Source organism: Gavia stellata, chromosome 1 (assembly GCF_030936135.1).
Source record: "Gavia stellata isolate bGavSte3 chromosome 1, bGavSte3.hap2, whole genome shotgun sequence".
NCBI classification, from domain to species: Eukaryota; Metazoa; Chordata; class Aves; order Gaviiformes; family Gaviidae; genus Gavia; species Gavia stellata.
The window spans coordinates 131,823,270-132,101,608 of record NC_082594.1 but is presented as its reverse complement, the minus strand read 5'-3'; the positions used below and the strand labels follow the sequence as shown (position 1 = coordinate 132,101,608).

Below are 278,339 nucleotides of genomic sequence, written 5' to 3'. Positions count from 1 at the left end.
TGCTCCGAAGGCACCGAGCGAGGCACGTGGAAAGGAGGAGCCGGCATCTCGTCTTGCCCACCGATGGCGGCGGGTACCTAAGGCCTTTTGTGGTTGATCCCCAGGGATCGGGCTCCTTCCCCGGGTTTTCAGATAGCGTGGAGCTGGAGCCACCTTTTCGTCTCGGAGGGCTCGAGCCTCACCTGCTCAAAGCGGGTCAGCCAGAGGGGGCCGGGTTGGGTTTGTCGGTGCTGCTGAAACTTTGGGAGAAAGGAGAGCTGCTCGGGGTTGTCCCGCCCTGGCAAGCGGGCTTTGGGGAAGGCTGCGGGGGGGCTGACGGAGGGAGCGGGGACGCTGGGGGCAGGCAGGGGGGCACCACGAGCCGCTGCGGGCCAATGTCGGTGGTGGGATCTATTTTTGGACTGTGTTACCAGGAGCTGGGGGAAAGCAGACCCCACCCTCATGCTCCTTCCTTCCAGCACCGGGAACTTTCTGATGGGTGCAGCCAGGTCCCCCGAAGCAAATGGGACAGGAGGATCCCGTTTCCACGCCCTTCCCCATGCTGACACCGACGTCCCCCGGGAGCAGAGGCCTCCCTGCCATGGCGGGCTCTCATCTGCCGTGGGGACGGTGCGGTTGGGGACGGTGCGGCCGGTGTCATCCCTTGGCCACCTGCCTGGGGGCAGAGGGAAGAGACCGTGTTGACGCAGGACTACCCGGTTCTCTGACCCACCGCTTGGGTGCTTGAGCTCGCGCTTTCTTCAGGGCAGCGTTGCCACCGTGCACCCCATGGCACTCGGGGAGTGGTGCGGCAGGAGGAGCTTCCCTCTGGATTTCAAGTTTGGGATCTAGGAGGGGTGCGGGGGCAATAGGGAGGGACGAGAAGAGATGCGGTCGCAGGAGGAGCAGGCTGAGGCTAGGTGGCCTGGAGAGGGGCAAAGGGTGCCTGCGAGTATCACACAGACCCACCGAGCGCTGGGGATCCGCGAGTCTCATCAGGTTTGTGCTGTCTGCTACGTCCGTATTCCCAGTAGTTTTTATCTTGGATGCTGCAAGGACACGCTGGAGGTGTGGGGCCAGTAGTATTACGGCACGGTGTGTTAGAGTCGCAGAATGGTTTGGGCTGGAAGGGACCTCTAAGGATCGTCTCGGCCAACCCTCTGCCATGGGGTTTCGCTGCTCAAAGCCCTGACCTTGAACGCTTCCCGTGATGGGGCATCCACAACTTCTCTGGGCAAGCCGCTCCCGTGTCTCACCACCCTCGTCATAAAAAAATTCTTCCTTCTCTCCAATCGAAACCTACCCTCTTTCAGTTTAAAACCATCGCCCTTTGCCCTGTCACTACAGACCCTGGCAAAAAGTCTCCGTCTTCCGTACAAGCCTTTCTTACAAGCCTCCTTTACACGTTGAAAGGCTGCAAGAAGGTCTGTCGGTGTTGGAATTGCCCTCCAAGGAGGTGCGCCAGGTTGCAGGGCGCTCGCCCTTTGGGGTGAAACGCGGCGACGTGCAGCTTCAAGCCCCGAGCAGCCCGAAGGCTGCCCCGCGGCACCGGCGCGCGCTAACCGTGCAGCGTCGGACAAGGCACCCCAGCGCCTTTTGGAGCCAGCAGGATTTTTAAAGATGTGGAGGGTTGTTGATTTTGCTAAATGAGCTTCTTGTGGGGACACAGCTGGGCGGGGGGGGGCGTAGGGACACATCCCCAGCTTTGGGAGGGCTGCCCTGTAGCCGGCAAGGAGGTGGCCGGGTCTGCCTGCTGCTGGGACCCTCCTGCCCTCGCTCCCTGCCTTCTCCTGCGTTTCAGCCTCTGGGCAGGTTGCTGCCTCGCGGCTGTGCGGGAGGGACGCGCGTCTCCCCTTGGCGTGCGCCGGCGGCCGTGGGGTTGTGCGGGGCAGCCTTGCTGGCAGCCAGCTGGCAGCGGCCGCCGGCCGCGCTGGGCTGCGGGTGCGGTGCTGCAGGCAGGTTATTATTAGGAGTGGTGCATTGCAGGAGGGAGCGGGGAAGAGGGAGCCAGGCAGGAGGCGAGCGGGAGAGAGGTTCGTAACGGATGGGCGTGCAGATTCGTCGCTCGCGGGGCGAATTAAACCGGCGTTATTCTGATCTGTCCTCATCTTCCGTAGCATTGGCGTGAAATGAATTCTTCCGAGGATTTGCAGCTATGCTTTACTTCCTGACTGAGTCCGGGCTACATAGAGATCCGGAGGGAGGAGGAGACCGAAAAAGAGAGGAAGCGCCATGCCGAGAAAGATGCTGAAAATTTTTTCTTATGGTGGAAGGCGTTTTTCTCCCCGGGGAGGGAGGCCTTGTTTGAACAGTTCCCATATAAGGGTAATTCTACCTTTTAACTTATTCCTTCCCTCTCTCTTCATCTCCCCCTTCCCCCAAAGGGATAGGAACGCCCTTCGACTCCCCGTCTGTAGCTGCGGGATGGAGCCAACACCAGCACGAGGACTGCACGCTTTCTCCTTGTTTGAGTAAGGAGCAGCGCTGCCAGCCTTAAGAGCTCAGAAATTCACGAGCCAGGGCTCTCCCATGTCGTCAGATTGTCCTGACACCCCGAGATAACAAGCGTGAGGGCTTTTCATGTGCTCTTTGGTCTCCTAGACCTTAGGATTTGTTTTTCAGGCTTGGTGTGAGTAAGTGAGAGGAGAGGTTTCTCACGTCCTTGTGCAGGGTCGCAGTGCTTGCGGGCATTAAATGGAAACTGGAGGTCACAGCACCAGGCAGGGCCCAGCTCTGGTTGCTTTCCCAGAGAAATACCGCCTTCTCGGAGAAACCTGGCTCTCCCAGAAGAGCCAGGAGCCGAGTAAGAATGCAGCAGCCCTGCCCCGTGCCGCAACGCGTGCCAACCTGTCTGCTCTATGGGGCAGCCATTTAGCAAAGAGCAGTACAGCCTGGTGGCCTCCCAACAGACCGCGGACTGGGCCAACGCCGCAGCGTGGCCCAAGATGATGATCTCATGCAGTGAAATATAATATTATAATTGCTAGGCGACGTGTCTTTGTGTAACAAGGCCGGGCACCTTGCAGCTCAGCCTTTTGCAAAGCTGCAGAGCCTAATACAGTGCCCACCTGGCGTAAATCAGGACACTCCATCCTGCTTCCTTGTCGGATGAAACAACGTTCTTTAATCCGACCTGTTATGCAGCAGTACAGCCACAGAGACTTGTGCCTCTGCCCCGGTAGCGCGGCCCGGCGCAGGGCAGCCCTCTGCATCGGTACAGGCAGAAGAGCAGCCCTTCACGTTGACGCGTGTCGCGGCCACTCACGCTCTAACGTGGTTTGGTGTTAGGTTGGGTTTCGTGCTTCACTCGCGCTGTAACGTGGTTTGGTGTTAGGTTGGGTTTCGTGCTTCCGGACGGGCTGAGCTGCAGCACTGCAGACGCGCAGATGCGGTCGCAGGTATGATGCAGATGGGGCAACTCTGCAATGTCTGCAAGCCCGTTACTGAGTGTTGGAGCTGAAGCTAATGTGACCCAAGGCCGAGGGGCTCGGGGGCGGACGGGGAGGCTGGTGGGCTGCGTCGGGCCGTGGGTCAGCCCCAGCGTGGCAGGGCGTGCAGCGCAGCTGCCCGCGGAGCCCGCGGTTGGTGTCCCCAGCTCCCCCGTCACGGAGCAGGCAGCTGTTGGCCAGCCCACGGCGGGAACAGCGGAGAGCGTGGTGGGGCAGGGTTCGTGGCCAGGGGGGCTGATGGGCGTTTGGCAGCTGCCGTGGTCTGGAAACAAGCGGCGATGCATTCCTGGACACGTTCTCCTTCCCGCCCCAGTGCCGTCACCACCCCCTCTTGGATAGCTTTGGGGTGAGCAGCTGCCGCTCCCTCCTCTCCGGCAGCCGGCGAGGCGAGGCCGGTGGGATCTGACCAGCGCGTTTGTCTCCCTAGATGGGAAGAAGAGTACACGGTGCGTGTCCAGCTTCAGGACCGGGTGACCGAGCTGCAGGAGGTGAGCATCGCTGTCCCCCCCTTCCCCTGCGCCCCGAGCTGCCCCGCGCTGACGCTGATTTGCACGTCTCCCTCTGCCCGGGGCAGGAAGCCCAGGAGGCTGAAGCCTGCCAGGAGGAGCTGGCCATGAAGGTGGAGCAGCTCAAGGCAGAGCTTGTTGTCTTCAAGGGACTGATGAGCAATGTGAGTCCCTAACCCTCTCCGACCCGGCAGCAGTGTCCTACCCGAGCAGCGGGGCTGCGGAGAAAAGCAGTTCCTTGGTGGGGCACATCCAGCACAGAGGTGGTCTGGCAGGGTTGGTCCGGGGTGCAGAGAGCAAAGTGGGGATGCGGATGCAGTCCTGCAGCGCAGGGGGGAACGTGGGGGCTCTGATTGCCGTTTGCCTTGCCTAATCTTCCTCCTTTGTCCCCTTCCTGCGGTGCTGTGGGTTCAGAACATCACGGAGCTGGACACCAAGATCCAGGAGAAGGCCATGAAGGTGGACATGGACATCTGCCGGCGCATCGACATCACCGCCAAGCTGTGCGACGTGGCGCAGCAGCGGAACTGCGAGGACATGATCAAGATGTTTCAGGTGAGAAGCGCCTGCTGCTGCTGCAGGCTCCGCCGCCGGCTCTGGGGAGGAGAGTTCCCGAAGGAGGTAGAAGAGACACCACCAGCCCCCTGCTAGGGGAGACGCTTGGTCACCCTCACCCTCGCTCCTTGCGGTCCCTTGCTCTCTGTCTCTCTCGGGAGGACCAGGCGGAAGGGCGCGGAGAGGAGGTGGAAAGCTCCAGATGTTGCTTTGGGCATCGAGAGTTCCCTCAACCTCTCGCTGACCTGTTGTGTTGGGCCCGGGGACCCCGCAGTGGTAGGGGAGCAGCTGCAGGAGGGAGACGAGTGGCTTGAGTGTCTGTCTCTAACTCCATCTCTCTCCTTCCCCTTCCCCTCTCCGTCATCTTCTCTCTGTCTCTCTTCTCTGTCCCTGTCTCTTTTCTCTTTCTGGATGTCGCTGCCTTTCTGTCTCGCTCTCTTTGTCCCTACAGAAGCAACTGGTTAGTTCCATTCAGTTGGGAAAGTGTACAAATTTTAAACTTTCTATAAATAAGGTCGGACTGTAAATGTTGACATATTTCACCTTTTTCAGACTCTGTCTCTTTTTTCCTGTTTCTGTCGCTGTGTTTCCCTGTCTCCGGACCGGGGTGGTGGGCAATTTGAGTTTTTCTGCAGTAAAATCACATTGTTTTTTCTCATCAGATTCATAGACTCCATCTTTAGTTGCTTAGTTTTAATTTTAGAAAATGCTAAAACCATGTTTTATCCATTGCACCATCTTTAACCTGATCATAATGAGCCCGTCTCTCTCTTTCTCTCTTGCTTTTCTTCCTTCCTTCCTTTCTTTCTCTCTTTCTCTCTCTCTCTTTCCCTGCCTTTCTGTCCCTCCGCCATTCCTTCCCCCTCCATCTCCTCCCAACTGCCTGCTCCTGACCTCGGACCCGGCCTCGTTTCTGTAGTCTCTGCACTTGTCTCCCGTTAAGGTCCCAGCCTCGGTGGGGCGGAAGCGGGAGCGCAAGCAGGTCAGCGACGAAGACACCTCCCTGTCGGAGAGCGATGCCTCCCGAAAACCTGAAGAGGAAGAGGAGGATGAGACCACGGCCATGAGTATCAATGAGGAAATGCAGAGGATGCTGAACCAGCTGTGAGTGCGGCTGCTCCGCACCTCTGCCGCCGGCGTCGAACGAGGCTCCGGCACCGGGATCCCCGCCGGCGCCCGGGATGGGGCGGGCAGGGCCGGGCTGCGGCTCCCCTTCCCGGGGGAGGGCGAGATGGGAGGTGCTGCTGCGGGGTACTACACCCTGTGCTCTGCGGCGCGGTGGGACTGACCCCCCCGGGAGACCTGAGCCCACCCGTGCCGTGGGTGAGAGCTGGTCCGGCTCCCCTCCTCCAGCCCCGCTTCCTGCCTTTCGGGAGTCCCTGCCTGAATTTGCCGGGGCTCCTGACCATAAAGCCAGCCCCTTCCCCATCAGCTGCTGGGTTTGGGCACACCTGAGCTCACCCTGGCCGGACCGCCTGCCTGTGAGCGGGGACAAGGCTTTCGGCACGACGCGGCGCCCTGCCTGCCCTGCCTGCTGGGGTTTTCCTGCTGGGTGCTGACGTGCTGTTCCCTTGCCCCCAGGAGGGAGTACGACTTTGAGGACGACTGTGACAGCCTCACGTGGGAGGAGACAGAAGAAACGCTGCTCCTCTGGGAGGACTTCTCCGGATACGCCATCGCAGCCGCAGAGGTGCAGGGGGAGGTAACGGTGGTGTCAGGTCCCCTCGGGGATCCAGCCCTGGGTTGGGACACTCGGTCCTGCCTGAGTTTGGGAAGATGCTCCCTCAAAGACCAGACTTCAGTCCCTCCGTCCCTTGCAGGCCTGTACAGATGCTCCCCCTCTACACCCCATCTTCTCTATGGGAATACATTACCGCATCCTGGTGAAGGTCTCCTTGTTAGGCAAACCGGGGACCCGTAGCCTGAAAGATGTGCCGAGGGCATGGCTCACGCGCGTGGGGAGAGCCACAGCCCTCCCAGAAGAGACCACCTCCTCCAGCTGGGCTGCTCTCTGGTGGCCCCTGGCTTGGGCTCTCTAGCCCACCGCCCCACCGTGCAGCGACGCTGCCCTAACAGAGGCCTCCATGTCTGGCCAAAGCCCTCGCCATCCTGCATCTTCAGCCCTCCGCAGTCCCTCGGGGATGCGTCGTGCTCAGGGATGGTCTGTTCTCTCCAAAGCTTCTGTGCGTTGCTGGGCTTGTTCTGGGCTGACATGCTCGCTGCCCAGGGTGGCAAGTCCTGCGGCTCTCTACCCCGTGTCGGCAGGACTGACTCGTGCCTTATTTATACTACACCGCTTACGTTTCTTCCTCTTTTCCCGGTGCTGCCAGTTCTTTCTCTGATTTATCTCTCTCTTGCCTTCGGTTCTTGCCTCCCTGGCTCTAAACATGCCGTCTGCTCTCCCCAACAGCAGGACGACAGCCTGGAGAAAGTGATCAAGGACACGGAGTCGCTGTTCAAGAGCCGTGAGAAGGAGTACCAGGAAACCATCGACCAAATCGAGGTAGGAGGAGGAATTGAGGAGGACATGGCACAGAAGGGGGTGAAATGGGGGAGTGGGTCCCCGGGGGAGGGAGACACCGTGCTGGAGCAGGCAGTTGGTAATGGGGGGTGGCAGCCTCGGGTCTGGCCGTGCCCCCTGCCCTGCCCCGGGCTCATCTCTGCACCCTTCCCCTCGTGCAGCTGGAGCTGGCCACGGCCAAGAACGACATGAACCGGCACCTGCACGAGTACATGGAAATGTGCAGCATGAAGCGAGGCTTGGATGTGCAGATGGAGACTTGCCGGCGGCTCATCACCCAGTCTGGGGACAGGTGAGCTTCAGCGGGGAGGGCCGGGATACCCGCGCTCTGGGCGCAAGGACCGGAGCTGTGGTGGTGGTGAGCGGGAGCTGAAGCACGGGGTAGTACTCCTGCCCTGCCCTGGTGTGGCATGGAGAGAGGGCAGTTCCCGGAGGCTGTTGGGCTCCCGGTGACCAACCTCCACGCAGGTCGTGGTGCCAGCTCTGCAGAAGGTGGGCTGCGCACAGGAGTCAGTTTTGACAGGTGAAGCCGGACACCCTCGATGGAGAGAGGAGCCGCCGTTGTGCGGGGACATCATATAGGTCCCCGCAGGCGTGTGGAGCCAGGGTGGCTCCAGGCTGGGGGCCTCTGTGGTGGGCTGTCACCGGCCCCTAGCCTCACGTGCCTTGGCAGGGTCCTGCTCTGGGCAGGCTCCTCCGGCATCTCCCCCAGCCCTGCTTCATGCTCTGGACGTCTCGGCTGGGGACACCCTGCCCAGCACCCCAGGATTCCTGTCGACCCACGCGTGCCCCGGGGGAGCGAGAGGGGCACTTCAGCTTCTCTCCTCCTTGCTCCGGTCCCCCCTGCCCACACCAACCGGGGTCCTTTCCCTCCCCCTGGGCGGTGCTGTGACCGCTGCCCTTGACTCTTCTCCGCAGAAAGTCTCCTGCCTTCACCTCGGCCTCCAACAGTGAGTCTGCCCCGAACGAGGAGAGCGAGGAGTCCGATCGCGACCCCCCCAGCGACGCTTCGATCAGATAATGAGGGGAGGCCCCGCTTCCTCGGACCCCCTTCCTGGCACGGGGGTGCCTGAGCCGCGCCTGGGAGAGACTGTCAGGGACGTGGAGCTGCTGGTAAACGTCCGTCACCCAGGCTCACTCCCGTTTTGGGGTGCTTGGCAGATCCCGCACCCCCCCGCCACCGGATATCTTGCAAATGGGAATAGCTAGATAGACCTGAGGGCCCTCGCCCGGGCCGCTCAACCTCCAGCCCCTTCTCTATTCCCTTCCCCTGCTTTGGTTAAACCGCGGTTCCGGCAGGGAGGCTCCAAACCTGCCATGGTGGCGTTCTCCAGGACCTGTCCCCAGGCCCCCCCACACCCACCTCCTCCGGCCTCCGTCCTGGTACGCTTGACCTGCCCCTGCCCTCCCTGCGCCACACGGAGCCGAACGAGAGCCGTACCTCCCTGCAAACTGGACCTGACACTGGTGCCAACTGGACCGAGCCCGGCGCGCTCTCTGTCCTTGCTGCTGGCCGGGTGCCTGGCTGGTCCCCAAGCCACGCCGGGCACCCCGAGCCCCACCGCCTCCTCCGGGGCGGGGGTCGAGTCCCGCTCACCGTGCACTTTGCTTTGCCGCGCGTCGGCGGTGCGCTCGCGTCTGTGTTACGGGGGCGAGGGGTCATTAAATAGGACAGTTGCCTTTTGTACAGCTTCGCCGGGTGTGGGCTCTCCCTGTGCTGCCACGGGTGCCGCGCGGCTTGAGGCAGGGGGTGTCCTCCACCGGACCCCCGAGCCCACATCAATGGGTGCCTCCCATGGGACACTCCCATCCTCTGGGCGTGCCAGATGGGACTGGCAGACGGGACAGCGGCGAGATCCCTGTTCCAGGAGCCACTGGCCCTTGACAGGCTGTGTGTAGCACCAGTGCTGCGTGGGCTGCCTTGTTCTTAACCTGGAGCATCATCGATGCTGAGAGATTGGAAACGAAGCCGAACGTGGGTCGCGACTTGTGGACCTTCCTCTCCCAGCGCCTGGTCTCCTCTGCCACACCGGGGCATCCCAGAGCATCTCCTCGCCTGCCCTCAGTCCCACGTCCAACCTCGGCATAACCGCAGTGGGTGTTCCCCTGTCCCACCACCTCTTGTAGCATTGGTTGATCTCCGTAGGTTTGGCTTGGGTAGCTGACGCTGCCGTGCGCTTGAGCTTGCGAGCACCGGCACATCCGCGCGCCGCAGTGCAGTTGGCGTTTGAGCAGGGTGAGGTCCTCTGCCTGCAAGACGTGTTAAGGCATGCGTTGGCGTTTCAGCGTGGGCTAAGCTGGCTGGTTAGAGCCGGCGGGGAGGCGAGGCCCTGCAAATGGCAGGAGAAGTTAGAAGCCGAGGAAACCTCCGGGCCAGGGCGCAGCTGGGGCACTGCTGCTGGTGCCGGGAAATGGCAGTTCCTCGGCCGATGGTCTGCTGTGGCTGGGCTCCGACGCGCGAGCGCCGTCACGGGGAAGTTGGGAGAGCGGGAGACGTTTCACGGGAGCAGGAGGCTGCTGGATAGCAGCAGAGGTGTGCTCCCCCCGGCCCGGGCTGCGTGTGGCTCTGCGGGCGGATGGGAGGTGCGTGCCTCAGTGCCTGCCCTGAGACATGGCCTTCGCCATGGGCCTTGCCTCCACGCCACCTTGCTCGGCTGTTTCCGTTCCTTTCCCTCTTCCCTGTTTATTTTTCTTCCTAAAAGAGCTAAAGCCAGAGGAAATATTTTAATCTGGACTTGTTCTTTCGAGTGATGATGCCTCACGCGCAGTAGATCAGGGATTCCTTTCTATCCTGCCCGGAGGCTCTTCTGGTTCATGCAAATCCCCTTTCCCGTACGTGTCTTTGCAGCGTGCTCTGCTCTTTCTCTGCTGCGGAGATCTCTCTGAGCGGCTGGCTAAGTCTGGCTTCCCCCGTGCATAATCCATGACACGCGTACCTTGGCCTCTCGGTACTGCATAAGAAACCCACAGGACTGCGGAGCATGTACCCTGAGAGATTTCAAGCATGAAGCACAGAAGGACCGACATCTCTGCCTCGAGCAGTCATTGCCCAGAGGAGCAGCTGGTGCTGCCGGATGCTCGGGTACCAGGACGCGTTCGGACCCCAGTCCCACGCTGCTTGTCGGAACGTCACTTGCAGTGAAACCGAGATCTCCCTCGCCTGTGTGTGCAAGACGCTGTTCGATCTCACTTGTGGGACACGCAACGCTGATCCTTTGCCTCAGCAATTTCTCAGGATGGGAAGCACAGCCCAAGGCCTCCAGTGTTAGCCGGACCATCTCCCCGCATCTGCCCGTCCATCAGTGGTGACCCCATGTCTCTGATGCTGGATATGAGGCGGTGTGGACCTTACATCTATTTAACTCTTCTCTGTGGGCCCCTCTCCGTTCTTTGGGGAGCGTCTAGCCTGCTTTTCTCCGCCATGAGCCCCGCTGGGAACTGTTACGTCTAGGAACTGCTCAGCGCTGTGTTGCTTCTCCCGTCCCTAACCTCATCCCTTTTCCAGGACACCTCTCAGCAGCGCCTGCTCAGGAAGCAATATCAGAAGAAATTGTCTAGCGAAGACCCAGGTCTTGGCCTCTTGATCTTTCTGAACACCCGCTGGTCTGTAGTCATCTCACAGGGACTAGTCGTATCTCATTTACCCTTAGACCCCAGCCCATTCCAAAATCTTTGTTTGGCCTAAACTTTCGGAAAGACTTGGTTGCAGGGGCAGCTCGGCCATAGATGGGGAGGGCCTTTTCCTATTCTTGCCTGAGATGATGAATTGATGGAATGAACTTTGGAGGAGCGGGTCAGTTACTCTTCCCAGCTGACCGTGCTCACCCGTGAGCATGCTGCAGCTGAGTCTAGTATGGTCCTTAGTGCACCAGAGCAGCCCTTGGCATGCAGGGGACAAAGTCCTCTCTCGCTCAGTGTCCGTGCATTGATGTGAATGTTTATTGCCCAAGTATAGTCCAAGCACGGATGTGTCTTCCTGAATGGGGTTCCATGGCGGGATGCATCCAGGCAGTCCCTCTGTCAGCATCCATCCCGGGACTGTGGCTTCTGTCTGGTGACCTCCATGAACATTTGTCCAAGACCATCCTTTTAGGGTCATGTCTCTCTGGATTGGCGGTGAGGTCCTCCCACCGGTTCAGCTTCCCCACCCTACAGAAGTCCGCGTTGGTGGAGACTCACTCGGGCAGTCTGGAAACGTGCTACTGATCGCTCCCCATTTGGACTGTTGTGTTTAGGTGAGAACGGGCACAAGTTTTTTATCGGCAGTGGGAGTGGAACAAAAACCCTCCCTTAAGGCAAGAGCCACCCCTGGGCTGGGACAGACCCACTTGTGAGCATCCTCGAGGCACGCTCTAGAGAGGGTTCAGTCAACCTAATCACTGAGTAGCCCAGATCTTCCCTGTGCTAAGCAAGCCCGCTCCCTCCCTTCACTCATTCCTGGATCCCGTCTATTTTAGAACATAGCTCAGAACTGACTTGCCTGTCCGTTCAGTTGAGGTCCCGTATTTTCCACCCAGCACCCTTCTGCTGAAGGCGCTTTGTCACCTGTCCCACGCGACTCAGTTTTGTGTGAGTTAGCTTTTCCCCAGTTCGGGATTCCTTAGATGGACCTAAATGTGATGCTGACAGCCGTCGCAGGAGCAACTTTTGCTTCCCTGGGAACCTGTTTATTATTCTGTTTATCTTGTTTCTTAGCCAAGAGGTAGGAGAGCTCAAAGCTGTGCGGAAAGTTCTTCTTGTTTCTAGGTTTGAACCGGGAGATTGGCTTTCCTAAGCCTCCTCCCTCTGCTACAAAAGCTTCATTTGCTCTCGAGAAGGCCATACTCTTTATACGCTTATGGTTGTTGCAGTCTCAGGTATCCGTGGTGCAAAGTGTCCCAGAACTTGCACGTGGTGATCAAGTATGTCAAATACTCTGGTTACAGGTAAGAAACCTCCTTTCGAGAGGAGAGGTCAGAATTAACGCAGAAGAGAGTGGAGTGCTCTCTCCTCCGAGATGGACCTGGATGATGCATGGACAGGCTCCTGAAAGCATCTGGCCAGCCCTCACGCGTGGCAATTAACTCTGGGAGCCATCGTAAGACAGCTTGGAGAGCTGGGTGGGCTGCAGACAGCTTTAGGGAAGCCCAGACACCATTGAAAATCTTCCAGTGGATGTATGAGACTGTGAGAGGTGTTTTAGATGTGAATTTTCTTAACGCTTGGACCGCTTTCTCCTGGGATGGGAACAAGGAGAGGATGCTGCAGGTCCTCTGGAAGAGGGGGGTATAGATTTCATAGCTTGGAGAGCAGCTGTAAGAGCTGGGAAGGTAGTAAGGTAACGCTATGGAAAAGGAGCCCAAGTGGCCACCAAAAGGCATCACGATCAAGCTGAACCAATATCACACCAGATGGGAAGCGGCAGCATTTTCAGCTTCGACGGCAGATGTTTGTATCTGGGCAAGGTGCAAGAAGAAATAGAAATTCTCAGGGTAGGAAAAACCGTGGTTAATTGATATTTTAATGTTCACGGCCACATGGTAGAGCTCACCGGTCTAACCCGTTGGGTAAAGGTGGAATAGAGCAATTGTGAATCGGGGTTGGACGCTGTGCTACAAATCACATTCACTCTAGAGCAAACAGCTAAACAACATGCTCTGACACACAAGTTCGTCAAGGCATTGAAGGGTCTTTTATGTATTCCTGAATCCCCCAACAAAACATGGTGATTTATTTCGTAAGTACCTCTCTGCTTTGTGTGAAAAGGAAAATTACGGTGTCGTGGGAGACTTTGGCTGGGGATGCCGAATAATATGCTGGGCCGTGGAGAGTTTCTCCTCAACTTACAAATGATGGCATGCCCAAGTAAGGCAATGATTTTAGATGTCCTTATGACAGACGAAGACTGGGTGAGGATTGAGGGTTGCCTAAAGCTGAGGGATCAGCTGAGAAAAAAATCGGGACAAAAATACCATAATGGAGAACTGCATGGTGTGCTGTAGCCTTTTCTTACAGTGACAGTGTTTAGGGGAAGTATTAAAAAAGTATGATTAAGTGGGAGATTTTTGGAAAAAAGAGAGTTTTTCCAATTCTCCGAAAAGCTGTGATTTAGTACGCATGAGAAGACAGCTTTCAGTAAACTACTTCCTTGAATAAGTGGCCATGTGGAAATAGTACTTAGAAATAACTAATAGAAATAATAATAAAGCCTGACCTTAATTAATAAAAATAAACCCCGTAACAACTGCAGCAACTGGGGGGGGGGGGAAGACAACAGAGGGACAAAAAAGAGGGACAACAAAATAATTCAGCTGTATAAAAAAAAGTCTTCAGCTATTCATACCACCTCCAGAAAAAAATAACAGTAGCTGGATGTCTAAGGACGCTAACAAGTTGTTCTAGTTACATTTAAAGAAAAATCAATCCTAGCAGTAATAGAAGCCTTTTTTTCTTGGCTGAAATTGGAAAAAAAAAAAAACCAAAATCAAAATGAGGCAAAAAAAAAAAAAAGGGAAGTACTCACCAGATATGTCTGTTCTGTATTTGGGAAGAGCAGAATGTGGTCGGAGGGGGATGATGAAGCGCTTTCCAGGCCATTAGCAATTAAGGAGGATCCTTGACAGCATCTTCTCAGAATAAACACTTCTGCATTGCCAGGCAGAGGTGACCTAGAGGTGTGGCGAGGTGCACGGGGTGCCATAGCCGTGAAGAAGCCTGAGGCTGCTTGGGGAGATGGAGTAAGTGATGCTGGAAAAAAACCAACACCGCGCTGTCGCCGTGTCCCTGCAAACAGCGTTTTGCAAAGCGCTCTCACCTCAGTGGTGGCGGAAAAAAGCGTCGGCTGCTGAAATCGACGGTTTGCTGATGTCCATTTTTCAATGCGTTGGGGAAGACATTTAAAAACCGATGGGGTGGACGGGTGACGGAACGACGTCAGGGGTTAGGCTGACAGGCCACGCACAAAAAACCAATGAGAGACCAGAGGAGAGGGGAGGAGGGTGGGAATCACGAAGGAAGGGAAAAAAGCTGCACAGCTCCATGGAGGGACAAGGAATTGGCAGGCGAAACTGATAAACATTTTTGATACGTAGAAATGATACAGACTCTCAAAAGGGGTAAATATCTCAGTCAAAAACGCCAAAAGGCGTTAAAATACATTTTTAAATAGTGTCAAAATACAGGTTCTGTTGCCATACGTATATAGCCAACATTTAAGCTCCGCATAGACGCATCTAAGAGCAAGAGCTACTAGTGCCTAAGCGTCTCCGGGACAACAGGAGGGCTGGAAAGCCTTAGGGATCAGGGCTCGCCAGCAACCTCGCGTGAGTCCTCAGCCAGCCCCTGAAGCTGACAGCAGCTTTAAACATCTTTTATCCCTGTGTGACATTGGTGTGCTTTAGCCTGCTGTGCATCACAAGTTGGAGTAGGTGGAGCAAAGACTCCCAACCATGATTCCAGGCTGGAGAAAAATGTTTTGAGAGTGAAAAGTATTTTGCTCCTTTTACAAAAAAAAAAAAAAAGAAAAAGAAAAAAAAAAAGAAAAAAAAAAAAAAAAAGAGCGTTTTTGCCCAATGCTTAAAGTCACTTTATGATGCTGGGCTAGACGGAGTTTAGGCAGGCTGAGCAAGGCATACTAGGAGTCTGAGCAGCTGGGGGCTATGTGCATTCAGTGAGATTTCAGCATCTGCTTGCGGTCCAGCACCTAAACCCGTACACAGCTTGGTAACTAAAAAGCTAGAGATTACACACCACCGATTTTTTTTTCCTGTGCCAGGACTCAGCGCAAGGCCAGCAAAGGTTTCTCGCTTGTTTGGTGGCGGGTTGGGTGCCATTACAGGAGGGCTTTGAGCCCTGCAGCGTCGTCGTCATGTCCCCCCCCCACGTATTACTCCTCATTTAGCAGCCTTGACTGTCACCCACCATTTCAATCAGCCGGTCACTTGGTCACAAGATCCTTCTGCACTTTTCCACAGTCTGAGTCAGTGCTGAGTGTCCTGCACCATCCTCTGGCACAAGCAACAAACCTTGGCCCCGCCACGCTCCAAATTATTTGGAAGGTGTTGAATGGCACTGACCCTGGGGCAAACGTCCCCAGACGCCGGCCACGCGCACCGGCTCTTTCCGTCACCACCAGCCTTGCCACTGGTTTTCAGCCTGGAGAGGGTGGTCTTCCCTGTCCTGGAGCAGTTCAGGGTCTTTGAAAGATTTTGCCGGGTTTTTTTTTATTTTTCCCTAAATCCCATTGGTTTTCATCACGTGGAGGGCTGATGCGAGTGGTGAATTACTTTTACAGCATCGTTACCTGGTCATCGGTGTCACACTGGAGACCACCTGAGTCTGGCATCCAGCTTGCTGCCCTTCACGTCACAGGCATGGTCTCAAGTCCTGATGCTTGGGTTTGCGATGGTGGCTTCGTCTCATCGCTGCTGCGGCAAAGCTCATATCTGGAATACCCAACGCTCCCCCAAAGCCATAAAACATCAGGTTTACTTTTTTTTTTTGCCGTGGCCTTAGCTTCCCGAATCACTCCCACACCATCGTACAGCTTTTGGGCAGCTTTCTTGTCGCCAAAATGCATTTGAAAAAGGGTTTTCATAGCTACCTTTTCTATTTGTCACAGTTCCCTAAAAAAATCTGCCTTTTTTAAGGCTCTCTTAAGTTTAATTTGCTAGTATTTGAGTCTTTTGTCTATTTTCATTTGACTACAGTGCCAGCTTTTTGACAGCTGCCTTTTCAAATCTTACACAGTAGAATATAACCCAGTACTACTGTTCTTTCTAGGAAGATGATTGAATTGAGAATAACTCCCCAAAGAAGATGACTTTCCTATAGTAAGATAATACATGGAGGTAAGTTAGCTGCCCTGTAGTAAGAAATTACATTCAGATCCAAAGAGTAAGTAATAAATTATGCGGGGTTTGCCGTGTGCATCCAGTACGACCGCTCAAAGGTAAGAAGCTCATTTTTAAGGAAATGCCCACTTTCTGTGAATCCTGCCCGTGCCCACAGTGGCATTTGCATACCCTGACTTTAAGCATTTTTGTGGATGGCATCTGTTACAACGGAGAGTTTGGAACATTATCATTTAAGATGTTTGTCTTGTACAACTGTCCAATATGTGCCTTGTGTCATAGCCTTTCCTTTCGGATACCTGCGTCTCCCCTTGCACAGATCTTGTCGCTGGCTTTGCTCAAAGACTCATTTACTGCAGAAGCAGACAGGGCATATTTTAAGCGTCCAAGACTTTTTTTTTACTGTCCTTATGCAGTCACCATTTCGTTATGTTTCGGTGTGATTTTTTTCAAGCAAGCTTAATTACTTCTTCCCACATCTGCTCAAGATGATTTTCACTACGTGGCATCTTCCTTAATGCTGAAGTTTCACGCTTCGTCTTGAGAAGACAACTGAGGACAACTAGTGATTTCCTGGGGGGGCAATGCATGCGTGTCAGTGTGTGCAAATGCCAATGAAGCGTAAAATAATTTCTCTAAACATTCAAAGCTGCCATAAAAGGGAATTTTCCTGTAACACCACTGCTGATTACCATACCGCAGCATCACTTGAATTTCCTCTGTCTTAAAACAAAAGGTGCCGCTTACCAGCCCTAGAAATGGTTGGCCGCCCATCAGAGCAGCTGTCCCTTGGGTCGGCCGGAGAGCTTTGTGCCAGCACAGCCCTGCAAAGGCGTCAGCCCATATCTCAGGTGCATCCCTCTCCCTCCACGGCCCAGCCCCGGCAGGTCGCGGAAGGCAGAGTCAAACCTTTGGCCAGGATCGGTGTCTTTCTATACCTTCCCTTTTGCAAAGCATTCATAAACCAGGATGGATCCTGGCTTATCGCAGCTGCTCTCGGAGCTGATTTGTCCCGGCGGAGCAGCACGATCGCGCTTAGCTCCTTTGCTGAACAAGAGCCTCTTTACGTCTGTCTGAGCACGCGCCTCCCTTCCCTGACGAAGCATTTTATCGGTTTTCCTTAGAAATGCTTTAAGAGCAAACCTAGAGCTCCCCCGCATAGGAGAAAACTCTTCTCCAGGGAGAGAAGCAGCTGCCACAGCAGATCTCCCATCTTTATCCCAATGCCACCCCCGGTCATATATGTCAATTTTTCAAATTGACCCCCCCCAAAACAAAAAAAAAAAAGATTTTTAGGCCAGGGTTGGTAGCCACTGAGGGAGCTTGTCCATCTGTCCGGAGGGACCTTGCTGTGGTGCCATCTGCAGGCACAGCGGCTGGATGCAAAACGAGGATTTATAAGCTCCCAAAAAAGCACGGCTCTTCTATGCGGGAGGAAACCAAGCCCTCCGGGCGGTCCAAAGGCTGCACGACTTGTTTGCCACGCTCACTCTCCCCGCTTCCATAGCAGAGCGACCCTGTTTTAAATTCTGTGATTCCTGGCTTGCCTCGCCCAGATACCGTATCATTTTTCCCAGGATTTCAAGCAAGACTGTAAACTGGTTGAAATAGTATTTTAAAACACGGTGAACCTTTATCCGAGACATTCCCAGCAATTGTCGGTCTGAGAGCACAAACTCTTCCTCCACCCCCCAGGTCGTATGAATTTGCTCAATTCCCACAGTGATTTGATCTCAGGTTGGACAGGGCTCGCTCTTGTTAAATAACGAGAGTTCTTGGCTCTAGGTGAAGTTTCAGGCAGCCTGACCGAGCAAAAAGGTGACTCCTTGCAACGTTCCTGCTTTAAACCCAGTTCAAATACCTTTGTTTTACATGGGAAAAGAGGCATGCCCCCCCCCCCCCAGGTGTTTCAGCCTCTCTGCACTTCACACAGATTATCGAGCAAGGCGCTGGCTGAGCACGCACACAGATACACGGGCGGCAGCGCACGGGACAGCCATTCAAAGCACCCAAGCGCAGCAATCGAGGACAGGATGGGACCAACCCAAGGCTCTTTTGGAAGCCTGACAGGCCTGCAGGCTACACCTCTGCCCAGCAGAAATACAACCCCACGGGAGGGCTGCCTCCGGTTAGCCCTGGCATCAGGCAGCTGCCGTCTAACTCCAGAGTTACATAAAGCTCCCACGGGGCCATTTGTGGGGCAAGCCAGGGATTGCTGCTGTCCCAGGGCTAACAAGCTGCTCCGAGTCCCAGCTCCTATCCAGAGGCAGGTTATTCAACCTTTTTCTCTTTGCAGCAACTTTGAGTCATCGCCCTCCAGTCCAGTAAACATTGAATTTTTACGCAGCCCAGCTGCTGGAGATAAGGCTCCAGGAAACGACGTCCAACATACCTTGATCCTGGGAGCTTAAGTCCTCTGGCTTAAGTCCTTGCTCCAGATCAGGGTCTAAAGCAGATGGGGTCCAGACAACAGCTCCAAACTGTGCCTGCCAGGGAGAGAGCAACACATCACCTCCAAGAGATTAAATAGAGCTGCTAAAATTTTGTGCAGCACATTGCTTATCTCCCCCAGCCCTCATAGGTCACAGAAGGCTCAGCCCCTGCCTGGCAGCATTCGTGCTCCCGGGAGGAGGCAAGGCAGTCCCTGGCAGAGGGCTGACACTCACCTTGCAGAGATTTGCTGCTCAGGAGCTTAACTGCAACTGCCCCTCCTTCCGCATAGAATTAAGCCAGAATTAAGACTAGCTACCACCATGGTAACACTAGCCTCCGACACGTCCCTAGGCAGCCATTTCCTCTAGGGCAAGTTGATTCATTTTAAACGAGGCAAAAGCAAATGAAAAATCCTCTTCTTAACATTTCTACTAAGGCAGGGGGAAGGAGAAGAAATAATTCCTGTTTCTTGTGCCCCTTTGCCAAACAAAATGCAAAAAGAAGTCATCTGCTCAGCACTTTACTCTGCATACACCCACCAGAGAAGCAAATCCAGAGAGCTAGGAGGCGGATGGAGCAGCAGAGCTGCCTTCCATTCTACCACGCAGCAGTCCCACGAGCACAGCCCTGCACCACACCTTCTTTTGGCTCACGGGCAGGAGTCTCACCACTGGCACAGGTAGCTCACCAGCCTGCATGCCACAGCTCCACGCACCGCAGCCGGGCGCTCAGCGGAGGTAGGCACTTGCTGTTCTTTGCAAGCCAGGTATCCCTGAACTGCACCATGAACTGCACCATGCCCATGCACGGCCCAAGCTGTCCAAACACCTCTTCCGGCATTTCCCGCATCTCTCCAGCCTGGATTCACAGCCTCAACATGGTGGCCACGAGGCACTGCTTAGCTTGCATCCAGGCTGGCAGTGTCCATCTTAAAGCAGGCACCTAACATTTCCTCGTTACCCCCCAACTTTCTCCCACTTCCCACTGACAGACAGACAAAGCATTTCAGATGGTGATCACTTTTATTGATGTAAGGTGGTACACAAACAGATCAGTTTCTATCAGCCTCTCCACCTCCCCCAGGCTCGGGGAGAAGTTGGAGGAGTGGGGGAGACAAGGGAACAGAACTGGCCTCTCACTGCAGGATGCAGAGCTAAGCGGTGGTGAAGAAGGGCAGGGGCTCCAACGAGGGAGAGTCCTGCTTCCCTAGGCAGCAGGGGGGCTGTGTGCTCGGCTCACTCCTTGGACGCCATGTGGACCATCAAGTCCACAACACGGTTGCTGTATCCATACTCGTTATCGTACCTGGGGACGGAAAGAGAAGTGCTGTCAGGACTGACCTGTTTCTTGCATCCCCTTCCTCCATTGGTCCTGCTCCTCTGCCCCATCCCACACAACTTAAACCACGCAGCTTCCCATCCACTTCCAGTAAAGAAAGTAGGAAGCATCCCATCCACCCTCCAAATAAGGGAAGGAGAAGGCTACAGTCATGTCAGTTAAGAAGCAATCTCACTCCACAAAGACTTGTAAGATGTTGGAGCCACCCTACACCTATGGATCACCCTGCATTGCCAACCTGGCAGCGATGAACAGAAGTCTGTAACTTGTAGCCAGCCCCTACTCCAGAGCCTCCCCCCCCGCCAGCCCCCAGGCTCTGCCTACCAGGAAACCAGCTTGACGAAATGGTCGTTCAGCGCAATGCCAGCACCCGCATCAAAAGTGGAGGAATGGCTGTCACCATTGAAGTCACAGGAGACAACCTGGAACAGAGGGAAAATCGTAATGTGCCCAGTTACCTACAGCCTGCATCAGAAGTGCCCAAACCAGGCTCCCAGCAAAGCTGCTCCCCATCAGAAAAATGAGGCGAGTGCCAATAACCACAGGCCAAGAGACTGGGAGTTGCCTACCTGGTCCTCTGTGTATGCCAGGATGCCCTTCAGGGGCCCATCAGCAGCAGCCTTCACCACCCTCTTAATGTCATCATACTTGGCCTGAGAAGGGACAAATGGAAGATGGTCAGATGCCAACTCACACAAAATGTCCGCCGGGAGGAGGGGAGACACATGGGAGCACTGTGGCAGCAGTCGTGCATGGCAGGTGCCAGTCTCACCAAGATCAAATCTTGGGGAAGAGGTGGATGCAGAGAGGGCAATTCCAGGTAAAAGAAGGAATTTAGAGGAAGCAGGGGCAGGTCTGGAGGTTGTCAGGGTCTTGTCCACAACACTTACTGGTTTTTCCAGACGGCAGGTCAGGTCCACAACAGAGACATTGGGGGTTGGCACACGGAAAGCCATTCCAGTAAGTTTCCTGTGAGAGACGCGAGTCAGCAGGAACCCCTCCGCCAGCCCTCCATTCTGCTAGGGACAGGTCAGAGCTGGCCCAGCACCAGCTGCCCACCTCCCGACAGCCAAGGAGGGACAGACAACACTCACCCATTCAGCTCAGGGATGACTTTTCCCACAGCCTTAGCAGCCCCAGTAGATGCTGGGATAATGTTCTGGGCAGCACCTCTGCCATCCCTCCACAGCTTCCCAGAGGGCCCATCCACCGTCTTCTGTGTGGCTGTGATGGCATGGACAGTGGTCTGGGGGAAGAGAGCACAGCAGCTAAGAACACAGCCGATACCCTCCAGAAAAAGCATCCCGGGCACCTCCTCCCCATCCCAGGGGACACGGGGAGTACAGATGCTTTTCCTCTCACGTGAGGCGACCTGTGGTTAGGGCACCCTCCTGAGCAGCAAGCTCCAGACTTACCATAAGACCCTCCACGATGCCGAAGTTGTCATGGATGACCTTGGCCAAGGGCGCCAGGCAGTTAGTAGTGCAAGAGGCATTGCTGGAGAAGAGAGAGAAGGCTCATCAGCCAGAGGCAACACACCTACGGAGGTGAGATGAGACCCCAGGCAGCTGGCGAGAACCCCAGGCCAGAGAGCATCGTCCTCTCTCCTTACCTGACAATCTTCAGAGACTTGTCATACTTGTCATGGTTGACACCCATCACAAACATGGGAGCATCAGCTGAGGGGGCAGAGATGATAACACGCTTAGCACCACCCTTCAGGTGAGCCTGGAAAAAAAAAAAGAGGAGATTAGATCACCCAGAATCCCTCTACCAGCTCACTTCTTCAGACAACCTCTTCTCCCTCCCAGCCCCATCTTGAGCAACGCTGTACATGGTGTTGTGCCCCAAGGGCAAGAGCAGCAGCACCCCTCTTCTTTTGGGTGTGGCATACTCACCCCGGCCTTTTCCATGGTGGTGAAGACACCAGTGGACTCCACAACGTACTCAGCACCAGCATCTCCCCACTTGATGTTGCTGGGGTCACGCCTGAGGAGGGACAAAACTGTAAGAGCTGCTCCGTGCGACACCTGCTTCCACCCTCCGGAGGGGCGAGAGGGAGAGAGATACTTACTCCTGGAAGATGGTGATAGCATTCCCGTTAATCACGAGTTTCCCATTCTCAGCCTTGACAGTGCCCCGGAAGTGACCGTGAGTAGAGTCATATTTGAACATGTAAACCTAGCAAGGAGAGAGGGAGGGCAAGGTCAGGCACCCCGGCTGCCATCTCCCCCAGCCCTGCTCTGCCCGCGCCGCAGCCTCGGCTCCCCACCTCCTCGGTGACCTTGTCCAAGCGCTGCGCTTGGCTCTGCCGCACCTCCCAGCCCTCTGCCTCTACCCCACACCCGGTTTTCCCGGGAAGCTACTAGAAGAGAGCCAGAGGAGCCCTACTCACAGAGGCCCGGAGGGGGCACTGCGAGGCAACTCACCATGTAGTTCAGATCAATGAAGGGATCGTTGATGGCCACCACTTGGACCTTCCCAGAGAGGATGGCGGCCCGGGTGACCAGGCGGCCGATGCGGCCAAATCTGAGGGGAGAGAGACAGGGGTGAGAGGGCGCAACGGGGAACCTGCCGGGCCGGGCACATCCCGCCGCCTTCCCCCGGGAGCATCCGCCGCTCCCTGCCCGGCGGGGCGGGAGGGAGCGCAGCAGCCGCGTCCAAAGGCCGCATCGCCTCGGTTAACGATTAAGAGCGACCCCCCGCAGCAGAAAGGTCAAGCGCTAAATTTACTGAGCGCCCCGGGGATCCGGTTACTCCTCGGGGCCGGCGGGAGAAGGTCACGGTCCCCCCCCCGGGGCCGCCGACACACGATCCACCGGCCGACCTTTCGGCGGGGGGTGCCGGCGGGGTGCGGGGACCCCCGGGGCGGGGGGGGGGGGCGGCGGGCAGCGGCGGCGCTTCCGGGGTGAGTCACCCCGAATCCGCAGGGAAGTGACTCAGCGGCCCGCCCTGCCCCGGCCCCTCAGCCCGCCCCGGGGGGCGACGGCGGCGCGGGACCGGCGGGGCGCACCCCCCCGCCCTTGAGGCGACCTTCTCCCCGCCCCGCCGGGCCCCTCCCGGTGCCGCAGACGCGCCGCTCACCCGTTGACTCCGACTTTCACCATCTTCGCTTCTTCGGGATGTTCCTGCGGGCAGAAACCGACCGTGAGGCGCCCGCAGCGGGGATGAGGGCGGGGGGGGGGGGAGACGGCCGCCGCCCCGCGCACCGTTAACGTCTTACCCACCGCCGGGGGAGGGAACCAGGGGGGCGCACGCGCTCCGAACCCGCCCCCCCCCCCCTCAGGCGGTCACCCCCCCCCCCCGCCGCGTCACCGCTCCCCTCACACACACCCACACCCCCCCCCCGCCGCCTCCATCTTGCAGCGCTCCGCACCGCCTTTGTGCCCGCCGGCCACGCGGCCCCGCTCCGCCCGGGGGCTGCCGCCCGCCGCCCCCCCCCCCCCCCCCCGCCCCCGGGCGGGGGGGTGTGAGGGGCCCCGGGTGGGGGGTGTGAGGGGGCCCCCCCTTCCCCCGCGCATCTCCCCCCCCCGCCCGTCCGTTACCTGCCGCCTCTAAGCCGCCCCGGCGCGCAGTGAGAAGGTGGCGCAGCGCCGCTCCGCCGCCCTTTATACCCGCCGAGGGGAAGGGCTGAGGCCCGCCCCGCCGGGCCGGCGCCGAATGGCAGCGCGGGGGCCGGGCCGGGCTACGTGCGGCCGCGCTGCGGGTGCGGCTGCCTCGGCACCCCCCTACCCCCCCCGTAACAAAGGCCCCGGGAAGGGGGGGGGGGCCGCAACGGTCCCCACGGAGCGGGGGGTGCGCGGGGCGCCGAGCCACCCCGGGCCGGGGGGCGGTGAGGGGGGCCCCGGTGCCGGAGGAAGCCGGGTCCTGGCCCTGCGGCGGGGGGTGCCCCCAGGGCGGGGAAGGGCCCCCGGTGGCGGCCGGAGAGGGGGTGGCTGCCGCCAGCGCCCCGGGGAACGGCGTGCGCTGCTTTCACCTGCTAACAAAGGGGAGACCCCCCCCCCCCGGCTGCGGCCCGCGCCCCTCTCCCAGCGCGCCCCGCTCCCCCAGCATGGCGGAGAGGGCGAAGGGGCCGCAGAGATGCTGCGGACCCCCCGAGGGAGCGGCGGGTCCCCAAGCGCCTCCCGTTCCCCTGGCTGGGAGCTCTCTCACCCCCACGCTGGGGACCCCCAGCCTGTCTTTGGCTCCCCAGGTGGGTTTAGCCAGGCGTGCTCTGGATGGGGCAGCCGGCCCGGCCGCCTCACCGGCAGGCCACGCGCCGCAGCGTGAGCACCATCTTAATGAGGCACTGCGGCACTGCTGCTACCCGCGGGACGTGATGGCGGAAATCCTGCCCGTCCGCCGCCTCGGCCCGCCTTCGCCAGCCGCCTGCGAGGAGGGAGTGCTCCCCACATGGCTGCCGCCACTGCCGGGCCTGCCGCCCCCCCATGCCGGGCTCCCTCTCTGAGCCGTGCCAGCCTGCATCCCCCCGGCTTGGTGCAGGGCTTTGCACAGCCCAGGCGCTGCGGGACAAACCCGCGTTAGGCACGAGGCTCAGAGCGTGCCGGAAAGCCTCCCATCCTTAGGGAGGGGGACCTGGAGGAAGGTGTGGGGATGCAGATCCGGGCTGGCAGGGGGTGTTGGGAGCAGGCCTGCCCCTCAGGCTGCTCGGCTGAGCCGGGCTGCAGCTGGGCTCGGAGGATGAGGAGGGAGGAGAAGGCTGGGGGAGCCACGCAGGTACCGGGGCGGGGGGCAGAGAGGGGTCACGCAGCTCTAACGTAACCCAACTCTCCTTCTAATGCTGCTATTCCCGGTGCTGCCGAGGGGCTGGCGGCTAAGTTTAGCCCTGGCTGAGGTTACGACCTTTTCTTAAAGGCCAGGGGATGATGGCTCGCGTGGTACAGTGGCGGGGCTGGAGGGGTGCGAGCCCGTGCCGGGGTTCGTGGCGCCCCGGCTGCAGCTCGCCGAGGGGCCGGGGCGTCTCTCGGGGGCAGCTCCTGCACAAACAGGAGGCCCCTGTGTTTGCTCGGCAAACACCGCAGCGCCGGGCGCCCTGTGCCGGGGGGCAGAGTGCGGCTGGGATGAGCCAATGCGGCCTTTCTGCCCCCATGCCCGTCCCGCGGTCAATACCTCACCCGCCGCCCCCCCCCTCGCCACGGCCCTGGCAGCGCCGTGCTGCAACCGTGCGTGCCGCCCGGCCCACCCGGAATGGCGGCGCACACCCAACATGGCCCCGCGCGTGGGGGGCGGTGGGCCCTGCCGCCATCTCCCGGCCTGCCCCCGCTGCCAGCCCCTCGCCCCTGCGTGGCCCCCCGGCCTACGGGCAGCCACGGCCTCTCGCGGAAGCGCTGCCGCCGAGCTCGGATGCGGCAATTAGTACAGCTCTGTTTAATAAGCAAGCGAGTCCTCAAGCACGGAGAGGAGGAAGGGGGCTGCCAGCGGAGCAGGGGTCCTGTGGCCGAGGGGCAATCGCAGAGCCGGGCAGCTCCTCCTCGTAACGCTGCGCTGCTTCCCTGCCGTCGCTGCTTCTCCTTCGGGGCAGGAGCTTCATGGTTTCGGCCGCCGGCACGCCGTGCTGGTTCCCAAGCCGGTGCTGCGGGCGCCTGCGTCTCCTCCGGCTGTGGAGAAGCAGGGCTGGTGAGCCGCCCAGCGGCGTGCAGCCTGCCGGCTCTCGTGCCCCATGGTAGCACGGGTGGTCCCGTGTCCCAGCCTTCGCCCCGGCCGCAGGCAGGTAGTGGCCCCACAGCCCCCATCCCCTCGCTCCCGGTCCTCCCCACCACCCATGCTCTCAGGTCTCCCCTTACTTCTGCCCAGCCCGCTAGCTCGAGCCCTCACTGCTGGCCCCTCTCACCGTGGAGCCCCTCCAAGGCTAGCACCCCAAACCGCTGAAGGTCCCGATCCGGTCCAGTTTCAGCCCAAAGCAGCCCCTGGGCATGGCCTTCCAGGCCCAGTCTCCAGGCAGAGCCCACCTGCGGCTGGCGAGGGTCTTGCGCCAGAGAGAGGGACGGGCAGCTCTAGCCGCAGACGGAAGGAAGGGGAGGGTGGAGGAGAGCAACTGGGGGCCAAAGCTGGACCCCTCCTTCGTGTCCTCTTCGGCCAGCGAGGACTCAGGCTCCAGGGGCAGCAGCTGGGAAAGGAGCATCTGGGATAAACAAAGAGGTGAGGGGGGTGAGAGTGGAGTTGCCAGCGCTTTCGGTGATAAAGCATTGTACCCCCTTGTACCCCACTGCCCACCCCTTCCCTAGGGCTCGGGCAGGACATAAAACGGTGCCTGCAGACAGGCACTGTGCCTGTGACGTTGCATCCAGACACAGGGAAGGGCTAGACCGCCAGCTCCTGCAGCCTGACACGATTTTGCTGTCCAAAAGAGCAGGCAGCTGCTGTGAGCCTCTGCCCTTGTCAAACTGTACCCCCACCCCACACTTGGAAGGTAACTGAGGCTTCAGTCCTTCCTCCTTTTGCTGATGCTGAGCACCTCCGTGTGCTCAGGCTGCTGCGTGGCATTTCTTTTTCTCCAGAGGGCTGGTGGGGGGGACGGGCCTGCCCCAAATACCTGCTGCTAAAGATGAGGGGGAGGCAGGAGCAGCATCGCCGCGGGAACAGGTGTGAGGAAGGGGGGCTCCCCAACTGCTGGGAATCCTCTGGGATATCTGTGCAGGCAGGCACCCCCGGCACTGCCGGCAGCCTCCGGCTGTAGGGAGGCGAGGGTCGGGAGGTGCACTGGGCGCAGCGGAGGCATGGCGTGGCTGCCCAGGGAAGCAGCCTGCGGTAGCCGTTCCACATCTGTCCCTCACGTGGGTGCTGAGCTAAGGCTGAAGATGCCTTTGTGCAGCTCTTTTCGGTAGCGAGTTAATTGAAGCGGACACGGGCATCTTCAGCGAGGAGTGAAAGCGGTGAGTCATAGCAGGATCAGTCTTGTGATTTTAGTTCACGTCCTAACTACTTCCCTGTAGCTTTCCCAGGGTGACATGAAGGCAAGGTGTTGGGGCTCACCTTAAGGTTTGGGTAAGAGGGAGCTGGGCAGATTTGGAAGCCAAAATATTGCTGCTGTAACTGCTGAGGGTAAAAGATGTACCCAAGTGAAGAGGCCCTTAGCTGGCATCCTGACAGGGGCTCTTGGTCTTGAAGAGGGGCTACTGGGGGCTAGTACTGAGCTTAGGAGTGAAAATCCCGACCTAACAGGATGCGCCTTCCCTCTGAAACGTCAGAACCAGGACACTGAACATGATGAGCGACACGACTGTAATTTCTGGTGGCTGCTGACACAGGGAGGAGTTAGACGGGACCAGTCTCTTTACCCTTAAAGGGCTCTGCGGGCAACATGGGGAGTCTGCTGCTTTCTAATGCTGGTGCCCCTTAGGAGCTGGGTTATAAAGATACAGCCACCCTAGAACTGAGGCTGTTGGACCGAAGGGGAGGGAGCAGTGAGAATAGACAGCAGCCTCCGGTAGCTGGAATTTGGGACCCCACTCATTCCAGGTTCAAGCACGACCTCCCCAAATTGCCCCTCCACTCCTGAAAACTCCCTCAGCTCTCTCCCAGCCCCTCCTACCTGTAGCCTCTGTCCTGGCAAGGACACAGTCTGAACGCTGGCAGAGAGCAGAACTAAGAGGAGGAAAAGTGAGCAAGGCCACGACCGGAGCCCCGGCATCTTCTCCTTCTCCCAGGGTTTGCGGGAGGCGAGGTAGGACCTGCAGCATCCGTGTCAGATGCAGTCCCTAGCCCCTCTTTGCCTTTATAGCTTTGGTTCTGGCAGGCGCCTGGCCCCCAGCTCCCTGCTGAACCACCCCCCGGAGCTCCTTAACCTTTCAGCCCTTTTGTCCAGGGTGATATATTTCAGGGTGAGCTCAGCAAGACCCCTTCCCCTAAAGAAAAAGGACACAAAGGTGTTTACTGAGTGTCTGGGAAGACAAATGTGAGTTGAGCTGCTGCTGGCCAGGACCTGGAGGTATCTGTCAGGGTCAGGAATGGGGTGACACTTCGAAACACGTCCCGAAGAAAGATATTGAAGGCTGCATTGTATAGCAATATTGAACATACTCCTCGTAGGCAGAGTGCTGTTAATGCTATTTCTCTAATCAGCGTGAGCATGAACTAGCGGTAGTCGCACTGCTGGCTGCACAGAGCTGACACAAACCCAGCTCTGTGACAATACAGGCTTTCGTTTTTCATATTTCTATCTTGTTGAGCTGGTTGGCCTGGGAATGAAGAGCTCTCGCAGCAAAGGTGTGTGAATTCCAGCACTAACTCTACGGGATTTGTAGCGGTGATGGGAGCATGGGTCTAGTACCGGCGGGCATATAACTTGCAGGCTGGTTGTCCTGAGTCACTCAACGTACACCATCTGGAGGGCTGGGCTGAGTTTCCAGAGGAACCAGCACAGAAAAGAGCTCGTCGAGGCTCAGCTCGCACTTTCTCAAGCTCAGGCGCACAATGGAAGTGGGACAGCGAGGAGCAGATTTCTACCTCCTAAATCTTCTGGCCGTTAGTTCCCCCCCTTTATTTACCTCTCCCATTTTACTGTAGTTTCTCACCAGCTGAACAAGGCAATGAGGTCACTGTTTGGAGATCAGGGTGCAGAAGTCAGCCTGGGTGTGAAGACAGAAACTAATCAGGAAAGTTTGTCAGGGGAGAGGAATGGGGGGGCTGTACCCCCGCACAGGATTAGTGCTGGGTGTGCGGGGTGAGTTTAGTAACACCTTAAACTTCCCTTTCTTCAGTATCGTCACACAAAGCGATTGGGACAAAACCTGACAGCAGTGTTCTACTGCCTGCTTTTTGCCTTTTTTTTTTAAGGAAACAAGACAATTAGGGGGAAAAAAGAAAAGTCTCTTGCAGAGATAACAGAAGTCACAGTTCAGATATTTGCCCTGTCTTACTTTCCCTCCTTCCCTGCCTTCCTTCCAAGCATTTTCCACTTGCAGATGCAGATTTGTGGGTCCCTTTTTGCCTTGCCCAAGGTGCCAGAAAGTTTTATGAACAGTTTTGCATCCAGCCTGTGAAAAGAGTGGGGCTTCAGTCTGGAGCACTGATGATGGAAGCAGGAGAGACTTTGCACAGGCAGGGTAGTGGTGAGGGCATCCAGGTATGTTGGCTCCACCTGACACCCGTGACGCATGGGTGGTGCTGGTTCCAGAGCAATGCTCTGGTGACCCTGTCTGGCAGTCCCCTGTCACCCCCTTGCCTGGCGCAGCTCTCCGGGGCATGCCAGCACACGGAGGGGCTCCCGGGGTCCCGGCTAACAGCCTCCACCCAGACATTTCATGGAGGGCAAGATTACTTTTGTACCAGCCTTTTAAACCACAAAGTGCAGGTGACAGCTGGAGAGTCACGGGACGTGCCGTTCGCGTGGGCATTCAGACAGGGTTCCTGGGCGCAACCAGAGCGCACGATGTCTGTGCACAGCCAGCCCCTCCGTGTGCTGGATGCGGTGGGGTACGGAGCTTTGCGGTGTGAAAGTTTCGAGGGGTGGGAAAGAGAGGACGGAGGATGGGAAGCGAGTACGTGTTCATCCCACATGCAAGATGTCTCAGAGAAGGCTGTTCTGTACTTCCTAGTCACATTCGACCATCCAGAAGCAGCTGAGTCAGTCTGCTAGAGTATTCATGCTCCCGGCAAGACAGCCGCAGGCAGATGCATCTCAGGTTGAACACACCGGTTCCAGGAGTCAGCTCTTCCCTGAGCAAAAGGTAAGTACAAAAGCAACAACGCTTTGGTTTTGATACAGAATGTAGTGGTGGTTTGATCTGGCATCCCTTGAATGTGGTGGCCCCGTACTGCAAGAATACCAGAAATGTGTTGGGCAACTTCTCCGAATTCCAGCCCACTTGCACGCAGACTGAGCCCTGCAGGGATGGACAGGCTCTGAGCTCTCAAGTGACAGGTCCCCTCCTCGGGTCCGGCAAAAGCTGGGGCTAGCAGCAAGGAAGGAGTCATCACTGTCCCGTGCCAAGCAAGAAACACCAGGTACTGTAGAAAATTTGCAAGTTTTCTTGCAAATTTTGCAAATCCAGCAAAGCCTGGATAAATTGCAGGTGCTTAACGACTCAGGTGCCGTGAAGTTGCAGCTGTCTGTGTCCCAGATCCTTGCTGGGACTGCAGTAGAACTGAATAGTTGCTCTGACACGCCCTGGCACTGACTGCGAAGTGAAAAGGCTTTGGCAGACGGTGAGTCCCCGATTGCCCCAGTTTTCTCAGACTCAAATAGGTTATTGTCCTTTCCTCTCTGGTGCTAACAAGTTTTCTCTGTAAATCTCTTCCCTCTCTGATGCTGGGGCACTGATTCTAGAGCTTGCAAGACCACCAGAAAAGTGGTCTCCTGCTGAATTACCATCAGTCTTTTACAAACAGTTGCAAAGGAAAGAAGCAGGGCAACCGGAGAGCGGGAGGAGTAGGAACTGGGTGAAGCACCCTCGGGGAACACCCCCCCGGCCCACGGTGATGGAAAGGGCTGATGTTTGCCGCAGGCTCTAGAAGCAAGGACAATATTCATGTTGCTCCCCTGGTACCACGTGCAGGAGTCTGGAGCTTACTGTGGTCAGGAGTCCCTCAGAGAACTGACACACCACTGGTGTTGGCACTGAGTAATCCCACCGCCCCAGAAGCAGATTACTCCCAGATTACTCCTTCAGTAGCAATTCCTGGTCATCACGGCAGCTGCTGAAACAGCTGCTTGCAAGGAACAAAAAGGCAGCAGCCCCTGTGTCGCTGTTCAAACCCCTCTGGGTTTTTGCTTCATCTTTGCAGGACTTCCTTTGTCCGTGACGCAGGATTGCCAGGAGAGGCCAGTGAGCAGAGGGGGATGCTCCACGTGAACAGCCGGCAGAAAGGGACCAAGAGGAGCTTCCGCTCACTGACCTTCCACTTGCACTTGACCAGGCAGCACCGTGCCCAGGAAGGAGCAGAAGACAGACAGCAAAGCAGCGAAGGAGCCACCGCATCGTCCAGTCATTGACTGCCAAACCCTCCTTCCGCCTCCGAAAGGTGGCTGGGCGGCTCTCCTGAAGGAAGAAGTTTAACCGCTTGTAGGGGAAAAGCATGGCCTGAAGGAAAGTCAATGCTTAGTTTTATGGTCACCTTGTTTCCTCCATCCACCCATTCATATCTCCCTCACTGCAGTATTGTCACCATATGATCTCATATATGTGCAAGATTCACCACAGACTTGTGAAGCCTTGAGCCTAAGTAGAAATCCATATATGCTGTCCTTTTTTTCATTCCCATTTGCGAGACTATGTGTTGTATTTACTGTCAGCGCCATAGCCGCTGCCTCTGTTGCCTGTAGCCTTCACTGAGCATTTTAGCAGGGAGGACAGGCAAGAGGGACAATATTGCTGTAGCTTTCTGATCTTTGTATTTCACGCGGTTGTCCTGTTCTTGGCAGGGTGCTCTGGATTTGGGGGGGGTTACATTGGTACCTGGCTATTACGCTGCAAGGGGGACTCGAGGGCGGTGTTCGGTCCACATGTCCCAGCCCAGTAAATACACCCGTCATCCCATCATTCCCTCCTCTGCTTGTTTCTACAAGCATCTAACACGTTTATGTCCGTTCAGATACTAGCATTAAAAAAAACCCCATATTCCCAGGCCCATGTAAAGGTATCCAATTTCTAATGCTTTTGTTTTTTTTTTTTTAAATAGGAATCAAAATAAACTACAGTGGTCTTTCATTACTGGTTACGCAGCCAGGCCAGAACTACTTGCTGGCAAACCACGGGTGACCACGACGACTGCAGGAACTTGGTAGAGCCTCGGAGACAGAGAATGCAGAAGACCTGCAGGAACCTGCTGACAGGAGGACCCTTCCGATTCCTGCCCAGCTAGTCGCTAGTCTGCTTTCTAGGCAACTGACAGGCAAGAGGAAATAATTCTGTCCTAATAGCTCTGGGACAAATGCCAATTTGCCTGTGAGACAGGAGGTTAAAGGTTGTTTATGCGATTAACACAAATTCAGATTTAGGGCACTTCATGTTCACATGGCAGTCCAAGGAGCACCACAACTGACTCAAACACTGATGTGGCATTCCTGGAAGGAAAGAGCTTAAGTGCCAGTCTTACTTGAAACATAACTGGATTAGCAGCAAATACGTTCCAAAAAGCACAGCGAAACAAGCAATGTTACCACATACTTGGTAACTTGAGCAAAGCAGAGTTAGGCAAAGATAATTCTAGTTTTTATGTGTTTTTTTTCTCCAAAACTTTTAAAAAATTGTATTTTTTCCTACTCACTTTGCATATTCTCTGTTGAGGCACTCTAGCAATAGTCTAAGTCAACCTTCCTCTCTCTCTCTCTTCCCTCACCCCCCCAATCCCTCAACTCTTCTTTGAGGAGATCTGTACAAGAAAGGGATGTGGGTAACTTCCCTGCTGGGCTTTGCCAGGCAAGAGCATCAAAAAGTATCAAACATAATCGGTTCTGTCTTCAGGGAAGGTGGACACTGTACTTATAACCACCTACAGAAGGGGAAGGGAAGGAACATTTTCTACTCAGTGGTTAGTTTGGCTCTTCTTAGAAAGACCTTCTTCCAAAGATTTTGTTTTTTGTTTTGTTTAATCAGAGCAGCTTACTTTCATCTGCAAAGCCAGGGCAAAAACAGTGAAAGCAGCAGCTATGTTCATCACTGCCTTTCGTTGCGGAGATACCAAGACAGGCTTGGAATGGCTTTAGCCTGGTGCGTAACTTCCATTTTGTCCTCAGTTAAAGCACCGTCATATTATGGGGTAGTTCAGACAAGAGAAGACGGCTGGTGCATAAAATGAGTTTTATTTTTAGTTAAAGACAGTGGCAGATGGTTCCCTCAGCGCAGCCGGCGGGCTGAAGATCTGGTGATGGGAGTTGTTTTGGTGGGGGTTTCTTCCTCTTTTAATTCTGCTGATAGCTCTAAGAGAGTAAAAGGTGTTAATAACCAGCACTCCAGTGCCTGGAACAGCAAAATCTACATGCAAGTTAGGCTCTGAAGCCCTGCGCACCTTCTGCCTTCAGGAACACCCCTGAAGGGCCAAAGCAATAGCCTTTCTCCACTTTCACCTTTTGAGCTTACATCTACAATGCCTTACCATCCTCAGAGCTGTTCTCCTCATCACTGGAGAAGGTGATAATAGCTTTTTTGGGTGGAGGGCGCTTTTGGGCACGCTTATGGTTTCGGAGGGTGCGAGGCTGGGGTGTGACAAAATCTTCATCCCTGTTGGCTGTGCTCAGGGGCTGGCGGCGTGAACCTGCCAAGAAAAAAAACCCGAGAAAGGTAGCAGCCGTTCTGTCTGTAAGGATGAGGAAAAGTCCCTAGGTGTCTCTGCTGGACTGCAGGATCAGGGGGAAGGCTGCAGTCTCACAAAAGGAACATACTTCCTGTTGGTTTCCGCTTGGCCGGCTCTGGCGCTGGAGTCGCGCTGCCTTCCTGGCACGTCTCTGCTGAATCCAGCCCTCGGTTATGGGAGGCAGACAGCTTCTGCTCCAGCTCTTCAGCCAGAGCCTGATGCAGATGTAAGACAGTGGGGAAAAAAAGAAGAAAAAAAAAGAGAAGGTGGGGGGAGAGAAGTATTACATCCATAGCAGAATTGCCATCAGGTTCTCTGATAAATTGTTGGGGCCAAGGAGTAGCCTGCTTAATATGGAGAACTGCACGGCTTTCCCAATCATTGTGTTTAAAAAGCAGTTGTTTTCCTGGCCTGGACACTTGCCCCCCATCCTTACTTTAGTCTCAGGTTTGCCGCCCGCTCTGCGGAATCGAGCCAGCACAGTTTGGAAGCAACTGTAGACAGCTGGGTCTTGGAGCTTGTCTGCAAAGCAGTCAAAGTTGTCCTGCAGCTTGTGAAGGCCTCGTTCCGAGAGGGGAAGCAGAGTAAGGCAGTGGGACAGATCCCGATATTGGCGCTCAGTTCTGGGAAAGACAAAGACTGCCCTTAGCTCTTAGGAGAAGGGGTGTGTAAGGATAAGCACGTCCTACCCAGAACTACAGCACATGGGGATAAAGCGTTTCCTGCAGGTGCTTCTGGCCTGCAGAACAGGAGATTCAGGTTGTTGTTACAGGTCAGTTATGGAGTGCTATGCCTTACCACACCAGCCGCTTCACAACCGTCTCTGTATTCCATCAAAGACACTGACTTAGTGTCTGTCAGACAGACATGAAGGCTTCACTGTTAAAGAACATACTCGCCTGTTTAAAAAGTGTCAGAAGTTTTTTTCCTCCTAGCCGGCAATAATACACTCAGAGAGGTGCGGACTCTTCTTGAAGGGCCTTATTTCAACTGAATAATAAAAAAAACCTGGCTGCTCATTTCCACATGTTTGAGATAAAATAAAGCTTCTGCTTGAGACTATGTTCTCTCTCTCTCTTTCCTGGCCAGTTACAAAAGGAAGGCCGTTTTCATTAATATATTAAGTAAACAAATAACGGCAGCTGTTTCAAAGGACGAGTACATTAAAATTCCAGCAAAAGTGACTGAAAAAGAAAAGGCAAAAGAAAAAAGAACCCAGCAAACTAACATCCTTAAGGTAGCTCACTGTGATGGAATGGGAGGGAAAAAAGCTAGGCCAAAGCCCCTAATATTGATATTAATAATTATTATTTTATTAATATTCTGGACCAAACAGAGGTCCAGAAGTCTGTCTTGGTTATACTCTCAGAATGCCCTGTCCAAACGCAGACAGAGAACAAAGCTGCAGCATCCAGGTGCTTCCACATCTAAAGTCTGAACAATACTCGGCACGTTGCTATGTTTAGAGCTCCAGAAATGCTGAAGAGGGTGATGGTGGCTGCAAAATCTTTTCTGATAAGCTCCTGTTTTAGCCTGGAGTGAGAGTCTTGCTCTAGCATTACTACTAGTGTGCATTAAACTGATCATCTTTGCAGTACAGAAATATTAGGGCAATTTAGTAAAGGCCCCATGCGGCTTACACGCAGATGTTTCTTTACAAATGTGGTGTGAAGAGCTCACCAGTGTTCCTGGGAGGCAATTTTGGACAGAGAGGCCACTCTCCACTCCAGCTCAGGGAAGAAAATCCAAGTATTTCAGGGGAATATGCAACTCCCTGAGGCAGCTGAGCAGGTCACATGCCCAGGCACTGCGTACAAATGGCCAAGATAAGCAGACACAGCTTAAACCTCAAGGGCAAAGCCACAGCGATGGAGAAGGAAAACCACAGGAATAGAGGAAGGCACAGTGCAGCAAATCTAGTGGAAGGTAGAATGAAGATACCACTGAAAGTACATAACAGAGGCAGATAAATTTCTACTATCTTCTTGGAGAAAAAAAAAGCATAAGTCTGTGTCAGTGAAGTTACAGCTTGGGAAAAGGAGCAACAACAAAAAACCCCCCCAAACCCATGAAGCAAAACAATATCCCAGATTCAGGGGATGGGTCCTGCACTATATACTCTGTAGTCAGCACCACGAGCAGGGCATACGCATCTTGCGGACAGGGCAGAGCAAAGGCATAAACGTATAGTGACACAAGCCCTCAAAATAAGGAAACGGAGTCCCAGGCACCGAGTTCGCACTGAGCAGCCCCTGCACAGAGAACCAGGGCAGGCCTATAGCAACTAGATAGCTGAGATCACCCCAGGCAGGGCTGCTGGGGAGATCCCAGCTTCGCAGTGGAACACACCGATTTCTTAGCTGAGAACGCAAGGGAATAGCCTGCGGAGAAGGATCACAGACGTGCATAAAACCCATGCGTGGGGCATCTCCTTGCTCAGCTGGAATGCAGATCTAAATTGTCACAAAACCTTCTCCCTAAGAAAGGAGGGAAGGGAGAGGGGCCAATCACAGTGTAATAAGACCAGAAGCCTGAATTTATACATATTCATTCATGTATTTTTAGTAGGAAGATAGAAAAAAAAGAAAAAGGGGACCTAATCCAGGTTACGTCAGCATTTGTCGCTTTGCCATGTGAAGAATACGATGGGAACCTGTTACAACCACCGTATACAAGCTAGTTTCTTGTAACAATTCCTAAGAAGCAGACTTGTTTGTCAGGAAAATTAGGATTACAACCCACCTGGCAGTCCGGAATCGCTGACAAAGTTTCTCCACCAAGCTCTCTGTCTGTTTGTCTTTTGTAATATATGAGAAGAGATGTCTGCAAAGGGAAAAACCAGCAAAGTTGAGAGCCCAGAGAGGAAACCCCGTTTCTCCCCACACCATGGGATGCTTGCAGCTATCCTATCCAGTGATCAGCTGGGTGTTCCTCCAAAAGAAGACAAGAGAGCCCTGCATGCCTCAAACTTGGTTCAGGAGAAGCTGTAAGCACATACGTCTTTCAAATAGTAATCACAGTCCTTGTTGGGGGACCGCTGCTATGACATAGCATATAATTAAAACTGCATGTTTGTGTAATAGCATCTGCCTAGGGTGAAGCTAAGAAATCCAGCTAAAGCAAAGACCCGTGCAGGCCTGGAGTGAGAAGTGCTAACGTCTGTGTGGGGCCTGAGGTAGGAGGGACGCTGAAAAGGCTGCAGCGTCGACTTTTGATCAGCTCCTTCCATCCAGTTTTAAGAGCATGCAACAACTCCAAACAATCTCCTCACTTCACAAGTTGCACAGGCAGACTAGCACGTCTGACAAGCAGACCTTGAGGGGAGTAGGGTGGCGTGCAGTGGATTTTTTTCCCCTTGAAACAGTTCCTGTCACTTGTTTTCCCCATTATTAGTTTGCTGAATGTCTGTTGCTGTATTTTGGATCAATGCGAAAGCAAGCATTACTTTGCACTTGAAGTGGAAACAAAGCCTAACAGAACTTAAATGCTAACCTGATCCCACGTTTTTCTTAGCTTTTTGAGGAATACAGAGACAAGGACTTTAGCACAGTTAAGTACCTCTGCATTTTGTGTGATGTCCTCATAGAAATCACTGAATAACTTCTATTTATGAAGAAGGTCCTGCTGGCCTCCCTTTTTCTTGTACCAACATTTCTGCTAACTTAAGCTCAGTCAGGTTGCCACCGGCCTTGATATAACTGCTCTAAGCACAGCCTTGTTCAGTTTTTGTTATGTCTACAACCACCACACCAAGCTTCTTTTCCAAGATACGGAACAGAGACCGTATCCTCAATGGTCCTCCCTTTGCGTTTGTTCCAGCATCAATTCATCTTTAACTTAAGTGACCAGAACCGGGGCGGCATTCCAGGCAAGGTCTCACCAGCACTACCAACGCTTCCCTACACGTAAACCAGAGGTAACTCGACTGCTAAAATAGCAAGTGGATCGCATCTCTAACTTTAGCCATAGCTTTACAGCAGAGGTTAAACAATTTCTAAACATTCAACCTTACACTTTGTTCTGCTAGTTTTCATCGCAGTTATTACTGTAACCCTCTCATTCTGCAGGAGTTAGTCCTTTAACAGTGAGCTCCCCCCCACTACCCCCATCTTTTTTACACTTCTCTATTCTCTAGTTTGGCAAGCATCCCTGGAGCATAAGCCACCGCTTCCTCCCTGGCCCATGCTTTTGTCCACCATGGTTTCCGAGTTGAACTAGATCCTCTCCACAACGTAAGCATTTCATATGGGAAAACAGTTCAGTTTCAACTACTATTGCCTTTTTTTCTGTTTAAAGGATATGATGTGGTAGCTAACTGATAGTCAGGTCCCCTTTAAAATTAATTAGCTTTAGACTAATTTGTTACCTGTCTACTTTGTTAAATCAATACCGCCTTTTCTCTTATTTGCCAGGCACCTCCAGTTCTCTCCCTGTATGTTGTTGGAAGTCAGAAGAGTCCACCTATAGCTGTCTTAACCACACTAATCACATTTTAATGCAAGTGCTACACTTATTATCTCTAGGTAACACCTCCAGTTTGACATTTATTAAAAATTGTACTCAAAATTCAAAAATTATGTCCCATTCTTTTTATACATGCTGCCTTCTTGTTTCTCTGTTTGCTTCCACTTCAGACACAAACTTCCCCTTCTACGTGTGCTGTCAGTAGCCACATGGTGTATTTCCTATTATTTCACATTACCCTCCTTACTGAAAGCTGAAGTAAAACATCCATATACTTTTGCAGCCATAAATTATTTTCAGTCTCAATTTCAGCCTCACTAATAGACCTTTTCTGTGCCTTACAATTCCTACCTGTCCAAAATTCCATCCCTCTTCCTAAATGCACTGGAGTCTCATGGACAGAAAGACTAGTTGAAACATCACTGCAGATTTTATTGTTCTCCTCTTCAGCAACAGCAATACTTTTGTTTTGTCCAATGCTCCCTCTGTAATCCACAGGGATTCAGGCAACTCAGAAAAACTTTCATGTAGTTAAATTTCAGATATGAGAGGAAAATTTCTGTAATTTACCACTAAAGACATTCTCTGTGCTGTCTATGAGCAACCAATACCCTCAGATTGAAATATTCCACTATGTCTCTATACTAAAAAGTAAGGCTTTCTTGAAACAAATAAAAAACAAAACCCACCCCCAAATCTGTTACCTTAACTACAGCTTTACTAAAATTGCTTACAAAAATCCAGTAGGCCACCAAAATGACAAAGGCGGCAGAGTCTTTAAAATCTGTTGTGTTCTCCTAAAGTTGCATATCCACGTTCCCATGCATAAACCCAGCTGTTTTCCTTTTCTAGAGGGAAAACCATTTTGAGTGAGCTAGTGGAAACTCTTTGTGGAGTCTCTCCTCACCCCCAACTATGTGGCTTTAGAATCGATTCCCCTCAGCATGACTCCATTTCAGATGCAGACTGAAAAAGTCAAGAGCAAGGAGAAAACTGAAAAAGCATTTTATGTATGTCACTGTAGTTTCTCTTCCTTGGATCTGGCACCCCCTTTGCATAAACATAGTCCTCGTCAAACGAGATTTCTTTAACCCCACGTTACCTCATAATAGTGTGGAAGGATTCCTCCTCTATGCCATGGTTAGGATCTGAGAGACGACTGATTATGTCTGGAAGCAGGTTATAGATAGCATTACCCTGTGCAGAATACAAGGTTCTACATGAGATACAGAATTATGAAGGACAGCTTGAGTCAAGCCAAATAAGCTGCCCACTTAAAATTACCTCCTTTCTCCCCACCCCAGATCTACTGGCTGAAAACATCAGCTTTTGGAAACAAGCTGTATACAGCCAGCCAAACCTATCCAGGACTACTTGGCTGAAGCTAAGGGGGGAAAAAAACCAACCAACCAACAAGCTAACAACAACTGCAACCCTTGGTTTGCAATAGCTCTGCTCTTTGGCAGACTTGGATGCAGTTTCTTTGCTTTCCAACCTTGCCACAACCCAACACAAAAGCTTCCTGATAAAGGAAACTTACACAGCAGTTCAGCTCAAGGAACTGCCTCCCACCTTGCCTGAAAAAGCCCAATCCAGGTTCCTTTTCCCACTGCTTTTTCACGGTTTTGTCATAGACACTGCAGAGGTAGAAGTCAGTGCAGTCCAGTGGCCGGCTCTGCTTTTAAGAGAGCAAGCCAAGATAGTAAAGTCCCAGTATCATTGCAGCTTCGCAGGCAGTAAATCTCAAATGCTGAAGGGCCCGCAGCAGCCTTCGTGTTGAATGAACAGCGTACAGGGGCTAACACTGCTACTGCTCTTACCTGCTTGGGCTGTAACTGCTTCAATTTTAGTATCGCAGTGTCACACAGCCAACAACAACTTTGAAAGGTTTCAGAGGTGATGCATTGCCTGAGCCATAAGGTCAGGGAACTCTGTTGTAAGGCCTAAAGGTAAACTGCAGAAAACTATTCCCAACCCTGTGCTAGGCGTACACAAGAAAGCAAAGGGACAAGGCCCTGGTTTGGAGCCTGACTTCTGATGTGAATGGATGAGGTCAAATTCAGCAACATCAGGGTTGAAACAGAACTCGTGTTGCAAAATTTCCTTTATCTACCCTCATTTAGGCAACAAAGAGGGACAGACAGTTGCTCTACACCACTGACACGCCTTCTCCGGGACTCAACTCTTGTGTAATTGACCCAGCCTCCACCAGCCCTTCACCACTCTTGTGAACTAAGGTCCCTGAGCATCTACTTGCCTTGTTGGAGAGTTCACTGAAAAAGTTCTGAGCCACTCCCATGATTGCCTCCTCTGGGTCTATAAGCAGAGTTGCCATTTCGCTCACTTGGCCCTTCACCTTTACCATGTCTTTGAGGATGAGGTGAGTCATCACCAGTCCAGCCGTCTGCCTCACGCTTGGGCAGGGGTCCCGCAACCTGACAGAAGCACATAGTTAACCGCAGAAAGCAGCTGAGCCAGTATTTCTAAGTTACTGATACCCGTGACAGCCTACTCCACAGCCCAGGTCTGTTGTCTCCCTGCACTGACACCTTCAAGTTTGGTTTCGTGGGTCATTCTCACCTTCCAGAGGCCCAGTGCCACCCTTCCACAGAGCTCTCGTCACCCGTCCTCTCCCAGCAATGAGTGTAGCATTACCTGGCATAGAGATGCGATGTCCAAGGCTCCACCAGGTTGGGGAAACGGATGGCCAGATCTCCTGCTGCAATAATGAGGTTGGACCTCACACCAGGCAGAGTGGACTTCTCCATCATAGTGAACAGCAGGCGCAAGTGGGAGTCACAGAACTCTGAGCTGATGAGATAGGGTACAGACAAGAAGGCGTAGATACCAAAATTCCATCTCTCGGAGAGCAGTGAGACAAAAAAAAACCCAACCCAAACCAAAATCTATGAAAGCCTTTTTGTGTTTCTTCTCGCCACAGGAAAGGAGTTGCAATGATTGCTTGTGCTTTAGTACTAGGAAGGCTGGGAAGAGAATGCCAGCACGGCTAGGCATTACCTGATCATGCAGACTTTGCCAAGAGTCAGGGCTGCAGCAGCCGAGAGCGCCGAATCACTGTAGAGCCCAGGGTTGTTGCAGATCTTGAGCACCAGTGGAACAAAGGCAGATAACAGGTGCTTCCCTATAGAGCGGGGATAAAGACCGCAAGTATGAGAGCACTGTTTGCGTATCCCTTTAAGAACAATTACTCAGTTTGTCCCAGAACTCCTGCAGACTAATAGAAACTGGTTGACTCACTTTCACCATTAAAAAACCACCTCCAGAGAGGCAGAGCAAAGAAACAGACAGCCTACACAGAAACTGACACCGGACAAAAATGACAGCGCTTCCTTCTGAAGGAAACAGCCTTCCTCCTTCTGGATCTGCTACCCACCATACCTATTCTTTCGCACAGGCAGACGGAGCCAGTGCTCCTCGGTGGCAGCCACACTTACCATCTAGAAGTTCTGTCTCACAAATACTGCGGATGAGCTCAGCCTCGGTGTCATCAGCTGAGGCTCCCACAAGGCCCAGCTCCTCCTCCATAGTGGTCTCATTTCCTGAGCTCTGTGCAGAAATGAAGACTGTAAAAGATGACAGGCAACAATAACCCCTTCCTTCACAAAGTACTCTTCTCTCAGGCGAGAGGTGCGTGCATGTTACCAGCAGCATGACTAGAGTTGAGAAAAAAACAGACTGACGGAGGGTTTTATAACCCACTTTTCCCTGAGAACTGAATGAAGCTGTCAAGGGCAGTGCAGGATTCACCAGTCCACGTGCCACCAAACACCAATGGAAAGAAAGCCTAAGCTACTGAAGCTGCTAAGCTGAGACAGACATAGGACACATCTGCCATCAATGCCCGAGTCCAGAACAACTTAAGGGACATGCAAATCCTAAAAGCAAGAAGTTCAAAGCGGCCTTTGAATTGCTGGTCTTGTGAGCAAGATTATGGGAAACCTTATAGCAAGGCAAAAGCAACACAAAGGAAGAAGAGAGACAGGGGCGTTGCACAGGGACCAAATCTGCATCCAACTGCTGCTTCTTGGAAAATCTCATCGTAACCTCCTCCTGTGGGGGAAATGGTAGTGACACTGATAAGCAGGGTGGATGAGGAAATGAACTACAAACTTCTCTGGACATAGCAGTGTAGTCATCTCATCAAGACTGGATACCTAGGGACACATGACTTTTTTCTCCATTCTCACCCAAGAAAGTCAGCCTCACTACACTCTAGAAAATGTTCTGAGGTAGACCTAACCAAACAAGGTATTTCTATCATACTGATCCCATTAAGAAGGCTACTGTTAAACTTTCATCATTACTACCTGAGAGAGGATAGGACCCTCAAGCCCTATGGACCAAGGTTCCAGAAGGCCTTTTCCAAAACTCAGGGCACAAACGGATGTTCTTCAACACTAGCAGCAATTGCTAAAGATTGTGCTGGTAAGAAAGGAGGTGATGAGTGGAAAGGAAATGTTTGCCTGAAGCAGGAAGACAAGCACGGCCAGGACATCACCCTTCATGCCCTCCCCTCTACCTCTTCAAAACCCAAGAACAGTGTGAGAGTTTTATTGAACAGGGTCATTTAAGGACCTCAGCTCTCCCTGTCAATCCTGACCAACATATGTCCACTTCTATTCCCAAAATGGGCATTACCCAGGACCTCATGCACCCTCAGGAGTGCATTCTCCAGAAGTTGGCTGTGGCAGTAGCTGGGACACTAGAAGAGCTGCCCACAGGAAAAAACCCTCAGTTCTCACCTGGGGTCTCTGCTTCTTTGTGCTGCTGTCAGAACGCTTCCTGGTTTTCTCCTCCTCTCTGAGGATGCGGCGTCTGCGCAGCTCTGCACTCACTGACACTTCCAAATATGCTACCTGCTGCAGTGCCACCTGTCCCACAAGGGACACCAGGTGCATCAGCAGGAACGTAGGGAGACTGCTAGCACCATCAGAGACTCTGCTGGGAGAAACCCCTGGATCTAGTGGAGAAAAATTACTACAGTTCAGTGATCTAGACCTCTTCCCCCATCAGTTACTGCCAAGTCTCACGGTATAACCCATCTCCATGCTCCACAGACTCCTTCACAGCACTGGCACCCTTCTGCGCCAACACCTCCACTAGCCCCTCAGCTCTGTTCTCCTCCTGCAGTTACTCCAAGCCACCCAATCTCAGCACTAGAAATCACGGGTACAGATTTCCTTCACCAGCTTTTTTTCTCACCAGCTTCCTGCCCATCAGCCTCCTGCAGCTTCTCCAGAGCTTGCTGACTGCACACCTGCAGGATGTGAGCACATATCTCCTCTGCTCCTTCTGCTAGCTCGTAGATGAGCGTTACCGCTGCCTCCATGAAGGGGATCCAGTGACCACTTGGCTGGGCAAAGCCTGAGGAGAAGAGGGAGCCATGTACCACATGAACCAGCAACAACACAGGCTATCTCCTCCAAACCTACTTCTGACTTGAGCTCACCTTTACTCACAGTCTCACTCAGGCACCCAAAGAGCATGTGGTTCTGTGGCAGTCGAAAAGGTGCATTGTTCTTCCCCGCTGCTGGCTGCAGAGAACAGACGAGTTACTCTTACCACGTAAGAGATCTCCCCATGCCCTTCCTGGTACTCAACCTTGCTACGTGCACAATGCTAACTGAACGCATGTTAGGCCCATGGCAGGGACACCCAGTACAGCTCTGCAACTAAACACACAGCAGGGACATCACTGCCACTTTTGAAGGCACAGTGGTGCACTGGGTGGATTTAAAGCTTGGCCAAATGATGATCCCAGGCCAACCCAGACAGGTCCACTAGTTCACCTTAAATCAAAATAATTCTTTTGAAATCCGGTATTATTTACCCATTCTCCACAATGGATGAAGAGGGAAACCTTTAGAGCGTCTTCAGAGTTATCCACAGTGAGTCAACTAGACGCCCTTGCCTGGGGGATACTCCAGAACCATGAGGTTTTGTTAAAAAGCAAAATACCATCAGTAGAAATAACAGAGGATAGCTCTGGATCCTACACCACCTCACACTCAGACTGTTGCACATGCTCTGTTATCAGTCCCACCACATTTTAGGTTGGGAATAAGGTAACCCAGAGAAGTACTAAACCAAGTATGACAATGCCCGAGATATCCCAGCATGTCTGTGGCTGCCTGATCGAGATATACTTGACCAAAACAAGCTACTGCTTGAGGATTTACCAGCTTTCAGTAGCTGGAAACAAAATTTCTCAATTCACTACAATCACAGTCATTCAAGTATCTACAGTTCAGTCCCTTCTCACATACAAACTTTACTGCAGAGTTAAGTCAACCTAAAATGGAATTACAACCGTCTTCACAACATTTAAGAATGTTGTAATACACATTTATTCATGAAGGTCCTGCAGTAACGTCCCCAGTCAAAGGGGCAGGTACAGAATGACGGTGCTGGGTGAAGGAAGGCTGCTTTTATGCTAGAACTCCTGAACCAAAATGCCCCAAAACACTTGAGTCAAAAAAACCAAAGAGGGTTTTTTTTTTCCAAGTGCATTAAAAAAAAAAAAGAAAAAAGAAATTGTTCCCCAGACAAAGAAGCCGTCAACCATCACGCTGTTATAAATACAACATGGACAGGTTTGAAAACCGTTCATGTTTTATATTCAGTTGTACAGCTGACAACTCCCAAATATCAATTAATAGGTAGGGCAAAAGAATCATAACACCAGAAAACATCAGTTGAGGAAAGGGCTTCATGGTTGAGGAAACACAAATCAGCTTAGAACTGGGAGTCTGAGGAAGAGAATTGAAAGAAAAACAGATTTTCTTGTGCACTGAACTCTTTACTAATTGAATTCCGCCTGTTGCCTAATGAAAATTCTTTTATTAGATGTTCACTGATGTGTGCTAAGCTTTCCAGACAGTGCTGCTGAATGGTCTCAACCTACTTAATTTCAAAATCAGTAAAAACTTAATCACTTCTCTCTCTTCTCAATACAAACCATTTTCCCCCCTTGTTTCTGGATAACTCTGTTTCTGGATGAACTCAAGAACAAGCTAAGAGTCTTACCTTAGGGTTACTGGCAAGTTTGGAGATCGCATTGCATACTTCTTGAGCCAAGCGATAGTCTTCACATGCCTTCTCCGAGAGCCCTACTGTCACCAAGACATCCAGGTTGCTACCTATGATCTCTGGCTTCCCTCTGTGGAGTGGAAGGGATGAGGGTATTACACGAGTTGCTGCTGAAAGTTTAGAGAAGTATGCATAACCAATAGAAATACTCCTTGTGCCTCGCAGAGGGCAGTGGTTTGAGTAAGAGGAGGGGAGGGGGGGGAAAATAATCCATCCAATGACTCAAGATATAGCTATAGGAGCAGCAAGCAATATTCCACAGAAGCCAGTATAACCCATACTCCACTAAGAGAGGAGGTTCTCCAAAGTGAACAACACTGGGCATGCTGTACGTACAATTAACAGGGTGAAGAAGGCAGGAACAGAATCTCATGTATTTAAAAAGAGAATCTAAAAAGTTCATGGCAGGCATCTATAGGACAAAAGCAAAATCACCTCCCGTAGCAGATTTGTGAAGAAGGCGATGCTGTTCTTATTTCACACCCACCCACCCACAGACTTGACACAGGATCTCATGGGATAGCCTAAAAACCTACAGTTTTCTTTAAATCCCATGATTTTAGGGAAGGATATTAATTTTGAGACAATGTCTACAATTCTGCTGCAAGCACGTGGGATGGGGTGGTAGAAATACCTTGGAAGGAATATCTAATACTCAAATTGCAGAACTGGCTGTAAGCTCCAGAAATGGCTCCAACTCTAGAGCCAAGAACTTTAAGATCAACATTATGCAGGCTTATTTTTGCCTGATAAAGGACTGAAGTAGGCAGAGGAAGAGGAAATCTGCAGGTAAGCTAACTGCCAAAGGGTTACCGGGCTGGGAAACTGAGGAAATGAAAAAACTTATAGTGCAATTACACTCTTTTTGCCCCCAGAAAGGGAAGCAGATTCATTTTCCTCCATGGCAAAGGCTCCAGACATCTCTACTCAGCAGCTTCTCACTGTTCTTATCCAAACACAGACAAAGCTGCAGAGCTGTGACACGGTAAACCCTGAGAAGGGATGGACATTGAGAACACAAAGAGAGTCATGTCGTCATACTCATTCAGAGACTGTGCTGGTGGGACCCAGCACAACTATGTTTAATTCCCGGCTTCGTTACCCCATGACCTGGTTACTAATTTTGAAGCTGCAGAACAACGGGTCAGCTGATGCAGCACCCGCATTTCTTCGATAAAAATCAACTCCCTGTACATCCTCCCACTCACAGGATTAGACCGGGCCCTGGGCTCACCGTGCCATCATCCCCAGCAGCATCACAGCAGCACGTCGTTCTAAGGACGAGCACTGAGATTTTTCTGTGAATCGCTCCCAAAGCAGCTGGATCACGGCAGGCTTTATTTCATCTTTCTGCACAAACTCCGATATCTGGAAAAGAAATGCAATAAAACAAGTAGGGAGAGGAGGACGGACTTCAAACCAAAGACATTAACTGCAATGACTACCATTTTAATGTAACAGACATCTAAGATCACAAATGCAATCCAAACCCAGGCAAGGCAAGTACTCACTATTTCTTCTAAGCACTGTATCGTTCCTAGTGAAGCGTCCACCATGATGAGAGAGAGAGAATTCACCAGGCCCTGGGCCCTGGCCCTTTGAAAGGGGGAAAATAAAATAAAATAAAATAAAATTAAAAAAAATTAAAAAGTAAAGAAAAAGCAACCGTCACAATTACTCTCCTATTCAGAGAGCCAAGGACATCTGTTAGATAACAGAGCTGGTCCCCGGGGACAGGAAAACTTCCCGCTCCACAAGCTGGAGCTCTCCAAGTCACCCAGATCAAGTGCCAGTGTGCATGACATGGGCTCACAAGCCCACTGCCTTGCGCACTGCTGCTCCTCCCGGTGCTCGAAGGCCCAACAAGAGACACTCACCAGCCACTTCCCAGCTTGCTCTCAACCACAAGTCAAAGTACTATTCCCTAGAGCGTACGGAACTGAAAATCTCTCTATGAACAAATAAGGCCAGAGCTCAAACTGCAGGACAGTTGTCTCCAGGCAATACTATCAAGAAGAAATAAGAAGCAGTGAGTGCTTTTTATTGCCCTGACGGTACAAATGAGGGTGAGGTACGGTGCATCTCACTGGGGGATCACGCTTATCTTAGTGAATGTGTATCCAACAGGATTTACATGTGGGCAAGTGCTAAGAAAAAAGAGCAAGTGCCACAACAGAGCCACACAGCTCCTCTCTAGAGTGGAAGAAAAAGCATGCAGGTGGTACCCAGCTCCCACCCCCAAATCCTCAATAAAGATCAGCAGCAAAGACCCCGTGAACATCCACTCATCTGCCACACGTAGAGATTTGTTACAAAAAGATTTAAGATCGGTCTGAATGAAATACAAAAAGAAATGTTTGTGAAAGCACGCAAACGATAATAATAACTAAACTTTATAGTGTGAGGGATAAAGAAACAGTGTATATCGAAAAAAATCAAGGACACAACTGACAGTAAGAAAAGCAGTAAACACTGAGGAATGTGTTGTTGACATCAGAAGCAGAATGCCTACACTCGGATAAGGCCACAGCATGCATGACTTGTCAGCAAAAAACCTGAGCTCTGGTAACAGAAAGATAGCTCTAACTTTAGACCACACTGTACACCATTCCTCTTATTATCCCAACAGGATGAGCGACTGCAGCCATAAGGAACCTAAAATGAGGGAACAGACATTGGGCAACAACTTTGCCCGCAGAGGGTGAAGTATGCAAGACACTTAGACACGGGATGACTCCATAACAACAGTCGACTCCCAAGGGGCTTGAAACAGCCGTCCAAAAAAATCAGTTCGTAGTTGCCAGTCAAGAACCCAGCTGACATGACGAACATTCATAACGGACACCCCTTGTTCCCCATCACATAGAGACCCTACCCAGATCATTTGGGCACATGCATCTTGATGCAGTGCTTTGTACGAGAGTGAAATTTATGAGAATGTTAAGCGTGAGTGCCTGATAATAGTTTCAATTAAAATAATTCTCAGTTTCTCCTTCCGTAAGTTCTCACATGAAGTTTTGCTGCATGAGTTTCCTACAGCTGAACACTATGACAAACCAAAAGCAGAAGCTCAGCAGTAGGTCTCACAGGAAGCCTGGGGTACTCAGATATATAAGAATATCTTGGAACCGCACACAAGTGTTGGTAACAGCTCAAAGAGAAAGCATCTTTACTAGCGAACACAAACCTTACGTTTTAGCTCAGCATGAAGCACGGCGACTGATTTCTCTTCCTGTCTATACCCCATTCCCAACAGCTCCCCAAAAGAAGGAACAGGGGAGAAAAACCAAACCAAAAACAAAAGAAAAAACCTTCTGATGAGGAAGAGCCGTACCTCTCCGAATCCCCGCTGGGGCTCAGATAGAGCCGCCTGTAGGCGTTCAGCACGGCCTCCTTAATACCAGGCTCTTTTGACCATATGAGGGGGAGCATCCTGCGGACTCCGAGCAGTGCCTGGGGCACACCAAACTGCGAGACTGTCACAAAGAACTCAATGGCTTCCTGCACCACTGCAGAGAGAAGAACAGTTGCGTTAGTGCGGTTCTTTTCTAATCCCCATTAGAAAGGCCATTACAACAAATTCATAGGCGTACTGCTCTCACAGCAAGCCCTCCAAGCATCTAAGATCACTGCTACTGTCTGCAGAGGGCTCAAGTCAGAATGGGGTCACTAGTACAAAGATGCAGATGTCCTGGAGGAAACGGGCACAGGTTAAAAATGTTATGGCTAAGCGTAATGGGATACACGTAGGAGAAGAGCACAGAGACCACGTCTGAGAATGAACAAAAATCTCTTCTGGGAAACAGTAGCTTTGGGGGGGGGGGGGGGGGGGAAAGATCTCATGGACACAGCAGATAAAAGCAGCTGAACGTAAGTACCAGTGCAATGCCATAACCAGAGGAACTAAGGTATGTGATGTATAAATGGGGTAAGGAATAATGTATCTGAGTCCAGCTTAACTAGTCCTGAAATATACTACCCAGCCTTCTGCTCGTAAGACAAGAAAAACAACATTAAGTTGGAGAGCATTCACAAGAGAGCCACAGTAATGATTAGAGGGACTGTACAATGAACAGTTCACAGTGTCTGACCTCTGGTTAAGTGGCAGCTTACACCAGTATAAGCCTCAACTTATAAATGTGAATAAAGATCCCCTATCAGACATGTGTTTGTACCTAGACAAGCTGGTATGCTTCCTCTGCCCCCAGTCACATTTGCAACAGAAAAAATAAAATTAAATCTTTAATTATAAAAAACTAAATCTGAGCACAGACATCCCTTACCACTATCCCCTCACCCAGCAGCATACTGTCTCCAAATGGAGACAGCATCTCAAAACGTCTTGGCCATCCAGACACCCAACTCGCCTTCCTTACACTACAGCACAGGACAACGGGGAGGTGGAAAGTTAGCAAAAAATCTGTGCAACCATGGGGAAAAAAACCCCACAAACCCAAAACCCAGCTGTTTAAGTATCAGGTGAGGGATACCCTCTCAGCCTTGAACTTCAAGTGACCTGTAAATATACTGAACTCAGGAGTTCCATTTTTGTGCGTGCAAACAGCTAATGACATCCAAACCTTGCTGGGGAAGCCCACACACTTATTACGGGTAACATACGAGTTTTCAATAAAGATGAAGCTTCAGAAGTGAAGCCCAGGCCCATCTGTACCCCAGAACTAAGCAAGTGGACGTGCCAGGGAGGATGGGAGAGGAGGGAGCTGTGCCCCTCCATGCCCCAGCCCTCTCGGAGGTGCTGATTCATGATTAGCACTTAAAAAAACCAACTAACTGGTTACAATAGTTCTAGTATTAAATACGAACAGCTGAATTAACTCAAAGGCCTACTCATCACCACCTTTCACTACAGCACTGAAGAGGACCAGGCCATAGAACCTATTGATCAGGATCACTTTTAGCTACAGAATAGTTTAAGGAAAGGTGAGGCGGACAAGACAAGCTGCTCACGGCCAGCGTAACACCTGAAGCTGTGTCAGGGCACTGGGCAGGTAACAGAACCCAGCTTCATTGGCCATGCTTACTTTGGGAGAACCTTGGCTGAAATGATGAACATACATCCCCTTCCACAGAAGGGGGGGCAGCCTCCATAAATTAAGTAATTTTGGTCACCTGGCTTTTAAAAACATTTTCAACCTTGGTGTTTAAAAAATGGATTCCTAAAAGGCCCATTCATGCCCTAATGCAACCTCTTCACGACAGCCATTTAGATAGTGCTTGCTTTTGCCAACATCCTGAAGTGCCTGAGCCATCTGCTCAGTGAAAGGCAGCTCCTCCAACCTTTTCCCCTTCCCCTGGAGCTCCACTACTCCCACATCTCCTCTTCAGGGAAAGATCTGGGAACTCTGAACAGGGGAGAAAGGGCCCTGTGGCTATTTCACACACCTGAGACACAGTTTTCATACATCATCTTGCTGATCAGGCTCAGGGCTTCTGTGATTTTCACTGAGAAGTTGTAAGCATCTTGCAGGTATTGCACCAACATCTCCTGTTTGACCAGCTCTGTTTGAGGCTGCTCTTCTGGTACAGCTTCTTCAGGCTTAAGACAACTGTCAGGACGTGGAGAATCCTCACTGTTCTCACCTGGGCACGAACCTGTACAGCACAAACACTTGTTTGTGAGCAGTACTGAAGGTACAAGAGAAACAGGCACAGTTCAGGGTATTTTAACCCTTCTGTCTCCACCCCATAGTGACACCTTCCAAGAGCCAGGAGACAAAAATCCAAATTCTGCCTTCAGACTTAGCTACAACGACAAAAACCTCAGCATGCTTTAGAGCAAGTTCCAGTACTACAATGTGATGCACCAGAGAAATGCCAACTTAATACAGGGGTGGAGAAAGGCATAGTCCAGTTGGGGTAAACTCCATTAAAATGCTGAAGGGGTTAATCTGAACCTGACAGCTCACCAAAGATGGATGAGGCCCTAAAAGGGAATCAGGGCAGAGCAGGGAGAAGGCAAACACTACTACTCCCTAGCAAAGTTTGTGCAAGTGTGGAGAGTTGACAAAGTTAAGAAGATTAAATTACTTAAGATGGTAGCCTTTTGATAGGAATGAGCTCAAGGGGATTGGCTAGGAAACCTTATTCTGAAACAAACACCAAAGATAAAGCATGTGAAGTCTTAAAAATACATCCAGAGGCTTGAGCCCCAGATAAGCAAGACTTTGCTTGAATCAGATACTTGGTCGAGGCCGCTAAGGGTAAGCATTATGTGCCACCACCTGTTCAGGAGGCAGAACTCCGGACAAATTCAGATGGGACAGAAGGGTGTGAGTGGATAACATTGGCTTCACTCCCCTCAGCAGATATTACGTGAGTTAAAGCATCAGAAATGCACTTCTAGCGGGAACATGGAACTGTTCTGACCAGAAATGAAATAACAGGACTAACGTGATCCAGCAAAAATGCCAGGCCACTAGACAAGCAAATGATCGAGAGATGGTGCAGCTCTATGAGCTGTCGCGTACACACAGACTGAGCCCCGCGGGTCAGAAGGAGGAACAGGGCACTCCAGAGGGTTTTGGTTTAGCTCCGGCATCAGCTTGGACGTAGGGAAGAGACAGAGTGATCTGAAGTAGTTACCTGTGTAAAGTCTCTTCAGAACACCCAGGATCGTTGCCTCCTCGTTCTCCTCTGTGGGGCCACAGAAGGGCTCCTTCTCCTGGAATCGACACAGGGCCTTCTGCGTAAGGCGGGCTGCACTCCTGGATAATGACATTGCCCAAGAGAACATCATCAGCAACCCAAGAACACAAGGGAAACCATCCAACTTTGCCCCGAACACCTGGGAAAGCAGCTCCTGCCAGCACCTTGTGCTGGGTGCCCATGTCAATCTCTTCCACAGAGTAATATTACTGGAAATCATCCCTCTACCCTGGAGCTCAAACCTTTCTTGAACAGAGAATGAGAGACTGACACATCCCTTGGGATAAATACTCTCTCAAACTGCAGAGCCTTCTTACTTGTAATTCAGCTTCCTCAGCAGCCCAGTGATTTGCTCCGATGTACTATCCGCTGTTTCCTCAACTTCCAGCACCTCCTCCTCCGCTTCCAGTGGTGGTTGAAAGAGCTGCTGTGTGGCAGCCCTAACTTCTGGCAGCATCGCGTCCCACTCTTCCTCTGGGGTGATCACTGGAGCTATTAAAAAACAAACCAACAGAGGGAATGAAGATACAGAGACTTAAATGAGACCCTGAATGGTGAGAGAAACTCATCTGGAACTTAGGAATTCTACTTCCCCCCCCCCGCCCCCCATACACAGGCAGGCACTATTCCCATTGCTGATCCCACCCAGACTGCAGTAAGAACAGACAAGAACTCTGGCATAAAAACCAAACCACTGAAGGTAAAAAAATGACAGGTAAGAGAGAACCATCATTTGCTATTTATTGTTTTGTAGGCAGCATCAGGTCAAGGCTAATCAAGTTTAAATATCTGACCAAAATTATGGCTCAAGCAGTCCCCAAATGGTTGCAAATGGAAACATGGGAGGGTGTTCATACGTATTTTCAGTTCTTACCCTGAAAATAGGATATTTAGCTAAATGGACTGATGATCTAGATATGGATATTCATACGGTGCTTTTATAACACCACTGTATGAAGAACTGTGGTGAGTTTAATGCCAGTTATCTGTCCTCACTATCTCACACAAGTAAGACCCAAGACAAACGCCACCTTAATCTGGGACCAAATTTAAGACAGGGAAAAATAAGCCCTGGGACAGGGAAAAAGGAAAAAGGGAAATTACCTGCTGTAGATCTGCCATGCTCCCTCATTTCTTGCAGCTTCTGCACCTCTTTCTTCAGTGGCTTGGCCAAGTCAGTACAGCTTAACTGAAAATGCCAGGAAGAGAAGAAATGTTACTTATCCTCCTTTTCCTGAAATGCTAGAATTCTCCTTTCTCTCCCACTCCCTGCTTTAAGTTGTCAGTCCCCTCAGATAACCCTGTTTTTGGAAACTGGAATAGTAGACTCTGGCCACCATCCTAGAATGGGAATTGCTGTAAATTGCCCATATGAGGCTCAGGAGAAGATGCAGCTAAACAAAAAGAGCTGCAGCTCTGTGCAGAATGTTCTAAAAGACTAATTCTGATCCTAAGGAAAAAAACCCCGCCGCGGATTCAGATCAAACTGCTGCACGTTTTTCCACAATCAAACACATCCCTCCTGGCTTTCAGCATATCTGCCAATTACACCAAGCGAGGGAAAAGTCAGAGAAAACAAGATCTGAACCTGGGAAAACCAGGAAGCTCCCACCTGCAGAGTGAAAGGCTACGTTGTCCCTCCCACAAGACGCTGAAAGGCTGCTGCCCTGGCTATAGCTCACTGCAGATACTCAGCCTGCAAACAGACGTGTAGCATATCCATCATACTAGTCGGAATTACCTTGCAGGAGAAGGGATTGTTGGACAAAAACGCAGCCAGGAGCTGGATCGCATTTTTAACTACTACCACAGATTTGTCTTTGAGACGCCCAACTGTCAGCGACACCACAGACTGAAACTGAGTCAAAGGCAGGGCCTGGCACACAATGAGAGCATAGACAAAGTTATCAAGAAGGCCTAGAGACTCATGAAAAGTTATTTTACTGAAGACATATTAATGTACTAAAAGGCACAGATTACAGATTTATAGAAAACTCTAGATCTGAAGGGACTTCTGGACATCACCCGGTCCAACCTCTGTTGAAAGGAAGGACTTAGATTAGGTTATCCAGGGTCCTGTTGAGTCAAGCCTTAGTACATCTAGCGCGGGTGATGTTTTCCCACACCAATGTCCAAGAAGAGCTCATGTACCGTGCTCTTCCTTTTAGTCTGTCCCAGTAATAAAGAGCTGCATTTAATTTCTGTTACCCAGTCCCCTCGCCCCTAGGATCTTTGGTCTCTTGGGAAAAAGGAATTGCAGACACCACAGTACACAGGGACAATACCTTTCTCTGTTAAACTTCAGTCTCTGCAAACAAAGAGCAGGGTGACAGAAAATCCCTTGGAAAACACAACAAGGGAAGGGATGACTGAGGCAACGCCTTTTCCCTGGCGCAGACTTACCTTGCACTGAACAATTCGAGTGAAAAGCTGCAGCACGCGGCTACGCACAAAGCTATTGATGTCACAGACGTGGGCCTGCAGCATATTCAGGAACTGGTCCCGAGTACCACGGGCAGCTTCCTCCAGCTGGTCACCATTCAGCACCTGCACCAGCACTTCTGCCATAGCTGCCAGGATGGCATTTCGCATCACATAACTCTGCAAAATGAAGAGTTGTTGAACCAGGAACAGACAAAAAGACATGACTTGATACGCCAAGGGGAAGGACAGCTCAGAGTTTGGGCTATCCACGTCCCAGGCTCCAGCCTTAAGTGAATTTCTCCATTACGGACTTTGTATTAACCTTGGGTGGTCATGGCTGCGCCTGCAAGACAGAGTAATCCGACCCTGCTATCCAGCTAGGCGGACAGAAGTCAAGAACTGATATGAGAAACACTTATGGCTTTTAAGGGCAGTTTAAGAAAAGGTAATACACTGGCAAACTCATTAAGTACTGAAGAGCAAGGGACAACAGCTGGGATCTCAGACTAGTAATGAGTCTCCCATTCTCTGGTATCTGGGAGTGACAACCAGACAGTGGATGTCATGGTTTCCGTTTCCTTTGCATCCTTTAGGTAAGGGCAGAACCTATTCCAAAGGGCAAGTTTTGGCTACTTGATCTCTGTGAAAGAGGTTCTGTTTTCAGACAGAAAAACTGGATAGCAGCACCTCTACCACTTGACTTCTCCAGACAGGGAATATTGTGGAAATGTACCTCCCCGTCCAAGTGACGCAAGAGAACGCTCATGTTGGATAGCACCAGAGCTGGAATCTGTTCAGCCAGTTCAGTTATAAAGGTAGCATAACCCTTGATTCCAGAAGCATCACGGGCCAGATCCTGCGGACATTTCTGTCCGATTTCCCTGCACAGAAAGATGAAACAAGGAATAGGGTACCTCAAGTTGCTAGGGATAGAAGGACAAGCCTCGGGGTGTTATTCTCACCTTAGCAATTCACCCACTAGGCTTTTCAGACCATACTCTGTAGCCCAGAGGCTCACAGCCTGTGCAAACACTGGGGCTACACGTTCGAAGTGCTGCAGCATCTGCGTGATCTTCAGAGTGGCACCTTTCGCACGTGAGGAGGAAGAAAGGAGGTCAGGGTAAGTAACTGGGAATGGCTTCAGGAAGAAGGCAAAAGAGCAGGAACTCACTGAACATGTGATCATAGTGAATGAGAGCTGCAGCAAGCAGATGTGTCACAGCCTCCCGCGTGGCCCGGTACTTCTGAAGACCGATGCTTGGGTTCTCCAGGATACGGTAGCAGCTTCCTGTCATTAAGCTAAAGCCACAGAAGAGAGACAGCCAACCTCGCTATCACAACTTGCACCAACATCACTCTAGCACACTGCACTAGGCAAACATCTCTCTCAAACCAGAGAGATTCTCCAGTATCCTTAAAAAAACTGAGCAAACAACATCTGAAGTTGAGAGGCCTACATGAGGAAAGGAAGAGGTTCCTAAACACACCGCTTTTGCCTCAAGACGGTTTCCTCGGTTTCCCAGCGATCTGCACCCCACTGAGGGCTGTACAACCACTTCACTGGCAGCCTTAACATCTAACCCTCCCTTCCAGAAAACCACTGTCACCCATCCCATCTCTACATCCCCTCCACCCCATACCTGACAAACTCTTCTTCCACCACCAAACCACCCCAAAGCTGACGGAGATCCAGCTGCAGCAGCTGCGTGAGCAGCCGTAAGAGCGGCTCCCTCTCCTCTTCCCACAAGGTTCCAGAGATCTTGGTACGGTTCTTGTTCTAGAAAGCAGATTACATGATGCAATTCATCAGCAGCTTGACAACAGAAAAAACACCATCGCCACCCTGCTTCCCTCAAAAAAGAAAATTACCGTTAAATTCTACGGCATTAAGAGACATACAGCGAGATGCGCGAGAAGCGTCGCATCGAATGACCATTACTGTCATTTTTGTCCACAGAAGGGAACTCTTAAGAAATTACCAGCACTTTAAGTACCAGCCAGACACTGAAGAATGAAACAGAGAGGCCTGGGCATCTGAGTCCCTGCTGATGTTTAGAAACATATTGTCCCTTTGGCTGTTTTCCATGTACAGTTTCACAGATATCCCAGTACTCCACATTATGCACTGCTCTTGCCGGTGTCATGTTTAAATAAACACAGCTATAACATCTGATAGATACCACAGAGTTCAGCAAGCTTACACGTTTTCTACTTTTACCATCTTGTTTTCCTCCCTGTACCCTCACCTACCTTCCCACCAGGATCCACCTCCAACAAACCACTCTTGCAGGTTTCCATTTCAAAGGCGTCCATCAGGCCAGTCAGCAAATAGCAGTTCATCTTGAGAGCGTTGAGATGAGCAGTGCGGTCTGCATGGCTCAGCCCAGAATCACCCAAGATGGCAGGAAGCTCATTGGAATGATGGGACACCACTGGAGAGAGTTAGAAAGTCATGAGCACTCCTCGCCAGGCCCCTCAGCCATCCTGTCTTTTGGAGACTTAGAGCAGTCATCAGATTACCAAAGATGTGTGCTCACATCTCACCAGCTGCAACATGGGCTGCCCCCTGCAACCCAAACCTTGGACGCGCTCTTCTATCCTATCCCCCCAGCCCCGCCCCCAGCTCATAGGAACACTCACTCAGAGCTGATGCATCCCAAAGAGGTATTTTCCAGGGATCGGGGGACGGGGATTTTCTGTCGGCCTGCCCTTACAGCGAACACGCACAGCTCTGCATTGTCCACCAAGATTACAGGCCCGTATGACTGGAATGGGCTGAGGGTGCAACCCAGCTGGTCAAGTCACATTAGCCTTTATATCATCATGGAGCTGCTGAAGGAGAGCAACCTCTCTATTACTCCTGCTTCACCTGGGAACAGCTGATACCCACCGTGCATCATCAGCTCCAGGGCATCCTCCTTGACAGCAGTCCCCACAGCTCGGAAGTGGCTGCAGGGCAAGCACAGGGCATGAGGGAAACGCATAAACACCAGCAGGGCGAGGCCTGAGCGCCCGGGCGCACCAGCCTCCCCGCAACCCTCCTCCACCCGGCCCCGCTGTCCCCGGGAGCCCCGGCCCCGCGCTCTGTACTCACTGCAGCAAGCTGTAGAGGGGGTCGAAGTGCTGCAGCACCGCCAGCGCGCCCCGCGCCCGGAAGGCGGTCCGGAAGGCTGCGGGAGAACACGAAGGGAGGCGTGGGGGGACGGGACGGACACGGGGGGCACGGCCGTGAGCTGGCGGCGGGAGCGAGCCAGGCCGGGAGGGCCGTGGGGGGCCTTACCTGTGAGGGCGGGCGGCAGCTCGCGGGCGGGCAGCACCTCCTGCACGACGTAGCGCCCAGGGCCGCCGTCCCGCAGCAGGTCGGCGGGGGCGAGGGGCAGGTGGAACTCCCAGGTCGCCGCCATTGCTCCCGGCACAGGCCGCCGCCTCAGGCCCGGGCACTCAAAGCTTCGCGCGCGGGCCGCGCTCGCCCCGCCCTCTCCCCCGGCCTATCAGCGCCCAGCAGCGCAGCCGCGCGCCAGCGCCTCGCCCAATCGCTAGCGCCCCTTCCCTCTTCGACCGTTAGCGCGACGTCACCCGCCTTCGTCCTTCCGCTTCCCGACGGCCACAGCGACCGGAAGGGGCGGGGCCAGAGCCAGAGGGCGGGGGGGGCGGCCCGGCGGCACCGCTCCTCCTCCGCCGGCAGCACCGGGACCCGCCCGCGGGGTCACCCCAATGGCGGCGCTGGTGCGGGCGGTGGGGCGAGCCCTGCTGGGCCGGGCCGCGCCCCTGCTCCGGGCCGAGCGGAGCATTAGCGGTGGCGGCGGGGCGCGCTGGGGGCCCGTGCGGCCCGGCCTCCCCGTGCCCCTCTCCTCGCCCCTGGCAGGGCTCACCCGGGCCTTCCGCATCAAGGAGCCCCCGAAGCCCAAGCAGGTGGATCGGTGGACGGAAAAACGGGCCTTGTTCGGGGTCTACGACAACGTGGGGATCCTGGGTAAGACACCCCCCCCCGCCCCACTCCCCGCTGCGGCCCCAGGGCAGGAGGGGAGTGGGGCTGGACCCACCTGCGGGCGAGCGGCTCCTCCAGCAGCGAGAGGGCGGGGAGGGGGGGGGAATTGGGGCCGGCCGCCCTGGGAACAGCCTCCTCCAGGGCCTGGCTTCATCCTCCCTGCTCTGCCCTCCTGTTCTTCTCAGGCGGTTTCCAGATCCACCCGAAGAACCTCATCGTGGGGCCCAAGTGGCTGCGAGGCTGGCAGGGGAACGAGCTGCAGAGGTGCATCCGCAAGAAGCAGGTGGTGGGAGATCGGATGTTTGTAGAGGACTATCACAAACTCAACAAGAGGATCCGGTACTTGTACAAGCGCTTCAATCGCACCGGGAAGCACCGCTAGGAGCGACCGGGGGGTTCGGCACGTGGAGCGTGGGTTTGTGATATCGTGGTTAGAATAAAGCCAGCTTTCACACAGTTGGGTTCCTGGTGCTTTCCGCAACCTTCGCTGTGCGTTTCTGGCCCGGTCCCAAGGTCCTGCTGCTGCTCCAGGCCGGAGCTCCTCTGTGCAAGTTCTGCCCCCTCAATCATTTCTGACATACTTCTCGCAGATGTCTGTTCCAGCCTGCATCCCTGAACTGGACCTGAGAGTCCTCTATTTTTTGGCCAGGCTTCTAGCATCCCTTCGGGCTCTCCGAGCCCCTGATTCTGACGTCCTAATTAACAATTTCAGTACGCTCCCACTTAGATTTTTCCTCAAAGCCAAATTTTCAAGTTAGTCCTAAGAGTGCCTGCCAATACGTCTTCCTGCTCATCACTTGCCCTCCGTTTACTTGTGATTAATATTAAGCGTGAATGATCCAAATGTTAGTTGAAATGCGTCAAAACCCGTCTTAAGAAGAGGATTTGTCTCTGTTCCATGCTGATGATGACTTAACCCCTTACTAATGACACACACTGACCAAGCGGCCTTTTGTTTATATTTTAGTCAGGATTTGCAAAAGTAATTAAGGCACTTAACTGTTTTTAAAAACTCTAGCTTCTAGTTTTCCGTAACCGTTACCGGTTCCTTTAGAGGAGAAGTTACAGTGAGTCAAAGCTGGCATCCCTCTAGCCCAGCATGACAGAGACCATTTTATGCTTCAGAAAGAGCTGTACAATGAGCAGGCAGTTGCCTGTCTCCCTTCATTGTTAATTCGGCTGCCAGGTAATTGGGGTGTTATCTGCTGACTTGCCGTATCTTGTTACGAGAGCGATGCTACTCTGTCTTCAAAAGCACTCGGTTGGAAATGGCAGGGAATGAAAAGAACTTTTTTAGGTCTTAGCCTTAGGAAGGTGAAGCCAAAGTCTCTGTTCAAGCAGCTGAAGTCTGCGTTCTCAGGAGCAGGGCGGCAGACCTGTGGGACTCTCGCCGGAAGGCGTGGATTCAGGATACGTGCACAGATCCAAGTGGAGACTGAGCAAGCACCTGGAAGAGAGCGGCTGGGGGTTATTATATACATCAACTGCAGGCATACCAAATCCTTGGCTGAACATGTGTCAGAACCTGGAAAAGCGTCAGAGAAAAGTATCTTGTGCCCTTTGTCAGCTCTTAGTCCCTAAGCACCAACTTGGCAAGGGCTCCGTGGGCCAGTAGCTCCGCCAGCTCCATCTTCTGTTATTGCAATGGTTATTGGAACGGCCCTCAAACTGCGGTGGGAAGGTCGCCAAGCTACAGAAGCTTCTTCCAAGACTTGTCCCTTCGCAGCTCGTCTGAAGGCACAGCTTAAAAACCTTCAGCTCCACTGAGGCTACTGCTAGGTCGCTCTGTAAGCCTCAGTAGTCCTATCTGCAAATCATCCGGCTCTCGTCGCGACCCTGTATTAAGTCTTCACCTTCCTTGTAGCCGCGGACTTTTGGCTCCCGGGCTGTAATTTAGAACGCCTCTCTCTTGCGTATCTACATGATCTGACACGAAAAACTTTTATTAATGGCCTGCATCACCTTACGAAAGGAAACTGAAGTTCAGCGTCGGTGTGAACCAGCCGCTCGTCACCCTACTCACCACGCCAAACGCCGCACGGAGAGGCTTCTCCTTCCTCTGTGTCCCAAATTAAAGAATCCTCCCCTCTGATCCAGCAGGCTTCCCAAAATCTTTGGGGGGGGAAGGAACCCGGAGGCGTTGGCTGCTCTCGGGGCTGCTGCTGGAGCCCCGTTTCCCCCCCGGCCGCCGCTTCGGGGGCTCGCTCGGGTTCCCCCTCGCGCCGCGCTGCGTGGTGGAAGCGGGCCAGCCGCGCCATTATCTTAATTGCGGGGACAGCGGCTTGACCGGAGCCAAGACTGCCGCGGCGGAGGTTGGAGGGCGGGAGGGGCCCCGCGGCCCCCGCCCGTCACGGCGCCAGCAGGGCCTGGGCTCCGGGGGAAAGCGGGGCGGGTCCCCGCCTTCAGGCCCTGCGAGACCCAGAGGGGACCGCGGCGGCAGGGCCTCGGCCAGGGTCCGGCGCCAGGCCGCGGGAGGGCCGCGGCGGCCGCTCAGGCCCTTTCGGGACCGGGAGAGCGGCCGCGGCGGGACGCGCCGGGCACCCACCGGCCCTTCCGCAGGGGCGGGGCGCCGCGCGGCTCGCGCACGCCGAGGGGCGGGTTCTGCTCCCATTGGGCGGCCGCGAGGGCGGGGCGGGGCTTGTCCCCTCGGAAGTCCGGAGCGGGGGAGGGAGGCGGGGCTCGGCTACACCGCCGTCTTCACAGGCCGCCTCGCTCCGGCAGCGCTGATTGGCTGCGGGGGAACCCAAAGGCGGTGCTGATTTGCCCCTCTCGGCGAGTCCTTCCTTCGGCCACTTCTGATTGGCTGTTGGCTCTAGGGGCGGGGCCTCGCCGCCTATAAATGCGGGTGTGCCGGCGGCGGCTGTTCCGGCGCGCAGCTGGGGGGTGTCGGTGCGGAGCGGCGCGGTGTGCCCGGGGGTCCTGGTCCGGCTCGGCGATGTGAGTGTCCGCCCGGCCGCGGGCGGGCTGCGGCGGGCGCGGCGTGGGGAAGGCGGGTGGGTGGAGCGGCGGGGAATGGGCCCGCGCGCAGCCCGTGTCCTGCCCGGCGGCGGGGCCGAGTGGCGCATTGCAGCAGCCGCAGGCAGGGCCGCCCGCACCGCCCCCCCCCCCCCGCGCGGTCCCGCTCCCCCGCCCGGGTCCCGCCGCCTGAAGGGGGGGGGTGTGCGTGGGGGGTGTGCGTGGGCCGCGCCCCACCGCTGATGCGCGGCGGCCCGGGGGGCCGCACCCCCCCCAGCCGGGGCTAACCCGACCGGCGGCCGCCACTGCGCCGCGGCTCCCCCCCCCCCCCTCCCCGGGGTGCCCCCGCGCTGCCTCCCCGCCGGCGCGGCCCCGTCCCCCTCCCTCCTCCCGGCGCTTGCGGCACGCTGCGGGCCGCCTCCCGGTCACCTCCCCGGCCCCTGGGAGGCCGCAGCGCCCGGCACGGCCGCTCCCGCAGGCCCCCCGCCCCGGGGCCGGCCCTCCCCGCCGCTCTCCGGGGCCTGTCCTTGCTCCGAGCTCGCCTGCTCCCGCTCCCGGGGGGGTCCAGGGAGTCTGCGGCCCCTCGGGGCTGCTGCTGACACTGCCCCCGCCGGGGGCACCGGGGTTCAGGTGCGTTTTTTTGGGGGGGGTCCTCTCTCTGGAGCGGCTGACTGGGTTTTCTCTTTGCCCGTGTGTGTCTTTCTCCAGGTCTGACCCAGCTCAGCAACCTGCTCCCGGGGCCCCAGAAGGAGGAGCCCCTGGTGGGGGCCCCCCCGGGCCCCCCCCCAACCTGAGCAGCAACCGTCGGCTGCAGCAGACGCAGGCCCAAGTGGAGGAGGTCAGTAGCTCCGCCAGCCGCCCTGGCTTCCCGCGGGCTGCCTGGACTCTTCTCCTACCCCTCTGCAGCGGCGATGTTCTTGACAGGCGTCTGTTGCTGAGGGGGTGGATGCTCTCGCCACGCCAATGCTGGAAAACGCTCAATACTCCCAAGTATGATGGCAAGACCTATAAAGAGGCTGGAGGAGAGATTGCTTTATGTTTAAAACCTGCTTAATTCCAGATACGACTTCTAAGGAGGAGGCCTGTTAGATTTTTGGTACCTCCTATGGTCCATCCCTTACGGAAATACAGCTGTACAGCATCCAGAACAGCTCTTAATCCCTGCCCGCAGCTTCAGGGGATCGGTCTGTCTGCAGGCTCGGGGTGTGATGTGCGGGGGACCTCGCCCGAATTGCCAGGGTCGGTGTCTGTGGCGTGGCTGCTGACATGCAGTAACGCCTCTATGCCTCGCTGCGGCAGCAACATGTAGCTCTAAGCTGTCTTTGCAGTTATCGGGGAGCGAGCGTATGATTATTCTCATGGGGGGGATGGCTCAGGCTTGCCGGATTTGAGAGCTTTTTAAAAAGAGGTGAGAATGTGGTGGCTGAGGACCTGGTTTAAGCGTACTTGAACTCATACTTCAACAGGGGGTCTAGGATTTTTTTCCCCCCACTTCAAAGGAGGCAACGACTTGAAAGCTGTTCCTTATCCTGACCTTTATGCCTTGTTCGGGGCTTTCACTTATTAGTATCTCAGTGTTCGTTATTGGCCCAGTCGCTGCTCGTACTTTTTCAACCCTCTTTACCAGTATAACTGCTGCTACTGTTCTTCCTTCTGCAGGTGGTTGATATAATGCGTGTAAATGTAGACAAGGTGCTGGAACGAGACCAGAAACTGTCAGAGCTAGATGACCGGGCAGATGCACTTCAGGCCGGTGCCTCACAATTTGAAAGTAGCGCGGCAAAACTCAAAAGGAAGTACTGGTGGAAGAACTGCAAGGTGAGTTTCCCGGTGCCGTGATCTCCTTCATTAGAAGGAAATCGGGCTGGTCTTCTGCAGGGCTTTGAGAGGGTGCTTGGGGCTTAATAACTATTTCAAACGTGCAGGATTCTTTCACTGTGGAAAGACTTTGAGGCCTTGGCTGCCCTACTGTCAGGGTCTGGCTTATGTTCCCTGTCTGTCAGGGAAGATGTGAACTTGTCAATCTGTTCTGAGTATTATTCTTTGCCAATCTCTCTCTCCAGATGATGATCATGATGGGAGTGATTTGTGCCATTGTGGTGGTGGTGATTGTAAGTAAGTACCGAAAAGCCCATGATCAAAGGTGAAGAAGCACCAACTCTAGAGTACTTTAAACTCTTCCTTTTCGGTTTGAGATCTGGAGGGTCTTGGTTGCATAAGTGTTAACTTCAGTCCTCGGGGAAGGGAGGTGGTGGTGCTGGAACTCCCACACCAACTGTGGAAACCATATGCTTTGCGTAGTACCGGAAGGAGCTGGGGGTGGCCATCATTGTAGAAATGGGAAATTCTGTCTGCCAGGTCAGGTAAACCTGTAAGTACGAGGGGCATTTACCCTGGAGCGGGTGGGTTGGCAAGTCCATTCCCTGGTGGGGGATTTGGAGGTCTCTGGGGGACCTTTGGTGTAACTTGCCCTTTTGTTCTTTCCTTTTTTTTTCCTCTTGCTTTGTCTCCAGTCTACTTTTTTACTTGAATGTAGCTCCTTCAGTCTGCAGCCTACTGTCCCCTGTCACCTTGCCTGTCTCTTCTTGCCCCTGACTCTCTCCTTCCCTTCCCTTCCACCTAGCTTCTTCATTGATTTCTTTATTGGTTTTAATTTGTCTTCTGTATAGGACTCTGAAGCGCTCTACTGAACATGGTTAGACTCTTCAACAGCTGCTGCAGCTTTAGGGAGGGTCATCTGGGTTTAGAGGAAAGGGAAAGTAGAGGAGGAGTGGGTAGCTATTGCTCCTGCTCTTCTGCAGGGAATTTTTGTGGTTTATCTTTGGGTGTGAGCTTGTCAAATAGTGCCTGTGTGGACTCTAGCAAAATAAGAATGCCTTAACGCAGTGCCTTTGGGGATGAAGGACTTCAGCATGTGAGATTCTTTAGTGTTCTGCCTAAAAAGGGTGGCAGCATGACTTAAACTTTTCATTGAGCTTCTGAAATAAAGGCTAGTATGTGTTGGTCAGTGACTGTGAGCCATCTGACTGAGCTAGCTATAGTCATCTAGATTTCTTTAGCTGTGGAGAGATGAGCATTTAAAGAAACGATTTATTCTGCCTGTCCTTATTTTCAGATGACTTGCTGTCTGAACATGGCCATTTCAGTTGTTATAAAGGAGAGCCTACATGATTACCTCAGTCAAGTGCAACAGACTGAACACAGTTAAGTGAAAGAGTTTTATCACTATCAAAAAGGCATGTGTGGGAGTAAAACCTCCTGCCAGAAGGAACAAAAGGACAAGAGTAAGGAGTCTGGTGGGGGGTGTCAAATATTCCTTTCAGCTATGCAGACACAAGCCAGGACCCTGTGGCTTTCTACTATCTTGTAGCTTTCTGGCAGACTTTGGGGTAGTGGCAGAGTGGAACGGGTGTTTTGCTTTTGTGTTACTGGGTTGAACGTCAAAGGAAGTCCACTACGTAGCAGATGGAGGTGAAGGAGACTGGAGGTATTCCAGATGAGACTGAACGAGCCACACAGCTTTCTGATTATGAATACCTGTTCTGTTTCTGCTACCACAAAGCCCTAACTTTCAGCAGGAGTTAGAAAATACTCGGAATGGTTAGCTAGGGATTCCAAGGGAAGTGCTGCTCTGGGCATGGGTGTTGCAAAGTGACATCGGATGTCCCAGTTTGGCAGCTTAGATCTCCGGAGATCTTGCCTGTCAAACTGAAATCCTCCTACTTGCTATGGGTTCTCTTGGATTTAGATCCAAGGTGGGCTCTGCTGGAAGTAAACTTGCAGCATGGAACACTGTGGCTTTCTGTAAGTGATCTCCTTGTTCTCCTCCTTCAAAAATAACAAGAGCCATGAATTGCTTGAGTGTGTTGTCAAACCTGGGGTTAAAAGAGCGGCCCTGTTCCTCAGTTTCTGCAGAGCCTTCTGAGGAATGTGCATCTTGTCTTTTTTTACAAGCTGAGCCGTAGCCTGTAATCTAGACTGGAAAGAGGGTACTCCTTTAATTTAGGAAGCTCTACCTCGGTTCTAGAATACACTGGGATCTGTCTAGGTTTAAGAGGATGCGGGGAGGCAGGGGAGAACATCGCTGGAGTTTCCCAGATGGGCGTGAAGTACAAAAGCTGGGAGGAGCAGATGCTTTTTGTTTCATTGGGTGTGCTGGGGAAGCCCCTTTCCTCCTCACAGGGCATCTGGGAAGGGGCTAGGTTTTGCATGCTCACTTCATGCCCCAGCATTTCATTTGCGCTGAGTTCATCTCCCTGCAATTCCATCCCTCTCCACCTTGGGTGAGGGCAGAGATGAAGATCTGGAGTGAAGCAGCCCTCGTCCCCTGAGCACTTCCCTAATTCCCTGTGGAACTGAGATGTGATGGACGGTCAGAAGTGCATCCACTGAAGAGGAGCCAGGGCCTGCTTGTACTACTTACTGCTATCATTTTAGGGGGTGGGCATACAAGCTTGAGGCCCCCAGACCAGCAATTCTCTTGAACTCTTCTAAACAAGCCTTCGGTGCCCCATTCCTCCTGTTCCTCTGGGGGCTGAGGTCCCCCTAGGCTGTCTCTTCTATTTCTTTCTCTTAGATGTTGTATGTTGCCTCTTCTGCTCCCTTTCCCCTCCTTTGTGTCTCTATGCATGGGCAAAAAAAAAAAATCACCAAGGCCCTCTGAGTAAAAGCAAGGGACTCTGCTGTCCACAGCATTACAGCCACTCACGCACGTGCAGTTGATTTCCTTCCTCTATAAACACAACTGTAATCTCTGGCATGTTATAGTGATCAGCTCATGTACTTTAAATGGTCTCTAAGAAACACAATTCACCACCGTACCGAGTCTGTCTGGTCTGTCAGTGGGTGGGGAGGGGCTGGGATACCAAATTCTTCTTGGAGCATCGTTTTTCCTGGTCACTTCCATATTCTACATGCACCTGAAGTTCTGGCCTGCAAAGCAGTGGGTGGCCTTCCATCGCAGTGGTGGTGGTTCCAGTTGTACTGCAACTGTGTGCTGGACTGACACCGGGGTAAGTCTAACGAGATGTATGAACCGGCAGCTCTGGGGGAGGAGGCTGCCCAAACCAACTCTACTTCCAGCCACCAAATGTCCAGCCGCCCTGTAAGGCACGGGGAGGTAGTCCCCTGAATTGGGAGGGTGTGTTGCTCGTAGCTGTGCTTCCTCAGGCTGTGCTGCCTTTGGGTTTCAATAACCTATCCTCAGGTCCTTAAACCCAGAAAATAATTCTCCATTGGGGTTGGAGTGGTGTTGGGACATGCATTCACGATCCAAATGGAGAGCTGCAAGAGCAGGGTGCTGTTCTCAGCATATCTTGGAGCATGGCTGGAATAAAGGTAAGTGCCCCCTTGTTTTGCTTCACTGTACACTTAAAACTGATTAAAGAGAAATAATGGAGCTTTGTCCGGTGCGGACTTACTTTAAAATGAGGTACTTGTGCCCTTATCTGCCCCTGCTGTTACAAACTTCAGGTTGTAAAATTCCCTGTGGTTCCCTTACGATGTCTTAAACATCACCAAAATCGTACCAGAACAATGCGTGGTCAATGGGGAATTTGGAGCAGCGCAGCCAGGCTAATTCTTTCAAAAGGTGAAAGCCTTCCTGGGAAAGGAGGGTGTCTGGGCTGGCTGGTGGATTAAAGCGGCGTGCGCAGTCTAAACTTCAGCACAGATCAGCCCTGTGCAACCTGAATGAACTAGTTGTGCTACAATTCCTGCCAAGCCATGTGTCGTCTTCCTGTTAGTTCTCAGCCTTGTTCATGTAGGGGGGTTGGAAAAACTTCTTAGATGCGTTTCTGGAGCGTTTACGCAGCCTCTAAGTCCCCGGCCAAACCTAGGGACTTGAGTGCTGGCTTCCCGAAGCTGGCCAGCTGCTCTGGAGCACAGAGCTGGGGCTGAAGGTGCTGCTGAAAGTTGCCCCAGGGTTGTGCCCAACTCGTGAGTCACGTTGCACGTGTTTGCAAAGGCTTGCGTGTCTAATCATAAATCCTCCAGCAGGCGTTTAAAGTACCGTGCTCTGCTGGAAGCTCGCCTTTCTGAGGCACTGTGCTTCGGAGCATCAGCACCTCTGCTGCTTCTGCGGAGTCGGCTATCCTGGACAAAACACGGTTTTAAATGTGTGCTAAAAGCAAGGTCGAGGCTTTGGCGAAGTAGTTCTTCATAGGTCTTGAAGTTCAAGCTCTGTCTTTGAATGTGCAGCTCCTGTATCACCTGCTTCATCCCAACACCTTCAGATGTGGTGGGGGTAAAGTAGGGTGCATGCTCTCATTGGGGGTGGGATGGGTGTGTTTCTCTTGTCTCAGCTGGAGAGTAACTGACGGTGGGGAAGACAAAAGATTTTTCTTGGGAGTAGGAATGCAGCACCAACACTTGTTGCATGGACCTAGCTTCCCTGTGAAGTGACAGAGGTCCCTGCTTTGACGTATCCCCTGGGGTTGGAAGCCTTAACTTGGGGAAGAGAGGCAATAAAGGGGAAGTACAGAGGTTTTTGTCTTTGTTCTGACCTCTAAGCAAATAATTACTCTCCGAGAGATGTAACTGGTAAGGATATAGGTTTTACAAAATAGGCATCTCAGCTGTGTCTGTTGGCTATGTGAGTTCAACCCCGTTTCTTCCAGTTTACCTACAGTGCCTCCCCTTGGACGAAGTAACTGGGTCCCTTCACAAAACTTCCCCTGTTTACAGGCCAAAATAAAGTTGCACTTCAGCCTCCGTGCTTCTGATAATCTTTGACCTATTTTTTGCCAGAGAGTTATTCAGCACACCCTTATTTGCTCCCCAGGTTTCCGATATAAACAGCCACATACCATCCCTTCCTTCAGTGCCTAGACACACTAAATGATTCTTGCAGAGGCCAAAATGACTCTTTTCATGTTCTCTCCTGCCAGGCTTCTTTTCCAAAAACCCTTGTACTACTTTTTTATAAATTTGCCATAATCTCCAGATACTAAGCTTTTTTCAGTCCATTGCCTTTAAGCATGTACTTGGATGCTGAAGGCTCTTTTCCTCTCTTGTGCTCACAAGGCGCCTTTAAATACAGCACAGTGTGGTAAGTATAAAGAACTGCGACACTGAACGCAGCCATCCCTCTGGTGTATTCCTGATCTCTCTGGTTCTCCTCTGTCCTTTCACCAACAGCACTGCTGCCCTTTTCATTTCTTGCTGTAGCACATCTCCACCCCTGAGATTTTACTGAACCTGTCCCAAGAGCCTGGCAACCCTTTCCTCAAATTCCTCCTAGTTTTGACATCGATCTGCGCAGACGAACCTTGCACCCATCTGTCTGGCTTCTCCAAGTACTCCAGCAAGCAGAGTTTAGTTCTTGTAAATGTATTGCTTATTTTCTGAAGCAGGTGTTTTTCTCATTTTCTAGCTTCTCTAGACACTTACGTTGTACTTCCATGCATGTCTATTGCCTTAATTCTTATGAAAAAATAGTTTTGGTGTCTGTCAAATTGTGACTCTCACACTTTTAAGTTTTCAGCAGATAGCAGGGTATGCCTGTCCTTGTGTTCCCTGCTTTCTCAACCATCCTGTGCTTAGTTTTTGACCTTCTGGAGGGGCTGGCCCCTTCTTCCCTTTCTTCCAGTACTTCTTTCCATTTCCCCAGTCCCACTAAACCTTTCTCAGGGGTTCTCAGATCCTCCAAATTCACCTGATCTCACAGCTGGAACCCTCAGAAGTGTCAGTCTCCCTACATTTCCCAGACTGTCTATCCCTTTTCTCTGCTAGCCCATGAATTCCAAGTGCCATTAGCCCTCAATCAGCTTGCAAACCTCTGCCACCGCCGCGGTCCCACCGACACCGGGGCCCTTTATACCCTGTCTCTGGGTTGTTCCGTGTCCCCGAAGAGCCCACTTCTCTTCCCTTGTATTTCAGCAGCACCAAACACTTCCACAAACCCTCTGCTATTGTTTTTACGCTCCTAAACGCTCATCCCTCTTCTTCCTCTGTAATTTCCCCGTCATATAAACCTTCCTTTTTCTCATCCTCATTCTTCTCCTTAAGCATGTGGAACTACCCGCTTCTGTGCTGCTTACTCCTGCAAAACAAACCACTCAAATACTCCAACTCACCCACAAAATGATCTTCTCCTGTGCTTTCTTTCCCCCTTCAAGCACTTGTATTCCTTCTTCTCTGCTTCCCCCTGCATGACAGATGCCCCCAGTCCAAAAAGACACTTGTATTTCTTCAGTGTCCTACGACCCACAGTTGCTCCTTGCATGTTTCCTGCATCCTCCAAATAACTGCGCTATGCTCCTAACGTACCTATGACTACTGAGCATCTACATCCCCATAACTTTCTCCTGTACAAATTCACCCCAGCTCAGACCTGTAATTTTCCTTTTGCTGACTGACGAATCCCTCGAAATGCACGCTTTCTCCCCTTTTCTGCAGTATTTTGCATTGTCAGCGCTCCATTTTCCGCACTCTCGCTCCTGCGCCACTGGACTCGCCTCTTGTTTTCAGCCCGACCGAGCTCACATCTGCCGAGCTGATATTTTGTGATCTTGTCAGCCTACAAGAAGCGTAGGGATGTTTCGGTTTCTCCCAAGACGGCCATTTTTGCACTGATCCTCAGGACAGGGAGGGCTAATCTATTTACTAACTTGTTTAACAGCTTCATGTTTGTACAGGCTTTCAACTCTGCATTTACAGCTACCCAGAATGGGACCATTGCTTTGAGTTCATCTGTCAAAGCCCATTTTTTTGCATTTTAACACTTTTACAGAAGAGAGAGGGAATATGGTGCAAGCTTCCCCTAGGGAATACATCACCTTCTTCTACAGCTTTCTCTGTGATGCTGAAGAGAATTTAATGTTCAAGTAGTTATGCCTCTGATTAATCTTCCTTTAATTACCCACTTAACTATGCGTGATGCAGTGGGTCACATAATTTTATGGTTATCACAAGGTACTGCGTGATGTGAAGAATCGTGTCTTACTCTTTGGATATTCTGGAAAGATCATGCTCAAAGAATCATCATATGTTTATGATATATACAGAGACTGTTTTGGATGTTGCACCTGCTCTTTCTCCTTTCTTAACTTGGAGGTGATTTTGTGAAGCAAACAGCTTTATGTGTCCGGTGTCAGGTTTTTACTTCATTTAAAATCTCCCATAAACACAGAAAGTGGATTTTTTATGTTTGTAGAAGTCCTGATTTTTTTCCCCGTGGGGTCCTCCCGGGAGGAATACATGTTCCCCACCTCTAAGTGCCCATGGTGGCAGGGCTCTCCCTCCTGCCAGGCTGTCCCCCTTGCTGAAGGACACCCCCCGAATCGCTCGCTTCTATTCCCAGCAGAGAGACATCGTCTCCCCTTTCAAACAAGGGGCATCAGCTGAGCACTGGGATAAAGTTTGAAAAACCATGAATATTTGTGTAATAAAAGAATATGATAGTGTTCATATCTGTGAGAAGAAAGAAAATCACTCTCTGCTGGGCAGTGAAAAGTGCATTTAGGTAATTAAGGCGAGAACAGTACAACAAGCTTGTATTTAACATCTCAAAGGGAAGAATGAGGCAACAGTTTATATACTGCAGTAAAATCCTCCAGCTTCCCAGGGGCGGTGCATCTACCTTAATTTTTAAAATATCTGAAGTTTGTGTTTTGTTATGATCAACTAGTTTTTAAATTCAAAAGAGGCTGTTTGCAGTGTGTTTGAGTACATGGTACCACAGGTCTTTGCCTAAACTATATGCTTAAATTCTGATATCTGTGTTTGTGTCCGGTCAAGTGGGTAATCCTGTTTGTTAAGGACATCACCCTTGCTCTCTTGATACCACATAAAGTGCTGTGTAAACACCATTGCAGCAGAAGTCTGAGCATTTGTGAAAAACAGTATGGCAAGCTTACTGTGAGAAATACGATGTGTGCGAAGATCCCCAGATTAGTTCCTGGGAAGAGGACTATCTTTCTCCTGGCCTTGATTGCTTATGTGGTCCATTCCAATAGGCTAAAGCTTTCCCTGAGAGGATCTTAGATGAAAGCTTGCAGCACTTTGTGTTTCACAATCCTCAGCAGAGCCTCTGTGGGGGAACCAGAGAAGGGATGAGTGGAGCAGAGCATGCCTGGCATGACCTGTGCTATTCTGATCCATTTTTGCAGGACCTTATGGCAGCAGAGATACTGTTTGGGAGGTTTTTGAGGGTGTGCATAGCCACTTTGGTTCCATAGCTCCCATTTAGAGATGAATTTATCCCGAACGCTCTGGCAAACAGTCAAATGACTGAACATACGTGTGTATGGTGCATCACAAGGAAGGAGACTGCTATACAGCCAAGATCTGCCAGTGCCACACAGGCAGCTTAAAAAGGGAGACCTTATTCTGTCAGGGGTGTTTTGTCCCGACCTGAGAGTAAAGCAAGTGTCAACCACCTCCCCGGAGTATTGTGCATAATGTAGATTGAGGTGATGTCAGTGGCTGTCATCTCTCAGGGCTGTACAAGTAGACTCTCCTCGGGGGGAGGAGAGGGTGAGTGGCTTGGGATCACAGAATCACTAAGGTTGGGAAAGACCCGTAAGATCATCAAGTCCAACCACCAACCCAACACCACCATGCCCACTAAACCATGTCCCGCAGCACCACGTACACATGTTCCTTGAACACCTCCAGTGATGGTGACTCCACCACTTCCCTGGGCAGCCTCTGCCAGTGCTTCACCGCTCTCTCCTTAAAGACATTTTTCCTAAAATCCAGCCTGAACCTCCCCTGGCGCAACTTGAGGCCATTTCCTCTTGTCCTATCACTTGTCACTTGGGAGAAGAGACCAACACCCGCCTTCCCACAACCCCCTTTCAGGTAATTGTAGAGAGTGATGAGGTCTCCCCTCAGCCTCCTCTTCTCCAGACTGAACCACCCCAGCTCCCTCAGCTGCTCATGAACTAGGAAAGAGCAATCCGTTTCCAGCCTTAGGGAAAGCTTAACAAAGCTCAGCCTGTTGAGACTCCATTCCTGTCCCTCGTCACACCACAGAGAAGGCCAGTCTCACCTGCCAAACCTCTTTAATTTACTACAGACCAGAACTGTGGCAGCATCCTTGTTGCAGGGAAAAGAAAGCACGAGTGCATGCGTAAGTGTGCACGTGTAAGGAAACCAAGTGGACATCTCCCCTGTACATAGACTAGGTCAACTCCCATCCCTGGTGATTCCCAGAGCAATAGTATTTTATGAGACCGAAGGATTCACCTACAGTAGTGAAAGCAATGAACCCAGGCCAACCACAGTGCAGTCTTCTGCTATGGTCCAGGTAGGGCACCCCAGAAAGAAGGAAACGCGGTCCCACAGAGAAAGTGTGCAGCCTCTGCTCCAATTGCCACCCATCCGAACTGTGGAATGAGCCACTGCCTCACTCATGTCCCACCTCACCATCCCTGCTCGGCCCACGTGGTTCCAGGCTGTTGTAGGATGGCAGCATGGTCACTACAGCCTCAACAGTGAAGCGGTGCGGAGCACTGAGACCTGGCGCCTCGTCTTGGAAAGCAGTGTTATTGTGACTGTTTGGAGGGGGTCCCGGTGGAGAGAGCTTCTGCCGTGAACGGAACCAGCGTAAGGCCAAGATAAAGGTGATGGCGATGAAATCCAAAATCAGCTCTGCAAGCTCCATCACAGACAGGACAGAGGATCCGAACCAGAGACTCCACTGGTTCCCAAGCTGGGACAGCAGAGTCACTACCTGCAAGAGATGGAGCAAGGGCAGTGAGGACAGCCCTCGTTCCGGCCTTTTCCCTCCCTGCCTGCTCCCACTAGCAGTGTCCCTGTGGCGCGGGGGGGTTCCTCCCGCCCTGCCGCAGGAAAAGAGACTGGATAGCCAGCAATGCTGCCGGAATGAATGCCTGCCAATATGGAGGGACGTGGCAGGGGAAAGGGTGGCTAGAGAGGACATGGCAGTAGAGCGTGTACCGTGAAGGCTGGAGACTCCCCGTTGGTCTTGTAGTTCCACTCCTCAAAAAAAATATTCACTTTGGCAACTCCGTTCCTGTAAATGAAAGATGGGGCTCAGTAACCCCCAAATCCGCAATCCCTGTGTTTCTTCACCAAGCTTGATTGTCTTCTCTGTCCCCTTCTGCCCCGCCGTCCTCCTCACACACATACCACCCACAGGCTTTGCCCTGTCTCCGCAGTTCCCTCATTCTGCACAAAATACAATCTTAACTATTTTCATATTAGCAGCTGACCTTTTCAGACTCTCCACTCGGATTCCCAGTTTATCTCCACTCTGACTCAAATCCACTGGCCTTGTCCCACGGGTCCCATGCCTAATCTCTTCCCATCGTTAATTTAATCTTAACTCTGATCCCCTGACACACACGCTCCACTGGGATGGTTTCTGGTTTGGACGGAACCTCTGTTTAGGGGCTCTCACCTCTTGGATGTGATATTGTATTTGTTCTGTTGTGAAAGCATGTAAAAAACCCAGTCCTGAAATGAAAGTGCAATAAATTGCGTTATGTGACCAGTCACCTCCTGTACGTTTAGTACCAGTTGAGGAAGGACTAAACGGGAGTTCAGAGCACAGCTGGGGAGCCAGGAAACCCTCTCCTTACCTCTGAGACAGCAGAAGGCCAGCGGGAGTATCCAGCCGACAGCTGGTATTCCGTCATTCTGGAAGACAAGAGGCCGTGTTAGCTGTTGAAGCTGTAGGAGCCACAAAGCCAGGTCTCTCTATCCCCAGGCACACCTGGAAACTCCCTCCCATGCTGAAGTTCTGCCCACTTCCCACCCAGCTCCTGCGCAGTCCTCGGGAGCTCACCCCCAAGCCGACACTGACGCTCCTCAGCCATTTCGGCTTCCTGATGGGAGAAATACCATTTCGGGTTGCAGCTCAGCTATTGACTCAAGCTTTTGCCCTGGTCAGCGAACGTTTTCTGAGACCTCTAGGAATAAAGAGTTCCCAGTCTACCTGACCGACGATCATACTTACTTGCAAGGTTTCCGACATTTGTGGAAACAGCCCAACACGTCAGCTTTGAATTCAGCCAGGAGTTTGTAATAGCAGTAGCCTGAGCAGCAGAGAAAGTAAATCCAGGTAAGCTCACAGAGTCTGTATAGGAGAGGTGATGTGTGACAGCGAGGGGAATCCAGAGGAGGTTTCCTTCAACCAGCTCAGAGGGACTAACCATCCAAGACAAGAGTCTCTTTTGGATGTCCCACACCAGGAAGCTCACTGAAGACAACGAGGTGTAGTGGGACATGAGGTGGACCAAACAGGTTCAGGTGGGCATGAGTTTTACTATTCCTCCTGTCCACTTACCCCAGGCTACGTGCTTTGTGTAGTCACAGTACTCTGCTCCAGCGGGTAAGGGATAGAAGTAATACGCACAGCCGCAGCGCTCTACCATGTTGAGCTGGAAGCAGGAGCGAATGCAGACCTGGGAGGCATATGAGGTGGAAAAGGCTGAAGAAGGGCACCAAACCTGCTGCAGCCTGTATCACATCATACTATCAACAGAGCCCACGGACAAGCGCGGCTGTTAGGGGACTGAAGTGTTTCAGGGAGGTAGGGAAACAGGCTGGCACAGGACCGGTGATAATGAGTTACCTGTTCGGTGTAGCGGGATGAGTACAGGTTTTGCACTGGCACGTCACTGCCGTCCTCTGTGCAATCGCTGTAACTGCCCCCAAGACGCACAGTCATCTCCTAGAATATCAAACTGTCATTACACGGAACCACTGGCACTTTGCTGTTCTCTTTCTGCGCTTCCATGCCACACACTGCTTGTCCATCAGCATCTGCTCTTTATGCCTTCCTCGGGGTGCCAGCTCCCCCTGCTTTCCTCCGTTTCGTTGTTCACTGATAAATTGCTGCCAGACGCTTCTCGTCTAGTCCAGTAAGCTGCTCTTCTTCCCCTCCCTTCACCCCACGTGATTAATCCCCTCCCTTAAACATACACTGGGTCCATGACAACCCATCCGTATCTATCCACCAAGTTAAACTTCCCCCATAACCTCACGTCCACAGCTCTTACCCCCGCTGCTTCCTCACCTTTCTCATGCTGATGGAGGTCTCGATACCCGGACGCACGTTGAAACCCCCATCGTCCATGAAGGCTGGCTCATTCTGATCGTGGACCATGACCCTGGCTCCCGTCACCGTGGACAACAGAGGGATGAAATCATTCTGTTCGGTGCGCACCACCAGAGAGAGACCTGAGGAAATGTCAGAGAGCGAGAGAGGTCATGGCTGGTCATTGTGCAGGAGAGGAGAGAGAGCAGAATGGTTAGAAGTGGGTCACTAAGAGATAAAGGAAGAGAAACATCACCCAGGGATGCACCAAAGCTGGGCAGCAATGGGAGGGTGCCTGGAGAGAGGCCAGAGACAAAGCTGGAGGCTCCAGGGGACGCCAGAGAAAACTGGGTTTCTTCATTGTGGCTTAGAAAAAGCAGAACTGGGAATGGAGAGAGATTTCATGGAGAGACTCAGAGCCGGATGGAAGAAAAGCCTGGAGATCGGGCCTGGAGAGGCTGAGAAACACAAACAGGTCAGTCGCTGGAAAGAGGAAAATGGGGAAGGAGGAGGTCAAGACCAGGCTCTCCGGAGCACAGCGCTAGAGCTCAACAGGGGACTTCAGGAAGGGCCAGCACTGGTCCAGAGGGAGCAACGAACATCAGGATCAGGCACTGATGGGAGAGAGAGAGTTCAGAGGGGCAGCAGCGAGGGACAGCCACGTCCGTGAGACAGCCACCTCCACCCGGGTGAAAACAGAGCTTGGGCGAGACAGAGCAGCGCTGCAATCCGCCACCGCCAGCAAAAGCACGGCACGATGCCTGTAACTCCTCCTGCGAAAACAGAGCTGAGCTGTTCTCCTTACTCACCAAGGAGTGCCTCTCACCCACCGTTATTGATCCCAGGCAGCGAGGAGGTCCACAGGCTGCTGCTGTTGTCGTTAAAGGTATAGCAGTTCCCATACAAGGGATGGTGGAAGTGGGTATAATTCCTGAGACGGGAACAGAAATATTCACATGGGGTGAGACGGGCTGCGAAACCAAGGGGAAGGGCTTTCTGCAGGGAACAACTCTGTTTTCCACCTGCAGGGAGAGGGGCTTACAGCAGCAGATGGGCAGTATTTGTTATGTAAACTCACCCCAACGGGGAAAAGCAATTAAAATGTGCTGTAAAAAACGTCCTGGAGCCGGACAGGTTTTCACACCAGGTTTTTCATACTGCTAACTCCCGAGAGCTCAAATGGGTTTTAGCAGTACTAGCAATTACTGTATTATCTTCCTAATATTGACAAAACCCTTAGCTCTTCCTAGCCCTTTTCCTCCCGTGCCGATGAGTTTCATTTCACTACCTCTTTGGGGCTTTTTGCCCAATAATGGCAAAAGAGAAGTGGGATATTGTTTTTACTGTCTTTTTGTAACGACCCACTCTTCTCCTCCCGTATGTGGGCTGATATGCACCACTTCAGCACTGTAGAGAGCAGAATAAAGAGACTTCTACACTGCACATCTGTACCCACTTGGGGGTTTGTACCGGTATAACCATTTCAGTTCCGTGAAACCCAGGAGGAGAAACCATCCTCTGAGGTCCATAGTTTCAGGTCACAGAAACTGTGACCCTGGTGGGTACAACCCACAGGAAAGACTCATGAGACATCACCTGAGACAACGGGAACTGAACAAGGAACGATCCCACCTTGGGAAAGAGGTTCTCTAATGCGGGTTTCTTGAATTCCCCTCGGACCCAGGCACAAAATAGGGGTGTTGTTAGGAAGCCACGGTGGGACGTTTCCACCACTTACGCCTTGTCACATGTTGCTTCATTGAAGCGGCAAGCATAGATGAAATTCTCAAAGTCAGACTCATCCAGGGCTTTCGCATCAGGCATCTGCGCCAGGATATTGATATAGTGAAAGCTGTACCATTCCCGCACGGCATCCACCCCCGAGGAGTACGCCTGGTGGAAACAGTCCTTGTTGTTTTCACTGCACTGTTAGGAAAAGAAGGAGAAAACCAGCCGTGTCAGGGAAGTCTCGTCCAGGAGTCGAGGCCGTGTCTGTGGATTAGCTGTGCTCCCTCAGCACGGGCAGGAGATGAACCCAAGGGAGTGGAAGAACTCCGCACCGAAAGGCGATCAGCAGGATGGGGAAAAGCAAACCCAGGGCAGCTCCTGGGTGGAAGGGAAATGCCAGGTGAACAAGCAAGGCTGAATAAAACCCAGGAGGCAGCAAGTCGCAGTGAGGTGTGCAGGGTGATCTACGGCACAGAGACTCTACGTGGTATAAAACCAGAAGCTTTAAATTCTTGCGTGGGGAGCCCTTCCTTCAGGGTGTGTCCAGAAAAACCTTTGTGATCCTGTGGGAGCTCCAGTTAAATGGCAAGCGAATAGCTTCAGTCCTTCAGTGCCTTTTTAAATGCAAACACCAAGACCCTAGGGCGAAGAAGCTGCTACCTAAGAGCAAATGGGACCATGACCACATTTCGCATGGCCCACAGCCATCCAATACCTTCCCCTTTGCTATACTGGGCAATGCTGCGGTTGATGTTAATAAATGGCTCTCCAAAGGCAACTGCAAGGCTGATGTAGCCTTCAGGAAGGACAAGGTTTCCCTGCTCTACCTAGGAAAAGACGGGCACTGACGTGGACAAGTCTCCTGGGGCCCGCATGGACACGGACAGGCCTTGGGGAGCGGGATTGCGTTGGGCAAAGGATTCAGCTCTACCTATATCTGTCATTAGCAAAAGCTAGTTCAGATTAATTAATCAGACTTCTACGTAGGGAAGGGCATGGCCAAGGGTCTAGCAAGACAGAAGCAGCTAGGCAGAGATGGGAGTGGGTAGGACAGAGGTTATCTAGGGATCTCACCAGAACAAAGCCTATTTTCCAGTCGTTCTTGTCCACTGAGGGACTGTTCTCTGGCAAGTTGACTAAGTTATCCCGCTTCTGCCTTCGCAGCGGATGGCGCTGGACATGATGGAGCAGGCTCCTCGAGCTACGCTTTCGCGTGGACAGCGTGGACCCATCGCTTCGTGCCAGAGACATGTTGTAGTCATAAAGGTCTAGCAGCGTCTGATGGGTGATTTGGTCCAGCTCATCCAGCTTCTTCCGGATGGCGCTGTACCTATACGGGGGGGAGAGAGGAGCCTGAAGGTTTAGGGCTGGATGCACATAAACAGCTCGGAGTAAGATGTGCGGCAAACCAAGTTTGCTGGGGTGATTCAGGGCATTCCTGCTGCCAGCTGAAAATCCATCCCTTTGCTGGAGGCTACCATCCTTGTAGGAGAGATGTGTAAACGCATCTGCTTTTGCCCTGTGGCAGTTTACAGGGCAGACGGCTAAAATACACCACCGAGCACAGCTTCCTAAACTAACATGCCTTACTCTAAACGCCCCGCAGCAGCAAAGGCCTGTGAAAAGTGTCCTTTCCACCAGCACTGCTACAAAACGGGGCAGTCAAGGACGACGAGGAGAACAAGAGTACGTGCTTTTATCCTACCCCCGCAACAGTCAAGGCAGTGGACGGCTCTGGGAGTCTATTTCTTACCTGTACGGATTGAGGGTGCACAGCGTCACGGCTGGGAAAGTCAGCCTGTCGGAGTTGAGGTTGAGGTTGAGGTTGACGGGGTAGCTGAAGTACTCCCTGTAGAGGATCCCAAACTGCCAGTACATTAAGCCGAAGGTGAGAAAGAAGAGAACGGACCAGAAGGCTGTCTTCATCTTATTCTTTTTGGAGCACACCAAGCGGATAGCCCCGTGGATGGTCGTGTTGCTGCAGAAGAACTGGAATAGCTCCTGGTAGGAACCGTAGAATTCGATGAGACCCTCCCGCTCCTCCTCTTTCTGCTGCTGCTCCTCTTCTTGCTTACATTGCCTGGTTTTCTCCCCTTCTGGCATCTTCCCTGTCTTCACAGACCCACCCTACAGCAGAAACCCAGAATTAGGGGGTGGCCCCGCAAGACCGCCGCTGCGGGAAGCCGAAACTGGCTCCGCATCCCAAAACATCGGTGCTTTCACCCCCTCCTCCCTGACCCCCACCCCACGCACACGTCCCCCCAGGTGACGGGGGGGGGGGGACACAGATCCTCCCCCACCCCGTCCCTCCCGTCGCCCCCGGCCCCCCCCGGACTGACGCGAGGCACCGTGCCCATGGCGGGCGGCGGGGCCGGGGCCGCTGTGCTCTCCCCGAGCGCTGCCGGCTCTCCCGCAGCCTCCCCGGCCGGGCTGGGACCGGTTCCTTTCCAGTTGGAGCCAGCACCCCGCCCGGCTCCGGCCCCGCCAGCCTCTCCCCGCCCGCCCCTCCTTCCTCCTCCCGCCCCGGCCCCTTCCCCGGCCCCCCCCGGCGCCGCTCCCGGGGGAGAAAAGCCTCTTTCTTTCAACCCCCCCGTCTCGGCGGCCGAGGGGCCGGGGGGGGCCGGGGGGGGCCGGGGGGGGCCGGGGCGGTGACCTTGGCGGCGGTCAAGGCGCGGCCCCCGCGCTCCGGGCGGGCGGCACGGCCACCCCCGGGCCGGTCCTCCCCGACGGGAGCCCTGCCCCGGGCAGGTACGGCCGCGGAACAGCCCGTCCCTCCTCCTCCTCCTCCTCCTCCTCCTCCTCCTCCTCCTCCTCCTCCTCCTCCTCCTCCTCCTCCTCCTCCTCCTCCTCCCGCCTCCGTCCCAGCGGGCAGAGGCGCTGCGGAAAGAGTTGGCCGCGCTCGCCCCGCCGGAGGCAGCGCCGGCCGGGACCCCCCCCCCCGCCTCCCGGGGCGGCGGGAGCCTGCCCTGCCCTCGGCTGGGGTGCGCACACCGCGGCGGTGAGGGCTCGTACGGGGCTTAAATCGCCCAGTGCTGCTTTTCAAGGGCAAAGCCGAGGTAGATGGGGAGTTGGGGGTGAGTTGTGCAAGAGGGCTGGGGCGAGGCGGGCGGTGGGGACTCGGTGATACGCGTGAGGCAGCATCGCCTTTGCTGCTTCATTAACGAAAGAAATCTTTCGTCTCCGCAGCTGCCTGGCCCCGGCCATGCGCTGGGAACGCGTTTCACTGAGCCGTGCCTGGGAAAGCAAGGCCTCCCGGCATTACCCAAAGCCTTGCGGCGTTTCCGCAGACCACGGAAAGGAACAGCCGTGCCCAACCGTGACCAGGAGCCCCCAACACCCCCCTGCCATTGTAAGAGTGGGACCTCTTTCCCAATCCTATCGCCAAATGATTTTCACAGATCACTAAGGTTGGAAAAGACCTGTAAGATCAAGTCCAACCATCAGCCAACAAACACCACCATGCCCATTAAACCATGTCCCACATTGGTTTTCTCCCAATTTTCTCCCAAACCAGCTCTGCCTGAGGTTTTCACTTCTTTCTTTCCCTTATCAGCACCTCCTTCAGATCAGTCCTTGTTCGGAGTCACCTGGCACTGAATTTTGGTCCTTATGGGAGTGAGCAGTGGTTTGCTTAGTGACTCAAAATACACAGCCACTTTTACCTCTTAGTATTGCAAAATACCGTGCTTGAAAATGGCAAGGAGTACACTTTCGAGGCCGGCAGTGACGGCAGCCTTGTGACAGCTGCTTGTCACAAACCTACAGCCACCGCTTAGAGCTTTCCCCCAGCTTCGTCCCGTGGCAAAAAGCAATGCAAAGCAAAAGCACTGTTTCTTCTGCACTTCTAAACTTAGTTGTATCTCAAGTAATTTATTTTGAACTTTCATCAAAGATGAGTTGTAAAAAGTGGGAGGGATGGGGGAGGAATGAACTAATATTGTATCAAATGCCTATTACAAAGCAGCTTCCTCAGAGTGTTAGAAATGCCCTTCTGGGTTGGACCGTCGGTCCACACAGCTCCGTATCCCGTCTGAGGCAGTGCCATAGGAGATGCCATTTACCTATGGGAGCTACAATCCAGTCACTTCATAGAGCGCTTGTTTATAACTTGTTTGAATTTCCTGAAATTACTCATTTACACTAACAGACCATCCTCCAAAACCGCCTCTCTCTTACTGGAATCGTGCCTCTGTCTTACTGGAATGACAAAAACAATTTTGGACTTGATGATCTTACAGGTCTTTTCCAACCTTAGTGATTCTGTGATTTTGCCCCTGAAAATGCCCGGTTTATACTCATTGAAGTTAACAGCACCCACAAAGCGACTAGAGCCAAATTTGGTAGAGCTGATAGTTAGGCATTCCCCGATTTCCACAGTATTTAAAAGCATTTTAAACCATCTTCAACTGATCTTTGCAAAACAGTCCTTTTTGCTGGCTGTGAGACAAAGGTGACTTATATTTTTTGATTTCTTTTGACTTGAGCAGTAGTTAAAAACTCACACGTCTGGACTGATTTGCTGTATCCGAATGACAGTCTAAAGCAATTTTCTCAGCATTTTGACAATTTCCATCACCATCTTGTTTGGAAGAACTTTTGGCCTTTGCCGGTTTGGACAAGAAGAGCAGATAATTAGGGTGTGGGTGCATGTATTGCATGTTTTATTTTTACATGTGTATAAATGATGTTCACCATATATCTATGTATCTCTAGATGCACATCTAGGTACGTATTTGTTTTATTTTTCAGAAGACTTTTTCCATATGTCGGGGTTTTTTCCCTAAAGAATTAAACCCCCACTCACTGGCTTTTTCACCGTTTCCAGCTGACGCGTCAGCCGTGATCTAAGCAATTCCCCATTCCCTCTTTCTCACGCCGGTGAGCTGCTCAGGCTGCCGTACGTTATCTGCTGTTGTGGCTCACCTCAGAGCACGTATCAGCCCTGAGGTGACTTCCAGTCGTTTCAGTCATGTGAACATCGCGCTTTGGCCGTGGCTTTGTAAAAGTCCTTACCTTCCTGTGGTCCCATAGATCTGCTGCAGATTGATTGCCAACTCACAAAGGAACCAAATGTTTCTACAACCAAAATCACGCTTGATTCCTCAAATACTTTTGAAACAACGCAAACAACAAATCTCCTGTTGCTGTCTCAGCTGCCAGTCTCAATCTCCATTTGCAGAACATCAGAATTTGCTAACTCTTTGGGGTTTTTTTTGTTATTTACATCTTCCCAGCTTTTGTTCTATTTTTTTCCAGTGTGTAGATGAACTAGATGACTCAAGTCACCATCTTCTGGCCAAGATCGTCAGTCATAAATGGTAGCATTTTCCTCAGGCACGCTTCAGTGTGACAGCAGGTAGTGCCGTGGAATTATTAATGTAGTTCGTGAGCGCGATTCCTGTTGATATTTTAGGTGATTAGATACATCCCTGTCTCAAACTTCCCTCACTGCAAGAGTCTTCTGAGCATTTTGCCCATCCACAAGTTTCTGGATATTTATTCAATGTATCGGATTCCTGATGGAACTGGTTTTGACACTGATGGTTATTTCTCCCACCCCCATTCAGGTTCAGCAGTTAAGGGATAAATGGTCTTCTGAAATCCTGAGTCTTGCGTTAGGATGAAAGCGCTTCCATCAGGCTTTACAAATCCTTTCCGGGATTTTTGATTCATGGTATTTACTTCACCTCTGACAACATTTTGGATCCAAGGAGCTTTACACTGAAAAAATCCTTTTCTTTCAGATGTTTGTCACTAGGTCCTTCTCTTTTGAAATGGCAAGTGCCCTGTTGTTCTGGGCAGTGCTTCTGTATCTTATATCTTCCCAAGCTGAATGCATGATTGCTTTTTATTGCTACTGAGCAACCTCTGAGTAAACATGAATAATTTTTTATGGCATCAAATCTGAAATGCTTCCTCTACCAGCTATGTCTATTATCTGCCCGGGTAGGAATGTGATAATGATCTGTCATGCACACAACTTTTTAAAATAGAACAAGCTTTTTTCAACACGCCATCACTGTGGTGGGAAAAAAAGGAAGGTCTCTCCCCTTCTGGTCTGGTTTCCAAGTGTAACAAATTATACATGTTTTTAAACTACTTGAAAGACCTTCGATCGGTTTAGTTCTTTTGTATATCCATATATGCAATTGCATTTTCCTTCTGCTGCAAGGCAGAAGCCAGTGATTATTTCCGGATTCGCTACAGCTTATTGTATTTTTCTGCATCAAAACTAGCAACCCAAACTGTCAAGGAATATCCGCACGGATGGTGCTATGAGTTCAGTGTTTGGCCAAAGAAACACCAGCCTAGCAGCTGATAAAGATGGGTAGATGTGAGGCTACACTTTGTACTGCTGTCACTTTTCAGTGGGGAATTATTTACCCAGAATTCGTGGATTCCCTTGAGGCAGAGGTGGTGATCTCTAAAGAGGATCGTTATTAAAAAGCCATCAGGGAGTTGCAAACCAATTTAATGGGCTGTTGAATGCCTTCTCCCTTGCTACTGGTGTAACCTGCCAGGCAGCAGCAGAATGTCCATGTCCGCACTCCCACACCTTTCTGTCCCGAGGAGGCTGCTTTCCAACGTATTTACTCATTTTTACCTGGTAGGAGCAGAGTGGCTGCAGCGAGCTGTTCTGGTGACGCAAAGGAGAGCTCTGGGAGAAAACTGAAGCAGTGTGTGTTACCCCCTTCTTTCACCATGAAAGGGGGAGAGGATAGGGTAGAGCTCATGAAAATAATATCGTAGGACTAAACAAATCCTGCTTGGACACCGTGTGGAGGGAACCCAGTCTCTCTTCCTAGGAGGATGAAGTTAACATGAGCGGACCCCAGAATACCTGTATGGATACTCTTTCATTGCTGTTTGCACGCTGCGATGCAGTAGGAAGTCCGGAGGAGAGCCTATATGGCTCTTCTGAATTATCTCCTGAAATACCTAGCGCTCTCCCATCAGTTGTCTGTATTAGGGAGCTGGGGTTGTTCAGCCTGGAGAAGAGGAGGCTGAGGGGAGACCTTATCGCTCTCTACAACTACCTCAAAAGGGGTTACAGAGAGGTGGGTGTTGGTCTCTTCTCCCAAGTGACTAGTGATAGGACAAGAGGAAATGGCCTCAAGTTGCACCAGGGGAGGTTTAGGCTGGATATTAGGAAAAATTTCTTCACCGAAAGGGTTATCAAGCATTGGAACAGGCTTCCCAGGGAAGCTGTTGAGTCACCCTGGAGGTATTTAAAAGACGTGTGGATGTGGTGCTTAGGGACGTGGTTTAGTGGTGGACTTGGCAGTGTTAGGTTAACGTTGGACTTGATGATCTTAAAGGTCTTTTCCAACCTAAATGATTCTATGATTCTATTGTAAGATGAGGGATATTGCTTCCTGAATCAGTCTGGGTGCTGAAGCAGCCCAGCGGCCCAGACCCTGTGGTATGTTAGCCCTGCTACTGTGTGTCCGAGTCAGCTGCCACCTTCACTGATGGTAACCTGTCCTCCGTCAGAAAATCACCGAGCGCTGAAAATGGTCCTTCAGGCTCTACCTCAGCTGCGTATTCCCTAAACCCAGGGTCTCATCTAGGATCACTCAGCCAGATCGACAGCTCCTCAGATACTCCATCCAGTCCTATTGCACTAGGATTGACTGTGGAAATGGCCGGAAGAAAATTCCCAGCCAGTGGCGTAGCTAAGCGAAGACTAATGCCTGTCTGGAAGCTGGGTGTGCGGTCTAGGCTGAAACAGCAGAGAGCAAAGCTATAGGACTGGATGTCAAAACCAGTGATTTCTCTGGCTGCTTTGTCCTGAGGGACAATTAATGAGTGGGGAGATCGAGATGGAGCCTCCTCGAGTTCCCCCCTCCCTGTTCTCCCCAGATGAAATCTTTAATTTCCTCATTCCAGCCCTAACAATATAACTATTATCACAAGCACCTGACTCCCCAGGCCTGTGTCCCCACCCCTTTCGTGATCTCTCCTGCGTGTTCCTGGAAATTCGAGGCAGATGCAGCCACCTCAGACCAGTTTTTCTTCCGACACCTGCGGCTCCCGGGCCGACAGAGACCGTGGGGTTGGGTCTGGTCACCCTCTGAGCCCAACGCAGCACCCGGCGCAGCACAGCAGGCGTTTGCTTGGTAGCCACAGATGCTTGCTGCTGCCCACCTGGAGCTTTGCTAGAGCCAACCTCAGGACAACCTAGTTGATGTCTACCTCCAGTTTTGACAGTGCCCCGCGTAATTCTCCAGGTGCCCCTCCTCAGTCACTTCCACCTTAGTGGTTCCATGTTGCTTCTGCTTCTCAGCGCTGCTCTGGGGATGGTGATCCTCTCCTCCTCTGGAATATAAGCTAGAAGTTATGCCCTCAAAAAGGAATCCACAGGGAATTAAGCCCTTAAGAAGAGAAGTTAATCCATAAATCCCGTTTCTTTTATGGGTAAGGGCAGATTTCATAGCAAATGGCTTGAGGGAACACTTCCCACCACACCCTTCTGAAAAGGCAGAGCAGAAGGCATCGCCCCCCCCTTTCCCATCTCCTTTTTAATTGTTCAGATGTGTTCATTCCTCTGCTTGAGGGGTTTTATGTCTTCCCAGGCACTATGAACACTCAGAAGATCTCAGGCTAGCACTGATGTGAAGCTCTGGAATGGTTCATGAAACAAAGGACCTACATTTTTTTCAAGATGTAGCTTTTTTTTTTTGCTTTTCATCCTTTTTTTTTTTTTAAGCAGAAGAGGTCAGCCAACAAAGCATGAATCTTAGTCAAGCCATGTGACCACTTGTAGTGATACTGAGAAGAGTGAGATTTCTTCATTATAGTCACTGTCCCATTCTGTCACCTCTTCTTTTAACTCTATATCAAGACTGAAACTGTTTCAGCTACCTCTCCCATATCAATAAGTTTATATTCCTGGGCAAATATTGGGGTCAGGAGGGGATTTTCTTCAAGTAAGACACATGGGGTCGGGGGGGTGGTATGGATTTTGCTGGGGGTTTTTTTGAGTGAAAAAGTCTTCCCTGGTAGCTTGAAAGATGGTCCACTTCACAGAGTCCAGGGCCTTTTGCCTTCCAAATCCTCTGGCAATAAAGGATCTGAAAGTATTTGCAGCATACCTTCTGGTATGAGGCTGCGCATGTTTATCAGCGGAGGCAATTGATCTTTCATGCTAAGGACTTAATAAGATGTTGACAGTATTTCATGGGAAGGCAGGTGTGTGAATACGATTTGGATATGTGCAAAAGTATAAATGAAGAGAAAAACAGCAAGACATAAAGAAATCAATACTAAGCAAACCCATGACTTCAGAAGCGTTTGAAAAAGAGGAAAAGAAAATAGTAAAAAATACTGTTGAAAACGTGAAGGAGAAGGAGCTGAATGGAAAGACCAGCAGTGAATGAACTCAGAAGAAGAAAACCATGCCCTCCTTCCCCACGAACTGTGCCTGGCTGCGGTGGGAAGGCCTGCATTGCCTAGTGACACCGAAATACGTGCAGGCAAGTTACGTATCTCCCAAAGGATGGCTCATGCCAGACAGTTTGCAGCACAGGAGGCTGATTTCAGTCCACAAACTCTTAAAACAATGACGTATTGCCTTTCCTGCCTTTGCAGTCATTTTCCCTTCCTTTGCTGCACTTTATGATCGCTGGCCCAACCTATCTGGACCTGTGTGTGGATGTGGCATTGTGGGACGTGGCTTGATGGGCATGGTGGGTGGGTTGTTTTGGTGGTTTGTTTTTGGTGGTGGTTTTTTTTTTTTTTTTGGTAATGGTTGGACTTGATGATCTTACAGGTCTTTTCCAACCTTTGTGATTCTGTGATTCTGTGACCTCTCCTCGGCTGTCCATCGGCATTGTCCAGTGCTGCCTTGCTTCACCAACAGTCATTGCTTTGACCTACCACATGTCAATGTTATCGTCCCATACAATCCTGTGCCACTACTCTTCATTGTCATCCCTAACCCCTTCTGCCACCTCTTGTAACATGACGCCACTACATCAACTGTACCTGTTGGAGCAATGTTGTTGTTCTTTCTTACTTCTCACTCCCCCTCTCAATGTGACATCCCAAGGCTCGGGGTCATAATCCTGTTTTCCCACCTGGTGTCTTCACTGCTGCTAACATCCTGCCCTCTACCTCTTGTTGTTTTCCAGCCACTTTTCTTCCCATTCTGCTTTGGCAGCCTTTGTTGTTTTGACCTCTTGTGTGGCATTGATGGCCTATACAAACACCTACCACACTGTTTTCTTCTGTCTGTCCAAAAGTGCCACCCCTTTTATATTTTCACCTTCATCGCCCAAATTCATTCTCTGTCACCCTTTGCCATCCTTACTAAGCTGGCATGCTCAGGAAAAATGGGATGAACACCTTTCATGTGGGATACAGAAAGCATTGTTCAGTGGGGTAAGGGAAGGAAAAAAAAGCATCTATCAAAAAAAGCTGAAGTTGTCTACAAATGGGAAAAGTAGAGAAGGATATAAACTTTGGCACGTTGCATGTAGAAAGACAGTAAGCTTCAAGGAACAACTAGCAAAAGGAATCAAAACTAACATTAGGTCTGTCTTAAAATGTATGAGGAACCCGGCACATATTCCGAAGGGCAAATTGGTGATCAGGCTGTAAGAGGAGTGCACAGGGGAGATAAGGCCGTTGCAGAAATCTCTGCATCCCTGCTAAGTGTTGAGTGACGAGATCATCGCGGCAAAACCCATTCTTCAGCAGGGAGGGGTTCGCCAATGAACATGTCTGAAATTGAAGCGGCTGTGGAAAAGTCTCTTCAACACCCTGACAAAGCGAACACTAACAACTTGCTGGGAGCAATGGCATTTGTCCAAGAGTCTTAAAGGAACTCAAGAATAAAACAGCTGAAGTGCTCCGAGCAGTCCGGTCAGAGCTGAACTGCTCCGACCCATGCTTACCGCCACCGTGGTACCTGAGGAAGGGAAAGTGGTGAATGTGATGCCAATTTTTGAAGGCTTTACATGGGCTCAAGGGGAGAATGGACAGCTTCATGGAAAAGACATCTACAGAGGGTGACTAATCCACAGAAACCACATCTAGTCAGGAAGTCCCTGACCTGAAAATATTTGAAGACTGGAAGAGTATTAATTAGAAGTATGATATGTTTGCCCTGTTCATCTTGAGCTCTCCCTGGGAAGGTGAAAACATAAACCAGAAACTCAAGGGTCACCGAGCACAGCATCTGCAACAGTACCCACTGCTTCCTGAAGGCATCTGAGGGTGCCAGGTGGTGGATGATGCCCTGTGGTCCTCTGCACAGAGTTGTAACAGCACAAGGGAATAGAAATAAGCTGTGCAATCACCAGGAACACCCCTGCAATCAAACATCCTCCTCCTGGAGCTGTAGGTGGCCAGTTTGTCCAGGGGCAGGTGTTGGAAGAGGTTTTGGGGCTTGTTTGGGCTTCAGATGAAGATAGCATGAATAAAAAGATGAGAGTTAAGTATAGCTAGAGCCTAAGAGGGTCTGGAGGAACTAGAAGAAGGCCTGAGCCTGGCACACCACTCCATGATGCTTATGTACCCAGCGGGCTGTGAAATCTATACTGTCGTCTGTCAGTCTAAGGGAGGCGTGTGCTGTTGTCCATCACCTGAAGATTTGGATGCATGCTTGGATGAATGCTGCCTGGTAGCATCGGAGCCAGCTGGGACCTGCAGAGTTGTTGGCTCTTGCTGTAGGACGTAACGGGTGTCGTGGTCCAGGCACTTCGACCCAGCTACTGGTGAAGGGGACAGCAGCAGTGACAGAGGGGTGTGTTTGTGTCAGCACCAGAAATGAAGTTGCTGGTGGTGGCCCCCTCCTTTCTTCTCTTCTGATTCAGGGCTTGTAGGGGCAGAGTATGAAAGAAGGAGCTCCCAATGCTGCAACCATTGCATCTACCTGGGGACATGGGTGGGGATGGTCCTCATTCTTCTGCTCTCTCTCCTCACCAGGAACTGTTGGCAACTACTGCTGGTCCTGGAGGCTGACATCAGCCCTCTCCACTCCAGATGTGCTTTCTGAGCGTCTCAGCTGATTTTTCATCCCGAGGGGGCATCTGACATTTTTCAGCATCTGCTTATCATTCATTGAAGGAGATGGATGGGAGCCCACCATTCTGTGTGCTGGGAGAAGCTGAACTTTCAGCTGACCTGGGAGGAGAAGCATGTTTTTGCAGTGGGTAGGAGCTGGACTGATTTAGCATGACACATATGCTGCAAAGGGAAGCATGTGTCCTATGCTTTTGTCTGGCACACAAGTTAGGGGGTGGTTGTAACAGAGCTGGAGACATTGGGAAAAGAAAAGCCCAGTCCTTTTCCCTTTTTTTCTTTTCTTTCTTTTTTTGGTTTTTTTTGAGAGGGGGAGAGTGCGGAATATTACAGGAGCTTCATTACCCATTCTAGCTTGTCATTGCTCCTGTCACTGAAGTCCAGATGAAAGACAGGCCAGAGAAAGTGATCAATGCAGAAGATGGCTGTTACTAAGAAAAGCAAACGCACAGTGCTAGTGAAGACGTGTCTTTGGTCAGCATTTCGTACTCTTCACAGAGAGAAGCCCAGGGGCAGTGTTCCTGCAGGTAGCGCTAGGGAGGAGAAGCAGCCATTGGTATAGCTGTGAGATGACCTTCTCTATGAAAAGAGGTATCCAGCTATTGAGAAGAACTACCTGATGTCTGTGGGCTTTCAAGAAGCTGCAGCCACACGGGAGTCACCTTACTATGTATACGTGTGAACCACCTGCTGCTCACTGTGCCAAGCCAACGGAGGACTGTGATGCCAAGCTCTTGCAACGGAACTTGCTGCTTCAAGCTTCTGATCTGGGTGAAATGTACAGTCGGAGAGCATGAATGCTGGCCCTGATGCTTTGTCCCGGCCCACCCCTACCAAGCGGGTTGCAGTGATTCCTTGCAGTTCGTTGACCAAGATGGGGGAGATGTGGGAAAGTTTGGTATGTCTATGGTCAGTATGGAAATAGGTTTCCTGTTGCATGCTAGGCTTGAAGGAGTTACTGTCTGTCATTGCCTGGTGGACTGTGGGAGAGGGGTTTTTTAGCTTTGAATGATTCCTGTGCATTAGGCACTTCACTATGAGTCTGCAAGAGGCTGAGGGTGACAGGTGGAATTTGAAGCTTCTCAGCCTGAGCATATGATGCCAAGGTGGGAACAAGCTTTATAAAGGACAGCTTTCCTCGCTGTAGGGAGCTGTACCGTTGTAACCCTTCAGGCACAAAAGAAGGACTCTTCCTAGTCTGATCTGTGATGAACGTGGCAATCCTGTGTAAGGGTGAGCACAGCTCTCAGGACTTCTGACATTTTCAGAGATGTCATTCTCAAATGTTTCAAGAGTGACATCTCTATGGTTTAAAAAGCAATCCTTGCTAAGCTTGCAGCGGGGCCACTTATATTGAATTCCAGTGGCGTGTAGGTAGCAGCTGCATGGCTGGAGAGGGCTGGCTCGCTGACCTTCAGGGTGGAGAGTGGCCTCTCATGTACGGTGTCTGTCATGTTCCAGAAAAGGGCTTTGACTGAACAAGGCGTCTGCGCTGTGGTACCTGCGCTAGAGAAGCAATGTCCACAGTTGCTTTGGAAGTGCTGCAGAATGTGTGATTATGATACAATGTGAGGTTGAAGCAAACACAGTTCATTTAAATACTGCTAGTTAATGCACATTCTCTTTGAGGCATGTACCAGCTGAGCTTCAGCTATGTTCATAAAGTGCATCTAAACCAGTGTAATTAGGCTGCTGGATCTATTTTGCTAGCTTAAACTGAATGAGCAGATGCATAATCAAACAAGGGCAACCTATGTGGAAAAGGTAATCTTGAACTTGGTTTTATTGTTTGCAAAATGACTGCTCTTTCAATACCACATTAGAAGTTTTCTTCTCCACATTCACAATACAATGCAGCCAACAGCCCCTAAGTAATCTTGTGTTGACTCAAGTGCAAAGAACTTAATCTTACATTTTGCAGGTTGATAAAGTCTGTATCAAATTTCATGTCTTATATGAAATAATTCTAAAGAACTAGTTGTAAACACCTACATTTAATATTTATTTGTATTGACACGATATACCGGCTTGGTCTGCCTAGCAGCTAATCAGATGATGACCAGATTCCTGCTTCTGAATTCACGTGGCCAGGCATTGATGCCATGTGGCACTTGGCCATGGCACATTCGACCTTGGAAGGCAGCATGTCTGTCTCCCAGAGACACAGAACTTATTATCTATACATGTCTTTATAATGCAATCGAGTTTATCTTTGATGAACTTTCAGTCTCTTAGTGGCATTTTCTGTAATGAGTGTTTTATATGTAAAATATAAGGAACATTGTTGTTAAACACAAGGTCAGTTTGTTTATCAGTGGGTATTACTTCTTCTGCTTTAGGTTAGCTGCTTTACTTGTTTTTGTGGTTTAAATTCAGCTCGAGACCTTCAGGGACACAGTAATTGTGGACTCCCCATAGCAAGTCTAGTGGGGAGCATCAGAGATCAGGTAGTCGAATAAAATCAAATGCCATGGTATATTTCTCCTTATGAGGAATACAGCTAGTCAACGCATTTCGTGCGTCTCCCCTTTATTTTTTTTCTTTCCTTTGTGTTGGTTTGTGGGCCAAAAAGGCAGACAAAGCACTAGCTCTCACTTCATGTGTAACACAGGCCTTGGAATTTTACCCAGTGTCTCTTTTAACTGATGCCATTAACTTTTCAAAAAATGATTATTAAAGGACAGCTTGAAAAAGGTAACGTGGCCTTTATTTGAAGACCTTGAGAGATAGTCTACCATTTTTATTGACAGGTGGCTAGGACAATCATCCTCATCGTTGAGTATGTTCTGTCTTATTCTACTCTGAACATGCCTAAATATAACTTGCAGCTGTTGATTCTCACTGTGCCTTTCTCTGCAGGTTACGGTGCCACCAGTACTCTGTATTTTCTGTGGTGTAATTGAGAGGTACTGGTTTAGTAAGACCAGAGTAATGGCTCAAAGTCCCCCCTGTAAGGTGTTTTTTGACCTTCCTAATTGGTCCTGTCATTTTGCTCTGGACCACCTCCAAGCTTTCAACATATTAAAAAACCACATGGGTGCCTGCACTGCCGATGGGTGTTGCAGCTTCAGGCTTTGCTGGAGCTTCCGACTCGGCGTTGTCAGTCAGCGGTGACAGTGACTTCTCCAGTGGTCACCAGTGAGGTTCCTTCTCTCGGCAGTTTGTCCTTCCTCCCTGGCTGTCACGCACCCATGCATTATCTGGGGGTGTCTTTGAATGCAGCAGGCAGTACAAAAAGCTTCCGTGAGTCCTGCCCTAGAGTAGCAGCCTCTGAGAGCGAGGGGACTGGTGTTGACACCAAGGATCCCTTGGAGCTCCCCTTCCCGAGTCCCAGGTGGTTTCCCCCTCTGCGTGGGGCTCAGCCCGCCTGTTCACCGGCTGCGGAGCCATGCAGGAGGCTTGACTCCACAGAGCGGTGTGGGAGGTGCACAGACAGAAGACAACTGTTAGAACTAAAAATACTTATTGGTAACGCATAAAAAATGAAGAGGAAATGATGCAAGCAAAAACTGCTTCCACCAGCAGTTACCTTCTGGCCATGGTCACTCGTGTGTTCCCACAGGTCAGGCAACTGATTGGGATTCGTGGATCAACAGCAGTGAGACAGTGTGGTGGTCCCATACCTGAGGAGACTCCACTGGCATTCCTGAGCATCTTACCTTGTTTGAGTAGGTTCAGCTGGCCAGGTGACTTGTGTGGCTCTGAAGGACTCCCTCCGCTTTAGCTACCGATTTCGCCATTTGCAAATTTTATCAACAGGTTTTTTTACAGTTGTATACCCTGATGCAAATATTGAACAGCACAGTTCTTGCAGGGAGGCACACTCTTTCAGCGGTGATTGCTGCTTCTTTTTGGACAATGAATTTCTGCCATTTGTCTGTTAGCTAGTAATTAATCCATATAATGCAAATTATGGTGTATACATACACTATGACTTTTTCTTCAGAATTTACAAATTTATTGGTTTGTTAAATCTGCACCAGTGCTTTTATCAACCAAATGTATTACTTCATCAAAGAATGAAGTCAGGTTTGTTTCTCACAACTTTTCTTTTTTTAAACATACTGAATTATTAATGTTATTTTCATTCTTGAAGCCTTTGTTAGCTAACGTGTGATAACTTCACACTCTCTTACCTATGGTTATTACTACGGAACCATCTAAGTTGTTGGTGTCATCTCGCTTTCTCTCTGTGAACACTGGCACTACACGCTCTTCCAAGACCTTGGGATTTCTCTCATACGCCAGGATTTCTAAATACCTAGCTCCATTCAGCCAGGTGCCCCCTCAGCCAAATCTTTTATGATTCTGAGATGCAAATTTTCTTGGCTACTGATCTGAAAATACTTACACTTAATAGATGCTGTTAAAACCTTCCTTATTTCGCAAATAGATTAGGAAGTTGTTTACCATCCTCATGTAGTATGAATACACAATTCTGTTTCTTTCTGTATACAAATAACTATTATCTTCTCTGTATCAAAAAGCCTCCATCAAAAATCTTCTCTGTCACCAGTTTTACCTATAGCCACCCAGTAAGAGCCTAGGCCGTTGCTAGCATTTCTTGGTTTTCAACGTATTTTGAAAAAACTCCCTCCAAGTGCTGTTAGCACTTGGAGCAATCCAGTTTTTCCAGATTATTTTGAACACTCCTTATCACCTTGTATGCTTCATAAATTCTCACTTTGATTGTGTGCCATATAGCTCCTTTCCATCCACACCTTCCTTCTGCTTTTTTTTTCCCCCTGTTGGTTATATAAAAGATTTCCAAGTGTTACCTTCAAATTCCCTGTTAGGCAGGAAAAGCGTTTAATTGTGTCTGTCTTTTTCACAACTACAGAACCACAGGTCTTCTCCATCTTGTAAACTTCTAGCAGTGAAATTCCTATTAAAAATTTTATTGTAGCTTTCTCCTGGAGAGTCATATTTTTCTGATTGCTTGATTTGCGATAAGTTTAACTCGTGACTTCCTCTGTTTGAGGATTTACCATTTTGAAGTACCAATTTTGCCTACGTATTTGCCCAACTTCACAGTTAAACCACAAACATACATAAATATCTTAAACTGTAATGCCGCATCCCAGTAAAGAGCTGAGGCTAGCGATGTTGCCCTCCCAAGATGAAGATGTGTTTTTCCATGAGTCCACCTCTGAACAGTCACTCAGCTCCTCCGCCAAGGGCAGCTCTCCCCCTCCCATATCGACGAATAGCTCTGTTAATATTTGAACAGGGCTGGCTCTCCTGAGCAGGATGTGTCAAGGGATGGGAGACAAAGGACTGCAGGTGGGTGACACAAGAGTGTCCTCTATTCTGAAGCCCTTAGAAGTTGCTCAGACTTTGGCTTAGCTGAAAAGGAGAGAGAAAAAACCCAAGTAAGATGCAGGAAGACCAAAGCGGTGCAAAACATCACCTCGTGTTGCTTTCCACCAGAAATGAGTCTCCAGTTTATCCGCTCCCCACATCTCCCTCCAGGACCCTGGGATATCCTGGCCTCCATCTCTCCTGAGCGAGTGTGCAGGGGAGAGGAAGATGCTCCTCGCTGCATCTTGCCCACAAGGGAAGTGGCTCAGCATTAAACTCCTACCTGCTCTTCTCCTGAGCACAATGAAGAGGACGACGATGAAAATGACGGTAGCAATGAAACCCCCCACCAGTCCTTCCGATCCCGTTTGCTCTGCAGAGGAAGAGGAGGATCAGTGATGTTAGGTTGGCTGGAGCAGCTGAACAGCCAGCGGGTTGTCACAGTTAAACGAGCTCCCTCAGCAACTGACAGTGTGCATGCTTTTGTCAGGTACACAGATGTGAGACGACACACGTGAGCTAAAGCCACAGTGGCCCAGACCCAGGGCCAGTTATACTGGCTGGACTGATGTGTCGTAACTTGTTAAACTGCAGTATTGCTTGCTTTTCCCTGCTGGGTCAGAAGGAGACACAGGAGCAATCTCCCATCAGCAAGGAGAGCGAGAACCCCAACAGCTCCAACGGGGAGAAGGATTTTCTGCTATAGTTCTCGAGCACCACTGGTCTCCAGCTGGACATCAAGTCCAGCTGGGCATCTAAATCCTTGGGGCATTGCTCTTATCTTGTGCCTGTCCAGCGGGGTCCAGCCCATGCCCTACAAACTTTTGCTCTGTTGCTCCACTTTCGGTCATAAAATCTCTTTTCCCCTGAAGGGAATGCGATACTTGCTCCCCAAAAGCTTCAGGGAGTGAAATAAAAGCTGAGGAAGTGAAAGGGAAAGGGAAGAGGAGGACAGAGAGGATGGTATGAGAGGACAGCAGAAGGAAAGCATGGAGAAACAGGCAGATGTGGTGTGACTCAGAGGTTTTCATCCCTGTGGTGGGTAGATGAGGTGGGAGGAGGTCTGGGCAGGATGCAGAACTCGCCCCCCTGCCCCTGACACCTACCTGGTGCCTTAAGATGGGCGCTCACCGAGATGGGCTCTGCCAGGGCCACGTGTGAAACATGGCAGCTGTAGATGGCTGGTGCCCGCACTGTGGCTGAGCTGATGCTGAGGTAGGAGGTGATGCTGTAGGTGCCATTCCGGCTTTGCCGGTGGCTGGAGAAACGTGCATTTGAGAGAGGGATTTCCACATCATCCTCAGGAGTCTTCTGTGTCCAGCTCACTGAGACATCTAAGGGGTAATAGCCAGCAATGTTGCAGGTCAGAGTAGGCGTCACATCATCCTCGAATGACACCACTGCTGGAATGACACGAACCCGTGGAGGCTCTGGAGGAAATAAAGAGGGAATTGACTTATTGTTAGCAGAGTACAAAAGTCCCCGTCCACAAGGGAGAGAAGATGAGCTGCCTATGACAATGAGTGTTGGGAGCAATGGGATAAGGGTGCAGGGCAAAGTTTCAGTTCCTGGGGACATGGGACTCCTGCTGCCCCCAGGCATGTCCCTTCCTCACCGGCCACGTGCAGCTGGATGATGTGCTGGGCCTGGTGCAGTGGGGTGGACACCAAACAGATGTATATCCCTTCGTCTCCCACGCTCACTCCTTGCAGGCTAAGCGATGCGTCTCCGCTCCTCAGCAGCTCCGCCACATCCACGTGGACTTTTGGCTCCACTGCTGGGCCTGCGCTCCCCACCTGGTACCGGAAAAGGCTACGGCCGCTGCCTCGATGCTGCCTCCTCCACTCCAGGGAAGAAAGCGAGGAGCCAGGAGCCAAGGCAAAGCGGCAGTTGAGGGTGACTGAGCCACCAAGATGCGTGCGCAGGGAAGTGTTGCGTGATGACGATTGAAATTCAACTAGAAACAGAAAGAAGGGCACAGGCAAACAGAAAGTTAATGAGGTGTGGTTAAAGAAGGCACCCTCGGGTGGGAAGGGCTGGTGGAAGGGCTGGCAGTGAACTCCCCACCGGAGGAGGAGGAGGAGGCACAGGCACCCTATGTGATGCCCCAGGGGCCACGTGGACTGAAGAGCTGGAGGAAGCCAGCCCAGTGGGGTTAGCAGGGCAGGGAGACAGGTGGACACCAAGTGCACGTCATGGTCTTGAAGGTGCTCGTCGTCCTCAGGGGCTGGGGCATGGGAAACCCTGACAGGATGCAGGGTGGGGGGCAATCTGCACAACCCCTTTTTCCCTAAGCACCAACTCCCTGCAGCCCTCATGTCCTGCTGAGAGGTGGGGCATGGGACTCTTGGGGAGGCAGGCTCCCCTCCCCTCATGTCCCTCCGTGCTGCGGGGGCACCCCGGGCCACCTGGTCACCTGTGGTCAGCAACGTCCCCTCCTTGCTCATAGGAATCCTCAGCTTTGGGTGCAGTGTTGCATCGTGCTCCTTCTCCCCCTCCTGGCTGCTGCAGTGGGGTCCTCTGAGCACCAAGGCGATACTGATCCCGCTGGAGAGCCGCAGGGTGGCCATGAACCAGGAGGAATGGCAGGGCCCCTCGCCAGCCTGCTGGGAGCTGTATGGGGAGACCTCGCAGTTCACCTCCTCCCCATCACAGTCCGCGTGCAGCAAGGACTCTGCGTGTGGGATGGGTACCGCCTGGGCTGTGGGGATAGAGGAAGAGGGTTAACCACCTGAATCCAAAAGGGAGAGTGCAAGATGATGAGACACGTATTTTGGAGAAGCATCATGCACTGCAGGGGTCAGTCAGAGCCCCGAAATGCCAGGCTAGGCTTAATAGATGAAGGCCTGCAAAGAATATGAGAGGTTTGTCATGACTGTCTTACATCCTTTGGTCTGTTGTTTGTATTTTATCCTGCCAGATTGCACGGAGTTGATGCTGGGCAAAGGAAGCTGTTAGGAAAGGAGAATAAACAGAACAGATTCCATTTAGCTAGGTTAAGAAAGCAAGCTGTGCGTGTGAAATGCCCAGTAAAGACCTGCAATGTTTATTCTTTTTAGGCCTAAAACAAAGGGGACACCAAGGCATCCCAGGTAAGGAAAGAAAGGGTGGTAGGAAGGCAGGAGCGGCTGGATGTAGAGACACGCTGTAACTGTGCCTTTGATCATAGCATGGGCTTAAGCACAGGCACAAGCATCCTAACGACCTATACACTCTCACAGACATCACTGGAAATTAGCTCCATGTCTGCAATGCCTGACAGTAGCTCGGCTGCAGTGTGCTTGAACTCACCCACGCCCAGTCCATCCACACCACTTGAAGGAGAGCTTGGACCCAGGCTAATGCATCCTGCCAGGCCTTCAGCTTCCTCTCGGAAAATGTCTCAGAGCCTCGAATAAGCTTGTACTGAAGCACATGCTCACAGATAAGCACTGCAGGGGGGGAACAAGACCACAGCGAAGTACAGCCTCAGACCATTGCTTGACTGCGTTTGCAACATTACGTGCGAAGCAAGAGGAACAGAGGCTGGACTGCAGGCTGGCACCCATGAGAGGAGCAAGGAGAGCCAAGTCGCACCCAGCCAGCCTTCTGAGCAGGACAGCTCTGCTTTATGCCTGCTTACCACCATGCTTCCTGCTAGCAAAAAACACCCGCACAACTAAAGATGTGAACGCTTTTTATGGGTGCGGTAATGCTGTATAGTGGAATAATTCCTGAGTTGGTTTTGACACAGTATTTCCCAAAAGATAGGCAATCTAGGATAGACCTGCTATGAAGGAGGTGCCTCAACGGGGCTTTCTAACATCTCCCACAAACTTCCTTTCTTAAAGTCCAAATTGAAGAACTCAGGGAATCATGCGTGTAACTTTAGTGGCCATTCAAAAATTAATTGTCTAAAGAACAATCTTGTAGAAGCGCATTGCAGGTAAGTGGCCAAAACCCCGGCGGCAGCTCTCCCACCTCAGCTCTCCCACTCACCTGAGGCTTCAAAGACAATGGGAGAAGAGGAGTCAGGATTTTCCTGTGGGACTTTGTACTCCGTTACATCATCCAAGTTCCCGTCGTCTCGGACGCTGATACCCCTCAGCACGAGGGTAGCGGGATGCTCGGAGGACCTGCCGCCGAAGGCACGCAGCAAGCCTCTGACATCTTCCCCCACGTAGGAGCAGCCCAGGGCGATATCCACCCTGCGAAACTGAGGCGCTGGTGTGGGAGCTTCCGCTGGCCCTTTAGGGAGGGAAAAGAACCGGTTGAATGCATGAACCCCACTGCGAACTGCGGATGAGTTTTTGTGGGATGGGGGAGGAATAACCGGGAGGATGGGGGCTGGCTGCCGCTCTGGGGCTGCCCTCCCAGCCCCGCTGGCAGCGGACCCCTCTGGCCCTGCGCCACGCTCCTCTGGCAACAGCATTAACCTCCAGGAAGAGCCCCGTTCTCCCGGCCTTCACTGAAGGGGTGGGGGGTGTCAGCGCGGGAGGACCCCCGGCCTCTGCCCCGGCCTCGGCCCGGTCCCGGCCCCGGCCCCGGCCTTGGCCCCCGCCACTCACCCGCCACCAGAGCCAGCAGGGCCTGGCACAGCACCAGGGCCCCGCACAGCACCGGGGCCCCGGCCATCCTGCCCCGCAGCACAGCGGCCTCCCTGGCTGCCTCCACACCCCGAAATCCTGAGGGGAACCGAAGGTGGGCCCGGCTGCCAGCAGCAGCGCGGCCAGGCCGCCTCCACGCCCCGAAATCCTGAGGGGAACCAAAGGCTGACGGGCTGTGGGCTGCCGCAATGCCGGCTGTTCCTTTCGCTTTCGCTCTGGCAAAGCAGAAAGGAAAAAAAACCCCAAAGCTTAAACCCGTTAACTCTCGCTTTACCGAACGCGGGAGACCTGAGGCGGCAGGGAAGCGGGGCGCTATCAGCCGGGATCGAGGAGCACCCCCAAACCTGTGGCTGGGCTGCTTTTGCCGCGTCCCTCTTTAAGTCAATATTCTATCAGCCTTCCCCACCGCGCCTCTGCGTGCAAGCTCATCTCCTCAGGGCCGGCTGAGCAGCCTCTGAAAGCAGCCACATCTCTGCCCGCTTGCTTTTTAGAAGCCTTTAGCGTTCTGAAAGACTCAGAGGTTGAAGATGGTTTGTTTCTTTTTTTTTTTCATGTTTTTCCCCCTGCAAAACCTTCAACTGCATAGAAGCCGGTTTGCGCTGCGGCAGCGTGAGCCAGCCCCCCGAGCCCGGCAGCGTGTGGTGCCGCCGCCGGCTGCCAAGTCAGCCCTGGCTTCGTGGGAAGAAATATCAAGCCACGAGAGAGAAAACGGATGAGCTGAGATGGTATTTTAACTACTACTTTTCCCTGTTTTTTCAGACACGCGGAGAGAAAATGGCTGCTTCGCTGCTGGTCTGTTCCTCTCGTCACAGTCTGGCTAGCCCTGCAGCAAGGCAGCTTACCCTTGCTCTGGCCGGCTATAATCATGTATACACACCTGCAGGAAACCGTGACAACCCCCAGCCCCAGCTCTTCCAGTACAACTTCCTGACACCCAGCCCAAGAAGCATGATATAGGTTCTCAGAGAATCATAGAATTGTTTAGGTTGGAAAAGACCCGTAAGATCATCGAGTCTAACGTTAACCTAGCACTGCCAAGTCCACCACTAAACTACGTCCCTAAGCACCACATCCACACGTCTTTTAAATACCTCCAAGGGATGGTGACTCCACTACCTCCCTGGGCAGCCTCTTCCAGTGCTTGACAACCCTTTTGATAAAGAAATTTTTCCTAATATCCAGCCTGAACCTCCCCTGGCGCAACTTGAAGCCGCTTCCTCTTGTCCTGTCGCTAGTCACTTGGGAGAAGGGACCAACACCCACCTCACCACAACCCCCTTTCAGGCAGTTGTAGAGAGCGATGAGGTCTCCCCTCAGCCTCCTCTTCTCCAGACTGAACAACCCCAGCTCCCTCAGCCGCTCCTCATCAGACTTATGCTCCAGACCCTTCGCGAACTTGATACAGACTTACCCCTTCCATCCCAATCCCATCCTCACTCACCACTTCAGTCCTACTTGGAAAAGCCTCACAAGGAATATGAATTCTTGCTGAAGTTACGCTTCGGAGCCCTGAACAGTCAGATGCGGCCAGCCGCTCTGGCTAGCTCTCCCACTGCCGCACCAGGGTGATATCACACACCTACCAGTACACCCTGTGAGTCCCTGCATCCCCCTTCAATCTGAGATGCACTCATCTCCGCTTTCCTGGCCCTACACATGATTATCCGGCTTTATCTGCACTCTCGGAGGGCACCCACGTAATCCCGTCAGCCAATGAAGCAGAGCACAAGCGTCTGTGCAACTCCTTCACCCCAGGCAAATGCAACAGAGCGCTCTGCTCAAGCAAGGCTCCTTTCCCTGATTTGTTTTTATACCTGCTCCAGTGGAGCCAAAACTGCATTTCAGCAGATTTGCCCATTAGCTCTTTTTGCAGAGGAGCTGGGGGAGGTCTGCAGCCTGTGCTGTGGCTGGGAAATGAGTTGTCTGGGCTGCTTTCTGCCTGCAGAGAGGCTCCAACACAGCGGTTGTGACAGACTTTGTTTTGCAGAGCCGTAAGCCACTCTCGACTGTTCTCTGTAATCAAATCCCTTCAGGTGTCTGCTAAAGCTGGGACTCTCTTCCATTCTTTAGAGCTGCAATCCGTTGCATGTTGGATCAGCCTGGCTAAAAGAAACAGCTCTGGTAAAAAGTTGTGCAACTTTGCAAGCTAGCTAGTAAATATAACTTTACTGTGTAGGTATCACGTTCAAGAGAGCTATTCAGTGACGCTGCAACTGCTGGGAGAGGGCTGTGTGTCTGTTTTCCTACATAGGGAGATGAAAACCGGTTAAATAACTATGTGATGACAGATAAGGAGGTATCGATGGGCAGAGACAACAAGGGGAAAGAATATACTAATTGTGATGAGAGAAGCAGCAGCAGACAATACCAGTAGCCAAAGGGCTATCTAGTTCAGCTACGGGAAGCGGGTGAGGCCAGGGAGGCAGATGCTGGTGTACTTCAGGGAATCAGAGAAGTGATGGTGGGAGGAGACCTCCGGAGTCTCTGATCCAACCTCTGTCTCACTCGGGTCACTGTGATTTTGTCCAACCAAGTCTGGAAACCCTCCAAAGGTGGAGATACTGCCACCTTTCTGGGTACCTGTTCCAGTGCTGCATTACCTTTCTGGTAAAAAAATCGTTCCTGAAATTCAGCCTGACCCTCCCAAGCTTCAACTTGTTGCCGTTGCCCCTTGTGATATCACCTGCTACTATTGAGAAGACTTTGGCTCCATTATCTTTGTAACTGCCTTCCAGATATTGGTAGGAAAGAAGTATGAGCAACTAACATGGGGTGTAAACTAGCTATCATGCAAGTAGTAGAAGTATGCTAGAATAACAGTCACCCCTGGCATAAAATATTCTGCTGTTCAGGATTGATAGAAAGGAAGATAAAAATAGTGCATTAGCATCCCATGAATGGTGTTACAGGTTGTTTAGGTGAAACTCAGAAAGTTAAAAGAGGCTTTTCTCTGGTGCAGCTTGAAGTCACTGTGAACCGCTCAAGTTCATAACTGCCCATGTAAGGGAGGGAGCTAATAGTAAAAGAGATAAATCCCAGCAAGAACTATGCTGCCGTGGGGAAACTAACTTCAGAGTTAGGGACCAGAGAATAATCTCTGATAAACATAACGGGCTTTAGGCCTGTAATTCTCAATATGACAAATGACGCATTCCTTCACAAACCATCGCTGAACCTACAAAAGATCCGTTAGCTGTAAATAGCAATTAAGTCATAGAGCAGGTGGTCATCAAAAATAAATTTGGAGCATGTGACCATAATTTCCTTACATATAAATTAAGTGGGAAGCTAAATAAGGACTAGGGAAGCTAAATGATAATAGGTCTGTACTGTACATGAAGGTTTTGTTCCAAAAGAAAAAAAAAATCAAGGAGTTAAGAAAACCCTTTAACATGGACTGTAGCGGTAAGGAAACTGGATGTGAAAGACGCCCAGAATTTCTGTGGGCGATGCACCGCAGCTGTGGAACTTGCTCCCCAAGTAAAGAAGCAAAAAATCCCTCTGTAGCTACCTGGCTGAACAGCCAGAAGGTTATTAAAAATAGGTGAAGGGTAAGGAGAGAGATTGGCAAAGAAAACTCTTCTTCAAATGTTTGTAGATACAATGCAGCAACAACATGGAAAATGGATTTTTAAAAGAAGAGGAAGTTTTTCATATAAGTAAATAACCAAACCAGGAAGGAGAAAGTGGCTATGCAAAGAGGATGGGGTCAAAACCAAAAAAATAATTGTTGCTGATATGTTGCCTTAAGTCTTCAACCAGGAAAATTACACTGAAGAGTGGGGCAGAAGAAAAGGAGTGTAGTGAATTTGAGGGAGCAGGAATTACCACATCTGCTTTGAAAGCAAAGCAAACATTAATGTGATTAAACTAAGAAAACAAGCTAAGACGTGGGTTTTGTTGGATTTTTTTTCAACCGTAATAATTTTTATTCTTAAGAAAGCAACAAGGAGTTACAGAGTTTTGCAAAATAACAAACACTGTTCCGATAAACTCCACCTTATCTGTGCTCACTTAGTTTTGGGAGTTGGAGGCCTGGCAAGTAGTTTCTCCCTCCAGCCCGGACTTACGATACGTGTCAGTAGGTGACCTACCCTTTCATCCCTTAAGAAATCTCATCTGCCCCATGTTGCTGTATAACACTGATTGGGAATTTCCAGCCCCTTCCTCAAGGAGAAGCATTTATCCAGAAAGTCTGCTGTTGGCAGCAAATGATGAGCATACAGGAACATCAAAATTTGTGACTCTTTGAGGTTTTGCTGTGGCCTCTCAGCTCATGTGTCAACAACCCGCTGGCTGAAAACTCTAACCCAGAACAGAGGTTGTGCCACAGAGTGAGGTCCACTGTATGAATTACAATTCAAAACAGAGTCTGCATTTCACTGAGATCACCAGGCTTATCCAAATGTCTTACTTTGTCAGTTGAAACCAAATAAAATAAACTCTCCGTTCCCCTTATGTCTCTGCTCTCCTAAATGTCACTCCTGTTCTCCCAGTGTCTGTTGAATTGGATCATTTCCTCCTCAACCATTTGCAGCCACATCACCTCCTCCACATCCCACTTCCCTTCATTCGTGTGCCCTTTTACCTTTCTCCACTTGCCTCTCCCCAATGACACCTATAATCAGGCAGGTCTCCTCTATCCAAACCCGTTACCTTTCCTGTTTTCCACCTTTCTGCTCTCTTGTCCCAAGCCTTTTTGCCCTGCTCTGACCACCTGATTTCCAGGATGCCATCATTTCAGTTCCCATTCTTCCAACCAGAGGAAACACGTCAGCCTGGAGTGTGTGAAGTGTTGCTCTTGCCCTTCGCAAGACTTGTGGGCAGCACAGACAGGATCAAACCCATGAAGGTCCAGAGTGTGGGATCTGGACTGAGGGCAACCTCAATGCTCTGCTGGACTTGGATCCCCTTTTCCAGTTCACACCCCGCCACAGCAAAAGGCCTGTTTTGAAAAACACCAAATGCCCAGTTTCTTCTAATCAAGTCCCTCAAGCTGAAATTTAGGAAGAGTTTTAACTTTCCATTGGTCAAGTTACAAGCTTAAACTAGGAGCCTAAGGACTTGCTGGACCCAAACCGAAGCCTCTCACCTTTGAAATAAACCAGCGTTGTGCTCACCAAGATAAACAGGGCAGGCAAATTTGGTTCCTTGCAGCTCCCCAAAGCTTCTGCCGACTCTGCTAATGAGCAGGACCATCAACATTGAGCTAGCTTTGCCTGCATCCTCTGATTAATTAAACTGCATCCGACACCAGCCCACAGCTCTCCACCAGCGATAATGCAAGACAAAGTGGTAAGTGGCTGCCAGCTGACATTTGCCAGGTGGGTATGCACCGCTATAAGGGTGATCTCCACTTCCCTGTACAGCTTTCCCTCTTCCAGTGTCAGGTTAACCAGACTAACCTGAAGATGACTGTGGATTTTCACCTTCCACTGTGTATACTGAAGATTACTTAACCAAATTTATAGTTTACAGAAGTATACCTATGTATTCACAGGGGCGAATTTGTCTCTCTTTCTCTGTGAATTAGCAGCCTGTGTCTCTCCAGTGTACCCTATAGCAGTACCAGAAGGACAATGATCCAGTCTCCTAGATGTATGTACACCCCGGCTGATCCCAAGAGGTAGAGGTTGCAACATTCCTGTCTCCGACCGGCACCCCGAACCACCACATTTGCAAAGGTTGCATCCTCCCAGTAGTCTGACTCTGGCACATCCTGCACAGGGAAGAAGCAGGATCAGCGGTAATAAGGCTGGAACTGAAGTCATGCGATCTCCAGGAGCAGGGAGATACAAGAACAAAATCCTCTGACATCGACAGAAGGAGGACAGAAGTGGAACAGCAGCACTGCCGGTGACATTGGCACTAAAGGTAAAACGAGCCCAATTCATACCTAACATAAGCCACAATTTCAGGGCAGCTACACCAGTTTACAGCTGAGTGGCTGATCAGATGAGAGATGGTTCACAGCTTGAACTTTTTCCGGGTCTCTTTCACCAGCATTGAACACTGACTTACTCTGAGACCCTATTATTTAAGCATCTTTTTTTTCCCCCTCCCCAAATTATCCATAATTTTGAGTGGCTCCATTTTTAAGCATAGATACTGGCACCCAATTTTTGGACACGCATTTGCAGCTACCATGGTCTGCAGCTACAGTTGGGTGCTCAGCATCTTTCAAAATCAGATACATGATATGTGAAGGATGAGGCCCTGATGTAGAGACCAGTCTAGGAAGTCTGGCTGTATATTTTCACCTCTGTCAACTTCCCTGTGTAAAACAGTGATAATATTGGGCGACTTATGTTATATGGGACCTTTTGAGGACAGGTGAACTTTTGTAAGCAACTTTAAAGGATGGCCAGTTTGTTTTTGCGCAGTGGCTTAAGCCACAGGGTGAAGGATCAGAGCACCCAGCTTTAACTGCTCCCGGCCCAGCTCAGGTTCCCTGTGTTCATTTGCTTCAGTTTCCTCTGCATAAAACTGGGATGCTGCTTGTGTTTTCTGCAGGATACCGGCACAAACAAGTTTATTGTCATGTGTAAAGCATTATGAGACTTCCCAGAAAGGATCTCTAGGGACAGAAAACAGAACAGCATTAAAAAAAAAAAAAAGTAACTGCTGCTACTCCTGCTCCTGGGACCAATCCATTGCCCCACAACTCAGATGATATGCTCCTGAGGGCGCGTGTCTGGAGAAGAAAAACATCCTCGTATGGTTAAAAATCTCACAGGGGCCACTTAAGCTGCAAGTGTAGACAAGGACGAGCTGCACTCAGCGTGGTTTCGGTCACCATGCAATTCATGCCTTCGATTGCCAAGCGCTCAGGTCAGGTTCGTCAGCAACCTTCATCGGTAAGAGAGGGCTCCTTCTTGCATAGCTGCCTCATCCCAGATCTGCACTGAGACCGGGGATGGCAATTGCGTTGTGTATCCATCCACCCGGGCCAGTTTTCACCCGGCCAGCCCAGGCGAGGAGAGCAGTGGTCCAGGCCAGCAGACGTCCCACCTCCTGGGGAGGTTCTCCTGCCCGAGACAGTGAGATGAAAGCCAGGCCTCATGTCCTGAGCTCACACTTCTGGCTAGGAGCTTAAAAAAGAAAGTGGCGTGAGTCGGCGCTGCTGCGGCTGGGCAGCAGCTGTAAGCTGTCGAATCGGTTTATGGCCATTTCAGAGGAATCCCACCCACCACCACAACTATGGCATTTCTAACCAGCACCTCTGAAATGGGTTTAAATAGTGTAATAAGACAGATGCTGTTGGTAACGTGCCCGCTTTCTCTCATCTGTTGCCTCAACAAGCACATTCTGGTTTTGAATTGGTGTATTTATTAAAAAATAAACCAAATTTTAATCACTCTTCTGCTCTTTAAAAAACGAAAAAGTTCTCATACTTCAGCCCCATTTAACTGAAGCAAACATTATCCGTACCATTACTGAATGCCTTTTCTTTTACAGAAAAGAATAACATTTCTTTGACATATTGTTTACAGTTGCTTACAATTACTATTTGCAATTTACAACTGCAAAACTGAGTAGGTAAGGCATTCTAAAAATGACTTCAAATATTCTCTGATGACTTTAATGGATTTTTAAATAAAACAGAGAAAGTTACTTACTGAAAAACATGAAAAGTCAATTGAGCCCCTAAAACTGTTTGCTACTTGGTTATTTCTAACAAAGACCATGTTTGTTTGCTTTGGTTCAGTTTGAATGCTCCCATGAGCTCAGCTTTAGGCTTGTGCTCAACTAGGCATGCTTGCCTGAATCAGGGTCCTAAAAGATGGTCTGTGGCTGCGCAGTGCATTCCTGAGTCCTCACTGGAGTTCTAGTTAAGTCACTTAATTTTGGGGGGGTCCTTTTCTTTTGCCCATGTCTCAGAACAGATTAGCAGTCCCTAGGTCTGCCAGGCAGGAGGGCATCTACCTGTGCTTTGGCTTTCCAGCCAAAACTAAGGTGTTTCAGACCTAGTTGAGCTAGGTACATTAAATGCTCTTGCTTCTCTTGGGGACATGGTAGCAGCAGCCTACCTTCAAAGTTGCGAAGATGCTGTTCAAAAGAGATCCTTATTGCTTTCTTCGGGATGCTGTATTAAGCAAGGAACAGAAACATAAACAGAAAGCGCATGATATCAGTGAGCAGTGGATGAAGTTTTAACTACTAAATTAACGCAGGAAAAAGAAGAGATGCAGGATGTTTCAAACGCAGCTGGGGAGAAGCCAGTTTTGTACATCCAAAGGAGAGTTGGAAGCAACAATCTTTACACCCGAATTCCCAAATCTTCTTTTCAAGGGCCCTGAAAGGAGCATGGCAGAGGGGAAGCAGGTTGTTCAGACTCTGCGCTTGAAAGTAGAAACCAAAGTCTTTTGAGTCTGCTCTCGCGATTCACACATGCCTGTCAGCAGCACGGGGTCTGTCTTGTGCTCCACTTGGTAGAAGGGGCAATTCTTCAGGTGCTCCGACATGCACGCAACGTCATTGCGCTGCCATTTGTTAACTCTGGAGAACAGGCTGCTGAACTGCCAGATCTAATACGGGAAAGGGGAGAGAAATTGGGGAGAGAGAATGGGAATGTTGGTAAAAATAGAAGAGGATTTAAAAAATCTATATATGCTTATAGTGGGTGCGCATTACTTGTACTGGACAGGCTAGTGAACATCTGGTTGTGCGGGGCTGGCATAAAAAGTAAAAATGGGGTCTGTATTGTTATGTACCTCGTACTTGCTGGTTTTGCTGCTTTAGTCATCACCTGCCATTTTTAACGGGAAGGTATCCTTCTGCGGTTTGTGGTGCCAGTCCAGGGCAGGGCATGAGGAAATCCAGGCCACCTGAGCACCACACCTCTACAGAAAACTCTGTCGTATGTACAGTGTGATACAAGATGTTTATAAAGCAAAGTGACTACAGCGTGCTTGTGTGATACGTATCTCAAAGAAACCTGACTTCATAAAGACCTTCCAAAGCACCTATCAGCAACTTCAAAGTAATTAACATTATAACACTGTTGTTATTCACCCCACCCCAGAACAAGCCTGGGAAACCTAAAGTTGAAGTTATTCCTAGAGGACGTACAAGCTTGTAAAAAAATAGAAATGTGCAGTTAAAATTTTCCAATTCTGTTTGCAGTGATAGCATGTACCGTTTAGTGATACACTAGCATGCAGTGATAAGACTGTGATTAAATCACTTCAATATTTGCTGTATACCATTAAATCAAATGAATTTTTGAAGTCATAGTAGATTTATTCTCCCTAAAAATGTTTCTTCCTGTGGAAGAAGGGCAGTATGTGGGTGTGCTACGCTTAAGATTACCTGACCCTGTCCCCGTCCTAAGTAATCATAGCTATTATACACAGTAGTCAAGAAATTCAGGCTAATTACAAACAGAACGTTTTCAAGCAGAGTCTGTGCATTGGAAACAAGATTCCTGTGTGGTCAGTACAGACAGCTAACATGAAAAGGGTTAGACAGTCCTTAAATTCAATGCTGCTGGTTTGAAATTACGCTACAATAACTGAAGTTAATTGCTGTATGATTGCTCAGCCGGAATTTCTTCCATTTACTGAAGGAAGCCACATCCTCCAGTAAATTATTTCAGTGGCTAATTACTGTTTTGGATTGGGCTAATTCAACCTGCAGCCACTAAAATTTGTTACACAGATTTTGAATTCACCACGCTTCATGTTTTCTCTTAATAAACAGTACTTTATCTTAATAAAAAGTATTTTCTCTTAATAAAGAGTCATAAACTAAGCTTCCATTTGAGAGGAATCAATAGGTGGAGAACTTCAGGGGTCTGCTTGAAAGCAGATCTTTTCTGGGAGCCTTCCCTGGATCTCTAAATTATTTGTTCCTAGACCTCTGTCTTGTCTGCTTGGCCATGCTGGAGTCTCTCATGTTATTCTTTCAAACAGTTTTATGTTAGCACAGTTGCAAGGCTATCAGCTAGAAAAACACCTGCAATAACTGTTGTTCAGCTAGAACTTAGACTGAGCTGTGTTTACATATTTCTTTCAGACTACCTAAACAGCCAATTTCCAGCACAAACAGTAGGAGACAGCTTTGCAGAAGAAGGCTTCCTATCCCAGTGCTGCTCCCTCAGGTGCTCGCAACCCGAGTCAGACACTCATGGCCATCCTGTGAACTACTGATCATGAAAGCCCTTGGGGGTTGATGCAAATACCTGAGCTCCTTTCACAGCCACCTCTCCTTGTTCTTTACCTTTTTGGCGTTCTAAAGTATGTTTTAGTTTTCACATACCCTAGATTGGCTTGTAAAGAGCAAAAAACCAGTATGAACTTCAAGTTCTTCAAAAATCCGTGTGTAACCTTTAAATATCAGGAATCCTCAGTTCCCAGTGCCTAAAAACGGTGTACGTGCAAACAAATTACCCAAGACAAGCTTGGATGGGGACTTCCAGCTAGTCAGAAGATGTCCACTTACACCTTCCTATCTCTGCTAGATGTACTGCATTTTACAGCCCTGACCCCTGACAATTGTGGTGCAAATTCACAACCTCGTGAACCTTCCCCACATCTGCGTGCTTATATGCAGCATCCCTTGCTATGCTTGTGTTTTTTCTGGAGACAACCCATGGCTGTCTTTTTGCCAGTGTCACAGTCACTTGCCTTTTTGCGAGCTTTCCACGCAGTACCGCCATGGGAATATCGTTTTTTCTCCCAGACCAGCAGGACCATTCCCCTCTCTTGAAGAAGTGTGGCACAGATGTCCCTCATCAGCACTGACACCTGCGATAGCTGAGATAAACTGAAGCTGTCCAGGAACCCTGCAATGTACTTGAGCACTTCCACTGGGAGGCTGCTCAGCGAGTCCTTATTTCTCCCTCGATTAGCCACTGTGGAACTGAACTTCCCTGATTCAGCAAGGAGGGTGTCCACCTCTGGCTTAATAGCAAATGTCTTGAGAGGCTTGCTGTAGATAACCTTGGCCTTAAGTCCATCAGGGCGGAAGTGATTTTGAACAAAAGTACATCCCAAGTAGGCCAGCGGGCAGCGACGCTGGAACCATCCATCCAGACATGACTGGATATCGGCGTGCACATTCTTGAAGTGGGACGGGAACTCGTCCCTCCTGAAGAAATGGCTGCAAGTGAATGTGAAAGCTGAGCTGCTTTTGTTGTGTCTTCTGGTGACACATTCAGTGTAGAGCTCCACGTGGAGTTCTGGTGGGCTTTTTTCATCCAGAATATCTGCTAGAACAGCATTGGAGGAGAAGGGCTCCAGAGGAAAGCTGTATGTCTGTGTTGCAAAATCCACAAAGAGTCCATCGATACCCCTTGCTTCAGAGATCTCATGGCCTTTCAGCTCTTTTTCCAGTGCACACAGCAGTGTGGCTTTAACTATATTTGCCTTTGGTAGTTCTTCTAGGTTTATTCCCAATTCTGAGGTATCCACTGACTTGTCTGAAGTTGGCATCTTGTGGCCCAGTGCATCTCCTAGTCGTGCTCTTTTGCCACAGTAACTGACTGGCACTTTGAAGGTGTAGACAGTCTTCACCTCCTGAGCTTCCAAGTTCCCATAGACAAAGTCTTTTTCTTTGGGAGTGCAAGCAGCTAGCTGGCCAAAGCGGATGAGCATTCCCCCATGATGTACCAGGTACATGTTGTAATCACCTACACCAACTTCCTTCTTCAGCCTCTCCAGGACCCCTTCTTGCCAGGGAGCCAGTCCTGTCATTTCCGTATTTCGTGTTACTTGTTCAGGCTTTTGGTCCTTTGCCTCTTCTGCACCGTCAGGTACTTCCTTTGCCTTCTCTGCGGAGCCAGCAGCATGAGGGGCTGATGCTCTTTTCTTAGAAGCCTCCTCTGTCTTTTGTCCTGCACTGGCTGCTGAGCCCGTCACTTTGCAAGCCTGGAGCTCTTTGCTGAAAATATTCTCCCAGGTTTTGTAACTCCCTAGATCCATTCCCTCTTTGTCCTTTGCCAAATCTTCACGCTCACGTTGGCTGAGCTCGGACGACTGGTCGTCAGCCTCTCGGGAACCACAGGCTACTCCTCCCACAGCACCTTCTTCCCCACCCATGGCTTCGTCCATTAGCTCTTCCACTTCATCCTTTTTCCTCCACTCTGGAAACAAGTTGGCTATTTTCAAAGTCCTGAAAAGTATCTTCTGGTCTCTGAGCGCCAAGGCTGTGTCCAGACACTCTTCGTTCAAGGGCTCCTTCATAATGTTCTTGTGGAGGGTTGTGTCTGAATCCACGTTTGGCCAGCGATTCCACTCCATCGAGCAGCAGACAACACTGGCTGGACAGACCTGGAGGTGCTTCGCCAGCTTAAAGCGGGCCATGGAAAAAGGGCAGCCATAGGCTGAGTTGAGGCAGGAGACCTGCTCTAAGGGACAGAGCAATTGGTGCTCCTCCTCCTTGCACATGTGGAAGGTGGCCCCGCAGTGAAAGCGGCAGCTGATCACCATGCAGGAGACGGAGGGCTCAATGGGTGCACGGCAGTGCCGGTTGAAACATCTCTCACAGTGCCTGTGCTGCCCAGGGGGAGCTTTCTGAGGCCGGTGCTGTGTGTGGCAAAGATAAAAAGACAAGAGTTATTGCCCGAAGGAGCGAGGATGGCCACAGACCCTCCGTGCCTGTGCTTGGTTTCTATGCGTTAGGTGCTCAAGATGCACTTCTAGTGGGAATAAGGCTGTGGGCAAATGATTGCCAGCTCCATACTGTCATGTACCAGCACGGATCCCCGCAGTACAACACAGCCTGATAGCAGCACGGATATAGATAAGGTCCTTACTCGTTAGCCCAGCAGAGGCAGCCAGAGTTTGGGAGCGAGCTCTTTTCTGTCCCTATATTTACACTGGGTCTATCTATACCAAGCCGCTGACTTGGTATCAAGACTGCCAGAGGCGCAGTGAAGGAGCTTCCCACTTCCTCAATGCTGTTTAAGTAGGAAAGATGATGTTTCTTTTTCCTCTCTAGAAAAATTAGCTGGTTGTTCAGCCTACGTGTCTCGCCATCCCCCCATAAAGACATGAATGTTGCGCAAATGAACCTCCCTTTGCTCTACACCAGCAAGGCTGAGAGTGAGGATTATCTTCGTGATCCCAGTTCCCAGTGTGGAAAACAGCCTGGGTAAAGGCTAATTTGCCTGGCCTTCTTTACTCTGCTTCCCTGATTTACCCTTACACTCCTCGATGATGCCTGCATGTCGTGCAACAGAGACTGTGGGGGACTTTCCTTCAGGCAGGTTATTTGCTACATCTATTTTCTGCTGTCAAGACCTAGAATAAGGCGATGTCTTGTTCTGCGTTTTGGAGAGAAGCTCCAGAGTGCAGTGGAGGCTTGTTGCAAGCTTATATGTAGTGAATTTGAGGGAGCAGGAATTACCACATCTGCTTTGAAAGCAAAGCAAACATTAATGTGATTAAACTAAGAAAACAAGCTAAGACGTGGGTTTTGTTGGATTTTTTTTCAACCGTAATAATTTTTATTCTTAAGAAAGCAACAAGGAGTTACAGAGTTTTGCAAAATAACAAACACTGTTCCGATAAACTCCACCTTATCTGTGCTCACTTAGTTTTGGGAGTTGGAGGCCTGGCAAGTAGTTTCTCCCTCCAGCCCGGACTTACGATACGTGTCAGTAGGTGACCTACCCTTTCATCCCTTAAGAAATCTCATCTGCCCCATGTTGCTGTATAACACTGATTGGGAATTTCCAGCCCCTTCCTCAAGGAGAAGCATTTATCCAGAAAGTCTGCTGTTGGCAGCAAATGATGAGCATACAGGAACATCAAAATTTGTGACTCTTTGAGGTTTTGCTGTGGCCTCTCAGCTCATGTGTCAACAACCCGCTGGCTGAAAACTCTAACCCAGAACAGAGGTTGTGCCACAGAGTGAGGTCCACTGTATGAATTACAATTCAAAACAGAGTCTGCATTTCACTGAGATCACCAGGCTTATCCAAATGTCTTACTTTGTCAGTTGAAACCAAATAAAATAAACTCTCCGTTCCCCTTATGTCTCTGCTCTCCTAAATGTCACTCCTGTTCTCCCAGTGTCTGTTGAATTGGATCATTTCCTCCTCAACCATTTGCAGCCACATCACCTCCTCCACATCCCACTTCCCTTCATTCGTGTGCCCTTTTACCTTTCTCCACTTGCCTCTCCCCAATGACACCTATAATCAGGCAGGTCTCCTCTATCCAAACCCATTACCTTTCCTGTTTTCCACCTTTCTGCTCTCTTGTCCCAAGCCTTTTTGCCCTGCTCTGACCACCTGATTTCCAGGATGCCATCATTTCAGTTCCCATTCTTCCAACCAGAGGAAACACGTCAGCCTGGAGTGTGTGAAGTGTTGCTCTTGCCCTTCGCAAGACTTGTGGGCAGCACAGACAGGATCAAACCCATGAAGGTCCAGAGTGTGGGATCTGGACTGAGGGCAACCTCAATGCTCTGCTGGACTTGGATCCCCTTTTCCAGTTCACACCCCGCCACAGCAAAAGGCCTGTTTTGAAAAACACCAAATGCCCAGTTTCTTCTAATCAAGTCCCTCAAGCTGAAATTTAGGAAGAGTTTTAACTTTCCATTGGTCAAGTTACAAGCTTAAACTAGGAGCCTAAGGACTTGCTGGACCCAAACCGAAGCCTCTCACCTTTGAAATAAACCAGCGTTGTGCTCACCAAGATAAACAGGGCAGGCAAATTTGGTTCCTTGCAGCTCCCCAAAGCTTCTGCCGACTCTGCTAATGAGCAGGACCATCAACATTGAGCTAGCTTTGCCTGCATCCTCTGATTAATTAAACTGCATCCGACACCAGCCCACAGCTCTCCACCAGCGATAATGCAAGACAAAGTGGTAAGTGGCTGCCAGCTGACATTTGCCAGGTGGGTATGCACCGCTATAAGGGTGATCTCCACTTCCCTGTACAGCTTTCCCTCTTCCAGTGTCAGGTTAACCAGACTAACCTGAAGATGACTGTGGATTTTCACCTTCCACTGTGTATACTGAAGATTACTTAACCAAATTTATAGTTTACAGAAGTATACCTATGTATTCACAGGGGCGAATTTGTCTCTCTTTCTCTGTGAATTAGCAGCCTGTGTCTCTCCAGTGTACCCTATAGCAGTACCAGAAGGACAATGATCCAGTCTCCTAGATGTATGTACACCCCGGCTGATCCCAAGAGGTAGAGGTTGCAACATTCCTGTCTCCGACCGGCACCCCGAACCACCACATTTGCAAAGGTTGCATCCTCCCAGTAGTCTGACTCTGGCACATCCTGCACAGGGAAGAAGCAGGATCAGCGGTAATAAGGCTGGAACTGAAGTCATGCGATCTCCAGGAGCAGGGAGATACAAGAACAAAATCCTCTGACATCGACAGAAGGAGGACAGAAGTGGAACAGCAGCACTGCCGGTGACATTGGCACTAAAGGTAAAACGAGCCCAATTCATACCTAACATAAGCCACAATTTCAGGGCAGCTACACCAGTTTACAGCTGAGTGGCTGATCAGATGAGAGATGGTTCACAGCTTGAACTTTTTCCGGGTCTCTTACACCAGCATTGAACACTGACTTACTCTGAGACCCTATTATTTAAGCATCTTTTTTTTCCCCCTCCCCAAATTATCCATAATTTTGAGTGGCTCCATTTTTAAGCATAGATACTGGCACCCAATTTTTGGACACGCATTTGCAGCTACCATGGTCTGCAGCTACAGTTGGGTGCTCAGCATCTTTCAAAATCAGATACATGATATGTGAAGGATGAGGCCCTGATGTAGAGACCAGTCTAGGAAGTCTGGCTGTATATTTTCACCTCTGTCAACTTCCCTGTGTAAAACAGTGATAATATTGGGCGACTTATGTTATATGGGACCTTTTGAGGACAGGTGAACTTTTGTAAGCAACTTTAAAGGATGGCCAGTTTGTTTTTGCGCAGTGGCTTAAGCCACAGGGTGAAGGATCAGAGCACCCAGCTTTAACTGCTCCCGGCCCAGCTCAGGTTCCCTGTGTTCATTTGCTTCAGTTTCCTCTGCATAAAACTGGGATGCTGCTTGTGTTTTCTGCAGGATACCGGCACAAACAAGTTTATTGTCATGTGTAAAGCATTATGAGACTTCCCAGAAAGGATCTCTAGGGACAGAAAACAGAACAGCATTAAAAAAAAAAAAAAGTAACTGCTGCTACTCCTGCTCCTGGGACCAATCCATTGCCCCACAACTCAGATGATACGCTCCTGAGGGCGCGTGTCTGGAGAAGAAAAACATCCTCGTATGGTTAAAAATCTCACAGGGGCCACTTAAGCTGCAAGTGTAGACAAGGACGAGCTGCACTCAGCGTGGTTTCGGTCACCACGCAATTCATGCCTTCGATTGCCAAGCGCTCAGGTCAGGTTCGTCAGCAACCTTCATCGGTAAGAGAGGGCTCCTTCTTGCATAGCTGCCTCATCCCAGATCTGCACTGAGACCGGGGATGGCAATTGCGTTGTGTATCCATCCACCCGGGCCAGTTTTCACCCGGCCAGCCCAGGCGAGGAGAGCAGTGGTCCAGGCCAGCAGACGTCCCACCTCCTGGGGAGGTTCTCCTGCCCGAGACAGTGAGATGAAAGCCAGGCCTCATGTCCTGAGCTCACACTTCTGGCTAGGAGCTTAAAAAAGAAAGTGGCGTGAGTCGGCGCTGCTGCGGCTGGGCAGCAGCTGTAAGCTGTCGAATCGGTTTACGGCCATTTCGGAGGAATCCCACCCACCACCACAACTACGGCATTTCTAACCAGCACCTCTGAAATGGGTTTAAATAGTGTAATAAGACAGATGCTGTTGGTAACGTGCCCGCTTTCTCTCATCTGTTGCCTCAACAAGCACATTCTGGTTTTGAATTGGTGTATTTATTAAAAAATAAACCAAATTTGAATCACTCTTCTGCTCTTTAAAAAAAGAAAAAGTTCTCATACTTCAGCCCCATTTAACTGAAGCAAACATTATCCGTACCATTACTGAATGCCTTTTCTTTTACAGAAAAGAATAACATTTCTTTGACATATTGTTTACAGTTGCTTACAATTACTATTTGCAATTTACAACTGCAAAACTGAGTAGGTAAGGCATTCTAAAAATGACTTCAAATATTCTCTGATGACTTTAATGGATTTTTAAATAAAACAGAGAAAGTTACTTACTGAAAAACATGAAAAGTCAATTGAGCCCCTAAAACTGTTTGCTACTTGGTTATTTCTAACAAAGACCATGTTTGTTTGCTTTGGTTCAGTTTGAATGCTCCCATGAGCTCAGCTTTAGGCTTGTGCTCAACTAGGCATGCTTGCCTGAATCGGGGTCCTAAAAGATGGTCTGTGGCTGCGCAGTGCATTCCTGAGTCCTCACTGGAGTTCTAGTTAAGTCACTTAATTTTGGGGGGGCCCTTTTCTTTTGCCCATGTCTCAGAACAGATTAGCAGTCCCTAGGTCTGCCAGGCAGGAGGGCATCTACCTGTGCTCCTAGAACTTGGCTTTCCAGCCAAAACTAAGGTGTTTCAGACCTAGTTGAGCTAGGTACATTAAATGCTCTTGCTTCTCTTGGGGACATGGTAGCAGCAGCCTACCTTCAAAGTTGCGAAGATGCTGTTCAAAAGAGATCCTTATTGCTTTCTTCGGGATGCTGTATTAAGCAAGGAACAGAAACATAAACAGAAAGCGCATGATATCAGTGAGCAGTGGATGAAGTTTTAACTACTAAATTAACGCAGGAAAAAGAAGAGATGCAGGATGTTTCAAACGCAGCTGGGGAGAAGCCAGTTTTGTACATCCAAAGGAGAGTTGGAAGCAACAATCTTTACACCCGAATTCCCAAATCTTCTTTTCAAGGGCCCTGAAAGGAGCGTGGCGGAGGGGAAGCAGGTTGTTCAGACTCTGCGCTTGAAAGTAGAAACCAAAGTCTTTTGAGTCTGCTCTCGCGATTCACACATGCCTGTCAGCAGCACGGGGTCTGTCTTGTGCTCCACTTGGTAGAAGGGGCAATTCTTCAGGTGCTCCGACATGCACGCAACGTCATTGCGCTGCCATTTGTTAACTCTGGAGAACAGGCTGCTGAACTGCCAGATCTAATACGGGAAAGGGGAGAGAAATTGGGGCGAGAGAATGGGAATGTTGGTAAAAATAGAAGAGGATTTAAAAAATCTATATATGCTTATAGTGGGTGCGCATTACTCGTACTGGACAGGCTAGTGAACATCTGGTTGTGCGGGGCTGGCATAAAAAGTAAAAATGGGGTCTGTATTGTTATGTACCTCGTACTTGCTGGTTTTGCTGCTTTAGTCATCACCTGCCATTTTTAACGGGAAGGCATCCTTCTGCGGTTTGTGGTGCCAGTCCAGGGCAGGGCATGAGGAAATCCAGGCCACCTGAGCACCACACCTCTACAGAAAACTCTGTCGTATGTACAGTGTGATACAAGATGTTTATAAAGCAAAGTGACTACAGCGTGCTTGTGTGATACGTATCTCAAAGAAACCTGACTTCATAAAGACCTTCCAAAGCACCTATCAGCAACTTCAAAGTAATTAACATTATAACACTGTTGTTATTCACCCCACCCCAGAACAAGCCTGGGAAACCTAAAGTTGAAGTTATTCCTAGAGGACGTACAAGCTTGTAAAAAAATAGAAATGTGCAGTTAAAATTTTCCAATTCTGTTTGCAGTGATACCGTGTACCGTTTAGTGATACACTAGCATGCAGTGATAAGACTGTGATTAAGTCACTTCAATATTTGCTGTATACCATTAAATCAAACGAATTTTTGAAGTCATAGTAGATTTATTCTCCCTAAAAATGTTTCTTCCTGTGGAAGAAGGGCAGTATGTGGGTGTGCTACGCTTAAGATTACCTGACCCTGTCCCCGTCCTAAGTAATCATAGCTATTATACACAGTAGTCAAGAAATTCAGGCTAATTACAAACAGAACGTTTTCAAGCAGAGTCTGTGCATTGGAAACAAGATTCCTGTGTGGTCAGTACAGACAGCTAACATGAAAAGGGTTAGACAGTCCTTAAATTCAATGCTGCTGGTTTGAAATTACGCTACAATAACTGAAGTTAATTGCTGTATGATTGCTCAGCCGGAATTTCTTCCATTTACTGAAGGAAGCCACATCCTCCAGTAAATTATTTCAGTGGCTAATTACTGTTTTGGATTGGGCTAATTCAACCTGCAGCCACCAAACTTTGTTACACAGATTTTGAATTCACCACGCTTCATGTTTTCTCTTAATAAACAGTACTTTATCTTAATAAAAAGTATTTTCTCTTAATAAAGAGTCATAAACTAAGCTTCCATTTGAGAGGAATCAATAGGTGGAGAACTTCAGGTGTCTGCTTGAAAGCAGATCTTTTCTGGGAGCCTTCCCTGGCTCTCTAAATTATTTGTTCCTAGACCTCTGTCTTGTCTGCTTGGCCATGCTGGAGTCTCTCATGTTATTCTTTCAAACAGTTTTATGTTAGCACAGTTGCAAGGCTATCAGCTAGAAAAACACCTGCAATAACTGTTGTTCAGCTAGAACTTAGACTGAGCTGTGTTTACATATTTCTTTCAGACTACCTAAACAGCCAATTTCCAGCACAAACAGTAGGAGACAGCTTTGCAGAAGAAGGCTTCCTATCCCAGTGCTGATCCCTCAGGTGCTCGCAACCCAACGAGTCAGACACTCATGGCCATCCTGTGAACTACTGATCATGAAAGCTCTTGGGGGTTGATGCAAATACCTGAGCTCCTTTCACAGCCACCTCTCCTTGTTCTTTACCTTTTTGGCATTCTAAAGTATGTTTTAGTTTTCACATACCCTAGATTGGCTTGTAAAGAGCAAAAAACCAGTATGAACTTCAAGTTCTTCAAAAATCCATGTGTAACCTTTAAATATCAGGAATCCTCAGTTCCCAGTGCCTAAAAACGGTGTATGTGCAAACAGATTACCCAAGACAAGCTTGGGTGGGGACTTCCAGCTAGTCAGAAGATGTCCACTTACACCTTCCTACCTCTGCTAGATGTACTGCATTTTACAGCCCTGACCCCTGACAATTGTGGTGCAAATTCACAACCTCGTGAACCTTCCCCACATCTGTGTGCTTATATGCAGCATCCCTTGCTATGCTTTTGTTTTATCTGGAGACAACCCATGGCTGTCTTTTTGCCAGTGTCACAGTCACTTGCCTTTTTGCGAGCTTTCCACGCAGTACCGCCATGGGAATATCGTTTTTTCTCCCAGACCAGCAGGACCATTCCCCTCTCTTGAAGAAGTGTGGCACAGATGTCCCTCATCAGCACTGACACCTGCGATAGCTGAGATAAACTGAAGCTGTCCAGGAACCCTGCAATGTACTTGAGCACTTCCACTGGGAGGCTGCTCAGCGAGTCCTTATTTCTCCCTCGATTAGCCACTGTGGAACTGAACTTCCCTGATTCAGCAAGGAGGGTGTCCACCTCTGGCTTAATAGCAAATGTCTTGAGAGGCTTGCTGTAGATAACCTTGGCCTTAAGTCCATCAGGGCGGAAGTGATTTTGAACAAAAGTACATCCCAAATAGGCCAGCGGGCAGCGACGCTGGAACCATCCATCCAGACATGACTGGATATCGGCGTGCACATTCTTGAAGTGGGACGGGAACTCGTCCCTCCTGAAGAAATGGCTGCAAGTGAATGTGAAAGCTGAGCTGCTTTTGTTGTGTCTTCTGGTTACACATTCAGTGTAGAGCTCCACGTGGAGTTCTGGTGGGCTTTTTTCATCCAGAATATCTGCTAGAACAGCATTGGAGGAGAAGGGCTCCAGAGGAAAGCTGTATGTCTGTGTTGCAAAATCCACAAAGAGTCCATCGATACCCCTTGCTTCAGAGATCTCATGGCCTTTCAGCTCTTTTTCCAGTGCACACAGCAGTGTGGCTTTAACTATATTTGCCTTTGGTAGTTCTTCTAGGTTTATTCCCAATTCTGAGGTATCCACTGACTTGTCTGAAGTTGGCATCTTGTGGCCCAGTGCATCTCCTAGTCGTGCTCTTTTGCCACAGTAACTGACTGGCACTTTGAAGGTGTAGACAGTCTTCACCTCCTGAGCTTCCAAGTTCCCATAGACAAAGTCTTTTTCTTTGGGAGTGCAAGCAGCTAGCTGGCCAAAGCGGATGAGCATTCCCCCATGATGTACCAGGTACATGTTGTAATCACCTACACCAACTTCCTTCTTCAGCCTCTCCAGGACCCCTTCTTGCCAGGGAGCCAGTCCTGTCATTTCCGTATTTCGTGTTACTTGTTCAGGCTTTTGGTCCTTTGCCTCTTCTGCACCGTCAGGTACTTCCTTTGCCTTCTCTGCGGAGCCAGCAGCATGAGGGGCTGATGCTCTTTTCTTAGAAGCCTCCTCTGTCTTTTGTCCTGCACTGGCTGCTGAGCCCGTCACTTTGCAAGCCTGGAGCTCTTTGCTGAAAATATTCTCCCAGGTTTTGTAACTCCCTAGATCCATTCCCTCTTTGTCCTTTGCCAAATCTTCACGCTCACGTTGGCTGAGCTCGGACGACTGGTCGTCAGCCTCTCGGGAACCACAGGCTACTCCTCCCACAGCACCTTCTTCCCCACCCATGGCTTCGTCCATTAGCTCTTCCACTTCATCCTTTTTCCTCCACTCTGGAAACAAGTTGGCTATTTTCAAAGTCCTGAAAAGTATCTTCTGGTCTCTGAGCGCCAAGGCTGTGTCCAGACACTCTTCGTTCAAGGGCTCCTTCATAATGTTCTTGTGGAGGGTTGTGTCTGAATCCACGTTTGGCCAGCGATTCCACTCCATCGAGCAGCAGACAACACTGGCTGGACAGACCTGGAGGTGCTTCGCCAGCTTAAAGCGGGCCATGGAAAAAGGGCAGCCATAGGCTGAGTTGAGGCAGGAGACCTGCTCTAAGGGACAGAGCAATTGGTGCTCCTCCTCCTTGCACATGTGGAAGGTGGCCCCGCAGTGAAAGTGGCAGCTGATCACCATGCAGGAGACGGAGGGCTCAATGGGTGCACGGCAGTGCCGGTTGAAACATCTCTCACAGTGCCTGTGCTGCCCAGGGGGAGCTTTCTGAGGCCGGTGCTGTGTGTGGCAAAGACAAAAAGACAAGAGTTATTGCCCGAAGGAGCGAGGATGGCCACAGACCCTCCGTGCCCGTGCTTGGTTTCTATGTGTTAGGTGCTCAAGATGCACTTCTAGTGGGAATAAGGCTGTGGGCAAATGATTGCCAGCTCCATACTGTCATGTACCAGCACGGATCCCCACGGTACAACACAGCCTGATAGCAGCACGGATATAGATAAGGTCCTTACTCGTTAGCCCAGCAGAGGCAGCCAGAGTTTGGGAGCGAGCTCTTTTCTGTCCCTATATTTACACTGGGTCTATCTATACCAAGCCGCTGACTTGGTATCAAGACTGCCAGAGGCGCAGTGAAGGAGCTTCCCACTTCCTCAATGCTGTTTAAGTAGGAAAGATGATGTTTCTTTTTCCTCTCTAGAAAAATTAGCTGGTTGTTCAGCCTACATGTCTCGCCATCCCCCCATAAAGACATGAATGTTGCGCAAATGAACCTCCCTTTGCTCTACACCAGCAAGGCTGAGAGTGAGGATTATCTTCGTGATCCCAGTTCCCAGTGTGGAAAACAGCCTGGCCTTCTTTACTCTGCTTCCCTGATTTACCCTTACACTCCTCGATGATGCCTGCATGTCGTGCAACAGAGACTGTGGGGGACTTTCCTTCAGGCAGGTTATTTGCTACATCTATTTTCTGCTGTCAAAACCTAGAATAAGGCGATGTCTTGTTCTGCGTTTTGGAGAGAAGCTCCAGAGTGCAGTGGAGGCTTGTTGCAAGCTTATATTCACCCAGTTAAATCCATTTTCTTCCACTTTTTTTTACAAACTGCCTTTCTCTTTTCTTCCCCTTGCTGTCACCAGTGAATGCTGAGTGGATAGAAAGGAGGAGAAGAGGGAGGGTATGGATTATCTCATGCTCCGCTCAGCACCACAGTGTGCAGTTATGGCAGAAGGGGAGCGGCAAAAGTCTAACCTCAATAGAGCTTTTCCTTTCCTGTGATGGTGCAGGGGAGAAGTCAGCCTGAGCATGCCTTTTACAGGGTGTCTCTTTGAGAAAGAACCCATTTTTCTTCCTTTGGGATTTGTTTTAGAGCATGAACCTACAAAAGCCGGTCACTGCTGCTCTACTTTTTCAGTTCACCCTATGTACTTCTGACAAGTCAGTGTCAAATACTACACAGAACTGAATAGGTGATCCTGAGCTGATCGTATTTTAGATTCAGTTTATGAAGGTGTTAGTGAGACCTTCATAGAAAATAGAGAAAGAGGTCCCAGGCAACAAGTAATAAACAATACCAGTCTCCGTTTCATAAATTCAGCTGCCACCAGGCAGCTCCATGAATTTAACATTTTGCAACCAACAGACTGGATTAAAAGAACAAGTTGAGGTTGCCAAACCAAATGTTTCAGAAATTTCAACCAGCCTTATTGTATCAACAGGTTAAATGTTTTCTTAAGGAAGACTGCATTTCCATTCTCACACTTCCATATTAATGTGGTTTCAAAATATGTATCATTTTTTCCTCTCCTCCCCTTAAAAACTTTTGATATGAAAAGGACGTACAATTCTCCTGAGGTCCAACAACAAAAAGCAGAAGTACAAGAACACGATGTATGAAGATCGTTATATAAAAAGTTATCACTACCAGATTACTAGCTGTATGTCACAATGAACCATTGGCTTTGGTTTCATTATTGTGTTTTCCCTTCTTTCCCAGTAAGTCAATTAAATCAGTTTAATGTAAAAATAATGCACTTATGAGGCCTGCTTCCAAAAGTTCTCAGTTCCCCTTGCTCATAATATCTCTACCCTTGCAATAATTCCCGGCAATAGCTGTTAATCCTTCCTAAAAATGGGAAAACAGAAGGACAGAGTCTGACAGCAAGTAAATGGAGACGGTGGTCAGCATGAGGCACGTCTTCTGTTTTAAAAAATCTAAGAACATCAGAAATGACATTCTGGGTCAGACCAGTGGACCACCTAGCCCAGCAGTCGTCTTCAACAACATCTGTAAGAGTTGCCCTTTAGGGGGAAGGTGTAGGACCTCCTGAGGTCCTTTCCCCTCATACGCAGTTGTTGGATTAGAGAACTAGAGGCTGCTCAGCCACCACTTGGAGCTACTTCCCTGGATACCTTCAACTGGTATCAGTAACTTGGCCCAGAGAAGAGCTGCTGCGAGTAGAAAACTGCCGACTTATGACTTTCTGCTCCTTGCTGTAGGGGCTGTATTTTGGCTTGGTTCAGCCTACTGAGAATCTTTGTGGAAGGGAAGAAGCTAACGATAAGGAGGAACTGGAGGTCTCTTTCCAAACAGGATCCAGGGCGCTTTTTTTTTTTGGTGAAAATGAGAAAAAGTTTTTTGACAAGTCTTCCCGCCGCACTTTCTATGCAGTAAGAACTGCCATAGGCTCAGCAGACTCTCATTTGGCTCTGGGAAAAAATAGACATTGTTAGTATAATAATTTAGACTTTGTTTTTTTTCCTAAGGTTAAAGAAAATACAGTAGTGTCATTTACCTAGACGTGAGTGCTTTTGTAACCCCAGGCTTAAGTGACTGAGCCCCGAGGAGAGCTGTGCTGCCAAGGAAGGAGGGTCAGGCTCCAGGGGAAGAGATGCTACGTGAAGCTGCTTCCCTTCTCTTTCTCGAAGATACTGTCTTAACTCCTCGTCTTTCACACTTTCACGCCCCGGCAATGGAAGGCACGAACAGCGCCGGAGAAGGAAAGATGTCTGGGAAAGGCAATGCTCGTGGGTTCCCGCAGTTGCTAAAGACCACACACTCATGCAAGAGGAAATGGCCTCAAGTTGCACCAGGGGAGGTTCAGGCTGGATATTAGGAAAAATTTCTTTCCTGAGAGAGTGGTGAAGCATTGGAACAGGTTGCCCAGGGAGGTGGTGGAGTCACCATCCCTGGAGGTGTTCAAGGAAGGTGTGGACGTGGCACTGCGGAACATGGTTTAATGGGCATGGTGGTGTTGGGTTGGTGGTTGGACTTGATGATCTTACAGGTCTTTTCCAACCTTAGTGATTCTGTGATTGATTCTGTGATGTACATTAATTGCTCAACACATCCTCGTTCCATCCTTTGCAACTTTCATCGCTGAGCAATACCTGTTTCCACCTCCTAATGAATCAACCCCATTCCCCCTCGGTCCTGCAGAGTAAAGGAACACATCCTTGCTGGTCCCTTTACCCAGGGACAAACTTACACTCTGAAGTATAAGGCTCAGGTACTTTCACCTCTGTTTGCATGGAAAGAGCTCGAGACAGCAATGTGGAAAAATAATATTTCGTGACTGCCCATTATAACATTCCCTGCCTTGTCTTGGGAAACACTGGCTTCGGCACAGGGGTGACACCGGGGGCTGGCCAGGGTGGCCCCAGTCACATCCAGCTCTTAAATATATGTAGTTTAGGGTGGCATCTGTCCTGCTTGAGGCAGTTTAGTTCCATCTACCTTTACGCAGCTCAGAGTAGCAGGAGATACGGATGGATTTATTTCACATTGGCAGCATCCTTGCTGCTCTCATTCTTGTAACATTTTGCTGCGAATATAATCTCTAAAAATAGTCCCAGTTATGACTTGCATAAGGTCAGAGGAAGGCTGGGTACCATTACACCACAACAAAAACATGAATGTGTGAACAATACTTTCCACTGCAAAAGTATCTCTCAGAGAGAAATAATTGATAAATAAAAGTGCAACAGAAGCACAGGCCTTATGGTTCTCCAAAACACAGAAAGGACTGATTGCAAAGTTTCTGGAGAGGTGCCTGCTTTCACACTGCTGTATGCCAAAACAAACCCCATCCGAATCACAGGTAGAGAAAGAAAATGCATGCTTTCTTTATGAAAAGTGACCATATCAGAGCATTCCGATCCGGAATCAGTCTTCACCATTATTCAGGTATTTTTTTAGTTGCGTTTACATCATCTCTAACCTGTATATGCTGTTCTTTTCAGACAAATGGTTTCTATGACTCTCTTCTCATTGTCGAATGTGTGAAGCTAGAGGACAGGAAGAAGGGATAGAGAATTTTTCTGATATTTATCAGGGTTTGAATTCTGCTTCTATTCTGACATGCCGGCAATCAGGAGCTCTGTATTTTAACTGATGATCTAGTTAGCTCTGTGGTTTAGTCGCTGGTATTATTGTCAGTACACAAACTACACCTTTCAAAACCCTGAGCAGAAAGTTTCCAAATTCTTGCCTCAGTAAGTTCGATATGTGACACTCAGAGGCAGGCAACACACAGATATGTCAGGTGACGAAACATTTCTCTAAACCTGTACACTTCTTATTTCCCTGCAACTTGCAAACTTTCCTAAGAGCTGGGTTAGACAAAAAATCAAACCAGAAATGCTTACGTGAATCATGTTTAAGCTACTGTGGAAAGAAAGGATGCAAATTACAGCCCACAGTCTGTCCACTTTGGTAAATCTTTATTTTTAGATGGTCATGACAGCAAATCAAGTAAGGTTTAAAAATATACAGCTGCTATTTTAACTGCAGATATGTCTGTGTCTGGAGCAGATCTGTTCAGTGACAATAACTTACAGTTTATAAACCAATTACAATTTATTTTCAGTAAATACACATTTAATTCAGTTGCAGCCAATGAGCCAAAACAATACAACTGTTTTCTTACTTGGTATTTGCTATATGTGACTGATCATATGACATACTAAGGTTATACATCATATCCGAGCTCTTCGCGCAGAAGCAAGGGATGCCTCCCATTTTAAAGAACCATCAAAAAGGGCCACCAGAAACCCCAGGTAATTAGAGTGCCTCTGAGATGAGATTGCAAATGAACAAAAGCCAATCTTTCTACGATTTACAACACGATAAGGAGCTCTTAAAAAAAATCTCAGGAAAGTTTGCGTCCAAATGCTGGAGCCAAGAATGTTAAAGTTATATATAATGTTACAACAGAAAAATATTTTCAAAGAATGTGAATACTTTTGGTGAAGTATGTAGGGTAGATAGGAGATATTCTCTATTTCTTTTAATCCTTGTTACCCGGTGTGTGGTGTTTACCCCATTTTTATCAGAATACTTAAATTCTGTGGTGAATACAGAGTTACTAATTTCCTTACAGGGTTTTCCGTACAGTTACTGTCTTAGTATCTGAGGGGGTTCACAACTAATAAAGAATTTATCTTTGCAGTAGTAGAGGTGCATTTGTGGTTAAAAGATACTATTACTTCTATTTGGCAGATGTAGAATTAAAGTATAGCAAGAGGAAAAGAAATAGAATTAAATAGAATATTTTATATAAATAAGTATACATATATATACCCCAAGCATGGAGATGCTGAGGTTCTGATGTTTCACTAGCAGTTGCATGTCTGCTGCACAAAAACCCTGGCAGAGCCAGCTGTAGAATCACAGTTTCTAGGAGAGCATCTAAGTCTCTTTAAACCAGAGATTTATCTTCTCTTTTCGTGCAGCGCTCGTCCTCAACACCACGACGTACTTAACAACCTCAGCAAGAAATCAGGTTTGGGTCTCCTTTTGCTACACAGATATATTTATTTCTTGGAGCCGAGGAAGAAAACACTATGCCATCGGAAACCGTACCGTACCACGTTTGTACATGATTCTTGGGAGTCTAACTTTTCTAAAGTCCTGTCCTTTGATACAAAATAAAAAGCCAACCCAAGAATGCCACCACCTGGAATCACAGTGACCCCTAAGTGAGTCAAAGCCCCACGTCTCGACGCCCACAGCAGGGACAGACACAGCTTGAGCAACCGCCTTGGCGTTAGGCGTAGCGGGTCACTGTCCTTTGTGGCACACCCGCTCTGCAATTGCCATTCAGACGGATCTCGAATATACATGTTGCCAGAAGAGCTTTACATGAGTCAGGCAGTGAACATGGTACAGCCCAGGGCAGGCGGAAGGGGAGAATAAAAGGTATAGATGAAATCTTCATCAATAACGCTAACAAATTTCTAGCAAGCATGTGCAAGACTTCATTTCTTTGAGGCTCAGACCTTGAACAAGTCCACACAGGTTTTATAGGAGCATTTTGATTCCAGGACGACCCTTCTGGTGAACCTCAAATGCCCAGTATAAGACGGGCAGAGCGAAAAGGTTTTCCGTGAGACAACTGACCTGTTAGATAGGATGAGGCCCTGACAATTAGGGAGCTACTCCCTGTATTTTCTAGCTGGGGATCGGCTGGTCGAGCCTGTGGTGTTTCACGGCAATAACCACTGGTTCAGAGTTGCTGAACAGGATGGAATTGCTTTATTCTGAAAAAAAAAAGCTTTAAAATGACAGGGACGGAGTAGCTCCACAGTACGGTTGCATCAGTTAGGCATGTTCCTTGCTTTTCTTTCAGAGCACGTGCGCTGCTCAGGTTCCCGCAGCAGCACATCAGCTTCTCTTCAGCTCCCTAAACCTGGCATGCAGGACCGTGGAGCTCAAGAGAAGCGGTCGCACCATCGGGCCTCCCCCTCGCCTGGTAAATCTGTGCTGCACGCACGCAGTAAAGAGGCACCGAAACTTGCGAGTGCGATTTCTGCCCAGTGAAAGGCACTGGTGCTGTTATGGGAAGAGTAGGGGGGAGTTCAGAGCAGCGAGGCACAGGTAACACAGGGCACGGCCGGTAGAGACCCCACACTGCACTCCCCCCTGTGAGACCTGCATCAGCAATATTTCTTGCTCCTCCCTACCTGGCACAATGTAGCCGTAGCTCACCTGAGACAAACCCACCCCAAAATTCCAGGTGCTGAAGTGGTCCCCCAGGCTGGCGGTACGGCGCAGGGCAGCCCAGCAGCAGGGGCTTGTGCTGGGCATGTTGTGGGAGACAGGCGGGACAAGGAGGAGCGGAGAGGCTGTGGCATGGAGCTGCTCTGCTGCTCCTCCGGCGTAGGAGGGTCCCTGTGCTGTCCTTGCTAGGGACACAGTCAGGCAAACTCTGACTTTGCATCGATAACTGGGAAATGGGTTTGGTTTTGGTCTGAGTTCAGCAAGTGCTTTAAAATCACAGGTTCCGGTTTAGTTGCAGTTTGAGGAAAAAAAAAAAGAATGGTCCAAACTGTGTTTTTTTTCTTTGGGCTCAGGTTCTACTTTATGCCCTGGTAACCATCTCATTAACATACTTTTCTGAAAACTTCTTGAGATAATCAAGTGAATGGTTTTAAGCAAAACAAAAGAAACCCAGCCCGAGGCAGGTGCCCAGTACAGAGCATTTCAGAGGTATTGGTTAAGGTCTAAGTCAGTCGTAAAAAACAAAAGAGAAAAGATTCCTGAATAAAAATTGCTAAGCGGCCACAACTCTAAATGGCACAGTAGTACCTCTTGGCACTTGTGATTCTTACTTCATCATCTTATTATTCAGTCTGGCCTACAAACATACAGTTTGCAGTCTGAATCTACAAAACTCACCGGATTTTAAGTCTCAGCATTTTTGCCACAAGAGTGCTCTTGCCTCTCCTCTGACCCTTACTGTAGCTCCTTGTCTTACTTCTCTCAGAGTTTCTTGAAAATTACAGAAGTGGAATTTTTGATTTATCGTCTGTCCTGCTGCTGAAGCTCCCATCTTAGAATTGGCATCTTAGCTTTTTAAAACCCCAGAATGCTGCAAACTATGGCGAATCCACTGAATATATTATGGAGGATTTTTTTTTTTAGAGTAGCACGGCACAGAAGCATTCAGTTACCAGCTGCCTCTGTTTTAGGATGCCATTTAAGACATCTTGTGTCTGATTATTCTACTCGATCTTAATTACTATGGCTGTTTTGAAGACGTCTTGATTTTCATAGCTCGATACATTGCATTGCATAAGGTTTGACTAATAAAGACTCCAACTCTATTTACAGCGCCTTACCTTAATCATAGAGTCGCTGTGTGTGTAGCAAACACTTGCTCTCCTGGTTGTGCTCAGCTGGGTTGAAGTGAGGTGGGTAGGGGAGAACTGCAAGCGAAGAAAGAGGAGAGAATGGGAGGACACGGAGCAAGCCCAGGCAGAAACATCAAGTAGTTTTGGGATGTTAAAAATAAAACCCGTGCATGTGACCGTGTAGCTCAGCTTACAGAGCACTCTCTTCCACTGTAGTTGTTAACACTGTCACTTCTGGAGTGATACTTCACAGAGAAGGTGTGAGAGGCAGAACCAATAATACTCCGTGCCCCCTGCAAGAGAGGAAAAGACCAAACCCCTTCCCAGAGCCCTGTACCAGCTCCCAGCTGCTCTTGGATGGCGGTTTGCCCTTTATGACCTAACTCCCCTTGGTTCCCACACCAGCTTGTGGTTTCTGCTGTTGGGATTGTCGCCGTGCCACCGGCTCCCGTCGTCACCAGCTCTAGCAGCTGGTGCCGACAGCGATGGTGGGTTTCCCCTCTGTCTGCGCAGGGGTGGGCAGAAAGAGAGCGGGAACGGCCCAGAGCTGAGCAGCTGGGCAGATCTGCCTGCCCACCTCCCAGGGACCCCAGGAGACTCCCCAGCTCCACTACTGCACAGCGGAAGGGTCCCACCAGCCACTGGGAGGAAGCCTGAAGGGCGCAGGTCCCAGTGTCACCCTTCCTCAGCCAAACCTGAGGAAGCAAAGGAGAGCAGTCACGTTTTACCATCAGCGTGGACCCATTAAAGCATTTACTGGTGAGTTTCATGGTGAGCATTTCATACTCAACGGTGAGTATAGACGTACGGCTAGTACTACATGTCAGGGAGGTTCAGGGGTGCAGACGGGGCAGGCACTGCTTCTCCCTGGGGGGTGCTCACCCCATCTGGCTGCAAAGACACCTCGCATCACCCTGCTGCTGTGCGCGACCACTTTTCACCACCTCAGAAACACAGAGCAACATCTTTCAGCTGTGGCGGTGGCGGCTCCGAGATCCTAAGACACAATGAACTTGCTGCTTTGCTTTATCTTTCTCTTTCCCTATCTGCGAGTCCCCAGTGACTCTCATCGTTTGAAACAGTGCAGGCAACTGTGTTTTCATTTTTAGGGCTGAACAAAATGTCAGTAGGTGACAACCAGGGCTTGCTGGTGCCAATCGTAATTTAGTAGTGCTAAATATGGTTAGCAGTCTGGCTCCACGGCCTTTTTTAGAAAGGGCTGTATTATCGTGATACCATTTTCTGTCATCCCACTGCACTGGGGAAAACAGGGGCCAGTGGTAATATGCCTAAACCCGAATTTCACCCAGTCACAACGTGATTGCTGATCTGCTTACCCCGTCCACTTCTGTGCCTCACCCCCTGGGTTGAGGGTCATTCTTCAGCCTGCAACCTTGTTGTCTTTTTAGACTGTGTTTAAAAACGTGCTGCTTGCATGTCTCACTTTTATAGGAAGTGAAAAATTCTTCTCAAAATTCTGTATTACTGGTTTAGGAGTAAACTCCCTCCAGCTGAATTAACCTAGAATACTAGAATACTTAGGACTGCAGAAGTAGCTGTTGTCAGAAATGAAGCTACCTTCTGTCTTAATTTTACCAGCACCTGATGTCAGCCTGGTTTTAGGTCTCCGTGTTTCCAGACGGTCTGAACTCCAGCTGCGCTTTTTACTGCTTCCACGTGTTGCTCGGTGATCACGCAGACCCAAACAGCTTGCCCGGGGCCTGCCACTCTCTGTTCGGCACCCTGCCTCGCAGCCTCACCTAACACAAACCCCCAGGTTTTGCAAATCCTTGCCTGCGGCTGATGGCTGTGCTCCCAAAAGGCATCATCTGTGGTGGCCTTTCAGGGCAGGGTATCACCAGACACGCAGACACCGTGCCTCAAAATGCGTACGTGGTGGAGAGAAGGGAGCAGAAGAGCGAAGGCGGCGGGAATCGGGAATTCATCCCTGTACCTGCAGCACACCATTTTATTAGCTCAGCTGCACCTCTTAGCAAAACCAGGAGAACGCACAGATCTCTGCTGCCGCCCTTACCTGTGCTAATTTGATTCGAGGTATCTCAGGAATGCCAAGCAATACTGTAACCAGACCTCCTGCGGCAGTACGGAGGCGCTCACTGGTAGGGTGCGAGAAACGTGAAATCTCGGGAAGAAAAGTGTAACTGTCATTTAGTTTCTGGCGCAAATGCTGCGGGAGAAAGCTGTTGCCTGTCTGCTTTAATCTCTCTTATCTCAGTTCTATGGGTAGAAAAGCTGTGCTATATAGAAGCCCTATGAAATATACCTATGTATATGATATGTGTAACATGTATTTATACATATGATATATATACAATCATACATATCTATCGATATGGGAGAATCAGGCCAGATCTGGTAGCCCGAGGGAGGCAAGGCTGCCACAGCTCCATGCCCAAGCAGTAGCCAGGCTGAGCTTGTACTCCCAGTAGGCACATGCACAAATAGACGTATACACCACTCAAACATATATACATGGATCACATATACATGGCCATATATACATGGTCACACAGCTAACACACAGCTAACACAGGACAGCCGCACAGAGCACTCACACGAGCACAGCGCCAGCGGCCTCATCCCACCCCCCTCTCTGGCTGCGCGGGACGGAGGTGCACTAGTAAGCATGCAGATATATATGTGTATTTTTATATATATATACGCACACATGCATGTATGGCGTGGCTCCCTCCAGCAGCCGGGCTCAGGCAGTCTGCCCAGTAGCTGCCCCTTGATCCCAGTCTCTCCAGTCCCCCTGGTCCCCCAGTAGCCAGCTCCCCCATGGTGCTCCGGCCCCCCCAGCCTCTTCGGCCACTGCCGGGACACCCCCAGTCCCCCTGGCAGCCAGCTCCTGCCCCGCAGCCCCCACCCAGGCCCCCTCGCTGGCCGGTCTGGCTGCGCCCTTGCTGCCGCTCACACACTCGCCCGCACCCACAGGTCCCCAGTCCCAGCCCAGCCGCTGGCACCCAGACCCCCCCACACCCCCCGCGTGAGAGTCCCTGGCCCAGGGCAAAGTGGAAGGAGTTCAATGAGAAGCGGGGACAGGCTGCGCCGATCAGGCGTCGGGCACGGCCAGACAAACCATCACAAACAATTTACGCGCAACCGGCCCTTTTTATTCCCATATCCCTCTGCTCTCCCACACTTACTCCTCCAAAATCACCTAGATCCCCCCCTTTCCCACCTTTGTTCCTCCCCCAAACATCCCCTAACAAGTCCGGTACACCCCCAAAACGCTCTTCCCCATCGCATGTCCCGCACCCCTGACCGCAGGGACCCCGCCACCCCAGCCCTAAAGGTGCTCTGGGGCTGAGGTTCCCCTGGGACAGCCGTTGGAGGGGTGTCCCTTTCTCCGAGTCCTTAATTTGGGTTCCCGCCTGCCGCCATGGCCCTGCGCTCCTCCGGGCCTTCAGTGGGCCGATGGCTCCCGGGCTGGGCCTGGGAGCAGCCCGGCAGGGAGCTGTTTGGGCTCCCCCTCCCGCTGTCATCTCCCTGCGCTCCTCCGTGGGTGCTTTTGTCACACAACCCAACGTATGTACCTATCTCAACGTATAGCACAGTTGACCAGCAGCTATCGTGGCTCTTCGCGATAACCACGCGACCAGCGACCACCGCCGCTGCCTGCCACCGCGCGATCGCCCGGGAAGCTGCGAAATGGCTTCGCTTCCCGCCCGCCGCGCTTCGCCCGCAGCGACGTGGTCTGCGGTGAGACCGAGGCCACCGCTAGGTAACCTGCGTGGCAGGAAGCGTTAATTAAAGTGATTAATTAACCAGCTCGCTGGGTTATCCCGGGCTGTATGAGGCCCTGGGGGGGGGGGCCACGAAGCCCCCCTGCGGCAGCGCTGACGGGCGGCAGTGTAAGGCCCGCGGCCGCCGGCGGCCTAGCACCGCCCTGCCACCCGCGGCTGCTGCGCCACTGCCGCCACGCTCCGCAGGGCAGCGCCCGGCCGCCACCGCCTCCGTCTCCGGGCCTGCGGCCCGCCCGCCCGCCGCCCCTGAGGCGGGGAGGCGGCGCCTCCTCCCCCTCCCCAGACCCTCCCGGCGGCGGCGCCCGCCGCACTACAGCTCCCGGCATGCCCCGCGGCGCGCTGCGGCGGGCCCGGCGCGCCCCGTCTGCGGCTGCGCGGGGCGCGCGCTGCACGCCGGGAGCCGTAGTCTTCCCTGCGGCCGCGGCCCGCCGGTGTCGCCGCCCTAAGGAGGGCGCTGCTGCCGCGCGAGGGGCCGCCGCCGGTCGGGCCCGCCTCGCCTCGCCTGGCCCGCGGGGCCGCCGCAAGGGCTCTCCTTCCCAGGGGGCGCTGCGGTGAGGCCGGAAGCTACGCAGCGCGCCGGGCGCCTGCGCACTGCCGTCGCCAGCCAGCGCTGGGCAGGCAGGTAGGGAGGGAGCGGCGCTCGCGCGCCTCGGGCCCGAGAGGAGACAGCGCGGGGCCGGGCCGGGCCGGGCCGCGCCGGCAGCAGGTACGGGGCGGGGGGGAGCGCCGCCGTCCGCGCCGCCGGGACGGGGGGGCGCCGGTCTCGGGCCCGCGCGGAGGGGGGCGGACAGCGGCAGCCGGGCGGTGAGCGGGGCCGGGCCGGGCGCGGGAGGAGGGACGGGTCCCCGCGGGGGGTCGGCGGGGGGCGCCGGGGCCCGGGCTGCGGGAGGCCCGGGCTGGGGGTGCCGCCGGCTGCGGGAGCCCCCGGCCTGCGCGCGTGCAACAGGCGGGGGCCGCGCGGGCGGGGCGGGGCCGGCCGGCGCGGCGGGAGCCGGGCGCGTGGGCCGGGGCCGGTCGCCTCCCGCCCGCCCGGGGAGAGCCGCGGGGCTGCGGCGGGAGGAGAGGGGGCTCCCGGGCGGCGGGCCGGGCCGGGCCGGGTCCTGCCCCGGGAGCCCCCGCGGGGCGGCGGGGCTTGTGCCGGCGGCGGGCTGCGCTCTGCGGAAGCGGCGCGCTCGGGCTGTCGAAGTCGGCGGGCTGGCTGCGGGGAGCCGCCCCGGTCCGCGCCTCAAGGACGGGCTTCCCCGGGGCCGCTGCCTGCCGGCGGGAGCGGCCGCCGTGTCCTCTGGCGGGACGGGCTGTGAGGAGGGCAGTGCCGGAGCTCGAGGTGGAGGGGAAGGGAAACTTTCTCCTGGGTCTTCCCAGCTTGTCCGTTTTTTTTCCCCCTAGGGATCTTAGTTGAGCTCACAAAAGCTGTACCTTCTCCCCGCAAACATCACCTCGTAGCCTCGCATTGTCCCAGCTGCAGCGCTCTCTCTGTGCCTACCTACATGCGATGAAGGGTTTGCGCTTTCTCTGTAGCCGTGGTGGCCGTTTCCAGTTGTCACCCCTCTGGAGACCTTATAACCGGCAGAAACTCGTCCCATTCATAATCTTTAAATTTGTATTGCTCATACAAGAATACACGTAATGATGATTTTAAGCTTTGCCTCTTGAGGGCGTTTCATGAAAACCGAAACTCTCGGCTGAAAAGATAGGTCATGAGCTGTGAAAATACTGGGCTGCTGTTTCTGCAGAATTCCCAAATGGTGCTGAATGGTTGTGTTTAGTAGTCTCTTTATCCTTTATTCAAGCTGGCGTTTCTCTGGACTTTTTTGTTTGCTGGTGTGTTTTCTGCTCTGACTGCTCAATGTTAATGAAAGACTTAACAAAGTTGGGATATGTCTATGGGCTGTCCAGAAACGGGATTGCAACTTTATTCCTAGAAACTAGTTTTTTCAAAGCTGTTTTGTATATACCTGTGGCAATTAATAGAATAGAACGGCTACTAGAACACTGTGTTAATTAATAGTCTGAATCAAACTACTCTTTGGTGTCTCTGTCCTTGTTTTTATTGTAACTTCATTCATTATGTTGCTCTCCCTGCAACGTTACCACGTGCGTTGACATGTGAACTGGCTCGTTCAAAACGAGTTTGTTCCTATTTGAACTGTGGTTGCACCTTTTAATTACCCTTTAGACATAGCCATAGGCACTGGGAAAACGAAGAGTAGCTTGAGGCATGGTAACGTAAGATGACACGGGAGGTAGAGGTTTTTTCTCAGAATGGCTTCCCTTGTCATAATCTGTCACGCAGATGCCATGATGTTTCACTGCCAAGAAACAGGGCTGTTTTGGGGGCTTGGGTTTTTTTCCCCCCTCTCTAAAACTTTTGAACAGAATCTCTGTCACATGCTGTCTCTCATTCCAACACTGTACCAGGATGTTTGCCTTTTACTGTCAGTGTGCCATCCATTGATTTTTTTTTTTTTCTTTTTTCTGATGCTACGTTCTCTGTGTTGATGTCTTCAGAGCTGGCTTGCTTATGTGGGCCTGGATATTCAGCTGAGTGCTGGTTCCTGAAGTCACAGTTTAGTCCATTTGGAAAGGGGAAGGCAGCAACAGCCCATGGCAGCAGCACTGACCAAGGACACTGTGAGAACTAAAAGTACTACAGTCAGGCGTTGTAGCAGTTTCTGAAAGGCTCTTTGTAGAGACTTTTAAGTGTAAATGTTTATTTAACCAGATTGTTTGATAGTCTTATTTCAACTTCAGTGTTTCAATACAGTGCTCTTTTTTTCCCCCCGCTTCTGTTGAATAAGCTAAGTGAAGAGAATGGTACGTTTTGTTTCAGACTGCCCTGTGTCTGGCAGGCTTGCTTTGATATCTTTCTGTTTGTCTCTTTCTTCACGAGTTTGTGGAATTTTTCCTCTGAAGTGTTTTACAAGTCCTGGAGGGGACAAAGTGGGGGGCTTAAATCATGTCCTTAAGAACACAAAAGGAAACTGTACCTTTAAAGGCAACAGTAAAGAAGTCACTGGGTTGGAAAACATAACTTTGTGGCAAGGAGTGAGAGGTTAATGGATGTAAAACAGTGCCCTCCAGAAAGATGGAAATCAAGTCTATGTGAAGAGGCATAAAATATAGCAGACAAAAAACCCCAAAGTGATGTGAATTAGGGTTAGGGGTTTTAATGTAAATTGGAAACATAAGAGGAAGTGGAAGAGCAGCAGCAGCAAATAGCTAAATTTAATGGATTCGTTTAAATACTTCTGAAGGCCAAAGGGAATAGGGGTGCAAGGGAGCCTGGTAGGCTAGGAGCGAGTGGAGAGAAAGAAAAGATGTTAAAGGAATTACTCACTTGCTGAAATGTTGTGAGTGGCTGAAATATCTAAACAGGAGGTTCTGGAATGATGTAATGGACAAACAACAAGTTAGAAAGACCAGACCACTCTTTTTTCAGAGAACAAGAGTGGAAGTTGAACTGGTAGGAAAATTATCCAGCTTCGTACTAAGGGGCTAAAGCCTAATGGAAGGCCTTGTTTAAATAATATAACAATACTAATGAAAAAAATGCTGATGTAAATTGCAGAGGTAAGGGGCAGCGATATCATAGCAAGTCAGTGTTTTTCTGCTCTGAAGAAAAAAATGCCATCCTTAGTCTGCTACAGTTTTTGAAGTCTGTCGAGCAAGTAATGGATTAAACTGCTCTGTGTTATTTCCAAGAATGAATGTGGGGTTTCCAAGATACAAAATGCCAGCAGTAGGATGCAAGGCCTGCAGAAATATCAGTACTTTTAAATTATTTTGAACAGGGTAGAGGAACTCTGGAAAAACAGTAGAAGTAAGTTGAAACAAAACACTCAGTGAAAACCTCTGCTAAATATAAGATCTGTAGAACAGTCGGGCTGGAGATGATACCATGCCACCTCGTGAATATCTTGAACTTCATTAAACGTTGTGCAGGCTTAATAATTCATTATGAGGATAAAAAGTAGAGGTAGTCTGAGGCAGGTGATGGACAGTAAATTTCCTTTCATCAGAATTGGTTGAAAAAGGATGTTAGTAGGAGGGTATGAAAATGTGGTAGGAAGTAATGGTAGATTGTACATCGCATCATCACTTCTCTTGATACATTCATGTAAGACAGGAGTAAACGGAGTTCAGTGACATAGAAGACATTTTAAATTGGGATACAGTGAATACTTTTTTGAAACATAATTAATGCCTAGTGTCATGAGGAGGCAGAAGCTAAAAGCATTAGAATTGAAAGAAATACGACTGTGTTCCTGGATGTGTACAGAGAGTAACAGACTCAGAGTTCTAAGGGTATGCCATGAGACTTTAGCTAGTCACCAGCTGCTGAAAGCTTCCTTATGATCCAGAGTACTTATTTTTCTCTTTTTCTATTTTTATTTGATAATTCAGACTGCTTGCCAGGCTCAGCAGGAGGATTCGTATGTTCTGTGAGAAACTAACCAGTTTGACACACACAGATCTTTATTTGTTTTATTTTATTTTTTTACAGCCTGGGCATAAAGTTGAGATTATAGATAAGTGATGTGCTGATTTTAGAAATAAATATCCTGTGGCTAAACATCCTGAATGCATTTATCTCCGAAGAAGGCATTGTAAACCTACCAAATCTAGTGCTAAGGTTATACTTGAAAGAAAATTCACCTGTTGATATATGAAAATGTCATTTTGGCAAACAAACCACCTTTTGGTGGCACACAAACAACAACTTACCTTTAAGTAAAGTCAGATAATAATGTTGTGATTAGTATTAGATTGTTGTGATGTGTTTTTTGTCTGAAGCAGGATGAGATTGCCTCTTAAAAGATGCAAGACTCCTTTGTGTAGCTTCCACACGATAACATCTTTAACTGCCTATGTCATCTTGTTTTAACCTTTTTTCCTTGTATTGCAAAATGATCAGAAAGGAAAAGAGGTGTTTTTGTGAATGTGCTGTGGGTTGGATTCGAGAGCTTTTGGCAGGAGAGGTACTAGGTGCAAAGGGGATGAGGGAGGCAGTGAGCGTCATCAAGCTTTACAGTTCTTGTGGGTTTTGGCTTGATGTGGCTGATACATCAGTATTATGTGACTCTTGCGGTTGCTGATGTCCAAAGCTAGTATGAAATCAGTAGAATTTTGACTTACTGTTATTTTGTGCTTTTGCACACATATCTTCTATAATGCTGAGTCACAGCAACCAATAAATTCGTTGAAGAGAAATTTGTCAGCAGGGAAGCGTGAGGGAGGTTTGGTTTTGGTGCCTTCTGGCATTCACAACCCCAAACAAAAGTTGCTTGAATCTACAAAGTCAACTTAATTAATAATTTAGTTTATCTTTAACCTAATTGGTTTTAAAGTGTCTGGGATGTCTTACTTTCATGATATGAAATATGAAATGCTGAAAGGTGCACTCTCGCTCTCTTGTAAAGAATGTTTAGGGCATGTTAGGATGTTGGAAATGTTAGGATGTTTTTTTTCCTGACAGGTGATGACTGTCAAATGGCAGAGATGGCTGTTGTTTTTCAAAAGGTCCGATTTTTAGATATGACCTTACAAAAAATACACTGTGGGTCTGCTTGTGCAGGGAAGATGTGCTGTAACCTTAGTCAAAATACAAACGGATCTCTGCTTTAAAAGAAAAACAGATTACATTCTCGTTTGGCACACGGGAATACTTGCTTTTGTTATTTCATGTAGATGGGCATGTTAAAGTGAAGTTATTTTTTTTTTAATGTTAGTATAATCCTGTGCAGTTGAAAAGTTTAATTCCCCATCACTAGCTGCTTTGTTTTGCAACTTGTGGGAACTTCTTTGTTTCAGGTCAGTTGTGGACTGTGGGGTTATAGAAATCAGGGTAGTTTTGTCTTTTTTTTTTTTTTTTAAATGTAAAGAGATTTATTGCACTGCAATGACTTTGAACGCCGTAAAGGAATTTCGTGTTTGTAACTCAGATCAGAAAGGTTCAGTTAGTGAATTTGGTTTCCTTTTAAGTTGACCTGGCTTTGAGAGTTGGTGTTTTTTGCACTATTGCTCAAGCTTAAAAGCTTTCTGGAACTTTGAAAGATATACCTCAAGACTAAATGGACCTTTAAAAAAATGGAACTCAAACCATCTTGGAAGTACTTTGGTGACAGTGAACGTATAGTGAAGTGCTAGATTAACAGTGTATAGTCTTTTATTGATTATTTTTTTTCCTTTTTTCCCCTCCTTCGGTAAAACTGTTTTCTAATAAACCTTGTAAATGCATTACTACTTAATCTTTCCAGTGGTGTTTCTTCAAAAAAACCCACCCCATAGTCCTTAGACTTTTAGAGATTGACTTAAGTGACCAGTTGTATGGCTGTCAGTGCACCTAACTAGTAGTACAGGCTGATGTGCCAGATCAGTTTTTGAGGCAGCATCAAGTGACACATAAAGTTTATTTCTGTTAGTGGGGTTTTTGCTTCAACCAGAAATATGCTTCCTTGGTTTTCTTGTTTGTTTCTGTGTGGTTTTTAGTGTAAAAAAGGAAGATCAGGGGCCTGCCCAGCTGGTGTTGGCCTGATTTTAGGCATGTCTCCTAAAAATCCCTAATGTTTGTGAGCACAGATGATCTTTCTGAATGTTACCTGGGAGTATCATCAATTGGCCCTTCAAGAGCAGGAATTTTGAAAAAAAAATACTCTTGATACAGTTACCGTTTATTTTTATTTTAAAATTTTAAATTTATTTCATTTTCTGCCCCATTTCTTTGTGGAAGATGAGGAGATCACATTGTTGAAATGTAGCGTCCCTACAAACCTGACATCAGGTGTCCTCAACGTTGTTCCGATAACACAGTCTACTTTCTTTTCTCCCTTTTGTTTGCTTTTAAGCATGTCTTTTACATTGGAAAAAGAGTCAATACTGAACTTTTTAATTAGTCTATACTTTCATGTTCCATATTGTGTAAAACTGTATGTCTTTTCAGACCTTGTATTAATTGTCGTAAGTTTTAAGATTGGCCTCTGTTTTGGGCAGCTGGAAGTCCCACTTGCCAAATGGCCGGAGAACTAGAACATGCTGAATTTGCTGTAGATTAAGTGGGTTAATGCTTACTTTGCTATTTCACGTGTTTATAAAGGTGCTGGAACAGAAACAGTTATCAGTTAAGGCCTACTACTGGGCATGGAAAAAGCCAAAGAGAGACTAGGAAGCCTGCATAAGAAAGCAGATTTGAAGGATACAGAGATGGGCAGCAATTCCATGAAGAAGTCCCCTTGCTGCTCCCAGTTTTTAACAGAAGGCTCCTAAAAGTCCGAACCTTGTTTCAAGGCTATATATGCTATGCGTTTTTAGTTACAAATGTTATATTCCATTTGAAGCTCCTTTAATCTTCTGGCCTTTTGGATAGCAGAAGGTGGTGCTTCTGTTTCTTCTCCATCGTTCTTGTGTGATGGTTGCCCTAGGAGTGTGGGTCCCTGCTATTCTGCAGAAACTGAAGTCCCTCCTAGTGAATAGCGTTCTGCCTGCTGCTGCTGCTTTCCCCAGCCACCGAAAATGAAATTCACATGATCGTTTTGTTTCCTTGTTAGTGCTAGGTTTTGATATATCATCAGCAAAACTTACTTTGCAGGTCTCTACAAATACTGTAACTGTTCATTTTATAGTGCCTGTGAGACATGTTTCCCAATCCCATTTTACAGCTAGAGAAAGTTAAGCAAAGGTTTTGGAAATCGGCTCTGTTGTGCTTGAGCAATAGCTTTTTGTAGTTGAGACAGTTAAATGTCCTTTCTTCTAGACATCCCGAGCTTTACAAGAGTCTGAAGACATTGGAAATTAGAAAGTAACACCCCTGTCCCTCAGGTGATAGGGGTGTTTCTGCTGACGGGCATTCCTGTAGACCCCTATAATCCAGTATGCTTTGTCAAATAATTTTGCAAAAGAAGCAAATACAGCCTCACCAAAATGTGTGTCTGATTGAGCCGGTTTTTCAAACAACAGGAGGTGGCAGTGAAGAGAGAAGTCAGTCTGCTGATTTTCTGTATTTTCTTTTTTCCTCAGATAACACTGTCAACAGTGTAGAGACTCGGTGGATGTGTTTTCATCTCTCTAGGGTGATGGCAGATGTAGGGTGTTGCTCTAGAAGTTTTTTCCAGGGAAATAGCATTAATCCCAGGTGATATTTTTATCATTCTACGCCCTATATTATTCATGGTTTTACTATGAAGACCTTTCATTGTCTGTCACCTCCAAGAAAGCTGAGAATTTATGTCCACGAGATTGAAACACTTCTGTTAGCATTCCGAACCTGTTGCCTTAGAATTGTCAGAAAGCAAATTAGAAGGACTTCCCAAAATCGATACTTCGTGGGGAAAAAACTAAACACGTTTGTGGCCAAAGTGTTGGATTTGTAGGGAGTGTGTTGGTGAGAGTAACGGATGACCAAGTGCTGCTTTCAGGGTAGTTTTTTTAAACTGGATGGGTTTTCTAGTCTCTCACTAAGAGTGTCAGAAGATGATGCATCCTGTAATCAGAGGTCAGTGAATTACTCAAACATCTGTCCAGGCTGTGCTGTAGGGATTTGGCGTGATGTCAAGAAGCATGATTGTGAGGAAACTAATTCTCTGGGAGGTCTAGAGTCCTATAGCAGAGCCATCAAACAAACAAAAATCCCCTTGGAAGTAAAGGTTTTGTAGCGTAGCTGAACCATTTCTTTCCTTGAATAATTCCAGCTTCTCTCACTGCTTGGAATTCCATCTTGACAGTGCCGTTTCCAATGCGGGTTGTCCTTTCAGGGCCGACAGTGCCTCTCCTGACTTTTCACTGTCTCTCTGGCAGCAATCTAAAGGAGAGGCAGCAGTTTGACAGTACAGTAGAGCTCACAAGAATGCCTCTGGTGAGTCCTTTCCTTCTGACAACTGCCTCTGTTAGTTAGGAAACGTAGACTGGTAGTATGTTGGATCATACATCTTCAAAATAACATTTTTTTTTATCAGTTACACTGTTTGTCTTCAACCTCCTTGTCTGCCTTCATTTTCAAGTCTTCCTCTTCTGATATATTTCCATTGGAAGGCAGAATTTCTTGTACAGGTTTACACTTCTGAAATACTTTTTTTTTCCTTCTTATTCCCACCCCTAATTCCAAAGAAGGAAAGTTTGTCTCTAACAGTCTTTAATATCAGCAGTGTATATGGTAATTTTAGTTTCAGTCATCTTGGCTATATATACACCATTGGGCAGGTCTTGATTTGTAAGGCCTTTATTTTTACATCTGGATACTTCTGACGTGTGGAATATCCAAGAGCATTAGTCACATGGCATTCCTTCTAGCAAAGCCCTTAAGTCTAGTGACAGTGATATCTGATTTAAGAAGGCAGGGAGTTCATTTTTGTTCCTAGCTAGATAATTGCTTGGGACAAGGCAGGTCATCGCAGTAAGTGACTCTGCATTTCCCAGCGCCTCTGAATTTCCTTGACTTGATGAGCAAGGAGAAATGCAGTACACTTTTCCTTTCTCCTAGAAATGTGTGCTTAGAACATATCCGCATTTGGTAGGGCACTTGTCTTAATCAGTGAAAAATTTGGGGATCATGATTTCCTTAGTGAAATGCAGACATTCAGGAATAGATGGTGTTTTTAATTTTACTAAAAATCATTTTTTCATGGCAGCCAAACTGAGGGGGCGAAAGCATCATATGGGGTTTGAGTGGTGCTATGCAAAACCCCAAAGGATACACTGTGAAAACTCCTCACCGGGTCGCCAGAGTTTTTTATCTACGGATGGGAGTATCAATGTGGAAAATACTATGCTATCTTTAGGAATGAAAAGATGGGTAGAACATTTCCATGACAACCACCACAGATTTTTCGCCAGAAGTAGCATTAATTTCGATAGTGCAGGGAAGATCCAGGGTTTACTATGTGCTGTGAAATTACCACGGGTGAATTTAAAGTGACCATTGAAAGATTTTCGCTTAAGCCACAACAAAGCTGCTGAAGGTGAATGAGAGGCGATTTGAAGTTGTTTTGCCTCTGTTGTTTAGTCTGGGGAAAAGGAGATTTATAGAAAACAGTCCTTGGCTGACTGTAACAACTAACGTAGGATTGTTTTATTTTCAGTCTTGCAAAGTTATTTGTGTGCTCACACTGAATAGGTCTAAAGGCGCCAGCAGTAGGTGAGGGCTGGATGAAATCCTTCATGTGGTCATTGAATTTTTCACCAGTAGTCAGGGAACCAGTAAAAGAATGATGAAGAAAGAATTGATTTTAGGAGATACTGAGGATATTACAAAAGCTGCTTTTAGAAATTAACTTTGGATTTAATTGTTACACAGGTTAGATGGCCACATACCCACTTTACCTACCTGCCTGCGTGTTGGGATTTTGTTTATTTACTACCAGTGAGGGACTACTATGAAATAAATCATTGAACTTGTTAGTAGTTGAATTTGGCAACTTCTCAATGGTGGAGGGAGCTTAGGTTTTTTCACCTTTAATAGAAGAATCTTTGTCTTCCTAGTCATTTGGTGGTAGGAATTTGTAGGAAGTTTTTACTCCTGCTGTACACAATACACTAGTTTGAAAAGATTTTAAGTGTACAGATTACTCAGAAAATAGAGGAGGGGGTTTGTCAGCAAAGTGAGGTGTCTTGAAAGTCAGAAATGAGCATAGCCAAAAGTTACAGCTAAAGCTTGTAAAGGGTGTCATAAATAGAAGATAATTCTTAAGTTATAAAAATAGAATGAGAAAAATGTGAGGGGTTGAGGTGTCAGAGAATTCAAATAAGAAACTGGGAAACGTTGTGCCTGTATTTTCAATAAACGAAATGATGATATAAAACGGAATGGGAGAGGGCAAATAGAGCTCTGAGTGGAAAATGAAAATCCTTTCAATTTTACTTCTGACTTTAAGGAAGTAGTCATATGCACGTTGGGAGATGAGGGGAAATTAGGCAAATAAGTACAATGAGGAAGAATACGCTAAGGGCAGTTGCTGATGATGAGGTTGGGTGGTGCCATTGATGTTTAGAAACATTTGGAATGTCATTTGGAGGGGTTACAGAGTCAGAAGTGAGGTGAAATTTTGTAATAAGGAATAAAGGTGCTCACTCTCAAGGATTTCTTTAAACTAAGAACTTTCAGGGATTAAAAGTGAAGGTGTGAAATGATCACAGGAGCTACTGGAGTCCTGAAATCCCAAATAAAAGCAAATGTAATTTTGTAAGTTTGAGAAGATGCGTTTCAGATAAAAACGGAGAATTATTAATAATGTCACGGAAGGCCTGAGTTCTTATCCAGGCTGTTGTGTATGCCCGTGGTTGTTCATGCTTGAGGGCAGGTTGACTAGCGCGACTGCAAAGCCGTTTTCCTGTTAGGCATGTCCTTTTAGCTCCTGGTGTCCCTCTGGTGTTTGAGTTCATTTTCTTAATTCTGAAATATATCAAATATTTCTTTCAAAATGTTTTAGAAACAAAAGAAATTTTGTACTCTGAGTATTTGTTAGCCTGAACTTCTTTTTACAGTTAAAATCCAGGGCTTCCCCAAATACTTTGTATGTTTAATATACAGGTAGTAGTCACTTTAACTAAATAGGGGAAGAAGATGTTATTGCCAAGCATATTGCGAGGAACGTGAACACTTTAAGCTCAGACACCTAAACACAGGAAGAAAAGGGTCTCTAAGCTGTTAAGAACGACGTAGGGAACTTCTGGCATTCTGAGATTTATCTTTTTGTAGAACCTTTCTTTAAAAAAATAGCCATTTCGGGAAGAGCCTTTTCAGCAGAATTAGGCTGCTGAATTACTTACCTATATGCTCAGGTTTTTATGTTGCATTCAGTGCAATCTGTGACTGATCTTGAATACAGTAGTTCTATGTCCCTTAACAGTTCTTTAAATCTCAGTTGGCAGAGTACAGTAACGCTTGAAGTGATGCCTGAAATGTCTTCTGTGAAAGTCACTTCTGATCATCAGAATTCTTATAAATGGTTGTCAGGTAGCAGCAACTTAAAAAGAGGCTCTAATAAGAAGCACATTTGGGTATCATCTCTTTTTTTTTAAATCTCTTAAAACTCTCTGTGCTAACTTGAAAGAAGGGGAGGTTAGAGTAGACTCGATCATATGTTTGATGTATTTTAAATAAGAAACCTAAGCTGTTGAGAGTGTATACAATCATGTTGCTCCATTTTAAAGTAAAAAGTGCAGAGGAGATAATTTATCACCTGGTGATTCTGTACTTACGGAATTTGGTGTGGGTAGCATATTTAATACATCATGTTAGGGCATATGAAAGAGAACTTTAAAAGCCTTGTAGAGTAACTTTTTGTGTAGTATAGTTTTCTAAATTTTTTATTAGAGTTGCAGATATTTACAACATATTGGAGATTCTGCGTCTCTATGAAGCTGCATGGAAATACTGAGATGTTTAGAATTTGGTTCCCAACCTTTTTTGGGTCTAAAGGGGGGGATGTAAGGAGAGAAGTAGCAGTAGCAGAATGGAGCACCAGATCCACAGCCCATTGATTGAAGGGGGAGATCTTTCCACGCAGTTTTATAGCAATTGATTTACGCTAAGTAGCTCTGAAGCGCAGCATTGTGCATGTGAACATCATCATGGGTAGATATAAATGCTGATCCACTGAGTTACATAAGACAGTACTTGGAAATCATAGACTGAAAAAAGGCCCTTCCGCATAAATAGCGGCAGGATTAGAGGCTGGCGAGGAGGGGAAGAATAGCACAGCTTTCTTTGCAGGAGTGAGCATTTTCAGTGGTTAAACCATCCTCACCTAAAATTTCTCTCTCTCCATTTCATTTTTCTTGTAGGTCTTCTCTGGAGAGAAGGAACACAGGATTGTGTTGAATTAACTTAAAATGTGGATTTGGAGTGCAAAAAAGCCCCTGTGCTGACTTGCAAAGGGATTTAAGCTAAAAAGCAGCTAAGACCCCTTCACTTTTGAGTGAAGACAGGGGCATATAATTGGTTTGGCTATTTCCCTGTACGGAGAAATGTTAAGATTTATTAGTGCAGCTTTCTTTTTAGCCCAGGCTGTATCCTCTGCTTTATAGATCTCAATTCTTTCTTAATAAAATATTTAACTTATCCATGCCTTGCAGCCTCAGTGAGTAAAATAGAAGTTTGTTGGTCTGATGTGAAGAACTGGTACACGGAACTGACGTTTGCGTGAAATTTTGCTTTACGTCTTCTAAGTTATTGGAAGTTAGGTGGCAGGATATAGAGGGGCAGTGGCTGGAATTGCATGGCTACAGAGATGAAGACAGAATATAAAATTATGTGTTGTTGAAGAGTAATTGTTTTCTGACTTCTCTTTTTAATTGCATTGTAAAGGAATCATGACGACCTCAGGAAAAGAGAACTTCCGACTGAAGAGCTACAAGAACAAGTCTCTAAACCCTGATGAGATGCGTCGCAGGCGGGAGGAAGAGGGTCTTCAACTGCGGAAGCAAAAGAGAGAGGAACAGGTACTGTACTACGGTTGTGATTACTGTAACCAGTCCTTAAACAGTCTTGTCTCATGCTGTCTCTAGTTCTTGGCTTCTCCCAAGCCCCTTCTTAGTTGTTCCTGCCCTGCCAGATTCATACATTGTCAGTCTGAAATCGGAGTCACTTGCAGACTTTATTGCCTCTTCTGCAGGTGGTACAAAACTTAGAGTGAGTGCTCCTCATTCACTCAAGTGTAAGATTGGCCAGAGCAGCTTGGCAATAAAGGTGATTTGAACAAAACTGTCTGACCTCACTGACGGTGATTGAGGAATCCCTGTTTTGTTATTTGTTTATGGTGGGGTTTTTTTTGCTACTTGAGTTGTGGTGGCTCTAATCTCTGTTCAAAGAGTGGCAAGCTGGGGTGAAATGGAAGGAAACATCGCAGCTAGAAGAGGAGGAGGAGAAGGTCTGACCAAGTCCTTTGAAGTTGCACTAATGACTTCCTTGAGGGAAGAAATAATTTGTTGACCTGATTCTTCTCAGTTTTCTGTCTTTGTAAATTCATAAATGAAATGAAACTTAAAAAGGTTCATGCTACGTTTATGCCCGTAAGGCTGGTACCTTGAGTAGTGGGTTTAGTAGGTGTTGTAAGCAAAATGATTGAGAAAAATGCTTGGAAATGAAGCTTCTCTACCTGGTCGTGTCTTGCTAGTTCTTACTTCTTCATTCACATTGCAGAGTGGCAGGTGCTCTGCAGGTTTAATCAGGAAACAGCAGCGGTGATGAGACATGATAAAAACGATCTGCTGATAAAAAGTTGTGTTCATTGGAAGCTTTACAGGATTGGTTCAGTTTGGTTCAATTTCAAACAAAGCTATAATGAAGCCTTTTTCATCAGTGTTGAGGTTTCTGGAGTTAGAATCAAGATAGTAATATACTTGTGTTTGGAATGGTAGGTTCAGTCTGTAGTCTGTTCCGTTTAATGTCGCTTTCACAGTGTCAACACCAGATGCTTTCAAGGAAAGTCAGGGGAGTGTTCTGGGACAGAATTGCAATACTTCTTGTTGATTTTCCTCAGTAACTGCAGGCAGCATTTGCAGACTACTGGTAGCACAGAACATCCTCGGTCTTATCTGTAAAGCCATTACTAAATTATGAAAATGATGAGTTGTTTTCTGTCTTATCTGTGCCTCTGACCTCTGTTGGACCTGATTACCATGGGTTGGCTAAAGAAAGTGTGTGGCAGTATTTCCTTCTGTTAAGGAAAATCGTTAGTCCTAACCAGAAGTGGAGCTGCAAGCAGAATCTGCAGCTCTGCAATTTCACACCTTGTGCAGGTTCTTCTCTTTTACGTATTTGGCACGTAGGTCATTGAAGTTTGTTTAAATTCCCTGTTTTTTGTTTTTGTGGTGTTTTTTTTAAGCTGAATAACCCCACAAAAACAACCTGAGGAATCTGAATTTTCACATAACTTGCCAACGTATAAATTCTCGTTTAAGATTGTATTTGAGCATGTTTGTTGAGCTTGAGCGAGCACATCATACAGTAGCTTAGAAGGAATAACATTCCACAAGGATGTCTATCACTGACCTGGGGTTGCTGTAGACTTAGCAGTTTTGCATATTGTTTCCTCCCCATCTTCTCTGGAGAGAAGGGTAACAGCAGGTCTGTGTCAGGGCTCTGTCTTGCGTGTCTGCAGTGGTGCAAATCCGACATGGCTTGATGCTGGAGTCTTATTTCCTGAACTCAACAGGCCAAACCCAAACCCATCTTGTCATTGCTGATGTTTCTTCCAGTCAGACAGCTGGATTAAGGGGAGAAGCTGTAGCCTCTCTAGCTCTCCTTACGACATCTCAAACTGGGTACCTTCGCTAAGTGGTAGCAACCAAATTCTCTTCATCCAGTATAATTTCAATCTCATGTGATCATCCTCCAAAGCCTCCTCTTTGCCACCATAACTCAATTACTCCAGCCGCTGCAGGTGTTCTGCAAAGATCTGTTGTACACTGCGATTTTTCAGGTCTCGGAGCTCCAGCATCCTCTGCCACTCAGCTGCAAGCAATTGTCTGGAAGCTAGTGATAGCTCATAGATGGAGGGGGACAGTGAAGAACAGAAGGGAATATCAGTGAGGATTTTCCAGAAATGTTGGGAAACAGTATTCTAGCACGTTGCTCTTTTCATTTGCTCCATGACTAAACTTTCTCCATTTACTGTGTGGAGGAGTCCTGTAGCCAGTCCTGTACGCTTTCAGGTGATAGCGTATGTCGTTTTTATTGCAGCCTAACATGCCATGCTGTGTATATATTGGCTATGTAATACATGTTAAATACCTTCTCTCTCTAGTTGTTTAAACGCCGAAATGTTGCGACAGCCGAGGAAGAAGCGGAGGAGGAAGTGATGTCAGATGGTGGCTTCCATGAGGCTCAGATGAACAACATGGAGATGACCTCTGTAAGTGATGAGAAAGGAATACAATGTTTGTTCAAACTGAGCCGGCCTGTCGTGCAGTGACTTGAGGGGAATGGAATTCCAGAAAAATGTGGAAAACGGCATTCAAAAAGCTTATGGACAGCTCTTAAACACCTGTCCGAGTGAACTGCCCTGGAACAGATTACGTGAGAGAAAAGTGTTACGGATAGAGTGAGTGGTTGCTCAGTGGATATGCTTTCCAGAGAATTAAATAAAATGTCGTTGTTCCAGGCAGGCTGATTACTTCCTGGTTTTGATGTTCACCATTATGGGTGATTTTATCAACTGTTGCCCAGAGTTGTTGGGGTTTTAAAATCTGAAATTCATAATGCTTTAAACATGAAAATACAAACCAGGCAATGTGCTATTGCAATTTACAAAGTGAAAAGGGGCTCAGTGGAAATCTTTGTTAGCAGACTTTCAAGTGGCATCATCTTTAGTGAGGGTGTTGGAAACACAGCTAGACCTAGCTTATTTATCTGCATGTGTCCTTTCCAAGCTGAAATTTCATCCTACAGAAAGAACTTTTAGTGGAAATTAGACTCTTCCGCTTTTTCCCTGTTTCTTTACCCCAGTCCTCTCCCTGGAAAGAAAAACGGTAAGGGATTTGGGCTGTAACAGAGATTTAAGTAAAGTGCAGTCCTGACTGAAGTCTGACCCCTCATCTTCACACTTAGGTCTGTACTCGGGGTATGCACATGATGTTTTCATGGAAATCAGGCTGGGCTTGGTTTCTGTTGGTGGTTATACCAGCCTTGAAAATTGCTGAGAAACAGAGAAATGCCTGTAAACAATGTGGTAGATCACTAATAGAATGTAACGTTTTATTCTTCAAGATAGTCTTCAAACGTCAGACAAGTCCTAAATACCATTTAGTCATTTGTGTGAAAGCTTATATGAAATGAATAGATAGTAAAAATTAAGGAAAGGAACCTGTCTGATTGAGATGGGTACTACCATTATATGGTTTACTATTTTAAATATCATTAATTTCAGGGTCTTAACAGTTGGAGCTGTTAGCTGTTACAGACAAAGCTTAAGTATTTTCAGCACTGTCATCTGTTACCCTATCTATCTAAGGGTTTGGATCAGATCTATCTGAGGATTTAGATCAGAAGAAGTGGAAGAAAAAAATCTGACTTCCCTTATGCTTCTTTACATGCGTGATGAACAGAATGTCAGGTTGTACCTGGCATAAGAAAGGTTGCTGATTTAATTTAGCTGTGTTAGTGGAAACTGTCAGTATTATGGAAAATTTAATACTCTGTTTGATTATGACAAGCATTAGGTTTGTCAACTCTTCTAAAAATGACAGGTCCTGTACATTTTGGTGTAAGAGAATGACTCAAAATGTACATGTTGCAGGAATCTAAACAATAGCATAATCAAAGTGGTGTTCTTGCATAACTGTAATTGCTATTCCAATTTAAACTACCTTTTGTTGAAGCTGACAATTTTACATTTATTTTAGAGGAGGGGAGATAGAAAAAGAGGGGAGAGAATACTGCTGAGAGGTTCTGAAAAGTAATTTTCTTGCCATAGCTTAAGTCAAATTTGAATTTTGGCTTCCGGAGAAGAAAGACTACAGTTAAGAATGATACTGTTTATGTAGATGTACATATATGATGACTAATTTGTTGTCCATACTGCTCTTATTTAGGTTTTTACTCAACAAGAGAGAAAACTGATACCAGTTTAGCAAATGTTGTATCCTTTTTACCACTAATCCCAGATTTTCTTCTCCCTCTTGCTCTCTGTCACTCTCATTCTGTCTCCCCCACCTGAATCCTAGAGTGCAGTCATCACCTCTGATATGATTGAGATGATTTTCTCCAATAGTCCAGAACAGCAGCTTTCAGCCACCCAGAAATTCCGAAAGCTTCTTTCTAAAGGTAAGGGCTGAAATTACTTGGAGAAAAATGTAGAAGCGTCCCTGGCATATGTTTTTACTTTGACGATGATAAAGATTGAGTTTCATACAGAAATTTCTGGGTGAGGCTCTGTTTTGGAAAATGTCAGCTAGGTTCTGTTCTTGAAATGTGTAAAACTACTAAATGATGTGGATGTGATCTCTGCTTTGTAATGTGTTGTAGACGGTGTCTCTATGGCTCAAATATGCTGCTTTACAGAAGCTGAGCTCTGTGTGTGCCAGAGTGACCGCAGAACCACTGCTGTGAAGTTGGTCTGCCTGGATTACTGAGTGCCTTAGTGTTTTGAATTATATTACCCCATTACCTCAAAATTCACTTTTGGTGATTTATGTGAATCCATTGCCGTTTAGTATAGGTAAAACAGCATTGCACAAAAAGAATACATTTTCAGAAAAGAGGAGTCAGTATGTCATTGGATATTATTTTGATGCTGTAACTTGAAAATTTCCCAACAAAAAAATGAATGTATCTAACTTTGCTTTTTATTTTAAATAGAACCAAATCCCCCAATAGATGAAGTCATAAGCACACCAGGAGTGGTGGCCAGGTTTGTGGAGTTCCTCAAACGAAAAGAAAACTGTACATTACAGGTATAAAAATATATCTATCTTCCTATATTGTGAAGGCATTTGGTGATGCAAATTAGGTAGAAAATAATCAGTGATGTGCTTAATTAGCTGTACTTCCTCTCATTTTCTTCACTAGAGTAAAAAAGCTATTTTATCTTCAGGTTTTCTAGCAAGACTTCTGATGGGAACAGGAGAGAGAGATGTCTGAGTTGTGTTGTGTGATGGCTAGGATGGGGTCTTTACACTTTCTCACGTAACAAAAACAGAGTTTGAAATTTGGACCTCACCAGATGAAAAGCTATTAAACTAAACTTTAGTGTTTGGGTTTTTTGGTACTAATTGAAGACAGTTTTAAATCTTTAGAATTACGACTTAAATATTTAATTGAATTAAAAAAAGTTTAGAATTAGGATTACAATCCATAATGATAAACATAGAAACCTTGAAACTTACTTGCTTTGGTTTGAAAAAACTAAATTGTGTCTGCTACAATGGTGGTTAATTTGTCTTGGACTTTCTTCTTGGAGCTTCATCTCATTTCCAGCTGTCCTTTTCTCTGGTCAGAGTTCGTTCTTCTGGGCTAGTAGAAAATGAAAGAAAAAGAATTCTCTAGTAAAAGAAAAAAAATGTTAACGGGTAATCATTAAATACAATATACAGGTTAGAATCAATGTTCTTTCAAAATGCATAAGGCAACAAGTTTGTTAATGCCATGTGAAATCCAAATTTTGGTGAGTGGAGATATGAAAAAATTTGATACTTTTTTCCCCTCACTCATTAGAGAAAAGGTATCGTTTATAGGAGTTACTTTTCAGATTGATACCCACAGAATTCCAAAGGTGTATTAGCTACTTTTGAGGAGTCTGTGGGCAGTACCTAAGGGTGTATATCAGATTTAAGCCAGTTTATTGGTTTGCAACTCCAGTGCAAAGTTCGTAAGCAATCTGATACAAAAAAAAAATAATGCCTTTTATTACTTATAGGGCCTCTAGCATGGAAGCCTAAGACAGGCAGATACAGGGAGACAAGCTCCTAATATTTGAAGGACATATTTGAATAGGAGGGGAAGATAAGGGTAGAGGGTAATTCATCAAATGCAGATACATCTCTAGTTTAAAAAACTTCAAAAGCAGTCGTAGACTGAGTGAAATTCTCATGGCCTTACTGGTATGACATGTATTGTATTGATTTTTACACGGAAAGAGCAAAAATCACTCGAAGTTGAAAACTCCAAGCTTGTCCTAAAGAGTTTGTAACAGAGCACTGAAAATACAAACCCCAGTACATTGCTCTTGATATTCCATTCCAACTAGTTAATTTTCCTTCATCTTGCCAAATCTGTCTGCCTGCTTGGCAGTTCAGGGTCTGCAGGTAGAACGTTTTGCTGTGATCAGTTAGGAAGTTCCTCTTGACCTCACTTAAATATTTGTTTTTACTCTGTCAGTGTTTCCAAACATGTTCCTTGGCACAAGGATAGATTTTGGGCTTCCTATTTTAGGCATTCCTGAGTCTAGCCTAGCTGTAGAAGGAAAGATTTTCAACTCATTCTGGAAACACTGAAGTATTTTTTTGCTCAGATACTATAGCTACTTGTATAGTGGATTGAATGTGGAATCTTTTCCATGTTGGTGAACTTGGAACTTTATGTGACTTTATGCTGCGTTTTTCTTCTGTGTTGTCAATGGAATACCCAGTAAAAACTGGCCTTCTGGTATCAGTGGTAGGGAGGCCTAATTTGTCTGGAATTCCTCTGTCCAGTTTTTACTCGAGTGATTTCAAGCCTTAAAAAAGCTCCCCATTTCTCCATGATCACTTAAACCATACATGAATAAGTAAATTTGTCTCGTGCAAAATCTTTTTGTGATGGAGAGAGAAATCTTAAAAAGAACACCACCACACAGATACCAAGATCATCCCTTGGATGAGATTTTCTTCCTGTTAATTAACTTTAATTACCATGAAGTATTTTGGTTTTCTATCCTTTGCCATTTGCATGTGGTTGTTCCTTAGTTTATACATCCTGGAGCATCAGGTGTCCACAGTGGAGAGGGAGGAGAGAAACTGTCCCTCACTGAACCTTTCTATACTTGCACCATCTGAAATGTTAAGTGGTGCTGACACAAGGGTGTCAGCTAATTCCCCCTTGATTCTAGTTAGATGTTGGGAAGAGCTCAGTTTAACAGAATTTCCACGAAAGATGGGGAGATCTTACGACTAGCTCATAATCAAAACTTGTTTTATAAATAGTTGAAGTAAAGTACACATTTGAGCAAGGAGAAGTACCTGCTATTTGGTCTTAAATTTGATTAATCTGTTTATACATAGTGTTTCTTCTCCGTTATGGGTATATGACTGGAGAGAGGGTGAGTCTCTGCGTTGTGAACAGTTCAGCCTGGTGGCATCCATTAGGAAGCCAAAGGGCGAGTTCTAAAATATGAGTAAGAAACCTCTGTGGTTGAAAGATGACTAACAGTCCTGTTATACTGTAACACAAAACAGTGGGTACTCGCTTCAGAGAAAGTAAAATTACAGGAAAGCAGTACATTTCATGTTGGCCTTAAGCTCTGGCCTGAACATTTTGCTTCTAGTTCATTAACGATGAGTCTTGCTGTTTTGACATTGTGTGTTTCTGCTTTATTGCAGCCTGTACTCTTTGTATATTGCAACCATGTATTTTGGAATCATTTATTCTGATCACATCTTACCAGAAGATAATTTCCCCTTGAGTTGGTCCGGAGGGCAGGATTAATTGTATTTTTAAAACTGAAGTCTTTAATAATTGTTAACACTTGAAAATTAAAAGCCTTACAAGCCTAGGCTTCATTGTGGAGTTCTTATTTCAGGTCTATTTCAGGATTGTGTGTGTCTCCTTAGCAGGAGTTGCTTTTATGATTAAATCCTAAATACAATTCCTTGCTGCTCTTCAGAGATAGCTAGTCTTGAAAAGTATATCAGGATTTTCACTGGAATACTCCTGGATCAACATCAGTTTAATAAAAATCATTAGTAATGTCAAAATCAGTTGTTTATAGCATACAACTTTCTATTTTTATTGTTCATTGATTTTTGCCTTTTCATTCCACTTTTAGCAGTCTTCGTTCTCTAGATTCTGGATGGTATCTGCTAGGATTTAGATTTAGGGTAATAATTAGTGTAATAATTTTGGGACTGAAAAGCATGCAGAAATCTACCACCAGAATCTATGTTTTCTGAGGTCTGTATGAAATGTTAAAAGTTGCATTTCAGCTTAAGAAGTTAATGCTTTTGCACATTGAGATTAAAAGAAAAATAAATTACAAAACCAGTTAAATCAAAAGATGTGAAGTGTTAATTCAGGATCTCAGTTGTACTTCAAGTCTTGAATAAAGCCATCATACACTAATAACTCTTGGCAGCAATACCAATCACCAGAGTTGGAGAGGAGCGCCTTGCTGCAGTTGCAGAGTTCTACCAGATTGTGATCACAGTTTTTTTTTTAAACCTCCTTTCCTGTTTCTTTTTGGGTTTTTTAAATGGCTTTTATTTGCTTTATATCCATGAAGTTTTGTCAAACAATGTTGGTAGTGTCTCTCGTTGTGCACCTTCAGCAAGGTCATTGCTGATTCGTTGAATGCAGGTATCGGATGTCTTGTGGGAAGACTCCTTTTTTGTGTCTAGGTTCTTAGCCAGCAAGGAAAGGCAGTAGAACAGACCAAAGGTAATATAACTGCACAGCAAAAAATAGTATTTGAAAAGCCACAGCAAACTTGATCTTGTTCTCATGAGGAACTTCTGCAAATTTTGATTTCGAGTGATACCAGTAACTATTAAGTGTATGATTCCAATTCTTTGCAAATTGTCTGTGTTAATTAGTAATATGTCATGCTTTCCCTATGCCAATTCTTTCTGTCTTTAAAAGACATTTAGTCTTCATTTTTGGTGTGGCGCAGAAGGCTCCTAGTAAACTTTCTTTTGTGTTTTGTTTTCCAGTTTGAAGCTGCGTGGGTGCTGACAAATATTGCCTCGGGGAATTCCCTTCAGACTCGAATAGTGATCCAAGCAGGAGCCGTCCCCATCTTCATAGAGCTGCTTAGTTCAGAGTTTGAAGATGTACAGGAACAGGTAAAGATTAAGAATGGTGTTGGGGTTTTTGGGTGTATGTGTGGTGGTTTGTGGGGTTGGGTTTGTTTGGTTGGTTGGTTTTGGTTGGTTTGTTTGGGTTTTTTGTTTGTTTGGGTTGGTTTGTTTTGGTTTTGTGTGTTTTTTTTTTTTTCCTTCCCCAAAAAGGAACGAGGCTATCCTGTAAGAAAGCCTTTAGAGGAAATGTAGTGTTTGGCAGTTTTGCACAACAGTCCCTTTCTACCTAGGATGTGTTAAGATGTCTAAGCAAGTGTTGTATTTTTCTTTTTCTGGAAATGATATATTTAACCACAGCCAATGGAGTAATGTGTTTTGATCTCTAATGGGTTAATATTTTTCTGTCTATTGAGGAATTCAAGAAGCCCTATTTAAAAAATTGCTTTAGAGATGGGAAGTTCATGCTTGTTTCTCCTGAAGATAAAGCATGGGTGAAAATTACTGTTTATTCTCTTCAGAGATTATAGTTTGTTCTCTACGTTCCTTACAGAGTAGATTAATATTCTTTAAGGCCCAAAGGGATCACTGCAAAGCACAGACCAAACATTTGACTTGGTAATTTCCGCATGAGGTCCATAACTTGTGTTTGAACAAGGATGTATTTTTGACATATCTTGCTTTGAAGACTTAGGATGATGAAATATTAATCATGTTAACAAATAGATTTTCAGTTAATCTTAATCCTAACATGCAAGTATGTACCTTTACTGTACAATATTGACTAGCTTTGGGTCCAGGTATTTGCTTTTGTTTCATTGTCTACTCAATTAGTAAGCTCTCTGTTTTTTCCGATAGCTGCTTACAGACCATAGCTTAAGCTTTTCTTGAAGTACGCTCTGAATTCTCATTATGAGGGTATTTCTGTGGTGGTTGGTTTGTTTTTAGGTGACCCTTTTCTCAAGATCTCTTCATTTCAGTATCTTTTCGTGGTGGTGAAATTACAAGCACTGGATATTCCAGTAGCACTGTTCCAGCAAAGCAGTTTGCAGAGGTAGCACCTCATTTTCATTTCTACTTGATACTTGGGTGTGTAAATACCCAAGACGTCTTTGCGGACTCTTTGCCACAGAAGCTGGCTGCAAGCTCAGGTTAAGCTGCTTATCCAGTATGATCCATTGTTCTTTTCAGAGTCGCTGACTACCCGGGTTCAGTTCTCCGTCCTTTAAGTGTGACCTCTGTTCTCTGTTCCTAGATGTCTGACCTCACATTTGGCTGTATTGAGATGCATGATTGGAGGGGTCCCGACTCATAAGCATGGGATCGCTTTGCGTAACTTGCCTTTCTCTCTTAACAGCTGGCTCAGAATGTACTACCTGTACTTAAAGGTGCCTAACATTTTCCACCAGACAGACACATATTTTTTTTCTCAGTTGCTTATAGCTTTCTAGTTCTTCTGCTCTGCAACTTTCCATTTTCAATGGTCTGTCTCAGGCTGAGTTATTTTGGAAAAGATTTTTTTTAAGAGAAATTGAATTCAGGTGCTTGAGAAAATTGTATTAAAGGAAATAATTATTTTTGTTGTCCATTTTTTTAGCTTTCTTTGAAGAAATTAGTCTTTGTTGTAGAAACTAGAAATGTGATAGGGAGCTTGCCAAAAGCAAGCATTTATCTGCCCATGTGAAAATCCATCTGGGCTTAGCTATATGATGCTTTTTAGAGTTTGTTTTTCTGGGGTTGAAACTGGTGGCATTACTTTCCAAATTCAAGCATCTCTTGTACAGTGCTGTTCCTGCAGCATGATTGATGCTTTGAGTGTGGTAAGGGCTACTCAATTTTTTTCTTTAGCTCCTAATGATCTTCTTGCAAGAGCTGACTTGTTTTTTTATTATTTTATTTTTTTATTATTGTTTTCATCCCTGCTGATGTTCAGAGAGAGGTGGGAAGAGCGAACCTGTTTAGAATGAGCTGTGCAGCCTTCAGCCTTGAGACGTGTGAGTTAACAGAAGAGCTTAGCGGCCACTGATAAGTAGTTTATCTGTCTCCTTCCCCCTCTGCCTCCTAATCAGCTGCCGACATGTTAAAGTTCAGGTTGCAGGCAGGCAGAGTGGGCTATAATTACCGGAAACTATTTTTCTGTGTAATTCAGGTGCTGAATCCATGATCTCTCTGTTACCAGTAGGTCTTTAAATACCAGTTACAAATTGCTCTGTAGTAAGCTGTGCTAAAGAAGGAAAATGTGCCATTCCGAAGTGTTACCTACACCTTTTCATGGTGGCTTTCTGTGCTGCAGGTCTAGAGGTTGCAGCCCTGCTCACGATTGACTTTGGGTTTAAGGCAGGCCAGCGTGAAAGAAATTCTGTTTTTTCCGACAGCTTTTAAAAAACCCAAACACTTCACTGTAATACCTACTAAAACAAAAATTAAAAGCGGTAAGTGCTTAAATGTTAGCTATTGTACTTCTGCATTACAGGATAGCAGTAGTACACAATTGCATAGTATTTTTCCAGATGACTCTCATCTCGTTTAGTGTATGTACAGATTGTTGCCCTGGTAACAAATCAGTGGGTAGTAAAGGAGGCTTTTATTTGTCACACTGTGGCCCTGTTTGCTAAAGTTGGAATACATTGTAGTGAATGAAGGAGAGAAAAGGGAAGAGATTCTTACGATTAAGGCAATTGCAGCTGTCTGAGATGAATGTACCGCTTACTGTCTGATGCTGGACAGTTTGCTTATATCAGTTTTCAGTAAGTAGATACTAGTTCTGTGTTTTTTGAATGCTCAGTGCGAAATAATTTGCATTTCATTTTGTAATTGAGGACAACTCGGCACTTTCGCAAGTGACTTTTGTAGTTAAATCTGTGTTCTGGGCAGATCTGGGCCTCTCAGGCTGAATTTCTGAAACTGGAAGGTATTTGGCCATAACTTTCTCTCTTGCAAAGTGATGATTCTTATTTTCTTTCACAGCAGTACGGTGAAGATTATTATTTGCAAACAACTCTTGCTACCTTTGCAACAAATTACAAAAATACAGGAAAATACAGAAAATATAACTATATGTTCAGGGCAGATAGGCCAAAAATTAGCCCTACGACCGTACAGTGAAGGATGAAGGGAAAAAGAAGTATTGAAAGCTCTGTTTACTAAGTCATTCATTGTGCTAAGTGGGATAGTAATTCTGTAGAAGAAAATGTAAGTGGTAATATAATTTTGTATATGCATAAACTAAAAACCAATTCATATTTAATATTATTTTAATTTGGCTTACTGGCTAATCATTATCCACTCTTTTTGTTTTACAGTAAGTCTTACAGACTTACACCATTGAGTTTATAATTTATTTCAAACTTCCCTCAGTAGTGGCTCAGGAGCAGATACCAGTTTACCTTATCTGATCATGATTTTCCCAGCAGTTATTTTTCATACTTATAAGCCAGCTTTAATCTAATGTGTTGCACTGTTTCTTTTGCATATGCTAGTTTCTGAGTCTAGTGTGATTCTAAATCATCGGTTTTATGGAAGTCAGCATGAGGGAATCTTTATAACTATGTTTATTAAACAACATGTATTTTAATGAAATTATAGCTTTTGTCTTTTTATAAGATCTCTTTCGCACTAAGCTATGCAGGCTGACATTTAATTACCCTACCATCCTTCAACTCTTTCATTGTTTGCCTTGTATATCAGTCTTTCTCAGATACTCCCTGTGATCAGTGGTCCAACCATTTGGCATCCTTTTTTCCCTCCAAAGAAACAGAGTTTATTACAGAAGCTACATCTCCATTATTTATGAAAAACTCTTTGGCTACATCTCTCCCCTGCCAGCCCCATTTCTGGTTTTGGTGTACCGATTTTTAGATTTAGTCAGTGTCACATGTCCTGGACTTCTTCCACTTACCTCGTTTTTTTCTTCCAAAAGACGTGCAGAAATTTAGATATGTCAGCCTGAAATTATTTACAGTGAAGGACTCCACCAAAGCCCTTTAGATATGTTTGAAGTTGATCTAGCTTCAGCAGTGTCTTAGCTGCAGTTCCCTCCTGAGTGCCCTTGATGAGGTATTTAAAACCCAGATGTCAATTTGGGTTTCCTTGATGAACACTGAATTTCCTTCAAAAACCATGCAAGGCATTATGCTCCCTGAGATGGTAGACATCATCTCCCAGTGACAGGAATGTGTCACTGGGCTCTGCTGGACAGCTGGTGGCAGGAGCATCCCCAGCTGCCCTGCTCTCCTTTGGGAACACTTGTGTTTTCATCTAGCGCAACCCACCTGTTTTTTCCCCTCAGTATTTTTTCCATTTCTAGTTGTATTGCTATTCCTTTTGGTAACCATCGTTTTTTTGGCAGAGGTGACCTGTGAGTCTGGTGTCCAAGTTCTGTTTGGCTTTTACATCAGCAGTCCTACTAACTAGGTTTTAGTAATCAAAATCGGGAAAAACAGTTGAGGCATGAGTATGAGCTACTTTCTCTGTTTGGGTGGATGAGGTGTGAGAAATAAGGAACTATGACCACCCCAGCCACTGAAAGAAAGGTGTTTTCGGTGTTGGGGCGTAGTAGAAGTCATCTCCTAGGAATTTGGCCTTCTGGTATCCTTCTTTGTGTCTGCTTATCCAGTCACACTTGTGCGCAAGCTAGTCTTCACCGTCTTCATCCCAGCATCAGATCCATTTCCCAAGCCAGTGGCCAAAAGTAGAGAAAGTGTTGATTCTCGCTTCATAGTATTTCTTGTCCACCAAGAGGCACAGACTCTATGCACTGTTGGTGCTTGGTTTAGCACTTGGTTTAAATATCCAAAGGCCTAATGAAATAATGTCTGAGAGCCTTCATAATCCAGGGGAAAGTGGAGGGTTGTCAGAAAGCATGTGGATTATTCACAGAAGGCACCATATGGCTCAACAGTACTCTACAAAACTTGCACTTTGCTGTTAATGACTATGGAAGTTGTCCACCACTGCAGGAACAAACACTGGAGTTTAATAATGAGTAAAATAAATTGGAGACCTGCAGCAATCCCTACTCCGCTACTAGCAATAAGTGAAAATTTATACAGGTGTGTAAAAGTAGACGCTGTCAATTGACAAGGCAGCATTTGCATTTTCAATTTACACACAACTTTGCTACCTAAGATGTTGGTTAAAAGGTCAGACTACAAATCTTAAAATTACACGTTCTCTTCATCTTCAGGTCTGGATGTAGATATGGGAAATTACTGAAATGGGACTTTTTTTAAGAGTCAAATGTGTTTTGGATTTAACAAACGATGCAATTTAATGGAATTAAATATCCTTTTACCTCTGCATCTATCCAGAAAAGAAGATAAAAACATTTAGGATGTGTAGAATGAAGCCAAAATGTTATGGCAAGCAAGCCGTTTGCACCTTGAGGAGCGCATGAAAGAAGCAATGGAAATCATTGAACATTATCCAGACAAATAAACCCTGAAGACACTTGTCATTGTTCACATGTCATCTGTGGGAACAATGACAGAGCTTTGTATTTATAGCAGTGTCTGAGGAGAAGAGTTTAAATGCGCTTGACTTATGTTCTGCAATTATCTGAAGAGCTGAAGTAATTCCTTAAGGAAAGACATCTTCCTTTCTTGAATGGAATCTTGTATATCTTTCTAAAGATATTTCAATTTCTTTGCATCTTGTGTACTACCAGTTGTTAGTGTTACAAGGATTTCCTGCAACCTCGTCTCTTACCAGGTCCCATGATATCAGACTACTCGGCCGGACTTCTCTTGCCATAAAAAATCAAGAGTGGAAAAGCAGTAGAGATGCTATTTGACTTCTCTGGTCAGAGTTTTTGATGCGAGATTTGCTGTTGCGAAACCAGTCTGTCATTCAGGGTCAGAATGGATTCTTGGATTAAGCGATTATCACTGTTGTCAACCCTAAAAATAGATATTGCTACAATGGCAGAAACAAAGTCCACAGACAAGTGAAATACGGCTTGCCAGGGCTGTTTTAACATGTGTAAGGGTGTCCAGGCAAGGAGATTGTATCTCCATACAAAGCTACTCACATGTTCAATAAAAGGAAATTACTGCAAATTCTAACTTTTTTCACCCCTAAATGTTTTTAGGAGATCCACAAGTTTATTTAGAACCAGCTGAAATCTTTGGTTCATTCCTCGGGCTTCTCATTGCTGCAGAAATACAAGCATTGCACTGAGCCACGAGCGTGGCTTCTTACAGTTTTAATATGAATGACATTTTGCAGGAGGTGGCATATGTTCTGTCTCTTAAGCTAAATTTTTCCAGTAGCTGCCTTCTATGTTTTGAGTCCATGAGGCTGCCAGACCCAAGGTTATACTTTTATTTCAGGCAAACTGTTGTCACAACAGTTGTAAAATAATAAGAATTGGAATGAAAAACACGTTTTCATGATGAGGATCGATTTTGGAGGGACGTTGCGTAGTGACGGCCGTGCTGTTTCACAGCAAAGGTCAGTATAGCCTGGTGCCCTGTCTCTGACTGCGGCTGACAGCAGAAGCCTGGAAAACAGTAGGAGAACAAAACAAACTAATCCTTCCCCAGAACAATCTCCTAGTCTCTTAACAACTTGCAGTTTAGGGACTTCCGACTGATCCATCTATGGTGTTACTGGTAATACTAGTACAGAGGAGGAGTCTTCTTATTTTGTATCTAGCAAGCTGACATCTGTACATATATTTTGTGTCTACATTGGGTTTTAGCTGTATTAATTTTGCAGGATTTGCTGGTGGTTTTGGGCCTGTAGAGTGGTTGGAGTCTGTTTGTTAAAGTAGCATCTTTTGCTACTGTTTAAAAACATGTTACAGTAGAAATCTAATGCAACAAATCAATTGGCATCATATCAATAATGAATAAATAAGTTTATTTCAGTCTATCTGAGAATTTCCTTTCTGTATCAAATTTGGCTTATTCTGTCTTTTTTTTAGGGGAGTAATTTATTTCAAGTAGAGATACGGAGAGAAAATCATGTTTATTTTGTGTGGAGAACTCGTGTATGTTCAGTTGGAGAAATAGTTATGCACCGTAACACATTTTATCGCAAATAAATACGAAGTCTTCAACTGAAGAGAAATTTGGGGAGGACATTCAGCTGCTGTCCATGATAAAAAGGATTGTTTTTGTCCTCCATGTGCAGTATTGGAAGTATTTCCAGTGGTTGTGTAGACATTGCATGGGTCTCACCAAATAAGCAGATACATGTTATCTATTTGATAAGACACTTAGCCCTCTGCTAACTTGAAATAAATAGCAAATGTGAGTTTCATACACTTCCTTGTGTGACAAAATATTGTCTGTAAATCACATGGAATTCATAAAATGGCTTTTATACTTCATATAAACTACTTTTAATTTTTTTCAGTTATAGCTCTTGTACTAGTGGACAGCGATACCAAAACCACACAGAATCATTAAGGTTGGAAGTGACCTATAAGATCATCACTTGACCCAAACATAGAAATCAAAACCAATTAAATGTTTTATTCTTATAATCGTACAGAAGATGGATTTCATGCTTCTTTTAATTATCTTCTGGTATTTTAGATCTTTTCTTCTCAAAACAAAGGGTTACAGTAGTACTGATGTCCAAGGGAGAAAATACCGGTCCTTGCATTTTGCTATGCGGATGTCTTAGTAGGCAACACTGGTTTTGTCTTGTATAGCTTTCTCTTAGGGAATATATGCCCCTGCGAACTCTTTGATTCTGAATATTGGTTAATCTTGCATATAGATTCTCATTTTCATCGCAGTTGGTGTCAGCATTCTTAATATGACTGTGTAAACAACACATACTTTTATAGATTCTTAGGAAATACTAATATGGGCTGTTCCACACAAACATTTTTGGGTAGATACAGGCTTGCTTGACCTGTGCTATGAACATCTGGAATTGAACCAGCTCTGAACCAGGAGGAGTATAGAATTAGTATGTTACTAAGTCTGAGGAGATAAGCTGATCTCTCATATTGTGGACAGAGCAAGGTTATGTCTGCCTACAAAGTCTTTGGAGACATATGTGTTGGCTGTTCTGGTATTCCTGTTAAATCTGTGTAAATATTCCTGAATCATATAATGAGCTTGGGTGTATATATGTAATACTCCACCTAAATGCATTCCCCTTCTGTACGTTGTCCAGGGTTTAACAGTGAGAACAGAGTATCTCCCACTCTAATACATACACTAAACTGATTGAGTTGTGCGAATAAAAGCAATTACTATTCTGTTTTTTGTTGCAGGCAGTATGGGCTCTTGGCAACATCGCTGGAGACAGCACTATGTGCAGAGACTATGTATTGGACTGTAATATCCTGCCCCCTTTATTGCAGTAAGTCTGTTTTAATGTTTTCCAGAATTTTGCTTCAGTGTCTGATAAGACTGAAGTTTGTTTTTTGCCTTGAAGAATAATAATGATTGTTTTTATTGTGGACTAATCAGGCTTTTTAATGGCGCCTCCTGAGCTACTTTTGTAATGGAGCTAAAATGGAAACATGTTTTAGGAGCTGCTAAGCTGGAACTATTTTATTCTACAGAGTGGGTGGATGCTTGGGCTTATTATGGAGTCATAGAATAATTTAAGTTGAAAGGCACTTCTGGAGGTCATCGAGGCAAAGCCTTCCTTCATAGTAGGTGAGATCAGATTAGATTGCTCAGCTACTTAACCAGTCAAATTTGGAACATCACAGGTAGATTCCGTAACCCCCTGGGGCAACCTGTTGCAGTATTTGACCACAGCATGGTGAAAAGCAGTGTTCTGATACCGAATCAGAATTTCTGATGTTTTACCTTGTGACAGTTGCCTCTTGTCCTGTCACTACGCACCTTTGAGAAGGGTCTGGCTTCCTCTTTTCTGCATCCACCTGTTAAACTGTTGTAGGCAGCAGTTCTATCTCCCCTTACACAGTGTCCTCCTAAGGCTGAACAAATCCAGGTTTCTAACCCTCCTGTTGTGTGTCATTTCTCTAGTCTGCTAATTATCTTGATGGTCCTCTGCTGAAGGACCGTATTATCGCTGAAACAGTGACACCATCTTGTGTGGTCATGTCCAAATTAGGATTACTCAGTTTCTGTCCTTTGCAAACTCTGTTTGCAGCAGCGGAGTTCTCCAGTGCTCTCGTAAAGACATTGGTACGGTGTGGGATGGCTATGAGAAAAAGAAACTGAGTTGTTACAGTTGTGGAAAAACTAGGTCTTGCCTTACTGCATTCCTCTTAGGCCAAAGAGCACTGTGGCTAGTCATTTCTAAGTTGTCAGGAAAATGCCTTGTTTGGAGGCTTTATGCTGGGCTTGACTTGATTAACCAACTCCGCAGATGTCTTTGACAGTGCTAGGATTGATCTCGTGTAAGGGGACTCACAGCGTAACAGCGGTTGACGCAGCTTTGGTCAGTGTGATAGCCCTAATGTGAGGGGACACTTTCCGTATGCAGATGCCATGAAGGTGCCACTGTTACAGTTCATCACCTCGTTGGGCTTCCTGTGTCTTATGGAGCAGAAGCCAAACCCTGCAGCTGGTGTGTGGATGCCGCCCCTTAACAACTGCAGGAAGAGACTGGTTTGGGGTGTTCTGTAGAATCGTGTTCTCACAAGAACCCGGTGGGCAAGGCTCTTGTATCTGGGGACTGGAGCCAGTGTGCACAGAAAGTCTGTAAACGGTGCTTGCTGTGACATACATGACTGTCTTGAATGTTTGGGAAACCCTAAACCTGTATACATGTTTTCTGAGGATAAGTTTTGTTCTCCTTCACTAGTTAACATACAGAAGTGTAGAAGTGAGGCTGATAGTCTGAGACTGACATAAAAACGCACTTCAGCGAAGAGACTACTCTCCAAAAGTACCTGCACGTCCTTCTACTTAGAGTAGTTTTGTTGCAGTTCCTGTGCCTTTTGACTGTTAATCTGCCACATCAGTATCTAAGCAATTAAATGAAGACACTTTTAGTGTAATGGTTATTGTTCTTGTCAGGATACTAGGATTCGTGTGTCTAGCATGTGTTGGTATCCAGCCATCAAGAATGATGTTCCTCAGGACGTATTTTTATAGAAAAAACCCCTAGTATATTTTGCCCTGTTGTATGTTAAAATGTAGGCCTGAGTTTATTTTAATGATTCCTGAAGTTGACCCTGCAGGGTTGCCTGGCTTTGATTTTTAAAAAGCAAAGGTTAGAATTTTTTGTTGGTTTGTCTTTAGATTGCTTTCAAAACAGAACCGTCTCACTATGACCCGAAATGCTGTATGGGCTTTGTCCAACCTCTGCAGAGGGAAAAATCCTCCTCCAGATTTTGCCAAGGTAAGAGATGTTTGAAAGGAAATGTGTTGTGAGGTGGTGGTAGCCAAATAAGCAGTACAGGTGGTGAAACTTAGAGCAGAAATATTTCGGAATTTCTCTGAAACAATGTATGGGCTTCTTACAGATGAAGTTTTTGAATGTATTTAGTCCTTTGGGCAGACATTCACAACAACCATGTTAATATTGTTGCCTCCTAGCTTTTTGTTACTGTTCCTGTACTGGAGATGACCATCCTACAGCAGAACATGACTCTGTACATCTTGGCTGCTGTAGTGCAAAGTATGGCACATCTTAGTGGACAAGTACGAGTAGAAGTTGCCAGGCATTGTACTATAGAGGCTGAAGAATTCTCGTAGTACTTTTCCGCTGACATGCTCCTCCGTACTTGTGTAGCTACAGCCCTGTGCAGAAGTGCTACCTAAGCCTGAAATTTTCTGAGTATTGAACCTTGAGATGGCAGTGCCTAGTCCTATAATGTCACATACAAAATTAACTGACATGTTAATAGATCTTCTGGCCCTTTTAATTGCACAATGCATGTATCTCTTCTTAATGTCTTACAGGTTTCACCTTGTCTTAGTGTGCTTTCCTGGCTGCTCTTTGTCAATGATACAGATGTATTAGCTGATGCCTGCTGGGCTTTATCCTATTTGTCTGATGGCCCCAACGATAAAATCCAGGCTGTGATTGATGCAGGAGTCTGCAGAAGACTTGTGGAATTGCTGATGTAAGAAATTTGTTCTGAGTAAATGTATTATCGGCTTTTTTCCCTAAAATCAGGTTCCAGCAATAGGAAGTTTAATTAGTTATGTCTTGAAATGTAGTAATTTCCAAAAAGCAAGATTTGAGTTTTAATTTTACCTGTGTTCAATCTTCTCTATTTGTCAGGAGTAACAGAAACAATGGAACTCTTTTTGTATTAGTTTTGCTGTTTAAGTGATTTTTTGCCTGCACCTAACAGCTGCATTTTTGTAAAATCCATAATATATACTGGAATCTTCCCTGTGCTGTTGAAGTCCACGGTATAATTACCTAGCAATGAAATTTCTGAAGGATGTCGAAGATAGAAATGTAAGAAATAGTAAAATTTACTAGAATTGACAGTACTAGGGACTTGAAATGTAGATCATTTCCTAAAACCTTACTGTGGAAGACTATACGCACACTTGGGTCAGTAGAGTGTAGCTGTGGGGGTTGGGGTCAGGCAGCCATTTCTTCAGGTCTAAGGGAAGGACATGGAGCATTCAGTTACCCAAGAACAAGAAATAATGGTTTTCAGTGATGTAGATAAAAAGGACTCTCAAGGCTTTTAAGATTAAAGCGAATCTGATGCTGGATTAACTAATAGAATGTATTACCTAAGGTACCTTTTTATAAAGAAGTGTTTTAATTTGAGAAAAAAATTCCTTACTTCACCCTTCCTGTTCTAATCCTGATTTAACAAGATGATGGGGGCATGCATATGATGACAGAAGATGATCAAATAGCTGTGTAGGTTAAACACACAGCTTCTCTCCGTGTTCCTCTGGCTCATTCTCTGCCTTTGCATGTGCTACATTAAGTGTGTTTCATAGCTAAAGCTGATTACTCTTTTCCCTCCCAAAGATGCCTATACTCCAAAGTACTTGTATTTTTTAATCTCATATTTTATTTTTATGCTGCTGAATGATATCTAAAGGCCTAAATATTTAGAAACCTTAGAAAGATTTACCATTAGTTTAAAATCAGAGTGTTTTGATTCAGATAGTGAGAGTTAAGTCAGGCTTAGCAGGGAAGTTTTCACCTGGCTTATGGATCTTCCTTCCTTGAGGATGCTAAAGGTGGAGATGTTTCAGGATGGTTAACACCTAGATCTTTCCTTGGTAATTTTAGGCACAATGACTACAAAGTTGTATCTCCTGCCTTACGAGCTGTTGGGAACATCGTCACAGGAGATGATATCCAGACCCAGGTATGGATTCACTTTCTCTTGTGTTGTACTGCCGTTCATCTTTCCGTTAGTTGTGGTAACCTATTCACAAGCACTCCCTCTTGTTCCTTTTGAAGTCTGAAAGTGAAGGCTTGATGCCACTACTTGCCTCAAAACCTGTGATGGTTTTCATAGTTTTTCTGTTCAGTCCTGAACTGCTGGTGATTCCATAGCTATGTCTGGGGTTTGTGTAAAGCTGTGCAATACCCTTCGAGTTTTTCTTTTCTGGTTTGTTGAAAGCAAGTCTGCCTCTTAGGCTGAATTTTTTTTCTGAATGATGCGTCATGGTAGGGCCATCGAAGGCCTGTCACATTTGACGCTGTTGACAGTCTGTGATGAATATGCCAAAAAAGAGTGTCTGGTCAGATTTTGGATGGTATGTAACTGTGTCAGGGTACGTGCTTGGAGAAGCGTCGGTAGGAGGCAGTGACGTCCACCACTGTATTGGAATTAAACTGGGAGCCAGGAAACCCGGTGCTTCAGAGGCACTAGGTTGTCATCCTGCTGCGTGGTAGGTTTTGCAAGAGGCAGCAGCTCGCACCAATTTTTAAAATCTGTGGGAGCAGAGAGTCTGCTTGCACGCATGTGTTACCTGTCACCCACTGGTGGCAATCTCTTTTTAGATGTAGAGCAGAAGCTCCAGTGAGGGGCTTCTGCTGTTGTACCTTATGTTAAGGCTTTTTCCCCACTCTGTGCATTCTGATACCCTATTGTGAGGCTCGATTGGTAATAAGAGGAAGGAAAGTACAGAGTAGGTTACTGCTTTTGAAACTTTACTGACTCTTGGCCTCCATCTCTAGTTTACAAACTAAAAAGCGTGCCGGTGTGGTGCAGAACTGCCTGACAAATGCACAACCAAATTGGATTGAAGTGACGGGCTCAAAGAGGCTTGCTGTGGTGGGCTCTTGACTCTACTAAAGCTGATGGCAGAAACGGGATCGATCAAAAAGCGGTAGTGGCTGCGAATGGGGAGGTGTGTGCAGTGGAGGCAGTGAAATGGACATCCAGGAGGCAGTGGTAGCAGTTAGGGATGTGAGGTGATGTGAAGAGTTTGGAGAAAGATGCTTTCAGTGAGGTGTAGATGCATAAAGCTTATGATTCCCCATCAAAAGCATTAAATTACTTCTTCCATGTAAATTATGCCGAGGTTAAAATCCAGGTTCCTAACCTTGAGGCTTCTTTCAATGCTTATTTTTTGGTTTGTGTAAATGTATCTTTTGGAATTCTGTAGAACGAGATTAGAGACAAAGATGACTTAGCAGCAGGACACTGTTTGAATATCTTATCTCTAGTGCTGGAGGAGGTTAACATGATTTTTTGATTGTTACAATATTTTTCCTGTAGCTGAATTGCATAGGCTTTTTTGTATTTTCTCAGTGGCTTTTGTTTTGCAGATCAGTCATAAGAATGAGGTGCCTTTTGTGATTTCATAGTTTCATTAAAAATAAAGCGACAAGGGATCACTATATCACATGTAATGCAGGTCATTAAATACTGCATAAATTGTAGATTTCAATTCAAGAAAATGTTTAAGCATTTTTGTTGCATGCAGTTTTTTTCAAGAGGAGCATACCATAAGCAGTTCTCTAGAATTTTAGGAATGCTGAAGTAGGATAGTTTGATAGTCCTGCCTGCAGATTGTGCTGTATGCTAAAGAGGGGTCCAGAACGCATATGAAAGTCCTTAATCAGGGGTGCGAGGGCAAAGGAAGAGCTCAGCGTTGACAATCGATACGTTTCCGAGTATGTCAGCAACATAGAAAACAGTTGCCTGAAAACTTCTCCGTACAGCCTCACAGCACAAACCCTGCTTTGCTTCATATCTCATTTCCAGCAGTTAACAATTGCCGGTGATTGGAGATGGCCAAAACCATAGACAGTATGTGTGAGGAAAAAATAACTCTCCTGTCCCAGCAGATATCTGATAAAATACTGAACCTTAACCTTTGCTTTTTTTAATCTTAATTTGGAATGGAAAGGTTTTAGGAGTATGTGTAGCGTCAGAGAGAGAGATGAGCAAGGGAATTCAGATTCCAAGATGCAGAAGTCATCACCATGATTCAGCTTGACTCCCTCATCCTTTTGATCTCTGCAAACAGACTAAAAAATTTCTCCTAAAATTCTGTACCACACTGTCTGTCTAAGCTGCCTGCTTTTGCCATACAAGGCAAAACTACCATGCTTCTTAGGCTCTTCCTGTTTTGTATTTACTTGTAAGAAGTTGCTATTTAATTAAAAAAAAAAAAATTCTTTAATTTTTCAGTCATTGAACCTTGTTATGCCCTTTCAGAGGGTCAAAACTATCAAACTTTACATAATCAAGTATTCTCTCTTGTAACATACCTGTTTTGGGACATTTTCTCTTTTACTTTAGGCACTTAAATCTTTATTTTGGAAATGCAGATTTTCCTGCAACTCTTGTGCTCTGTACAGTTGCAAATTTTAACAATTTTTTAATAGTGATTGCCCGTGCATAATGTCATTGGACACAACACTGGCAACAGTCTTCCCCACTGTGCCAGCTGATGCAGAAAGCAGAAATAGTTGGAGTTTCCAGGTATGCAAAAATACAGAAAGCAAGAATAGAGGAAAATACTGTCATCTTATTTTTGTTTGGTTTTAATGGACTTAGTATCTTCTTGTGTTCAGGTCACACTGAAATCATAATGAAGGCATGACCTCTTATCTGAATTACTCAGTTGTTTTGCTCATTAGCTTTCCTGCATATAAAATACAAACATTTATTTCTTGGTTCTTGCTCTGGTTTTTTTTTTGTTTTGTTTTGGGTTTTTTATTGTGTTGGATTTTTTTCCGTAACTTTTTGGGATCATCTGATGCTTTATAGATTTTGAAGACATTTGATTCCTTGTTCCTGTGATCCTTTATCCTAAATTTCCTCTAAGGTGTGGTTTGTTTATTTTTCTTTTATTTCTTTTGTGTTCAGGTAATTCTGAATTGTTCAGCCCTGCAGAGTTTACTGCACTTGCTAAGCAGCCCAAAAGAATCTATCAAGAAGGAGGCATGCTGGACAATATCTAATATAACAGCTGGAAACAGAGCCCAGATCCAGGTAACATTTTCAGCTATGATCAGTAATCTTTGTCTTGCAGGCTAGAAGAAACACACATCAGGTGGTACACTGTATTTTGTGTACAAAGTGCATATTTGTATGTATACACAGTCACAGATATTAATTAATGTAAGCAGAAGTATATTATGGGCTCTGTGGGTAATTAGAATATTTCAATGGCCCACTCATCTCTCAAATTCAAGGGAAAATTAGTTAATTTTATAATCATCTACAGGTTATAAGGCGGGGAGACAGTCATGCTAGGGAATGGCAAAGTGAGGCTAAGCTCAAGAAAACCTTGTTTTAAATAATTTGCTTCATGCCTTTGACAATCACTAAGATACAGAAATTCTTAAGTAAGAAAGGAGTAAGCTACAAACTTTGAGAATCAAATAACTTTACAAGTTTCTTAATTTCATCACCAGATGTGGACACCTACATTGTAAAATAGTTTCTTCATTCATGTTTATATTTTCTTACAATTCCCAATACAGGCAGTTGCGCTTAGCCAAACCTAAAATTGCTTTTTGTTAAACTGAACAATAATGGAGGACATCTAACATATTGTGTTGGGATTTGTCCTTCCTGATTGTACCAAATTTCGTAATCCCTTCATGTTAAGCGATAGCACACAGAAGCAAATGAAAGTCTTATTCCCTTGTGTCAGTCTTTACAATTAGGCCTCCAAAAGACCACATCTTTGTTCTGAGTCTGGACTTAGTGTCAGCCATCAGGAAGAAGTCCCAGGACTTGTCTCCAGATGGTATAAATGAGAGATTGACCATCTCCTCCCCCGAGAAAGTCTTTTCTTGACTAGATAAAAGAGAAACTGCTAAATAACCTTTTTTTCCCTTTGTTATGGAGTTTTTTCAGAACAGCTATACTAGGGGAATTTTTTGCTTGGCTTTCAAGGACAATTCCTCATTCCTTCTGTTTTTCAGAAGTGATGGAAAAACAGATCAAGGTGAAACCAGGCTTCTTCTGATAAATATGCAAGGTTTCCATCAAGGCAGTTGAATGAAAGTCTCCTCATGTAAATCAAATTTAATTCTTCTGAAGTTACGTTTCTCAATGCTCTTCTCCTTCACTGGATACAGAGAGTATTTTCAGAGATTGCAGAGGGTGTGCGGAAGTCCAGTTGGTGATACCTATTCTTTGAGAAATAGAAATAAGTAGCAGAAATACTAGGCATTAGAAACATTCATCTCACTCATTAATAGCCAGGCAGAAACAATGCATGTTTGCACGGAAAGTAGACCAAATCCCATAATACGTTGGCAAAAGTGGCCAAGGAGTACTTCTTTCCTCCGTATCGTTTTCCTTGGAAGGCAGTCTGACATTTGCTAGTCTTATATCTGATATCTCTGGATTATGCATTCTATAGGATGAGAATTAACGTGAAGTGGTTAACCCTCTTCACCCAAGGGATGGAATTACTTTTCTTTTTGCAGAAAACTTGCAGGAGATTGTTAAAAGGCTGCATGTTTTTCCCTGAGGAAAAAGTGTAATATATCCGTTGCAGGTGGCGCTTGCAATCTTTTGGTTATATGTTCTCCCTTAAAAAGAACATTCAGCTGCTGAAGGGGCAGCGTAAAGTCTTAATACCTTGAATGAGGTCTTCATCTCGGAAAGCCTAGGAAATAAAGTTAATACTTTTGTGTAAGATAACTCAGTCTCTGCGAAGCTTACTGGAATGAAGAGCGAATGCTCATCTGACTTCAGAGACGCTTATGTTAGGAAATGAGCAGGCAAGGAAACAAAACTTAGAAAGGTGGAAAGCTGTGTAGGTCCTCCTTGTCTGACGTAAGGATGTGACTAGGGTGGAAGCGGAACTGTGAGCAAAGAAACCTCCTACAGTTGTGTTTTCTCCGGCTTTCTCAGTCAAGGTTTTACTTTTACCACCAAAGGTGATGTTTTATGTCAGATATGGAGAATGATATGGTTACTTAATTTAACCTTGGTAGAGCTCCAAGAATTTTGGTTCTGCTTTTATTGTGGCTTGTGTGTTAATCTGTGGATTAGCTGAATTTTTAACAAAAAGTGCTGTGTAAAGTCAGCAACTGTACCACTGTGTTTTTTCCTGCATCAGCAATTGTAATTGCTGTGCAATTAGCAAAGCAGAGGAGGTAGTTACTACTGCATGTACTAAGGTAAAAAAGTTTTTGCCTTTGTTTTTCTTGCAGTGAAGGATCTTTTGGCTGCTTTATCCATGCTGCTACCACCTTAGAAACAGGGAGGAGCAGTATTTTCTTTCTAGAAGGCCATTTCTGCTTTTCCTCGGACATCTAAGAGTATTTTCTGGGGAACAGTCCAGCTCAATGCATTTTCTTGACTTTGTGGGTTTTTTCCCCAAAGTGTATCAGAATTGCTTCAGGATGCACAATCATATAGGACTGTTGCAGACTTAAGAAAAAGAAGAGCTTGAGAAAATCAGATATCCATACAAGTCATTCCATAAAGAAATAAGTATCGGAAGTCGCAATAGAAAGTGAGGTTTGTTATTAGAGCATTTCTTCAAAGCTTCAGGATCTCTATTTTCATATTCTTGATCTACTGAAGATACAGTTGTGAAGAGTCCTAGAGGTAACTTGAATTCTAGTCCACCAGAAGCTATTTCAGTAGTGTATTCATTTCGGTGACTTCTACATATACGTCGTCCTGTTCAAGTGAAGGAGTAAGTGTCTGTCCTTGTTTGCACAGTATTCTTACACCTGCTGTCCACTACTCAGACATGTAAAAGTAAGGCTTTAGATGGAGAGTCTTAACTACACCCTTGGTAATCCTCTGTCTCCTAAACTGTTGCACATCTTCATTTGAAAACAAGTAAGGTTAAAATAATCTCTCCTTTGTTAAAACAAAATTAGCCTAATCTAGCTAAACAAAATCTTTAGGTACATCTATGCATGTGTGCGCGATCAGTACTTTTTAAAGGTTTTGGGGTGTCTTATCACCAGCTTAGATCAGCTGCCTTTCTACTGAGAACAGATTAGAACTGCTTTGTAACTTCGAAAGGTGAGGTGGGAAAGCAGGGAAAGGAAATTAATGCTATGAGCCATTAATATTGCACCTTTATTTCTAGCAGGTGATTCTTTAGAAGTGCAAAAAAACCCCTTAACTCTGCATAGAAAAATAGTTGTGGTTGTGTGGGTAGAAACTTGCTTTCTCAGGATTCTTGCATCAGGAAGAAAACAGTGTCAACCAAATTGCCAAAATACGTGTAGGTTTAAGAGCATCCAGCTTAAAGCAGCTGCCTTAGGATATGTCACAGACAAGGCTGGAAGCATGTTGATGCATTACGCAAGTCCAGGGAAAAATGTGAGAAGCAGCTTCTCAAAAGTGAAAGGTATAGTTCATTTAGGAATCCCTCAGGCGCCATTCGGAGTAATTGAGCTGCCTTCAAACTCCGAGCACACACGTGCCATATAGTGAAACACTGACTGCCCTAAGTGCATACCCAATTTAATTTATACTGGCAGTTATAAAAATGAGATTGAAAAAAATAGTGTTTCTGATTCTGAGCAGGAGATAACTATCCTGGTAATTATGACATATTGCAAATCATGTCCATCATGAGGCTTAGATTTTTGGAACTGCAGAAGGAGGCCTGTTAGAGGAATGTTGTGAAGTAAAGGACATCGGAGAATGTTTACAATATGCTCGATCGGAGATCTTGAGGCCACTGTTTCTTGGAAGTAAAACTGGTGATTGCAGGTGTAATTTCAGTGATTATCTTGTGTTGAAAGTCTCATCACAGTTGTATAACATCCCAGAAAGGCTCTAGTTCTTTAGTGACTAGTCTCAACCTAGAGAATGTCATGTGAGATACAAGGTGTGATGAAACCTCCTTTCAGCTCCGGAGCTGATATATCTGCTTTTCTCAGAAAACTCCTTCTCTGAGGTATTACTTCAGACAACTCCTACTCAATACCAAAATCATTGTAAACATTTGAGCTGAAAAACACTAAAATAATTTCTGAAGTTGGAAAATGCTGTTTGGTAGAGTGTTTCTTGAAGATGGTCATATGCTAAAATGGAGAATAAAAGCCTAGTCTGTTTTCAGTAGCTGTGAGGACAAAGGATAATTCCCATCTGGGAAGAATATCTGATTCTGATGATCAGAGGTGGTTTTTTTTTATTTCTCTAAATTAATTTCACATTATGAGAAATTAAAACATTACTTTTTGAGGATTGGTCTTCCTTACAGCAGGAATTCTAAAGTACTAGATGCAGCTCTAAACTAAATAATTTATTTTCCCTTTTCCCCAGTCCCTCCAAATTGCTCAATAGTTCCTACTAGAGGTCATAGACTGTAACCAGATCTATTCCAGTCTCTTATGATTCTAATTGGACTTTGAACATGCACAATCTTTAGCTGGAAATCAGACAAGAATCATTTCAGCACATGGTAATTTTTTTTCCTGAAAGTTAAATGTCTGCCTGGCATAGTAAACCACATTATTGCAAGTTACCTGCTGGTCTAACTAGTGGGTTGTTGCTCCAGAGCAGTTGGGATGTTAGAATACTATGGAAACTTCGGGTAGTGCTCAAGCCATAATCTAGCCATCCCTTCTGCACACCAAGAAGAAAATGAAGTATTTTGGTAAATCTAACAGCTATTTTACCTAACCAATATTAACAGACAGAGCTATATTTAGTGTTGTTTAAGATTGCATTGGGTTACACTCCCTCCGTCCACCCACTCTAAAGTATAGAAATATAAAGTTAGAGGGAAGGACTTCTATATTCATTTCCACTTTCATACTGCCTACAACGCTGTTTGGTAGCACACTCCAAAGGCTTTCACTGCCATTTCTAAAAGATAAGATGAGACAGCCTATCACCATTAGATCTGCACTCAAACACAATCAAGTAAACTCTTTCTAGTCTTAAGGCAATGTAAGTTAACATGCATGAAATGTGTGAAAGTAAGTGCTGAACTTTCTTTTGTAGCCAATAGTAAAGCACAGGAGGTTTGGGTTTTTTCCCCCACCAAAGGTGGAAGTGAAAGCCTTTCAGAGTGTGTTATCACCAGTGCCTAGGCAACAGAAAAGCGTGGTGGAATACAGCAGTCTTTCCCCTCTTTATTTCTGTGCTTTTAAGGTTTGGGTTGGATGTGTATATCCTGATGCAGTCATGATTGTCACTAAGTATAGTTTTTGTTTGTTAATTTCCTAGTTTGTATACAGCTTTGCTGTACTTCAGTGGATAGCTTCCCCAGTCAGGGAGAAGGGGAACTACATCTTCCTGGGAGTCAGAAGGAGAACTGCACAACTGAAGCTAAAACCTGACTGTCGACCCTTCTGAAGGGTATGAAAGGCTATCACATGCCTCAGAAAATGTTCTGTGTCTAACTTCGCAACCCGTTGAGAGGCTATGAAGGGCAATACATCAGACACAATCTTCCATATCTGACAGTGAAGACATCATAGGAGTTCTTTCCTCTTGACAGGTTAAGAAACTTATCACTTCTTTTCTAATATACCTTAAATACTCACAAGAACGTCTGGAAACCTAAGTATGGCTAGACATGGTAGCAGCAGGATCTGTGCCATATTTTTTCCTCCTTTAGGGTTTCCTATCCTTACTGAAATGTGACGTGGGCAAGTGTAGGAAATGGTACATTGCCTGCCAGTTTTAAAAACTCTGGAATGAAATACATTTTTACAAATCGGGGTAAAGACACAAGCTAAGAATAGTCAGAGGCCCTTCTCCAAAAAGACTACAGTAACGCTGGAGACATGGAAAAGGAATGACATGATTCAAACAGAGTTGTGGTTTACACAGGCAAACTGTGTATCAAATTACTTAAAGTGTGTTTGGTTTATGCCATAGTTTGCACAAGTGGTCTAAAATCTTCACATGCTTGTGGTGGCAGGACTTCAAAAAATGTCTCAATTAGGAGCAAAATATGGCATGGCTGACAAGGTCATGTTTGTTTGAGGACCAGCAAAAGTCAAAGATTAATCATTTTCAGGTTTAAGTTTGTGTTTAAGTACAAAATCTGTTTTCAGGCTTCTACATGTGGTGAATCCCATACATCATACCATGTGGAGTGCAGCAGAGCTAGAACACCTTGAATTCCTTTATTCTGCCTGAAGACCTCAGCAGTGTATATTGCTATCTTTTTTTTTCGTACGACAGACCCCAGAAGCTGGAGACACCTCAACAAGGTGCTCTTCATTGTAGCGCAGGGTTCTTCCTGACAGCAGTAGCAACCTTGTGTAAACTGGCTAGAAGTTTGCTTTATACACAGTTTGGAGTATGCAGGCTTAGGTGTCTGTGTCAACAACGTAAGAGTCCGTTAGGACTGAGATCCAAAGTGCTTCCTTCCTGACTCTCGGATGGCAGTGGTTTTGTACTCATGCCATCATGTTAAGTAGCTTTGGCTTACAAATATTTGCTATGTTACTTAAAAACCATTTGTAAATGGAATCAATCAACAAGGTAACTGGAACACAAGTAACTGAGAAGCCTCTGTGAACTGAAATTTCCAGCTGGGAGGAGGGTCATAGCAGCAGGGCTATATTCACAGCTGCCAGCTAGGGTGGTGACTGGAATCCTGATTGTTAAAGGTAATGAGAGAGCTTGCAGGAGCAGGAAAGCAGTCATGCTGTAAGACTTGGTTGCTTTCACATTTGTGATGAATCATACGTAGACACATGATGCCAACGCTTGCATACTAAATGTATATGTGTATTTTTGCATACCGTAAGTGATTTATTTGTGGGAACCCAAAGGAGGAGAAGCCAATTCACTTGGTATTGACCAGCTCAAAATACTAATTTAATATATTACTGCTGAAGACCTACTCCCTAACAATGACTATAATGTATTTAGATTCAACATCCATGCAGACGTAATAAAACTCTGAAAATTCACTTTTATCTAGCTTCACTCTTTAAAAGCCAAATACTATAAAGTGAAGAAGCTTGATTAAAATAAATAAGGATAGAATGTTTCCAAGAGACAGGCAGCCCTCTTGGATGGCCACTGCACAGGGATACCATCTTTTTTTTTTTGTAAAAAAAAAAAAAAAAAAAGAACAAAAAGTTGACACTTCAAAAGTGAGGGCCAGATTTGCTGAAGGACTGAGCATTACAATTCAGTTCAATTTCAAATTACATTTGAAATTTCAGATTGCAATTAAAATTCAGTTTCAGTTTTCTGAAAGACTCATACTTACAAGTCAAGATGGAGTTCAGTTCCAACAAACTCAAATGGATGCAGTTGGGCAAAAATTTCAGTGTTAGTTTAATGTATTATAGGATGGGGTCTGAATTACTTATTATGCAGAAAAGAGGTTTCTAATCTATTTTGAGGATACCATCTCAGTGCCTAGTAGTAGCAGCCTAAAACCAATCTGAATATTAGAAATCATCAGGAAAGGGATAAAAAAAACCAAAAGGGGAATCCTTGTTCTTCTTCTAGGGTGGATCTTCAGTGTTGCCCTGTATGTAGATCCATCTTCAGAGGATATGGTAGGAGTTGGGTGGTAAGGAGGGACCATAAAATGTCAGCTGGATTCCATATGAGGAACAACTTCGTAGGCTGTGAGACAAGTGAAGGGACATGTGGCAGAATGCTGTAGAAACACGAGTGGCATCTGAGAAGGTGAATGAGGAATGATTGTTCTTTGGTTTGGAGCAAGATCCTTGAAGGAAGAGGCATCAGAACTTACTAGGTGCTGCGTTTAGGACAAAGGAGAACGTATCTTCTCATACAGGTATAGTCAAACTGGAACTCATTGGTGCAACTGTGAGTACTTCACAAGAAGAAGAAAAATAAACATGACTAGAGTTTACACTTTCCTGTGAATCCAGCATTGATTGCTGTTGGAAGCAGGATGTTAGTAAGTTTTTTTTTTTTCATACAGAACACAATACAGGTTTTGGTGTGTTTCTTTAAGTTTTGGTTACCCTGTTGGCCTGCTGTTACAGTGCTTGAAAAATTCCGGTCACATTTAGAGGGCATAGACAAACGCAAGCGTTACAATTCATCAGCAGCTCAGAATGTTTAAACATCCTTTACTTTATGGCACGTATGAGGCAGTTGCCCACTATTTTAATGAATAGCCAAGGCACTTTGTTTTTTGAGGGATAGTGGAACATTTGAACAGGTGACAGAGTGTGAGATCTGCTGTAGTTTGTACATCAGTCCTTAGTTTACAGCTTGATTTCTTTTTTTTTCCATTTCTTTTTTATTTCACATGTTTTCAAAGTTCTTGTCGAACTGAAACCCCTTAACTGTGTTCAGTTTGTTTGACAGCTATGCTTGTCTTGAGCATTTTTATAGGCACTACATTACTTTAGTCTTCACCCCACTTCCATGTGTCAGGCACACAGAGTATAGTAATGCTGAAAAAGTAATTTGAATTAACACTTTCTAAATCCTGAGAAGTTTTAGGTACCTCATCCTGCCCCAGTCCTTTAGGGTTTTGCTCTGACTGAGGTTTGCTTTTCATTAAGGAAAAAAAAAAAACAAATTCTATTTCGGTAGTTTACTATTTTATCCCTTAGAAGGAATTTAATTGAAAGGGAAACATGGTCTGTTTCCCCAATAATGGTTGTTCCCATGTAAAATGTCGTAGAGCTAGGAATCCTTAGGTGTTCTAGTTTGCTTTCAAGAGCAACAGTTGTGGGCAAGGCTGCAAGACATGGGGTGTAAATGATAGATTCTGCTAGCACTTTCTCTTTTAATGCTTTATTGTTTCCACCCTTGTTGAGCTTAACTGGACTTTTGAAATCTAGTGAAGATATTAAAGTTAAAGCAAACTATTTTCTGACCTAGTGAATGTCTTTTTTTAAAAAAATCTACGCTCTGAGAGTTTCAACTGGCAACAGATTGCCAGTTGAAAAACTTTGCTGTACTGCAGAGGGACAGTTAAGTACCTTTACCTGGGACTCATGCTAGGGTGAGGTGGTGACAGCGCTTACACTGCAGGTCAGGCAGTAGGAAACATAAAAATATAGTGACTGATAATCTGCTGCTCTCTCGAGCCAGTCTCTTTCAGTGAAGTGCCTTATGAGAGGCTGCCATTTATCGTGGTGTTTTAACCTGTTCTGCTTGGGTAAAGACAGCCAATTTCACTGTAGAGCAGAAAGTAAACAAGGTGGCCATAGCCTTTTATACAATAGAGTAAGAAATAGAAATAAGTAGAAACACGTAGAATTAGAAATAAGAGCACTCACCCAAGAGATGCAAGATCTGGATTCAGTTCCTTCTGAAAAGGTTCAAATACACATTTCTCCACTCCGAGAAGAGTGATTTTACCCACTGGTCTTTGCATTGAAGCAGAGTTCAAAATTGATTGAGCCAGAAGGAAAACAATAACAATCTTTTGTGATTCTCCCACTTGCTGCCCTCCCATTGCTAGTTCCCTTTGTTCTGGAATTCTACTATTTTACAAGTTTAAATTGAAATATTTTAAGGTAACTTTTTTTTTGGCATTAAGAAGGCTCGAAGTATGTTACTGCCTGTCAGCTAAGATGTGCTGACTTAGTTGCATGCTATCATGCTCTGATTTTAGTACTTGCTAAAAAAGTTGGTTTTAAGAAGACACTTTCTAAGGAAATAAATCTCATGTAAGAGTTTTCTTTTGGGGAGAGGATTTAAGAAGCAATAATGAGATTTTTGACTTGTTCTTCGCTAGAATAGTAAAATACTAATGCCCTCGTGTATCCTATCCTAGATCTATATCAAGCTCTTTTGGTGGAGAATACTTAACATCCCTTAACGCACTGTTCTTATAAGGGCTTCCACCTCAACAACCAGTTCCTGGCCCTGAATTCACCCTTCCTGGGCACCCCAGAAACGTGCTCCCTAGTCCATGGCTCCTCCAGCTACTGATGCTGAGACCCCCACCCGTTCCAGTTGCTGGCCCCACAGACACCGGGGGTTCTCCTGAGCCCTGGTTTAGTTCCTGGCCCAAATTCGCTCATGCTGGTCTCGGGTGCTAGCACCTAATCTTCAGAGCACTCATGCGGGCTAGAGAGGGAGGTTATGTGGCAAGATAGTTTAATGGTTGGACTTGATGATCTTACAGGTCTTTTCCAACCTTAGTGATTCTGTGATTCTGTGATAGTTAAGAAAAGATACATTACTAAGTTTTGCACAGTCCCACTTGTCCCTGTCTTACCAGTTACAAAGTCCAGGCTGGCTCTCTGCAAAGCCATGCCTGTAGTTTCTTTAATGGCCCATTAATTAGCGACTGGACACTTTCTCTCTTTGTGATTGTCTCTCTTATCACTTGTCTATCAGGTTTGTGTCTCCATGTGTTTTGTTTATTGCTTTCCTGTTATTTATATCTCCCTTGGAGCAGAAAAGGTCCTTGATCTGATGTTAACGAAGCAGATGCTCTCGCATTCCACGCACCCTAACAGTGTGTTGCTTTTGTATATTTTTAAAAATTAAGTGTTTTTTTCCCAGTAAAATATGTCGGGGGGGAAAATGCATCCTGTTTTTTGAAGATATTCTCTTTTATCTTTTGTCTTTTTTTAAAATAACTGGCTCCTGTTTATGACCTACCACTTCCAGCATTCATGTTCAGAAATTTCAGTTAAGGACTTTTTGCCAAATATTCTTTGCAAAGTACAAATCTAATATAATTTGGCATGATGGAAGTGTAAGCAGCTTTCCTTGAGTCCTTGAGGGCCCCAGATTGCTGTACTGGGAGTGCAGATTCTGTGGTAAAGGAGAGTGTGTTTGTCGGACTTTTGATACAACTGATACACGGTATGGATTTACAAAGTAGATGCAGCGTGGATGCCCAGACAAACAGGAAGGGTAAAAGAAATATCAAACAGTTGCGTTTTTTTTCCACTGGGTAACCATCCACACCGTGAACTGACTATAGCTTTTTGCTGTATGTAATCTGTTAGTCGTCTTCTGCGGAGCTCCTTGAGAAGGATCTCTTTGGCTTTCTTTGAATTTGCCTTTACCAGTTCTGTGGTGACTTGTATTTGTAAAACGGTAGTTGAAAAATGTAATCCTAAGCTCTTGCTTCTTTGAATGATCCTTGTGAAAGTGTTTTGCATCCTTGTCATACGTGTGTAACTAAACTGGTTTAATTTATGTCTTGTTGCAAAAGGTTCTTTCCAGAGGAAGTTACTAAAAACTTTGAGCTGCTGACTAAATACTCGTTTGACTTCTATCAGTTTGGTGAGCTAAGCAGTTAACCACACTATCGAACCACCCGTCACTTTGTCTTTTCACCAGGAAAGAACATATACTGGTGCTTGCTTGTTTTGAGGAGTTCTTACAATGCGTTCTCTCTTTGCTCTGTTGTCTCACCCAGGGGAAATGTCATATGACACACAGGCTTATGAAGTTTTTTTTTCTCTGTTTAGGAGATCGTAATGACTTAGTGGTTTACTGACTTAATAGCTTTCACTACCTGGAAAAATAAGGGAAGTATGGCATTCTTTTGCTGTCAAGGTACGATTAAGTAACACATTAGATATGGCAGTCACTTCCATCTGACCGTGTTTTGAATTCTTTTGGGAAAAGCACAAACCTCGGTGATATCTAGGATTTGAATGTAAAGCTGAAAACTGATTTTTGCCTCTTGATAAGTTAATGTTTCATTGTTTACTGTGTTGTGCTGAGCATAGACATCAACTAGCCTAGGACAAGGGAGTTATTTCTAATTTTTATTATAACCCTGACATGTTATTTCTTTTTGCAGACAGTCATAGATGCCCATATCTTTCCAGCTCTTATAAATATTTTGCAAACGGCTGAGTTTCGGACAAGGAAGGAAGCTGCTTGGGCAATCACAAATGCAACATCTGGAGGCTCTGCTGAACAGATCAAGTATGAAATAGTTCAAATCTTTCAATGCAATTGAGTGAATTATTGTTTGTGCAAGAAATCAAACTAATAACCTAGAAACTGGAAAACCTTTCTGTATGCTTCCAGTGTTTGTATCCAGAGAGACCATGTCTTTGTATTGAGTTGTGAATGAGCCATTCATTCCTTTAGGGGAGAAATCACATAAGTATTGCAGCTGTAATACTTATTTCATTAATTGAACCATTTCTCTCATGTGAAAAAACTAAATGCAACTTTTAAACTAATTTCTTAGTGGTCATTGTAGAGTGTAACCAAGTGCATTAGCAGTCTGGAGAGGAATAGCTCAGCCTCACAGACAAGGGCATCATGTGCATTGTTTTTCCTGTTTCACTTATACCAGTACATTATGCTTATATGAAATTTTCTATAAAATAAAATCATAAAATTATGTATATGAAACTAATATACTTTATATTAATATAAACTATTTATAATTTATAGAATTATAAATTTACGTTACAAAATTAAATTATCACTTCATATCTGTAGATGTATAGAATTTCTCCAGTTGCTGCAATCAAGTTGATATTTTATCTGATTGTTTTGGTTCTTAGACCTTCATGCTAAGTGCTTAAATGGCTATACCGTTTATAATTTTGCAGACAACTCACTGGGTTCCACGTGGTGTTTTTCAGGTATTTAGTAGAACTGGGATGCATCAAACCACTCTGCGACCTCCTTACAGTAATGGACTCAAAGATTGTGCAAGTAGCACTGAATGGGCTGGAGAACATCCTGAGGCTTGGAGAGCAGGAATCCAAACGCAGTGGCACTGGCATTAATCCTTACTGTGCTCTTATTGAAGAAGCATATGGTATGAGCAAAACATCTGTGGAAGTCAGGGGTTAAAGCCATGATCAGGAACCCATTAGAGTTTCAGTAGACCACATTCTATTAATTTCCTCATCGCTGTTATTGGAAAATGAACTGTTCTTTGACAAGTCTCCATTTACCAACGTACTCCATCTTTTACATTATCTTTGTATATAGATTGGAGACAGTGTGTGCAGATCTTCTTTCCTTAATTTCTTTTGACCCTGAGGGAGCCTTCTGGGTGTCATTCAGCCTCAGTACCCTCCCTCCACAGCAGATAAAAGTTCCGGCACGTTGCTCTGTCGCTCCGGTTTCAAACCTTTCCCTTCCCTCTCTGCTGCCCTGTAGAATTATGGCAGCAGCAGCAGCAGCAACTTCCTTGTTTGCCTTTGCTGTGCTGAGGTTCTGGCATGTACCAGCATCCTTTCATCCCGGTTCTGAGCTACTGCCGCTCTTAAGGTTAGTTTCCTTGTCGATTGGCAAGTACTTGTTAAGAAAAATGGGTTATTAAGAGCAGTATAGAAGAGGGATAGTATCACTGAACATGGTTTCTTGAACCGTGGTTCCCTTCTTGGTTGCCTTGACTTCCAGGGAGGAGTGATACCAGAACAGGATTTTTTTCTTGCCTGGTTCTAGGTTTTAACTTCCATGCAAGTGTTGCAGAAACACCTATAGAGTATCAGAGAATTGTTTCCTCTAGTCTTCATGGATAGTAAAAGGAGCAGACAAGAAAGCCACTACGATTCCCAGTATTAGAGATTTACTAGACTTGGATTTCATTACAGCATCATTCCTAGGTGTCAAAGGTTGTTTAGCTTGCTGTATTTTCGTTTGTTTCTGACTACAAGACCTGAGTTTGCCCACCTGCTTAATGTCGGCCCAAAAACTGGTTGCATGAGTTTAACTGCATTGTAAATACATGATACACGTTAGGTGATGGAGTCTCTATCCTTGGAAGTTTTGAAGACGTGGCTAGACACAGCTGACCTAATCTGGTGTTGGGAGTAGTGCTGGGCTGGGCTGCAGGTTGGACTAGCTGATAACCAGAAGTCTTTTCCAGCTTGCAGTTACATGATTCTGTAGTCATCGTCCTTGTAAACAAAGCACTGTGAACACGCTTTCAGGAAACATGGTCCTTAAAGTCTCTTCAGGAAAAGTCTCAGAGGCCTTGTTCTTTTTACGCATTCAAGCTTGTTGATTTCATTTTTTGAGTGAGAGGGTAGAGGCAGACAGAAAGTATGAAACACATCACACGGTTACAGGGAACTCTGTAGTTCAACCTGTTTTTCCTTGGGTGTAGAGAGTACAAGTTGGGTAAGGGTTTCCATGGAGGGACCTGTTCTTTCTGAAGGTGGGAGAGAATTGTCATGGAACTTCATGTTCACAACAGACTGAAAATTATCATGGTCGTGTGCTTTCACCGAGCTGTAACTTTTATGTACTTCTTTTCTCTGCAGGCCTGGACAAGATTGAATTCCTGCAGAGCCATGAGAATCAAGAGATTTATCAGAAGGCCTTTGATCTGATTGAGCACTACTTTGGAACAGAGGACGAAGACAGCAGCATTGCCCCACAGGTGGATCTCAGCCAGCAACAGTACATCTTCCAGCAGTGTGAGGCTCCCATGGAAGGCTTCCAGCTCTGAGGTCCCCCTGTGCTGTGTGCTCCTCTACCCAGCCAGTCCTGTTGTCGAGCCACAAGCCACCCGTGGAGTGATTCTCTCAATGTTTTCCATAACCCTGTTTGCGCTCATTCGCTTGCCTTGTGCACATGCTCTTACATACGTCTGGAAAACTTTTGGCTCTCCGTGGCAGGATGCCCCCTCCTTGGCAAGGGGTCGCCAGAATCACCCTTCTCCTCTAGATTCTGAACCTCTCCGCTGTCATCTTCATGGAGTTGAGGCACCTTTCTATACTTTGAGATATTCCCTGCTCCTATTACAGGAAAAGAATCCCTCCTCCACTGGCCCCCACACTCCTGGCATCCAAGATAAGGCTGCCTTTCTCATGTATTTGCTGCAGTGTGTGCCTGCAGTCCAGGGAGACATTCAGACTTCCTGAGAACGTAGCTGAATTCATTTCCCATACTCTTCCCTGGATGCCTCTTTGGATGGCCGTGAGACGCGTTAAATCTTCACATGCAATGTATCTACTTTGCTGTATGTGCCAGCTGGGGTTATTGGCATATAGAACATGTTACAAACAATGGAGTAAGTTCTCTATCCCCTGCAACAACAGGCTGCGATCGGCATGTTTTCTGGTTCTTAAGAATACTGAACACATCTAGCCCCATCCCTTCGCAACACTGAGCTCCCAAGCTGGGTTGCAGACCACTGTGGAGATTTGTGTACCTTCCCAGTCTTTCCTCTGCATCCACAAAGAAAGAGCTTGTGACTAGGTCACTCTTACCACCTCCCCAGAAATGACTTTTCAAACCAGCTTCTAGGACGGAGAAACTACCCCCACTTCTGCTTGCCAGCACAGTATGATCCAGCCGGGCCTTCCTTAAAAATCAAGCCCTTCCTGACTTCATGCTCCAGAGTCTGGTCCTTTGGTATTACAGTTATGGCTGAAAAATTCCTGTCTGCCTCTCTACGTTTTTACACAGCGTGACTTGAACAGATTTATCTTCTGAAAAATTACCTTCTGAATACAGAAATCTTAATTTGTAAAACTTAGCACAAGGAGCATTAGATCTCCTTTTCATTTTCACAAGACAAGAGCTTCTTCTCCAGCTCACCTGATAAAATAGAGTCCTCCTGGTCAAGCCCCTTATTTAACAACTAAAATGACACTACATTCAAAGGATAGTAATATTACACCTGGATCCGCCTGGCCCTTTCATTTCATTTTTTCCTTTTGCTGTTGACTTCAGGTGAATTAGCAGGGAACGCATGGTTCTTACAGGTGACATCTATACGGCATCGCTGACTGCATGACAGCTGCCATCCGCAGCTGTAGACTGCCCTTCTGCTAGCAGCATGTTCTTGGCTCCGCAGCCTGCTTGGATCACAGACATCTGATGCAAAGGCCAGCCACTCCTCACTGAGTTCAGCTTTCATTGACACCAAACTCTTCACACGACTGCGGAGATGCCACGTGATTGAAAGTGGCAGCTCCGTTTCTGTAAATGCAATGGTTTCTCCAGGCCGTCCGCTCCCCCCTGCATCGTATGTTCTTTCCAGCCATTTTGGATGCTTGGAACACACATTTGTCCAGCGTAAACATTTCAGAATCGCCACTGACAACTGCAGTGTCGTGTACCTGTGGTAAATGTTAGTGGCAGAACTGTCTGCAAGATCCTCTTGTGACTCCTCTCAGTGACACGCCACTGCAAAAGCAAAACCAGCCCATTGGATACAGAATAACAAAAATACGTACATCACTTGTCAAACTGCTGAAAGAAGCTAGGCAAAGGCCTGAACGTCAGCTCTGTGTGACCGTTATTTAAATACAGTCTTCAGTTCTGTAGGATGGAGACTCTGACCTGTGTGGCCGCTGCGGAAGCCACCCGCCGCCTCCCTAGCTAAGCCAGTTGGCCTCCACCTTCCCTCTCCCAGTTATTTTCTCTAGTGCTGCTTTGTGCTGAAGGAACATTTAGTTTACTGCACTTGATCTGTAAATGGACTTCGATTCTTTGTAATTTTAGGGGGTTAAATTTGGTGGTTAATTTAAAAAAAGCAAAAAAAACCCCTCAATGTTGCCTTTACATCACATATAAATAACTGTGTTTCTCTTTTCTTGAAGGGTGATAGAAGCACTGATTAGTAGCAAAATCTTGTTTTAGCTTTTGGATTTTTTTGTGCTGGATTTTTTTACGTGTAAATTTCCAATAACATGTCATTTCTATAAGATTTGTTTAAAATCATGTACCTCTTATTGGATGGTATAAAAATGCTACATATTTTGTAAACAAATCTGAGGAAAGTGTGTGTGCATATATTCTGTATATTCATATATGTATATTCTGTGTATATATACACTAGTGTGTATATATACATATATACACACACACGTATATATATACACACATACCTGTGTGTGTGTGTATATATATACATATCTATATATCTATATATCTATATATATATAAGTGTTTTCTCTTCCAGGCTAGTGAAAACAATGTGGTGCATTGGCGTTTCCCTCCCCTGCCCCCCAAGAAAATAATGACAATTGCCTCTAAATGAGTGAATTAAAAGAGAGTCCATTTAAGCTGAACGGTGTGCCTTCCTCTGTAAGGAGCCTGGCCAGTGTTTGTTACTTTTGCCGTGGATATGTGAATTCGGAGCAGATAAGTATAAATCTTTGAACTTGGTATGTTTGTTTGAAGTGACAGGCCTGGTTGACACAGGTAATATTGTTGTCATATATACTTAGACTGTGTAAGGCATTTGACTGGTACTGCATAATATTTTGACTGAAAACTAAAACAATACAAAAAATCAACATGGCACACATTAAATGGATTAAAATGTGGCTAACTCATAGGTCTCAATTTAATTTTAAATGGTGCTTAATTGAGTGTATTTCCATCGGGATCTTCCAGCAACCAGTTCTCGGCCTTGCTTTACTTAGCCTTATCAATAGGCTGAAAAGAAACAAAATCTACTTCTAACAAAGGCTGCAAATTTGTATGAGTACGGAAGGGCGATCAGACTTGTGAATTATGAAAGGAACAGCTCCCTGATACAGACTGATCAGAACTACCTGGTAAGACAAGGGCAGGTAAACTATTTGCATTCTAATACTGCCAAACGTGTAGCGTAACATTACCCGTCTAATAAATAACATCCAGGCCACAGGTGAAGGACTCTGTTTTGGAGAATCATTAGGGTTGGAAAAGACCTGTAAGATCATTGAGTCCAACCACCAACCCAACCCCACCATGCCCACTAAACCATGTCCCGCAGTGCCACGTCCACACGTTTTTTGAACCACGATTCTGTGTGGCTAGTGTAATGCTTGCAGGTACAAAAGGAAATCTTTAGTAGAAATGGGGAATTTATATTAACTTTATATTTGGCATTGGTGAAACTCTTTTTTACAGGCATGCTGTCATTGTTGCTATCAGCAGTTAAAAAGGGATGCTAAAAAATCAGGAACAGCAACAACTGTACAAAGGTTGTAAGTTCCATTTGGATGAGAAACCAGGCACTTCTTTAGACTGACATAAGAGGGTTTATGTCCCCGGCTACAAACATTGAAGCTGGTATTCTCTGCTTTCCTGAAGCATGTGCTGCTGCTCAAACAGCAACTATCTCAGAGAATGCCTCTAGCTTCCACTTTTGTGAAGGTCACACGGTGTTTTGAATAATACATTCTTGTTTTCTGTGGGAGGAGGAGGCAGCGTGGCCTCATGTGTAGAGGGTAGGGCAGGGAACTGTTGGGGTTCTTCTCTTAGCTCTACCGTACAGCATGTAGTGCCAGAAAAGTGATCTCACTTATTTTCTTCTTTCCTTATCCTGAAAATTGAAATTAATGCGTTTGTTTCTCTCTGCTTGTGGTGATCCAGTCTCAGCACCTTCCAAAAGCCCCACAAGCTGGTTAAGGTGAAAAGGTTAATGAGAACCAGGAATCTCTCAGTTCTTCTTGCAGCATTAGTAATGAGGTGAAACTACTACACTGTTTTAACAACGTCTAATTTTAAACTGGGCGTTAGAGAAAGGAAGCTGCGGGACTACCGGGAATTGGTACCTAGCTGTCCTGTCCACAGACCTGAAATACCTTTTAAGTCTTGCGCATTTGTTGAGGCAGCAAACAGGAGCTATCGTTCTTTCTTTTGGTAAAGTTCCCGGTGGAACGTGGCAGGCCAGGTCACTTTCCTGGATTCGGGAGGATGCAACAGATGATGGGGCAGGTTATTGCAAACTCACTAAGCCACACACACGCAAGCAGTCATTTGAGGGAACTGCTGCCTAGAGACTTCAGCCAGTTCTTAAATTCCTGTGTTGGTTCCTTGATGCCAACCAACTACTGGTGGTCAGAGTCCCTTCATGTAGTCTTAAGGGAAGGGAGGAAGGCACTCACCCCGGAAAACCTACGTGTTCTTGAACCTGCATTTCTGTAACTATCAGCACTGAGACTGTTAAGAACCAAATCCCACCACCCAGTCTTAAATGTGACAGTGCTCCTGGTGATGCACCTCTGTGCTTCCCTGAGGATTTCCAGAACAGCTATTTTACCTCTGTGCCAGCTTTAAGTAATTCCCTGTGTCTTCCTGTATGGTTTCTTTGCTTCTGGGATTGGCACAAGACATTGTTAGTACTTTCCCATGCCGATTTTAGCCAGTAGACATGAAGGTCTTTCTTCAGATGCCCGAGTCTTAGTAGGAAAGTAAAGAGGACTTCTTTATGTACTGCTATGGCTATGTCCACAGGGCTCCTGCATGCTCTTTTGAGGCAGTGTTCAAGTTGTCAGATTGATCATTGCATTGGGAAGTAGCTCTTGCCTCTGGAACAGGTACAGCAATATGGCATATGGTATAGGATTGGTAATTTGACTTTTTTGAATAAACGTGAACGGTGTTGCAGATCAAGCCAAAGGGGAGAAAGAAAATTAAAACCCATTCTAAGGGCTTAGTATGTTCTTACTTAAGCACTGTTAAAAGGGTGTAGGCTAAGGATATGAGCTACTCAGGTGACATAAGGTGTATTAAATTCTCTAGTCGGCTAGACTAGCTGCTTAGGCCAGAAACGTGCTGGTTTTTAACCACTGTCTGTGTTTAGAACTGCTTTCTTGGAAGCCATCACCCTAGGAAAGAGGTGGTTTCTTTCTTTGCCTCCCTGAGAAAGATTTATATCATTTTTTCTAGTACCCAACTACTTGCAAATGTTTGGGAGCAAGCTGCAGACAGCACAAAGCCCCATGGCTCAGGCTCTTAATTCGGACTCTGGAACTGAGATGGAAGCTGAAAGAAAACACAAATGTGCGCAGTGATGCACCGGTTTTATGGTAGATCCTGAAATAGTGGAGGTACCAGAGTGATAGAAGGAAGGACTTCTACATGGAGCTTCTGTCAAACCACTGGACCAGAGTTCCGTTTTTGAGTAAATTAAAAAAAAAAATCAGATATTTAAGTAAAATGAAAAACTGGTGACCATTGCTGCTCTGGGGTGTTGCTTTCTCAGCATTATTTTATGGATTTTTATTTGAAATGCTTTACCAGCTGAATGAGTCCAAATAGTTTTATTTCCAAAACTAGATGAGGTACCTGCCAGTTCTATTCAGAGTGCACTTGGAGGTGCTTATTGAAAGGGATATTTTTGAGATGCATGGTTTTAAGCTTTGCCATCACAAAGCATAAATCAAGACACGAGTTTCTCTTCATGGTAACCTGAAATACTGTCTGAAGTGCATGTGCTCCTTTTTGGTCTCATTTAATACATAAACGAGCACAGGCACACAATCTGTGAAGATTTTTTTGGTTCCCACCTGTGTGCTTAGTAGTGTGGCAATGAACCAGAGCTGTCACAAAAGATCTGTTCACGTACCTGCAGTGGAACTAAGCATGACTTACACTCAGTACTAAACCAACGGACAAATCTGCAGAAGCCTGCTCTGTTTGACTGACCGCATACTTGCGATAATTGCCTTGCAGAGAATCTGATAACAGGTCCTGGTATCATCTGAAGTTCATAGCTTCTGTGGTGGAATGACTGTGCAGCTTGTTTGATTGGTTACATCTCATCACTACAAGTGGTACCCAGAAATGTAACTCACAAGAAGGTGGACTGCAGCAGTTATTTTCTAGCTCTAGAGGAAAGGACAAAGTACTAGAGAAGACTGCACTGGATAGCTTATTGTGTCTCTTTTCCAGGTATAAAGACAAGATTTACCCTGCATTTTTTAGTAGGGCTTTTAATTTTTTCAGCAATAGCACTAATTTTTAGCAGTACAAGAAAAATAATCAGCAAAAAGTTTCAAAAAAAAAAATTACCTCCTACTGTCTGGGAGTTCACAAACTAAATCTGTCAAACACATCTGCCTCGTCTGTTGTGGTGTCCCCAGTGTCCAGTTAGCAGGTAGTCCTGGGAAGTAACACAGTTTCAAGCAGTCCCAACAGTCCCAATCTACATTTGCATCCAAATGAACTGAAAGGAGGAAGAAAAAGACTGGTCTCCAGTTGCAGCAGGCTGTTCAGTATGAACAGTATGTGACTCTTCCGGGACAAATGCCAGAAACAGGACTGTTGGGAGCAGCTCTTTGCGCAGGTATTACTGGCTCTGCTGCTTCTAAAACTTGAGGCAGATGATCTTTATGTGAGCTAGAATCAGGAAAGCACAGGTGACAATTTAAAAGGGGGGGGAAATGCAAATCCAAATGAGGTTTGGGAAAAAGAGCTCAGCAGCAGAAAGCAGGAATGCCTGATTCACTTTCTCATACTCATGTGCCTCTAACTAGTAAATCTGATAGCATAGACTGAGGCTGTTGCTCAGTATTCTCAAAATACTCATGTCTTCTCTTCCCTTGGCTTGGACTTCCTCTCATCTCACTACCAGCTCTGGTGTAAAAACCATTAGGTTGTCATCTGCAACACACGGTTCTCTGGAATGCCATTTCACTATCGCTTCCCCTTCTGTTTTTAATCAAAGGAAGGCAGTTCTTCACAAAAAGTAATCCTTCGCTTACTTAAACAAATGCAGCCAGAAAATACTGGACCTCAAACAGGAAAGCAGACTTTCTAATAACTTATGGTAATTTTGATGATGTTAATGCAGGTCACACAATTATTCCTGACTCAAGGACTCCCCTAATAATTGCTCTCTCTTACGCAAAGAGGAACATAATGGAATATTTTAGGCAGCCTGTACCAATAGAGAATACATACAGCACCATTCTTCCAGGAAGGGACCTGAAACAGTGAAAGTGGATGATTGCCCAGCAAAGGCATTTTGTTTGTACAAGCGGAAACGGAATGGGCTGTCCTTTTGCATCCCAGTTACTGTCTTGTAAGTGGTAAGAGTGAGCTTAAGACTTCATAAAGGAGATTGGTACCGCAAATGCAGGTACAGCTCCTGCAGTCTTTTTAAAGGAGCTTAATCTCATGCATAGTGTGGGAAACAACTATTCTGCCTATACAACTTGTTCACTTGTCCTGTTTCATTAACTGCGAAGAAGACGGTTTGGAGGAAAGGAGAGGTGGTTAAGAAAGGAAAATAGGTGTTTCTGGTTTTAATGATTACAGGATAATGTATTCATTCCTTCTTGAATGTGAGAGTACAGAACTAACATACAGGAAAGATGTGACTATATCCTCCTTCCAGCGCTGAAAAGGTCATCAGCTTTTCTTCCCCAGTCCTTGGTCTCTTCGTTTCATCCTCTAAGGTTTAGCAGATGTACTCTGGGCAGCTTCCTCTCTCCATTGGGTTTTCTTCTCCAAGTTTAGGCTTGTAAGAGATTCATGCCTTTTTACAGCCTACAACATAATGACAAAGCGAGAGCAGAAAGTATCACCTAAGGGACCACAGCGATGAAACTCAAATCAATAGTTTACAAGATAGCTTGGCTATCCTTACCAAGGCACAGTTCTGTCAGCTTTAACGCCAGGAAGAGAGAGGGTTAAAATAAAACATCCACAGATTATTTTGGCTTAAACTCATTGCTTCTCTGGGAATAAATTAAACCTGTTTGTTACAGCACTAGCAGATGTATTCTGTGCTTCTGGTCAGTATTTAATACTGCTCTTCAGAAGTCAGAGGTGCTGGAAACAAATTGGAAGTTAAACATAATAGATACCAGCTGCTGTGAAAACACAGGTCCCAAAGCAGCTGTCCTGCTCTCTTCCCAGTGTTTGCATTCATACTACTCCAGTGTAAGAGAAAAATGCCCTGGGAATTGTCAGTGTTTGATCTCTTCTGCTAAAACCAGGGAAAACCCTTTCCACTGTTCTGTTTCAGAGTGCTGCATCCTTTTCATTTTGATAGGGGATTGATTCTGACAAGTAGAAATGTCACTTTACCCTTCAGTAGTTCACACTGCTGGGGTTGAGACTCTGTAACTCATTTTAAGGCTTCTCTAGGATGCTTAGTCGTCTATAGAAACAAGATCTGAACGTTGTCATCAGAAGAACTGCTTCAGGGACAGGCAGCATACAAATAAGGTTCTGCCCATGTAGATGCTTTAAGCTCAGGGTTTTCTGCTTCCAATCATCCTTAAAAGCATGTAGTGGACTGTGTTTCCGTTACCACTGTGCTTTTTATGACAATAAGCTGCACAGGTTATATTGACGTGCCTTGACTTTGAGACGAATGCTGCTGAGAGGCTTTAGCTTGGCTTCAGTACACAAAAAGCACTCCTTGCTTCTTTACAGATCTACCACCAAGTTAATAGTATACCAACTATGTTAAAAAACGCATAAAATTAAAGGCATGACTAACTTCTGCTGCACTTGGAATCTTAAACTTTACACTTCCTCACTTCATACGATGCAAATTACATCATAGACCTAGCTCTGCCACATGCTGAACTTCGATAGCTTGCCAAGTTCTATGCAAGTGAAGGATGCTCAGCATCTACAGGACTTGGGAGCTTTTCTACGAAATAGTTTTTCAATTTAACAAACAATAATAATTGGAGAAAAGTTGTTCCATCCACACTAAAGGAAGACTATTTTCTAATGCAATGAAAGGTCACAGAATTATTACTGACCATCTCTCCACTGTTTAAAAAGATTTGGAGGAATCTCAAGTCTGTTTGTGGAAAAACATACTCATTTGCTGTTTCCATTACATTGATTCTACGAGTGTTGCAGCACGTAGAGAGGCATTTGTAATAGGTCCATGGGCGCAAGGAGCATTTACCTGCCTACCGGATCCTCACAACAGAAGGTGCTCCTTCCTTTCAAACTCTCGCAGCACATCAGCAAAATTAAAGAGTTAAAACACCACAAGCTAAAATTAAGTACTGCAGTGAGGAAAAAAAAAAAGACTATTTTTTTTTTTCCCTTTTAAAGGAAGCATATGCAGTCTAATAGTGACATCACCCTTTTCTGACATGGAAATTAATCAATGAGGGTCACTTCTGGGGAACGAGGAGGACTTACTCTTAGTTTTTGCTCAGTGGTAAAACCTAAAAAAAGCCAAACCAGTACTAACAATCCATAGGAGGAACTGAGGAACTTCCGTCAAGATTGATTTGCACTCACCAGCCAAAAATCTGTGCTTACCTGCTTCCCTTTAATCACCATGACTACGCATCCCAGTATTGTCAACGCAATCATTACATAGCTGAACTTCACACGCAGTGTGGTCTTCGCTGCTCTGATTGTTTCGATCCTCAAGAAATAATAATAAAAGAACAGACTCGTTATCAGAGACCCAAATAAACCATTTGGCAAATTTCTCCTGGTGTGCTATCTATGTAATCTGGTACCACGCTAACTGTACTTGGCTCTTTTCACAAAAAGGTTTTACAGGAATGGGAAAGGCTGACCCCCCAGCTACCCTGGGAGGTGCCTGGTCACAAAGGAGTTCCTCTCAAAGCTGGAAACAAACCCAACATTTCAAACTTTTGGCTATTTAATTGTTAAGAGACGTTGCTGCCTTTCTAGACCACCTGACTGCAAGGCTGAGGAGGAAGGCTGCAGTATGTAAATATGTACATTCACTATGGGGAGATGAGGAAAAGGAGAGGGATGCATTTACTAATAATCCTCTACTACAGGATCTGATAGTGCTATAGATTACACACGGGCTGCTGAATGTAGTACTCCTCAGAAATTCTGACTAGGACTTGGTAAAAGACCAGTGGTTACCACTTCCCTCCTGCTAAAGTAAACAGTCTTAAGATAACCTGTTTTCCTAAGAAACTAAGGCGGCATGGGCGCTTGTAAGCTTTCCAACATCAGCTTTGGACAGAAGACCCCTTTAAATCTTTTTTTTTATTTTATTTTAGGGGACTTACCAAGCCACACCAGTAGCTATACCACTCCTTTGGGAAACCTGTTGCCTACTCTACTGTTATCTTTTAAAAACCAGAAATCTTCCACAAGAAGAGTTATCAGTTTTTACAGCCGTCCAGCTGTACAGGTGATGAGTTAAAGAAAATAATTTATTTTAAATGGGGTTAATCTCTGAAGATCGTTCTACCCAAATGACATCTCAGTTACAGCAAATTTAAAGTTCGTATTAGAGATACTGATGCAAGAAGGGCCCATGAAGGATAATGCTTTTAGATGTGCTTTCCACAATAACCAAAAACCTATACCCTATATATTTAACTCTCCTTGCAGAATTTAGAGCAGCTGACTCCCTTCTCAAGGAGGTCTAATATTCTCACTGAGTAAATTTGGCACATTATGAAATTACAGATGACTAGAAAAGCATCAGCATCATGTGATGAAAGAATAAATGCATTGAACTACATAATTATACCCCAAAACTAACATAGATAGTGGATTTAAGGGAACTGGAAAATTATCACAGTGAACATGGAATCTTTTACCACATTTTGACCCTTATACTTGGAGGAAAAAAGACACCGAAGGATCCACAATAGTTCAACACGGTAAATCAATAGGACCTGAGAATGGAAGGGAGTTTTGTTCTTGTTTTTGAAGAGGAGGGCAAAAGTGATTTGATCGCTGTTTCAGAGTATTGAGTTCAGAGTACAAGATTTCTGATCATAGGGAACAAGTCCATCTACCGTGAAACTAATAGTTAAGTTTTGCTTCCAGGTTATTTGTTTTTGCTAATAATCTGCGATGAACAACTTGGGCGCAGGCTGCAATTAAGCTGAAATGCACAGAGGTAGGATTTAAAAACTTCCATTAGTTAATTTTTGAAGTACCTTGGATGCGTTAGAATATACGAGAGGAAAAGATAGTTATCGGAACGCAATTTGCATTTTAAATCAATTCAGTGGCTAAGATTAACATTTGTTTAATAAATGAGTTACTTCTGATCACCACATCTTGCAAGATTATTGAGTTATATCACCAGCCCTTACAACCCACTCTTAATTCAGCTCAGAACAGGAAAACAAGCTTTTGTGCTTTTATAGTTCTCAATCGTCTTCTCAGCTTTGGCTGCACTATTTGCCTAAATAAAACCAAGAATTCCCCAGGGACTTGCAGAAATGGTCAGCTTTTATCAGCAGTTGGTTTGTCCTTTCAATAAACCATCGAAATGACTTCAGTCACTCTGCTAACTCTGTTTTCTTAGAAACACTCCTAACAAGTGTTTGGTGTGCAAAAATAACCAACTGACATAATTTAATAAGTTTTACTAATTTACACCTTTATGTATTTCAAATGTAATTTTAAGAAAAATTACTGAATACAACATTGAAGAATTAATTTTTAACTATTTATCCATTGTGATACATTTAGAAAAAACTTAGATACATGGGTGGATTTTCAATTCCCATACTGTGCTTCCAAACAAACAGCATCTCTTTAGAGGGCAGCTAAACAGTTTGCTTACCCAAGTAGTACAAGATTTACTGTATCTTTTTTATTTAAATAAATACATATATTTAAAAGCATTACAATCATGTTTTGAAAGATAACTATACTACCACCAGGAGTGTTTTTTTAAATTAATAATTGCCTGTTGTTGTTGCTAAGTTTGATCTTCATTTTAGATAGGCAAACTAGAAGGTCCAGTTCTATTTTCTACTTTTCACACATCTGGACTCCACCAGCAACAGGGAAATTTTGACTATATATATTTCTTGTTAGGGAGCCTTTCCCCTGTTTGTTAGCTTAAATTCCAAGCATAAAGGAAGTTGGCCCATGCCCTCTAGACATTCATCAATAAATATTTTAAATGAGTTTCAGTTATTTTATAGCTATATCATGAAAGTTTCACACAATGGGAGACTGACATATAAAGAAAAACACTAGAAAAAGCTCATGCTAATATTTGCAAAACGCTTTTTTGATTGGGAGAGGAGATTAAAAAATGAACTGATTTGTGATGTGTTTCTAACGAAATAACTGAGAGATGTTGGTCATCCCTTCAGAAAAAAAATCAAAAGGGATGTATTACCTCAGCAGTACAGAGTTGTTCAGGTCATCTCATCTACAAGACGACACACCAAACACAGCAGCGTAAGATTTTTCAGCTGTGAAAACCCATTCCATTTAAGAAAAGTTATTCTGGAGTTGCATTCAAATAACTTACTCCTGCGTAGACAACGCCTCTTTTACAGCTTCAAAACTGGCACTTACGAGACAGTCTCTGGTATATCTTCTGGTTTTTTGAAGTGGCCTGCCCACAACAAAAATCTTTTCTCCCAGTCCGTAGGTTTGTGTCCAGGCACCCTCAAAGGAGACCGACCTAAAAATCCAAACCAAACACATACACACACAAACAAAACCAAAAAAACCCCCATCAAAACCAACAGTCAGAGAAGCTGAATTCCAACAGCTGTAGTGAAACCAGTTAGGGTGAGCAATGCAGAATTTTAAGTATGATTGCTAGACTTGGTTAGGGAACAAAAAGTGTATCACAGTCAGATTAACAAACCTGTAAATATGGATTAACCTGAGGTCATGTAAGGAAAGGCAAGTCTTGCCCAAGACCTCTATATTTGTAGCTCTAAATTTGCAGAACCTGGTCCAGCATGTAAGCTTCCTAAGATGCTGTGATATTATTGTTTTCCTATTACATTTAAATTAGCTAAAAAAAAAAATAAATCAAATGGAACTGCTACAGAAAAGCCAATATGCTGCACCGATGCGTCACAGAATGTTAACTTTTCCAGGGAGTGTAGGATCTGATCTTATCTGGAGGTATAACCAAACAGATGACCATAGGGAAAGATTAGACCCTTCATTTTTGGCTCGGATTTTCAAACTCCGTATATAAAAAGTATTCAGAATGTAATACGGTAAGGTTTCCATACATAACACACCATTAAAATCTAGCAAACAAAGTGCAAAGATAGACAGCTTTTCCACCCCCCACCTCCTTTTTTTAAAAACAAAACACAACAAAACACCAACCCAACAATGGGAGGTATCCTGTACGGATGCGTGCTGCCTCGTGGATTCATGAATTATCTAGGAAGTAGGGTGGATAGACAGTTTGCTGACAACACTACATTATTCAGAAACATGAAGAGGGCTGAGTGCGAAGAGCCGCAGGGCTTCAGAATCCTGAGTCAATGCAATGGCCGGTGAAACCCCACGTGCGTAAACAGGAAGCGATTCCCGTTCACGTGCAGAAGACAGATTCTAACCTAACCACTATTGCTGAGGGGTAAGTCCTCAGGGTTTCACTGAGTTGTTGGCAAAACGTTCAGTAACAGTCAGAAAAGGAAACAGCATTATTAGCAATGATTAGGAACACAGACCAATACAAGAGCATTATTACGCCGTTGTATAAAAGCATGACTCCAGCATTTTGAAAAGCCTGTGAAATCCCAATCCCTCATCTCAGAAACAGCTGAAATAGAACGGGCACAGAGAAAATTGGCAAGGACAACCACGGGTATGGAGTGGCCACCGTATAAGAAACGGTACCATAGACTGAGACCCTTTGGCCTGGAAAAGCAATAATTGAAGCTCCCTTCAGCACAACAGAGGACACCAGAATCATAAGTGACGTTGGGAGTGTGGGTTATAATGAACAGGTCCTGTTTTGGAAGGGGTACTGAATAAAGGAACATCAGATTGAAAATAGCACGCACCAGGTTCAAAAACAAATACAAGCCTGTACTCGTCGTCTCACAGCATGGTTCAGCTGAGGAATTCCTTCCCAGAAAATGCGGATGCTAAAAATACATCCAGCTTCAAGAGACTGGGCAAATTTATGAAAGAAAAATCCAGTGAGGACCATTAAACACAAAGATGCCATCTCTGGGACAGCAGTCTAGGGATAAACACTGTGTTTGCCCCCTTTCTATACTCTCTCCTTGCTGCTGGTCACCATTCCTATTAGTCTTCACAAAAATGTAAGAGACCTCCTTTACTGGCCGCTCCTGGAGTCATCACGCTGTTATGGAGACCTCTGGTCTTACCCAGTACAGCTGCAGTATGCTTTTAACACAGAAGTACGCAAAATGCTGCCCATCTGTGTGCTCCTTTTATCTCGCATCAGTAGGCCGTGAAGGGAACCTGTTACACAGGGAGTCTGATTAAATCATCCTGACAGTCCCGTATACAGGGAAAAAACGTTTCATGGCCTGAGCTTTCCCTGACCAACTCCACCGTTAAAGATAAACCAACGATTCAGAGCATGTTCGATTTTGTCAACAGCTGGAGCTGGCTGTACTATGAAAAACTGCAAAAAAGTGTTTTAGCTTGTACGACATTCCTAAACGTCGATAGTTTACGTTGGGGTTGAACAGTCAGTTCTAGAGCACAGCTGAAGAGCCTCTGTGTAGGCCTGCACGTCAGATAAGATACTAGTGACTTGCTACAAAGCGAAAGCTGTGTTATCGTCACAAGGAGAAATACTGACTGCTGGCTTTGTTACAAACCAAGGTTTTATTGCTAAATTTAATGCTCAGTTTTTCAGTCTAAAGATCAGAATTGCCTCTCACAAAATCAGGGATATTAGCATCTATGTCAGCCAAATTCCTGTTCAGATGATTGCAGCCTGGGTATCTTAAGTATTTCGTGGCATGAAATATAGCATGATCGTTATCAAAAACTCTTACTTCTCGGCTGAAGTTGACTGTCTTCCTGGGGTTTAACACAAAGCCTTCTGCTCATCTTCGGATCCACACCTTTAGTCATCCTCAGGATTGAGGGAATATTTCTTCCCAGCAGTTTAACAGCCCTATCTGGAAGAGAAAGCAGAGGAAGCAAAGGGGCCAAATCTAACCCAGAATAGTACGAAGTGAGAATATTAGCTTTTAAATGAAAGTGTTTGTTTTTTTAAACACAGGAGAAAGAAAAACAATAGGTACAAATCTAATATTAGGCAAGAAAACACCAGGTTTAGTTGTAATAGAGCCTACCAAAGAAATTAAAGCTTGCCTATAAGCTGTGACTTGAGCTTGCTCATTAACCGTATCTAGAAAAACGGGAATGCGACACTACAGCCTATGAGCAATTTCTAAAACACAGTGCACATCACCATTTCAAGGCACTTATCTATTCATACGCTTCAGATATACTTTGGACAGTGCTACGTCAAGGGCTGCACACCAGCGTTCTACCAATCTTGTCACATCCCAAAAGCAAGTCACAGATGTGACGGAGCCAAGAGAAGAGCTAAAAAAGCAGAACCTCGCTGTACTGAGATACCTACTTCGTAATGTATTAGAAAAGGACAGGGCACCTCATCTGTGAAAACATGCTCTCAAGAAAGAGCTTCTAAGTCATTAATTAATATAATGACAAAATTCTGAGGGGGGGGGGAAACCCACCCAACTTTGAAAGGCAAAAGGGCACTTTTAAAAATACAAATTGAGGTATTTTTTTCTTCTTTATGCTGGCAGAAAATGTCTCTCCTATGAGAAGGACTCGCCCTTAATTTCCTAGGCATAATACACGCCAGCTCTGAAAAAAAATAAGTTTAAATCTGCAGGCGACTCCCCCCACGCAACCGAAGCCTCCTCCCGGTCCTCAGAGAAGGGAAAAGAGGCACAAATCCGTTCCCGCCAGGTCTGTTCCCCCAGCCTGGAGGCCGCCGGGCTTCGGCCGCTGGTGCCCGCCAGACACGGGCGTACCGCCTCGCTTCCCCCCGGCCGGGCCCGCCCGGGGCATCCCCGCTCCGCGCTCCCCGCCGGGCCGCCTCACGGGGGGCCGGCGAGGCCGCAGGAGAGAGAGGGCGGCGCGGCCCCGGCCCCGGCCCCGGCCCCGGCCCCGGCCCCGGCCCTCACCGGCGCGACCCCACATGGCGCGGCCTCCCGCCCCGGCGGCGCTGCCTCGGCCCTGCCCGGCGCCCCTCAATGTCACCGCTGGGCCGGCGCCCCGCCCCGGCCCCGGGATTGGAGGGGCGCGGCGGAACGCGCGGGCCCCGCGCCGGGCCCGGCCCCGGGCCCGCCTCTGGGGGGGCCGCCGGAGCCCTCCCCGCAGCTGGAAGCGGCGGAGGCGCCCCGCGCAGCCGGGGCCGCCGGCGGAGGTGCCGCTCCGAGGTGCCGCTCCGCCAGGGGCCGCCCTCAGGCAGGGCCCGCCTGGCCCCGCCCACCGCCCCGCGCGTCATCCCGCCTCCCCGCTGGATTGGCCGCCGCCGCGGCCTCGGCCTTTCCAGTATGGCGGCGCCCAGCGGAGCGGCGGGTTGCGAGGACTTCGCCGAGTTCCAGGTAACCCGCGTGGGGCGGCGGGGGGGGGTCCAGGGTGGGGGGGGGGGGACGCGCTCCCGCCGCCTCCCCGCGCCGGCGCCCGGCGCGCTCCCGCCGTCTCCCGGTAACGCTGAGGAGAGCGCGCGCCCCGGGGAGGGCGGCGGCGGCGGCGAGGTCACCCTCCCGCAGCGGTCGGGATGCGGCGGCGCGGGGGGGAGGCAGGGTCCGGCCGTCCCCTCGCTCCCGGGCCCGGAGCGCGGTGCCCCCCCGGCAGCGAGCGGGGCGGGGGATCCCCCTCCCGGGGTCCCTTCCTGGGCGGGGGGGGGGGGGGGGGCGCGGCGTGGGAGCCTCCGTGGGCGCCTTCACGTTGTTTAATGGAGCGTGGAGTACCGCCAGGGCCGTGAGCAGGGTCCGGGCCGCCGAGGCGGCGGTAAGCGGCCTGTTTCTTAAACGCCTTTGCCGCAAAAAGACGTTTTTTAAAAAAAATTCTTACTCGAGGTTCGCCGTCGCGCTGCAGGTCGTGCCCAGTTTCCCGCCTGGAAGCGCTGAGGGGCGGGGGCGGGGCCTGGGGCAGCGGCCGGGCCGGGGGGCGGCGCGGCTCCTGAGGGAACGGGCGGGCGCAGGGCCCGGCCGCGGGGCGGGCAGGGCCGGGGGGCTGCGGGGGGACCTTAGGTACCTGGTTCCCGGCCCTCGCTGCTGAGGAGACCCGCTGGTTTGCAGGACGTACTCCTGCGTGCGGAAGGTGTTCGTTTGGTGGGGGGTTTTCTCTGCAGTTTGTAAGCGATCGACTTAATCTTTTATTAAAAGACTCGCACAATGTTTTAAGCTTTTCTCAGACACAGAAGCAAAGATTTTTATTGTCTTTTTGTTACAGGAGTTGCTCAGGGTGATGAGGACGATCGATGACAGAATCGTCCACGAATTAAACACTACGATTCCCACAGCCTCCTTTGTGGGGAAAGTTGATGCCGGCCAGACGTGTAAAGAGCTGTACCAGTCTGTGAGTGTGCACTCCTTCAACTTCCAGCTCACTTCCTGATGTTTTGTTATGTGCGGTGGCCAGTAAAGCATCCTCAGTTTCTAAGGAAACTGCTGCCTTGATAGATCATGCTTTATGTATCCATAATAATCCAAAACGTCCAATTTGCTCTCTACGGCTACCTGAAAGGGGCTTGTGGTGAGGTGTTGGTCTCTTCTCCCAAGTGACTAGCAACAGGACAAGAGGAAATGGCCTCAAGTTTTGCCAGGGGAGGTTTAGACTGGATATTAGGAAAAATGTCTTCACTGAGAGAGTGGTGAGACACTGGAATAACCTGCTCAGGGAAGTGGTGGAGTCACCATCACTGAAGGTGTTCAAGGAACGTGTGGACGAGGCATTGTGGGACATAGTTTAATGGGCATGGTGGTGTTGGGTTGATGGTTGGACTTGATGATCTTACAGGTCTTTTCCAACCGTAGTGATTCTGTGATTAGGAAAAATGTCTTCACTGAGAGAGTGGTGAAGCACTGGAAGAGGCTGCCCAGGGAGGTGGTGGAGTCACCATCACTGGAGATGCTCAAAAAACGTGTAGACATGGCACTGCGGGACATGGTTTAGTGGGCATGGTGGGGTTGGGTTGGTGGTTGGACTTGATGATCTTAAAGGTCTTTTCCAACCTTAATGGTTCTGTGGTTCTGTGATAACTAGCACGCTCGACTTCTCTAGGCAGCTAAAACACGCGCATGTAACAGCTACTTCAGTTTAAAACCACACGAGGGTTTTCTTTCAAAAATGGGGGCTAGCACGCTTTTGCGCTACTTTGCAAGATGCCTGCTCATGTGTATCTTTGACTTTTGATCAAGTTGGTAGCTGCTGCTCGAAGCAGCGTTGCTTCCAACATACGGATTATCGAGTCAAAGCCATTTCAATAGGCGCAGCAACACCTTGACTTTAGAAAAAGTAACTCGGAGGTTTTTATTCTGTGCTGAACTAGTTGTTGTGACTTTCTCTCTCCCCCTCACTTAGTTGATGGATGCTCACACCAGCAGAGAGAGAATCATCAAAAATTGCATCGCTCAGACTTCCAGCGTAGTGAAAACTCTCAGAGAAGAGAGGGAAAAGGCCCAGGATGACGTAGCGTTATTAAAGCAACTCAGGAAAGAGCAGACAAAGGTGAGTGGTGGAGTGTTTTAGAGATCACTAAGAGAGGAAGAAGAATGTCTTTCCCAAATGGAAAGACCGGTGTGATGGAGAGAACCTGAAGTGGATCCTGACTCAGGCAGTCTTTTCCGAGGTTCTTATTGTCTGGGTTTGTGAGAACTGTTTCCCCTAGCCCTCAAGACAGAGTTGCTTTTATCCTGCAAGTGGAGCTTTCTCTGAGATCCTATTACACAAATGCTGTAGAGAAACGCGTACTTCCCCATAGTGGACTCTAACCTTCGCTGACTAACACCGCTTAGCGTACAACTTGCCTGGAGCTTGCGTAGTCCTTACAAAATGCCTGAAGGTTCATTTTGCCTTTTTGAGAGCTTGTAAAACTAGTATATCTGCAAAGGGCAAGTATGGGTGCCAAGATGCAAACACCAGAAGATAATGACATACGGCTTTTGTGTATGTCTCTTGCAGCCTTAAAACTGTCCCTTTTCATCATCACCCTGAGAAACATCGTTCTTACTTGGTGTGTTAACTGGAGTTCCTGTCCTCTACGAGGAGCTGCCAGGCAACCTCGAATTCCACTTAACCAACTCTTTTGTTGTTTAGTATTTCTTGGATTAATTTTTTGAGTACCATGTGATGGTGTGAGAGAGACTTCTGGGTTTGTGTAACGAATTTCAATGTGCAAATGCCCTCCCAACCTTCTGGCCTCCGGATGGAAAGCATGGCTCACCAGAGTTGAACAGAGGTGATCTAGATAGAGTATCAGAAGTGGCGAAGGGAGCCCCGCTGAAGTTCTTGCCCCCCTTCCAGGGCCCCCTTTGCAGGGGAAAGGATACTGCATGTGTAGCTCTGGGAGTGGTTATTAGCAGGGATGTGAACCATTCCATCGATTTCTCTTCCAGACCTGCTCCATATGGCTCGTGTTCACTTTACATTTTTTTTCCACACCTCATGCTTGCAGCACGTAGCAAATAAGACTGCTTGCTTATCGCTTTTTTTTGCATACGCTGGCTAGGTGTGTCTGTTGTGTTCAGCAGTTTAGTGAGCCTTCCTCTGTTGAGGACTGTCTTAACCGGGGTTTCTAAACCGGTGCCTTTGAGTTTCCAGTGTAACAGGGAGTTCCTCTCATAACAGCCAGACATCCCACCATCTTTTATATAGATATATATATATGGTCCTATATCCTGGGTGCGGCTTTCCCTGCTGCAACACTGTAAGACTTGACATTTTGTTTTTGTGGTGCTGAACTACCTCAAAACCCACTTCCTCCTGTACTTCCTAGAGGAGCCTGTTGTAGCCCCTGTTTCAAAGAGCAGTTGGATGCTGATGCAGCTGTAGTAAAAGCGGGCAAGTGGTTTTATTCTTGAAGCCTCACTTATGGAACTGCTAACAGGCATCCATATTAGTCTGGAAAACTAGTGGTAGCTTAGTATTTTCAACAAATCTTGTTTGCAGGGCCAATTCTTTAAATAGTTTAGTTACTGAGCCCAAAACCTATCACTGAAACCACTAGGAGGATCACAATGATAATGTTTGATAGTTGAAGGTGATTTCAAATGTTAAAAGCAATCCATGATTTGGAAACAGCCCAGAAATCTTTTGATGAGATGGCCTCAAATTTGCACTTGGACTTTATGCAGTGTCGTCTCCCCACTTTTTTTTTTTTGTTCTCTGAGAGACTTGTGTTTTTCCTAGAACTCAGATAAGCTATCTTGAGAGAACACTTCCTACAGTTAAGATTATGCATTTCAAATGTATATTCATTTGGTTGCAATACAGATCTGTTTTCTTTTGTTATTTGTGTTTCTTTCATCCTGCTAATGGTACAAATTGGAGGACTTCATCCAAAATTATTAATTCTGGGCCATTGAATAAGAAAACTTGGAGTAGTGTCAGTCTAGCAGCCAGTTCTTTTAATCCACTTAGATTAAAACATCATTTGATGATTGTATTAATTTGTTATCGTCTTAGTTTACTTGGATGAAGTGTCATAAAATATCCAACCAAATAAATTCTGGAAATCCAAAACATACAGCATCATGATTATTGGCTTTATCAAGTAAATTAGTAAGGCTTGTTAAAATGTCAGAGTATGTTTTAAAAAGATCAGCAAACCCTCCTGTATAGCCACGTTGATTAACACTATATTGCTGTTCAGGTCTGCAACTTTAAGGAGAAGGCTGAAATAGTAGTTTTGCTTAGGTTCGATGTCAAAGGCAATTGATGTGACAGTCCAGATGACACTACACCTATTCACATCCTCCAGCAGGAAAAAAAAACCTTTCTTTGAACTGCTACAGATCTTCTGAGTGGTTATTTTACAGAGACTGATCCTGGCCATCTGGTCAACCTGTGGATGCTGGATTGTTCTTTCAAACAGTTTGGGGTCTTATTGAGTAGGTAAAAGTTCATCCAGCAGCTGTATTAGCTGTGTGCGTCTGGACATCTTCCTTGGAAGGGTTTTGGTGGGATTGCTGTCTTGGCTTGCAGCTGTTCACCAGCTCTCCAGTTGGAACCATGTATTTAAAATGGATAAACTCTGATCCTTATCTGTTGTGTCAAAGACTCCAACAAAAATACATCCCAAATGTAGGCAAAAGTGGCAGATGGTTCTTAAATCTCTTGCTATTGCTTCGGGGCCTCATGGCAGTGTCATATTACTGCAGGTCACCTGAACGCAACTGTCACACCTAGGTGCGAGACAAAGAGATTCTTACATTTCTCGTGAGTCGAGTGAATGCTCAAGAACTGCGTATTGTGGTACTTCTTGCTGGAGCTTTTGCATCCGTGTAAACTTGGTTTGTCTTACTGTGATCACATAACATATTAACTGGTTCAGATGGCTTGAACATACGTGATCTGTTCTCGTAGACCCTCTTTTCGGTGAGTGCACAGAGTAGGCGGCAAAGGAAGTGGAGCGGATCTCTTTATGGTCTTAATTCTAAATCCAGAATCTGAGATCTGTGTGTTCAGTCCTATCTTTGCTGCCAGCTCCCTATATGACTCTAATAATGTACGTGTGGAAGAATGACAACTCAAGGCTGCAGAACTAACCCCGGCACTGGCATTCCCCGTGCTGAGTGCTAGAATTAGGCGTGGTTATTTTTGTCTGTGAAGCCATTAATGTTAATCAGTTAATTGCTGGCAAATCTTGATGGGCAATATTTAAGAATGGAGTATGAATAATCGGGAGCTACTGCTGCCAGGCTTGCATTGCGAGTCTGCCTTCGCCGTGCCCCTGCAGACCTCAGTCTGCCCTGAGTGTTGGCTGAATGGAAGGGCCAGACTTTCAGGACGATTACGCCTCGTGCCCTTCAGTTTGCGCCGTCGGAGGGGATGCGCACCTGGTACTGGGGTTGTGATCCAGAAAGTTGCATTGGTAAGAAATACTGAAGGCTGCAGGGAGGCCTGTTTGACAATAACCTCTTTATCTGTTACTTTCTGCAGTTGAAATTGATGCAGTCGGAGCTGAATGTTGAAGAAGTGGTAAACGACAGAAGCTGGAAGGTACTCAGTCATTTAAAATAGTGATGGTGTTCTGTCCCAACAGACAGTCCTGCACTGGAGGTGTGGGACCGGTGCCTTACGAGGCAGGTGAATTAGAAATAGGTGAGGGCAGTGCTGGGGGAAATGTTTCAGGTCAGTCATTTTCCCCGTTCTGGATGCAGAGATCAAAGCTTTTCAGTTGCGCTGCAAAGGAAAGAACAGCGTCTGATTTAGGGGAGAGGAAGGACTGTGGAGTACTCTCTGTGTAGATCCCGTTCTCCACCTTGCACCCTGGCTAAGGACTTTGTAGTCTTTTATGTGGTGGCCTGTCTGTAAGGCTTTGCTGGGCCTCTAACAATGTCAGAGGGATGAATCTTTCAAATTTGGCTGTGTTTGATACTGATCGCACTTCTGAGCAAGCAGAGGCCAGAGGAGGGTGGGGCTGTAGAAGCTGAACCTTTTCCTGACGGAGCTTCTGCAGGCCTGGGCTGATGCTCCCTGCTGCAAAGGGCAGGCTTGTCCCTGCTCTGCTGTGTCAGCAGAGGGGCAGGGCAGATCACCCTCTGGACTGATGGCCCCAGGCACTGTCTTGTTATAAAGTGACCTTAACACTGAGCTTAAATCCTGAGGTGGCTGTATTCTGTCACTGCAGCATTTCACGTCTAGCATCCTTTTCTCATTTGTTGTAGCTTTTCAGAGCTTTCAATACTGTATAGAGAACCTCCTACCCTCTCTAAATGCAAAAAGGATTTTTGCAAATAGCTAGTAGTAGCTGCAGCTCCCTTTTTAATCTCTACTTCAGGATTTTAGTCCTCCAGATTGCATCAGCATAAATGCAGTACAGCTTGTGTATTCTTGAGGGTCTAGTCACCACAATACAGCTCAATGCAGGCTGATTAGATGAGCGTCTGCACGTTTTTCCAGGTATGCTTTGCCGTCAATACTGCCTTTGTACTGTCTGAAAAAGCTAATCATGCCCTTAAGCTTACTTAATTTAAAGCCAGCTCAGATATGACTAAGCAACACCACAGCCTTAACAACATGCTGCAGGCCAACAGTGGCAAACATTTTATGGCAACTCCGCTGTCAGTTTTATTTAAAAGGGGTGGGGGGAAGCCCAGAGTTGGCACCAAAGTTAGCACTGATGCCAGTGATTTCCTGTAGCTGCATTAAGCTTTTGCTAGTGACAGAAATGTCCAATTTTTCCTGAAGATGGAGAACATTTCGTTTATAAATAGTGAGGTATGCATGGCGCAGGGATATCTTAGCCTGCTAGTGTTTAAAGTAGGGCTTGAAGAGAAAAGTATTTCTGGGTTTTATCTGCAGCTCTGCTATTGTCTCCGTCTGAATAGAGGCATAAATGTCTCATTTAGCTGCCTGTAAAAATATGTCACTGAAGGAATTAAACCCAGTCACAGTTAGTTGTGGACCGAGTACAATTTGTTACATGGAGGTGGTTATTGGTTTGCAGGTGAGGACGCCGACTGTTTTTCACTGTTGCAAACTTTTAGTTGGAAAGTACACTTAGGTATTTACATTAACCCTAACCAACTGAAAACTGATTGGAAAAATCTGATTAGGAAACCAAAAGTTATTTTCAAACACTTGCTACAGAAAGATGCTGCTTTATAGAAATGCATGCGGCAGAATTTTGTTGGCTGATACCAAACAAGGAATTGATTTCCAAAACAAGACCCTTGCACTAGTTTCTGCCCAGCACCTCCACACTGGAGTTTATCGTTGGAGTGTTTTGTATTAATACCTAAAAGACAGCAAAATCAAAGTTCCGCATAGTCACATGAATGTTAAGGTTTCTCAGGCACTGTTTTTCCTGTCTGAAAAATGAGAACAGCACTTCACAGGTAGACCAATGGAGTTAGTCAGCCTGAGTAACACACTGAGGTCTGTGGGTCAATGATCCTAAAAGTAGGAGGCAGCGTTAGTAAGATTGCAGTATTGATCTCCCTTCCATAGGCTGCAGAGGTACTGTTAAAGATGCTTTAAAAGTTTGCATGATAGCAAGCTGGAAGCTGCAATTTTTTTGATGTTGTTTGATGCAAGAGACCCTTACAGTGTTTCAGAGCGTATTTCCAGTACCCTTTAAGACATATATGCCCTTAAAATGTTGTTGACAGACAATGAACAAAAATGGTGCCATTTGCTTAGTATTAAAATACTTCTGAATGGGAACCCTTTGTGGCTCTTAATTTCTGCAGTTTCCTTCTATCACTTACCTGATCTCAGACCTTTACATACTCTTAACTCTTCCAGAGGTGTCCATTGCATGTGGTAATGTAGTGGGACAGGCTGGCTGTGTGCGTGTGAAAGAAACTATATCACAACTTTTGTTTTCTGCAATATGAAGGCTGTTTCTAATACTTGTCTGTTTCTTAAAGTAAATTAAATCTGAAAATAAGTTGGAAATTACTCAAAAATTGTTAGGAATCAATGTTAAAACTAATGCATGCTGCAAACATCACTTTTGCTGAAGTTGCCATAGGCTCTGAGCTCTGAATAAGGTGATCAGCCGTAGCAGTAGAAGGTTCTAGGAAGATACAGTTTAAAATAACGAATTTATATGAAGTGGTGCATAACTTCCCCAAAATTACAAGGCCACTCACTTTGCACTTGAAACCAATGGGAGAGTTCACGAAACTTGACATCCTGAAGATCACAGGCATTTGGATCTGAAAAGTCTCTGGACAGCTTAGCAAAACAGTGCTCTTGCAGGAGTGCTGGTGGGGGAACTAATGACCGCCAGTGCCTCAACTCGGTGCTAGATGGTGCTCGTGTCGCTTTTCAGGACATGCGCTGGACAAAGTTTGGAGCCAAAACCGATAAATAACTAAATCTCTCCTAAAGAGCACCTGTAACTTTGGCGTGAGCCTATGGCTTGTGCTTTTGATTCAGACTGCCTTGCTTTAACTCGTCACATTTATTGGCTCTCCTTAGGGTAAGCCGTCTGCTTGACAAGGCCTACGGTTCAAGCTAAATAAACACAATCTTCAGTCTCTAGTTCTGCATGCTAAATTTTACCCAGAGAAGGTGCCAGAGGTGAGTGAGGCAAGAGCATTGTGCCCTTTGCATAGGAGTGCTGGCAGCATTAGCACCTGCAGTCAGGTACCTAAAAGGGTGAACGTGGCTTCCGAGAGCCCTTGCGCCTCTTCTTAGCGGTCACAACAATGTAAAATGCGTTTGCTCAGGAAAGAGTAGAATACAGTGTCCAAATTTGAATGCCAGAGTGAACTTAGCAGAACACAGCCGGTCAGGAGCCTTCCACTGATAATTTCCCTCCCTCTTTTAAAAAAAAAAAAAGGCATCAGCATCTTTGATGATAACAGACTACCAGGATTATGAGCCTACCTTGTCTGAGGGAGAACACTTTTAGTGCTGTGCAGTCCCCCAGCATCAGGCTGCAAACTTTGGATTTGCTAAAGCCAGGAGAGAAGGTGAATGGAGACAGATGCCTTGGTAAGTACCTTTTATTGGTACAGCAGGGCTGGGCAGCTTGAGATGGGTGCTACGTGAAGAGGTAGTTGCCTGAACTAGCTCTGAAGTTCTGCTCATCTCCTGGATGAAGGCTGATTCGCTTCTGCTCTTCTGTTTTGCTGTCTCAGGTATTTAATGAGCGTTGCCGAATTCACTACAAGCCTCCGAAGAGTCAATGATGTGGGGTATTTTCCATCAAGGTGGTCCATAACCATGAGAGCCAAACTGGAAAGAGACCTTGGGTGAGCTGTATTGGGACCCTCCAGAACCAGTAGAACCCAGTCTTGTTTTGTTTTGGACCTACTTAGCTGAAATCTCAAGGTTGAAATGATTCTCCTGTGATTAAGAGAAAACAACTCATCTTTTGTACAAAATATGTGAACAAATGAGTTTTATAGTATTAAAATAATTTTCAAATGGAATGTGAAACTGGCATCTTTCTTGAACTTCTCCAGCTTCAGCAGTCCTAGAGGGGAAGAAACAGTAAAAACCAGCTCTGAGCAGGGAGGACAGGGCTCTCCCTGAACTGGTGCTTGCTAAACTATCAGTGAACATGGTGTGTTTGTGCAAATGATCTACTAAAATCTGAAAGGAAATAAAAATTGCAGAATGATCAGCCAGCCTAGGTTCAGCATCCCTGAAAATAAGAAGCTACCAGCGTTGTTCCGAACTACTCAGCACTAGCAGTGTTGGTTCAGAGTTGCACGGGGATACAGGTGTTCCCACAGTGCTGACAGGCAGCATCTGTTGCGTACTGTCCTTTGGTCTGTGGTACCAAGTTCTGGATTTTTTCTTTAAAAAGGGAACATGGTGTCGATTAAAACCACTTTGGGTTGGAGATCAAGATATGTCTCATTTGGGAATGAGGCAGTTAACTAGCCAGTGACCCTCTCTTGTCCTTCCTTCTGAACCTTTAAAATTAATTCTATAGGTGAATTGCATTTGAACTGAGAAAATAGCTGTGCATACCTGATCCTGTTGGTTCTGGCCATAGTGTTTTATCTAGAAAGCTTTCATGCAACTTCCCTGCAGTAACACAGCATTTAAAAGCAGCTAAGTATGAGGAAAGCAGAATGGCTGTAATTATGCCTTTATTTTTTACTAACTGTAACTGGCTGACAGTGAAATGACAAGGTCTGCTTGGCTGCCAGCTGTTTCTATTACTTGGTGATAAGTCTTTAAGAACCATTGAACTTGAACAGAGCCTTAAAAATACAGGCCCCGTCTTGCAAATACTTTGGAATTCGGTAACAGCACTGAAAGGGCTACATAGTCTCACATCCCTAAGATCTGTGCATATATGGGGGGTGGAAAGTAAATGGAGGAATGTACCTGTGTTACTGAAAGCGAGCAAAAATCTGTGCAGCATCATCTGTTTTATAGTTGTTTGTCCAGTAGAGATTCAACCTACTTGTTGGCCTTTATTTTTAGGCAACAGAGTAATTTATTCTCACTTTTCTTTGAGAATGAGGCAGAAATACATTTTAAGTCTTTGAGGATGTAAATCCTAATGTTCAAATTTCTTTTTTTTCATTTTTTTTCCCTTTTTTTTGCAAGGTACTGCAACTGCTCTAAGCAGAACTTTACTCCAGTTGGAGCACTCGTCTCACTCTTGAAGTATTCTCATTGTTTTTCTGCAACTCTGAAAGCAGAAAACATGTTTGTTCTTCAACTGTTAAATTCTTGTAATGGTTTATCCTCAAAGTGGAAATCAAATACTGCTCAGAACTGTGGGCTGAATTGCCGGTAACCTAATTTCTACAGGTGATGGTCTGCTAATGAGATGTTGAGAACAGTTAGTTTTGATTTCAAAGTTGGTACTCTAATACTGACCTCTAATATAGGTGTCTAAAATATTTGTTCTCTGCAGGGCTTGGATCTGCAACTGCAGGGACAAATTCTCCTTTTAAGCCAGCTGTATGATAGAAACTTCTGCCAGCGTATATAGAGATGGCATCGATACTCTTGAAATTTAAGCTTGTATTGTATTTCTGTAGAAACTAGAGATTGTAATGAGAATTAATCACTGTCCTCCTCTATCCATCCAGATGTTTGCTCAGCTGTTGTGGGAAAACTTCTTTACTTAAGCAGATGCTGTGAAGAATGACCTGTGAAATAGATGTGATACGTATGCAGATTTTTTTTTTTTTTTTTGCAGTAGCCCAGCTTAGCATTTGTTATGAGAAATCTGTGTAAAAAAACCGCCAACCCCAACATAGCAGTATTTTTCGTTTGAATATAAGGCCAAGCAAGTAGATCTATACAAAGCTGTATATGAAAAACTTCTGACACCGTAAGAAGTCTTCTGAGTCCCAAACATCCCTTCTTCAGGTGTTTGCAGCTTGTATACAGAGGGTTGCACTTAGAAGTTGAATTACTCTATTTAGTTTGCTCTGAGCACAGAGGGCTATCTCTTACAGTACGTGGCAAATCACATGGATCGGAGGCTGTTTGAGTCTTGCTGCTAAACTTAGTGGAACATTAAGGTGAGTAACTGGGATTGCATGCCATGCTTTGGGGCACGGGGAAGGAGAAAAAGGCTTTGCTACTTTTTGAGTGCTTAAGATCTGCCTGTGAAGCAGGATGTTTTGTGACGGTATGTAATCGGCATTGGTGTGAGCTGTGGGCCGTATTATACAAAGGCAGGTAAAATCTCTGTGTCTAGTGACCCGGGTCCATTCTAGGATCATGCCTAGTCTGCGATTGAATCCTGCTTCAACTTTACTGTCAAGGTAGTCACAAAATTACTGGGCTGCTTGATGTCGTATGTGAATCAAATAACGGACCCCACAAATACCAGGATTTCATCCTTTCCCTGGTTCTGACTTTTATTTCTGCAAGTAAAGGCATTTGAACAAAAAGCACAACTGATGTGTGTCCCCTGTCCAGAGTCTAGATTTCCTGCAGATGGTTTCCCCCTCTACCGGGGCTTTCCCATTGCCTGGAGATGGTGAATAGAGGTGGGCAGATCCCAGTTCCCTGGAAAGCCGCCTCAAGCGTGTGCTGCTTCTTTGTGAAATAGAAGTGTGTTTTTCTGACACTCATTGCTGTTGTCTTCTACAGCCTGCGGGCGCTCAGGATGGATGAAATAGGTAATCTCTTTACAGAATTTTTTTAAGGATAGAATTTGGTTGTCTGGAAGCGGGCTGAGGGGAAGAGGCTCTTTACTGGTACCATAGGCTCAGCATAGGCAGGGATATGGTAACTTTGTGCTGCTGAAGTTCAGATGTCTATTAATCATAGTTGATGTACAATGTCAGAAATCTTTTGAAATCAGGGTGGGCAGCAGGAGGGGAAACCTTTTTTGCAGACCAGCACGTTGGAAGTCAAGGCTGTTACTGTGACGATGGCAAGTAGATCCTCAGCTGGTAGACAGGGCTGCTTTCCTTTGGCAGCTCTTAAAATTTGTTGCAGACAATGTGTCATTTCATTCAGTCACAATTACGTGTCTTGTCACTCTGAAACCAGAAGACTGACCTACTGACTTAGCTTTCACAATCATTTTTACAGAGGTGGCTTAATTTCTGGTTTAAAAATAACTCATAAATATATAACTCTGGGGTTTCTGGGGGTTTTTTTAGGGTTTTGTTTGCTTTGTTTTGTTACTGTACTGGTGTTTTTATTGACTATAGCTTCTACTTCTTAAAATTGCTTATACAGGACTAGAGAGTAGTGGCCTGCAAGCTGTAAAGATTTGTTTCTTTGTTGTTGGAATAGTACATAGTGCAAGATGTTACTCAGCTTTAGACTGTAAAGAATACTAGTGCTCTTCTCCCAGCACAGATTCTCCAAATTAACAGCAGTACAGTTACGTGAAGAGAAATTGCCAAATGTGCAAACTGTGAGATGGAATGGTATGTAAAATCAAAGACGTCTCCCAACACTAAAGTGGAGACACTCGCTAGCTTGTTGATGTTGTGCAAGAGATGCAATGGGGACGGCTGTTCTTTTCAAGGAAATGTTGCAAATGCTGTTTCGTTACATCCAAAGCTTACTAGAGAGAGGCGTAGATGAGGGTTGCCTAGGACAGTCCGTTGCCACTGATCATCTTTGGTAGCAGGTCTGCGGAACGTCAGCGTTTCAAAGTGACGTCATGAACTATGTGTGCAGGATGAGTACTGCATCCCAGTCTTAGAAATACCACAGGGTTTTGGGATGGCCATTAGCACTCCCATGGAAAGAAAGCAGACTGATTTGCCTGTGTAAACTTTAGCGTCAGCTTGCTGACCATTAGTGTTAATTTTCCTCCCCTTCTGCACAACTCTGTGCATTCTGGGGAAAAAAAGTTCCTATGTTTTAAAGTCAAAAACCAGCAAACCCAGAAATAGGAAGTCCAATGAATGATTTCCACACAACATTAACATCTTTAGTGTCACACCTAGAGTTTTCCCTTGATTATAAATTAACCTTCCTAGTCTTTGTGCTCAGTGTATTTATTCCTAATCAGAATCAAGGGTTCTCCAGAGGGGTGGTGCTGCCTTGGGGATCTTCCCAACATCCGTTCCCAAGGGAGTTGGTGAGATCTGCATCCTGGTGAGTGGAGAAGTTTATAAAATGTCCTGGTTTAGCACTGGTGCTGCATGGTTGTTGGACACATTCTGTGGCTTCTGGTCTCAGTAAGGTGAGCTGGCTTTTCCAGTTAGCTCATCTGTCCCGCTGTGTGAATAAGACGCCTGGTAGCAACATGGTGGAAGATGATCAACGTTTAAGTGAATCAGCAGGGTCTTGTGCAAAAGGAGGAGTTTGAGCTCATCAGTTGAATTGTCATTAACGTCACGAATTGGGCTGTGAGGAACTCCTCATCTGGAGTGGTGAATTTGGAGAAAATGTCAGACTTCCAGCTTTAACACCTCCCATTCCCTTTATTCCCAAGAACTGAGAACATTTTTCTCTTTGTTCAGAAAGATGTTGTATTAGGACAACTGCTTTTCCTCCAGTGACTTTCCCCCACTCCCATAACGTTGCTGCTGACGTTTGGGAAATTCTGCAACATCCCTATTGGTAACATGTTCTTACCTTGATCTATGTACTGTAGAGTTTAGGGCCCTTACAGCCCCAGTTTCTCAATCTCGGGTCCTTTGTCCCAAGAACAGGCCTTGAAGTTAGATATGAAGTACTTGTTTACAGTCTGTTGCATCACTCACCATCTGTGAGGAGGGTCAGTAGGCTGATAGGACACCGGTAAGTCTGTGCCACACAGTCGTCATTGCTGTGGCCAGGAACAGGCTTGTTTCTAGCGAATTCCCTCATGCTGACTCCATCGGAAATGCCCATTGCCTGTGTGCAGCACATATTCTCATTTCACCCCCTCCCAGGAACCCACCCCTAGGGACTAAAAATTGGCTGGTCTGTTGCTACATCTCTGGTCCTAGCTCTGGAACAACTTTCTTCCCATTTGCTGGAGAGGGGGATGGCAGGAATACCAAAGGGAAGTAGTTTTTCTGTGATCTTGAAGTGTTAGCTCTCCCTTACCAGGCAGGGCTGCTAACAGTTGCTACCCTTTCCTCAGTAGGTTGCATGTGTTTTGAGCTTTGTACATTCATATATAGTCATGAATATGACTATGTCATGTGTCTGTGACTGTAACTGCAGAATGAATACTTCTGACTATATATTTTGCATGTTACGTATTTCACCAGCGTGTGAAATACAAGTATCTCGAAATTAGAACAGTTATTGTGCACACACAACTACTGCAGTGAGAGGGATTGTACTGTCTTCCGGGAAATTGGCACTAGAGTTTCAAAAGTAAATGGTACTGCATACGCAGTTGTTGTCATGATTGCCCGAATGCCACTATAGGTTTGATCGGAAAGAAGCAGAAATAACTTATTTGCAGTGCTTACCTGAAGCTAGGATTTAATTTTTTCCCGTTGTAGTGTTTACCTTGGCACCTTTCTGGTCAGGCAGAAGGAAGTAAAGCCACTGAAAGTAAAATGCAATCTGCTTCTGTTTCCTACTTGGAAGGATATTGAGACAATAAAATTTCAAGTTGAATGGGACGTGCACCAAGGAAATGACTGCATGCTTTCTTCTGATCTTGAATGGTGTTGGGAAATACTGGGTGTGACTTTGATCCATTTCCTAAGTGCACAGACTAGTCATCTGCACATGGGTGGAGAGGCAAGAGGTTCTGGTTTCAGCCCAAACCAACTATCTTAAGATGTGGGTGGCTGGAGGCTGCTGTTTGCTTTTCTTCTTGATGTGGAGGCTATATACACTTAAGATTTTAAAGTGCTTTTTACATTTACTATTAATATTATCAGTGCTTCACATTGCTTTTTTCACCCCTGTGTTCCCCATTTCTCTCCTTCTCCAGTTCGGTAATGGTAGGCTCCATATGTTAGAAGTCATATGATTTTATGACACGTGTATGTATATATATGAGATGCCCAGTGACTCCGCTCAGACTGCGCTGAACTTCCCTCTTCAGAACCACTCATCACTTCAGAGAAGTTACCTGCCACGATGATGGCTGGAGGCTTAACTGAGGCTAAGCCTGCTACTCCAGAAGTCCAGCACATTGTTAATCAGGTGAGTTGTGACCTGTCTAAAGATGAAGTCTCTGTGGGCAAAGGGCTGAGTCCTGACGCTTGTGCAAAGGCTGGGAGACCAGGTGGTGGGACTGAACCAGTGTTTGAACTGAAGAAGCCAGTGCCGAAAATGGGAATCCCCCTGATTGCCAGTAAGTATTTTCTCAGCATTCTGCATAAGCAGTGTACCAGTAAGACTGAGACAAAACACTTCTCTTTCTCATCCTTGTCCGTAGCCAGGTGTAGTACTGGCTACCTTCAGTTAATGTTCGCATGTAGTTCAAAGACTAGCTCTATTATGCCAGCACTGAGGGCACTTGTTTGAAAGTAAAGGTGGTGTATCTGAAAGGAGAAGATTGTAACTGTAGAATCAATTCCTCGCTGAAGGACAGGGATAGGACAAAGCGGTGGTATGCACTAAAAAAAGGTATATACGGGACAAGGCTGTGGGTAAACGGCATGTTCTCTGCTGGTGTCTATTTTCTAGAGTCACAGCGGTGGTGCAGGGGCTGCTGCTGAGCCCGTGGGGCAAGGTGAGCTTGGCACAAGGCAGGCAGGGTGAGTCCAGTTGCCATGGTGGTTGCTTACAGGCAGCTGTCCTGTCCTGGAAGCAGCTGTGTGAACAACACCTCTGCAGATCCTCTAACGCCCTGCAGTGCAGCAGCTCTTAAAAGAGTATATATGAAATGAATCCTGAGGAGCGGGAGGGGAACAACACAGCATGGGAAAGCTCCTTTTGTGGCTCCCATCTCATGTTCCCACCCACCCTCCCAATCCCCTTCACCCTCCCAGCTCTGAAAGATGAGCTCTTCCCCCTTTGGCAGCTGCACAAAGCATAACTTACGCCCTCCTTGAGGAACCAAACCCAGAAGTAGTGGGGCTGAACACGTTGGCTGATACCGCTGCACACTCCTGTGTGTGCAGGGCTCCCAGCTCCCTCCTTTGCTGTGCCACAGAGGACGGAGTTTGCACCGGCACCTTTCCACGTCTCCTGCGAGCTTGCAGGCTGAGACCAGGCAATGATGAAATCCGACTGAGGTGAGCTGGGCTGTGCATGCGGAGGGGCAGAGCGACCAGGAGAGATCTGTAAATAGGCTGTGGAGGCTGGTGTCAGAGTCCAGTGCTCTGACCAGGTTCTTTTAGATATTCCACTTGTGGAGGGGGTAACATTTGATATTCAATTTACTTACTTGAAGATACTTGATGTTACGTGAGGTTTCTGATTTAGCACAGTGATACAAATATACTGGTAACACAACAGAGATGTAAGTTACTTGTAGCAAAATACAGTTCAATCACAGTACCAGTGTGATCTCCATTACTGGCCTCGGTAATAGGCTCACTGTCACGATGCTGGGTGTCCTCAGTTGCCAGAATGGAGTGGGTTGAAGCCAGCTCAAGCCTGCTGTTCTCTTCAAAATTCTTTTGTTCATGGTTTAGTTTTTAGACTCTGTGTAGGGCAGAGCCACATGTTTGCTCCCCGCATGCCGGTCTGGCTAACTCAGGGAGGCGTTCACATTCTTTTAACAAACTCCGGGAGTTACACCAGCAGTTGATCCACTCAACTGACATAACTGACATAGCTGTTTGTCTAAAACAAACATCTTCTGGTCCCCTTTGTGTTGAGATACAGTCAGCTTGTGTGCAGAAGCTGTGGTCAGTCACACCCTGCATTATTTTCTGAGTTTCGTAGGCACATCGTCCTTGCCCAGCTGCTCTGAGCCTTATTCTGTTGTAGGGCTTTACTGGTCAGTCACAGCTGGGGTTGCCAGAGTTGGGCACGCGTGCTTGGGGGAGGGCTGGAGTATGTGACAACAGGTTAGTCAGAGGGGAGATAATTTACTCCAGAACAGAAAGGGAAAAAGATTCTCTAAAATTGTTTGGGGGACACCGATGGGATCGTTCAGGAGCAGTATCGCTGTTCCTCCTATGCTGGCACAAGTGGTTGAGGGAACAGCACTTGCAGAGATCAGAAATTCCCTCTTACCCGTGGAGGGGGGACCCTGGGCAAGGACTTACGGTACCTTTGTGCATGTGCAGTTCTTACTTCCTCATCTGTAAGACAGGGAGGGCAATGTCTCCTGCCAGCTGGGGGCTGTGAAATTTGACTAACGAATCAGTGAATAACCTTAAGGGCCTCCTTTGAGCACTGCTAGGACAGTGTAACATGCCAGATACTGAGCTATGTTTTTAATGCTGGGCTGTGTTATGGGTGATCAAAAGATCCTACCCTATTGCAGTATGTATCAGAGATGAAACCTCTTAACTGTCAGCGGGTGAGCGTGTGCTTAAAAATGTGAATGTTCATTTCAGGCTGTGCTAACGCTCGCAAAGGTCAGGGCAAATACAGAATCTGAAATGCAGATGTACAGATTTTCTGTTTGATTACTGAAGAGGACTGATCTTAATTTTGGTATTCTTCCATTCTCAATCACTTCAGGAAAACGAAAACAAATTATTCTTTGCTTTTTATTTTCTGCAAGGTGAAGTTTTTGCCTTGTGCTGAGCATGGGAGAGAGAACTCTCCCTGGTCCTTTTCCTTTGAAAAAGCTCACACTCCACTGCAAAGGCTTTGGTCTAGTTCTCTAAGGAAAATATTCTTGTGGGGACAAACCTTACATTGGGGCAATCCCGCTCTGCCTCCAGCCAGCTAACGGTGTCACCCTTTAATGATGCAATTCTGTGGGATTTTATGCTCCGCTAAGCGGAGAAGCAATTCATATGATTTAAGTGAAGTTGTGAAGAGCATCAGCAGACCTTGCGATGCCCAAGGTCTATCTGCTCTTGGGATTACAGAATTTTTTACTTATACCTGTGCCTTGTCTGTAGTCTAATCCTTAGTGAGCTGGGGGATGTTATTTATTCAGTCTCCTTGTTTTACAGCTGTTGCCTAAAACTGAGGAATGTTTTGGGTTTAAGGAGCTGTTAGATAAGAGCTTAGGAATGTTCTCTTTTTCCGTCTGAGGATTAAGGAGCTGTCTTCCTGCCTGATTTTACTGAAGGCTCAGTCCGTAAATAACAAATGGGGGACATAGTGAACAGAGGTTGGGAGAGATGGTAAAACTGGAAAGAACTGCCTTTGTTTTGTTTTATTCTGAGAGAGGAATATTATGTACCAAAAGATGCCGCTTAGGAGTATCCTAGGAGCCCCCAGACCCAGCCAGCTGGAAGGGGTTGCAAACTGAAGTTTCCCTGGTTTGCTAGAGGTAGCAGCTCCCCAGTTGAAAGTATGTCTGTCAGTTCCCAGGGATAGAAACTCCGTGGAAGCTGCTCAGAAGAAGAGCCGAGTAAGAGATGATGAGGAGCCTGAATATGATGAATTGGATAATTTCTGACTGTCTGGAAATGGTTGATCTGGATGTTACTAGGGTGCTTTCTGGGACCTGCCTGCTAGGAAGGAATGCCGTGGGAGTGGCAGCCAGCTGGATGTGCTGGGAAAGCCAATTAATTCTGTGTGTTTCTGTGAAGCAGGCGGGTGGTGAGAAGCACTGACACGCTGCTCGAACAGGCTGCCGAGTGACGCTGCGCTCCTCTGCCCGACTTCTGGAATGCCTCTGCCGTGCGTCGGGGCATCGGCACGGGCGTCATGTGCGGAGGAGAGGCTGTTACCCAACCTGCAAAAGATTGTTTACGCTTTCTAGATGGCAAAAATAAGTTTCTGGGTTACATTTGCTGCAGTTGCCTTTCTGGAGGGAATTTGTGTCATCAGATGCAAACGACTATAGTAAAACACTACTACACTGGTACATAAATCATGATGCCTCAGACACCCGGCCAGACTTCCACTGCTGCTCACTGCTCTCCCCTGCTACCCCCCTGCCCTTTGAGCCTAGTAATTGTACAAATATTTCATCTCTGAGAGGCCAGTACCACTGTGATTGCTGGTGAACTTAAAACTTGCCCTACACTTTGTGTGTTTCAGGAAAAACTGTTACACCTTTTTTTTTGTTATTGTTGTTCTTTAAATATATATGTGAAAAGGCTGTAGATGTCTGAACTGTGCATATTTTAAGATCTACAGGGCTTAAACTGGGTACTGTGCATAAACACATCTACCTGAGCTGTGAGCATAGATGTTACCAGCACAGAGCATTGTTTCTTCTGGAACTACCATGTCTGCAGCTGCTGTGTAGTAAAAGAACATTTAAAAGCATGTAAATAAACGTAGTAAAGGACATAAGTTTATTTCATTAAGGGTGTGTGTTTGAAAGGATGAAAACTGGAGTGGTAGATGTGAAAGAAAAGCTTGAATATGAACCTGCCAACCATTTTTCCCTTTCTTTTTACAGGTGAAGCCACAATTTGAAAGCAGGGAAAACAGGACATGTGACATCTTTAATGCCATAATATATAAGACTCAGGTGGTTGCTGGGCTGAACTACTTTATTAAGGTTTGTATATACTATAGGAGGGAGTGCTTTGTAGTTAAACGATATGGGTGACTTGCATAGTGGTTTATAGCAAGAAAGAGAAGCAAATGTAGTAGAAAACCATCTGATGTGACTAATAGAGTTAGGGCCTATCTCCAGGTGCTTATAAAATTCCTCTGTTGGGCACTACTCTAGAATAGGAATATAAAAACTTATGAAACATGCACTGTGCTTCTTCAGATGTGAATGATAACTTTCTTAGGATCATCTCATGCAAGGACTATAGATTGCCTTATCAGCTCAGATTATTTAAACTAGTCATAACTCTGCTCTCCTGTTTCCTTTCAAGGCAAAGCAGCTTTCCTATTGCCTCTGTGTCCTCCACTTGTGTTTATTATGACAAATTTGAAGTCAGCCTGAGGATTTGATGGAGTGTTAGAGTGAATTTAATTTTAATTCTTAAAAAATTTAATGCAAGCTTCTCATACTCTGCTGACTAGTTTTGCATGCAGGCATGTGTGTTGGTGTTTTGGTTCTGTGTCGTGCGCTGCAGAGGCACAGCCTGCCTGCTAGTTTTTTCTGTATTTTCAAAACCCCCTTTCTGTTGCGGAGGAAAAACAGGTCATGCTTAATTTGGAGCCCTCTGATAGCACCCCTCATCCTCTACTAGAAAACCTTACCCATGGATTTGAGCAGCTTTCTGTGAAGTAACGTATAAGAAATTGCTGGGCAGATTTTGCAAGTGAAGGCAGGTCCTTCCTTAAAATAACTTCCCTTGCTCCTGTGAGATGTGCTTTCACCTTGTGGACAAAGTACTGAGTCATGAAGAGCAACAATTTACAGGAAGGCTGCAGTAAAGCCAGAAGTCAGGCCCAGCAGCATTTCTTCCCTTAGTGCCATCTTACTGCTGACCTAGGCAGTGTAAAATACTTGTCTGCTGTCATGCTAAGCCTCGTGACCAAACTACTCAGAAATGAAGATTGACATCTGAACTTGAAAGTAATCCATTTACAACACTGAAAATGGATGATTTGTCTCTTCTTTCCCAATCTTGCCAGTGACAGGAAACAGTTATTCATTTTAGCATTAACTGGAATGAGCTCTGTCACAAGATTCTTTCTTTTATACTTCTGAATTTTCCATGTCACTAATATTTTACCAACAGACTTACAGCTGAGATGTAACCCAGACCAAGTCATAGTGCCACGCTGCAGCCACCAGAAAGCACGTAAAAACCTCTTAGAGCCTAAGGCATTAAACTTTGCATTAATACTATATACCTCACACAGTGAGAGTTTAGCACCTGTTGTGCTTGGCTTTGTACGTACGAAATTATAGAGCTTTGTAGCAAGTCTTTATGTGAGGACTTTCTGGAGGGGAAGGTGAGTTTATTTTAAAAAGTATTTATTTCAGGCACTCATGCTTATTCCCACAAGCGCCAAGATGTGTCAAGTTGTCTGTTTGGGCACTGATGAGTTTGCAGTAATTCTGCAGACAAGGGATCCTGGCTTTGAGGTTGTCACTGCTTCTTAGGACCATGTGCCGGTTTTGGATAAATCTTTCTGTACCTTCTAGGAGCTGACACTGTCTCTGCATCTTGCCCCACCCCTGCGTCATTAAGATTTACTCATTATCTCTTGTCTCCTACCCTGAGTGTCCCAAGAAGCTGTGAGCTGATGTGCTGGGATCTCGATGACCAAAAGAGGACGCTATCAAAACCTTCCTCCTCTTGTGCCTTCTGGTGCTCCCACACCCAAGCAGTCCTACTCATTTTCCATTCACATGAGTCTGAAGGTTTTTATTACAGTTTTCTACAGGCGTAGACAATTTCTGCCACTAGTTACTATCCGGACTTGGGTTAAGAGGTGTTGAAGTAAAAATTGAGATATACCTAAAATTAAGCTCCTGAGCAAAGGTATTCTTCCAAGTATGTAAGAGCATCCTTTTGTTTGAACCTGCTTTACCCATGAGCCGCGCTTTCCCGCTGTTTTGTTTTCTAGGTCCAAGTTTCTGATGCCGACTATGTCCACTTAAGGGTGTTTCAGAGCCTTCCTTATGAGAACCGAGGTCCCAGCCTGGTCAGTTTTCAGACTGGCAAAACCAGAGATGATCCTCTGACCTACTTCTGAGAGACGATGGGGAATGGTGCCTCACTTCTGCAGACAGCATGTGGATTCTGCCTGTGTCAGTAAATGCAGGAAAATAAAATAAGTTTTGAAAGCTGTTTGTTCATCTGCTGCATGTCATGTCTAGGTCTGCTGCCTGGCTAGAGCTCAAGTAGGCGCTGAAATCCTACGCGAGGCCGTTTCTGCCACCTGAGGTACTATAGCTGTAAGACAGAGCACACCCATCGCAGCTCCTCTTGCCAAAACACTTGTCAGGCATTAACAGGCTCTGTACTTCAGCACGTGGCTTCTTGGGTTTGCTTTAAGCGCACGAAATACAAACTATTGGCTGCTCCTCAGAAAGCGTGTGAGAGGGAGAGAGAGATGATTTCTGGCAAGGGGGAATTGAAAAGACAAACCGTGTCCCCCTTTCTAAGTTTAGCTTCACTGTGTGAGAGCAGGGTGGGGGGGCAGGAACGAGCTCCTTGAAGGAGCCAAGATAGCTGAATCCCAGCCCTCAGCCCCTGGAGCAGGGAGTGCTCCATATTGGCATATAGTGCCTAGGAAAATGTGGCTGCAGCCCACTTTGCATGCCGGTATCCTGGATCAGATGCTTTAATTCCTCGAAGTGTGAAGACAGTCTGTGGCCTCCTGTGACTTTAGGAGTAGTCTTTCCCTGTGCATCTAATAGTTTCCACAAGCGCTCAATCCTGCAGTCTAATGTTACAAATCTTTAAGATGCAACAAGCCTGGTATTATCACTGCTAACAAACATCCTCTCACAGGGTAGCATTTGGAGAACGTGCTCAGCTTTTTGAACCATGAAAACACTTCAGGGTGGGTAGTTACCAGCACCAAAAAAGACCCCGTGTCTCCAAAAAACCACTTTATTTTTAGCAAAATAGTAAGTAAGTGCCATAATGAGCCAGACTTACTCCCTCCCTTTATTCCACAGTGGAGGGCTGTGTGGGGACTCTTTGGGCTGATAGAAGCAAAAGCACGTAAGTCCTCCCTAGTAATCAGGAGACAGAACATGCTCCTTCTACACAGTGCTGGTTACACACTCACACAGAGCACAGCTGCAAGAAAAAAGCCCAGTAACACGCATGTAAGCTCACCATGCCTTCTCCTCTCGAAGCTGTTTGTCAGTCCTTCAGTCTGTGGCCAAGGACATGCAGCAGTGTAATCTAGAGGGGGCCTGTTTCCCCTCAGTTCAGAGTGCAGCAACCCCTGGCAAATTCCAAATGAATTACAGAATGAATTTCCAAGCTTGGCTACAAAATTTTCTGAGCAGGTGTGAATAATACTTACAAAAATAAAAACAAAATATCACAGACGGGTTGTAGTTGGAAGGGTCTGCTGGAGACCATCAAGTCCAACCCCTCTGCTCAAATCAAGGTCAACTAAAACAGGTGGCTAAGGACCACGTGCAGTCAGAATTTTGGCGCTCTCCATTGATGGAGATGCCACAACCTCGCCGGGCAACCTGGTCCCTTGTTTGACCATCCTTGCCATTGTTAAAGGGAAAAAAAAGGGATGTTCCACCCCCCCCACCCCCCATATTTACATGGAATTTACGTATTTCAGTCTGTGGCTCTTGCCCCTTGCCCTTTGAGCACTACTGAGAAGAGCCTGGCTCCTTACTGCCTGCCCCTCACCTTGCCTTCCCAGGGCTGAACAAGCCCAGCTTTCTCAGCCTCTCCTTTTAAGATGCTCCAATCACTTACTTGCCACTGAGGGCACACTCGGTCCCATTATCCGGGTCATTAATGAAGATGTTGCACAGTATTGGTCCCAGTATTGGCCCCGGGTACCCGATTGGGGACTGACCTCTAGCTGGACTACGTGCTGCTGAACGTTTTGAGCACAGCAGTTCAGCTAGTTTGCAGCCCACTTACCTAGCACATACTTAAATCAGTTTGTCTATGAGATGTTACAGAAGACAGTATCAAAAGCCTTACTAAACTCAAGGTAAATAACATCCACAGCTCTTCTCTCCTCTGCCAAGGCGTTTATCACACAGTACCAAGCTATCAGGTTGATGAAGCATGATTTCCCCTTTGTAAATCCATGCTAACTACTTCCAACCACCTTCTTGTCCTCAGTATGTGTAGAAATGGTTTGCAGGACTGTTTGCTCCATCACCTTCCCAGGGACTGAGGTGAGGCTGACGAGCCTGTAGTGCTCCAGATTCTCCTTCTTGCCCTTCTTGGACACAGGAGTGACACTTTCTTTCTTCCAGTCCTCAGGAACCTCCCCTGACGCCCATGACCTTCCACGACCTTCCACAGGGTATCATCGAGCGTGGCCTTGCAGTGACATTGGACAGCTCCCTAAGCATCCATGGGTGCAGCGCCTCAAGTGCCACGGCATTGCCTAAGTCCAGTTTAAGTGTTCCCCTGACCTGATCCAGCTCTGCTGAGGGAAGTCTTCCTTTCTCCAGCCTTTCCCACTCATCTTAGGGACCTCAAATTCCTGAAGGTGAGTCCTACCAGTAAAGGCCAAGACAAAGGCAGCACTGAGCGCCTCAGCCCTTTCGGTGTCCTCTGTCAGCAGGTCCCCTGCTCCACTGAGCACAGAGGGCCCACATCTTCCTTAGTGTTCCTTTTGCTGCTGATATACCTGCAGGAGCCTTTCTTGTTGTCCTTCTTGTCCCTCACCAGATTAAAATATTTCTAATTAAAACATACAGAAAGCATAAGGTTATCTGGAATATGAAAAACACTCATGTAAAAAAAACTGAGCAACATAACCAATATTGAAAACCAGTAAAGAGAACACTGAAACACCAGTCAAATATGTCATCTCAATTCCAGAGAAATATTTATTGTTATTAATGCAGAAATGCTTGTCCAGCTCAAGTTCCTTTCCAGGACTTTTCCTTAGGACTGAGAAAATAAGCAAATTTTTTTTTTTTTTTTTAAACTCACACACCCTCTACTGGGCATTGTATCCTACTGCTGCAAGGGGATAAACATGCTTATCAAGGGAACGCTTGTTTCAAAAGACTATAATCCTCTTTCTCTTGCTTTCAAAATTGCTTCAGCTCAAGTCTCTCTTCAGGTCTTTGCCAATAAAATCCACAGTACAATTTAAATCTACAGATCTATTCACAGTTGCGAAACAGCACAGAAAAGATTCAGGTTTTCCTCTTGCTCCTTGCTGTAAATACATGAGTGTCACTCCCCTTTCAATTTCCACACCAAGGAAGTCCACAAACAGGACTCGACCACAGTATTCCGGTTAAGTCGCACTGCAGTCAGTGCGGCTACGTGGGTTTGCGTTAGCGTAGGCGAAAGGAGAGCCATGTGACTCTAAAATTTAGATATTGCACAGGAAGGGAATGGCATAAAAGCAATTGATTTTTTCCAGCATTAAGTTTAAAAAAAGACACTTTTTTTTCTCCTTTGTTGGCACAGGAATCAACATTTTGCAGCCTATAGAAAATGAACATAAGAAACCATTAGGAAAACGCACAAGATAAGCTTGCTAGAAAAAAGCCAGTTCATCATGCTTAGTCTTGCTGCTCTGGTAACTGTGGAGACTCAGCGGCTTATTCTCGTGAGGAAGGCTTCTGAACACCCGCAGGTGCACGAACTCATCATTGCCAACATGGACCTGCAAGGCATGAAAACCAGTGAGTTCCTGGGAGTAACAGCAGCCTTTGGCAGGAGGGCTGGTGTAGATCGGTGTGTTTTGAGGATGGGGAAGCAGAGAGGCCGTAAAAAACCCCATCACCTCTGAGGTGTGGTCTTGTTTTAAACCAGACTGGGAATTGTGACTTTGTGGGAATACCGCCTAATCCTTCCACGCCTGTTAATCCTCCCTATGCCTGAGATGATAGGGAATATACAGGTGGGGAATCAGAGTTGCATAGAAGTGATTAATATATTAAATACATGCAAAATGCTCTAATCTTATCTGGCACGACCAGCACTTCAATGCTTTGACCACAGTTGCTTGGGTTTGCATGTGGCATCACTACAGGCAGGGTCAGAGCAGGTTTAATACTTCACTGTATCTTTACACATCTGGACTTCACTTAATGCAATGTTAGTGCTCGACATCACAGATACGTAATTATCCCCAAAACCAAGTTTCACAAAATAACTGAAAAGTAAAAGTCATGATGAAAATAGAGAAGTACTCTCATCTCCATTTTAATACAGGCAGGGAGATGGGCTGGGAGGTGGGGGGGGATGGATTTTTTTTTTTTTTTTTAAGGCACAGATTTTTTTCTTATTAAGTCCCAATGATAAGCATCCCTCTGCAGGCAAGTAAAGAAAAAAACCCCACACCATTCCAAATATTATACACGTTAATTAAAAAAACAAACAAAAAAGTAAAAAATCCCGTTGCCCAGTGTCCTCTACCTTGATGAAGTAGTTTGTTCCAGCAACCACCTGAGTTTTAAACTCCACTGCAGTGAAGACGTCAAATGTTTTCCCTTCTTTTTCTTCTAGCTGAGGTTTCACCTTAAGGAAACAATAGGTTATTTAAGACTGATGCAAGATTCAGGTATTTAGGACTTAAGGCCCACACTATCAGTGTGCCTCAGGACCCTCCAGGCCACTGCTGCTGAATTCCCAGACAGAGGAGTTCCTTCTTTTCCAAGTTATTGAAAGATTAAAATGAATAATTATATGTTTTGTGTTAAAGCAAGACCAGAACTCTAGACAGGCAGCACAGCCAAGACAGCGGTGTGATTCACTAGCCACAGGCTGACACCAAGTCTGGAGCCTCCAATAGAACTGTGTGGGTATTCTAGAAGATTTATTTTAACAAATTATTTCCTCTATCGACATTTCAGCTACCCTTTCTGTCCTGTGTATCTAACAACAACTGTGAAGTGGTTCAGTATCTACATGCACAAGACTATAGGTCTTTTTAAAAAGAAGTTTTTAATAGACATCATTCTTACAAGAAAAAGGGCCGTCCTCAGCGTTAGCTCCCTTTTCAAATTCAGAACAAGTTATTACAGACCTGGCATCACAGAGCAGACAGACATCCAATAATCAAGCCAATAATCAAGGATACAATCCAAGCCTAAGGTTTTACAACACTTATTTGACAGTTCTTCCAGCATGTCTGCTGGAATCTATAATGTTTTTCAAACTGCAAACATTTTCCAAAAAATAACTGAACCATAAAGGCTCCTGAGTTATCATCCCAATTTCCAGAGTGTAAGACCCGTGCTCAAGAAGTCAGAATAACTTGCCCAATACCCCGGAGGGAGGCATGAACTCGTATGAGTTGCAGTTCTTCTTTGCCCCACTTGGCTCTCGAGAACGTCATGGCTATACAGTGAAATTCTTGGTCAGGAAAGCAGAAGTTTTCAGGAGTTGCTTACAAGGGCAGTATGAGTCAGTCTTGGGAGTCCTTGCTGCAAGCACAGTTCTACCCAGGCCTTACCTCCTGCCCTGCGTCACCATGTAGCCCTCCCTCCACTCCCAGTGCAGCAGTACCAGCAGTGAGTAGCTCTTCTCTTTCCAGCTATATGGTATACTACTACTTCCTAAATTCAAGGGGAATGAATACATTTGCTACCCTGCCTGAATCCCACCTGCTTCCTTGGGGGAAAACAAGCGCCAGTTTGCCACCGCTCAGGTGCTCTAGGTAAAGTAGGAACAGAAACAACTCCTGCAACAGGGTGTGTTCTCCCACCTCTCCAGCACCGAGAAGGTGCAGGACCAGACTCTGGTGCCTTTCCAAGGCAGCTGATCAGTGACCATCCTGTCCCCGAGAGCCGCGACCATACTATACTGTACGTCTTCTCTCAGAGGCTTCTTCCAGGCTGTGAACAGTACGTCCAAAGTAAGCTAACGATGATGGGATGCTTTTGTACGTATGTTTTTTGCCATACGGAACTCAAAGCACACCCAACGACTTCGCAAGGAAGGGCACAGCTCCAGAAAGCGCAGTGATTCAGTCCCCCCTCCTCCCCTTCTCTTGAGTCAGAGGATGGAGCGAGTGGTTTCAGTTTCCATCACTAGAGCTACTCTTACAAATTTTAAGAAGAGGGGGAGAGGGTGGACATAAGCAACCCACAGACCCTGTCCTGCCCCGTGCTCCCTCAGCAATCCTAGGCGCTGTGCGAGGTTGGTTTCTTAGGTCTCAAAATCGCCCCGTCTCAGCCTGTTTTGTTCAGAAAGCTGAACACTGGGCTCCCTGACTGCAGACAGCTCACAGTCCCATGGGGCTGCAAGCTTGTCAGGGCGTTATCATGGCAATGACTCACCACAGCATGTGACAAACAGGCATCCTGATTCAGTAGCGGGAGGGAGAGCCCAGAGAGAAATACTCTCTGAAAGACCTGCTGTCAGCCCACCAGGCTAGTTCATGATCATGGGGTCTAGATCTGAGGGTCCTGGTACACCAAACACGAGCCAGCACTGTGCCCTGGTAGCAACAAAGGTAACAGCATACTGGGCTGCATCAGCAGGAGCCTAGCCAGAAGAGAGAAGCAAGCAATTACTGCACTTTACTTGGCACTTGTTAGAGCACATTTGGAATACTGTGTCCAGTTTTGGGCCCCCAATACAAGAAAGATGTCAATAAACTGTAGCAAGCTCAGCGGAGGGCCACCGTGAGGTCATACGGCTGGAGCACTTGTGCTGTGAAGAGAGGAAGAAAATGAGCTTGCTCAGCCTGGAGAAGAGAAGGCTCTGAGGAATACTTTCCAGTACCTACAAGAAGCCAGGCTCTTTACAGAGGGGCAGAAGAATGAGACCCAATGGTCGTAAATGGAAATTGGAGGTTCAGGATGGCTGTAACGGAAAACTTTTCCCCTGAGGACACTCCAGCAGTACAGCAGGCTGCCCAGAGAAATTGTGCAGCTTCCATCCTCAGAGGTTTTCAAGACCTGACTGGACAAGGCCCGCTGCTCGGTGCTCGGCAGGAGCTGCAGTCCCTTCCCACCCAAAGAATCTGTGATTCAGTCACGGGGCTGAACATTATCATGCCCTGCAGGCTGTTCTGCACACCCGTTTGCTTACTCCCAGAGCAGTTACGGAAAAGCAGATGGTTCAAAATCACCTTGGCTAAGCTCTGCCACAGCTGCCAGCGAGAAGCCGAAGGTGGAAAGGCCTGGGTGGAAACCCCTGCCGTGGAGAGGCTGTTCCTACAGGACACCTATGCCAGAGACGCTGTTGGGAGGGAAGCTCTCCTGCTCTGTCTCACGCTGTACCTGCTCTGGGTGAGCAGCAGTACTTGCCGGGGCGGTGCACCTAACCGATGTTCAGCCATCGCCGCGATTCTTACGAAACAATACAATGGAAGCAAGAACTGGAAAAGCAGGAACAGGAAATGTATTTATGGCAAGCAAACTGACAGGCTCTAACAAATCTCCACTAAGATTTGATTTTAAGCAAAGTAATTTTAGAACTCCACCTTGATTTAACAACACTAATGTTTCCTTCACAGTCTGTATCGGGATACAGGTATGACTGCACGGGCAAATCTCAGCTTTGGGTTTTCCCATGTATATTTCATTAAATAAAGTACTTTAAGCTGGCAGTCAACACAAGCTGGACAAACTTGGACAGACTTAGGTGATTTAAATGAAAATTTTTGGTTAATTCCATTCACATCTGAATCCAAATGGGTTTTTGGTTTTACTCTTTGTCCTATATTTGGATTACCAAACCACTGCAGCCTGCCACAGAATGGAAATTCAGGATTTTAAACAAATCTAGTTTTCAGTCCACCTGCAACGTTAACTGCATACTCACATTATCTTTAACAAGACACATAGGCCTTTTCAGGTCAAAACAATAATTGTGACTCTCTCAGCAATTCTCAGTAAGGTACTCATTACTGAAAGCTCAGGTTAGTGCTTCGGAGATGCACATCTTTTTTTTCTTTTTTAATGCAAAATCGTAAGATTCTACAAGCTAAACGTTAATTTCAATGACTGTTGTGCCTGTGGGTGCTCTGTACATGTTTAGAAACTGCTGCAGCCTGGGGAACAAATCCGGACAATGACAAAGAGCGTAAGAAGCTGGAGCTCGTCCTTCATCTTTCTTCACTGGCTTGACACACCCTAGCTGATAAAACCAAAAAGCAGAAGGAACTTGAGTTCCTGTGACCGAAACAAGAGCATTTGCTTTGAAAGAAGAACTTAGTTGTACACTGGCATTTTTAGAGCAAAAGCATATGCTCCATTGGCATGGACAGTAATTTAAGCTACTGTTAAGTAGTATCGGGATTTGGAGCTGGCAGTGGTTAGAGCCTATTTCCGCGCTGGGGAATCGCGGAAGCAGCAGAGAAGTTTCCTTACTTATTCCTCCAAGTGGCGGCAAGATTGTCCTGGTTTCAGCTGGGATAGAGCTAGTTTTCTTCCTCGTAGCTGGTATCGTACTGTGTTTTGGATTTAGGGTGAGAATAACGTTGATAACGCACTGCTGGTTTGGACAGAGATTTAGGCTTGTGAAGAACCTCCTGAGCTCCTTCCTCAAGCTCAAGAAAACGGACCTTTTGGCGGGTTGGCGGGTGGCCCTGCGCTGACGCTGGTAGGTGGCACATCACCTGCGCAGCCAGGGACGGAGCTGGAAGCACCCCAGCTCTCCCTGAGCACTCGACGCTGCCTACGGTTCCGCTCTAAATCCCTGGAAAACGTCCTCCGGCAATGCTGAACCTGCTCTGCCTGGCGTCACCAGCAGCAGGCAAGGCCAAGCAGGCACGGGGAGGGCTGCAGAGAGCCAGCGACTGCCCAGCGCACCTCCACGCTCTCTCAGCCTTCCCGCCTCCCCACTGAGGGGGGGGAAAGGCGCCTCCGCCTTCAGCCGCGGCGCAACGGCCGAACACACCCGGGCCCCGGCCGCCCCCGGCGGCGGGACGGGCCCCGAGCGCTGCCTTCAAACCTACCGCCCGCAGCCGCGGCCCCGCAGGGAGGGCCGGCAGGCTCCGACCGCCGCCAGGCCCGGCGGGAGAAGCCGCGGGCACCGGGGAGACCCGCCGCCCCGCCCCGGGCGCGGCCAGCGCCCGCCGCCAGGCCCATCCCGGCCCCGGGGGGTCCCTCGCGGGGCTCGCCCCGGCGCAGCGCGGACCCCTCACCTCCTCCGCGATCTTCTGCGTCTCGTCGGTGGCGGGCCGGGCCGCCGAGGTGCCCCCGCACAACATGGTGGCAGCCGCCGCGCCGCTCCCGGCCTCCCCCTCACGCGGGGCGGGTTTGCCGGCGGGGCGGGACCGGGGCCGGGGCGGCGCTGGGCCCGGGCCTGGGCCCAGCGCGGGGGCTCCCGAGGCGTGAGGCGGCGGGCGGCAGCGGCCCCCGCCCGCGCCGCGGAGGCAGCGATGGCCCCGGGGATTTCGGTACGGCGGGACCGCTCTCCCTCGGGGTTTGGCTGGAAGCCTCCCGCCCCGTAGTCTGCTGGCCGGTTAACAGGCCAAAAAGCGAGAGCGGCAAGGAAAGCTGCCTGCAGGATGACCCACGGGAGCTCCGCAGCCTGTCCTCGGCGGGTGACACCCCTGCGAGAGGCCTGCGGGAGGGCAGGGCTGTCCCGCGCCGCAGATTTTTTGCGTTTCCAGCGTGTCAACGTTTTCCAGCGGCCGTCGCCTACGTGACGCCTTGGCTTTCGCAGCGTGGAAGGGTTCCCTCGCCGGGACTCGCGCGTTCACCGTGCTCATCGTTCCCTCGCCCAGGCTGACACCGAAGGCCCGGGCAAATTATCCGGCCTTTTGAGAAACCCCCTGGTGAGACTTCAGGCTGAATGTTGAGGGCTTTCGCTAAATCCCCCGCCGATTTAAACACACAGATTCCTTGGAAAAACAGCAGGAACAAAAACCTACCATCCTCACCCCGCTTCCCAGCATCCCTTGGTAAATTTGGTAACTATAACCCTACATTTAACAGGTTACCGCATACTGAATGGACCTCCTGCCCTGGCATGGTGAGAAGCATGAAACAGAATGGGGACAAAGGATTTCTTTCCCCCAGTATCATCTCACGCCTCTGCGGAGAGCAAATAAACGCCATGCTGGGGCTTTGGGCAGGAAGAGTTCTGCTGGGTTTGTGAGCAGAGCGGGGGGAAGGATCGGGCTCTTCACAGGGACAGTTCCCATCAGCCACGTTTGCCAATGGAAATCCCACCACGGATTCGATACGCTCTTCTCTTCTGTCCCCACTGCTGTTGCTTCTCTACTGGGTGGTTCAGGAAACACCACGTTGGCACATGCTTTCTGGGAGGTTTTTGAGCCATGGGGGGTGGGATGAGGCAGCCATTCATGTGAGCAGCTTCTGGTTGGGACATGCCAGTGGAGGTTCTCAGGCTTGAGCTTTCACCAGAATGATGTTACCCAACTTGCCTTCATCAGTGTCATCTTGTGTGACACACAGACAGGCTTTTGGACAGGCGTCCGAGCAAACTTCCTCTTCTCCTGGACTTGGCAGGATGAGAACATACACCCTCCTCCGTGCGTGGGAGAAAGGGTTTGGTTGAGAATCACCTTCATGAAGGGGTCCTTCTTTACCAAACTTCCCTCGCATCAAGTGTGTGTGTCACTAGAAGGGGCTGCAGCAGCGGCTCTCACACAGCGCGTGGAGCTTGAGGCTTAGAGCTCGGGATACGCCTGCAGTGAGGGCGGATAGGGGGTTCCCCAGCAAACTGAGTATGGTTGGTCTGTCGCTGTAAAATTATGGCAGCTGTCGGAGCCTCATCGTGTGCCAGGGTACAAATTCCTTTTAAGTAGATGCAAAGAACAAAAAACACCTAAAGAATGGAAACCACCCGAAGAATGAAAAACACCCAAATCCCAACATTATCGAGTGGGCATAGCCAGTGAATATTGTTCTCCAAACAAGGCAGTGATGGTGAATTTTTGTTTCTCACGCTGTGTGTGTTCATGCACAGTCTTCAGTTTGTATCGTATGTCGTCGTCATTTCATTCATTAAGAACTTCTATGCCAGTGCTGTCAGCTTCAGTTCAGGGGCTACTGTACCGGCTTTGACCCGTAGGAATGATTCACTAGCAGTAAAACTATTTGGCTACTGAAATTTTTGGGAGGGTAGGCCCTAAGAGAAGGTTTTTTTTTTTAGCCATTTCCGCCATCCAGTGCCCATCGCTGTGCATTTAGACTCAGGAGACAACGGGTCTCAATTCCGTACCCGACATTAAGCCTGAGGCCACAGTCAGCAGCCTGGGGCAGGGACCTGGTTTTTCAGAAGCAGTGAGCAACTCCTACTGGGCCCAGGGGTAGAATGTGGTTTCCAAAATTGTGGCCACAAGGATTTGCGGTTTCAAACTCTTTTTTCTTTTTTTCTTTTAACCAGCTGTGCCATAGCTTTAATCAAATATTGTAATTTGGAGGCCTTACAGTTAAAGCTGAATTGGTTCTTACATGGTGTAATTAAAATCTGAGCCCACTCTGAGGTGAATGTAACAGGTGAACAAAAGGATTAAAATAACTTGTCTTAATAGCATGCTCCTTGGGATTCTGGACTTCCACTGCGCTCTTCTAAGCCAAAACGCCTCTTCCTCGTCTGCAACAAGTGGAGGTGGCAAAACAAAGTTTTTACGCAGTCATGTCACCTGTAAGTTTTATTTGCCCGCCCTGGCAAAAGAACAACCAACAGAAACAGTAACAGAGAAATTGTGGTATTTTCCCCAACGCGTTCACACAGTCCTTCCGTCCCTGCTCACACCAAGCTGCAAGCCCGTCCGCCTTTCCGTAGCGGGCTAGACTTCCTTCTTGTTTGACAAGGGAGGGTACTGACACCTTCACGTCAGACGCTTGTTTTTGCACACGGGATCTGGGAAGAGGGAAATAAATGCTGCAGCGTAACCCTACCCCTTCCTGGCAGGCTGTCGAGGGGTCTCTCTCATCAGGCTGCCACAAATATCTCTTCTAACAACTCTCTCACTTCTGACCTTTCCAACATGGATGGAGAAGAACCAGGCATACTTTGCAAAACCAGGAGCACTTACGTCTGCTTTTGGGGGAGTGGGACAAGTGTCAAGAGTAATGAAGTTGTGCTACGGTCTTTGCTGAAGTCCTTAACTGTTTTTCTTTAGGTACAGTGCGCCCTTCTTGTGCTAGGTGCCCTCTCGTCAAGATGGGCCAGGAGGGAAATAACCTAGTAAGTGGCCTACAGGAGCCAAAACATAGCCGATTTACCCATTTGCGCATGTCTCGGAGCCCAGGCCTGTATGTCTTCCCCATCCAGTCATCTACCAACACACGCACTTCAGATATTCACCCACTCCTGCAATCACATGACCACATTTGGGGGCTACTTCTCCATCCCTAACTCCTCCATTTCCCCATGTTTCATTTGCTTTGTGTCAGGCCCACCAGTATCGTCACGGCAAGCGCAATGCTCTGTGTAGGTGTGAGGCAGATTAATATGGCAAAGCACAACGCTGACTATGGTGTGAAAGGGTTAGCCATGTATGCCATGTGGAATATTACAGCAGCAACACTTTGTTAAGCATACAACTACTAGCGACATAATCAATCATGGATACATCTCATTGTGCTCTCGCAACGTTCTCCGGGGGGATTTACAAGCTGTTCTCCCCCTCCACCAAAGCAGGCAGGCTGGAGGTAAAGCTACCTCAGCTGGAGGAAACCAGTAGGAACCTAGTAGCTTGGTCTAGTGCAATGGAGTCTATGAGGAGTATTGTCCAGTACTTCCTGCTGGGCAGAAAGGAGAGATTGGGACATTACTACGTATAAATAGCAGGGCGCTCTGTCTCATTAAATACTTTACATGTTCACACCCTTGGCTGTACACAGCGTGCAGGATGCTGGGGGCTTTTTTATTTTCCCCACGACCGTGCTCTCCCCAAGTGAAACCGTGTACCTTGCTTTTGTAGAGCTGAGAGTCCTGATGCACATGGTTACAGATCACATATACTGGATAAAGAGGAAATATTATACATAGTGGGAAAGAGGAATATTATACATAAATGTAAAAGCAGAGTATAGTGGAATTGCCTGGTGCCTCCCATAGTCAGCTGAGTTGCAGTCTGGCAGGAAAAGCTTACGGAGGCAAGGCAGCATGCAGACTTCTGCTTAAGCCCCACCAGAGGCGATCTTCACTTGTCCTTCTGAGATCTCCTGGTTTTGATATAGCGAACGCAAATTCAGTCCGAGGCTCCCCAGACACAGTCCTTCCTCTGGAGGCACGTGTGTTACCCTGCCGGCGCTAACAGTAAGGTGTGGTGGGGCTGTGTCACAGGAGTGTGTCTTTGTTGTCTTTCCCGTTCAGAAGCAAGAGGTAAGCAAGTTCCTCTTGGGGGCTGGTGTGCTTTTCATGATCTTCTTTCGTTAGGAATGTACCGTGTTCTCTGTGACAGAGCCACCTCCAGCGCCTATAAAATTTCGGGAGTTAGCCGATGGCAGGGAAGGCTCCGCCTCAGGGCTTGGTACCTCTTCTTTGGTGTCTCCCACCACCGACTCCTGCGAGCTGGTCTCCGGGCTGGAAGCTGCCTGGAAGCCGGGCTCAGCGCTGAGGGGCTCGCTGTTCTGCAGGGGAAGCAGAGCCCGGTGCCGCATCAGGCTGTCGTCGCTGTTCTGGGCCTCCAGGGAGTTCCTCCGCTTGGCGTTCCTGTTGGCCATGGCGTTCTTCTGTGGCTCCTCAAAGCTCAGCGACAGGGTGACCGTGCCACTCCCAAAGCTGACTTTTTGCTTGCACCCACGCTGCTGCTGGCGCTGCCGCTCGGCGGAGGCTGGTAGAGGAAAAGGGTCTTCATGGTTGCTCTTGCTGCTGATGGAGGAGGAAGGGGTGGAGCCAGTGGAGCCCCCCAGGCTGTTGGAGCGCTTGCGCGACACGTTGCTCCGTCTCAGCGTGGCCCTGGCCGCCACCTTGAAAGCGTGGGCAGCTGTGCTGCAGCGCACCTCCTCGATTGTGTTGCGGGAGGGCTTGAAGAGGATGATGTAGACTTTGTTGAAGAAGATGCAGGCCAGAAGCCCAAAGCTGGCAGCCAGTATCGCAATCACCTCCACAGCAGAGACGAACTTGCCGTATGTGCTGGCATAAGCAGGGATGAAGGAGATCCAGACGATGAAGAAGATCAGCATGCTGAAGGTGATGAACTTGGCCTCGTTAAAGTTCTCAGGCAGCTTTCGAGACTTGAAGGCAAAGAAGAAGCAGATGGCTGCCAGGAGGCAGGTGTAGCCAATGAGGAAGCCAAGGGCCATCAGGGAGCCTTCGTGGCAGGTGATGAAGATAATCTCATCCTCCAGTTCATGGTTTCGGTAACTGGATGGCGGGGCCGTGTAGAGCCAAATCACACAGATGACAATCTGCACAAATGTGCACAAGAACACCAGGAGGAACTGGAGGTTGAGGCCCCACCACTTTCGGTGGAGGCTTGTGGGGATCTTTGCCTCAAAGACGAGCAGGACACGGTTGGTTTTCACCAGGATGCAGGAGATGCAGAGGACAAAGCTGATGCCGAAAGCTGGCTGCCGCAGACGGCAAGTCCAGTTCTGGGGCTCGCCAATGAAGAACAATGAGCTGGAGAAGCAGCAGAGCAGGGAGAAGAGGAGGAGGTAGGACAGCTCCCGGTTTGTGGCCTTGACGATGGGCGTGTTGCGAAATTTGGTGAAGACACCCAGGACAAAAGAAGTCAGGAAAATTCCCAGCACAGCAAAGAGAGTCAGAGCGATCCCAAAGGGCTCGGTCCAGGACAGAAACTCTATCTGCTTGGGGATGCAGGACGTGTGGTTCTCATTGGACCAGTAGTCCTCAGGGCACTTGTCACAGGCACTTGCATCTGAAAAAGAAGTGACAGGGAGAGGGAAGGTTTGTCAGAATGAGAGGCTGAAATGTGGGATGACATACGTGGCAGCTATGCACCGGCCTTCACCTTAAATAGATGGGCTGTTCCCTTCAGGTGCCTGAAGGTTCCCAGAATTGTATGTTGGTGTCTAGGAGTGTTTTACACTGAAACAACCAGCCTCCCACGGGCTCTATAGCAAAACACAAAGCATTTTTAGTTCCCACTTAAAAAAAGTCCTGCCCCTGCACTCGTGTTTTTGGAATGTGTTTCTTGGCAAAGCTTTGCAAACTTTGACTGCTATGGGCTGTTACACAGGCTCTGTCCCTCTCTCTCTCTTGTTCCTTCATTTTTATCACCTACTTCTGTCTGTCTTCGTACCTCTCACACTTTTATCATCATTTGAAACATCCTGCCTGTCTCTATTACAGAGAAAATTAAAAACATGCTTGCCTCCCTTAAGTGCTTTGAGAGCCTATTTCATATTCCACAGAGGCGAGTCTTAGCAGTGTTTAAATTGCTCTTCCCTGAAGGCAGGCAATGCCCTTGACTCCCAGCACACTCTCATTTCACACTGGAACATCAGGGGAAGATGTGTCTTAACGATATCACTCTCCCCACACCCAGCAAAGCGTCCCACTGATACTTGCAAAGGGAAAATTGATGCCTTCATCTCTTTCCTCTACATGAAACTAGTTGTACCTACTGGGATGGCAACGTATGTCTCCAATGGCTGCCATGATCAAAAGGCAAGGACCTGCTGCCTCTGCTCTTCTTTGACCCAAATGGTACTTGTGCTCTGGTGGGGAGGGTCATGACTCCCTTGATGGCAGTGAAAGGGGTTCAGAGCAGTGAGTTGGAAGTCACAACCTACCTCAGCCTTCGGGATCCCAGCGGGATAGCAATGGGCTGCAGTGAGTTCTGGGAACAAACATTCAGAAAACCTCTTTAGCAGCAACCTCCCTCTGAGCTTTGCACCTAAGCACAGACAGAGACTCAGAGCATAGCTTCCAGAGCAGAGCTTGATGCTAATGAGAAAGCCAGGAATGCCCAGATAACGAGGGCAGAGGATTTCAAGCTCTCTCGTTCTGGAGGGGTGGTTGGAGGGAGCATCCGTGACCCAATATGATACTGCTTTCCTAATGCCTGGTTGCCTCACCTAAGCTGTTCATGTGAAAAACCTGCACTTGATGCAAAAGCTCAGTCAGAAGCTCCCGTCAACACATGTCGTTTCATTTACATCCATTCAGCCAGTCATTTTTATTTTTCTTGTGCCTTTTACCTGGAGGCCTACTGCAAACTGCAGGCAAGGCAGAGCTAACTTCACATACCAGGGAATTCAAGCGCCTCTGCCAGCAGCAGGGGCAGCTACTTAGCACTGCGTACTAAAGATGTGCTTTCACTGTTGTCTTGAGCTGACTTAGAGACCACGCTGCCACTGAAGGGAGTAAACCAGATCTCCCTCCTCTCCCAGGGCTGCGCATTCCTGCCCCCTCCTTTATGTTGGCACTGGAGGTCACGCAGCTTGTCCTTCCAGCTGGAAACTCAACCTGCCAAGAGTTTGTTTTAGAAGGACCAGAGACGTGATCCAACTTGCTCTATGGTCACACAAGTACCAGCACTGCTTCCTGACAAAGAGGGGGAGCAAACAGCTGGGAGAGGACACGACAGATTGTCTCCTTCGCTAGTAGCACTGTCTCAGCTGGATGAGACTGGTTGTAAAACTGCTCTCTATGCCTATAAAACTGGCAAGCACAGAGCAATAAAGAGCATTACTGTCAGCTGAAATAGCAGCAGGAAACTGTGGAGTCAGAAGGCTGTCATCCCCTCAGCCCTACAAATTTCACCAGCACGCCAGTGCCAGCACACAAAATCCTGTGAAAAACACCAAAAGACCCCTATTACACATGACCAGAATGGCTTCTATTTAATTTGAAAATGCTGCTCCCAAGCATCCTGTAGTACTATATGTTCATGCTAAAAAAATCATCATTCCTGTCTAATAGGATGCAAATTATCCCAAAGGATAATCCCAAAGGATTATCCCAAAGGAGAACAATTGTTCAGTCTTGCATGCAGCTTACTGAAGTTTTCATCTCAGGCAAGGGCTGCAGCGTGCGCCGGGAGCAGTGCTGCCGGAGAGATCCTGAGGAGATCCTGAGCACTCTGCAGCGTGGAGGGGACCGCTGTTCTGAAAGGATTTACTTGCCTTCGTTACCCTGGGGATGCCCAACACTGAGGGAGCACTAATGGTGTTGGAAATACAGAATTTTTCAACCAGTTCTAAAACTGAGGTTACCACTGCAGAACCAAGCTCTTGCTGAAACCAACAAAAAAAGATGTCCATAGGTGTTTGATAGGACCCAGAGATTCTGGTCTCTTGCAGCTCAACAGCAGCTGTGGTTGGTGACCCCATAAAGGGAAATATCCCTCTCTGCTTGTGAAGTCAGGGATGGAATGGACTTTATATCTTTGTAAAGCATGAAATAAAACCCTGACAACATGAGGAAAAGCAGACAGATAACTACAGAATTTAGGATTAGGGTAGGGAGCGTCCCCTTCCTCCAGGCTTTTGGAGGAACAAAAGCTATTGCTACAGTGCAACGGAGTTTGCTTGTGGCTGCCTGAGAGGCTTCCTATATGCAAGTCCTTTTTCAAGTTCTCTGCCTTAATTTTCCTAACTCAGAGCAGAAGGGACAAGCAGGCTTAGCAGATGACAGGACCTGAGGACCACAGGACTTGAATCCCATAAGCTTTTCAGAAGTCGTCCCTCCAGACTTTCTGTGAAGCCCCGGGGCAAAGCAGCCTCCGGCTCAGCACTGCAGGGGAGCGATTTCAGCACAACTGCAGCTGATGCCCAGAGGCCATCTGCAGAGGTCCTCTGCAAACCCCAAAGCAGCTCTGTGGATATTACCTGTTTCATCACTGTACTCCCCGTCGGGGCAGTCCACGCACTCAAAGCAGCAGGTGGGCTCTCCCTCGATAATGCCCTTCCTCGTGCCTGGGAGGCAGTCCCTGCTGCAGTTAGAGAAAGGCACCTGCAAGAAAAGAGCCCGAGGAGGGTTAATGGTGGCAGTGCCCCACGTGCAGCCTTTCCACAGAAGGACCTTGGGCTTCCTCCAAGGGTGTTATTGTTTGAGTAGTATGCTGGATGGAGAGCCTCAGAGGCTCACCTCTTCCCTCCGCAGAACAGACACATTTTCCACGATAGTCCTTCCCCGACCCCCTGCAGTGATATTTGTTTGAAAGAACATGCCAAAGGATGGTAGGGAAGATCAGCAGATCTTTGTAATCTCTACTGTGTCACGGGCACTGCGAACTGGGATGTGACCCATGATACGCATACCAGAAAACAGACATTACATGGTTAAAAGAAAAGACAGTCAATCTCTACTGGCAGGAATTTGAGTCAGCCTTGGAGATGATGGGCTCTGACTGCTGATCCCTAATCCTATATATTACATATTGACTGCTAACGATTTATGGGAATTAAAACCGTTTCTTGAAACCCACTTCCTCCTGTTCTTCTGAAGACCGTCTCCAACCAGAAACAAAAAAGGTAAATTAACTATCATATGAAAGAAAGGCCTTGTTTTTAGAACACCGAGCCTCTGAAGATGCAAATCAGCAGCTACATGCAGATCCAAAGGCTTCCAGACTTCTGCTGCCACAAATGATGAGCTGTGTCACCTGCGGGCTGTGCATTTATGCTGTGCGTGAGCCCACCTGGGCATGGCCGCATCCTGGCAGCAAGTGTTTGCATGGGCGTGCTCACCGCATGCCTCATGCACGCTGACAACAAGGAGTTCAGCATAGTAAGTGCACGCCCGGGCCTTTTTTACACAGAAACACAACCTGAGGTTGATCTCACCTTTTCCCAACTGTATTAAAGAAGGAGAGCTGACACAGAACATGGCTTTTTCAACTCAGGGGAGCTAAACCCACAATTTCCACTGCCAGCAAAGTACCACAGTCTGTACATACTTAAGGGTGCTCTGGTTGGAAGCCCCCATTCACCGCTTTGGAAGTTTGCTGCTAGTTTGCCCAAGTGCTGCTAACCTGCTGATCTCCAGGAACCTCCTGTGTGGATGCACGTAGGCAGTGAGCCTGGGTTATGGTTTGGAAATTGCCTGCGTGCAGGCATTGACCTCAGCCACAGGGTAAGCAAGCTCTCGGCGGTGGCAGCTCCTATGCGGAGGTGCCCATTTTGTGGCTCAGGTATTCACCAGCAGCTGAAAGCAGTCGCCGTTGCCTATCACTCTGAAATAGAGCTGCAGCACAGTTTGGGAACACCGTTTCTAAGCTGTTAATCGGGACTGCATAATTAATTGGACAGAGACATATCCAGGGGAAATGCCTGCAGCTCCCCACTTGAAACTCTCTTTGCTCTTAATACCTATTCCTATTAATACAGCTGTTAATACCTATTCCTTGGGACAGTTTCAGCAGGTAGTGCATCCACCATGAAGATTTCATCAGTCTAGACTGCCCTTCCCTAGGCTGCCACTGATGATTTTGAACAGGGCTGAATCAAAGGCCCGACTGAAGTCATGCACTGCTTCGCCATTATCTACTAAGCTGACTGAGCTTCCAAGGAGGAAAATTAAATTGCTTTGGCATGATTTCATCTTGACAAATCCATGTTGGCTTCTTCTTATCAGTTTATTATCCTCTAAGTGTTTATAAACTGTCTAATAATTTTTTTTATCAAGTCTTTTAAGTTACTGAAGCTCAGCTCAATTGTGTGTAATTCCCTTGGCTCTCCTATATCTGCTTTTAAAAACAGGTATTACGATTACCCTCCTCTAATCCTCTGAGACATCACCCATCCTCCACGTTTCTCAGAGATGAATTGCTAGTACTTTTGAGATTGCTTTGGCTGCCTTCTTAAGTATTCTGTGGGGAATTTCATCAAGTTCTGCCAAAATGAATCTATCTATCTTACCTACTCTTTAACTTGTTCTTTTGCAAATCTGGCCAATGCTGAAGTTCCTGTGTTAAAATTAACTACGTTTAATCTTTATTTGAGGATGACAGAGGCACAGAAGGCTTCATGAGTGAAGTACTGGCTACTCTCTTTGAGCAGAGCCTTTTATCTGGAAGAAATTCAAACTCTATAATCTGAAAAAAAGGCTGCAGCAGACATCGAGAACACAAACCCCTCCACTGGCACACAATTTACACGCCCTGGCATGACACTCAGCAACATCCAGGTGCATTTTTAACAGTTTAGGACAGAGAATGAAGATAAATATCGCACTGTTGGAGGAATTTAGACCAAGGGAACACAATTACTCGGTTTAAGTAAAAACCAATAAAATCCCAGCGGTTGGAAAAGGTGCCAGCAGCATTTGCAATGATCAGAAGGAGGGGTTAGGATATCAGGGTGTTTTAATTCCGCTTGTAGTTTGTGCTCAGAGACTCCAGCTGGGCTGAGAAAAGCCTGAGCTCAGTATTTCTGCCTGACCCATGCCTCCTTCAGAGAGCTCTGGATTTAAACAGTAAGTGAAGCTGGGGTATTTGGAGTAAAGGTAACGCTTAACCGATGGTGTAAATATATTAGGTAAGTGTAGCTACTGCAGAAGCAGCTACCTGATCTGTCAGCCAACGTGGATGATCACCTGGAAGTGAATTGCTGTGTTCATTAATCAGGTACTGACTTAACTCGTCTAAATATTGCAGCAGGGCCCGGCAGTGACATTTCCAAGCTAACGCTCCCTGTGCCACCTCCCAGGTCGCAAGCCAGATGCCCGCTCAGTATCCCTGCCGGGAGCCGGGGTTTCTCTCTGGAGTGGGCTGCTGCCAGCTACGATGGCAGCTCACCTGGCTCTTGTCCGGAGATCTCTGCACCATGTTCCCATCACACTGGGGAGACACAGCCCTGGCTGCTAGTGACGATACGGTTATGCTGGAAAGATCTCACATATGCAAGAAAGTAGAGAAGGACTTAGCCCTGACTAAAGTCAATGGCTACATGACGTACTTTTGAGACTGCACGAGCACCTTCTGGTAGATTACAAAAAGGTGGCAGGTACCGGCATCTCCCACTATTTGAGCACCATGTCCAAGTTAACCTGGGCAGATTGACAAGGCTTGTTCTGTTTGGTTTGCAAGGCAAGGGTGTGAGGAAGGCTCTGGGACTGGGAGGGTAAAGCCAGCAGAAAGAGTTGCGAATTTAACTAGGAGCAGGAAGACACACTTCTTGATACAGAGATACTGGGAATGGAAGAGATGACTGTTTTTAGCAATGAAACTGCTCAGCTCAGGAAATCTTGACTTAGTCAGCAATCAGACTTGGGTAACGAATTTCTCATCCTTGTGGAAACAGCATTGCAAAATTCCAAGCTATCTACCTGGGCCAGAAAAAAGTTATTATTTAAACCATTAATACCCAGGCTCATCAAATATATAGGAGGGGAGAAGCAGCTGCCTGTTATTTCCAGAAGTGTGTAACGAGGGTGTGAAAGACTATGGCAGAGACCATGTATACAGTAAGATGAATGGGTCTTTTAATGAGACGTAGAGCCATAATACGAGGAGTGTGCAGGGTTAGTTCCAATTTCAGCTTGTGGAAACTTGGGAAACGTTGCTGTGAGGATTTAAGCACTTACCTCCTTAGAGAATCCACTCCACAGGATCTTGTTTTCATTGATAAAGAGTCTCTCCCCTTTCTTGGCGTAAACGTTGTAGTGCCCAACCTCTTCAAAGACGACTGAGCCATCCTCCGGAGAGAGATGCCAATTGATTATTGAGTAATTCCCTACCAGGTCCCCAAACTCATCAAAATCCACTTGCTCCCCCATGTTATTGGTGAAATTTAAGTGTCGCAGATGCTTGAGAACCTAGAGAGAGATAAAGGGACACCGTGAATGCCTGCGTGTCACAACCCTACCACAGCACACATCTACTATGGGGACAGAACTGGACATAATCACTTCACTGCAGTCCTTAATCTCTTAAAAATCAATTAATCACAGCAGTAGCAGGCCTTCTCTCATAGATGTCACATGCACACACAGAGCTTGTACGAACTTCATAGGCAGCACAAGGTAACATGGCCCTCAGGGTGGTTGGCACCCATCTGTAACACTTACCAGTTGCTACCCCATCAGGCATTTAGCATTCCTCTTCCATCCCTTGAGCAAGCCTGTAGCTCTTCTTCAGGGGCAGAGAAGTGGCAGCAGCCACTGAAGAAGTGTTTCAATCACCCACACATCCCTCTCACCCTGCTCTTGCAACCACTCTGCATAAATGCTCTCAGTTGGCATCACTTGTCTCTGAATGATCAATCACTCAGAGACAGGAACACTTGACAAACAATTAAAACTTGACTTTCGATTGACAAACCCCAAGCCCAATGCACTTCAGTAAAAAAACAACAAATCAAGCTCAGTTTGCCACATGGCAGGCCTGGAGAATTCATACCACTTTTTTTTGGCTCCTGGCTGCGTAGTTTCAAGTAATCACATTCTGCCTGTCCCCATGTGTTGACTCCTGTAATTTTCACCTCATGCCTTAAACTGCCATATGCTGCAGACAAGAGCAGTTAATCCCAGGGACAACTGCAGTTGTAAAATTCACAACCTAGATAGCCTGACAGGTAGACCAAAAGAAACTGCACCATGAAAGCAAGCCTGTACTGGCAACTGTAATACAATTCATCCACGTAATGTTTTTCTTCAAAAGCTAGTTGCTGGTTTATGCACTTATCAGATATTTTTCTTTCCCGTCATTTAATGGATGTTCTTAGATAGTTTCTCTGTAGAGCTCATCTGTGGAAAGTTGAGGTGACTGAGGGCAACTGGCTGCCAGCTGCCCCTAGCCCACTGCGGCATAGTTGCTGCTGTGGTTCTAGCGCCTGCAGCAGCTTGTAACCCCAGTCATCTCTCTCTCGCCTGCCAGTGCCCAAACATACAATCCTGGATGGCAAAATGTAAGAAAAAACAAAATGAAACCAATTTGTCTGGGCAGGCAGAGACCTCCTCACCCCATAGACATAGAACAGACAATATTGTTTTGATGAAGCCTTTTCTCCTGGAAACACAGGGACAGGGGAACAGAATCACTTCATTAATTCCTGTCAGTTTTGCTAAATTGCCTCATTTTTCTCTGTTTCCTTTTGGGATCCTCCTATCTCAAGCTAAAATCCCCAGAGCTACAGAGATACCCTCCTCTCACTGCCTATATCAATGCCAGCTCGAGAGAGTCTAGAAAAATCATAGTAGTAGTACACAGGACGTGGCTGGCAATACGTTTCCGGCTTTGTGTGATGTTGATGGAAGTACATCAAAATATTGCCACAATATTCAGTCTTTGAATAATGGGTGAGATGGCGGAGACAGGATTTTTTTCTGTCCTTCTCAGCCCCACTGGCCCTCCTCTGTAGACCAGCTCCCCCGTTAGGTGTGCAGCCAAAATGACCTCCCTGAAGAGCCAGGACCCGGCCCTGGAAGACCTCACCCTCTGATGGACACAGCAAAAGAAGGTGCTCTGCTCTGGGACTTTGCTGTGGAGAGCCGGGACATTGCCTGCTGTAGGGAAGAAAAGAGGAGACTGCTCCCCTCTCCTCCCCCTCGTCCCTGAGGGGGACCCAGGAAGATACTACTTGCCCATCTCCGTCAGGGAGCAGTGAGACCACAGCAGAAGCAGCTCTGAGGTCAGAACGGGTGACACAGGGTCTGCAGATCCACAGCGATGTCCGTATTGCATCAACTCACTTTGGCCTCATCCGCAGTGGGGCTGCGACCTTGGACGTGTCAGCAGGAGCCTTGTCCATCGGCAGTGTAGGTCCCAAGCAGGGAACCCGCATTCCTCTGGCACCTACCAGAGGGTGACACCTGCAGCTTTGACATCCAGATCAGGTTTGAGTCATTACGTTGAGCTGAATGCCGTGTTTCTCCTCACGCCAACTCAGTACTGCGCTCCCATGCAGCACTGCAGCACTCTGCTGAACGACACTAGGATATCCTGATGGGTATCACCGCTGGGTTGACTGTTACCTGCATAGGCAGGAGATGCAGACCTTGCACTTCTTTTGATTACAGTTACCACACACATTAGGAGACAATCTTGCAAGGACCATATTGAAGACCCTTCAGCTCAAGTCCTGCCCCTCCTGCTGCAGCAGCAGGAGGCTGCTTACGGTCTTACGGTCTTACGGTCTTACGGTCAGCGAGATGAACGGTGGAGAAACTTCTGGATTCCCTGGATGCAATTTATTTTGTTTTATTTCATAACACTCATCTCAATTAGTCTATTCCTTTGCCTTACCTCCTGACATTAGGCTTCTTAGTAACACATATCCCCGGCTACTGGTGGGTTTTTGTAGGATTAGTTTAGCAGCATGTTTCGCTTGGTCACACACAGACTACACCTGAGGATTCAGGTTATAAACCATTTCATGTATGAGCTGTATCTCTATCCGGCAGGTAAATATTCATATAAAAGCACTGATCTCCACTTAATGTTGTCTTTCCCCAGGCACAGAACAGCAGCTTCAGCTATGCAGCCATAGCTGGGGAGCAGGAGAGCCCGGATCTATCAGTTCACGCAGGAAAGACACACGCCCTATTTAAAATCCCAAATGGAGGGGCAACAGGAACAAGAGGAATAACAAAACCTCTCTCCTCTTCCCAGCAAATACCAAAGTTTGCCTTCAGGTCTAAATTTCTGAGGGGCAGCTTGTGAAATGGTAACTGAACGATTGCTAGGACATGTTCCCGTTTTAGGTGGTAAGAAAATCCCAGGATGTCTGGATATCACACAATTTCTGCTCTCTACAGGGTGAAAATACGGTTTAAACAGCCAAGGAATATATAAGCACTAAACTTTAAAAGCGGAAGTTGTAGACTCTGATTAACTACAGCACTCTTTTATAGGCACCACTCTATCAATGATTAGCTAAAGGCTTTACAGTTAAAAATGTGTCACTGTGTTTTGTAACTAAAGATAGAAACAAATACCCAGAACTCAATCCACAAAAACTTAAAAGACTGTGCTTCAACGAGGGTAAGAGCACGTGTCAGGGGTGCGTGTTATCATATCCTGGAACCAAGACTTTATGAAAGAAGTGTTGACCTCGTGGCTTGAATACACTGTCAGCAGCTGGTGGAAGCCTGTGGGGAGAGCATTGTGCAAGCTGCTGTCTTCAGATGTTTCTTTCTGTAATTTTTCCTTCTTTTTTTTTCCCTCTGTCACAGGCTCCACGTTGAATTGCAATGCCTTTTAATTGAAACACCTATTATCAGAAAGGACTTGCAAGCTGCCCTCTAGTTCACCCACCCATTACTCCTGGCAAGGCCATTCCCAGCCACGTCACATCCCATGCTTTATCCAGGCTAGATATTCTGGGTCAGGTGGTTTCTGCTCTTACGGAAGGATTATAAAACCATAACATAAATACAGCTGTATCAGGTCAGACCGGCAGCCCATCTCCCCAGGACCTGTTCCTGACTGTGGCCAACAGCAAATGCCTACACAAGAGTAGAAGGGGACGTGATACTTCCCCAGAATACTCTCACTCATTTTGCAGCTCAGTGACTTCCTGGGCCAAAGGTCTTTGTACCTGATAACCTGCCGTGGATTTTTCTTCCATGACGTTGCACATTTGTGTTCTGCACCTGTGCGAACGTTTCACATCCACAGCCTCCTACAGCAAGGAGATCTACATTTTATGAGAAACGCACCTCTTCTTGCCTTTTGGAACAGAGCAGCTACTAATCTCTTTTTGATGACCTTCATGCTATGTTGGAAAAGACAAAGAACTGTCATTTGCTAGTCACCTTCTCCATGCCTTTCAGGATTTTACAAACCTTTGTCAGTTCCCTCTTCAGCCACCTCTTTCCCAGGCTGATGAGCCCTGTCTGACTTTGACGCTTCTTGTACAGAAGCTGTTCTATTGAGCCTTCCCCAAACTTTCCCAGTCTGCTTCATCCATTTTGAGACCAGCACATGATACTGAAGTGAGATGCACCAAGGGTCAATGAAGTAGCCCCAGGGCACTCTGTTTTCCTCTCTTTCCCTTTTCCAGTGTGACTAATCCTAACAGCGCCTTGGCTTCTTTGACTGCTACTCAGACAGAACCACCCAAGGACCTGTTGAAGCCTGAAGGTTTAATTTGTGATTAGTTGGAACTGACCATTTATTTGTATCTTCTGCTGACTATCTTCCAAACAACTGTTTATCCATGCAAGGACTGAATTTGGTGACAGACTACCAAAAGCTTTTTAGAGGCCTGAGCATACCCTGTGAAGAGGATCTCCCTTATCCACATATATCCTGATGCCTTCAAAGAACTCCAGGAGGTTTGTGTGGTAGGGCTTCTCTTTACAAAAGTCATGGTGACTCCTCCTCAATATAGTCTATTTTTCCTTCCCCCCCCTTTTTTTTTTTACTACAGTTTCTAATAATGGGCTCAGTTAGGCTTTGCTAGTTCCTTGGATCTCCTCCAGAACCCTTTTTAAAAACTGATGTCACATCTGTCAAATTTCTAACCCTCAGGGCCAAAGACTGTTTTAAGCAAGGGGTTGGTCACCATAGCCAGCACTTCAACTACTTCATCTGTGAGCTCTGGCAGAGCTCTTGGGTGAACATCACCCACTCGCATTGAAGTATTAAGGTTTGTTTTGCTCTTGTGTCCTATAGCTTCTTATACAGTCACTTCAATATCACACAGATCCTCTGCAAGTCCCCCATAAATAAATAAACTCAGGAACCTTCTTGAGTTTGTCCATAAAGAGCACACTTCTGCCATGGCCTCACCTTGTCTTTTTGCAGCGGTAATCTATGGCTCAACAGTCACTTTAGAAAAGGATTTATGAGCTTTTACCCCATTTAAAGCCTGCTCCTCATTCTGGTTTTTGGCCTGCCTTATTTTTACATTTAACCTGCCTGTACTGGTTGTACATTTTGATAGCAGCTGGGCTAAACAAAAGTGGGGAAAGTGAGCAAGATACTAAGCAGGTTAAAAGCTCTAGTCTTGCTAGTTCTTAAATAAACGTCAGTATCCAGATCTGCTATGGGTTGTCGTTTACTCTGTCTCAAATGTGACAGGTCCTTAACTAGTCTCCATATACCAGCAAGGGTTTAATACCCTTGGTTTCCTTCTGCAGTGTCTTTCTAACATGGTTCTTCACTAGGTCAAATGGTACTGCAAGGGAAGCGAACCTGGACACATTATAGGTGTCTGTCCCCATAAAAGAAAAACGATTCCTCCTCCTAACATGCAGTTGCAAGGAATCCTGTCTTGACAGTTAACATACATTTTCCCACACTGAGTTTTAATTTCTGTCTACCTAGCTATATCCAGGCCTGTAAAACAGTTTCGGACTGATGGGTACCCAATATTTTTCTCTTTGCTTTGGCAGGGTGCCCATCCTGAGAGCAGCGAACAATTCCACTTCACGGCTCAATGTGAAGATGAAAAGCTGATGACTGTACTGAAGGTGGCAAGTCCTCCCTTTCATTCTGAATTGCTGAGGGCCCATTCTCCCCTCTTGTTTTGGATTCCTAATCAAGCACCTGCAGAAGATACTTTCATAGTGCTGTAAGAGACGTAAGGACTTGAGAGCTCAGCTCTCAGCCCAGTGGTCACGGCATATAGGATTTGGTTTCTGCCAGTGGTCAAGTATCAGGAGCATATATGCCCATGCCAGCTCTGAAAGAGCCACTTGTAAAATACTTTAAGAGAAATGTTCCCTGAAGCAATAGGCATTTTTTTTCTTTCTTCCTTTCGTTTCCATTTATCTATGTGTCGATCTTCATTTACATGCTAGCAAAGCTCTAATTTTACTCTCTCTATCAGTGTTTAATTCCTGCTGCATTCTCTACTTTGGATTATCTTGTTCTGCCTGTTTTTTTTTTATGAAGGGCCAACTCTTAGGCTCTCCCAAAGGCAGTTCTGTCATCACAGTATCAACCAGTTCTGACACAAAAGACCTAGCCGGCAGGACCTAGCCCCTTGAGTCAGTAATACCTATTTCCAGAAGCCTGAGGCAGGAGAAGATAAATTGTACCCAGCTCTTCTGCCCAAAGCATTCTTCTTGCCAGCTGAACTCTCCTTCCCCTCTAAAATCTCTCCTCCTCCCCTGCTGCCCGTTGTGCACTGACGGGGACAACATGTAGTGCTGATGTTTTTTTTAAAACCAAGATGCCAGGATATGCCAACACATTTAATCTCGCCTTTTTCTGAAGGCCATTCAGAAGATAACAGAGTTCTTCAGCCAGTGGAGGATGGGATTCATTACCGTACACCACCTGAGACATTCCACCTAAGCTGCCTGGATTCTATTGGTTTTCTGCTCTGAAGAAGTGACTGTTAATACTGTTTATCACTATAAGGGTAACCCAAGTGAAGAAGTTGAAAGGGACCCAGGAACAGAGCTGGGATTCTCACTGTAAACACCTCATGAAAAAATGGGTTGTCTTTCTGTTACACACATCCAGCCCTATGCACAAGGAGTGCCTGGTCTGTAGTTGGGATACTGGGCACTTCATGCTAAAATAATGAAGACTAGTCATCACCTACGGTACAAGGACTGGGCTGTACTCCAGGATTGAAAGTGTCAGGTTGGTAATGCTGCAGATGAACAAAGGGAGATAAACTCTGGAAGAAGGGCTGGTCTCAAAGAGTTGAAGAGGGAGAACATTGATAGTCAGCCAGAGATTCATTGACAATACTGCAAAGGAATTTTGGCAAGATGGGGTGGACATCCCAGCTCTGGTGAAATGCTAGATCTGCCAGTGACTTGAAAAACAGGGTGAAAGAAAGAGTTCAGTTCAAGCCTCAAGAACAGCTGTACAAAGGCTGAGAATAACTCAAGAACATTCAAAGTCATTATGCTTTGATAAGAACTGAATGATGTCCTCGTAAAGCTAGGTAGGTCAATGGACAGCACGACTGAAGGCTAAATGTGTATGACAAATACAATGTTCCATATGTTAGAAGTAATAATATAAGCTATTAGTAATCTTTATTGGAAACTAAATTAACTAACCACTCAACACAAAAATCCGTTCATTATTGTAGGCAGCTCAGTAAAAACACTCTGTGCATTATGCAGTTGAAAGAGCAAACAAAATATTAGGATATGAAAGTAAGAAAGAAAATGACACTTAAAACATGGTGCCAATATGTACATCGATAGCACAATTTCCCCTGGAAAATGCAGTTAGTTCTAGTCACTTGATCAGAGAAGAAGAATAACTAGAAAGGAACATGAGAGAGGTCCAAAGGTGGTGATGATAGCTCTTAGACAGCCGATCTGACTTCTACTTGAAGAGAAATGAAAGTGCGGGATTACTTAACTGTTTATGACACATGTAGTGATCTGTGGGAAAGAGGTGACATATTCTCATGGAAGCACAGACCCCTGCAAAGCCGACTGACTTTATTCAGGTTCCCAGACAAGTACAGGACACCAAGCTGCCACGACAAGATGTGCTGATCGGCGTATTTTAACTGATAATTGGTTTGGTTTGGTTCTGCTTCCATCACAGATACGAGATCCCTAGGCAGCTGAGAGGTGGATCTCTCCCCCTCTTCCGTTGACCAGTGCCCTCTGCTCGAGGAGGGGCAGCAGTGGGCACCCATGCATACATTTTGTTTTTTCTTTGTGAGAGAGAAGCAGGTCCTCCAAGAGAAACTTGCAGAAACTGGGAGAGGGAGGAAGTCAGATGGACCGTGTTGGAAACACCTCACTTGCTGCTCAGTGGAAGGTGCTTGGCGCTTCCTTTGTCTCATGCTGTGCTGTGAGCACTCGGTCTGCTTGGAAACCGATGGAGCCTAGAGTTTCCTACGACAAGGACTGGTTGTAACTGGGCTTGATGGGTTAGCGTACGTGGTTTTTTTAGCCAGCAACCAAGGGACACTGCTTTGCTGATTCAAAACTGCAGCAGCTTTGATGCTTTCTTGACAGTGAAAGGTGGCAGAAGTAACAAATTAATAGCTGCTACCACAGTAGGAGCAAGTCACTTAAAGCAAAAATCTCAAAGGCATGCATTTCAAAATGGGTCTTGATATAAAACGGGACTAATCTGTTTCAGGGTCAGATTTACTACAGTCCTGTGTTTACAAGGATGCCCAGAAAGAACTCAAAAACACAAGCCTAGTGGGTTTCATGGCAGAGGCTGCACAAGTCAGGTCTGAGATGATACTTTAGAAAATCGCATTAGGTATTTACTGGTGTTTGCAGATGTCTGAAAGCCATTACAAAACTGGGTCTAAAATGGTTCCGAAAGTCCTGTCTGCTGAGTCACAGAGGTTCCCAAAGGAATCAAGAAATGATCTTACACTATTTTGGCATCGCATGGCTGGTTTTCCAGACTGATTTAACTATCAGTTGGGAGGTCACAGGACACAGTAAGGATGGGACCAGGATATTTTGTTTCCTGAAGGTCCTCCAAAACTCATCCTGGCTGTGTGCACACCTGCTGTTCTAAGCACACTTGTCCATAGAATGCACGTCCTGAGCTCGTACGGCTTAATGCAAACCTGACAGCTAATAGCACATTGCTTAAGAATGCTATGATAAAGGATAATGATTTTGCTAAGTGTGACATGACTGGAAAATATAGGAAGAAAGTGTTTATGCTCTTGGCCCTGACTGGATCCACATGATACATGAGGAAATAAACAGAGTGGGAACATCCTCTGCATACATGTCAACTATAGGATTTTCTCAAACCAAAGATTTACATCGGAAAACATAATGTGAAATCCAGTCAACTGAAATAGAGTGCAAATATGTTTTTTCAAGTCAAACTTAAAAATGTGACCTTTAAGTCACAGTTCCATTTTTAATTGTAATTACTGTTTTAATGGGAAAAAGGGGAAACACTTAATTTTGAGTATATTAGAATGCTTGTTTGGACAGTCTTGTTTCAATTAACTGCAATTAGTGAGTTTGACTAACTCCAGGGGAGAAGAGAGATGACAAAAGAGTTTTGCCCTCTAACATTTTCTCCTTTTTCTGTTTTAAATTAAGATCCAGCTGTATGATGGTACCCCAATATATTTGTACGGCCCAAAGCATGATATTGTACTATTAGTTGCCTAGAGTCCGAAAGAATCTTTCCTACAAGTAACTTCAGGAGTTAAAGCATCTGGAGTGGCCTCAGTCCCAGTTCAATGCCATCCCAAACAGACTTAATCTGATGTACTGACTGCAGTAGTTTTCTTCTGGAGAAAGATGGCTGGAGTGACAGCATTGCTCCTCTCCTTACAAACACCGTGAGCATTAATGCAGCTCCTAACACTCAGGACAAAAATCATGGTAGCAAAATGAAAAATAATGTCTGTGGAGAATCCCTGGACGTGGTATACAATGCTATACAAAATCAAGCAGGATTCTGACTAGTCTCTGCTGCAGTGATGTACAAGTGTAGCCCAGTGACGACGGAGGTCTCTGTACCCAACAGAATGGAGAAATTCCATGGACAAGCTAGAGGAAAGGACTGAATGACTGTACCGCATGCATGATAAACCCATTATCAGTTCAGAAATTTTGGCTGTGTTCATTAAAATAAAAGCTCATTAATTAAGGGGTAATGATACGTTGCTATCCTCATCATACAAAAAAAGCTCAAACAGCAGTATTTATTACGGTGCGCTCTAAAAGCACTAATCCAACACAGACCATTCAAACAAGGCTGCGAAACACAAGTATTATATTAACGGAGAGCAGAACATAAAAAAAACTGGAGAACAAAGATGAAAAAATAACCAGGCAACATATTAAGAAATTTCTTGAACATACTGAAATTGAAAGGTGTCATGTATGCCAGATCCTCATGACATAATGCTGTAAGATACAGCTAAAGAGGATGGAAAGCTAAAGAGAGAGGTGAAGAGGAGCAGGAAAGCTAAATGAATGATATGTTATTGTCCTTGCTATCAGAAAAAAACCCTGGACATTCTCATCCCAAGGGCACTTGCTTTGGAGCCATAATGTGACATTAACGAAGGTAGAAGGTCCTTAAGAAGAGATTAGAGAACAGCCTGAGCAATTTAAATTGGATCTAAAAGCTGACAGAACCAGACAATTCATCCCAGCACTCCATGAGCAATAAAAAGAGCACTAATACAGTAGGTTTATGATATACGCATAAAAATGCCACTGCCTTTGACTGACAAAGTCAATATGCTGTCTACTATTATTCCACAGCAATCCCAATCCACCATTCTGGTACACATGCCCATGTAATGCACTCCCAACAGCGTGCCTGAAGTTTCCCCCCGTGTCAGTCCATGCAGGGCATGAATCTGAGCTATCTCCTCTTCCAGAGCTTGTATTTCTGCTCAGTGGGCCGCTCCAGAGTCAGCCTCGGATGGGCTGCAACAACCGCCGATCAACAACAGTATCGTAAAAAGCAGAGGGATGTCCTCTGTAACCAAAGGCTGGTTAGCCTGACATCAATCCCAGGGAAAACAATGGGAAAACAAGAGTTTGGGGTCAAGGATCAATTAATACAAAATTATAGGACAGAAACATAATTGCTGCTGGCCAATACGGCTTGGAGGAATCCAGATCTTGTTAAATCCAAGTTTGGTTGACAAACATACCCCTTTAGGAGTGAAATATCTGAGCTTTACATTTAATGTAAAGCATCCATTCAAGGATCAAGAATCGCCCGACAGATTTGTAAAAACAGGTATCAACAGAGACAGATCATTAGTTCACAGGGAATTCCCCCGGCCTCAGTAAACAACTCACTGTTACCCAATACGTTCATCAATACCCTGGCAGTAAATACAACAGCGCTGCTAGGAAAACTTGCAGAAAATGCATGGATTAACGTAATGATAAATAATATTCAAGACAAAGCACTCCCCCGATAGTGCTCTCACATATGTGTTTAATACAGTGAAATTCAGACTTGGGCATCAAGGCAGAACAAATTCCAGCCACAGGCACAGAAAGGGTACCTGCAAAGTATTACTGGCAGCGACGTTTCCATTGCCTGCTGTGGGAAGGGCGGCTAATGTAGCCTGTGCACATATAAATGGGGAGGAGTATGTAAATGTGGGATTTTTTTCAACCCTCTGGCTGTGCTGAGGCTGTTAGAGCAATACTGAATATATGCCAAAAAGAAGGATGAGTAAATAGACAAGATACAGAAATAAAGCAGAAAACAAATCTTATGACTAAAACCCACTCTGTTTAAATTATCAAGATAAGACCGAGGAATAATTTGATCAATGTGCATAAATAACATGTTGAGAAAAATGACGAGTACTTCATCTGGACTTTTAAATCTAATACATTTTAAAGTCCAAGTAAGGACCAATGAAACTAAAGGTCAGTTAAATCCCAACTAGAAATAAGACGCAATCTGTGACAAGAGATGTGACCTGCCACTGATCGTACTAATAACAAAAAGGTCTGCTAGTCAGCATGTCTTTGGGGAAAAGAAATCTTGCTAAACACAAGTTTGACTGGCAAACACAGCCCTTCAGAAGTGAAATACCTAGACTTTACATCCAACGTGAAGCATCCCTTCTAGAGATCAAGATTACTTTCCTGAACGCAGTGCACATTTACATTGTTTATTACACAAAGGATTTCAGACTGCATGATCCTTTGGAAAGTGACTCCATTTGAACATTTTTGAGGTTCCTGTTAAGTTTTTGTGGAGAGAGATGATCTCTGGACAGACAAAGGCAACGGTACAGGTACAGTGAGAGCTAATTGTCAGTGCTGTTAGATGGTATTTCGTACTGTACTCTGTATCCTGCTGTCTCTGCCTAGAGCCATGATATGAAAGAACCATCATGGCCACCTAGTCTAGACTTGATGCCATAGCTGCTTTGTTTTTTACTTGTAGCAAATATAATATGAAGAAATCCATTGGGTACAATGGCCCAGGGTGCTGTGTGTACTAACAGTGAAGAATCTATTGGCAGAAGAAAGTCCTGACTGTGTAAATGATGTTTTAATGCTCTTGGGATGTCATCATGCTGCACAATAACCATTATGGTGAAGTATCTAAAAGCCTAAGATAGGGCTCTTTTTATTAATTTAAGTCTAAATCTAATACTAAATAATATATAATGAATTACTAAAATGAATAATAGAGCCAATGGTTATCCTTATAAGCTCAGTGTTTTCAAGTAGCATAATTCACATAAAATGTCTAGCATAATCAAAATCTGATTGAAATGTCTTTTCTGGGAGATGTTTAATGCTGTCTTTACCCAGCTGTGCAGAGAACAAGTCTGTATATGTGTCCCTCTGCACCCATTTGCTGCCGCTTTCTCCTAACAGCCCTTTATGGACCAGTCTTGGAAGTCCCAACAAGGTGTGAAACTGCACCCTGCACAGAACACGGCTGATACTGATTTGAAGAACTGTGCCTGGCTGTATGCCAGGAGGAAGCCACGGCTTTCCCCTGTAAATTCTTTCTTATTTGGAACTATAGGATTAATTACTTCAATGCTTGAGTAAGTCGCTACTCTCTGTTAGAATGACAACCATCAGATAGTGCATACTTGGTGTCATTTCTTTTAACAAAACAATGGTCATCCATCAGACCTGAGTTCTATGGTTATTTATAATCTATTCAAGAACTACTACCCATTTAAAAAAAAAGAAAAAAAAAGTCCTAAAGTTTCTGGTATTCACTCTGAGTTGACTGAACTCACGCAACCATTTCAGACATTTAGAACGGGCATCTGTTGCAAGCACAGTCACAAGTCCCATGAACGGTCAACTAAAGTCCCAGTGGGTTCACTGTAATGTGTTCCACTTGGCTACTAGCTTAAAACTGTTTTTTCCATTTCCTTTATCAATATAAGTCTCAGCCAACGAAGAAATCTCTTGTCAAGGCTTTGATTTCTACAGTTCCTAAATAACCTGCATGTAATTCCTCCTAGAGACACAGGTCAATGTCCTTTCTGAGCAAAGTATTGCTTCTGCTCCAGAGGGGAGATCACTTTCTTAATTCTACAAGGCAAAAGGGTCCCTTATATGCCATAAAAGGTAATTGGTTCTCCTTCCTCCAAACTTCACCCACTGTGTGGAGCAACACCAGTCCTTCATAGTGCATGAAAGTTCACTTTTGGGGAGTTCAACTATGTGGCTGGTTAGTAAAGCACCTGTGAAGATTGCTGACCACCCAGAAAGAAAAGAAATACCATGTCTTTGAAGTTAGCTTCAACCCTACCTTGGGATAAATGGAAATCAGCCAAGTCAGAGGAATGATTATAACATGAAACTGAATTTTTGATAAATCCACTTGTTTCCTCACCTCACTTTCTGAGTGCCTTTAGGGGGTTCTCAAGGTGCTCTTTGTCACCAGCTCCATTTGTGAGTAGGATCAGGAAAGGTCAGTCCTAGAAGAAACTGTACATCCTTTTGTGTAACAAAGACATGCTGTGTCTTAGTAAAAGATACTGATGTCTTGGTAATTCAGGGGATAATTATTATCTGAAGTAGCTACAGAGACATTATATAAGCACCTCATGGAGCCTTCCCCAAAATTCCCAGCTCCAGTATAGGCTGAAAAACTGACTTCTTTTCCCCAAGTGACAAAGGTACAAATGAGCTTCATAAATATTAGAAAACACTGCTTTTCAAATACAGCTTTTGTTGCAATGCAGCATATAAGTGACTACATTAAAAATTACTTTTATGAAAAATTCAACACGCTTGGGGATGGGCAGGAATACTGCGGTTTTTGTCATCAGGCAGTGTGTACTACCCTGATTCAGAAGACTCTCAGCCGTTCTCTACCAAGTAATTAATAACCACAAGTCCTTACGTCACGACATAGAGGTTGTGTATTTGCTGCATGCAGTTCATTCACCCTTCTTCTAGCAACCCTGTCGGGGAGATGGTTTCCCTGTGCATTTTCTAGCGGTGATGTTACAGGCCTGACCCCCCCTTTAGTCAGGTCCAGTTAAGTCCTTCTCCTTTTAGTTGCAGAGACATCTAAATAATACTCCATTTATTGTCTGCTTAGTTGAAAAGCTCGCAAGCGATGTTCTCAGCTGACGGCAAGATGTTATCTCCAAACTGATGAATAAGCAATCATCTGTTATTGCCTTTGTGGGGCAATAGCTGTGTTTGCTCTATTGACCCACACATTCCTGTGTGAGGCTTGAACTGTCTGCCTCTCAATTTGGTCTCCCACAACGAAGGCACACTGGTGAAATGCTTGCTTTCTGTTCATAACAAATGTATCTCCAGTGCATTTGTAATGCAGACTAGGTGAAGTTTTGCAGTTGCCCGATATTCAACACCTTCCTCTGTCTTCATTGCAGTTTTTCCCGAATGACTAATTTTCACACCAGCCTCAGTTAATACCTGTTCTGATACTCTTTCATTCTCTATACCACAAAGCAGCTGTTTTCCACACACCATTTTAATTGTTCAAACGGGCCTATATAGTTCAACAGACACAAAATTGATTAGATAAGCCCTTAGGCTCAAAGATCTGCAGAGATGTATGTCATCTAAGGCATCATTCAGTTCTTTAAAGCCTTGCAGAATCAATTTCCAGCCAGCCAGACATACCTAAATGTGAAGTTGGAGAAGGCAGCAATCCATTTTCACCTCTTCATAATGCGTATCACCAGCACAGAGGAAGGAATTGTTGGCTGGGAGGTGCACAGGTGTGATAAAAGACTTCAGGTCTTGCTAGGTGAAGCCAATTTGTATTTGCTTTTATTTTGCGGAACGGCATATGGCAGCTTTTCGCTAAGTCTGAGGTCAATCAGATATCTAGGCATAGATGTCTTTAACCTGCTAATCTTTAGGACAGCACATTTTGCAGCCTGTGCAGCACGCTTTGCCTTGATGCCTAGAAGAGCTATCTCATTTTTCACTTGTGAACCTGCCCAAGTTCACAGCCTCCAGTGTAACCACAACCTGAAAACTGTCTGGGAGTCCACCTATGGATGCTCTGCTCCGTGACCCTGTTGACTGCACGCCTTTGCCTTCTCAAATCCATGGGCACCTATCTTCCCCATTTAATCGCAATGCTTTTACTGTGAGACAGAATGAGAGACCCAACAGCTGCTTGTTGGCAATCATCAAGAAGCCAAATGAATGGGCAGAAACATGGAGTGAACTATGAGGAGAAGACAGGGTTTTCCTCTTCTCACACAGAAAGAATATAAAGTAATAAATATTTGCTCTGAAGGACAGATTAGGATCCCTTACTGGTTTTCCTTATTTTTTTTGCAGGACCACCCAGTGTTTGATATGAGAGAGAGACCAGAGAGGCTCCTGTAAATGCCCCAAGGGGTTATAAATCTTTGCTCAGAGGGGAACTGAAAAAAGAACAGATGGACTTGCTTTTAGAAGTGACCATGGGAATAGCCACGTGAGCAGAGACCAAGAAAATGAAGGAACTTGAGGGACCAGGGAAATCTTATCAAGGAAGATACTAAGAAAAAAGGGCTTCAAAAGCAGACTGTTTGAGCTGTTACGGAGAAACAGGCCAAAGATGCAGGGAATTTTGACAAAGAGGCAGCATCAGTACAGGAGTCCTGAGCTCATGTCCCACCTCTTGCCATACCTTCCCATTGCTATTCTATAGTTTACAGGACAGCCTGTATTTGGGGGAGGCCAGTCCATGAACCAGAGCAACACACAGAATTAGCCCTACTCACTACAGTCTCCTAAAAATATCATGGCCCACCAGCGAAAGAGAACGGGCATCTGCTAATCAGAGGTGACGGAGTGCCTTAATAGGATTCTTTCTGTTGTACTATTTGCAGTCATGCACTTTAATCCTTAGTGCTTTCTGTAAAATTTTGCCTTCTCCAAATGTGACAGAAATTGCTTATGTATTTTGTTCTGGATTGCCCTGCACCTTTTTGCTACCTGAACAAAACACTGCAAAAAGAAGTAGTTAATCTGATCTTCACTATTGTGCAGGACACAACGGCACGTGCAGAGAAAACTATCTGTTCTTTGCAGGCATCTTGCAAAGGTGTGCGCCTGGATTATCTGGCTTGCAGCAGGGTAGGTTCTTAAAATATGACAGCTGCAGGCACATGCATTGCTCAGAATAAGGGCAGCATAGACATCTTATTAAAGTCTGTAATTTTCTGTAGAGTACCGACGTGCAAGTTTTCCCATTTTCAGTTCGAGGACTCTGAACACCCCGGGCAGCTCCACGCGTGGAGTGGAACGGGCTGCCCAGGGAGGTGGTGGAGTCACCATCCCTGGAGGTGTTCAAGGAACGTGTAGACGTGGCGCTGCGGGACATGGTTTAGTGGGCATGGTGGGGTTGGGTTGGTGGTTGGACTTGATGATCTTACAGGTCTTTTCCAACCTTAATGATTCTGTGATTCTGTGGAGTGAGTGGCACAGCTCTTGCCTGGAAGCTGCCCTGCCTGCTTACCAGCTCTGGCTGTGGCCACGTCTCCGCACGCGCTGTGGCAGCCTGCGAGCTCGGGCTGACTGGTTGTTGGTGCAACGAAAGGACACAAGACTGGGTTTAGGGACAGGGTCTGTCACGGACCACCAACTCAGGTGGAAAAAACGAGTAAGTGGCTTCTTAAACAAGTAGCTATAAATAAGTAGAGAAGAAAGTTGTTAGTATTTGATATTTCAGCTTGGGAGACACAGAAAAATCCCGTGGTCCCCATGCTGAAACATACTCAGAGCTTTCTTAAATAGTAGATGCTAAATTCTTGATAGGGGAATGGTGCCCAATTTAACCAACTCACAGTAATTCTGTGGTAGGCTTCCTGCCGTCCGGTTCAAACGAACTGACCACTGAGGTAAAAATGTTCTTTTTATATACAGACCTGCACAAGCACCCTCCACAAATTACATAAATGAGTTCCTCCAAAAAGGTTTATATTCTGAGTACATAAAACTAACAATTAGCAGACAATGATATGTGTTAATGGATAACGCCATTGAAAGGCAACAAAATTAAACAGTACATAATTAAACTGTGGAACACGCCATTTATCCACCCCAGCCACCAGCCCCACTGGCAAGGGCTTCTCAGGACAGGAGCTGGGGCTAATGGAGCTGGGAGTGCACTGTGTTCGCCTTATCTGTCCCACACAGCGCGTGGGCAGTGATTGCAGACGCTATCAGCAGCTGCTGCCTCCAGCCTCGGGTGTGGAGCCTTCTGAACATCATCCTCGCTCTCTCGGGTTGCTTCCTATCAAGAAACCCTTGAGCCGACAGTGAGATGAGGGAGCAGGCACCAACCACCGGCAGAAGTACTGCTGCAAATGAGATTGATTTTAGTAGAAAGGTTTTCTTCTGCCTGGTTGTCAGAAAACCGCTCTCTGGAGATGCTGGAGGATGGACGTTGGTGAGGTGAACTTATTACCCCTGGGGCTGAGGAAAGCTTCCCAAGGGTAATGAGCCGCAATGCCTGATATGAAGTAGGTGTGCACACAAATTTGGCATTTACCTGCTATTCGTGTGTTTGGTTTTTAAATGAAGTGAAAAAAATGCACAAATATCAAATATGCTTGACAGCCAACACCACATAATGGTGGTAATTTCAAACATAGCCTGTTCCTTTGTAGCACCCAATATTCCTACCCAGTCCTGTTATCCCCCACATACTATTTCTTGATGCTGATTCCCTCCTTTAAGGCAAGTACGCATACCCAAAAGCCTAGATCAGCAGGATGCTTTACATTTTGATACAGCCATCCTTGAGCACCAGACAACACAGAAATGAGAGGACATTCTTCCCGACTGTGGAATCCTCAACAAACACCACATTATTTTACTTAGCTATGGTATGAATATCCTGCTTTACTTTCCAAGTGGACAAGGCATAAGGGAATGAATTAAAATATATATTTATTCTGGATCATTTTTACTGACACAATGAAAGCTAAATCTGTCTGTGACTTGCCCAATTCTGCCAGTATGCTCCTGAAAAGCAGAATAGCTTCGAAAGACAGAAACCTCAGAGCCAGCAATCACAGGATTCCCCTAAACCAGGGTCAAACCCTGCACTCATCAACTCTGAGTAAAGCGGTCTCTGTAAACCCAAATCATGTACCTAGAGCAATGCAGGTCTCCCATAAATGCCAAGACAAAGCCTTCTACTTCATTCTGAGTGATGTTTTTGAGTTGACTGAGAGTAGAGTGGAACCAAACCGCAGTTCCCATATGTGAATGCTGACCCAACATCTGCAAAGTTTGTGGCAGGGATAGCCTTTATTTTGCTTAGACTATCCTGAATAGAGGAAATTACACATGCAAACGGGGATGTGATCCTCCTTACATTCATCCGTGATAGCTCTAATATTAGGGTTCAGCCATGAACGATGAGTACTACTTGCTTAATTTTTATACAGCATTAGCTTAAATGTAGCTTTTATTTTGGTCTGAGTGTATACTAACTGTTTTGCTCTGATTTCAGGCATGTTTGGGCCCAAGTTTTCTGTGATGACCAGAATGGGGCAAACAGAGTTTGCTACATATTTGGCATATCTTCATTTGATAGCCTTACAAGCTAATTACGCTATTTAAGAATGCAGCAGATATTAAAAACACAACCTGAATATCACATCGGATAGCACAATCAAACATATGGTAAGGTATAGAGTATTCATAAAAGACCAGAAGACAAAATGCCAGAATACCATCTGTACGCCGCTGGGCAGAACGCCTTGAATGAATGGGTAAATGTGACTCAAGTCGTTAGTATCATTTTTTCAGTTCACAAATATCACTGCCAAATCAAAGCAGCTATCTATTATTTGCCCAACATCCACACATTATTTTCCTTCATTACTCAACCTGCTTTAGTTTGATCCTATATAAGCTTAAAACTGTGGAAAAAAAATACGGCCTGTATGGAAAATTGCTGTGGGATTGCAAAAGACGTAGAGCTTGCCAAAGAAAATGAACTCTAAAAACTGTTTTCCTTGTTCATGTGCTCTCTCCAGGCCCTCTTGTTTATGTAAGGGCTCGATATATGATCAAGTTACCTTGCGTCAGCCAGGCTGTGGTAATTGTCTGTGTGTGCACTTTTGGCCCGTAGCAAATGCAAGAAAATGTAATTTAGTTTAAGCCCCTTTCACTGCAGGCAAACTTAACACAACTTACCTTACGTTCCCTGTGGGGTGGGAGCGTGCACCTAAGCAGTGATATGCTACGTTGCAGGAGCCTCATGCTGTGTCTGAGACCCAGGATTATGAAAGGCCCCCTAAAAGCTCTGGGACAGCTTGTCTTTTTTCTGCAAGTGTATTGCACAGGCACGCAAATGACGGACTTACCTGCCATGCCTCAACCTTCTTAATGTCTGCACAGGATCCGTTAGTGAAGAGTCCTTTCCCAGGGGTACAGGTATATATATCCTGCAAGGCGTGGGCAATAGAATATACCGCCAAATACACATTATAGGATATCCGCAAGTGCGTGTAGTCCATGTACGGTGTCTCCACACTGGTGATGTTCTCATCCCCTGTGCACGGAGGTCGGAAGGCAGCCGTTCCATTTCCAGCTCCCAGTCCCTCTTCATGGCCCTTGTGGAAGGAAGTTGAAGCTGGAGAATTTTTGGACCCATCGGGGAGATAGCAGTTAAACGTCTCCTCCCAAAACTCCTTGGCAAAGCCATTGTTGGTGGACTTCTTGGGATGCACCTTCTGCAGGAACTCACGAAAGCCTGGGATCTGTCCTGCCTTCAGTGCAAACCCAATGGTGCTGCCGATGACACGGAAGAACTCTGGCATGGCTATCAGGGAAGAGCTGGCCCAGGCTTCGCTCGCCAGCCAGATCTTGCCAGTGATATTTCGCCTGACGATCTCTTTGATGAGGGGCTCCAGGTCTGGGCCACTGGAGAAAACAACGATCACCCTTGCCGTGGAGTTCTGGATGACCTCCACCACTTGCTGGATCTCCTCTTCGTCCGAGTACTGGGAGATGAGCTCGCTAAAATCAATGCAGATGTCTCTTTCCTCCGCCTCCTCCCGAAACTTTTCAATCCCTGGCCGGCCATAGTCATCATCGGCTGCAATTGTTCCCACCCAGTTCCAGCGAAAGTACTCGATGATGTCTGCCATCGCTGTGGCCTGATGCTCGTCATTGGGGATTGTGCGGAGGAAGGACTTGAACTGGTTCTTATTGCTCAAGAGACGACTGGATGAGGCATAGCTGACCTGCGAGAGCATAGTGAACAAGCAAAACACACCATGAAGTGAACTGCCTGGGAATAAATTGCCTACATCTATTTAGCGTCACTGTCAACCTGTGTAACCTCGGACGGGATGGAGAGATTGCTGAGCACCACAGTGGCAGCCACGTACTCATAGCCTGTGGTTGCACATGATCCACTCTGAGTGTCTGTATGTTCTTGCAGCTCTGACTGTCTTACAGAGGCACACATACAGGAGCAGCTGCTCGGACCCAAGAGACTGCAACAAGCTTGTGTCTGCCTGTAAGGTCAAAGATCTGAGGGAGAGAAAGGCTGACGCTAGCTTGGAGGAATGGCGAAGAGGTGAGCTGTGGGTGGCCTACACGCACCTCGCTGCACCTCTTGCCAAATCCAGAAACAAGAAGAATGGATCTTTTAGATAAACGAGGGCAACGCACATAATTCAGACAAAATGCAGGGTTCCTCTGTCCTGAACCAGACATGAGACAGCAGGCTGGTACTGCCATACCGGACCTACTCTGAAGAGCACTGTCTGTCTCTCCTTGCCTCTCGCCTCTGTCCCCACCCTTAAACAGGCTCCGTCAGGCACCCTATGCGTGTTATATACAATCCCTGCCAGTTGAAGTAAGAAGAATGTGATGTATACCAGTTGCCTTGACCCTGTGGAGTGTTAAGGTAATGCTGCTCATCCCTACCTTAGCAGTATTTCTGATTGCTGGCCAGAATCTGCAAAGAAGCCAGTAGGCATTCCACGCTCCATGAGCCACCATGTTTTACAGTTAAAATGGGATTTTATTTCCTTTTCTAAAGGTATCAAGAAATGTATTTTTTCTTCCTAATCAGAACAAGTGCCATAAGCTCTTAAGATACAATTTGAATTTTCTACAAGTAGGAAGAAAACCATAAAACCCAGAAGAGAATAGTTTAAAGATCTGGAGAACTTTTAAAACTCACTTATCTTTGCATTTTGAGATTGGTATCTGAACTCTTTAGGACTGACTCTCAGTTCGAAAAAGTCTTCTATAAAGAGCTCATTTTGTACAAAGTGGAAATTTACAGAAAACCTTAACTCCTCCTTAAACCCTGGCATTTAATGTTTCTGCGAGAAGAAAGAAAAAGAGGTCTCCTAGGGCAGTTTCAAGGGCCAGAGGAGCAAATCCTCCTTTCACAGAGCTGTACTCTCCCCTGGACAGGCTCCTGCCCAGTGCTACTCTCATCTCCTAAAAACCTAGTGCCAGGGGGCACAGGCAAGGTACCCCACTCCCACATGTGCTCTATGGGTACGCTGAGATGAGATACTGAGAAACAGAACTGGAGTCATAACATTTTCAGTCTCTGTGTCAACGGAATGAGTAATGAGCCTTACATTAATTGTAAAATATACCTCCAACTTGTACTGAAATGCAGGGTCTATTAAGCATGGATTTGCTAATGGCCTTGCTATAAATGGCAGCGATAACGCGTATTCTAATGCTGCCAAACAACTCCCAGTTTAAAAGCCTGCTTTCGGTTGTCATACTTCAACCACCTGGCTGAGGTTTCGTTTCAGAACTGAACCTCCTGACATCTACCCATTTCAGCAACCTCTAGATATGACTACTGCCTCGTAGCACAAACACCATTCCCTGTTCAAAGGGACATTCTGAGAACTGCAAACATCTCTTATGTTCAGTCGAACCCACTAACCCTTCTCAGCTGCCCTTGTTCACCCGGTAATGTGATGTGTAAATTAACAGTATGCCTTAAAATGCCATCATGGTGTTTATTACAGGCCACCTTCCAATGCTACTCTGGGCAATACCTAGGCAGCACATATTGGTCTTAACCTAAACCATTCTTGCCCTGCTCAGAGGGCGAATGTCCAGTTTTTCAGACTCCTGTGAGAGAGCCAGACTGATAACGTTAAATAGACAAGATATATTACTGTGCACCAGGCAGACAAGAATCCTTCCTTCTTCATTTGTGGTGCAGATGGGCATTGGAGCCCTGGCTGAAATAAAGATATATCCTCTCAGGACAGACTGAGAGTGCGGTGTGACACAATTTTGTTACAAGGACCCCTGTGAGCACTGGCACCTGTATTCATTTTAGAAGAGGAATTGGAACTGTTAGGCTACAGAAGGCAACACATAATAAGGCCAAGCACTTCTTCCGAAGTTTTCTTCAGTGTGGAAATCTAAAATCAAGAGCAACAGGGGAAAATCAAGAGCGCAGGGAAGTGGTGGATTCACCATCACTGGAGGTGTTCAAGGAACGTGTAGACGTGGCATTGTGGGACATGGTTTAGTGGGCATGGTCGTGTTAGTTAATGGTTGGACTTGATGATCTTACAGGTCTTTTCCAACCTTAGTGATTCTGTGATTCTGTGAACATTAAGCTATAATATGGCAGCCTCATACTTTGCTTAGGGTCTGTGCAGGGCAGCAAGTTTGTTAAACAAAGGGATGGGACTGTGGATGCCGGCACTGGCCCCAGTAGAGTCAGCAGATAGCAAGAAGGATGCTGCGACACAGGAGCTGGCACAACACCACCACCACACGGATGTCCACAGGACAAGGAATAGCATACCCACACGCTCTCACAAACCCTGTTTTGGAGGCCCTAAGGCAAAAGAAAGGCAGATCAGCCCAGAAGAAACATTCGCAGCACCTGATCAGCAGAAGCAACAACTTCACGGATCACCTACTTCATAGAATCATAGAACAGTTTGGGCTGGAAGGGACCTTTAAAGGTTATCTAGTCCAACCCTCCCTGGTTATAAGCAGGGACATCTTCAACTAGATAAGGTTGCTCAGACCCCCGTCCAACCTGACCTGGAATGTTTCAGGGATGGGGCATCTACCACCTCGCTGGGCTTGAATGATCAGAGATGCTGAGAAACCTAAGATTAGCTGGCAGTGACTGAGCTCTGCCTTAAGTGGGCTCTGTGGGAGTTGGGCATGACTAGACATCGACCATGGTGAAGTAACATCACAACTAACTTGTCAAGGCTGGCAAATGCCAATGACTGACCTAAATTACCCATGTTCACAGACTAAACCACTCTAGAGGACTCTAGTCCTCCTAGACTAATTTGCTGTTGGCTGAATGTTGTTACTGGCTGCTTGGTAACCTTTGTGTTTGGGGATTGCAAATTGCTAGCAAGACATATTTCTACCCTAAGAACCCCCCAACATTTTGTATTGTTTCTCTCCTTGAGGTTCTATTGGAAATGGCAAAGATTAAACAAGCCATGAAGGCAGAACTCCCCTTGAGACGTTCCGGTGTGCAGTTACGACACGTTGGCAGAGAGCAGGATGGAGAAGCTGGCACAGCCACTGCACATACCTGTATTGGCCCAAATACATTTCTGGCAAATGTGAGCCTGAAGACTTGTATCGCTGACTAAAAAAAATACTTGGTTTGATTTGACATAATAAGTTTGGAGGGAAGTAGGCAGCTTGCTTTCATGTAAACTGTTGTCCCCCTTTAAAAGCCAGTGCTTCTCATCGCTGTGTTGCCCCTCAGCCCTCCAAGGATGTATTCGTACAGCTAGGGCCACTGCCTTTCTACACCTTCCGTTGTCTGAAACAGAGGTGGAGCACGTAAGGCAGCAGTGTCCTGGTTCTATAATGTACTTAAAGATCCCCTCCAAACAGCAATACCTCCAGCTGTACCTTGACAAGAGAAGTGAAAGCATACCTGAGGTATGTAAAAGAGTCCCAGCAGATTGGCCACGGCGGTAGAGATGCCAGAGCCGGTTGCCCCCACGACTGCAATGGTGGAAGGGATATGTTCTGAGCAGTTGCAGAATTCGTCCAGGTTCAGGGAGTCTATCTTGTTCTGGGCCACGAAACTCAGTGTGGCCTCGAGGGCTTTAGAGACTGTATTGCAAGTGTCAAATATCCTGTATCCTAGGGTCATGTTGGGAAGGAGAGTTGGGCTACTGTTTATTTCTTCTATGGCAAAGATCATAGCCTGGAGCCAGCGGAAGCCTCGGAAATTATACCTGGGGGAGCAAAAATAAAAATAAAATAGAGTGAGAAGATGGGAAACAGAGGAGACCAGGACTGAGACAAAGACAGAGTGAAGAATTCCAGATACAAAAGGCAAAAGCAACTGATGCGATTTCTTGCATCCTACTAAATTTGGAAAGCTTTGCTTTTGTGCTCGGTGGTTACAGAAGAGGCGTGCATATGCTACAAGGTTTTGTTCTGGTTTTCAGCTCTTCAGTTTGGGAGCTCACTTCAGCGGTCGTGAGGATGAGGTGAACTTTTCTAAGTCCTCTAAAGCCTGGGACGGTTGAAAGAGAGCATGCCTGGGGTGTTGGCTCTGGCCTGTCCCTTCTGCTCAGCACCCTAAACCTGGATCTTGTGATTGCTGAGCAAACGCTCTGACAGAAAGCTACACCTACCAGCTTTCCTTCCAGACTCCTCTGACATGTTTCTGAATGCAGATGGCAGTGTCTGCAAAGCCTGTGCTGAGCGCGATGCTGCCAGGGACTTGGGCTCCGGGATACTCGGCGTCAGCTCCCCGTGGCCGTATGCAGGCAGAGCGAGCTGAGACACAGCACTGGCGTGCCCCTGGATGCAAAGGCACCCGGTAGCTCTGCTCAGGGAAATCTGGCCTCACATCACACACTTCACACTGTGAGAGAGGGCACAGTCAACCTGTTCATACCAGAGACACACTATAAATGTAAATCCTAGCTTCCTAACTTGTTAACTAGATACTTCAGTGTTTTCATTAAAGGAATAACTTTTCTCTTTATTACAGTGCTCTCATACATTTGCTTTAGACACAAGCTCAGAAGATGCCGTCAGAGCTGGCCTGTGAAATTGAAATTCTGTTTTTCGAAGCCTCCTCTGCTCTCTAATGAAGCAGCTGAGTTTTCTGGCTCTTAACTGTGTGTGGAGCTAACCCGCAGCTGGGGAGGGGTGGCAAGAGAGTGCTGCAGGACCCGGGAGTCCCTCTTTAGAGCATCGCATGGGCTGGCAGTGAAGGCAGCTGATGCAGCGTGACTACTTATCCAAAAAAAAGAGAGAAGCTTCTTCGAGGAAAGCAGCAGGAAGAAAGTCGCTTTGATATGTGTTATTCTCAATTTTTACCTACTGCGTTTTCTCCTGTAAATCTGCAAAAGCAACTGGTTGTGTGGCTGTGAAGCTGCCAGGTTTTAGGGTAATTCAGCTGGAATGGCAGAACCTTTCATGAACTGAAACCTGCCCTTCCTTTAATGCACTATAGGTCAGGATAGCCCTTAGTTTGCAGTTTTGTGTTGAGTTGCAGCTGGAAACAGGAAAGTGTCGAAGCTGTTAACGCTTGAGATCCACTGGGAAAACTGATGGGCCCCAGATCTGGAAGAGCCTGGGGAAATAGCCTGCCCAAGAAGAGATTCTGTAGGAAATGGTAAACTTTAGGTTTCACATGACTGCCATTTTGAAATGCTTTGAGACATGTTTGCATCACCAAGGTGAAGATTTCTAAAGATAAGCTTCATGAAATCACGAACTTCCAATCCCTGAGATACATGACCTGAATATTTTTTAATTGCTGGATTGAATTAATTGCTTCCAAAGTTGATGTTAGCTATGTCTGACTTCTTTAAAGCTGAATGAACATAGCCACATTACTTCCATTCTAGGAGTTTTATCTGATTTATCTGGGATCAGAAGTTCTAAAGATATCACATCTAAGGTTTATCTTTAAGTCTTAAAAACTTCATTTATTCAACTTCATTTCACCTGCTCTAGACATCTTTGGCCAACTTCCAAATGAGGTTCTGCTCTGAGGTTGTAGCTCAAAGACCAGACAGTATCGTTTCCGTACAAATCTCTTCAAGTCAAAAAGTTTGAGGTCAATAAAAATCCTTAGTTATAATTTATGAGCAAAGGGACAGCTAGCCATTTTAAGATCACCCTTAAGAAAATGGACACCCTTTAGAACACGTGACTGTGTGTTACAGTTAGAAGTGATTTGGTCATTTAGAATATTTTTTGCTCTAGTTGCAAACCATGAAGGAGCGAGATGCAACGGGGGAGCTCTGAAATAAAAGGACAAGTCTCGGAGTGAAAGAGGCAGTGAGTGTTGGGTACAGAAGAAAAGATGTGCTGGGCACACCGCGCTGTCTCTCGTGGTCAGTAACGCTCGCTGGGATGAATGGCAGCAAGGAAGGGTTTTGTGACACTTCTTTTTACAAAGCTAAATGAGTTTACAGATATTTTTAGTTAAAATGGAAATAGGATTTGAAGCAAGGAACTATATTCAGGCTCCTCATGTAAAAGAGAAAAATCTGAAAGCATTTTCTGTATTTAAAGGGAAGACTGCTGAGAAGCTGGGAAGTTCAAAGGTACCACTATACCACTGTGAAAAGCTTCACGCATTCGAGTGTGTGCAAAAGTAAGTTTAAGCCTGCTCACGTTAAACTGTTCAGGTGGAGTATGACAGGGAGTTATTTTGCCTGCTTGACAGCGATTTGGCTTAATTTTTTTTTAAATGCAGCAAGGTGGTATCTTCAAAAGCAGTGAGAACTGGACTGTCTTTCCCTTGACTTCAGAGAACATGTTTGCTATTTCGTTCAGTAGGTGCAGACTAAGGCCCATGACGCACAATTGCTTTTATTTTCCTTTCTGACATATGCTCCTGATGAATGTTTATTTACAGCATAAGGCCTGTACTTCAGGTACTTGAGTTTGGATTGGTTTTATTTTGGAGGGGAAAGGAGGGCAGGGGGTGTTTTCTGGGAGCTAGACTCCAAAATGTCTTTGAAATGCTTTTGATAATTTACCTCAAACTAGCCTGGGCAGGAGACCTGCAGTTCTCTTCAGTTCCACCTCTGCTGATAGCAACATCACCAGATCAGAAGAGGATCAGATGGGATGGATGCAAACACACCTTGCTCTGTCTTCTCTGATACCTGACAGAGCTTCAGATGAGGTCTCGTTTTGCTAACTAATACTGTGTTGTATCAGTACTGTAACACGGATGTGGTCTGATGAAGGCAGTGCCACCAAACTGGTCTAATCCCTGGAGATATTTAAAAGACGTGTGGATGTGGCACTTAGGGACATGGCTTAGTGGTAGACTAGGCAGTGTTAGGCTAACGGTTGGACTCGATGATCTTAAAGGTCTTTTCCAACCTCAACAATTCTATGATTCTGTGAGATTTCATGATTCCTTCAATCCCGGTGAATGGAAATTGTGTGGATAAATTCTCTCCTGTTGTACTGTAAGAGCCCAGCAAGGGCTGCAGGTAGGTTCCTCTTGGCTTGCTGTGTACCGGAGTGATGGGTAAGAGCAGCCTTCGAACCTGGCGGCAGGTTACACCGATCCAGCTGACCTCCTGTGCTACGCTGCTGCTGTGACCAACATGACTAGTCACTGTAATGTTCTGTCAACCATGCAGAAATTTGACTGGTAATTTCCATGAAGAAACTGCAAAGGATTTGCTAACAGAAGCAAACTTGTCATTAGATTTCCAGAAGCTTTAAAGAGCCACTGATATTTTCTTGGTGGAAAATAAGCAGCCTCCAAAACTTATTTTCTGCCATATTACTTTACAGGTACGTTGGCGTAGTCTTCTCTTTTAACATTTCTGAGATGTGGTGCTATGAAAAGTGGTCATTAAGCTCTAAATGAGAGTTTAATGTAAATATTTCAAGTGCCCGAAGGTGTAGATAGGAATTTTTATTTACACTCAGTTCTTTAAATGTTTCTCCTCTGAAGCCTGTTCTCCTACCTGTCAGAGTACACAACCCACTGATCTTTCCACTCCCAAGCAGGAGCACAAACAGGGGAAGAGAAATCAGAAACAATTCCTCCACAAATCCTCATTTTAGTTGTCACATCTGCAAGGGACAGATTATCTTTGTAGCCGCCCAGTTCGATGGATCGTAAACGCGCAAGATCTCGCCGATTCCTGCAGGTCTCTTTCTAGTTGGTATAAATGTGTCTGTCAAGGGGTGCTCAGGATGGCTTAAATGCCTCAGTGTTACAAAGCAAGGGTATGTAAATTAAGGGACGTAAGCTCACTGCCTAGTTTTAGCTCCATCCCCTGTTTGTTTGCTTGTTTGCTTGTCTGGTTTGGTTTGAACAGCTCATACTGTCTGGATCCCGCAGGGAAATTAGTCCCGATCCCTGTTGGTCTCCATAAAGGAATAATTCACAGCCTCATGTGAATTCATGACCTTCATTTATCAAAACTTGCAAGGCACTAAACTAAAAGCAATAGAATGTGAAGGAAAAGAAGGAGAAAGTAATGTGAAAGCTGTAAATAGAGCTTTCATTTACCCTCCCGTATCCGACAGGTACTTTTATTCAGGAGTGGTGGCAAAGCCTGCATACGCCTCTCGGCTCACGCCGGTACTCCTCTTTCTCTAGCAGTTGTATGCACATACTAATTTCTCTGTCCGCTCTAGATTTCCAGTACATTAATTACATGTTATTGCTGCTACTACCACTGCTATTACTAAGCTATGCAAAGGGGAAACCTTCAGTCGTTCGTTGGATTCCTGTAGTCAGTAGGTATAACGTGCTGCTTACTACCCTCAGAAGTTAGGGCTATGGGTCAGGGGGATTATGCAGACCGAAGAAAATTTTAAAAAATAAAAAATTAAAATTCAGAAGGCAGGTGGAAGAGAAAGAGGAAAAGAAAATAGTTTGCTCTCAGGGAGGAAGTTCTAAATATCATGTTGTGCATTCGGTTCTGCAGTGGGATTAGCAGATACATCCACATGGGGCAGAATTAAAATTCTCTGTTCTCTCAGGCAGATGCACAGACTCAGTCAGCTAAAGCGTCCCAGAGCCAGGCTCTGGAAGTCCTGCACTATGACATGAGGACGACGTCTCACCGCAGTTTCACAGCCTGAAAGCTACATGTCACAGTGTGGGACCTTGGCTAGATTGCTGATCAGAATACAGAGAATACGCCTTAAAAACGATGACCTAGTGACACCATATTGGCAACCTCAGTAAAGATACATCCTCACCACAAACAGTTCATTACAGTAAGAGGAATCCATGGGTACCGCCCATCCGTGCAATAATGCTAGCAATTATACTAACGATACCACTACCATCACTACTCCTAATCTACCTGAAATCAAGAAGGGACGGAGAAATCAGGGTATGAACAGACCTCAGTGGGTGCTGAGAGGGAATGGGGGTCAGGGACTGCTTGTGCTGTGCTCAGCCTCTGCCCCCACGGCACACATCAGATAGTCGTCAGCAAATGTCATAAGGGAAGTTGCTGCAACAGCACCTGAGGCATACAAAGACAGCAGGTGTATTTATATCAAATGCGGGATACTCGGTTGCTTAAACAACAAGCCACATAAGTATTTCTGAACGGCAGGAAACGAAATTGCTCTCACTTTCCGTACTCCCGTCTGACATTTGGCGTGGCAAAATCATGAGTAACTTTTCACTTTGGACTCTACAACTCAGTGCCTAAAGCATGACGATGATTTTTCAGTAGAATCAGCACAAAAAGAACGGAAAACAGATCGTTACTGCTCCCTTTTCCTTTTGCTGCTGCGTCATGTATATAGTTTTCCAAATAATCATGTGCCAGGTATGCACAGTAGGTTCAGGCTGGTACATATGCTGAGCTGGGGAGGAAAGTGCCGTGCCACAAGAGTATGAAGAGCGTGAAAACTGAAAAAGTGAAGAGAAAACTGTCCTACCCGTTTTGAGAAGCCCTGTTTGGGAGCATAGGTATGGCACTGAACACAGCTAAATGGGTGGGAAGATGTCCAAACAGCACAGATCTGGTTGAACGGTCTCAAAAGAAAGGAAAGCCGCATTATCTTCAATTGTTCAATACCGAACTCCGGAAGAGACGGGGCAAACTACCCACAGGGTTTCAGTGGGACCCTTGGATCTTTTCTTGTCTCAAAGGAAGGAGCTTTTCGTATGGGCTGATGACTTGTTGCTGTTGCTGCCTAATAGAGGAGTATGAGGAAAGAGAGAGGATGCCCGCATACTCCTAAAGTGACCTGGGTCCAATTTTCTTATGTGATATGAAACACATTTTCCTATGTAATAAAGAGATTAAAAGCTGTACACAGCCATCTGAAAAGGGTATAAAACTGATTTGCCTCAGCTTTGAAAAGATACAGCAGCACTGGGGAAGGCTCAGAGAAAGGCAAGAAAGGCACTCAAAGGTATGGAACAGATTTAGCACCTTTGGTCTGACCAGGTACAGCCATGCTTATGATCCTTTAGTGGATTTCCCTCCCTATAAAAGTTTTTGACATTACAAGATTGGGGAGATTTTACTTTGGAAATACACTAGAGCCTATCTTTTTTTTTGTAACTTCTCCCCAGAAAATAAGAGTTCACTCATTCCAGACTAGCCACCTGCCCAGAACTGAGGAAACTCAAATGTGATATGAAAGACGCTAGCTTGTGACTTGAAGAATGTATTGGGCTCTTAGAGTCAGCATGCACAACCCTGCCCCAAGCTACTACCTAATCACGGAGTCCGAAACCAAAAAGGACCGCTATGGTTGTGTTGTGAGATCTCTGTACAAGTCCAGTCAGAGGAATTTTCTGACTTAAATTCCGCTTAAAATAGAAAAATCATTTCAGGAAAAATATCTGCGCTCAATTTAACATGTACCAATAACAAGGAAAACACCATAGCACATAAACTGTCCCAGGTATTAATTATCTTCATCAAGAAAATCTGATGACCAGTCTCAAAAAGTCTTCCCAACTCAATCTCTTTTGAATTAAACCTTTCCTGGAAATGGACTTTTTCTGGTAAAGACATGTGCAATGAAGGAGCTTCCAGTCATCTCTGGTCCAATCATCCCCTTGTTCCTATTGTAGTTGCTACTACGTCTGCAGCTAGATCTCTGCCTTTCGGTAAGGATCCTCTCTCCGTTTGCACTATGCTATCAACTCACAGTTTATCCAGCTCCTTGAAGGAGTACGGCAAAGTGGCACAAACACCTCTTCAGTCAACTCCTCTCTTTTGCACCTGCAACTTCTTAGTGCAGGGGTAAGAGGAACACAGGTTTTACCCAGGCAAATTTCAGGTGGAGGATGCCTTTTAGCTGATCAAATGCCACCCAGAAGCATCTCCCATTGTGTCCTTACAATGGCTGGTCTGGCTTTTCAGGATTTGCTTGTTGTTGGCAGTGCTACCTCATTAACAAATCTTTTGGCGACCACACACTTGTAGTACTCGTGGGGGAACATTCTTCTGTGATCCGTTCTAATAATGTGAGCATGTCAAGGGAGTCACCAAGGCTGACCCAGTGCTGACAGAAATATCAATATCTGCAAATATCTGCACTGTCCTGCCTGCCACCTGGAGCGGGTGAAGAAGACCACAGAGCTGAAAACACCCATCGCTTTTCAGCGTTCCACTTTAAAGATCCCGCATCTGGGAGAGAAAAAAATGCTGAAAATCTGGCAGAGCTTCTTGCTCCATGAAGTGGACATTCCACATACATTTAGTTCATGACTTTCTTGTGCATGCACAGAAGAAACCAAAAGAAACCCAGCTTGATTACACTTCTTTCTGTGTGCTTGCTATGAGACCGTCTGGGGATGATCTCATAACCTAGATGGATGTGTCCTGCTCGGTGTCTCAGCGTAAAACTGCACCTGGAATTTGTAAGCATAGCAGGAACGCTGTCAGCCATTCTTCATTACCATCTGCAACGAAACTGCACTAGATCCCCAGTCTAGGATGAGAGGTCCAAATAATTCCAGGTATACAATTTTTCACATATGATTACAGAAGAGGTCCTATAACACTGAAGTCTTTTCCCATGCATGGTCATGATAAAATTCCACATCAATTTCTTATATTTTGTTTGTATGACATTCCAGTTGCAATCAGTTTCTGTCATACTTTATGTGTATTATGTGCGGGGTTGCAAGGTTAAAAATTTCTCATGTGTCATCATAAAAATGGCTATGCTTTAATAATAAGCGACTTTGTTTTCATGTGCATTTCTCTCTCCAGGGTTAACTGCCAAAGACTTAAGACAAAACCTATATGCACTGTTTACACAGAAGAAAAGGACTTTGGGTGAGGAAAGCCTGGATAAGGAGTTCAAGTCTGGGACTTTGTAAAAGTCCTAAAGAGACATCCAGGCGTTCAGTGGGATTTTTCAAAAGCAGTGACCTATCTCACTTTCACCTATTCATTTGTTTAGGCAACTAAACAGTTTGTAAAGTCTTAGAAGATGAGAGGCAGGACTGGAAAAAAAACCCCAAAATTCGATTTCTAAGCTATTTTGCTATGCATGACTGTAATCAAATGACCTTAAGGGCACTATGGGTTATTTTTCATCCTTCTGCTAGGAAAGCTTATTTTCAGGTACTATTCAAATGTCCACTGTGAACGGCGAGAGAGATTCATGTTTTGGCAGCTTTGGGTAATACAAGGATCACCCTCTTTCACTGTCCAAGTATTATTTAGGATACTGTTTAACATATACACTTCCTGCCTTTACAAGCTGTTTTGTTCTATTATTTACACCATACTTTCCCATTGCAAGCATCAGATGACAGACCGCACGTACACAGTGTATAGCGTGTCACCTGTAGCCAAGAAAGGGCAAGACTCCCCCACCAACACTTTTTATTTTTTCTTTTTTTGGCTTACCTTATACACTCCACTGATTCTGGTCTTGATTTTAGATCCTGGTCTTTAGCAGCCACTCCAAAATGAATGGGGAACAATCCTCCGAGAATAATGTCTCCCTTCTTCTGTGCCCGTTGGTTTGGCCCATAGGCAGCTGTGTTCCCGGCAAATAGCAAAAGAATCAAGCAGCAGCTATATAAAGTCATTGTTCCTCTTTTCACCAGGGGGTTATAGGATGCAAAATTGGAAAAGGTGATGTAAGAAAGCAGACGTCGTAATGTCTAAGCTTTTCCTTTCTTTAATACAGCACAGAGAGGATTTGGGACACATGTCTGCAGGGAGATAAGCAACTGGGTGGGAGCCACAGTGCTGGTGTTTCTCCCTCTGTCTTCTCCATTGCAAAACCACAATTCAGCAGTCCTTCTTTCTTCATAACCAAAGCATTATGGAGAGCCCATTTCTGAGAACTGCAAAAGAAAGACATGAAAAGTCATCCCAGCTATGCACCAGGACCCCACGCTGCCATGGTGGTTCTGCATTGTCCCATCAACTTCTTAGTATGCCCCCATGGACACCCCCACTCAACAACCTGCTCAGGACACATACCAACTTTGACAGAGTAAGTCAGACACCCCAGTGATGCCAGCCACACCTCCTCAAACAAGTGTCATGGATTCTCTTGAATGCCTAATTCTCTGTCACACGTGTGAGGTGGGTGTCTTCCCACCATCTCCCTGTGGTTCTGTGTGACTCTGGTCACAGGAGACTCTGTAAAACTCGTGATCGGACCTCCATGAACAGAGCACACTGTGAGAGACTTGGATGAGCAAGTGGGGAATAAGGAAGCGTCAAATGCAGTAAGAATCAAACCTTTCTCTTAAGAAAAGAACTATGATAATCTTTTGTGTTGGTCCACCCCGTCCTTTCCATTGATCATTCTTAACTCTCTGGTTTGAACTTATCCTTGCTAAAAATGAAACAAGGACACAAGAAAGACTTCTTTCACATTCAAAGTGAGGATGACCTCCAGGGAAGCATTTGAAATCAAGATACATCTCCATAATGAATCATGAAGGCTTGAAAGGTTCGGTGATCATGTCATTGCAAGCTTAGCTGTCGAGCTTTGAAGCCTGCATCCTGGAGATGAGAAATATTGCAGCTTCTCTGTGCACAATAAATTTTCCCTGCAGCACGTCTGCAGGCCTGCCAAATGAAGAACTAGCTTAATTGTGGTGTATGAAAATGGCTATGGGGGAGGAGGTAGCACAAAAAAGTCCTAATAAATGGCTCTTCAGCCTATTTGGAATAGGTCTAAAAGCTAGCAGTAAAAATCTGAAGTTAGTCAAATTCAGAATAGAAGCTAGGCATACATTGCTAATCCTGAGGACAGTTAACTCCTGAAGTAAGTCATCAAGAGTTTTCAAGTGCTGAGAACCTTTTTGTGAGGATGACTTATTATGCACTAAATGTACCT

At 46.8% G+C, this 278,339-nt stretch overlaps 16 protein-coding genes and 1 non-coding gene across 22 annotated transcripts in view; 6 read left to right on the top strand and 11 right to left on the bottom strand.

Annotated features, from left to right (window-relative positions):
• The window catches only part of IFFO1 (intermediate filament family orphan 1), a 10,411-nt gene extending 1,806 nt beyond the window's left edge, over positions 1-8,605 (top strand). The window contains exons 2-10 of one of the 5 annotated variants that reach the window (XM_059817739.1): positions 3,856-3,916; positions 4,003-4,098; positions 4,349-4,489; positions 4,944-4,949; positions 5,433-5,593; positions 6,071-6,191; positions 6,900-6,992; positions 7,172-7,302; positions 7,929-8,605. In XM_059817739.1, coding sequence (XP_059673722.1) covers positions 3,856-3,916; positions 4,003-4,098; positions 4,349-4,489; positions 4,944-4,949; positions 5,433-5,593; positions 6,071-6,191; positions 6,900-6,992; positions 7,172-7,302; positions 7,929-8,031 — 913 coding nt within the window. In that variant the 3' untranslated portion in view covers positions 8,032-8,605. Of the gene's footprint in view, positions 1-3,855; positions 3,917-4,002; positions 4,099-4,348; positions 4,490-4,940; positions 4,950-5,408; positions 5,594-6,070; positions 6,198-6,899; positions 6,993-7,171; positions 7,303-7,928 lie in introns of all 5 variants that reach the window. The other 4 variants (XM_059817730.1, XM_059817745.1, XM_059817722.1 and 1 more) reach the window with 4 other exon arrangements.
• Positions 8,606-19,277: 10,672 nt separating this feature from the next.
• On the bottom strand, positions 19,278-23,194 carry GAPDH (glyceraldehyde-3-phosphate dehydrogenase). Its single transcript, XM_059824794.1, has 12 exons — positions 23,158-23,194; positions 22,697-22,740; positions 22,042-22,141; positions 21,687-21,793; positions 21,511-21,601; positions 21,225-21,340; positions 21,028-21,109; positions 20,707-20,858; positions 20,503-20,581; positions 20,182-20,265; positions 19,937-20,034; positions 19,278-19,579 (listed from the first exon to the last, which is right to left on the bottom strand). Exons 2-12 carry the CDS (start codon positions 22,717-22,719, stop codon positions 19,510-19,512), a joined length of 1,002 nt encoding a protein of 333 aa, XP_059680777.1. The 5' UTR covers positions 22,720-22,740; positions 23,158-23,194; the 3' UTR covers positions 19,278-19,509.
• A 2,266-nt stretch (positions 23,195-25,460) lies between these two features.
• Positions 25,461-27,242, bottom strand: LOC132318049 (C-type natriuretic peptide 2-like). Its single transcript, XM_059824208.1, has 2 exons — positions 27,144-27,242; positions 25,461-25,733 (listed from the first exon to the last, which is right to left on the bottom strand). The coding sequence occupies exons 1-2, from the start codon at positions 27,240-27,242 to the stop codon at positions 25,461-25,463; spliced, it is 372 nt and encodes a 123-aa protein (XP_059680191.1).
• Positions 27,243-32,364: 5,122 nt separating this feature from the next.
• NCAPD2 (non-SMC condensin I complex subunit D2) lies at positions 32,365-56,913 on the bottom strand. The gene is made up of 31 exons (XM_059836161.1): positions 56,790-56,913; positions 56,604-56,679; positions 56,400-56,458; positions 55,760-55,941; positions 55,150-55,286; positions 54,681-54,808; positions 54,472-54,595; positions 54,243-54,390; positions 53,489-53,686; positions 52,827-52,961; positions 52,190-52,274; positions 51,403-51,577; positions 51,023-51,144; positions 49,823-50,032; positions 47,754-47,928; positions 45,931-46,015; positions 45,654-45,787; positions 44,357-44,489; positions 42,780-42,864; positions 42,533-42,694; positions 42,073-42,290; positions 40,765-40,876; positions 40,328-40,451; positions 39,965-40,120; positions 39,567-39,744; positions 38,412-38,506; positions 35,588-35,668; positions 33,282-33,468; positions 32,934-33,060; positions 32,648-32,806; positions 32,365-32,471 (listed from the first exon to the last, which is right to left on the bottom strand). Exons 1-31 carry the CDS (start codon positions 56,911-56,913, stop codon positions 32,389-32,391), a joined length of 4,197 nt encoding a protein of 1,398 aa, XP_059692144.1. The 3' UTR covers positions 32,365-32,388.
• Positions 56,016-56,339, bottom strand: LOC132318809 (small nucleolar RNA U85). Its single transcript, XR_009484400.1, has one exon. It is a non-coding gene; the product is annotated as a small nucleolar RNA U85 (small nucleolar RNA).
• A 310-nt stretch (positions 56,914-57,223) lies between the features above and the next one.
• MRPL51 (mitochondrial ribosomal protein L51) lies at positions 57,224-57,953 on the top strand. The gene is made up of 2 exons (XM_059824948.1): positions 57,224-57,482; positions 57,683-57,953. Exons 1-2 carry the CDS (start codon positions 57,224-57,226, stop codon positions 57,877-57,879), a joined length of 456 nt encoding a protein of 151 aa, XP_059680931.1. The 3' UTR covers positions 57,880-57,953.
• A 1,188-nt stretch (positions 57,954-59,141) lies between these two features.
• On the top strand, positions 59,142-62,599 carry VAMP1 (vesicle associated membrane protein 1). The gene is made up of 4 exons (XM_059823489.1): positions 59,142-59,170; positions 61,161-61,290; positions 62,112-62,270; positions 62,516-62,599. The coding sequence occupies exons 1-4, from the start codon at positions 59,142-59,144 to the stop codon at positions 62,597-62,599; spliced, it is 402 nt and encodes a 133-aa protein (XP_059679472.1).
• Positions 62,600-71,707: 9,108 nt separating this feature from the next.
• On the bottom strand, positions 71,708-78,545 carry SCNN1A (sodium channel epithelial 1 subunit alpha). The gene is made up of 13 exons (XM_059821628.1): positions 78,528-78,545; positions 77,942-78,315; positions 77,263-77,518; positions 76,199-76,386; positions 75,291-75,391; positions 74,440-74,603; positions 73,996-74,094; positions 73,708-73,825; positions 73,378-73,456; positions 73,001-73,058; positions 72,820-72,875; positions 72,357-72,432; positions 71,708-72,129 (listed from the first exon to the last, which is right to left on the bottom strand). Exons 1-13 carry the CDS (start codon positions 78,543-78,545, stop codon positions 71,803-71,805), a joined length of 1,914 nt encoding a protein of 637 aa, XP_059677611.1. The 3' UTR covers positions 71,708-71,802.
• Positions 78,546-93,508: 14,963 nt separating this feature from the next.
• Positions 93,509-98,130, bottom strand: TAPBPL (TAP binding protein like). Its single transcript, XM_059823379.1, has 7 exons — positions 98,064-98,130; positions 97,495-97,743; positions 95,933-96,217; positions 95,132-95,473; positions 94,623-94,946; positions 93,800-93,889; positions 93,509-93,561 (listed from the first exon to the last, which is right to left on the bottom strand). Exons 1-7 carry the CDS (start codon positions 98,128-98,130, stop codon positions 93,521-93,523), a joined length of 1,398 nt encoding a protein of 465 aa, XP_059679362.1. The 3' UTR covers positions 93,509-93,520.
• Positions 98,131-106,432: 8,302 nt separating this feature from the next.
• LOC132317865 (F-box only protein 40-like) lies at positions 106,433-111,082 on the bottom strand. Its single transcript, XM_059823272.1, has 3 exons — positions 111,071-111,082; positions 108,731-110,629; positions 106,433-106,630 (listed from the first exon to the last, which is right to left on the bottom strand). Exons 1-3 carry the CDS (start codon positions 111,080-111,082, stop codon positions 106,433-106,435), a joined length of 2,109 nt encoding a protein of 702 aa, XP_059679255.1.
• Positions 111,083-115,622: 4,540 nt separating this feature from the next.
• On the bottom strand, positions 115,623-128,100 carry LOC104254195 (F-box only protein 40). Its single transcript, XM_009807881.2, has 3 exons — positions 127,996-128,100; positions 118,264-120,162; positions 115,623-116,160 (listed from the first exon to the last, which is right to left on the bottom strand). The coding sequence occupies exons 1-3, from the start codon at positions 128,002-128,004 to the stop codon at positions 115,963-115,965; spliced, it is 2,106 nt and encodes a 701-aa protein (XP_009806183.2). The 5' UTR covers positions 128,005-128,100; the 3' UTR covers positions 115,623-115,962.
• A 575-nt stretch (positions 128,101-128,675) lies between these two features.
• KPNA1 (karyopherin subunit alpha 1) lies at positions 128,676-185,256 on the top strand. The gene is made up of 14 exons (XM_059826460.1): positions 128,676-128,766; positions 145,075-145,208; positions 147,515-147,622; positions 149,433-149,532; positions 150,067-150,161; positions 154,110-154,241; positions 162,427-162,515; positions 164,378-164,477; positions 165,041-165,204; positions 166,350-166,428; positions 169,390-169,515; positions 181,199-181,326; positions 182,001-182,179; positions 183,636-185,256. Exons 2-14 carry the CDS (start codon positions 145,080-145,082, stop codon positions 183,821-183,823), a joined length of 1,617 nt encoding a protein of 538 aa, XP_059682443.1. The 5' UTR covers positions 128,676-128,766; positions 145,075-145,079; the 3' UTR covers positions 183,824-185,256.
• A 6,076-nt stretch (positions 185,257-191,332) lies between these two features.
• On the bottom strand, positions 191,333-199,987 carry FAM162A (family with sequence similarity 162 member A). The gene is made up of 5 exons (XM_059815586.1): positions 199,953-199,987; positions 198,783-198,908; positions 196,348-196,456; positions 193,342-193,450; positions 191,333-191,592 (listed from the first exon to the last, which is right to left on the bottom strand). Exons 1-5 carry the CDS (start codon positions 199,966-199,968, stop codon positions 191,497-191,499), a joined length of 456 nt encoding a protein of 151 aa, XP_059671569.1. The 5' UTR covers positions 199,969-199,987; the 3' UTR covers positions 191,333-191,496.
• Positions 199,988-200,315: 328 nt separating this feature from the next.
• MIX23 (mitochondrial matrix import factor 23) lies at positions 200,316-209,882 on the top strand. The gene is made up of 5 exons (XM_059815576.1): positions 200,316-200,375; positions 201,229-201,354; positions 202,360-202,506; positions 205,939-205,998; positions 209,595-209,882. Exons 1-5 carry the CDS (start codon positions 200,325-200,327, stop codon positions 209,643-209,645), a joined length of 435 nt encoding a protein of 144 aa, XP_059671559.1. The 5' UTR covers positions 200,316-200,324; the 3' UTR covers positions 209,646-209,882.
• A 6,052-nt stretch (positions 209,883-215,934) lies between these two features.
• LOC104262472 (cystatin-A) lies at positions 215,935-222,503 on the top strand. The gene is made up of 3 exons (XM_009818841.2): positions 215,935-216,000; positions 220,289-220,390; positions 222,370-222,503. The coding sequence occupies exons 1-3, from the start codon at positions 215,935-215,937 to the stop codon at positions 222,496-222,498; spliced, it is 297 nt and encodes a 98-aa protein (XP_009817143.2). The 3' UTR covers positions 222,499-222,503.
• A 2,772-nt stretch (positions 222,504-225,275) lies between these two features.
• Positions 225,276-231,604, bottom strand: LOC104262474 (cystatin-B). Its single transcript, XM_059822141.1, has 3 exons — positions 231,529-231,604; positions 226,848-226,949; positions 225,276-226,092 (listed from the first exon to the last, which is right to left on the bottom strand). The coding sequence occupies exons 1-3, from the start codon at positions 231,592-231,594 to the stop codon at positions 225,964-225,966; spliced, it is 297 nt and encodes a 98-aa protein (XP_059678124.1). The 5' UTR covers positions 231,595-231,604; the 3' UTR covers positions 225,276-225,963.
• Positions 231,605-235,741: 4,137 nt separating this feature from the next.
• Positions 235,742-277,071, bottom strand: CASR (calcium sensing receptor). 2 transcript variants are annotated; one of them, XM_059822592.1, is made up of 7 exons: positions 276,887-277,071; positions 267,967-268,273; positions 263,408-264,289; positions 243,807-244,037; positions 243,144-243,165; positions 240,110-240,241; positions 235,742-237,192 (listed from the first exon to the last, which is right to left on the bottom strand). In XM_059822592.1, the coding sequence occupies exons 1-7, from the start codon at positions 277,069-277,071 to the stop codon at positions 235,742-235,744; spliced, it is 3,210 nt and encodes a 1,069-aa protein (XP_059678575.1). The 2 variants fall into 2 exon arrangements, with proteins under 2 accessions (XP_059678575.1, XP_059678584.1); XM_059822601.1 differs by lacking the exon at positions 243,144-243,165 and having other exon boundaries at positions 240,110-240,233.
• Positions 277,072-278,339: the final 1,268 nt, after the last annotated feature.

Excerpts from the sequence above, each read along its gene's own strand:
- NCAPD2 (XM_059836161.1), bottom strand. The coding sequence starts at position 56,913 with ATGGCGGCGACCTGGGAGTTCCACCTGCCCCTCGCCCCCGCCGACCTG. Across the intron at positions 40,877-42,072 it reads CAAAGAAGCAGAGACCCCAG|AGCTCAGGAAATGAGACCAC; the intron begins GTGAGAACTGAG and ends ATTTCTGCACAG. Across the intron at positions 32,472-32,647 it reads GGAGAACAGCTCTGAGGATG|AGCTATCAGCAGAATTAAAA; the intron begins GTAAGGCATTGT and ends TTACTCTCTTAG.
- TAPBPL (XM_059823379.1), bottom strand. The coding sequence starts at position 98,130 with ATGGCCGGGGCCCCGGTGCTGTGCGGGGCCCTGGTGCTGTGCCAGGCC. Across the intron at positions 96,218-97,494 it reads CATTGTCTTTGAAGCCTCAG|CCCAGGCGGTACCCATCCCA; the intron begins GTGAGTGGGAGA and ends CTATCCCCACAG. Across the intron at positions 95,474-95,932 it reads GGGGACGTTGCTGACCACAG|TTGAATTTCAATCGTCATCA; the intron begins GTGACCAGGTGG and ends TTCTGTTTCTAG.
- LOC132318049 (XM_059824208.1), bottom strand. The coding sequence starts at position 27,242 with ATGCCGGGGCTCCGGTCGTGGCCTTGCTCACTTTTCCTCCTCTTAGTT. Across the intron at positions 25,734-27,143 it reads TGCCAGGACAGAGGCTACAG|ATGCTCCTTTCCCAGCTGCT; the intron begins GTAGGAGGGGCT and ends TGTTTATCCCAG.
- FAM162A (XM_059815586.1), bottom strand. Across the intron at positions 193,451-196,347 it reads GATATACCAGAGACTGTCTC|GATCGAAACAATCAGAGCAG; the intron begins GTAAGTGCCAGT and ends TTATTTCTTGAG. Across the intron at positions 191,593-193,341 it reads TGGTGATTAAAGGGAAGCAG|GCTGTAAAAAGGCATGAATC; the intron begins GTAAGCACAGAT and ends ATTATGTTGTAG.
- GAPDH (XM_059824794.1), bottom strand. The coding sequence starts at position 22,719 with ATGGTGAAAGTCGGAGTCAACGG. Across the intron at positions 22,142-22,696 it reads GTGAAAGTCGGAGTCAACGG|ATTTGGCCGCATCGGCCGCC; the intron begins GTGAGCGGCGCG and ends CTCTCCCCTCAG. Across the intron at positions 19,580-19,936 it reads TTCGTCAAGCTGGTTTCCTG|GTACGATAACGAGTATGGAT; the intron begins GTAGGCAGAGCC and ends TTCCGTCCCCAG.
- SCNN1A (XM_059821628.1), bottom strand. Across the intron at positions 75,392-76,198 it reads GAAGCAACATGTGACAAGGC|GAATTATACCCACTTCCACC; the intron begins GTAAGTGGTGGA and ends TTCCCGTCTCAG. Across the intron at positions 73,826-73,995 it reads CATCCCGCTACACCGAACAG|GTCTGCATTCGCTCCTGCTT; the intron begins GTAACTCATTAT and ends TATGCCTCCCAG.
- LOC104262474 (XM_059822141.1), bottom strand. The coding sequence starts at position 231,594 with ATGTTGTGCGGGGGCACCTCGGCGGCCCGGCCCGCCACCGACGAGACG. Across the intron at positions 226,950-231,528 it reads CGCAGAAGATCGCGGAGGAG|GTGAAACCTCAGCTAGAAGA; the intron begins GTGAGGGGTCCG and ends TGTTTCCTTAAG. Across the intron at positions 226,093-226,847 it reads GAACAAACTACTTCATCAAG|GTCCATGTTGGCAATGATGA; the intron begins GTAGAGGACACT and ends CATGCCTTGCAG.
- VAMP1 (XM_059823489.1), top strand. The coding sequence starts at position 59,142 with ATGGTTATTGGAACGGCCCTCAAACTGCG. Across the intron at positions 59,171-61,160 it reads GGAACGGCCCTCAAACTGCG|GTCTGACCCAGCTCAGCAAC; the intron begins GTGGGAAGGTCG and ends GTCTTTCTCCAG. Across the intron at positions 61,291-62,111 it reads CGCAGGCCCAAGTGGAGGAG|GTGGTTGATATAATGCGTGT; the intron begins GTCAGTAGCTCC and ends TTCCTTCTGCAG.
- KPNA1 (XM_059826460.1), top strand. The coding sequence starts at position 145,080 with ATGACGACCTCAGGAAAAGAGAACTTCCGACTGAAGAGCTACAAGAAC. Across the intron at positions 149,533-150,066 it reads CCGAAAGCTTCTTTCTAAAG|AACCAAATCCCCCAATAGAT; the intron begins GTAAGGGCTGAA and ends TATTTTAAATAG. Across the intron at positions 169,516-181,198 it reads GAAACAGAGCCCAGATCCAG|ACAGTCATAGATGCCCATAT; the intron begins GTAACATTTTCA and ends TTCTTTTTGCAG.
- MIX23 (XM_059815576.1), top strand. The coding sequence starts at position 200,325 with ATGGCGGCGCCCAGCGGAGCGGCGGGTTGCGAGGACTTCGCCGAGTTC. Across the intron at positions 201,355-202,359 it reads GTAAAGAGCTGTACCAGTCT|TTGATGGATGCTCACACCAG; the intron begins GTGAGTGTGCAC and ends CCCCTCACTTAG. Across the intron at positions 202,507-205,938 it reads TCAGGAAAGAGCAGACAAAG|TTGAAATTGATGCAGTCGGA; the intron begins GTGAGTGGTGGA and ends TACTTTCTGCAG.
- LOC104262472 (XM_009818841.2), top strand. The coding sequence starts at position 215,935 with ATGATGGCTGGAGGCTTAACTGAGGCTAAGCCTGCTACTCCAGAAGTC. Across the intron at positions 216,001-220,288 it reads TCCAGCACATTGTTAATCAG|GTGAAGCCACAATTTGAAAG; the intron begins GTGAGTTGTGAC and ends TTCTTTTTACAG. Across the intron at positions 220,391-222,369 it reads GGCTGAACTACTTTATTAAG|GTCCAAGTTTCTGATGCCGA; the intron begins GTTTGTATATAC and ends TTTGTTTTCTAG.
- CASR (XM_059822592.1), bottom strand. The coding sequence starts at position 277,071 with ATGACTTTATATAGCTGCTGCTTGATTCTTTTGCTATTTGCCGGGAAC. Across the intron at positions 268,274-276,886 it reads GAATCAGTGGAGTGTATAAG|GTATAATTTCCGAGGCTTCC; the intron begins GTAAGCCAAAAA and ends TTGCTCCCCCAG. Across the intron at positions 243,166-243,806 it reads GGAGTGGATTCTCTAAGGAG|CCATTGACTTTAGTCAGGGC; the intron begins GTAAGTGCTTAA and ends TACGTCATGTAG.
- LOC104254195 (XM_009807881.2), bottom strand. Across the intron at positions 116,161-118,263 it reads CGTGGAAAGCTCGCAAAAAG|ATCTGGCAGTTCAGCAGCCT; the intron begins GCAAGTGACTGT and ends TTCCCGTATTAG.
- MRPL51 (XM_059824948.1), top strand. The coding sequence starts at position 57,224 with ATGGCGGCGCTGGTGCGGGCGGTGGGGCGAGCCCTGCTGGGCCGGGCC. Across the intron at positions 57,483-57,682 it reads CGACAACGTGGGGATCCTGG|GCGGTTTCCAGATCCACCCG; the intron begins GTAAGACACCCC and ends TGTTCTTCTCAG.
- LOC132317865 (XM_059823272.1), bottom strand. Across the intron at positions 106,631-108,730 it reads CGTGGAAAGCTCGCAAAAAG|ATCTGGCAGTTCAGCAGCCT; the intron begins GCAAGTGACTGT and ends TTCCCGTATTAG.